The following is a 288358-nucleotide window of genomic DNA, read 5'->3' as shown; positions in this document are numbered from 1 at the left end:
ATTTAAGATGCCAAACAAATGAGCAAAGGGGGGGATAAAGAGAGAGAGAAAGTAAGCCAAGAAACAGACTCTTAATTACAGAGAAGACGTGCTGGTGGCCAGAGGGGAGGCGGGAGGTGGGGGAAATAGGTGATGGGGATGGAGGAGGGAACTCGTGGGGAGCACAGAGTGATGGATGGAAGTGTTGAATCACTACATTGTACGCCTGAAACTGATGTAACGCAGTGTGTTCACTGTACAGGAAGGAGGAAGGAAAGAAGGAAGGAAGGAAGGAAGGAAGGAAGGAAGGAAGGAAGGAAGGAAGGGAGGGAGGGAGGGAGGGAGGAAGGGAGGGAGGGAGAAACGGGACACAGAGAGAGAGAGGAACAAAGAAAACCAAAGCCAGTCTCCCTCCATGTAAGCTGAACTTACATAGCGTCCCCTTGGCTCTCAACCAAGCGGCAGACGGCCTCCATACACACACTGGTCCCCAAAACGCCGCCATGGTCCAGCACCAGTCCTTCAAATGGTTGTTTCAAAACATAATCATTTACTTAAACATTTCCAAGTGACTTGAGATCTTTGAATCAAAGTTTTAGCCCAGAAATTCGACGCCTTTCAATGGACGTGTTTAGCTTTCCGGAGCTCTGACTACCCCCCTCCCGACTGCACAGAGGAAACTTTGAAATGCTGCACATTGAAAAGAGAAGCAAAAGGTAAATGCTGAATAAATGCAAATGTTTCTCCTCCCTTATGCCCTGTGCAGGAGGGCAGGAAGCTTCTCGGGCAGAGTGTGGGTGGGGGGTGAGGGGGACTGCGGCCCTGGGAAAAGCTGCATCGGGCCGGATGTCTGCGGACATGGTTTCAGAATATTCTTAGAACCGAGCTATTCATATCTGTAGACTCTTTTCTTTTTAATTTAAAGAAAAATGGATTTAAGGAAACCAAGTGAACTAGGTCAATGAAGATGCTATTTCCTGGCAGCTCTGGACCCGCTAAACTCTCCTCATGGTTAGGAAAGAGTCTCCCACAGTGGGCATCGCTTCTGTCCCCCACGGGCCTCAGGGGTTGGGGGGAGGAGCCGGCAGCTCTGGGAGGCTTGCTGGGTAGGATCCGTGACTGACAGGACCCCACCCCGAATCCCCCGAATCACGGCCGGTTCTGAGATTTGAAAGCCTTAAGTGGGGACCAGTCCCAGCCCCTTTTGCCTTGTCCGGCTGCCTGACATACACACGTGTTTATGTCTCTGGTGACTCAGGCTCACACCCCAGGCTCTTTCTAGACAGGACGCAAGTGCCGGCCGTGGGCAAATTCCCTCACCCAACACCAGGGATTTCCCTCGCCTGACTGTAACCGAGCTATTAGGGTTATTTGTTCTATACTTTTAACCTGTAACCTCCCTGCATCGTAGGGCACCTTCAAAGGATGTGACACAATTTGACCGAATCCAGGCTGCTGTGTTGTGTTTTCCGAATGTGAATCCACCTGCTTGATGTCCATCTTCTTTACTCCTGAAGTGCATTCACACATCGGGCCGTTCAAAAGCTCTCCTGGCTAAAAGCCCCCCTGAGTTTCTCTGATCCGGCCTTGGAAGGTGCCCCGAAGAGGCCCTGGGATGCAGCTCACTGGTGGCTGAGGACACATATGCTTTCTTAACTTGATTGTCTTCACCCTCTCAATCAGATGTATGCCCAGACTGCACTTGTCCACGGTTCATTAACTCCTAAAGAATTTGACCTGGTCCACGTCACTTTGTCCTCCGAAGAAATGCCTAGGGAATTCCCCGAGTGAGGCCCACAGACAAGGACCCTGCCCAAAGAGAGGGTTCTTGGTTTTTGGTGACTCAGGGCCTTCTCTTTACACAGAGTGATCTTCAAAGGGCAGGTTGGAGATGTGTCAGCTCCAGACACAGCAAATGACTATGAGTTCAGATTCCCAAACTTTCCATTTTCCTGTTATTTCCCTGCCATCTCGTTGGACCACATTCCTGTGTCTGCTCTTCCCATCCAGAACGTGTGGGTGCTAATCTTTGCCTCTGACACCTGTTAGTCATTCTGTGTCTCAGGTCCCATTGGTGATATGGGGTAATCACCGTGTTTACCACACAGGCTTGTTGAGAAACCTCCACTTCATGGTGATAGGTGATCTGATCAAGTGGAGGTGTTGCATTAAGCTCAACAAAGATTAGACAGCAGACTTGGGAAAACCATAGCATCTTCTTTCCAGTTCTCATTTCCCATAGAAGGTAACACTGATAGGAATCTGTTGTGGTGAATGTTCATCATTTCTGGAAACACAGGAGCATTCATGGAAAGACACCTGTAGGCTGAGGTCTTAGCTCCTATTAAGACCTGAGTAATAGCCTCAGATTTGCAAACACACAGGCTCTGGTTCTGCTTTCTTAGCTGGGCATGTGTTCACAGGTGTCTTATCTAGTGCTTATAGGCCAGAAAGGGCCACATTCTAGGCAAATATCAAGAGATATGAGCTGAATGTGGTTTTAATATGCTGGCATCATGTGATATCACTGACTTTGAGAAGTACCCTGCATGATCCAACTTACTGAAGAAGGAAGGGATCATTTGCTCCAGAGAAAAGTCAAAACAGTAAAACTGCTTGAGGAGAAAATGACCTTTCTTGTCCTTACACGTATCAAGTGGATTCTTAGGAAAGTAAGCCCAGCAAGGATTCCCTGTAACTAACGGCTGACTCCGCTAGACTCCAAGAAGCCATTACTTACTTTTATTACTCTAAACTGACCAATTCCATCACGAGAAACCCTTGGGTTTCCACGGGGTCACCTTGGTGAGGTAACGTGTTGTACCCAGGCTGGGGACATCAGCTTTTTGATTTTTTGTCTTAATTCCAAGCTTATATTTCCACTCTTACTATTTAGCAAGATCCTTGTTTTTTTTTTGTTGTTGTTTGTTTGTTTGTTTGTTTGTTTTAAGATCCTTGTTTTGATGTGCTGTCATCAACACCTGATATAATCAGGATTGAAAACACAGTTTAAAATCTTGCCCCCACACCTCAGATAAAGCTGAACATCCACGGTGTTTGATGATACACCATGGTCCGCTGCTGGCTTCTTCCTGCAGGAGAGGTAGTTCTGCAGCCAGCCAGTCCAGGCTTTTCATATTTCTGTGTATTTGTGTATATTCTTAGGCAGGTCCATGCTTGAGTTGCTTCATGGTTAGGAGACAGTCATTAGCTTCTAAAGAATCATCTGGAATACTCTAGCAGCTGATACACATAAAAGTATAAAAAAGAAATATAAAGAAGGAAGTAATAGACTTAGTGTGATAAGTAATTTGTATAATTGGCTGCCTCTAAAACAAGCATACGTAACAAGTAATACATCTGCAACATCCTTTGCTTCTTTACCTTTACACAAAGGAGATGGATCTAGGTCTACACAAGGATGTACATTAAATATTCATTGGTGGATTTATTCTAAAATTTGTGAGTGTCCAGTCTGGCTCTAGATAACAATAAAAAAAAAAAAAAAACCTTCCTCTCTCTCTGTATCACTTTTTTCTATTTCTGTGATGATTTCTTCTTGTCAAGAGCTGTGGAGGGTCAGCAATTTGACTTCACTTGTAAAGTTAAAATGTTAGCCAGCTGCAGTGTCCTGGTTTGAGGCTCATGGGTCAGAGGTGAAGGACAGTTTATTACTCTCAGAAATCACAGCTGTCTAAATAGTGTCATTTTTCTTGTTCTGGTTCTTCAAAGTTCCAGCATCTATGGGGCTGCATGGAGGGCCAGTTGACACTGGCATGTACAATAGGTTGCTGGGTTGTGAGAGACACGCTTATTATAGGAATTGGCTCATGGGGAAATGGAGGCTGAGAAGCCCCCACAATTTGCCCCCTGAAAGTTATAAACCCAGGAAAGAGGGTGGTGAAATTCAGTCCAAGTCTGAAGCCCAAGAACCAGGGGAGCTTATGGTGTCAATCCCAGTGTGTGGGCAGGAGAAGATGGGATGAGATGTCTCAATTCAATAGTGAGGCAGGAAGAACAAGGAACAAATTCCTCCTTCCTTTGCCTTTTGTCCTATTCATTCCCTCAATGGATTGAAGGAGAGTCATCCACTTAGGGGAGGGAAATCTGCTTTACTCAATTCACTGAATCAAGTGTTAATCTCACCCAGAAGCACCCTCACAGACACCCCCAGAAATAATGTTTAACCTGGATACCCCAAGGCCCATCGTGTTGGCCCAAAATTAAACATCACAGTTACATGCCAAGGGCAACACCCAAAGCTTGGAATCCCCAACCTTGTACAATGTCCTTGCCCACCCCGTGCCCCAAAATGAGGTCCTATCCTTCTCCCAAGATGGTCAGCAAACCTGTCTCTTTCTCCGAGGGAGCCACAGTTACTGACTCTCAAGGCTCTTGGGTCCACAAACGTCCATCCAGAGTGTCCACAACAAATAGTGTCCAGACCTCATGCAGCAAGTCAAGGGAACCCCCAAAGAACTGCCTTCCAGCACTTCTTTCTTCCCCCTTAAATCCACTGTATCTCATCAACACTCGAAGCTAAAAGAAATTATTTGCACATAATGAGAATGATTCTCCTATCATTATCTCTCCTTTTCAGGCATGTTCATATTTTAAAATCAGCACCATTGCTAATCGCAGAACAGCAGACTTTGTGTTGCTGTTGGAGAAATCTCAAGCTTTATTGGTGACGCTGGGGATGGATTTGGGCATCAGGAGACCTGCCTGTCTGGCCGGTACAGCGCAGAAGGGGGGTAATCGGCGACCAGCATCCATGCTCCCTATCCACTTTAGGATGCTGTTCTCAGTAGAGACCATGTTTTCTGGCCCATCCAGTAGCTGGAGACTTCCACGCTAATGAATTTTAGATAAGGGATGTGAGCAGAAAGGACAGGAGCCAGTTCCAAACTGGGTTTATAAGACCTTCCTTTCGGCGAGCCAAAGTGCGGATGGTCACAGGGTGGCCCTACAAGCTGAATGAGGACGACAGCAGTGTCTGGGGTAGAAGGTGGACATCCATGAACTCACTCACTGGCTTAATTCTGTTACATCAGGGGACCGTGCCCAAGCTGCTCTATGTTTTGGAGGCTCCCTGTTACAGAAGTTAGCTCATCCTAATTTATACAAGTATGCTGTGTTGCTCAGGAGTCATCTTGGAGGAATACAGAACCTTCGCAATCTGGGTTACATCTTTGGGAGAGCTTTGAGAGTCCTCCTTTCTCTCTGATGGCAGAAAATAAAGTCAATTAAAATGAATTCAGAGAGGCGAAAATTATGGGAAGACTTTTGTGCACCTGATGGTGTAGAATTTGTGCCACGCTGAGCCTGAAGGATGACCTGAACACGCCCATTCATAGTAGAGATCCCACACGTGGACGGACATGTCCCCAGATTTCAGCAATATATTTGTTTGCCAACTTGTTAAAGATAAAACATTAAAAAAAAAAGAAGAAGAAGAACCAAAACCCAAATAATAAAGAAGGTTGGTGGCAGCTGGTTTTGTGGGGGGTGTATGACGTTTGATGACCAACACAAAGATTTGGCTCATTGGAAGACAAAGGTTCACGGCAAAGGAGAATTTCACTGATATGGGGACACCAGCACCCTACCTGGATATGCTTTAATTAGAAAATAAATGGATAATCAGCTAGTTATGGCGGAGAACTCTGTATTGATAGAAAGCAAGGATCAGCAAACCTTTTCTATAAAGGGCCAAATAATGTATTTTAGGCTTCGAGGGCCAGATGGTCTCCGTAGAAACTGCTTAGCTGCGCTGTGGCACCAAAGGGACACAAATGAGTGGGCGTGGCTGGCTTCCACTAATACCTTATTTACGGAAATAGTCTCTTGGGCTGGATTTGGCGCATGTGCTGGACCCTGATCTCAAGGATCTGTGCTTTTGCGTGTGTAGAACAAGTTTTGTGCTTCAGTGGAAAACTGTATCATCTAGAGCATATCCTTCAGGATTAGCAGAGTCTAATCCTGGGCATTGTCTGTGGGGGGACTTTTTGTTTTTGTTTCTGTAATTCTTTGTAAGCTATAGGTAATTGATAAATATGCAAGTTCTACCCTTTCTGGTAGTGATTTAATTGACTTCCTCCTTCTCCCATCCGCCCTTCCCTCCAGTTTTGTCCCCATTTGCAACCGACTCCCTTTATCACACATACAATTGTGCTTTTCTCACATTTCCTTTGAAGGGGTTGTTGCATCTGCCTGGCTCCTTCGCATCATCTGAGTGAAATACATTCTTTAACATGCATTTATTTGAAATCTGCATAGGGCGATGATTTTACCTTTTCCTGAAAACCCTCTTCTAGTTTGAGTATAATGACCAAGCTATCAGTAGCTTTGAAACGAAGTTCGTATTGAAGGTGAAGTCAGCCTGTTGTTATTTCTGTATGTGTGTGAAGCCAGTTGTTCCCTCCCCAATCTCACAAATAGCTGGTGACAGCATGATATTTATATAGCATTTTCAAGCAGTGCTTTCATAACCATTAGCTCATTTGTTTCTTTCAACACCGCTCTAGGCTTTAAGACAAACGATTATCAAAATTGCATCAAGGAGGAAAGTGTGACACATAGAAGCTTCACAAATGCCTTTCTGTCTCTTTGGAAAGACAAGCTTGTTGAAGATCACCACTAACCACCATTCCATTTCCCGGCAGATGGACATTCCTCCTACCTTCCTCATGCTGGCCTTGCTACCTTCTGCTAAGCAGCATGAAGACCATCATGGCAATTGAGCTCTGGAGTTCCCTTGGAATTGTTAGTGTATCTGACTGTGTGGAACGTGATCAAGAGTTCACAAAGAATTTTTTTTCCCCCAAATTCTAGACTTCTGTCATCAACAAGGTGAAGTTATGAATATCACGGTCTTGTAACTATCAAGTTGATGTGCATTTTTGAAAACCATCTCATGACAAACTCCCAGCCACACAGATACAAGCCATCTGGGCCTCAGAAGCTTCCACTAGTCAGAAGTTACTGCTGTAGGCCCCAGGAGTAGAGCTTGCAGCAGTGAGCTGAAAAAGAAGGCAAGAAATCTTCTAAGTTGCTTATAAAAAGTCCACTTCAGTGTTAGACAAACGCCAGGAACACAAATTCAACAGGAGGGACGTGAGTGTATATGAACAGAGGTGCCTGTAAGAGCCGATTACAGCTTACACGGGAATCCTGTACAGGAGATAAGAATGGGGAGAACCTATATGCGTGAATTTAGGGTTATTCCAGTCAATAGTCTTGTCCCAGCTCCTGTTTTCCAGCAGAGGGGGTAGCCAGAAGATGCCTCCCAGCCTTCACAGCTCATGCTGCTCTAACAATAGGTGACATGTCTGAGCACTTCCAGAATCATCATAGGATGATTTTTCAGGGAAGCCTTGTCCTGTTTCTATTTTAGACGGAGGACATTTTCTGAGTACATGTGGGTACATTTCAATTAAAATAAGTACTAGGCTGGCTGGAAATTTGAAGGAAAGAGTAAGCAGATTGTAGACTTGAGATTTCCTTCGAAGATTTCTGTAGAATCCAACTTTATGTCATTGAGAGTTTGTGTTTGCCTTTGTTTCCCTATTCAGAAACAACTAACAATATATATATTTTTTAATCTTTGAAGAGACCTTAAGGATGTTTTCCTAAAAATATGAAAGTATCCATTTGTTTGCTGTTTTTCCCTCTGTGACTATTAAAGGCTTCTATTATATATCCCAACACTCAGAGACGGCTGAAGATGAGATGAAACACAAATTATGATATTTCAGTTTCTACTGACTGGAAGCCGTTTTAAATGTAAGGTATTTCAATGTAAGTTTTTAATTGTTCACAGACTATTAAACGTCCGAAATTATTTTGCTGTGTTTAAGGATAGAATGATATCCTTTATAGGCTTGATGCAGCTTCCCCCTCCTTTATGCCAAGCTGATAAATAATTAAAGGGAAATTGAATGCATATGGTTTCAGATCCATTGAGTCCACTCATAAATAATAGTGCTAAGACAAAAGCATTTGTGTATTTGTTATAAGCTCATTGAATATCTTTCATAGTCCTTAGAGAAATCAGGAATAGAAAGTCCCAGATTCCCAGGAACAGAGAAAACGTGACCCCAAAAGGTGAAGTTACATCTGAGACTTGGAAAACAGGAAATTCTAGATGGCTTTTGGCAAAACACAGGGTGCCCGGCATTCTCTTGGCGTGTGTGCTAAATTTTCCCAAGTCTGTGCATTCCTTCTCACTCAGGAATCCTCTAAGGGCTGACGCTCCCCTGCTCCAGAGAGTAGTAGTAATCACCCCACTAGCAACAAATCCACCTTCAGGAAAAAAAAAAAAAAAAAAAACGAGCAAGGAGTGTTGTTATTGTGGTTCCTCAGCAAAACTGCACATTTCACAAGCTACCCTGGGGAAGGGACATCTCCCAGACAAAGGGGATCACCCCCACCCCCCAAGGGGGGGAGGGACAGACGGAAGGAGGGAGGGAGAGAGGGACAGACGGAAGGAGGGAGGGAAGGAGGGAGGGAGGGAGGCTTTGTTCAGAAAAGGAAGCTCTGTGTGTGAATGAGCCTGAGGGTTGGATAAACCAAACCACTAGATTGGGCAGGGCCTAACATCTTCCAAATCTGTTTCTTTGTTAGGATGTTTCCCTGAGAGGTAAGTGAGAGCGCAGAGCCTCCCTCCTCTCCAGGCCAGAGGAAAACACCCAACAACAATGTCAACATCAACAAGAAGGACACAAAGAGTGGGTGTGCTGGAAATTCCATTGGCGTGAAGTATGCAGGGAAAAGCCTGGCCAGTCATCACGGCTGCTGAAAAACAGATTGGGTGCTTATTGTTTTGCTCCATGAGTAAGTCAGCAAAGAAATGTGGGTGTGTGCAGTCAGGAAGAAAATAGACTTCAAAACATGTGGGAATCCTTCTTTTTTTTTTTTTTTAATCGTTAAGGAAAATATATGTGGAGAGATTATTTAGCTCCTAAAATTAAAAAAAAAGAAAAAAAAAAAAAAAAAAAGAAAAGCACGTGTCCTCTATCCCTGCAATTCATTGAAACCCAAAGTTGGCAAAACCCCGCATCCTGGTACAACCTCTACCGGTATTTCTGCGTGATGATCCTTAGGGCTGTTAAAAATGTTGCCAACCCTCCCTCTGTCTTTCATTAAACCCCCAAAAGGAATGCAGTGACCTGGAGTTTGCGTACGTTACAGCTTAACTGACGGTCCGGACATCTCCTCCTCCACAGCGGGTCACCATGAATCAGAGTTTTTGTGGTTCTTCTATTCAAACAGGCAGGCACTTGGTGGTTTGCCTTTTTGTTTAATTTGCTACAAGATCACACAGGCTATTTTTCAACAGTTTTAGAAAGCATCTTGGGAAATCCACAAAAATGGGTTGAATCATCTAACCCAAAGCGGCTCATGCCACATCTGACTGAATCTTGCTCTTTTTTGGCCCCCCTCTTAGGAGAAGGTTCTCAACCTCAGTTACATGTAAGAGCAAGGGTGCAGACTTGATTTTAGAGTCTGACACGAGAAAGCCCAAGCAGACCTGAGGATGCTCTCACCGGGAGGGGAAAGTACGGGTGACACAGTTGCCAACTGCTCCAGGTGCTCTGGAAAGGTCTGACTCACCCCAAAATGGAGATGCTCTTATGCAAAAGTGATCACACCAGGAATCTGCACCTAAAAACAACAGTTTAGGGGGAGGAGGGTGTGTTAGTTCATCCCTCTTCATGTCTCCGATGATAACAGGCCAAGCTTGTTTTCGGTCTTTTTTTTTTTTTTTTTAAGCTCAGGTTAGCACATTTTTCTCTAAACCCACAAAGCCGTTTGTGTTTCCTTTGGCCCGTGACCTGATCGTTAGGTTGGCCAAGGTGCTAATTTGTTTGTTCCATGTGAGCCCGAAGAGAGTTTGGCCTTATTTGATTCACAACAGGATGGGATGTCAGGCTTCTACAGCTCAGGCTGCTCTTGTCCATAGAAGGGTCGGGAAGAGGGAGAGGAGCGCAGCCGCGGGTGGGTTGTATGGTGTTTGGTTGGACGTTGTCTCCTTTCCTAGGAGAGTCCCATTTCAAGTAGGGAGGGGTTTCCCCTGTTCAAAAAACGCTTGTAAATGCATGACTCATGGGATTGCAAACAGCCCGAAAGCTCTGCAGAGCCTGCGCAGGTGGACTGCAGCTCTTGTGACATTCGCAGGCACCTGCTGGGCCGGCCCAGCCGCCGAATCTGGAGAGGGAGTCCGGCCTCCCCGCCTCCGCGCAGGCCGCCCTGCTGCTACCCTCCTCCCTCCGCAGAAGCGGACCCAGCAGGGGCCTCGCCTCTGATGCCCTGGGAGGGCTGGCTTCTCCTGAGCCGACCCACGTGTCCCGCATTTGCAGGATTTGGCGCTGAGCATGATGTGGGCCGCGCAGGGGAGGTATGCTAACCCCTCAGTGACTGAGAGAAAAACACGAACGGGTTTTCTTTGCAGGAAACCCACGGTCAAGAATTGCTTAGTCTGTGTGGAAAAAAATAAAAAGCAAGAGAGGCCTTTCTTTCACGCAGCTGGGGGTACCACCTCGAAGAATGGGTGTTGGCCAAACATGGTTCAAGCGCTACAGGCTCGCATCGCTGGCCATGTGGGTCAGGGCCCCGGGCTTTCCTGTTTGTTGTTGTGCCACAAGGACATGGGAGCAATCCCTCCTCGGTGTGATGATGAGGGAGGGGCACCCGGGGGCTCAGGGGTTGAGCATCTCCCTTCAGCCCAGGGGGGATTCCGGGGTCCTGGAATCGAGTCCTGCATCCGGTCTCCGCAGGGAGCCTGCTTCTCCCTCTGCCTGGGTCTCTGCCTCTCTCTCTGTGTCTCTCATGAATAAATAAGTAAAATCTTAAAAAAAAAAAAAAAAGAATAATGAGAGTAATTCAGATGCCCACAGCCAAGTCTCACACATGTCTGTCCATGTTGCCTTGATGCGGGGAGGCTGGGGACCAGCCTGAGCACCATGCTGTGTCCTTGCTTGGGAGCCATGCTGCAATGTTGAAAACCCATATGGTGCACAGTTATCCTCATCACCAAGGTCCATACCCAATGGTACACGGTCATCCCCCTCACCGGGGTCCATACCCCAACGGTGCACAATCATCCCCATCATCGGGGTCCATACCCCAATGGGGCATGGTCATCCCCATCACCAGGGTCCATACCCCAATGGTGCACGATCATCTCCATCACCAGGGTTCATACCCCCATGGTGCACAGTCACCCCCATCACCAGGGTCCATACCCCAACAGCGCAGGGTCATCCCCATCACCGGGGTTCATACCCCAACGGTGCACAAGGCTCTGTTCTGGGGAGTGAAGCCGAGAGAGCAGCTCCTCAACCCCTAGTGTCAGAGCTGGGAAGTAGCAACAGATCCTTAACGATATATAGAGATTACTAGAGATTTTTTTCTGGTACAAGGCAGACAATTGTGTTTCAAAGGGAATTTTAACTTTTTTTTTTTTAAGCTAGAAATAACCACATTTATTTTTGAGTTGATTGTGTGTGTGTGTGTGTGTGTGTGTGTGTGTGTGTGAAGACAACGCTGTGGAACAGTTGACACATGCATTCGGCTAATCTCGGATTTGGAATCAAGTTACAAAGCCTCCCAACCCTGGTCCAGGGTGTCTCACCACTAACTGCCACCAACCGACCAAATCAGGGTTCCACCTACTTTCTGGGAAGAGTCCCGATTTATTCCCAGAGCTTCATCTTTTGTTCCAACGCTCTTCACACCACATCAGATGTCCCACTTTGCAGTTTCCCCCATTCAAATGGATTTTCCACCAAGGATCCCTGTTTCTGTTCAAACCTTTTTTGATCATGTTCATAGCCGTCTTTTTTTTTTTTTTTTTTAAATCTCCAAATGTGTTGCTCACGGGCATCCAACTGTCTCTTAAAAACCGTTAACAAGGCACCAGGAACCCGGGAAGCCTGTCCCGCTGCCCGCTTTTACACAGGCCATCCTTCTGTACGTCTCAAAACCACCAGTTCGCTCCCAGGACACAGGCAAACATCCTTAAAAAAAAAAAAAAAAAAAACAAATTGCTTGCTGCACTTCATTTCCATGAGTTCCTGAAAACGGTATTTTTCTTCTCATATCCCTGGACCCTTCCTTCCAGGAGGGCATTTTTCTGTCTAACTAAATGGCTTCTGTTTGATGTGGAAAGAAGTGGGTTCTTGTTTGTATTTGGCATATTTCTTCCCTCCAACCTGAAAGTGTTAACCGTGAGAGCGAGGCAGCCGGGCACCTCCAGAGACGGCATTAAGGTCATTAGCGGACGAAGCGGGCGTGTGGGTTTTCCAGGCATTCGATAAACTCAGCTAAAATATGTTTACTAACCCACAACCAGAATTGAAAATACTCAACAGCATTTTTTTTTTTTTTTTTTTTTTTTTGCTGGGGATGGGGGGCTGCGTGTGTGTGTGTGTGTGTATGTGTTTGGGGGGAGGTGAGAAGTTTTGAATAAGGAGACGGTGTGCACGTTGGCTTTGCTGGTGTTCAGGGAAGGCCAAGAAGGAAGGTTCTGGAAGCGAGGGTGGAAGCATTGTGTTGAAATCGTGTTGGCGGCAAACAGAGACGCTCAGTTTGTGGTGGATTTACACTGTTACTAGGGATGGAAACAATGAGAGTTTTATGAGGCTTGTTTACACACCCAGAAAACACATTTAGCTTTGAGAAGCAGAGTGCTGTGGCAAATGTCTGACATTCAGTTACTATCCTCAAAATAGCTCGCTTCTCAATGGCTCAGCAAGTTCTGGAAGTCCTCCCCTGTTTCAAGGTACCAAGAACCATAAATCCATATTTAATTAGCTCTGAATGAAATGCTGGAGATGATAGGATCTTTGTGCTAAAAATGAAACCCAACAGGGTCTGGTTGATTTATGTCTAAATCAGAGTTATAATTTAATTAAAACGACATGCTGGATTAAAAAAAAAAAGAAGAAGAAGAATACAAAAAAACTCGCTGGCAGAGTCCTTCCCACGTGAAATTCAAATTCAGTGTCTTATGGCTTAGGAATCTCCATATTCGGCTTCATTGTCACATTGCTTAATATGTTTTATTCATTCCTCTTCCAACAGCTTACTTTCTTAACTGGCTTGTTGCTCATTAAGTCACTGAGTGTCTCAGTGACTCAAAGTTACAGACCCAAAGTTTGCATACAAACACATCTTTATATCTTAATGGAGGACTTATTGGACTGTTCTTTGAAGATTAACTCTCCTCTTCACCAGGCCTGTATTTGTGGGGGAAGGTTAGCGTTGAGCCCACGTACCGGCTCTCAAGGCCTAGTTGCAAAGGAAAAGATAAATAAAAGGGTGGATTTTTTTTTTATAGGGTCGGGGGACGGGGAATCACAATATTAATATGAGCCTGACATTTTTAATAGTACAACTCGAAAACGAAGTTTTCCCATCAAAACTTTAATCGTTGTGCTATTCTTACAAGAAAAGAAAAAACAAAAAAGAATTCCTGTAAGTCAAAACTTCTATCTTCCTCTACTCTGAGTACAAAACATTTCAAGTCGGATTAGATTATAAAATAATATGATGTCATAAAGAGTTTAGTGAATTATGTGTAAATAATCCGGAAAAACTTACTTGCATTTTTATAGACGCTCAACTTTCAACAGTCAGGATGTCCAGACACTTCACGCATTTTTATTTATTATTTATTTATTTTTAAAGACTTTATTTATTTGTGAGAGACACAGAGAGAGAGGCAGAGACACAGGCAGAGGGAGAAGCAGGCTCCCTACCTGGAGCCCCACGCGGGACTCAATCCCAGGACCCCGGGATCATGACCTGAACCGAAGGCAGATGCTCAACCGCTGAGCCACCCAGACGTCCCCATGCATTTTTATTTTATTCACACTTTGTTTTCATGGGTGTGTGAGTGACACACACTAGCGGGCTGTCACTCTGGGCGCTGTCATGCCACCAACATGGAGGACATTTCTGTCGCCCTGAAAGGGCCCCCATGCCCTCTTTCCAGCCAATCTCCCCAAACCATCAGTTCCCACACGTGTTGCGTTGGATTTTCTTCTGCTGGACACGTGTGTTGGAGAACCTGGCTGCAGGTCGGGGTAGTGTGTTAGGCCCACGGCCATGTGCATGGCGGGGGTGGGGGCGTGGGCAGGGGTGCAGCTGGGCTGTGCTTCCCGGGGGTCTGGCCCATCCGGCTGGTCCCCTCTGGCCACGACCCCAAGAAGCCCAGCTGCCTGCTCCCCCTTGCCAGCTCCTTCTCCACCAGGGGAGGGAACAGCCTCTGTCTGTCTGCCCTCTGGGGACAGGAACCCACTTGATTTTGGTTCTTCTGTGTCCTTAGCTCATCATCATCATCATTGGTTTTAAAATCCTCTGATTCTGTGGAATGTGTGTCTACGTCTCAATGGTCAGAGTGAATGTGGCTTTCTCTTCCGACTTTTATATCCTAACCAGGAGAGAAAATCCTCCCCCAACTCTTCTAAAATATACATTTTATACATCTGCTTTGTAAAAAGTCAGAATATTTCTTATTTTCTGCCCAAGCTGTTGGGAAGATGTGGCCGTAGCCGTCACTCCTCCGGACAGGTGCAGCTGGGAGCGCGGACCCCACGGCTCAGGGATCTTTTTATTAGCCTAGCACAAAATACATAAAATATAAACAAGGGCAACCTTTCAGTTTTACACAAATTTTGTTTAATAAGCATGCGCTACTTATATTTGTAAATAAAATGACAAGGGCAAATAAAGCAATTATGATTTTAGGTCAAAATTTAAGGAGGAACAAAATTTAAGTTCTTGAAATACTTGGTTTGGAATGATTCAGGTATTTGTCAATTAGGTAAATAGTAAAATATTATTTAGGATGTCTGCATGCATGCGTTAAACGTGCACACAGTCATATATATTATAGTGAGAGAAAATTAAAAAAAAATAAAATTAAAAAAAAATTATATAAAAAAAAATAGGGATCCCTGGGTGGCGCAGCGGTTTGGCGCCTGCCTTTGGCCCAGGGCGCGATCCTGGAGACCCGGGATCGAATCCCACATCAGGCTCCCGGTGCATGGAGCCTGCTTCTCTGCCTATGTCTCTGCCTCTCTCTCTCTCTCTCTCTCTGGGACTATCATAAATAAATAAAAATTAAAAAAAAATTATAAAGTGAGAGAACGCTTCTACAATTTTTAATTGATCAAATTGAAAATTTGCCTAAGAAAACACATGGAGTTTCGGGTGAGGAAGAAAAGCCCCTCATACTCAATCGATTGCTGGATTTTCACCAGATTTCTCATCCACATTCCTTTTCTTCCCAAACTTGCCCTCGCTCCTCTGCCAGCGTGGACATCTCTACACTGTGAGCTGCTTGTCACCCATCGGGGCACAGCCTGGTCTTGAGGGCTGTGGGGAGAAGCAGAGGAACATGGTGCTTCTCCCAGGAGGGTCCTGCTCCACTCACTCCTGCTCCTCAGCATCTTCAAGGAACCAATGAAACCGTGTACTTGGAGATATTCTGGAACGTTCTCCAAGGTGGGCACTCCCCTGAAATTCCAGCACACTCCTTCTTAGGCGACGTGTTAAATGTTCTACTCATCTCTCCTTTCCAATGTCAAAAATCTCTGAGAATCCTCCTATTTTACTCTTGGCACAAAAAATAATTTAATAGGCAGGCTGCAGGTGGGAGAGTACCAAGGGAGAGAACCCAAGAGAATAATTATTGACTATTGAATGAATATTGATGAAGCATCTACTATGTGTCCAGCACTAGAGTGGGGTTTGGAGATACAAAGAAATCGGCAACATGGCTCTTCCTCTCTGAGGTTAGTGGGTAAGATGCACCTGAGACATAGGACAGTGGCTGTAGGCTGGGCTGGGCCAGGCCCTTCTCTGCTTCGATTTCCATACTCCGAGGGGTTGGTCACAGAACCGAACGAAGAGGGTGCCTGGAGTATAGTAAGTCCTCGGGACGTGAGCTCGTATTGTTTTCATCGTCTGTGACACGATAAAGGTCTTACATGAGCAAGGGGCAGAAAGGACGGCTCAGTGGGTTTTGAAGAACAAGTAGGGGGTTTGCTAGATAAACAGGAGCTGGGAAAGGAGAAGACGGTTGGGGTGGAGGGAACACCAATAGCAGAAACACAGATGTGAATCCGATGGAGCATTCAGGAGCTGTGAAGAGAGGCCGGCACAGTTCACACTGGGTTGTCCCGCCAATGTCAACCATGTAGTGACCACAGGCCCCAGTGAGCCCCTCACACATGGCTTTCCAAGGGATCGCCTAGTGCCTATATGGCCTTCTTTTGCTTCCTCTCCTCTCCTGACTTCCCTCCCTCACCTCCTGCTGTCCTCTAGGGGGGTGGGCATCATTCAGCACCAAGCCTTGGTTCTACCCAACAGCGGCAGGCCAGGCTGTGTGTCTCTTACATGGAGTAAGCACTGGACTCCTCCCATTGGTGCAGCAGACATCATTGCCCACATGCTGTGGGTCAGGGCTGTTTTAGCTCTTTGGGACACATCATCCAGCATGGGACTCAAAGATCCCATCGTCCCATAGCTTATATCCTGTCAGGTCGAAGGAGGTCACAGATGTTACAGAGCAGAGGATGACAGTAAAAGTAGGGTAAGGCTAAGCGACATGGTAGATGACATGAGAGGGGTCCTGGTTATGTTTAACAGTAACTGTTTTATAGAATAGTATTTCAAAGTCTTGGTGCAGGAGGGAGGTATAAGTTTTCATCAGAAATGTCATGATGGAGCCTAAAAATTAAAGCCAGCTTATATTTATCATGTGGATTTGCTCGCCTTGAAAGCTGTTCCTTGAAATCAAATGATTCTCAAACTCTAAAGGCATACTTCACCGACAGGTCTCATGGATGTAGGAGGTTTGGGGGCTTAGTAAGCATCCCGATTTAATGTTTGGGAAGCAGGAGGCAGAGGCGGGGGACTGCACCTGCCCAGCCAAGAGACAGCCTTGTGGTATCACAGACTCCACCAGGCTTCTCTAGGCCGAGCCTTTGTGGACTGGCTCAGCCTTCACAGCTCCAGACTCCACGGAAGATGTACAGTCAAACCGCTGCTCCGAGTTTCATCACGAGACTCCACGTTACCTAGTCCTTCAACCAACTGGCTGTTCTTCAGGAAACCTCCACAGAACATCTGACAGATGTTTTTCGAATTAAAAAAATATGACATATGTTTATTTAATTAACCAACTAACAAACTAAACACCACATGGGACAGGTATCGTTGGAGAAGGTGGAGATGCAGAACTCCATGCCCCCTTGAGCTTACGCTCCAAAGGGAGTCACGTAGGGCAGGTTACTGAGGCAATAACTCAAGATTCACTGGTTTCCTCTCTTCCCTGACTCACTCACTGCCATTGACTGTACCGAGAACTGCCTATGTCGGTTTTCCCATTTGTGCCATCCCTGCGGCTTATCCCTTCTCCACGATTGCTGTCCTGCCCTCTGCCTGGGGGGGCTGACCATAGGATAGCATGGGCCAGCTCCCTTGCTGTCTGGCTTCCTGTGGGGGTTGTCGGATGAGTGCCCTGGAGAGACAGAAGGATGTGGTGTCCATTCCTGGTTTGGCAGCCCCTGCCAGATGGCTCCTTCCCTATGGCCCCCACTTCCCCCTGAGTGCCAGTGACCCTGTTCCCTTTCCTGCTCTCTCTGGTCTTCCTGCCACTGCTGGTCTCTAGGGGCCTCTGCATCCTGTTTGGTTCTCCTCCCTCTGCCCACGAGTCTGTGAATGGCCTCTTCTCAGTTGAGTGATTGGAGTGGGATTCCAGACGGCCCTCTGACTGATGCTCCAATTTTACACATACCAAGTGTATACATGTCAGGGAGCTTGTGCAGCAAGCATCAGGATCAAAGACATGTTGATGTATAGATCATATAGACGACTGAGCACAGAGACAACAACACATGTCAATAATCCATCCCATGGCATCATCAATCTGTGGAGGATCAGCTCCAAGGAAGCTGGAGCTGCAGGCCCCCAGCCTGTTGGGTCTTAGCCCTGGAGGGGGATTTTCAAGACTGTGGGTAAGCTGTTAAAAAGGAAACAAGGCAAAGAAGACAGGCAACTTGTCTGTGCATGTGATTTTGTTCTTTGGATTCTTCTAGAACCCACTGTATTTTCAGTGTCTTTCATTGGAAAAGCAGGGCCTTGAGGCAACTCAGACCCAAGGTCAAATGCAGCTCTGACATCACGGGTCATGTGACCCTGCAACACTCGCTAGGCATTGGTTTGCCAGTGTGTAAAGTGGGGAGCTTTATGGAGACCTCATAGGATCAACACCACAGTGGGGAGCCTGCTGACGCAGAGCAGGTGATGCTTGCCCCCAAACCATCAGCCTCTTTCTGCAGACAATTCAACTATTAAGTGCCATTGTGTAAGCTTTATCCCCGTCTTCCCTTCAACCCCTACATACCCTCTGTCCCCCCACAACACAAACTGCAAATGCCTCAAGTTCCCAGTCACACCTTATAAGGGCTCACTCCCCCATGAATCGCCCATTTACACAGGCTCTGAGATGTTGGTTGGGTTGGATTGGATTTCCACCCAGAGTCATCAGCCTGACACTCACCCAAGGGCAGGTATTTGAGGAGATGGGCAAAGCATCCTCTAGCGTCTGCTGGATGTGGATGTGCTCGTTAGTGCTCCAGAGCAGCAGCTTCCAATCGTGGCTGCTCATCAGAGTTCCCCGGGAGGGGGTGGGTGTTAAGCATCCCCATTCTCCGGCCTCTGTCCAGATCGATCAAATCAGAGTCTCTGGGGGTAGGGCCCAGGCATCAGCATTGCTAAAGCTCCCCAGGTGTTTGCAGCCAAGGTTGAGAACCAGTGTTGTATTCCGCAATATAAGCCCGAGGAACAGAGGAATTACAGCTTCATCAAAGCACTAACTCAACAGACCCGTCTGCCCTCCCATAGACCTACACGATGATCACCTTTCATCAAGCCGTTACTGATGGGAAGCACAGCAGTTCCACTTGCGAGTAGACTGTGGCTTAATTTTCAAGATCTTGCTCATGAATATTGGGAATTGTAGAAGACAATGCATGGGAGAGGGTGCCTTGGTGTGTTGGCGCTGCCATATCCAATACCATAGACTGGGGGGCTTATCACAGCAGAGCTCACCTCTCCGCTCTGGAGGTGGGACGTTCAAGACTGAGTGTGGGCAGACTCGATATCTGGTGAGGGCCACTTCCTACTCCCAGACGGCGTCCTCATCCACATGGCGGATGGGAGAGGGAACTCGTCTCTTTTATTCACCAGTGTATCTCCGTCTCCTGGTAGGCCTGGGGGCTGTGTTCATCTGCTCGGCCTGCCATAGCCAACACCACCATAGGCCTTAGCTGTAACATCAGATAGTAGTGCCTCACATCCCAGAGCCTGGAAGTCCAAGATCAAGGTGTTGGCAAGACTGGTTCCTCCCGAGGCCACTCTCCTTGGTGTGGAGACGGGGTCCTCTCCCTGCATCCTCCCGTGGCCACCCCTCTGTGTGCATGGGGATTCCAGTCAGACTGGACTAGGGCCCACCATCATGACCTCATTTTACCTTCATTATCTCTTTAAAGACCTTATTTCCAAATATAATCATGTTCTGAGAGGTTGGGGGTTGGGACTTTGGCCTATGAATTTTGAGGGACACCAATGAGTCAGTGCTGATATATAAGTAAATGAAATAACAAATGGATGAATGAATAGAAATGGAATGGGGTAAGAACGTGAGAATTCATTCGGGACAATTTTCAGATTCCAAAGGGAACGAGTCTGAGGTAGAAACGATTGAAATTCAGTGGGGGTCTGGGGCCATCTGCCTTTACTCTTTACCAGTCTCTTCCATGGGAGAAACTCCACGTCAACCCATTTCTTTGAAAAATTTGGCAGGAGAGAGAATCAAGGACTTTGTCTTCTCCCAAGGATGGCCAAGGGGAAGAGTGATGGATCGTCTACCGGCGTGTCTGGAGCGGGGCCCCCTCGTCCACGCTGCATGACCGGGGACAGAGCGACCAGAATGGGAGACGCATCAGAGGCCGTGTCCCTTCACCCGCCACAGGCTACGTGGTCATCAGGCAGCGCACCTGAGCCGTAGGGCAGGGCCACACTCATGGCTCCTGTGTCACAGCAGTCAGAAAATTGACTCAGGTGCGGTGTGCATCATGTAGCTACCCATCAGAAGCTGCCGGCCACCCTGCAGGGCCTGCAACTGGGAACAACCTCCCGCGATTGCCCCAGTCGGAGAAACCAATGAGTAGAACAGACATCCTTGAATGTCCCCATGCGGAGCCTGAGCTCACTCCGCACCCGCCCTGGCCACGGGGACGAGGCTTTCCGTGGCTCGCGTTGCAATGAGGCCTCGGTCACGGGTGTCTCAGGGACAGGCCCGCCAAGCGAGCAGGGATGTGACCGGGGCCCGTGGCGTGACTGCATGTGGCTCTGCTGTCGTCAGCGGGGTGAACAAGAGAGTCACGCCTCCTCCAGGAGCCGGTCGAGAGCCCCTGTAGCCCCCGACCTTGCCGCACGATAGCAGCAGTGCGCCCAGCAGTCACGGTCACGGCAGCGCCTGCAGTGGGACGGGCACTGCAGCTGCGAAGCATCACAGGCCGCTGAGCCTGGACGCCCCGGGGGTCCCGGCGCAGGAGCCTGGGAGCTCAGAGGCAAGTTGTGTTTCTAGCAGATTACTTGCAGGAGACAAACCGAGGTAAGGAATTCGTGGTATTTTTTCGGAATGGGGGTTTGCTCAGGAAAAGGCTGCATGTGTGAGTGTGCGTGCGTGCACGTGTGCTTACAGGCAGCACGTGGAGCAGGGAAGGGACACCAATAGGCATGTCCTCCCAGGGCCGGGGGCGCAGGTCCGGACCCCAAGAAGCCCGGGGAGCTGTGGACATGTGAGAGCCTGGGGGAGACGCTACCTGGAGGCTCTGGCCCAGCCAGCCCTCCTGCTTGCAGCTCTGTCTGACAAGGGGGCTCCCCACTAAAGCTCTCTCCTCGGGGCCTCCCACTGGGCCGCTGTGGCCAGGCCTGACCCCATCCAGCACGGCCTCCAGCAACTCCCGGGGCAGCTTCTGCCTCATTCTGCTTCCTCTGTTGCACCCAACGGTTCTGTCTGGCTCCTGCTCCTTGCGGTCCCTGCCGCCCCCACGGAGCCCTAATGAGCCTCTAGGGTCCTCACCATCACCTCTCACCCTCGCTACCAAGCCACTGTGTCCTCTGGCCCTCATGACGTGCGGCTCACATTCCACTTCTGGATTCTCGGGCCCCAACCCCAGGCTGTTTGAAGGTCCCCCCACCCCCAGCTCTGGTTTCCTCCACCTCCTAGTTTCTAATAAAGTGAGTTCCAACCCAGCTACCACCACCGTGTCACAGAGACCACCTGGCTTAAAGTCCCCTGGACCATCATGTCCTCCCCTGTGCTCTCCATTATTCCAGGAATCCTACAACGAAGGCAGACACATGATGCCTGTGCTTGTTTTTATAAGGACACCGCCCCTCTGAGGTTGGCGAGCTTACGCCCAAACCCTAACTTAGGAAGAGGTTGGGGAGACTTCTTCGCCACCTGAAAATAATAGGGAGGCAACCCTGGTTTTCAGGAATCGCCCCAGGCCAGGAGTTCATGCAAATAATCCCAGAAGGGGTGCAGGGGTTCCCATCCTAGCATTTTCGATCAAGCTGGGGATGCAGTCTTTGCCCTGGGCCCCCCTCAACCTCCTGAGTGATAAACAGTATTTGTGATCCTTGTGAAGAGCAGCCTCCCCCCCCCCAAGCTCTAGGGCCCTGCGCCCAGGAAGGGGGTCTGTGGGCCACGCCTCCTGGCGTCTAGACCTCCTGCTCCACCTGGGACGCACCTTCCCCAGGAGGCGGACCCTGTCTGCTGTGTTCCTTCTCCTCACGTCCACACTCAGTCCCTGTGATCCCACCAACACGGCTGGCTGGCTGGCCGAAGCGGTCTCAAAGCCGGCATGGAGGACGAGCCCCAACCTTCCCTGCATATTTTGAGTGTCGAGTTACAAATGTGGGGATTTTATGCATTGCAGTATGTTCAGGATCGCTTCCCCAGGTTGTATTTTGGGCACGATGAAATCTGTGGCAATTACGTTCTCACACGTTTCTGTTATGCCCAAGAATCTGTTATTTCCCACTCCCGTGATTTAGGTGGTCCTCCCCATACCTGGAGGGCTCCGTTCCCAGACTGCCCTTCCCACCACCTGCTGGGCTGTTGCCCTATGCCTCTGCCTCTTGGGCTGCGCTCCTCCTCGGGCCTTTGAGATGCAATTTGGTAAAAGATCAAATGCTAATTTAGAGGCTGCTCTAGGTGAGAGATCTGTAACAGGATTTAAATAGAAAGGTGTTTACACCCACGGGAGCGGGAGGATGTGTGGAGGATGCGTGCTCCAAGACGCCGTTGAGATTGTCATTTCGTATTTCTGCATTGTGTGAAGTGCGTGCAGCCTGGCCGAGCCCGGGATAGAAGCACAAATAGGTATCGTAGGATCGTAAGGGAGTCACTGCTGACACAAAGGAAAAAGTGGGGTGATGTCCGAGGGGTGGGGTGCCGAGGTGTGGGGCCTCCCTGTGCGGCCCCCCAGGCCCCTGTCCCCATGCCTCACTTTTATTCCATTCAACCACTTGTAAAACTTTGGTCCAGTTGTTAATTGAGACGTGACTCCCTTCTTGGGTGTGTCTTATAGAATTATGTCTTATATAGAATTGTATTAATTCTTATATAGAATTAAGGAAATAAAAATCCTGTCCCTCTGAAATTAGGAAGAACATAGGAATATGTGAAGGGTTTAAGACAGAGGATCTAATGAGCATAAAAGGGTCCCCCCTCAGCACCCATGCCACCCCCCACCAAACAGCATGCATTAATGCATTAATTAAAATTGTTGTGCTCTATTCCTTTAAAACTTTGTAATTATACTTAGTTAGATGAGAAAGGAAAACAATAAGTTCTGAAAAGACAGTTCACACCTCCACACCCCTCGCAGTTACCTCCCCACAGGGACCTTGGGGTTGTTGACGGGGTTTCCTTTGCCCTTGTTGGCAGGGTGTGTGACCACCAGTGGCCCAGGGAGGGGGCGGTGTTCCCAGCACTTGCCCTAGCCCCCTGCAGAAGCATGGCCAGAGTGCTGTGGACTCCGGGGTACGCTTCCTCCCATCTGTGGGGCAGGGGCCTTGCTTCTCTGAGGAGTCTCCTGGCGGGCGACCCCGGGTCAGCGTCTCCTGCACATTGTCCAGACATTCTGGAAGCACCTGCCGGTGTTGCAACCTGGGAAGCGTTTTCCTCCATCCCCACTGTGTGTTCCTCTTGTTCTGAACATCAGCCCAAATGATTTATTTTATTTATCCTTGTTCACACCTATTTTACTTCAATTTTTGAATAAATGGCATTTTTTTTTTTGCCACCACTCCCCCCCACCAACTCCCGGAAGGTGGGGTCAAAAACCACCTGCTTGCATGACGTCATCACAGCCACCTCTCCTGGGAGTATCTCCATGGGCTGGATCTATGTTCACACAGTACAGGCCACAAGCAGCACGTGGGGTTCCCCCCTGGTCACACGGATCAGAGGAGGCACCTGAGAACTGGGTCTCCTCTCCCGGAAACACCGAAACCTAGGAGTCAGGACACCCTAAAGGCCCAGTGTTTTTGCCTGAACACTTCTACCTGTGGGCAAATTTGAGACACTTAGGAATGCCACGTGCACACACGCACAATGCAGTCAGCACAGAGCTTCACTGTGAGTTGGAACCCAGGAGAGTCTGGTCATGTCATCTCTGAGCTGAAGCAAAATCGGGGCCCCTGTAGGGACAGCTTGGGGTCCATCTACCTGGTTTGGAGGTCTTTGCTCTGCTCAGGCGGGTTAGACACATGGAGCCTCACCATGGCCATCACTCTAGCACAGGTTTAGGAGGGAAGGGTCTGTGGTATTCTGATGCTACATCCAGTCCCGGTGCCTCATTGTACTAATGCTGGATTATTGGCTTTAGTGGATCGTTGTCCAACCAAAGATGGGATGCTTTTCAAACTCTATCCTTAAAATACATATATATTGCTTCCAATAAATTGTTCTAAACCATATTTCCTTTAGGATGGTATTTAATAGAGATGTCTGGTCAACACAAAGGTGCCTTACTCTCTGTGATGCCTGATTTATTGACAACAAGTTTCTGTTTGAGAATGTTATAAACACAGATATTATAAGTAATAAATCGGGTTCTTACCTGATTAAAGTGCAAAGCCGCACCCATGTTCAAGATTTGCCTTATATTTTTATTTCTCGATGAGAAATATATTTTTCCTTTTTAGGTGACTAGGATTTCCTTATGACTGTGCTCCTCATGCTATGACAATGAGCTTCAGATTTGAAGACTTTTGGATGATTTTTTAAGAAAGATTTAATTTATTTATTCATGAGAGACACAGAGAGAGGCAGAGACACAGGCAGATGGAGAAGCAGGCTCCATGCAGGGAGCCCCATGTGGGACTCGATCCCAGGACCCCGGGGTCATGACCTGAACCATTGAGGTAGATGCTCAACCACAGAGCCACCCACGAGTCCCTCTTTGGATGATTCTGATTAAATTAGTTCCCTTCAGGTGCATTTTGCTGGAGGAAAAGGGATGGACAAATGTCAAAAATAAATAAATAACAATGATCTGGGGAGCAACAGGGACTCCTGCTCATGGCCGGTGGGAATGCAAAATGGCGCAACCACTTTAGAACATGGTTTGGCAGTTTCTTTCAATTTCTTACAAAACTAAACATATCTTTACCATAAGATCTAGCAGTGCTGCTCCTTGGTATTCACCCAAAGGAGTTGAGAACTTATGTCTACACAGAAATCTTCACAAGAAAGCTTACAGCAACTTTATTATCGCCAAAATTTGGAAGCAACCAAGATGTCCATCCGCAAGTGGGTGGATAACTAAACAGACAAGGGACTAGTCAGCACTAACATGACATGAACCCTCGGTGGGATCAAGATGGAATAGTAGGAAGATCCTCAACCCACCTCCTCCCGCAGATTCACCAAAATCCACAACTGGGTAGAGGGCGACTCTCTCTGAGAACAAACTGAAGACTACAGAACAAGGCGTACACAACTAAGGATGTGAAGAGGAAGAAAGGAAGAAAGAGAAGAAGCTGCCAAGCCATGAAACAATAGGAAAAACCTTGTTCGCACTGTTACTAAATAGAAGAAGCCAGTCTGAAAGGCTCCATACTGCATGGCTCCGACCCTATGGCAGTCTGGAGAGGGCACAGCAAAGAGATTAACGGTTGCCAGGGGTTGGGAGGAGGGATGGACGGTGGTGCACAGGGGGTTTTTCGGGTCGGTGAAAACACTCTGCGGGATACTATAATGGTGGGTACATGCTGCTGTACATTTGCTTAAACCCGTAAAATGCACAGCACCAAGAGTGAACCTCAATGGCCCCTGTGGACTTGGGGTGACGTTAATCATCAGCGTGGGCCCATGGGTTGTAATAGATGTACCATGTGGTGGGGATGTTGGCCATGGGGGCAGCTGGGAGTGGATATGGAAATCTCTGCACTGGCCCTGTGATTTTGCTGCGAACCTCAAACTGCCCTGAGACACAAAGTCTCTACCGAGAATCCGTTATGCTGGGTAGTGCGTGGGCGCGGGAGGACTCAGAGGCGTTGCTGTCATCTGCACCGTGCACCCCTGACTTAGCCTGGAGCCTGCGAGCACTTTCCTGCTACACCATCAGTGAGTCACAGGGGGGCCGCTTTTTTTGTTTTTTTTTTTCAGCAGAAATAATTGGTCACAGGTGTCTCCGTAATAGGGCCACTCTAGGACACTTCCCAGCATCAGTGGCCTCCAAGTCCTGCCCACCTGCAAGAAAGAAGCCCCAGCAGCCAAGGGGGCGGGTCAGAAACCACCCCCTGAACTGTTAAGGCTGTGAGCGTGTTGCCCACTGTTTTATAGCTGCTCGGGGTTGTACAGTCTGCGCACAGTGTATTCATGCAGGTCGGGGGCTTGCGTTGTGTGCGATTCTCACTAGGTATAGATTTAAACTAAGGCCCCTATAGTTTCCAAAAACAAGAGAGGAGGAAAAAAATGTAAAGAAGGAAAAGAAGGCAAAAAAAAAAAAAAAAAGCAATGCAACCAAACCCCCGCTGTCTGGGACCGAGACAGGTGCCAGCCTGACATTATCAGTTGAAAACTCCCTGGCCCAGAAAGGAGGTGGCGGGAGCAGGAGGCGGCAGCTGAGAGGCGCCCGGGGGTCCCGTCTCCATGGCAACAGTAGGCTTTCCCAGGAGGCTTCTGGTGTTGGATTTGGGGGAAGAGCTGCTTGCAGGTTTGGAGGTGAAAGATCAGTTCTCTTTCTCTTGTCCGGACTCTTTGTATTTAAGCCGAAGGCAGTATCCCCTGTGTTAGCGCTCGGAGCTGGTTCTTTGTGACACCCGAATTCCTGGGCTGACCCAGTTTATCCTAAATTAGTTAGAAAGGGGGGGAAAACATGCAATTTTAAAACAGATCTACTGCCAGTTGTGAAGTGTTGGATGAAGGACGAAGGGCTTTGCCCTCCCCAAATGGCAACTTTGCGATGGCCTGACAGCAAGGACCATAATGGAAAGAAGTGCACGGAAATGCATCCAACAGGCCCTGCAGCCCTGAGAGGAGGAGTCAAGGGAGCATCTGGCATTTCGCTGGCTCCCTGCTGACCGCCACCCCCCTCCGGGTTTGCCTCCCCTGCCATGATGAAACTCTCTGGGCTCTACCCTGACATCTTGATCGGAGCAGCTGTGGCAGGTCGCAGAAAGGGACATTGCCTGGGGAGAGGGACGCCAGCCTCACCCCCACCTGCGGGCTCTCCACCTTCATGCACATTACGGTGAGGCCCCGGGGGGAGCCCACTTCCCTCCTGAAGTATGGATGTGATGGAAAACTGATGGGTTCAAGTGCGGCTAGTTGTGTTCTGGAAGGTGAAAACTTCATTCTGGTGGAACTCGGGGTGACAGGCTTGGATACACTATGGAGAGACGTAAGGGAGCTGTGAGAAGCCCAGGCACCTGCAGGACAGGCAGGAAGTGCATGAATCTGTCAAGGGTGAGGCAGTGAGGACTGGTGTGGCCTGTGGCAAAGGGTGTGTGCCCTCCTTAAATAATGGTGATAGCTGGCATCCCCTGAGTGTGCTCTTTAAGCACTTTGCTTACTTATTTACTTGATCCTCACCATAATAAGTCTATAAGGTAGCTGCTCTTACGAGCCTCAACTTAAAGATGAAACATGAGGCTTGGAGAGGTTACGTGACTTTCAAGGGTCGCCTGGCTGGTTGGTGGCAAAACAGGGAGCCAAGCCAGTAGGCTGGACACCCAAGAGCAAGGTGCCAGGAGATGAGGTATCTGGTGAGACCCAGTTCCCAGGTTCAAAAAAGATGTCTTGTCATGGGGTCTTTGTATGATGCCAGGGGCAGGGAAGGTCTCTGGGGTATCTTTTACAAGGGCACTAATCCCACCCCCAGGGCTCTGGTCTCATGACCTAATGACCTCCCATCACACTGGGTGTTAGGTTCCAACATGGGAATTTCGAGGGGACACAGTTGGTCCATAGTGCCCACTCCCATGTCAGAGCTATGAGCCTCCCGGGTCCACCTCTGGGAGCAAGGGTTGAGTTGAAAGAGAGTTGATGAGGACAGATAGGGACAGTGGGGTGATATGCAAGGATTAATTTGGCTTCCCAAAAAAGTCTGATATGTGGCACTGGCTGTGATGGGAAGATGAGAAGCCACCATAGTCTTGGGCCAAGAGCCATGGTCCAAGCCGCGATGGAGTGCTCTGCGCTCAATGACGGAGTGCAGAAGCCCACAGCAGGGTTAGAGTGGCTTGTGTTAGTAAGAAGGACAGACATGGCTTTATTGGCTATGTGTGGGGTGGGAGAGGATAGAAGTTGTGCCCCAGGCACACGGCGTGATGTTAACAGGTGACAAAAGCTGAAGCTGTTCATTCCTATTTTGCTTTCCTTTTCTTCATAAAAAAAACAAACAAACAAACAAAAAAAAACAAACCATAACCTTCCATCAAGAGAGGGTGAACTCATTCAGTATGAGGAAATTGAACCAAGATAGGGGAGGAGATAGTGAGCACATGGCCAACTTTTTTGAGTTATGATCTCAGGATGCAGGGAGTTTGTGCAGAGACGCCACTGACACTTGTCCTATCAAATCCTGGTAATTTGAACAGAAAGGGCAAGGTGCCAGAAGGCGACAGGGATGTGATTTTCTCCTGCCTTGGACAGCTAGAAATCAGTGGGTATCCCCAGGCTGGTCATAGGAGGGCAGCAGCTGGATGGCCTGACTTAGTCACCACGGGGCTAAAATATTTTGCCCTGAATTTCAGGGAAGGTTGGACAAAAGAAGCAAGAATGAGAATTTGTCTGGGAGAAATGGGAGAGGCTGGGGCAGGGCCAGCCTCAGGGCCATGGTGCCAGGACAGTCACACGGGATAACCCTGTCCCTAGAATGAACCTGTACCCTGGAGGGTCCATCTCCAGATTTGCCCCCACAAGCCAATGCTCCGTATGGGTCAGGGTGACAAGTCCAGGAGAAGGAGAGCTTGATTCCTTGCCCCCTATCAGCTCTTCATTTTCAGTTTGCACCAAGCCTGCAAAGGATGTAGCCAGCCCTGGACAGAGAGGACCGGGGATCAGAACTTTGTAGTGAATCACTGTTGGTGGTTGATTAGGACTCAACGGCGATCAGGACAGCTGACAATACCAGTTGTAAATTTTTGAGGCAGCCCAAAAACTCTGGACTCAATTTTTAGGTAGAAAAACCAAGAAAAATGGACAAAGTAGAACTGTAAGAAGAGATTAAAAGAGTGATAAAAGCACACAAAAATTAATGCCTCAAAAAAAAAATTAATGCCACACATTCGACGTCGTTGCTGAATTTGAGTCACTGCCAAGTGGTCAGAGGAAAAGGGGGGAAATGAAGCATCTAGATAATAATTCACATTATCTACAAATAATCCATAAATAATATTAAGTCTTTGAAGAAACCTTTTTGTTGTTTTTGCCTTTTCCCCTGGGCACTGAGGTATCAATGTCTATTCTCCCCTGAGCATTTATAGGGAAAATACTGAAGTAATGAGGTTAAACCCCTCCTGCTCGGCATCTCAGCGATGAACATGGACATGAGTTCTCTTTGGGCATCCCTCCATGTCCTAGGAGAGAGTTGGTCTGGTTCTGTCCAGTGATTAGGTCTAGGCCAGAAGACTGGGGGAGCTGTATATATCTTTTGGGCAGCCCTCCAGAAATCTCATTTCTCAATATTAGACTTTTGAAGTCATTTGAAAGACTACTTGAAGGTTACGGTGCCAGCATTAAGCATATAAGGTATAAGCATATAAACAGAAAATATCACTGATATTCCCTCATGGAACTATGGACCGATCCAAGACTCCAACTTGAATAGAGAGCCAAGTCTCACTTTTACATAAAGGGGTGCAATGGGGTGCTATGGACAGCACAAACATTTATCTTGAAAGATAATTAGGGGTTGGTGTACCCCGTAACATGCAGGTGAGTGAACGATCCAAGCCCCACAGTTGACACTATAGAACATAAAAATAGAGTTCTGAAGTTGGGGGCCCCCTTATTCAGATTTTTTTTTTCTTTCTTTTATCTGAACGTAGGGAAGGGATGTGTCTAAGCTTTAACTTCTACATCTACTGATTGGGAATATGATCGGTACCTGCATTTTTAGGCATTGTGAGAACTAAAGGAGATACTGTGTGTAAAGAACCCTACACTGTGACAAATCAGGGCACAGAGTTTAGGACCCACACATACTTGGGGAGTGGGGAACGAGTTTGGAACATTTTACAAGTGTCAACAGCAATTGCTCATGGGGGCATTCAATCGTCTCCAATTAATCTCCATCCTGATCAACTTTTTTAAGCAGTGAGCTTCCCAATGAGCCTTTGAGGATAAATAAGCTGCAGGCAGATCCCTATTAACCAAATGCATTTGTCTGCTCCAGGGCTATTCAGTCTAGACAGGTTCAATGTGGGCTTCAGAGCAGCTGATTATGTGCCATCTCTTCCTGGCTGCTGCAGAGAGGAGCCTCGTCTCTCCAATCCAGATTCCAGGAGCCGGGGAGATGTTGGGAACACTGCAGTTCGTCTGAAAATACTTTCAAATCAAGACACAAATGAAAAAAAAAAAATCAAAGGGATGGAAAATGGTTTTGTTCCCAGGATCCCAGACTGGTCTGGACACTGGTTGCATTCCCCCAACTGTCCATCTGATAAAAGAACATGCAGGGGCAGCCCTGGTGGCGCAGCGGTTTAGCGCCGCCTGCAGCCCAGGGCGTGATCCTGGAGACCCCGGGATCGAGTCCCGCATCGGGCTCCCAGTGTGGTGCCTGCTTCTCTCTCTGCCTGTGTCTCTGCCTCTCTCTCTCTAGCTGTGTCTCTATGAATAAATAAATAAAATCTTAAAAAAAAAAAGAACATACAGGTTGTCTGTAGGGTAAGTGGCTCTTATGGGGTCCACGCAGCTCAGACACGCCTGTCAACTCCTACACCTTCCATGGAAGCAGATCCTACGATGACAGACTGAGGGTGGCTCTCGATCTGGTAGGGTTGCTTGTTTGTTGGCTTTATGATTTGTATCTTGCTTTATAAGATGGTCTATGTTTAATAGGAAGAGAACACCTGCTCTGTTGGGGCACGCAAAAATTATTTGCCGTGACTCTTGTGTTCACATCAAATGAAGCCATGCGTAAGAGGTCAGACCTTGAGGTCACACTGACCTCGGTTAAAATTATGATTTGACAGGTGTCCAGGTATCATATTCAAGAGAAGTCACTTCATGCCTCTTATGCTCAGTTTCCTCGTCTATAAGGTAAGTGTCATGGTACCTATCAGTTTTTACTGTGCAGATTAAGGTAACTACATACAAAAGCATTTAGCGACTTTGGCATATATTGAAGCACTTGAAAATAAGGGATGTTAGTATTAATATTTTGATCCCTGGCATATGGCTACCACTCAGTAGCTCACGAAATGTAGGCTGTAGTGCACCAGTGAGAAGTGATTGCCTGGTGTCCTCTCACTGTCATTGAAAATGATTCTGAAGCACCGAATACTCGGTACGTAGGAGCCGCTATTATGGTCCTCATTACTATTATTACTGTTCAGCCTAACCTGGAAATGCACTTTTTTGGAATTTCATCTTATTTTTAAAAACTGGAATGAAAATAACACCGACATTAATTCTACAGCAAGAGGTTGTGTTATTTTAACCGGATATAAAGAGGGGTATTGTCCTGGGAGGAAGATCTGCACCGGAAGCCAGACACTGGTTGTTCCCAATTGTTAGTGTCCGGTGATACAGACACATTGAGTAGCTTTGTGCATTAAACATGGTAACAGGGAGCGACAATATATCTAGAACACGTGAAAAGCACCTTGGGAATGAGGGCACAAGTGGTGACAGGAAAGGAAAGGCCACTCCTCATGAGCAGAGCCCGGATGTGACGGAACGTGCGATTTGCTCAACGATGCTCAGGCTGGAATGTGTGCATCTGCAATGACTGAATCAGCTGGCTGCCAGAAAGTCCTCTGACAAAACCAACTTTGCAATTGTGGGTCCGATGTAATCTAATTTCTACACCTTACCGTTCCCACTGAAACAACAGTTTATAAAAGAATCTCGAGCAGTAAGTATCAGCTTTCCCAGAAACACAATTATCATGCTATAGCCAGAGTATCTCTGTTGCTTCGAAAACCTAAGGATGTTTCTAGGAACATAACGCAAACAAACTCGGTCCCAGTAAATTTCGAGTAATTTCTACTTGGGAAGAGACTACAAATAAACTCTACGTAGGAAACTTCAAGTACTAATTGTTCCTGATTGATTTCTTTCAGAAAAACCACTTTCTGCCTCAAATTCCGTGAATGGAAGTTACAGCAGGGGAGGTAAATAGTATCTTGCAGTCAGTTGTGATTTAGAATTTTCAAAGCGCTTTCAGATAATACATCTCATTTGGTCTTATAACAATGATGGTGTCAGGACAGGTATCATTATGCTCATTTTCATGGGAGCAAATTAGAGCGTGGAGAAGCTCAGTGACTTGCCTGAGGTCATAGCATCTCTCCCGTGCCTCCACCCTGGAGCCCGGCCCCTCCAAGCCTGTTATTACAACTTTCAGCTCCTTGTTTGTTTGCATATGTGAGGAGGCTAATCTTTCTGGTCAATTCCTTTTTTTAAAAAATATTTTATTTATTTATTCATGAGAGACACAGAGAGGAGAGACAGAGAGAGAGGCAGAGACACAGGCAGAGGGAGAAGCAGGCTCCCTGCAGGGAGCCCAATGTGAGACTCAATCCCGGGACCCTGGGGTCACGCCCTGGGCCGAGGGCAGATGCTCAACCGCTGAGCCACCCAGGAGTCCCTCCACCAACACCTTTTTAAGCAACTGTGTCAAGTGTGAACTCATTTCTCGTTACAGGTACCTGCCCATCAGAGAGAACTTGTGCATTCCAGCTGGTGCACACCGCCACACGGGGTTGTTCTCTCTTGGCTTTGAATGGACAATTGCCATCCTGTTCTCTTTTCGTTAAATAAAAATATATCCTAAGTATTTAGCTCTGGGATATATCAGGGTGTTTTCCAGTAAAAGCACATTTTCGAACCATGAGAAAGAAGGCTGTGGATGAAACCACACTCATGATTCTGACTCATGTGGTATTTCCAGGTGGAGGAAGTGGGATGAGGGAGAGCCGGGGTACGGCGGTTCTTAATGCAGCCTTGCAAGGTTCCAAATGGGCAATCAGAGCAAGGAAAGTGGTTTCTCGTCTATTTTGGAGCAGCTATATTTCCTCCATAAAGTGACTTTATCTTGCAATTCCACAAGGGAAAAAGTAAGCTGTCTCAAAATTAGCTTTATGTGCTGTGCAATATTGAAGTCAAATTATGCTTGGCTTACAAATGAGTCACCACACTGGTTTGGCCTTATTTTTATTTCTTTTCTACTTTAGGGGTGAAGTCCAAGGGACACAGATGGGGAGAGCAAGGGAAATGGAGAAAAAAGGGAAGAGAGACCCACAGAGTCGTGAGAGGAGAAAGGGCAGCCAGTGGGTCCCAATACGGATCCCGAGCCCAGGAGGAGTGATTTAATCCCTGGCTCTCAATTTGCTGACCTGTGAAGTGAGAACAAGGACGACGAACTTGTGAAGGTGTGCTCACCATCTTTAACACCGCGTCAGCATCCAATACATGTTAGCTCTTGTGAGTAGGGCTCTTACAAGCCCGGGACACTTTTCATCTGGATGCATCACATAGCTGTCAAAAGAACAGCTCTTTAATACGTTGCCAATTGCTCTAGAATAAAATAACAGTATAGATGTGACTCACTTATGAATCCACATAAATAAATCTGTGTAGACTGGAAACACGTTTAACCACATTGACTCCCCGCTATTTTGGGAAGTCAGTGGGGAGTCTGCCTAAGAAAAAGCTTACACCCGCCGGGCAGAAAGGCAACTATATCCAACCGCATGCCCTTTAAGTCGATTTGAAATCTTGTGGCACAGATGCTAGGAAGAAAAAAAAAAAGTTCCCTTTCTGAAAGTCAAGGAGGAATGAGAAAAAAAGAAAGAATGACTATTAGAAATGAAAACCCTTGATGTAGACCCCAGATTGAAAAGAGGCTAGAAGTGATGGCCCTCTCTCCGTCTTCCTACATGCATGGGGTATAGAAGCAGTAGTCTCCACGTTACAGAACCCAGATAGTAAAATGAACTAAATGCAGTGTTGCGGGTTATTCTGGGTAGTTGGAGCTTTCCAATTAGGCAAGGATGAGACCCTCAGAGCACCATCATTCAAAAATAGGTTTCTCAAACAAAGGGTTGTGGAAGGGGAGGGGGGCCGGGGAATGGGGTGACTGGGTGAAGGGCACTGAGGAGGGCACGTGATGGGATGAGCGCTGGGTATTAAACTATATGTTGACAAATTGAATTTAAATGAAAAAAAAAACAGGCTTCTAATGATGTTATTGTGCATCATGAATGTGACTTTTGCATCTTTTTTATTGTTGGGCTTGTTTTTAGGATTATAAAAGTAACAAGTGATAAATATAGTCAAAGTTGGTATATGTAGTAAAGTACAATGAGGAACACAAAAATCTCTCCATCCATAACCCAGAAATAGTCATCCTTTTTTAATTTTTAAACATTTTTTAGAAGATTTTTTTATAATAAATTTATTTTTTATTGGTGTTCAATTTACCAACATACAGAATAACACCCAGTGCTCATCCCGTCAAGATTTTTTTTTTTAATTGATTTACTTGAGGGAGAGGGAAAAAAGAGGGAGAAGCAGACCTTCGATTAGCAGGAAGCCTGATGCGGGACTCCATCCCAGGACCCTGGGATCATGGCCTGAGCAGAAGTTAGATGCTTAACCAACTGAGCCACCCACATGCCCTCAGAAATAACCATCCTTAACATTGTGGCTCAACTTATTAAAGACCAGTCCGAATATTTTCCTGCCCCACATCAATCAACCCTGTCTTACTGTGGGTGAAGACAAAGGTCTGGTCTCTGTCTCCATGGAGCTCTCAGCTCAGCAGGGGATACAGGCAATGATACACCAGGAACAGAAGATGCAAGTGTTGTTACCACCCATAGTAAGCGCCAGAAATAATGTAGTCTCGGTGCAGGGATGAGGGAGAAAGGGCAGAGGCGAGAGGCATTCCTGGAGAGAGGGGCTAGGGAGGGCCCGAGTGCATGAGAAGTAGGGGAAGAGCTTTTGCAGCAGAGGGAGTGCACACAGCAAAGCAACGGTGGCTCCTTGAGAGGCAGAGGGGGCCCAAGGTGTCCAGAGCTTACTGAATACTTGGAAAGTGCCGGGCAAGGGTTCTGAGAGGTGAATGGATGTGGCCTGGTTTTCACAGGTTCTGCAGACCTTGGTAAGAACTTTTTAATTTTTTTAAATCCCCTTATAGATATAATATGAAGCTTTAAAACACAGGACTAAATAAAATGAGAGAGAAAATGAACTCAGGTTTGGCTTAAGTAACTGAATAGATAAGAATCCACTTTTCTGAGCTAAAGATGGTTGAGAAAGAAAAGGGATGGGGTGGATATAGGGCTGGAAAGTGGGTTTCCCCTCTCTGCATAGGGCATGCAGTGATTTTAGGACAGTTGGTTGAAGATGGAGTATGTGTGTGTGTAGGGGGCTGGGGGGCAGAGTCTGTGGTTGAGGGACCAGAGTATGATTAGATAAACATACATATTTGTGAGACATTAGCGTAGTACTTAAACCCAGGAAGATGGATGCACTTAAGAACACAGTGTAGACAGAGAGGCAGAAAGGGCCTGGAATTCCTCTGAAAAGTCAACGAGTGGAGCTAAGGTTGAGAAGAAGCCACTGAAGAACCAGGGCAGATCGTGGACGCAGAAGCAAATCCTCGGAGCCTGTTATCCACTTGTCGCACAGGGAGAAGGTTTGGGAAGCAAGCTGTCTAGGGTGTGCGGTGACGTGGAGAAGTGGAAGAAATTGAACGGAATGGACAGGAAAGATGCCTCAGCCCCAGAAACAGCCCTGACTGTGGCCATCACTCACCCCATATCCAACCATGAGCCACGGGCTTCATCTCATTAATATTAATATTACCGCTTGCACCTGTCCATCCTTGTCACTCCCTCTGCCAGTACATCGTCTCCTAGGTTATTAAACGACCTTCCACTTGGCTCAGATTCACCCAGCCTGGCCCTCTCCGATGCATCTCCAAACTGTGCCAGAGAAGATCTTTCAAAAACACCTGCTGATAATGTCATTCATGTGCTGGAAGCCAGTGAGTGCCCTGCCTACCCTGCCCCACAGTTTTTCAGGATAAAAGTCAAACTCCTTAGTGTATTCTTTTAATTAAATTAATTAATTAATCATTCATTCATTCATTCATTCATTCATTCATTCATTAATGAGAAACACAGAGAGAGAGAGAGGTAGAGACACAGGCAGAGGGAGAAGCAGGCTCCATGCAGGGAGCTCGACGTGGGACTCGATCCCAGGACCTTGGGATCACACCCTGAGCCCAAGACAGATGCTCAACCACTGAGCCATTCAAGCGTCCCAATTTTTATTTTTTGAGAGAGAGGGTATGTGAACAAGATAACAGGTGGTGGGGAGGGGGAGGGGTAGAGAGAGAGAGAATTTTCAGCAGACTCCATGTGTCCAGCACAGGGCCCAATGCAGTGCTCCATTTCACCATCCCGAGATCATGACCTGAGCCAAAGTCAAGAGTCGGACACCTCACGGACTAGGCCACCCAAGCGCCCCCAAACTCTAGGTTGAACACACACGGCAACTGATGGACATTTAAATTACTTCCTGTTCAGGTGATTGTGCCAAGACTACCATACGGATTCTCACACATTTCTTGCCATACTCGTATGCACGTGTATCTTTGGATGTATAACTGGGCTGTAAGTAACCTATGTTAGGAGACAGGAGAAGAAAACCCGAATAAAGCCAGACAGATTAGAAGTGACTGATTAGTGTTAGAATAATAGACATGAAAGCAGTTATCAAAGAGATATAAACTGGACAGCCCAGGGAATCAATGAATTCAAAACCTGGTTCTCTGAATCAATTGATAAAACAGACACAACTTAGCAAACCTGGTCAGGAAAAAAAAAAATGGAAAAGCACAAATGCAGAATATGGGGAAAGGAAAGAAATGCAGCATCACTGCGGATCCTAACAACGTGGCGGATAATGGCAGATCGTTTCCTGGCGCTGGGGCTAACAACACGGATGTAGGGGCCTCTAGGCCTGGAGGTGAGCAGGCCACATGGGTGCTGTGGGGTGGGGGCAGGGTGAATGCAGGAACATGTTCCTTTGGGGGCACTCAGGAGAAGCAGTGTCACTCTCCGCAGGTAGAGGGACCTGCACTCGGGGGCTGCGTCCTGCTTTCGGGCTCACGGCGCTCTGGCCTGGGCTCCCCTCCAACACAAAGCCCCCAGCTGCCCCCTCTCTCTTAAAGGATGCCTCGGATTGCACTGGGACCACTCAGATAATCCAGGATAATCTCTCCATCTAAGATCCTTATCTTACATCTGGAAAGTTCCTACTGTGAGGGAAGGCGATCTACTCATAGGCTCTGGGCAGTGGGAAACAAGAGAGTGTCTCGAACAGTGTTTTGCAAATCAGTTTGAGATTTAAGATGACGTGAACAAATGAATGAAGATGAGAAGAAATAGAAAATGTTCATGATCTTATTTCTGTGAATGGAATCTGTAATTTAGAGCTCAGATCCTGGAGAATTAACAGCGTTAAGTCGTCAAGACTTAAGGAAGAATTTGTGCGAATCGTACACAAACGGATCTGGACCACGGAATATGGGAAACACCTGCGGACTTCCCGTGAGGCCAGTGTGACTTCACTGCCACGGCATAACGGGCCCTCGGGGGACAAGAAAAGTGCAGGCAAATCGTCATCAACACAGGTACTATCTCGTAGGCGGAGTATTAACAGCCAAACCAATGGTGATACAAAGAATAACGCATCACAACCACGTTGGGCTGATCCTATGGATGCAGGTTTAACACTGAGAATTCAAACGATGTGATTTATCATATTAAACATATTAAAGAAGGGAAATCACATGAGATCATCCATAAAATGCAAAGTAAGCACTTGTTATGTTCAGCACCCATTCAAGGAAAAACTCTCAGCAAACTACAAACAGAGGGGGAGGTTTCCTTTATATAATGAAGAGAATCCACTAAAAGCAAGCTACAGAAAATATACTTGATAACCAAATCTTGAAAGCTTTCTGCTTCAGAGTGGGAATCCAGTATAGCGACTTCCATCCAGTGATCGACCAGGATCCCTGTCCCGTGCAACAGCCAAGCAAAAGAAATTGGGAATAAAGAAATAAAACTATCGTTTTGCAAAGACACCATGGTTGCCTAGATAGAAAATCCTTTAGAATATACAGATAAGCAATCCTTTAGAATAAACAGAGAAACAATTAGAATAAGTGAATCTAACAATGTCAGCCAAGAACAAAGAGTGCAGATATCCACAAAAAGGCATTTATGAAAAAGTTTACTGTGGCTTCATCACAATGGCCCCAAAGTGGAAACAGCTCTAGTGTTTCCAGTCTAATGCTAAATGATGTGGGATATAGTCACGCCGTGGAATGTAGACAGGACAAAGTGTGGATGCATATCCGCCCGACATACTACCACCAGACACGCAAGAATATATACTCTGGTGCCATATGTCCCATTTCCAGAAACTACGACGTTGGTCAAGTAAACTCACAAAGGTAGCTGTCAGAACCTTTGAAAGGCTATGATTCAAAGATTCTGGGTGTCGATGAAGCTCCTCGATTTCAGGCCTCCCCTGGGATTGTTGGAACATATCCGCTCTGGGTAAGGAGCACGACTGTACACTTAATGATTCGTTTATTTTACTGCAGGAATGTTGGAAGGAAAACAAGTTAAAATAGTTTAAGAATGAACAAGTAGGGGCGCCTGGGTGGCTCAGTCTGTCAAGGGTCCGACTCTTGAGTTTTGGCTCAGGTCATGATCTAGGCTAGGGGTCCTGGGATCGAGCCCCGAGTCATTCTCCATGCTCAGTGGGGTGCCTGCTTGAGATCTTGAGATTCTCTGTCTCTCTCTCTCTGTTGCTCCTCCCTTTCTCTCTCTAAAATAAATAAATAAATCTTAAAAATTGAACAGTGTGGTGAATAAATACATCATATCTGTAAACAATTATACAGTCACTTGACAGAACTTATTTGATGTAATACTATAACTTCAATCACTACAAGGTTTTTTAATGGAGATTTTGAATTTTTCTGGCTTTTTCACTAGGGTTGTCTACACATGTAAATCAGGTACTTGAATTTAGCCAAATGGCAATGGTTGGGAGTTGGGAGAGCTGCAGGACTACCGGACTGACTCTTCATCTACTTTAAAATTTGTCATATGGGCACCAAGATAAAAAAAAAAAAAAAAAAAAAAAAAGTGACAAGAGAATCTGAAATCTCCCAGAACAGCTGTGACCTGGAGTTCCAAAGACAAAAGCCAGGATTCAAAATCCTGCTACCTGCTTTTGAAAGGTGAGCTTCCAAACCTTGCAAAACCTCGTTTTTTGTGTGCCAGGGTTGTAATGTCATGTATTGAAAGAAGGATTTACTGGAAACAGGACTTGTAAAGGATGAATGGAATTTTGCTGATAATATTTAATATGCTGGTGACCACAACCACTTACTAACACGGGGACCAGGTTTGCTCTGAAATCCTCACATGGAACCCACCCTTTGTTTCCTCAGGGACACACAAAGCCACCGTTCCCATAGCAACACTGTCTTGTGATGTCAGAAATCAGGGCTAGGCCTTGAATGATAAAACAAAAGCATGTTGGCTAGCTAGCAAGGAAAGCGTGGTGAAAAGGATGGTGCTAGGCTCCAATGAGAGGAAGCACTGTGTCTGTACCTACACACCATGTAATTGTTTTATACTTGAGGTTTGTAAATAATCCATTTAAAAAAAATGTGTATTTTTTAGAAGTCAGTATTTCTTTGGATATGTTGGATCACTCAGAAAATAAGGTTTTCCTTTGGCTGTCATTAGCATCTATTTTTCTCTTGTATGCAGTCAAGAAGAAATCAAAGACGGAAGAATTCATTTGCCCATATCCTCAAAGTGTTTTGACGTTGGTCCTTTGCAGGGAGTAAATAATTTTTATTGTGTATGCGAGGGTGTCAGGGACTGTCTGGTAAAGATCTAAATGGCATGAATGTGCGTGTTTTTGTGAATGCAAAGATTTCTAATAATACGTTTCTGAGAATTCAAGATAAATAGGATATTGTAGAAATATATTATGGAACTTTAAAAAAATTCCCTGGTCTCCTCAAATGTTTTTTCTTTTTTTTTCTTTTTTTTAATAATAAATTTATTTTTTATTGGTGTTCAATTTACAACATACAGAATAACACCAGTCCTCATCCCGTCAAGTGCCCCACTCAGCGCCCGTCACCCATTCACCCCCACCCCCGCCCTCCTCCCCTTCCATCACCCCTAGTTCGTTTCCCAGAGTTAGCAGTCTTTACGTTCTGTCTCCCTTTCTGATATTTCCCACACATTTCTTCTCCCTTCCCTTATATTCCCTTTCACTATTATTTATATTCCCCAAATGAATGAGACCGTACAATGTTTGTCCTTCTCCGATTGACTTACTTCACTCAGCATAATACCCTCCAGTTCCATCCACGTTGAAGCAAATGGTGGGTATTTGTCATTTCTAATGGCTGAGGAATATTCCATTGTATACATAAACCACATCTTCTTTATCCAAATGTTTTTTCTTTTTAAAAAATTTGAGATCGTGGGTGGCTCAAACACCCAACTCTTCATTTCGGTTCAGGTCCTGATCTCAGGGTACTAAGATCGAGCCCCTTGTGTATTCTGTGCTCATCAGGGAGTCGGCTTGAGATTCTCTCTCTCCCTCTGTCTCAGCCCCTCCTCCCCCTCTAAAAAAATTGATTATTGATGTCTAGTTGATATTGTGTATTTTTTTTTTAAGAAAATGTTTTGTGAAAATTCTTACTTCGTTGTCAAATGGAAAAGGACTTCTCTTCCTGCAGCTTCCAGGGCAAGCCCTGGAAGCCCAAGGTTCTGCTTTGATCGTCCTCAAATCCTCTGTAACTGAATATATTGTACACGATACCATTAGCCAGAAGAGCTGATTACATGTGCTGCTTTTTCTGAATAGATTTCAGAGAAAACGAGATATTGATTTAAGGGGAAGCCTCAATATAGAAGCGGTTGGAATAGCTATTGAGTTTGCAGATACTTGAGTGCAACCACTGTGAGTGACACAACTTTAGCCTACAACAGACAGTTTACTATAAGCCCCGTATTTGCTAAGAGGGTATCTTCCCAAGCTGTGGTTTTGTTTCTGTGATATATTTGTTTTTCAGAACAAATGGTGTTGAAGAATCCAGCATCAACATATCTGCCAAGATCTCTGAAGTGACTAAACTTAGGTAAATATACACACATGTAAACATATATGTTACGTACAGAGGTCCCAAAGGCATAATAGTACTGATCATTCCTACGACACTTAAAGACTCGGTAATATATTTCATTCAATTTTAAAACCCATGAAATAATATATATTTCAAGCTCTATGATCCAAGGGAAATTGTTAAAATAATGCATTCACATTTTATATTGTGAAATGCAACTATCTGCTCACGCTTCCTAAAAATGTAGTGTCTACACTACTGAGATCATTAGTATCAGTGTGAACCAATAACAGGAAGGGCCGAGATTACTGAGTCCCCGTGCTATTTCAGGCACTGGAGGGGATGCTTCTGAATTGCTCCTGTCGGGAGTCCTCACGGCTGTTCCAGGAGTGAGTGCAGTTATTCCCCATGTGCTGAGCAGAGGTAGGCCAACTGGCCGATGAAGGCCGACCTGGGGTGTCGAATGGCTTTTGTGGATCACAGAGATGACACATTGAACAGCCTCTCCATATACTGCCCCTGGGGTTAATGGAATTCAAATGCCTCAAAGGCTGAGAGACTCTCATTCCATCCATGCAGGCCTTTGCTCTGGGCAGGTTGATGCTCACGCGATGGCCCCGAATGCAACCCATGGGAACCTCTGAACAGCTTAGGGGCAAGCCATTTGTGACTAGGAAAAAACCCCAAAATATGCTCAAGAAGACATCTGATCATTGCCCACGCTTCTCAGGTGACACAGCCTCTAAACATAAGCAAATACCCCCTAAGGGCCTAAATATTGCCATGGAAAATATTATCTTGGTCTTTCTTTCGCAGTTGCCATGGAATGTTGGTATCCTGACCGTGGGAAGAAGATCAATAATCGTATTTAAATGTGGGCTGGGGACGGGGTGACTGGGTGACAGGCACTGAGGGGGGCACTTGATGGGATGAGCACTGGGTGTTATACTATATGTTGGCAAATCTAACTCCAATAAAAATAGAGCAAAAAAAATTAATAAAAAAAATAAATGTGGCAAGCACGGAACATCCACTATGCAAGCAATCTGTTTTTATTTCTTGCTGAGAGGTTGTATTGTAGGGTTTGGTAATGCAATTTCAATTAGGTGTCTGAAGAGAAATAATGCTTTTAAGTTTAGGAAATTTTAGAGAATTCTTTGAGGGAGATTCTCTTTTTAAAATTCCATGACTACATGACTATCCTGATAGCCTTTGAAGTTTTTTTTTTTTTTTTTTTTTTTTTTTTTTGGTCTGAAATGGAGTCTTATTTTCTCCATTCTTTTAAGGAAACTTTTTTTTTTCACCCTCCACAGCATGATGACTTTCTTTCATGTTTACACAAAGCTGGATGCCGTTATTTTATAAGACGCCCATCTCTGCAAACAACCCTATAATTTTTAGACTTTTCAATGTCATTACCATAAACACAAATCAGTGATTCTCCAGCCCCTGGTTGGCTTTGAAATGGCATTTAGAATTTGTGTGTGACTCTATTGCCTCTCTCAGCTGGATTACCTCGTGGAGCAAATTCTGCCGGCAAGTTACTATGGGCTCCGCGTTATCGTTCTTCAAATTCTTGATGTGGCTGATATGCGCAAGCAGCCCACTTGGGAAAAGGAATGTGTCATTTCATCCTACTCAGATAGGATGGGATGTGGGCGGAGGGAAATACATATTTCGCGAAGGGGACTTGTGCAAGTGGCTACGGGCCGCTGAAGACTTGCACCTTGCATGCGGGCGGTCCGGTGTCACCCTTCCAGCCAGCAGAGCTTTGAAGATGAAAGTTCAGTAGAAAGTATTTCAGTCTTCGGCGCCTGACAGCTCAGTTGGCTCTACCTCCCTTCTCTGTGGCCTTAGAGTGATTTAGTGAGGTGGGCACATGTGTTAGCTCTGTCTGGATGCCAGCGATCCACAGGTGAGTTCAAGCTCCTCCTTCAGGTAGAATCTCATCCGATTTGCTGCTTTCTTCTGCTAATAGCAGGAGCATCTGTTGGTCTTGTTTGACTCCAATGATTTGCAGGTATAGGTTAGATAAGCTTTTCTGGAACCTTCCCATGTCCTCTGTGTGAGATCCAGGGCCAGTCACTGGCTAGGATGTATTCTGTGAAAGTCCCCTCCCCTCCCTATGCCTACTAAAGCACGATGATGACGTGCATGTAGATAGACATGAGGATTGTATGAGGTAATGTTTATGAAATACTCAGCGCAATACACAAAATGCAGCCCAAATGTTATCCTGAGGCATTTCCAGACCTGGTGTGTGTGGGAAATTATAATATTTGCACATCACCTTATAGTGTGCCTGTGATGGGAAGCTTGCAGCCTGATGTCGTCAGAGGCTCGGCTGTCCCAGGGCTGAAGGGGTTCCATGGTGGGTAGACCTGTCAACCCATCTCCAAGCCTGGGTGCCCCCCTACCCACAGATGGAGGGTTCGTCCTGGGTGGGGAGAAGGCCTGCGAGGCATCTGGCCCCACCCAGGGCTAACTGTGAGAATTTCCTCAGTACACAATATTTGGAGGCTGTCAAGATATGTCTATGTGCACTTGTGTGGGTTTCTAGGAGTTTTTAGAAAGCATGACACAGTCAATCCATTAGATTCAAACTACTGTACAAAAGGGAAAACCATATAGACAAGGTCTCTGGGACTTAGAGTTTTTCCTTTATATACACAGGCAGAGAAGCAATGGGCAGAGCTGCACAGAACCTGAATTCTGGTGCTGGTCTTGCCACCAATAGCTGCCTAAGCCTTGTAAGTTCTCTAAGCTTCTGTTTTCTCATCTATGAAATTAGTTGGTTGGACCAATCTTTAAAATCCCCTCAACAACTGATCCTATCATATTCTCAGATTGTAAAAAAAAAAAAATTCTTGATATATATTTGAGTGCTTTGCATGCCTATCAACATCCATGGGAACGTTAGTGGTCCTGTCCCTTAACCTCTAAGAGCTGGCCTAGCAAATGTGGCAAGGGAATCTAGCATGCCTTGTTGTTCCCCCCACACTCTCCCTTGTTTACATGACAACTGAGGACTTGCAGAGGTACATTCCAGAACGGACAGATGTACAGAAGCTCAGAGGTGCAGGGTAGACCATTACAGACAGTCTTCAGGGGAGGGGGGGCGGGTAGCTAGCTCAGCTTCTAGCTTGTATAGTCCGCTTCTTTAAAAGTGAAAATCCTACGAGTTTTCAGGTTCCGTGGGCATGAACAAGAGTGATTTTTTTCAGTGATTAAAATAGTATGTTGGATTATAAGTTGCATTTCCACTTTGGCTCTAATGCATATTCTCCTGTTTCTGCACCTGTTTTTCTGGGTACAAATGGGAGACTAATATTCTTCTGTCATGACTTATGTGAGGCCCAATATTCAAAACCAGGGTAAACCTAGGAAACATGATTCATTTGGCTGAGCTATTAACTCAGAACAGACAGGAGCTTAATTTTCTTTTAGATGAGTGTAATGTATTCTTTGATGTCTGGAAGAAGACTTTTTCACTTTTATGGAAGTATCAAACTCTGAAAGATTAATTTTTACATAGATATTTGTCTGTGTTTTGTAAGAAATGTTGCCCTGTCTGCCACCAGATCTCAAGAGGATAGAACTCAAACACTTCCAGGCTTTCCTGCCTGAGCCCTTCACAGAATTCTCTCCATGCTACACCTGGGGTTTTGCCCCACGATGGATCTTCTGAGTGTCCCCAATTTGGACTCTTCCAACCTGGACTTGACCCTAACAGAGCTGTTTGTACATGCTGTTCTTTGGTGTTGATTAGTTGTTTCTTGGAAGGATGACTCAAAGCCAGCCCAGCAGGAGGATTGTTCTCCGGCTTTGATTCCCAATGGTGTGTGCCCAGTTGGATTTTGGAATCGCTTGGGACTGGTGGGGCTCCTTTTTGCTTTCTTGTCTACTTTTTTTGAATGTGAATCTCTATAACTATTGTTCCATGCCTGTTTCAACATTATATTTCAGAAGCAGATAACCTGTTTCATGAGTTTCACAGGTTCACATGGAGAGGAGCTTTGGCCCAGGGTGGATTGTGCCAAGAGCCTCACTTCAGACCTGATTTAGATGATGAGATTTGGGACTTTTAGACTGAGAGAGAGAAATTAGATCTGATGCTATAAAGGGTGGCTGCCTTTAGGGGCCTGGGGATGGTGATATATTCTGCATGTGGGAGACATGAATCCTTGGAAAACACGATGCCCACAGGTTGGGCTGAGGACCCACACAGGGTCCCATAGAACCAGACAAGAAGGTCCTTGGCTTCAGAAGGATGGAACTCAAATGTGAGCCAGCAAGAGGTGAAAGCAGGGTTGAAGATGGAGACAGAGCAGTACAGATGGACTCAGAAAAGAAAGGAGAGAGTCTCATCTTTGTTCAGGGTCTGAGCATCTTTATTGAGGATGGTGATCTGGTGTATATGTCCCCTCAGACATCTGGGAACCAACTAGAACAAAGTCAAGGGCCTACTTGCCAAGATGTCTAGCTCCGGTGATCTGGAATGCACACATCATGGTTTCATCCACTCATTCTCACTTGCTCCTCTCCTAGATGTCATCTGTTCTAGGAAATATTAACTCTTTGTCCCCTACAAAGAGAATATATGCTATTAGCATTATGAGACATGCGTAAAGTAGGATGGAGTTCCTTGCAGTTCCTAGCAAGAACAGAAGCAGGAAAAGTAGCAAAGATGATCCTGAGTTCCCTGTCTTAAACAGAATTCCCTTGAGTTCCCTGTCTTAAACAGAGGCCACACTCTGGTAAACTGAAAAAAATAAAAAAAAGATCCCACAAAGATGTCTGTATCTTAATCCCCAGAACCTGTGAATATGTTACTCTGCTTGGCCAAAGGAACTTTATAGTCATGATTAAGTTAAAGCTTTTGAGATGGGGAGATTATCCTGGATTATCCCGGTGGGCCTGATATGATCTCAAGGATCGTTACCATTGGAAGAGGGTGTTAGGCGTGGAGGAAACAACAGAGATGCCATCATGAGAGGAAGTCAGTCTGACATTTCTGCTGGCTTTGCTGATGGAAGGGGCCACGAAAGCAGCAGTAAAGGTGACTTCTAGAAGCTGGAAAGGAAAGGAAACAGATTCTCCCCTGGAGCCTCCAGAAAGGAAGACACCTTCTGGATAGCTTGATTTTAGCCTCATGAGACCCAGTTCCTACTCTGATCTCCAGAACTGCAGGATGACACACTTGGGTTGCTTTAGCCCATTATGCTTCTCTGGCATCAGCACTAGGCAAAAAACAAAAAACAAAACCAAACCAAACAAAAAACAGTTATTGAGGCAGGATTGTCAAGAACAGTTAATGCCGGTTGGGCACACTGATGTCCGAATGGCCCCCTGTTTTCCTGTAAAACAGCTCTGCTGAGTGCCAACCTTTATACAAGAAACAGCTCCTCTTTATAAGTGACTTTTTGACCAATTCAAAGATTAGCAGGCTATCGCGTAGGTGATGGCAGCAGCGTTTCCCAGAATACTGACAGAGAAAGGAAAGAACTTGGAGGTCAGTGTTGAGCTGCACTGGCGTTTACACGTCCCTCAGTCCCTGCCTGGGGGCAGCCGGACTCCAGAAACCAAGAGCTTAACAAGGTGAACATGGAAGGGAACCAACACAAGTGTGTAAAACAAAGCAGTCAGTGCAAGAAGCTACCGCGGCACACATGGCCCTGGCATGATCCGCTCAGGTGGCTGATGATGAAAACGGTTCCTGTTGACCTTCTGCTCTGGCACCACACCACACAACAGGTTTAAAGCTATACTTACCTGAAATGCTGCCTAATTATACAAAAATCTGAGGATGCTTCTGGAGGAATATGTGGTTCAGAGAATGATGGTGGCAATGCAGCGGTCAGCACCCAAGGCCCCTGTGAATAGGTGTAGCGGGGAAAGAGGCCACAGGTTCTCATTTAATGATGGAAAACTCTCAAGGATGGCATGTTCCTTTAGCGAAAGCTCCAGGGAAGGTGATGTCAAAAGTCTCTTCTGTGACAATTTCCAGGCCGTTACCTGGAAAATGACCAGCATTGTGCACATCTCAAGATCCTTCTTCTAGCCTGAGCATCCACCATGAGCCAGTGGAGACCACGTGATTTTCTGTCCCAGACCTTCCGAGGAGGCACGCTGCGTACGTTCCGGGCCTCAGGCCACCAACACAAGATAGCCAGGAAAGGCTTCTTGTCCGTGTTCCACGTAGTCAGCATTGGGCGTCTCTTTAGTGTTTGAGTTTTAATTTTCTCCAAAATTAAGCTCCCATAAAATAAGAAGAAATGGCAAAAACAATTCAATCATTATTGTTAATTACTCAGGAAGAAAAGGAAGAAAGAAGAAAGAAAGAGAAAGAAAGAAAGAAAGAAAGAAAGAAAGAAAGAAAGAAAGAAAGAAAGAAAGAGAAAGAAAGAAAGAAAAAGAGTAGACTGTTTGCTCTTACATGGGGATGATGCTCAGTCAATCTCCTCTGTTTTAGGAAGCAAGATTAGGAGACACACCCATGCTCCTATCCCCAGCTTGCAGCTGAGGCGCGACGTCAATGTGGGCTGTTGGGGTGTCCAGGTGGCTCAGCGGTTGAGCCTGGGATCCGAGATGGAGTCCCACGTCAGGCTCCCTGCATTGAGCCTGCTTCTCCCTCTGCCTCTGTCTCTGCCTCTCTCTCTCTCTGTGTCTCATGAGTAAATAAATAAAATATTTAAAAGAAAAACAAAACAAAACAAAACAGAACAAAAACTGGGCTGTTTTCCAGGCCAGTCGCCTTCCCACTGTGTCAAGGACACCAGTGGATGAATATGACAGTCAGAGCAGGTGTCACAGCTGAGATGCTGCTGAGCGCGAATGCCTCGATGGGAGATGCAGTGTGAGGCCTTTGGAGCAGCGATGAGGCAACGCTGGAATCTTCCACGGGTCTGGGTGCTTTCCCTGGCAATACTGGTAGGCTTTGGAGAAGGATGGACACCAGGTGAAGCTCCTCAGGCCCTCTGAGTCTCAGTGTTCACATATGTAGAGTAGGGATTGCAGTAACACCTGCCTCATAGGGTTGGTGCAAAGATTAAATAAAATACGTAACGCGCCTTCCTATCACTAGACCGTGACATCTACGTTATGGGCCTAGAGTCTGACTTGTATGGAGGCTCCCAGACTACTCAGCAGCAAGCCAGTTTCCTCATGTAAGGAGATCCGTAGGATTTCTGAGTTCTGCGCTGACATTGTCAGGCGGGGGGAGGGCATCTTGCTAAAGACTCAACGGAGCTCTTGTCCAGAGTCCATCTCCGGAGGCTTTGTCTTGCGGAATCAGCAGAGATGTCCTCAGAACCAGCTCAGCTTTGTGGGGCCCACAGGAATTAATGTGTCACCTCTTATTTTTTTCCTAAGCCCATTCTGATCAGTGATTCCCAGGCTGTGAGCTGCAGGCTTGAGTTTACACACAGTCGCAGGAGGGCTCCTTCATCTGCAGCCTCTTTGGCCAAATAACTAGCGTGTGTCACGCACAGTTCCTCGTTTCTGCTCACGTGTTTATGGGCACATCGCACGTCCCCTACATTGCTGTGCCCGGTGCGAAGAGCATAAAGAGGAGCAAGCCACGATTTTTGGAGGAGACAGACATGCACATCTTGAGCATGCTGAGAGGTGTTAAGTGCAGTACCTGGAGCTTAAGGTCACTCAGAGGAGAGAAGCTGTGGGAAGAGCAAGTGAGGGGAAACAGGGTGGTGGTGGGGGGAATATCCGTGGAGGAGGCCCCACTGCTGATGGGATTCCTGCCCAAAGGAAAGCAGCACCAAGGCAAATGTGGGGAGCCGGGCAGGGGCTAGGGGGCTGTGACTGCGGGCCAAGGTAGCAGCATGAGCCATTATAATATGTGAATTTAACCTAAGCTGGTTGTGCTTTGCCAGAACTGGAGTCAGAGCCTGTATTTCAAGTGAATGAAATTATATGAGGTCACTGCACTTTAGAAACAAACAAAGAAAAAATTAGTGAAGCAAAAGCACTATTTCCTGTTGCTCCAGATCCTGGGGAACCCCAGGGAAAGGTACATTTAAAAAACTGGGTGGGGATCCCTGGGTGGCTCAGTGGTTTAGCGCCTGCCTTTGGCCCAGGGCGTGATCCTGGAGTCCCGGGATCGAGTCCCATGTCGGGCTCCTGGCATGGAGCCTGCTTCTCCCTCCTCCTGTGTCTCTGCCTCTCTCTCTCTCTCTCTCTCTGTGTCTATAATAAATAAATAAATAAATAAATAAATAAATAAATAAATAAATAAATACTGGGTGACGGGCACTGAGGAGGGCACGTGACGGGATGAGAACTGGGGGTTATACTCTATGTGGGCAACTTGAACTTAAATTAAAAAAAAATGTAAAATAAATAAATAAAAGCTAAGGTAAAAAACATCCTGCACTGGTCTGCAAGAACTGTGCTGCACCTCTGCGCCAAGTGAACAAATACCCACAAATGTGATATTTCGAGGCACTCTCAAGGTGCCCTTGTTCTAACATGCGTTGCCAGTTAAAATGCAAACAAAGAGCTAGAAAGAGATGACTGTTCCTTGCCAGGCCACTGCCTCGCTGGCCCCTGTGAAAGCATGTGCGCCCGTGGAGATCAGACCCTCTTTGAGGCTTTGTCCCCTTGATGCGTCCCCAGGAACCCCGGCAGACCGGGACCTGTAGTGTCCCCTTGGCCTGGAAGCTCCTTGACGGAATGGAAGCGAGAGTCCCTGGCATCGAGCGTGGACACGGCACCCCCGTGGCTACCCTGGGTCTCAATCTTTCCTCTTGATGTACTTCTGTCGCTCTTAGAACCCCTGCCCACCTGGCTGCGCCTTTCTGGCTGCTTCGGGGCTGTCACAGACTCGCTGTGGGTCATTGAGTCTCGTCTTGTCCGAATACAACCATTGAGTTACACCCTTCGTTGTCACCATCACTGTTTAGAAAACTACTCAGCTCCTCACTCCCGGGGAGCTGAATGTTTGCCAACCTGGGGCCACGGTGTGGGTTCCACGAGATGGGATGACTCTTGGGGGGCGGATCCTGCAGAGGTGGCATGTGCATCCGATCAAGCACAGTTAAAAATTCGATCACGGTCACCGTTTTCCCAAGAGCAAATATTAATAAGATGTCAGAGGGGGAGGAACAAACTGCTCTGGGAAGGGCAAGAGTGGAAGACGAAAGCTGCATTTGGACCACGGAGCACATATGACGAGACAGGGTGACAGAGCGGGGCGGGAGGGGGCACCGCTGCTCCACCAGCCGCCAGCAGGCTCTGTGTCCTCTGCCCCGAGAGGCCGCCCATCAGCCAACCTGGCCCCGTGAAAGGAGCGGATGTCGTCCTGCCTGGGCTGGTGCAGTAGCCAACCGACATGAAAGGTCTGGGCAGCGACTTTTATCTTTCCCGTGTTGCCAAGTCATCACGTTAAGGCTGGCTCACCGACGGTCATGAAGGGTTTCTGTCCCTAAACATACATATGGATTGTTTGGGACCCATAAGGAGTGACCGTTTCTGAGAGCTGCCAGTTTTGCCGCTGCGGCGCTTCACAGCGACCTGCCACTACTCCTTTGTTACCCCGGGAGCGTAGGGTCAAAAGCGCCCTGAAGACAGCTGTCTGTGCGTCATTCGCTGGCCGACTGAGCCACAGCCATGGGCCGCAGGGCAGGTGCTGAGGGCCAAGGCTTTGTCGTGCTTGCCTCCCGTAGGGACGCATCTGCTGTGGGGTCCTTAACAGGAAAAGGACTTCAAACACAGACAGCAAGTACAGAGGCATTGCCGTGAAAAGTGTTTTTCTATCCAAGGATAAAAGGATCAGGAGCCCTGGTGGTCACAGGGGCGATCGTGGGCACGTCTCCAAAGGGATGAGACCCGGCAAGGGGCCTGTGTGAGGCCAGGTGGCGGAGGCCAGCGAGCGGGGCACAGGGCGACACGAGGATGCTTACAGCCTCTGGTGGCCTCAGCAGGTGATGGGTGTCGAGACGGGGAGTAGGTCGTGTGCGGGAGAAGCCTGGACATGTAGAGACCAGGGGAAGCTGCAGATGTGTTTCATGGACCTCGACACGTGGCCTATGGTGTCTGCAGCTGGAGAGCAAGGGACACATTTGCCCAACATTGAGGGAGAAGGGTCTGCGGCCTGGATGCCTGTTCTCCTGTTGGCTTCTACTGGCAATATCTTTCCTGTATTTTATCCAAAAACAAAACAGGGATTTCTTTCCAGTGGCTACTTTATCCTTGTTTCCAGCTGGTCCCTACCACGTCACCTTAATCTCGTGCTACCAGGCTTTTGCATGTGGGTGCTGAATGTGGAAAGGCTCTGATTGTCACTCCACACCTTCTTGCCTTTTCCTTATAGCAGCAGGCTCCACCTCTCCCCTTCGTCCCCTGCTCCTTGGGAGTCAAGAAGGTACAGCTAAGGAGGGGCCCGTGACCACTTTCCAGATAAAGGAGCGCGATCCCAGACCTGTGCTGGTTTCCACCAGCCCTCCCTTCTCTCATCTCGCGGACTGGGGCCAGCTTCATCTCCGCAGACCAGAAACAATCATTCTGGAGGATGTGAGCAACAAGAGAGAAGGTACCTGGGCCCTTGGATGACCTCAAGGAACAGAGCTGCCCACAGCTCCCGGAGCCTGCCTGCCTCTGGACTATGACAAGAGACATAGAGACTTTGGTCCTCGGTGAGCCCTTGTCAACCTAGCCGGCGTCCCATTGAACGTGTGGTTGTTTATACAAGGCCCCCTTTGACGTCAGATTCCAAGCACATTGACTGCATTTGACCAAAAGCAAAGGCGCAGCTGAGGAAATTCTAAATCCCTTAGCCTGTGATCCTGAGAATTCTTTCAGATTTAAATGTGTGTGACTCCATCTATCCTTTTTTTTTTTTTTTTTTTTTTATTTCTATCCTTTAATATACCTGGGAGGAAGGGTTGGGTGGTCTTTGGATGTTAAATCTTTCGCCACTGATTTCAAAGGATGAAGACAGAGATATTGAGGTTAAGTAGCTACAACGATTAATTTAACGTGTGAGTTTGACCTGCCGCAGAGCGCTCAGATGAAGCATTCCTTCTAGGCGTGTCTCTGGGGGTGTTTTCAGATGAGATATGAGCATTTGAATCCGTTGAACCCAGCAAAGTGGGTGGCCTTTCCCAAGGGTGGGTGGGTGTGGGTGTCATCCAATCTACCAATGGCCTGAAGAGAACAAAAGGCAGAAGAAGGAGGATCTCGTTCCTTTTTTCCTGCCTCACAAAGGAGCTGGGACATCTCTTCTCCTGCCCTCAGACTGCATATTACAATATTGGCTTCCCCGGTTCTTGGGGTCGCAGAGTCCAGACTGCATTATATCACGGGCTCTCTGGATCTCCAGCTGGCAGACAGCAGATCACGGGACTCAGCCTCCATAATCGCAGGAGCCAATATCTCATAATCAGTCAATCAATCAATCAACCTCCATCTCTCTAATCTATCATCTATCTATCTATCTACCCATGTACCTATTTATCTGGACTATGTTTCTCAGGAGAAGCCCATTACTGGTAACATAACCAAAAGTACAAAAATGTAGATATTTTTATAAGTGAATCATTTGAAAAACTTTGCCAGAAAAAATTTCTTGACCTACTAAAAAATATATATAATATATATATATATAGTAGAAAGAGAAAAATAGTATTGAATAGGCATGGAGGAAATAAAAGTAATGGTGAAAATCTTGAAAAGGAACAACCTGCCTGTTTATAATACTATGGTCATATGGGTCCAGGGACCAGGCTGGGGATTCTGGAGGCATGTCAGGTGGAGTCACAGCTCTGTAGACAGATGCCCAGCACCAGCGGCTCCACGGCGAGCGCCCCCCTGACCCTCACCAGGGAGACTCTCTAGCAAGAGGTCACGGGGCTCATGGTCAGGACGCTAGAATCCAGCAGTCTGCTATGCTCGTGCACTTTCACTGTGCTTCTAACTTGGCAGGCACCTTCTGGAACCTTTGGGTCTGGACTCATCCAGTGAATTACCTCTGATTCTCTTTTAAGATTATTTCTAAAGTTTTTCTTCTTTTCGTTATGTTTAAAATCGTTGTCCCAAACCACCTGTGTTTTCTTATCCCTCCGTCTTTCCCAATGTATCAGGCATTCTCTGGTCCAACCCTCTCGTCCTCCTTGGCTCTCACCACCTGGGAGAGACTGGGTTCCATTGGATTATTCAGTATTCCCTTTTATTTACAACACCATAGCTACCTTCAAAACATAGATGACAGTCATTATTTCCAAACCATTTGGAATTTCTTTTTAAAGGAAGGTGTCATGAAAATATGATATCCAGTATTTTACTAAAATAAACATAGGTGGCATCTACTGTCATCTCCATTTCTAGAATTTTATAATTCCACCAGGAAAAGACATCAAGTTTGTCTGATGTGATTTATTCCATCAATGTCGTAAATGTCAGGGCCGGGCTCCATGTGGTTCCTCTGTTTCCTAGCCGATGTCCAGGTAAAGGATGGGATTGTAGTTTCAGGCTGGGCACAAAATAGAAGGGATTCAGCTTAGACTATCTCCAGCTCCACGGTGTCTGCAGACATAAAATACACATTTCTGAGGACTTGTTTTAGGATTTTCCTTTTTGAGATATTCTCTCTTAGCTCAAGAGTTATTCTCCTTGACAGAAGTTAATAGGTGCCTCTCATTACCAGTTTCTATTTGCATTTTAAGTTGATATAATGACTGCATTATTTCTGTTAATGATCTTTGCATGGCCCACTTTGACTACATCTGGAACTCCGACAGTTTTGCATTCATTAATCCATATATTAACCCACTTACTAACTGTGCCATTTTGAGAGGGTTATCTCATTTCTACAATGGAGAAACCCTACTTCCTTATGGTATTGAGTGAAATAATGCACATGAAAACACCTCAGCTTTATTACATCCTCACAAGTACTATTTCTACCTTCATTTTCTCCTGATGGTTTTGATAAAGGATCTAGTGAGGAGTAACAGAGAAAACCTGAGCCTCAGTGTTGGAGATATACCTTTATCAGATCTCCTATCTTGAGTGCTATCTGTGTAAAACTCCTGCAGAAAGCATTTATGCAAAAACCCTGGTGTATCACGTGGTCGCAATCAGTGTAGCTCTTACCTGCGATTGGTTAACCTGCGATTGGTCTAACCTAATGCATCCCTCTAAGTCATCTGATTGTGTTTCTCTTTCTGAGATGTATTCATGGGCCTCGACAAGTGGCCCTAGAACTCTTTAACATGCTGTGTAAGTCACCATTCTTGATAAATTTGGGGGTCAATATGGCTGAAAACCAGATTGTGAATCATGGAAAATTTACCATGGCAGATCAATGCCAAGTCCCACAGAGGCTCCTTCCACTGAAAGGCTCATCTTCCTTGGCAATCTCTAACATTGCTGGCATATGTTACATTCAGGGTCCCGGGTCTACCACTTTACCATCCATTCCAACACTTGAGTTCCCCTGAGCCTTGAAGCAAATGCTACCTGGTAAATAAAAACACCCCACTCCGTCTAACAGACTACATAGGAAGATGGAGTACAGAACATGCAAACATACACAATACCAGTAGCTGCATAAAACAGAGGTTAAGGTTGCAAAGGACTGATTGTCATATTAAATGCCAAAGGATCTGTGCATCACTGATTTTATAAGATAAATGAACAGAGATGGTGAGAGTGGACAGAGAGGGCTTTCTAAACCATCCAGGAACTGAGTTGACCAGTAAGGTTGCATTGCAGGACCTCTGTGGGTGACCACTTAGGCTGCACATAGTGCGATTACAGCAAGTACTTTCTCATAGATGAAAAATAAAAAAATAAAGGGCCCAAGGTGGTTCAGTCAGTTATGCATCTGCCTTTGGCCCAGGTCATGATCCCAGGTCCCTGGATCGAACCCTGCATTGAGTTCCCTGGTCTGTAGGGTGCCTGCTTCTCCCTCTCCCTCTTCAACTCTTCCTGTGTGTTCTCTCTCTCTCAAATAAATAAATAAAAATATATTTTTAAAATTTAAAAAATAATACGATGTTTGAGCCATTGGAAAATGCATGAAACATTGGTTACATAATGGATTGCCAAATGGAAATACGTTCCACAAATAATTTTGTAATTTTCGTTGGATCAGACACTTTCCATGATGCTAGGGGATTTTTGTCCATTACTAGGATCTTTGTGAGTCTTAGAGATTCTACATATCGGAGACAATCTAACTGACCTCTTTCATCTAACTAATGAGGAAACTGAGGCCCAAGTTCACAAGCTAGTCAATGACAGAGGCTGGAATTAGTAAAGACAGTGAGAAGCCCACAGCAGGCCCTGACTCTGGACAAGAGCCCTACCCAGCATACCCAGCTCTGCACATTTCAGAAGACCAAGCTAACTGTTAGCAGAAGGTAAATGAACCAAGTGGCTGCAAAATTTGCTTTCTCTTGAAAATTCTACTCTAAGTCAGGGACAGAGTCAAAAGTTCTGTCTGTTATGGATGAAACAGTGAAGGAGAAATCATTAAAATCAACTCAAAATGAGCTTCCTTCTAATAATTCAATGGGGTGCACCCAATAAGGTTATTATTTTTAAGATGAATTACTTCTTCATTTTCTCATTAAAAATGTCCTTGGGAGAGAATAGATATTCCTGTATCCTGTTAGGCTTTTGGAGCTATTCTGGACATGGCATTTATCTATGAAACCATAAAATTAAAGAGAATATGGTCTCATCTATGCAGTTAATCTTCTAATTAATTACAACTCATCATGTGTGATTTCTTTGTGTCTGAGCTATGTTTATTTTTCCTCAGTGTTTATATTAGGCACTTTGGGTCTACACAAGATGTCCTACAAATCGTATTTTGTTGAAAAAGACCCATTTCCTCAAGCACAAAACTTGTGGATATGTTACTTACACAATGGCTTGAGTATAGATTGATCAGTGCTAAAGCATCCTTTCTGTGAAATATCATGTCATGGAGGTGACACTGTGCTTCAAAGAATCACACCTCAGTGCCCCGGGGAAATGGATAAAAATAAAGAGGATGCTGGTCTATTATCCACAAATAGAAATTTGTCATGTTTCCCATTGACTTTGAAACACAGTCTCCCAGATACAATTTCCTTCTTCTCTGTGCCATTTGTTTTAATCATCTAAGACTAGAAAGGACCAAATCAAATAGCAGGAGTATTTTGTGTGAATTAGAAAAATATCCCACTCTCGTCCTCCCTTTAAAAAACTCTGCCACATATAAGAAGACTCATCAGGGAAGCAGGCTATCACTCAAGGCCACCTCTGAGTAATGTCCCTTCGACGCTTGTTTCCATACCAAATGTTGAGAGTGGAGGAGGCACATGGACATGTGGACTGCCCATCGTTGGCTCTCTTCTCACCCTGTCAGCTTCCCATTTCAGTAAAGAGGAGGGTACTTGGGTCTACATGGAATTTTCAGAATCTCCTCCCAAGTTCCATGCAGAAACCACATGGGGAAGACTTCTGCTGTTCACAACTGCTCAGTGAGGGCTTGGATTGCCAGGCACCCCAGTCTCTAGGAGCAGTTCTCTTAGAGCCCAGGCCTTGTCTTGGGGCCTTTGACAACTCATTCACTACAACACTTCTAAGGAGCCAAGACTGGCCCAAGAAAAATCCTCAACTCAAGAAAAATGCGTTCTAATTCCCATTTTTATAGGATTTGTAGGTTAGATGGGTTATGGGTTATAGAATATGGAAGGTCAAGTCACCTACAGGTTAATCTGATAGAGAGGAAATGGTTCTGGGAGCTCTGTAGCATTCTCTTTGGAATGTTCCAGAAGATACACTAGAATGTGGGGATACTTACTACCTCCAACCTTAGGTTTTGGACTTGAAGAAAAATTCCTTGTCATTAAGACTTTTTTTTTCCCCAAAATCATTACTATATTTAAGGATGGGGAGATTTCAAGGAAGGAAAATGTGAGGATTGTCTGTACTTCAGCTGGTCACAGTCTAACAGGGGAGATAAGGCTTGGATCGATGAGTCAAGTGGGTTAATCATCACGAGAATGTTGAACCGTGTTTCCCAGTGGGAGATGGAAACACAAGAGTGGGCTCTGTTAGGAGGTATATGTGTATGTGTGTGGAGATAGAATTATTTGCATCCTTCCGGGCCCTCATGATCACCTGGAGATGTGCATTCATTCAACAAATATTAAATGTACGCCTACTGTGTGCAAGGCACTCTTGCTGGCACTTGAGATATAGTAAACGAGAAAAACAAAGGTGTCCTCTTGTGTGGCAACGACACTCTGGTGGTGGCAGGTGTTCATTAAACAGAAGCTCATACTGGGCAGCTCCACTTTGTCACAGGGTGATGAGTGCAGTGTGGGGAGGGATGGAAGTCAGGATGGGGCGGCGCAGGAGCGGGAGTGGGGCCGGGCAGGATGGTATCTTGGGGAGGACGACGCTTGGCCAGGATGCACGGGGGCTGGAGCAGAGTAAACTCCAATAGACCAAGCAGAGTACACGAGGGGAATAGGGCAGCCAGTGCCGGTGGGTGTTTGTCCGCGGGACATGACTCCGGCTCGGAGTGAAGTAGGGAGCTACTGAGTCCAGAGATGCTGCTATTTGGCACTTAAAGCTGACCCTGGTTGCTGTGTCAAGAATAAACCCTAATGGAGCACGGATGGAAGCACCAAGACCAGCTACGAGGCTGTTGCATAATCCAGGTGAGAGGCTCGAATTGCTCACACCTGTGTTGTAATGACAGGGAAGAGTGGTCGGACCCGAGCATCTGACAGGGTTCCTTGGTGCTGCGGATGTGCAGCAGGAGGGCAAGACCAAGTTAACTGCAGATTTCTGTCCCAAGCAATGGGAAGAATGGAACTGCCATCGGTGACACCAGGAAGGCTGAACGACGAACCGTTTGGCAGGAGAGAAGCGCCAGCTTCGTGTTGGACTTGCCCATTTGGACGCACCACCGGACCGTGCAGGTGGCAACGCCCAGCAGGGGGGTTGATACACTATCTGGAACGTGGACGAAGTAGGTCTGGGATTGAAGTACACACACGGTGGTTGATCATTCTCGGAGCAGCCTGAGCCACCGCACAGTACCCTCGCGCCAAGGGAGCAGTGAGAGAAGAGGAGGCGTCTGGATCCCCGAGGCCTCCACATCCCCTCCTGCTTTGTCACAAGTTAAAGTTGCTACCAGGGGAGACCCCGACCCACTCTCTCGCATGCGTCGAGTTAAATGACACCTCTCATCAAGATTGTAGACCTCCCAGGGATTGAATGTGGATCCTTGATGAGACCCCCCGAGAATAGGCTGGGGGGGGCAGGGTATATCTCAGGGAGGTCCTGGCATGATCTAGAAGCTGGTCCCATAGGTTGGATGCATGTTTCAAGCTGCCTGTTTACATACTGAGCCCTCTGTGCTGTATGTAATGCTTCCTTATCCCAGGGGTGGAGACATAAAAAAGAAAACAAGAAAGTCCCCACTAAGGAGGCAGATTAGGAAGCACAGAGCAGTACAATGTGTTTTTTTTTTTTTCGTTGAGAGTGATTTCTTTTGCCCCCCCTGAGTTAATATTTCAGAAACGAAACCAAAATGTGTCTTTGTCTGAATTTCCAAAAATCTGAATTCTGAAGGGAACTTCTAAAGCGTGTGGCCGGTACACCATCGGAGAGCCGAAGATGGGGGCTGCGTCTCCTTTCTGCGCTTGACCAGTGCTCGGCCCTAAGTGCCAGCTCCGAATTCCACGTGGAGGCGGAGGGGTGGGCTGGAGGGGGTGTGTCAGCAAACACCCTGTGTTGTTATTCATGCTAGGAAATCGGGAATTCCCCACTCCGTGTTTTATAGCTGCTTGACCGGGCAACGTCCCATGTATCCTCAGGCATCCTTTAGTCCCTCCTAATGATCAAGATATTTGTCTGAGTCTCTGACAGCCAGATGGGTCCGAAGGACAGAGACATGCTCGTATCTTAGTTGTGTGACAAAAACGCTTTCCATCCAGTGTGGGAAATGATTAAAAAGGAATGGGGGGAAATGAGAAAAAAGGATGCCAAAATATCTGATCCACTCGGCTCAGAGAGGGTTTTATTTTTTACTTATTTATTTTTAAGATTTTATCTATTTATTCTTGAGAGACACAGAGAGAGAGGCAGAGACCCAGGCAGAGGGAGAAGCAGGCTCCCTGTGGGGGGCCTGACGTGGGACTCGATCCTGGGACCCCGGGGTCACGCCCTGAACCGAAGGCAGACGCTCAGCCACGGAGCCACCCAGGGGCCCCTCAGAGAGGGTTTGAAAGTCAATCACGTAACTTTGTGGCCTGTTGGTTTCCCTGGGGCCTGGATTCTACGGCCCTTACGAGAACCAGGCCTGGAAAGGTCAGCGCGCAGAGCGGAACACCGATGAGAAAGGTCAAGTGTTCAAATCCATCACGACTCCTGGGCTTTATAAGGTTCTGTTGAATCAGGATGATGCAGGGTTTTCCTTTTAGAGGGAGAAGGATGGATTTGCCGCACGTGGGCCGTGTCTTGGTCCCTGTCCGTGCTCTGGCCGGCGTGGGGGGTCAGGATGCGGCCGCGGGCCACCTGTCGGGAGGTGCCGGGTGAAGGGCGCACCTGCCCATGGAGTCTGAGTCCCAGCAGGTCTAGAGGCTGCAGAAGCCTCAGGGCAACGGCAGGAGGGCGGGCGCGTTCCTGGAAGGTGGAGGTTTGGCACCTCTGGTTCTCCCCCGGGGGGGGGGGTGCAGCGCTTGCTCCCTTCCCCTGAAGGCCGCAGGCGGCCAGGCAGCACAGCCCGGCTCCGCCCAGAGTGCTCCTTCTCTGGAGGCGGTGAGAGCATCCCCCTCCCTCGGGGCCTCCAGCGTGACATCCTCTGGTGATAAGTGAAGGCAGTGGTGCCCAGGGGAGCCTGGCTGGTGGGGATGTTGGAAGCTTCCAGAACCCTGGGCCTCGCTCCTCAGGGTTACGTTGGGATAGGGTGGGGGGGTGCACCCATGGGCCAGTCAGGTCCTCCCCAGTCCTGAAATTCTGACATGGTGTTCTCCAGGGAGCCGGGTCTCACTGGAGAAACTGAGAGAAGGCTGCTTCAGGCACGGCTGCTCCGGGGGAGTCCCCCGACCCCGACCCCCGAGGCAGCCCAGGCCTCAGTGCTGCTGTGCAGGAATGCGGGGCAGCAGGGGGAGGGCGGTCACTCCTGCACCCCACCCCCCAACCGTCATCTGCTGCAGGCATTCCACACTTTAAAAATTCCCTGAACTTTACTCTTTCTAAAAATACCATCCCAGCTTCGCGGCTAAATAAAACTTCCCTTCCAACGATGAGTCAAATGCATTTTGCATCAATGGTTTCCACATACTTGAGAAACAGAGTTGTGTCTCCCATGGATTTATTTGTGGTTAAAGATAATTTTCCACGTCGCAGCTCCCGTGGAGCTCATTTCTAAGAAATTTCTGATTTCCCTGGGGTGAGACGAATGTTTCAAAGTCAAAGAAGGAGGATGCGAATTTTCTTCTTTTTACTCCATCGTGACTCCTGATCCTTTTCCGAGCTGCCCTTTTTTTTTACCTTTGTGATCAAACTTTGCTCTATCCAGTCTTGAGGATCCTTTCTTTTTCCTAGCTGTCCCCAGGTGTGAGCTGATGTAAACTGGGAGCATCTGGGAAAACCGCAAGCCCCACATTTATATATTTATCCTTTAAAGCAGGGCTATCTCTACGACTCCAGCTCCCACCAACCCTGAGTGTCCTCAGAATGAGTCTGTCCTCCAACACCCCGGACCGAAGTTCATCACCATCCATCTCTTCCTCGCACTTGGCTTCACAGAGACTTGTAGGCCCCTCGCAGACGTGCCGCCTCCCCGCCTGGGGGAAGATGCGCCATGTGCAGCCTCTGTCATCTGCGTCTGGCATAATGTCACATGAGATAACTGTTGGTTTATAATATTTTGGGAATCTGAAGATAGTTATTGCTGTTATTTAGATCAAAATTTGAAATGTCATGAAAAACACGAAAAATGAGCGAGTCATGGGAAAAAAAAAGAGGAGTGAATATGAAAGCGTCTTTTTAATTTTCAAAGGATTGTTTTAATAATTTAGTTCCCAGCTGGTCAACTAACCAGGACCGTTGGGCTTCAAACCCATCTGAGGAGCAGTTGGGGCATAAATTATAAATGGAAGCAAAAAAGCGAATTATTTTATTTCCCCTTCTCAGACCATTTGTGCCCTAAGGTAGGCAGATAAGAGAGCTACAAATAAATGCAAAATAAATTAAGCAGCCGTCAATTTTGGAACACGAGGTGGGTTGGTCTATTCCCCTCGCCTTGGCATAACAGTAACCTCATCAGTCCTAGAGTCTGAGTTAATGGAAGGTAAATAAAATGATTTTTTAAAGTTTTATTTATTTATGTAATCTCTACACCCAATGTGGGACTTGAACTTACAACCAGGAGCTCAAGAGTCACATGTTCTTCCAACTGAGCCAGTCAGGAACCCCCAAAACTTAAAAAAATATATTCTAAGAAAAAAAAAAACTCTTGAGGACAGTGTGACTGATAAGATAATGTGAGCCATTCTGGGTTTTTTCCACACTTTGGCGGTTCCATATGGTTTCCCTTTAGAAGGACTGAGACAAGGATCTCTCACCTCACATCGGGGTTCTTGGGGTTTGGTTTTCCTACCATTCAAAAGAAGTTCTATGCTGTTACTTCTGACATTCTGAGATCATTTACGTCCAAATACAATTATACACTTAGAATTTGTTTTTCTTTGGGTTCTTCACTTGAACATTTTGTTTTCCTGAATTACTTACTTGGCTTATTCTTCTCACCGAGGTGCAGTTTCTTTGCATGTACGAGTGTGTTACCAGAACAGGCCGGCAAAATGTATGTTTTCCCTAATTTATATTTTTACTTTTTCCTTGCGGACAATGTTTTCTTTTTTTCCAAACACAAATGATTTCTTCACCACAGCACGTGAGCCAATTGATATACCGAATTCAGATATTCTGACTACTTGGGGGCAGTTATAGGGAAAGACTCAGAAGATGTGTGGGGGATAGACTAGCAATTTGTTCCAGAGGAAAACCAAGAGCCAATAGCACACCTAAGTACAACATATGCCATGAATGCAAATGTGCAGCAGGTACTAATAATTTATACAAGCAGGACACACAGCATCAATGCAAATGATTGGCATCTTCTAGTTTATACGATTGTTATAGAAATCAATTGACAAAATAAATAAATTTATTTATTTATTTTATTTTTATTTTTTAAGATTTTATTTATTTATTTGTTTGTTTGTTTATTTATTTATGAGAGAGAGAGACAGAGAGAGAGGCAGAGACACAGGCAGAGGGAGAAGCAGGCTCCATGCAAGAAGCCCGACCTGGGACTTGATCCCGGGTCTCCAGGATCAGGCCCGGGGCTGGAGGCGGTGCTAAACTGCTGAGCCACCCAGGCTGCCCAAAATAAATAAATCAAAAAAAAAAAAAAAAAAAAAAAAAAAAAAAGAAATCAATTAACAGAAATCTTAAATGATGACAATTTCTAAGCAGTGCCCCCAAATGAATGGCATGTGGCCATCAGATGTACCTATCTGTTCCCGTAAAAAAAAAAAAAATAAATCGGGTAAGAGCAGAGCAGCAGAAATACCCCTAAATCACTCAGAGAAGAAAGCTGTTCCTCAGCCAATAACAGATCCACGTTTGAAACTCCTCACTTTACTCTCTAATCCTTTCCACGTATTTCCTTCTGAAACTTTACCACCTCTTAGATGCTTTCTAACTCGCTTGTTCTGAGGATTCTAAGGGGCGGGTAGGGTAAAAGCAGCCAGCTGTTACAGTTCCCTGATTGCACGTCGTCCCCAGGAGATCTACTTACCTAGTGCCAGGTCTCACGGGGAAGCGAATGCAGACCCATATTCCCTGGCCCGGGAGAGGGCAGGCAGCCAATGCTAGAGCCGGGGTGCTCCTCGGCCTCTCCCCCGCTCCTCCTCTCCTCCAGGCCTGGCCTTCAAAGCCTTGTGCCTCCCCAACACGGAGACACTCCCTCGTCTCCCTCTCTGGCTCCCTCCCGTGTCAGCAGCCCTTGGTTCAGAGAAAACTCAGCAGAGTCCTGAGACAGACTAAAAGCAGGGACTAAAAGCAGGGACTAAAAGCAGGGAACACGACACAAGCATCACCACCTACTTTGTGTTTGTATCAAGCATCGATGGACCTGGGCGATGCGAGGTTGGTGTACCCATGAGTATTGGTTAGAGACGGTTCTGGTCGCTTAGCCACCCAGCGTTCATGACCAGGGCTCGGCCTTGGAGCCTCCCCGTCATGAAAACTGACACAGCAGATATTTAGAAAAGTCAGCATTGGTCTAAGATGTCATTGGCTTTCAGTTTCGATGATGTTTTAAGAACCTATTTTTCCTAACAAGATTTCTTTGAAAATTAGGAATATCTGGCTCAGTACCGTGCACTAATTCCATCAGGCTCCTCTCAGAACAGAAACCCGACTGGCGGCACATTTGCTTACTTGCTGTCTGATTGCCGAGAATCCTTGTCGAGTCCGGGGTGTGAGGCCGCTCGCCTCGTGCCCCCACTGAGCAGAGCCTGGTAAGTCGGAGCCTCATCCCAACAGGCCACGCTGGCCCCTGTAGCCCACCAGGAACAACCAGATGGTCAGTCAACCGGAATGTGTCATGTTGCTGTGTGGACGGCTGAGCCTTGTAGCAGAAATCAGAAGTGCCAGGTTCATTAATTCCACAGTAAGCTCCATCAGGTTTAAAAGTTGTAACTCAAGGGATCTAGCCATCTTTCCTTAATCATCTGGTATTATGTAACAGTGATAAGGCCAATTGGATTCACTTAATGTTCTGGTTTTCTGACAACAAATTATTTAATTTTTTTTAACCAGACTTTCATGCATTTCCAAAGTGCTTACCTGTCATGCAAACACAACTCTTCTTTGATAGACTTTTGAGCAAATCCTGCTGCTTGGGGATGGGATCTGCAAAGGAGTTACTCATTTTCAGTTTGGGGATATACGGAGACGTACAGCTCAGCGCTCACAAAACGTTGGTGGAACTTTTAGGGTCTAAAGTTCTCTTTTATGTTGAGTGGTAGTCTGCTTCCAAGTAACTTCTGTCCCCTTGTTTCTAGATCTTTCCTTTGGTGACTTAAAGTATCAGCCAGCCTCATCTTCCCTCTGACGTCTCTTAAAGTATCTGAAGAGAGACCCCAGTTTCTACTCCACACCAGCTCACTTCACACGAGACATCTTACAGACCTCAAAGCTGTTAGTCGCACAAACTTCCTCTTTTGCAGACGCTTAAGGTAGATAAGCTGTCCATGGGTAGGCCATTCCCATTTTCCCCGTCACTTTAAGAGGTATCAACAATTTCAGTACTTGCTCCTGCTGGAGAGTGGTACGGATCCAAGCGCATCTTGGATTTACTACTAGAGTAACTCAATGCGTATCTTTTTAAGGATACTTACAATACGGCTGATGCGCCAGGAACAGTGGCAACTCCTCTGCAGTGTCCAAGGTGCATAGTTTATTTGCATCATGAGGTTTATCAGTCCAGTTTGGGAAGTGCTGCTCCTAGCCATTTCCAGCAGAATGTCAGTTACGTGGAAGAAAATCCTGTGGCCTAATTCTGTACAGAGCTGTGATCTGCTTATTAGTGGGATCTGAAGAGAATGTTGACATAGTACAGCAGCAGGTCAGGGGCTCAGCGCCCTGGGAGTTCCCTCGGCCATTCCTCCTATTGGGCTGGACTGAATATGGACTGGAGATGGGCTATAGCTCTGTCTAGGTCAGGCAGATGAGGACGTCCCTTCCTTCTCCATGGACATATTATTCTACTGTTTGGTCGAGGTTTGGCCAGGTTCCAGAATAAGCACTGAACCAGTCGCCCTGGGAACCTCTAGTGGCGGGTCTGCGGGAATTCTCAATGCTTCTTACCACCTGCCCCTCCTCAACTTCATCCAATGTGGCATCTGATGCACCATTTCTAGTCTTGCTCAGGTAACATAGTGTAATCGTAGTCCCCTCACCAGTCTTTGAAGCTGGGACAGTACTCCCTGCACTGGGCTTGGCTGAGTCTCTTCAATTGGCTGATACCCTCTTCACCACCTATATTTTCAGGAATCGACTCATGCGTTCCTCCCGCCCCTGGGAACAAGCTGCAGGCCTGCAACTTCATTTGCTTTCTTGTTTTGTTGGGTTGCTCATCTTGGAGACAGTTCTGAGAGGCATTTATTCCCCTTACTTACAAAAGAGTTGGGGCTCCTTAAACCACCTTAGCAAGGCTCTGCTCCTTCTTTCTCTTTCCTCGCTCTCCAAGATTTCCCTCTCATTCCTGAAGGAATGTTCAGAGAGGAAGCCTTCACTCACTATAAAGAGACCTTATAATGGAGGCAGAAGGGAGAGCACATCACCAGACAGTGAAAGTGGGCCTTGGTCAGAAAGGCCCAGCTGTAGTGGGATTGGAAAATCCTGGGTAATGGTGTTGGCCAGCTTCTGCTGATGGGTGTTTCATGCCCCAGACAGGAGGGTATAACTTAAAAACATGTATGTTACTGATCCAGGATGGAAAATACCACTGGCCATGCCCAAGGAGTTCTCAAAATACATACCCAGATTTTGCACCAATTAATGTGCAGTGCACCACATTCAGCTTCTCCACCTGCACACGGCCTAGTTTGAAGTAGTCTACACTTCGAGATCCTGGGTTCCTTTATAAAGACTCCGACCAATGTAAAAATCCACATACTACTTGTCTAGACCCAACAGTCACCTTTATCATGATGGGGTGTTTTGAAATCTTAATTTGCAGGTTTACACATTTTTTAAAGTTGCAAAATGCATACCCTTCTTTTGAATTTGAAGACTCATTAACGACACAACTGAAAGTGAGAACTCTGGGTCCTTCATTGTTTCTGGAGGGAGCCAATGGTTGTCCAGCCCCCTTACACATAGTTGTGTCTACACAAGTGTATGTGCCCACCATTCTCTCTGACTCTCCTGATGAACTCCCTCCTCTTCCTCATGTCTGCTTTGCTGTAACTTCACACCTCTGCAGACATTCCAAAAATAGAGAGAAACGCTCAGTCTGTGCAATACTAACGATTTTGCCTAATGTATCATCCATAGTAGGACACTGACCAGGCAATTGACTGAGAAATTCAAACTATGTGGGCTGTGTAGTCCTCACTAACTCATGGACTCACTCGGGGCAGCCTTGTATGTCATTTTGCCTTGTGTCCCCTTACCTCTCGTCAGGATGGCCCTGCTGGGTGTCGGATGCCTTCAGGAGTGAAGTGACATGAGGAGTAATGAGGACCCACAGATCTCTCAGTCGCTTGGATTCATCTTTGATTTTTTTTTTTTTTTTACCTATTTACATTTGCATTACACAAAGGGGAAAAAAACCACAAAGAAAGACAAACTTCTTTGTACTCTATGCTAAGGAGAAAAAACAAACCCCCAAAATTATACAAAGCTTAATAAATAACAACCTCCACTTCACACTGAAGTGAAATAGGATTCCTAAAATAATGGACTCGCCAACAAAACAAAACAAAAAGTGTTGTTGGCGAGATTTTAGAACGTCAACCTAACCTCTGCAGAAGCCTGTGGTGGGAATCCTAAGTGTCTGTAGTTCAGAGGGACATTGTCTGAACTGCGTAGTGTTTAGCTCCCTGAACAGTCCAAATGCGACAGCCCCTAGGTGGGCCTCTGGTGCCCGCTGTGACATGCAGGTGTCCTGACAAAACAAAGGAAAGAAGGTATCCTGTTCTCCTGCCTGCCTAGTTGAACAACCCCTTCTCATCAGAAGCCACGCTCAGGCTTTGTCAAAAATCAAGCAAGCGAAGCTGTCTCCTTAGAGTGCCCGTGGTCTCCGTGGGCCTTTGCTGCTGCCTGTTGCTGCCCCGTGTCTCACCCACAGCAGGACAGACATCGTGCCAGTATGTCCCCAGCTCCTTGGCTGCCTGTAGCTCATTAGCACATGGTGATGCTTCAGTGGCTCAACTTATCATATTCTGAACAGACGGTGGTTTGTGCTTCGGATACATTTCTTCACTAATAAAATGGGGGTGGGGGAGAGGCAGAAAGCTACCAAACAAAATGGCCTCAACAGAGCAGCCGATGTTTTCTTTCTCCTATCACCGAGGACCCAGAACACTGGAGGGGAACAGTTCATTCTCTGCCTTATTTCCCCCAGACCCATTTTGGGATAGATATCAAAATATCTTTTTGATATTTGTAAGTGAATTCTAGGTTGGAGCTATTTGTTTAATTTTTGTTCTTTTTGTATATTGCTTTTTCTTTCAGAAACGGTCCAAGAAGTCTTGTGAAAATGCTTAAAATGCAAAAACACACTAGGATAAATCAAAAGAGGATAAAGAGGATCAGAACTCTTTGTGGGTCTGCTGTAGAGATCAAAACCACACAACCAGTTGAGCTGGTAGTGGTGGGTGGGCCACAGGTGCGTGGAGGTTTTGGTACCCCAACTCTTGAGCCTGTGGCTGGGAGCAGCAGCACCCTATTATTCCATGGGCTAGCTAACTGTTAACATTTCCTATGTCTGTTTCCATGTGAAAAATATCAGAACTCTCTTGCTTAGAGCATGAGACCATTACAACTTGGATCCTAAAGGCTGGACCCACTGACACAGTATGAGAACCTCAGGTGACTGCTCTAATGTTGGCTATCGTTCCAAGCAGGAGAGCCCCGAGGGAGTGCACATACCTTGGAATAGCTCATGGCCGCTGTAAGAATGTTTGGTGTGTGAAACTTTTTAAAGCCCTTGAGGCAGCCCTATAGCTCTCGGACAAGTGTGGGCCCTCGGTATAATCTCTGTTCATAGAAGTCCTGAAGCCTGCAGTGGGCACATAGGCTGCATCTTATTTGGTCTCACACTTTTCCTTTTACATCATTGCATTTAGGAATTGAAAGAGGCTGGTTTCTGAGATAAGAGGTACCTTCTCACGGAATGGTGCAGTCTGGGCTTCTGCAGGGGATGCTCTCACATCTCCCAGGTTCTGATTTGGGTACAGTCCTCAAGAACAGCACCACCCTGTAGTGCTATTCACCTTGACTTCAGAGGTTAAACCCAATGCAGAGATGGAGCTCAAATCCTGTAAAAAGGAGTCTAGAATACCATTTTTAAATAAAGAAGGGCAGAGGCATTTCATAGTCTGTGGATCTATAGGACCCAGAACTTTGGGGTTCATTGGACTCTCACCCCATTACACATGACTTGTGCCATCTTTGCTTGGCCTCAGACAAACGTATCCATGTGGTGCCATGGAAGCATTGCCTGATTGGCAGGCCACCTTCTCTTCCCATGGGGCAGTCAGATCCAGTTCCAGGCATCTGTACATCTTATTTCTGCTTCAAAAACCCACAGCAGCCACATAGGTCACCTTGACTCTTGCTTCATATGCCTTTCTGCTATGGACTGAACATTTGTGTCCTCTCAAAATTCATGTGTTGAAAGCTATCTCACAAAAGGATGGTCTTACAAGATGTAGACTTTGGGCAGTGATAAGGTCACGATCTTGAAGCCCCCACGAAGGGATTAATGTTCTTAAAAAGAGACCCCAGAGAGCCTACTCATCCTCCCATCATGTGAGGACACAGCGAGAAGATGCCATGTATGAACCAGGAAAGCCTCACCAGACATGGAATTTGCTGGCACTTGATCTTGGACTTCTAGTCTGCAGACAGTAAGTAATAAATGTATGTTGTTTATAAGCCACCAAGTCTGTGGAATTTTGCTCTAGCAGCCCAAAGAACAATGACAATTTCTATCTGGATGTTTCTGATACTGGATTCCATCTACAGAACATGATTAACTGTTCATTCTTCTTCAGGGACACAAATTTACTGTCACATGGGTTAAAAATGGATTCTTTCTCTGTATATCGAGAGCACTTGAAAGATACTTTATTAATTGCCTTGCACCATATACTGAAATGAACTGTTTATATGTAATTTTACCCCAATAAACAGTGAAGTTTTAGGAATTCATGTGTTTATGTTTTAATTCCAGGCCTTCAATGTAGTTCCTGCCAGTAATTACTCAAGAAATATTTGTCAAATGAAACTATGAATCAGTAAGCATTGCTCTCCTCTCTTAACTCCCCCCTTTATAATAATCACTAGCATTTGTAACTTTCTGCAGAGGCTACTTCCAAATACCACTCATGTGTTGACTTTCAATCCCAGTTGTAGTCCTGGGAATAAGAAGCTATCATTGTTCCCCATTTTACAGATGAGAAAATGAATCCAATCAAATCACTGGGTTTAATTGTCCTGTTAACAATTTTAAAATCCATCAATCAAACCACTACATACCTTATGCTTATTTGTATATTCCCTTTCTCTCTATATATGTATCAAAAGCTCCTGCAACAACGGGTAAATAGTATAGTGAACATGACTTGACTCAAACATGAAATACATAAGGTTAAAATAGATCGTATGTGCTCTATATGATATCACAATGGTGGACACATGTCACAATATATTTATACAAATCCCTAGAATAGGCAACACCAGGACTGGACTTTAAAATCAAATATGGACTATGGATGATGATAATGATGTGACAGTGTAGGTTCATCAGTTGTAACAAGTGTACCACTCTGGTGAGGTATTGATAATGGGGAAGCTATGTTCATGTGGGTTGGGGGGGGGTGTTTGGGAAATCTCTGTACCTTCCTCTCAATTTTGTTGTGAATCTAAAAGTGCTCTAAGATATACAATCTATTGGGGCACCTGGGTGGTTCAGTTCATGAAATGTCTGCCTTCGGCTCAGGTCATGATCTCAGGGTCCTGGGATGAAGCCCCGTGTCAGGCTCCCTGCTCAGAAGGGAGTCTGATCCTCCCTCTGCCTTTGACCCTCCCCCCTGCTTGTGCTTTCTGTCTCTCTTTTTCTGTCTCAAATAAATGAATACAATCTTTTTTTTTTTTTTAAAAAAGAATACAATCTATTAAAAAAGAGACGTTTATAACCACTGGTTATAATAATGTAGATTTTCTCGTTCTTTTAAGACCCTCCAGAGACAGTTATAAGAATAATGAAATGACTTGCTGAAACTACAAAAACCCTCAGAAATAAAGGCATTCCCACAAAGGAAATACATATAAGACATGTGTAATGCCACAACAATGGAGTAATAATAAAAGCAATAGCAATATTTTGAGCCTAGAATTCTTTGCCTTAATCTACGTGTAATTGCATCTGTGTAACTTAATATGCGTTTTTGAGCTACAACCAAGATCATTTCAAATTGGCAATTTGAAGCCTCAAGACTGAATGCTCTTGGTTAAAAATATTCCACTCTTCCTAGTCAAAAATAGAAGCATCAAATTTGTGTCAGGAATATAGAGGCATTTAAGGACAAAATAGAACTTGGGGAAAAAATTTAAATCCTTTTAAAAAATTATGCTTCCATGTCAATTCAGTACAATGTTTTGAATATTTAACTTGATCCTCAATTTTGGGATTGCCACTTCTTAGGCTTTTCTGTAATTTAATTCCCAGGACTGCCTTGATCTGGTATTCTAATTTCTGATCTTATGCCTATTCAAATTACTTTCTTTCACAATATTTACCTATATTTCAAGATCTCATTAAAATTTTACCTCTTCCAAGAAGACTTCCCTAGCAATTACAACCGTTTTCCGGCATCTCTACTGTGTTTGTGTTGTGCCATCTAAAACAGATCTAGTCCTCCCACCAGAAAGGTGGGCTGCTGTAAGGTAAATCTGTTCTGTTAGAGAATAGCCCTATTCTCTGGGGGCTATTTCCAAGGTAAGGATTCTAAAAAAGTCTGTGTCCTCACAATCCTTAGTACTTCGCTAGACATAGAACTTACCAGATGCTTGTTTGGTTTCTGGAATCAGCTCCTAAACACTGTGCCATTCTGGTACAGTTTTCTCAATTGCCTATTTCCACGCACTTCCCTCCGGGTAGCCTACCCATCGGTATTCTTTATTCTTAATTATTTGCCTCCCAGGCTGCAGCAAACTATTTCTGTACATTCCTCAAATTGGAGGCTTCCTCGATGCCGAGCACAGTATAGCCTTTCACTTACACTGACTCATAAAACCCTTTCAACACCCCTGAGATATATTACTATTTGTCTCATTAGAAGTGAGGAAATGGCGGATGGTCCCAGGGAGACCAGCCCCCCAAGACCACTCGGCTGGTAAGTGGTAGAGCAGGGACAGAACTCGGTGACCACCAGCCACCAAATTGCAGCAGCAGCAACTTCTGTATAGGCAGTGTTTGTGTTGATGTATTTATTGGCTGCTTGTTGCTGCTGTGTGTGTGTCCATGAGATGGTATAGACTCATTGAATGGGCATCTGGCCCTGATTCTGAGGTCTATGACCTGTCTAGTCTTGGCATGCCTCTTAGCTGCTCGGACGCTTAGTTCAGGATTGTCTGGGTATGCAGTTCCATTGTCTCATTGAAGCATAAACTATACAGAGGGACACAAGCACAATTTTGTTATGATTATGATTATTATACAATAATACCAGAATAAGAACATTGCTTTTCACATTTATTATTGTTTTACATCAAAGATACGGTGTTTTGCATGTGTATTCAGATACTTGCTCAATGAATGTTGATTAGATCACTGGATCTTCATGGAAATTAATTCTTACTAAACAGCACTGTATTATAAGAGAAATGAACTCATTTTGAACATTATTTTTTTCTTTAGGAAAAAAGAAACATTTGGACAACTAACATAACAAAGTAGCATGTTTTCTTTTAACAACCAAATTATACTTGAATTATAAAACCCTAGAGGTACTGGCAGTTAATGCAAGGCTCAGGACTGAGTTGCACAAAATGCCTGTCTTCCTGCTCCTGTGATCCCAGCCCCGGGCTCAGAACATCGAGCGGCTTCTGGATTCCCACATCTGTGTTCTCCATTAGGAGGAGGTCAGATCAGAACTCCATTTCTCTCAAAGGCTGATGTGAGTTCTTAGCAAAAAGCTACACAGAATTTATAACTGTGCAGGCCACAGTGGCTCCAGGGAACCAATTTGCAAACCAGTTCCTCTGTAGCCTGCAGCCCACCTACTGCTTCCCTTCGTTTGCCTGTTTTCTGCTTCAGCCAAAGCTATGTTGTACTGTGATGACCTAACAGCATTACAATTTTTCCAAACTTGCCAGAACTTTCTGGAATATACTTAAAGAAAGTAGTCACCCTGCTTCTCGTTAGCTGGCATTCATTAGAGATGTTCATGTCAGAGCAGGAATCAATGAGTCACACTTGCTGATCACAGGAGAGATTTCAGCAGAGGAAAGGGCTGTGGAGGCTCCCCACACTTCCTTCCTAAAAAAGGCTTTAAGGCAAATGAAGATGCACATGTTAGGGGACCAGAGGCTTAAACCACATTGACCATTTCTTATGACACTTTCATTTGCTTGGCAATCCTGAGCAAGGCACGTGTGCAATGCAATTCATTTCCTCCAGCTCTGCCTTCCAAGGCTGCATCAGGAGGTGAATTTGAAGCAGGCAAAGAACAGAACGTGGTGGACAGGAGGGCTGAACTATTATACACTCCACCAATACACAGGAAGCTCCCTGGTAGCTTTCAAGTGTTTTGAGGCCACAGGTCCTTTATTGGTCTGAAGAAAGTTCACATTTGCTGCTATTTTTCTCAACACAGCATTTCAAAACTCATGTCAGAGGATGCCTGGGTCCCCTGGCACATGGTGGGTCTGGTTTCAAGGAAACATACGCAGAAAGCTAATTGGGAGAGGGAGTCAGGACGGCCCTGGTCCAGGGCCCATCAGCCATGGAGAGACCATGTGGCTCTAACTTGGCTCTTTTCCTTAAAGGCCTTGGTGTGGAATCTGAAATGGACCATGGAGAGAGGTGGGAAAAAGTATGATGATGCCCCTGTCTTTCTGTATTTGACACAAAAAAATACATGTTCAGCCCTTGTAATACCCGTTTCTTTATATGTAAGTTAAACAGGAAAACACCATCCACTTCCAGGTCAGCAGTTAAATCAGAGGTCAGAGCTGTCTTATTGGCAGTGATGGCTGAGAAGGAAGGAGACAGAGCAATTGGAAAGTCGAACTTCCATTGGAAAAGTAGTGCTGAATGACAAGTAACTCTGCAATGAGGAACACCATCGAGGGTTCCACGTGCCCTAGCCAATAGAAATCTATTTCCCAACATTTCTGGAGACTGGAAGCCCAGATGAAGGTGTTGGCAGGGCTGGTTTCTCCTGGAGCCTCTCTCCTTACCTATGCATGGCCACCTCTCCCCCTGTGCTCACCTGCTCTTCCCTATGTGTGTATTTATGTCTGATCTCCAAAGGACAATCCTGTTGGATTAGAGCCCACCCCTATGACCACATTTTACTTTAATCACCTCAGTAAAGACCCCATTTCCAAATACAGTCACATGCGAAATTCTGGGGGTTAGAGCTTCAACATATGAATTTTGGAAAAAGGTGGGACTCAGCCCTTTATGCTTGTGTGTATCCATATTTGTGTTTCCTTTCAAAATCTTTAGGCAGTAGTATTCAGTTGAAGAGTTTGGGGTTGACTCCTCTAAGTCTTACACAGTGTTGTACTGCCATTTAAACATTTTGTGTTTGTCTTGCTAGAACTGTTACATGAATTCAGAAGGATACAAAATCAATGTAGAGAATTCTGCTGCATATCTATACACCAATAATGAAGCAGCAGAAAGAAAAATCAAGGATTCGATCCCACTTACCATTGCACTAAAACCCATAAGATATCTAGGAATAAACCTCACCAAAGACTCAAAGGATCTGAAAACTAGACAATGCTTATTATGAAAGAAATTGAAGAGGACATAAAGAAACAGAAAAACATCCTATGCTCATGGATTGGAAGAATAAATATTGTGAAAATACCTTGACTTCCCAATGTAATCTACACACTTGATGCAATCCCTATCAAAATATCACCAGCAGTTTTCACAGATTTGGAACAAACAATCCTAAAATTCATACGGAACCACAAAAGACCTTAAATAGCTAGGGGAACATTGAAAAACAAAAGCAAAATTAGAGGTATCATGATTCCAGACTTCAAGCTATATTCCAAAGCTGTAATACCAAGACGGCATGGTATTGGCACAAAAACAGACATAGAGATCAATAGAACAGAAAAGAATACTCAGAAATGGACCCACAACCACATGGTCAACTAATCTTTGACAAATCAGGAAAGAATATCTAATGGAAAAAAGATAATCTCTTCAACAAATGGTGTTGGGAAAACTGGAAAGCCACATGCAGAAGAATGAAACCGAACCACTTTCTTACACAATACACAAAAGTAAATTCAAAATGGGTGAAAGGCCTAAATGTGAGACAGGAAATCATCAACATCCTGAGGAGAACATAAGCAGTAACCTGTCTGACCTCAGCCATAGCAACTTCTTAGTACACATATCTCCTGAGGTAAGGGAAACAAAAGCACAAATGACCTACTAGGACTCCATCAAGATAGAAAGTTTCTGAACAGCAGAAGAAACAGTCAACAAAACTAAAAGATAGAAGATACTTGTAAATGACATATTAGATAAAGGTTAGTATCCAAAATCTATAAGGAAAGTATCTAAGTCAACACCCAAAAAACAAATAATCTGGTTAAGAAATGGGCAGCAGACATGAATAGACATTTTTCTAAAGACATCCAGATGGCCAACAGACACGTGGAAAGATGCTCAACATCACTCATTGTCAGGGAAATGCAAATAAAAATCATAAGATACCATCTCACACCAGTTAGAATGGCTAAAATTAACCTCACAAGAAACAACAGATGTTGGTGAGGATGTGGAGAAAGAGGAACCCGCTTACACTGTTGATGGGAATGCAAACTGGTGCAGCCACTCTGGAAACAGTGTGGGGGCTCCTCAAGAAGTTAAAAATAGAGCTGCCCTATGACCCAGCAATTGCCCTACTAGGTATTTACCCAAAGGATACAAAAATACTGATTTGAAGGGGCACCTGCTCCCCAGTGTTTATAGCAACATCATCAAGAGCCAAATTATGGAAAGAGCCTAAATGCCCATCAGCTGATGAATGGATAAGAAGAGGTGGTCTATATGCATGATGGAATATTACTCAATCATCATGAAGAATGAAATCTTGCTACTTGCAGTGACATGGATGGAGCTAGAATCTATCACACTAAGTGAAATAAGCCAGTCAGAGAAAGACAAATACCATGTGATTTTGCACCATATGGGATTTAAGGAACAAAACATAGGGAGAAAAATCAGAGAGGATGTCAAACCCATTAGAAACTCTTAACTATAGAGAACAAAGTGGGGATGGAGGGAGGTGGGCAGGGGTGAGACTAGATGGGTGATGGGTATTAAGGAGGACACTTGTCGTGATGAGCCCTGGGTGTTGGATGTAAGTGAGGAATCACTAAGTTCTACTCCTGAAACCTGCATCACACTCTAGGTTAACTAATTAGAATTTAAATAAAAATGTGAAACCAAAAAACATTTTGTGTTTGTCTCTGAATATCAATGTACCCAATGATGAGCAGTTTGAGGGCTGGTTTTCATGGCTTCTGGGGGTTTCCAGCACAGGGATGGGCACCTGTTAGGTGCTCACTCTGTTAATCTAAGTAATTCAACTCTGATCGTTCTAACTTCGGCCCGTCACCGTTCTCTTCTTGAATATTCAGGAGCTGCACCTGCCTTGTGTTCTCTGGGTCCTGGACTAACTTTCTGGCTGAGAAAACTAGGATTTCTGAAACCTCCTTCTGTGTTCTGGCTTCTCTTGGACGGATAAGTAGAGAATAGCTGAACAAACCTGACATGTGCTGCACACTTAATATGTAGAAAAAGCCTATAATAAAGCTTTTAAGCTTTATAGAGTTCATGCCTATCTTTTTCCAACCAACATCTGCCTGGCATCACAATCTCTACAGACACCTCCTCCCTGAGAGTCTCCACCACAGAGACCCCCACACGAGGTCCCCTCCTCCCTGAGGGTCTTCTCTCCTGCCAGTGGTGGGAGCTATGTTTCCTTCCCAGTTCAGCAGAGACTCTTGGCCTCTGGCCCCCACCCGGTACCCTCTCACACTTGGTGAAATGAAACATCCTTGGGCTCCTTGGAGGAGGACAGAAATGAGACTAAGGGGGACTTCCATAGGCCCGAGCCACTCGTCACTGAAACCTCTTTCTAAAAATCTGTGTCTTGGATCCCTGAGTGGCTCAGCAGTTAAGCACCTGCTTTTAGCCCAGGGCGTGATCCTGGAGACCCAGGATCAAGTCCTACGTCAGGCTCCCTGCATGGAGCCGGCTTCTCCCTCTGCCTGTGTCTCTGCCTCTCTCGCTGTGTCTCTCATTAATAAATAAATAAATAAAATATTTAAAAATAATAAATAAATAAATAAATAAATAAATAAATAAATATCTGTGTCTTGACATTTTTGGTGGAAATGATGACTGAATGCTCTTCTGAAAAAAGTTGGAAAATATGGACAAAACCCATAGGAGAAAACAGAACCCATCTGCGGTAGCTAAACACAGCAGTTGCTACTGTTATTTGGGGGATGGGGTGTGTACCCCCAGTCTCTGTGGCTGGGACATTGAGAGTAGGGACCCTGCCCTGGACCTGTGAAGTCAAAGAACTGCTGATGCATTTGCTGGGGTGAGCAGGTGCCCTCCTGGATACGGCCCCCTGATTCGGGAGCTTTCCATTCCCAGGTGACTGTGCACGTGCTCAGCCTCCATTGGTGACTGCACCGTATTTTATCTCAACAACATACCCCATGATGTAGTCCATCCCCGAGTCTTGACCACTTCTACTGTTCACAGTTGTGCATGACTATCGTCAATGCCCGGACACATGGGTCATTGCAGGGGAGCCACATTCCATGTTCACGTGCATTCCTCGGGGCGCAGTTGCCAGCTCGGGGGGCGTGAAGGCTTTTCAGTTGGGGGCTGTACATCAAGAAACTGCTTCTGGGAATTAGGGACCTAAGATTTAGGCTTTGGCCAAAAGCGAATGAGACTATCTACTAGGAATTCTAATGGGAATGGGGGTTTTTATTAAAAGAAAGAGAAGACACTGCTGCCAATATGTTAGGCAAAATAGTGCCATCTCACCATTTTTAAGAATTTGAATTTCTTTTCATTTGTAGGTTGAGGGGATTTTCCTCTGATTTTCAGTCCCTGCACTTCTCATTTTTGGGATAACCCTGTGAGCTGCTTTGCTGTCGGAAGCAACTTGCCTGTAATCTTAGTCGCACATGGTTCCTTTACTACTTCTTCTTCTTCTTCTTCTTCTTCTTCTTCTTTCTTCTTCTTCTTCTTCTTCTTCTTCTTCTTCTTCTTTTCTCTTTCTTCTTCTCTCTCTCGTCTTTCTCTTCTTCTTGCTTCTTCTTCTCTTCTTCTTCTTTTCCTTCTCCTTCTCCCTTCTCCTCCTCCTCCCTCCTCCTCCGCCTCCCCTCCTCCTTCTTCTTCCTTCTTCTTCTTCTTCTTCTTCTTCTTCTCTTCCTTCTTCTTCTTTCTTTTTCAAGATTTTATGTATTACTTTGAGAGAGAGAGACAGACACACAGAGAGAGAGACGGAGACAGAGAGAGAGCAAATGTGCACAGAGGGGTAAAGGGAGACACAGGCTCCCCACTGAGGAGGGAGCCTGACATGGGGCTTGACCCCAGGACCCCAAGATTATGAACTGATCCAAAGGCAGATGTTTCACCGACTGAGCCCCCCAGGCGCCCTCCCTTGCTTCTCATACACTTTGCAATGAATGTTTTTGACTTATTGATGGTTTTCATTTCATCCAAGTGTCTGCAAGCCCAGGTGTGGACAAGGAGATGAAGGAGATGACCGGCTGGCCAACAGTGGCCGTGCGAAGCCAGACATGGCGGCTCCAAGGACAAAGCAGGAGCAGCCCCCAGGGCACAGGGGAGATGTGCTGCCATGAGGTGTGCTGACCCCTGAGTTCATCAGATCCGCCTGTGTCTCACCGGCAACCTCTTCCATTTATTTTCTTCTTGGAAAGTCGTGTTCTCTTCTTGACAGAGTTAAAGCTTCCTCGATTCTTTTAAATTGTTGTTATTTTTAGCTTTTTATATATTCCACTTAATTCTTCCTTAATTTATTTTTATAGATAGTGTGAATGATGGGTCTCAATTGATTTTCTTTTCCCTCCAACTGAGTCTCCAAATTTTTCAACATCGTTTATTGAACTAATTGTCTGTCTTCGTTACTCGCTAAGTTTCTGTCTGTTAGCATCTGCTTCTGGGAGAGCGGAGCTCTTCCCGCAATGCCGGGAATGTCACCTCCTACAGCTCCCGTCTCGGTGGCCCCCCCTTCACTTGCTCACATTCTTCTATTTTTTTTCTAGAATCTTCCTTGGAAATTTGTGTTTCACTTGTGAGCCCTTCGACCATGTGAGACTATGGCCCTGTGGTCTGACCAGAGATGAGAAGAGTGTTGGTGGGGCATCCGTAGAAGACGAGGTGTCTGGGTGGTGGAGGTGGCCCTGGGCAGTAGGGGGGAACCCGGCCAGGCTGCAGGGAGATGCAGTCCCAATGGCGGGTTCGCTCCTCTGAGGCTCAGTCTCTGTGGCCCCCTGAGATCCTCGCCTTGATGCCCTGTTCGGGTGGCAGAGGTGTGGGCCACTGACTCAGGATGCCCGTCCGTGGGTCTGGGCGGCCCCCAGGCCCATCCTATCAGCCTCAGACTGCATTCGGCCTGTGTGCAGTCTGTGGCCCGAGCCGTCAGGGGGTGCCCCGCACCTGCCAGCCCTCCCCCCCGCCCAGTCCCGAACCACCATGGCCTTAGGGTGCCACTGGCTTTCGTGTCAGCTGTTGAGTTTAAATTCCGACAACCGCAGGGGACTAGTGGGCATCGTGGGGGTGGACACAGTGCAAGGACGGTAATCCCAACCTGTTCTCCATGCACAGCCCCACGTGGACCCAGAACTCCAGCCGCGTGTCTTCGTGTTTGTCTGCCCCGAAGGCCGCGCCAGGTCCCATGGTCAGGGCTGGGGGCGCGGGGCTGCTGTCCTGGGGACTCACAGGGTCCCATGCTTGGCTTTTGCTGAAGCACAGGACCTGCGGGCACGCGTGCAGCACTAGCTGGAGAACAGAGGGCACAAGGGGCTGGTGTGGCCCCGATGTGGGCCACACCGCACTTCCATGCTGGCACCTCCCCCATCTCTCGCTGCTCCGGCCTCCCCAGGACCTTTGCCAGTTTCTATGGCTCAATCTGAGATGCCCGTGCTTGCTCCAGTGGCCGTGTCTGCAGGCCCGACCCGCTGACCGCTCCCTCCGTGAAATGCCACCTGACCGGGCAGGGCCGCGGGGAGGCTGTGCTCTCCCTCTCTTTGACCTGCCCCTGGAGGACCACCTGTCCATGACTGGCAGAGACCTCTCCTGGTGCTGTACTTCTCCACGATTCCCTCATACTCGCTCCACACCTGCCTCGCCTACCCAGACGCCTCCTCGAACTCCAGTCCCAAGTGCCAGCTACCTCCTCAACACTCTAGCCAACGAGCTCGGAAGACATATCCAAGGACAGATTCTGAACCCAGTGCTCCAATATCCAGCGGCCACAGAGGCTCACTGACATCTCTACCTCACACCTGGACCCACCCTGGGTCCCTGTCCTCTCTGCCTCATATCTAGACCCATCCTGAGTCCCCATCCTCTCTGCCCTCATATCTGGACCCACCCTGGGTCCCCATCCTCCCAGCCCTCACATCTGGACCCATCCTGGGTCCCCATCCTCCCCCCTCACATTGGGACCCCATCACATGTGTTCTGTCACAGGTGGTCACCGTCCTGCTGGGGCTCACAGCCTCATGTGAGCAAGCACACACATGCTGTGTTAATCCCCTGTACATCCTTCCTGCCTCCAGGGGTTCGCCCACCATGGCCAGCGTCGGTTTTAACCTCCCACCTCCAGTTCAAGTCCTTCAGAAGTTTCCTGCTGCATTAAGGCGAAGCAGACTTCTTAGCATGGCTCAGGGCCCCACAGGGTCTGTCCCTCCTCCACTCCGCCTTCTCACCTCCTGCTGTCAGGGCCCCGGGAGCACACCTCCGAAACGCTGTTCCCCCCCTCAACCCTCTCATCTTACAGGTAACATTGCCTGGTCTTCGCAGGTCCTCACACCTAGGCTGCATCAAGGCTCAAACCCCTACACTCTCACCCTCAAGCTAGTAGTCCTCCTAGATGGGTGGGGCCCTGGGGACCCAGCCTAAATGAACCACGAGATTTGATCTGATTCAGAGACAAACACCTGACATAATCATGTCATAGTTTTTTGTTTGTTTGCTTGTTTAATATTCACAGAATCTTCACACAATTCTAAAATACTTGGGATGTTTCTAATCCTGGGTATATTTTGTCAGGAATGGCCTGCAGGTGGCATGGACAAGAGAGGGTTTTCCAGTGTGCTAGGACTCTGTGATGCAGTTCCAGCTAAGACACCCCGAGTCATTACGGACGCTCGGACAGCTGTTCGCCCACCTGCTCTTTTCAGCACACCTGTGCAGGTACGGAGCGGCCCGCCTGCAGGGGATCTCGGCCTCCTCCCTACTGGGCAGTGGCAGGACCACCCATCTCCCCAGGGAGGCAATCTTATCTGACTGGAGGTGTCCATGATTCCTCTGAGGAAAATCAGGTACAAAGTGAAGATATGTGACACCTGGATCCAAGTATTTTGGATTCTAAGCCCAGGGGCTTCCACTGCACAAGCGACTCCAATTTCATGTTCTGAAGGCTCATTTCAGATTCCACATGGGAAGACGTCATTCCTGCGAGGCAAACTATATACATACGTAAGGATGCGTATGTGCAAGCATTTGGTATATTTTTGTCAATATGTGTGGACGTCGAGATAAATGCGGCCGACAGCACAATCCCAGATAGTGGTCATCAGCTGCACTTAGACAGGTTGGTCCATGTGAAAAGAAGTGCTTATTTCTGGTAAAAAAAAAAAAAAAAAAAAAAAAGAGGAGGCTGGAGTGGGGAGGGACCAACTGGACTGGTATTCACGCACAACTCCTTACGTCATCGAAATACTCTGAATGTAAAGCAATTTAAAAATGGTCTCATGCCTTAAAAATTTAAATCTGTTCATTGTGTGAGTTCTGAATTCTTACGTTACCCCCCACTTGTTTGGGGACATGAAGGTGGTTTTACTTACCTTCCATGTTTCTTGGGTTCGAAGTTGGTAAAAGTGTGCCAATCAAAATTTCAAAGTGCATGTTCCAATCCAAATTTTTATGACGTCTGCAGGTCCATCTGAAATTGGGTCCTTTCTTTCCAAGTGTCCTTGGATGGATAACCCACAGGAACTCCTATCAGAGCAAGGGCTACAGGGGTGGACACTGGAGCGCCTGCCCAGAAGTAGCTCACGAAGTAGCACATTTGTGGGGTGTGTTGAAGGGGACCCGAGTGAGCTCCGTTGACTAATTTCAGTTCCAACACCAGGTCCCCCCTGGGGCAGCTCTGCAGAGCCCCGAGGGACAGAGGACTCGCTCCCCCTCTGCATTTAGCCTCCTCGGAGACACGACCCTGCCGTGGGCACATCACTTTCTCTTGGGCTCGCTGCCCTGTTCCAGAAGCTTCCACGTTGCCGAAACCCCCCCCACACACAGCCTTCTCATGGACGGTGCAAGTACATCAGTTTGGGGCTAAACATATTTTCAAATGTCAGCCTGCTTATTTGGTCCATGGGATGAGAAATGCAAGACTCTAAGCAAATGCCATGTTTGGTTTGGACTTTGTCCTGGAACGTGGAATGGAACACATGCTAGATGCTCCCCGAGCGTTGCGAGGATTAAAAGAGAAAGCGTGAGCCAAAGGCATCGGTGAATTCCCATATGCTGTGCTTGACCGAGTTTCAGTAGTCCTTGTTTACCATCCCCGCGATGATTAGAACCATCAGACTGTATCGTCACAGACCCACAATGGTGAGAGGACGTAGAATCATAAGGTCTAAGAACTTATACGGAATGTGTAAGCTGAGGAGCCTGTGTGGATACCTCCCAGAAAAAAAAAAAATTAAAAAATTAAAAAATAAATAAAACGAAAGGAAGGAAGGAAAAGGGAAGGAAGGAAGGAAGGAAGAGGAAGGAAGGAAGGAAGGAAGGAAGGAAAGAAGGGATGAATGAAGGAAGGAAGGGAGGAAGGGGGAAGGAAGGGAGGGAGGAGGAAGGAAGGAGGGAGGAGGGAGGAAGGGAGGAAGGAGCACCCAGAGATCTAACGTGAGCATTCCCCATTCTGTCTGGTTGGAGACTTTCCTGGGAGGAAGGCCTCACCTGTGTGCTTCGCCCCTATAGTCAGCATTGGCCCACGTTGGGGGTGGGGCGTGGACAGAGCAGACACACCTGGCTGGGCACCCAGCCACATCCTGGAGCCTGTGCCTCGGTGTGCGACCAGCCCCTGCTGCCTCCAGATCCCAGCAGATCCTCGATTCCTACTGTGTTTCTTGATTCGGGACACCTCCTGGCAGTGCCCTGCCCGATAGCTGCCCATGGGACTGAGATTGCATCTCCTCACCACGTCGCAGAGACCCATAGGGACGGGGCCTGGTGTGACTTACAGGGCGGCACCTCAGGGGTCCCTGCAGCCTCCACTGGGGCGGCCGCGTGGATGATTTCCACTCCCTCCACTCACAGTAGGAGGGACTGTACAGTAGGTTCATTTTGTGCAGTGCCCAGACCGACCCACCCGACCGACCCACCCGTAGCAATTCTTCCTTCACCGTGGATGTCAATCGGCTCTGTTGTTAAGTACACGCCTCGTTGCTAAGGTGGACTTTCCAAATGGAGATTCTGCTCTTCGTTGACCTGTGTCTGCTTGCTCAGTCTTCTTTCCCTGGGTTGTGACGCCAGGGGACTGGGATCATCAGCAACAGGGAGAGGGAGCCCCGCCACCTTGGAAAGGGGGCCTCCCAGTGTAAAGGGAGCTGGTCCTCGACGAGCATAAAAGCTCATGGAAACCCAGAAACAGAGGCAGCCCCTGTGCACAGGACAGCAATGCCCCTACATCTCAGCTTCGTTAGAATAAGCACGATTGAAATCTGCCCTGACGGAGGCACATTGTCTATTTTATTTTATTTTTATTTATTTTTATTTTTTTAGGATTTTGTTTTTTCATGAGACAGAGAGAGAGAGAGAGAGAGGCAGAGACACAGGCAGAGGGGGAATCAGGCTCCATGCAGGGAGCCCGACCTGGGACTCGATCCCAGGACCCTAGGGTCATGACCTGAGCCAAGGGCAGGTGCTCAACCATGGAGACACTCAGGTGTCCCACACACTGTCAATTTTAGGTGAAGAAGCCATGAAATTGGAACTCTCTGCCCACTGGTGACATCTGAATGGCCGTCTGTGCTGTTGGAGTCCAGGGTTCACAGGTGAGAGGCTCCTGCGAGCCAAGGTTTCTGGGCTCAGAGGCTCCCCCGTGTCCAGACCCACGTATTTTGCCCCTGCTGGGGCACAAGCTGCTGGGTGTCACCTTCCGATACATCGATAGTCCTCTGTCTCTGTGTATTTACTCTCCTCGTGTCTCTGCCACATGGACGAATGCAACTCGGTCTGAAAATGGGCTCCTTGGGAGAAACAGCACTTTAGAAATGAATATTATTATTTTATAATTCTTTTTATGTGCATTTAATTGTAACAGTCTCGATGATTTTGGAAGTTAAATCTGTTTGCCATGGAATTTCAGGAGTAATTAGAAGAGACAGGAAGATTCTCCAATGATTGCACATTTATACTAGTGTCTTTTTTTTTTTTTTTTTTTGATTATCATGAGCAGCCACGGGCACAGTGTGGTTTCTGTTCTGTTCCTCTTGAGACATTTTTAAGTGGAGACAAAAAGGATTCTTGTGCAAGCATGGGTTTGAATTCGCCTTCCATGCCTTTCGTGACTTACAGTAGGTTTGTTTATAGGCTGCAACCGATATCAGCCTCTAAAACTTGACAGCAAACCAAATCGGTGCTGTTTCCCATTTGGTGACGTGGGATTTTCCCCGTTCAGCTGCGGGAGAACCGCTTCATCAGGGAAGAACGGAGATGCAGCCCTAAATGACTTGGGAGGCGGCAAGCGCGGCTGGAAATCCTCCTCCGTGCAGGTGTGCAACACTCTGTGCACCCTCCCGTGCGGGGCCAGCGGCCGGAGCACGGCTCTGTCTGTGGGGGCTGAGCCGCAAGGAGGGGGCTGACAGCCACAGCACACGGGGCCCAGCGCAGGCTACTCGTGACCGAAACGCAAGAGGGAGCGCACTGGCAGGTGCAATTTGGTGGGACGCTGCGCAGCCACATCTGGGCAAGAGGAGCTGGAGTTTGCAAAGGGAGGCAGGAGGAAGCTGTGCTGGGGGGACAGAGAGGGGTTCGAGTGACCTGCTAAGGTAGATCCGCACCTGAGACCTGCTTCCTCTGCAGCACGAGTGAGCATGCTCACCACCAACGTTAGCGGTGACAACTACATCTACCTCTTGCAACCTGCACAAGCCCAAGTGCCGGCTCCCCAAGATCTCTCCCCGTCCGTCCACCCTCCGGATCCCCCTGTGCGTCCACTCAGAGTCGGAACTGCCCCTCAGGAGAAAGCACATGGGGTGGGATTTTAATCTTCAAATCCTGATCTCAGGCTCTGGCGTCCGGTTTCTGAGCCTGGACAGAAGCTGGAGAGCTGTGGAAGGACCCCAGTGTCACTCGTGTACAAAATCACAACAATGATCCATGTCCTCTCACCTCGGAATCTTCTGAGGATCAAACACAATCAGGAGTGTGATTGTCTCAGAAAGTCTGCAAAACCACGCAACCCTTGCTCCTGGTTGTGTGGCTGCGGGGCGAGGTCAGTAGTTCTCAAGCTGGAGAGCGTGACTAGCCAACCGGGTCGCAGAGGAAGGTGCGGGCGAGAAAGGCGGGTTCACACCCTCTGGATGCACCTGCAGTGGAGTGCGAGCTGTCATTGACTTTTATGATTTCTTTTTTTTATAAATTTATTTTTTATTGGTGTTCAATTTGCCAACATATAGAATAACACCCAGTGCTCATTCCATCAAGTGCCCCCGACTTTTATGATTTCTTCGTTGTCCAAATTCACTTCTTCGGAACCTCGAGCCTATGGGGCCATGCCCCTCTGCATTTGAGGCTGCATATGGAGGCTGCTCTGGTTTCTCAGTGACTGCAATTGTCTAGGGGAACCTGGGCCATTAGGGTGACACATCAGGAACATCTCACTGTCCCCGAATGCCCAGCCTCAAGAAGACGGCAGTTCCAGGAAGAAGCCACACAAAGAACGTCCATGGTGTCTTGAAGTGCATTCCCAGAGAGATGAACTCCCTAATTCTGGATGTGGTAGCAAGGTGTGTCACATGAGCAAGGTGTGCTTGTATTTTGCTTGCAATCTAGGTAGAACCTTGCCCTTGTCTCTGTGAGGGCAGAGACAGTGATGTTAATGCAGCTACAAAGGCCCTTCTAGCCGCCTTCTCCCAGAACCTTCCGTCTTCCACGACTTTCCTCTCCCACACGCCCCGGACCCACCATCGTGTGTGACTGCGGTTTCACCAACAGAGAAGGCTTCATCCCCTTCCCTTTCTATTTCAGACTTGAATGTGTCGGGGCTTTTATACTTTATTCAGCGGCGCCTGCAGCCTGGGGAAGCGTACATGAGGATCGTGTTGCAAATCTCTGCTGAGCGTCAACAGGGAGCTGGTGCGAGGTAGGCATCAACACCACACAGAAGGCCCCGAGCAAAGAGGTGCCCTGGCGTCCTGGGGGCATTCCACCAAGTGTGCTGGTGAATCTAATCTTTACGTTTCACAATGCACCAGTGAGCTCTTTCACCCTATTAAGGACACTGGGGGTTATAAACCCCCATTTATTTGGTGTGTGTGATGTTCAGATGATACCAGAACGAGCACAGGTGGACACCACGTCTTCCATTGTCCTCTTTGGGAAGGGGTCCAGGTTCTGAACAACTAAGGCAAACTTAGGATACAACATTGACTTGTGGGTGACACATGTGGGCTTGTGGGTGTGACAATACTGAGTGTCTGTGGATGCCACAAAAACGTGATGAGGTGACAAAGGGCCATCAGCCCAGAACCACCAATCCACAAGCGCCCCAGTTGTTCTGCTCACTTTATGTTGCACCGAGCATTAGTCTGACCAGCCGGGTGGCGCCATATCAAGGAAGACCTTTGGGCTGCAAGTAGGGGAAGCCCAACCCAAGCTGGACACTGAAACGAAGTCACGGGCTCACACGATGGAATAGTGCAGGGTGGTTCCCAGGTGCCAGATGCTGACCGGCCGGCAGGTCACACTCCGGTCTCTGCTCTCCAGTCCTGCGTCCTTTCCCATATGACTCTCCCCCACCACACTGTCCACCTGCCTGTCTCCTTGGCCCTGCGTGGACAGAGGCCCACTGCTACACCATGACAGCGGAATGGGCCGGGAGCACAAAGCAGCCCCCGACAGGTTTGAACATGCTATGCTCATCCTTGGGGTCAACTTCCCCACTACAAAGCCATGAAAGCAGGGAGGGAAACCATCTTTTAAAAATAAACTCCAAATAAAAATAAAAATAAAAATAAGCTCCTTCTACCAGGGTCTTCCATCCATCGTCTGCATGCCGGGTCTGCTTTTAAGTACGCTGTGGATTGCATCGGGTACATCTGAGGGGACTTTTGGAAAGACTCCCTTGCCCACCAGTTTGTCCCTCACTGGCCTTCCAGGGTGTCCAAAGTGTCCACTATTGGTATACGTGCTGCCGAAGCGAGCACTAAGTACCCACTATTAGAGGAGCAGAGTAATACTGATAGGAGAGACTTGTTAAAAATTACAGAAGCCTATTGTCAACCATTAGTGTTCCATTCTGAATGGGTTTCGAGGGTTAGCCCTCTAACGTGTGAAGACTGAGATCGAAGGGCACCTGGGGGGGCTCAGCGGGTGGAGCACCTATCTGCCTTTGGCTCAGGGCTTAATCTCAGGGTCCTGGGATTGAGTCTTGTGTCAGGTTCCCTACTCAGTGGGGAGTCCGCTTCTCCCTCTCCAGCTCCTCCTGCTTGCTCACGTGCTCTCTCTCTGTCAAACAAATAAATAAAATATGAAAGGGGATCCCTGGGTGGCTCAGCGGTTTATCGCCTGCCTTTGGCCCAGGGCGTGATCCTGGAGTCCTGGGATTGAGTCCCACATCGGGCTCCCAGCATGGAGCCTGCTTCTCCCTCTGCCTGTGTCTCTGCCTCTCTCTCTCTCTCTCTCTCTCTGTGTGTGTGTGTTTCGATGCATAAATAAATTAAATATAATAAATAAATAAATAATAAATAAATAAAATAGAAGAAAGAAGAAAGAAAGAAAAGAAAGAAAGAAAGAAAGAAAGAAAAGAAGAAAGAAAGAAAGAAGAAAGAAAGAAAGAAAGAAAGAAAGAAAGAAAGAAAGAAAGAAAGAAAGAAAGAAAGAAAGAAAGAGAAAGGAAAGAAGAAGAAAAAAGAAAAGAAAGAGAAACATCAGAACAAGTCTTGAAAGGTAGAAACGGGACAAGGTGGGTGGATACGTCGGTCAACAGGCTGCTTCCAGAGCCGGTTGCATTTGATCAGGGCGCCAATCCAGCGAGGAGGCCAGGGAGAGCCAGGGACTAAGTGACATGCTGCTGCATCTGAGGGGTCAAAGCATGGCAGAGACTTGAAGTCCTGGCTTTGGCTCCATCCCTTTCAACTTCCTGCCTGACACACAGCTAAAAGGAGGCTCTCAGGGCACAAAGGGTGAGATGGAGAAATACAAGAACAAACCATCCTGCTTCCTCACTTGGCCCAGGACCACACCGCCGAGCATCTCCCTCTGCCCACAGCACCTCCCCACTCCCCACCCCACGGCCAGCTCACCTGCATGGACAGCCCGAAACCTAACTGGAATAACCAGGACCAACATCCTTGTCAGGGAGGAGAAAAGTCTTCCTGCAGGGGACTTAGGGACCTCAGACCTGGGGACACTATGAACTGGTAGTTGTGGGTTTTAATTTGTCTGTTTGAACACTCCTTGGCCCTAGAGTAGAAAGCCTTCACACAGGGCACCCATAATGACTTCTGGTAGCTGAAATTCTCTACTCCTGCCACATGCGGGGAGCTGCTCATGTTTTTGTAAGAAATATGCCAGTGAACTCCCATTCTGGCAACTGAGAAAGTTAAATTATGGATACCTGCTTGTTGGAAAAACATCTGTGCTCAGCGGAAAAGGTGCATCTTTTTATTCTCATCAATGTCAGCCTCGGGCCCATAAAAAGTAACAGTATATAAAAAGTGTCACAGATTTGGCTCCAGAAGCTTAATTAATTTGGTCCATTTTGGAGGAGGTGACAAGGCTTTTTTTCTTCATAAACCTTCATTGATCCTCTTAAAATAGCGCTGACACAGTGGAAGTAATTCAAACTGATGGCAGGGAAAGTCATCGCCCAGGTCAAGATTTCTGGAATGACGAAGGCCAATAATCAGCATTACTCCACTTGGGTTTAATGATCCCATATGCAATAGTAGTAAACAAACCCAGGCGTTGCCTTTTATTGGGGAACGAGGTTAAGGACCCCAGACTGTTGAAGCTACTTTTCTTGGTCTGCCCTCAGGAGCCTCAGCAAAGGACTCACACACCCAAGTCTGAGAAAGACAGTCCAGATTTTCAGGGAACAAAGCAAACCCAGAACACAAGGCCCTGGGCTAGGACCTCTAGTGAGAGACGCCAGGGACCTGATGGCGCTTGTCTCTGGTCTCTGAATGCTCTGGCCACCAGCCGGGCTCTGTCCTCAACTCTCTGCTCCTGATGGGGAGCACTGTCCCGAGCCTTGTGTCTTCCAGGGGGGCCCTCAGGGGAGGCCGGGGGATGTGAGTCATGCCCTGGGGTGCATGGAGGATGGCTCCCGCACCAGGCTCAGGGAGGTCCCTGAATCTCCATCTTTCCTGGACAAATTTGAAGCCAAGTCTGAGACCTCCTAGGATTTCATGTTGACTGTGAGTAAGAACCACCCCCTGATGCCATTGCACGATGCCATTGTGCTTGACCAAATGGTCAGCAGCAAAGTTACCGGATATGCTGCCAATTTTGCAGTAACCCCTACATCTCCATCACCCAGTTGCAACCACAAGAACACAGGGCCAACTCGTTTCATCAACGAATCCCACATAATCCTTTTTTTCTCTCCTCAGTATCGTTTCTTTTTTTTTTTTAATTTTTTTTAAAGTTTATTTTATTTATTCATGAGAGATACAGAGAGAGAGAGAGGCAGAGACACAGGCAGAGGGAGGAGCAGGCTCCATGCAGGAGCCTGATGTGGGACTCGATCCCCGGTCTCCAGGATCACTTCCTGGGCTGAAGGCAGGCACCAAACCGCTGAGCCACCCAGGGATCCCCTCCTCAGTATCGTTTCATTCATCAACTCTTTGGTCTGTGTCTCTCCCAGTAAGCCTTCTCCCTCATAAAGGATCACTACAATACCAACATCCATAATAACTATAATTAGCAATAACTCGATGCCATTATATAGGTATTATATTTATCTATTTTTATAGGTATTATATTTAAACACGTAATTCCAATCACCTAGTTGCAAGTATACGTTTATATACACATGCGTGTGTGTGTCTGTGTATATGAATATGTATATAGCTGCTGACTTGTCAAAATCAGGATCCAGCACATTCCAAACATTGCATTTGGCTGACAAATCCCTTAAATCTCTTTAATCTTCCCGTTCTCTCTCCTTTTATTTATTTATTTTTCAACTTGCAATAAATTGGATTCCTTATCCTGTTGAGTTTCCCACACTCTGGATGTGGGGGCCTGCATGCCTGTGATGTGCTCTCTCTTTCTTGGAACCTTGAATGCTCCTGTGATGTGATGTGATAGAAAGATCTACGTCTCTCTATGCAAGAGAGCTGCGCCTCACTTGTACAGCCAACACTCGAGGTGTAGCTTCTGTGACTGAGGAAAGGATTTTTCATTTTCGTGTCATTTAATTTAATTTAAATTAATGGAAATTTAAAAACTGATACTCTATTCAGTTATCTGAAAAGCTTTGTATGATTGGAATGGCTTTGGCATGTGAATCTGCTTTTTTATTGTGAATCTTATCAAATCTAAACACAGATTGTGTTTTTCCAATGGAAATTAAGCAACCAAAGTAAGATATCTTTTTTTTTTTTTTTTTTTTTTTAAGATTTTATTTTTTTAATTTTTATTTATTTATGATAGTCACAGAGAGAGAGAGAGGCAGAGACACAGGCAGAGGGAGAAGCAGGCTCCATGCACCAGGAGCCCGATGTGGGATTCGATCCAGGGTCTCCAGGATCGCGCCCTGGGCCAAAGGCAGGCACCAAACCGCTGCGCCACCCAGGGATCCCGATATCTTTTAACTATAAGATATACACCAGATTTCAAAGACTTTGTATGGAGAGAAAAAGAATGCAGGATATCTCATCAGTATTTTTTCCATTGATAGGATTATGAATTTATAATATTTTGGATACATTGGGTTAAATAATAAATACTCAAAAGTAATCCTTGCCTATGTCTTTTAACCATTTTAAGGTACTTATTTGAAAATGAAGGGTTCTCTCTGGCTCTCATATTTCTACTGAACAGCACTGGTGTAGAGATATAATCAGAAGGAGATTGATTCTGGGGTGAGAATGTGCAGGTTGTCACCACCCATAGCATGACACTGACACCAGTGTTCTGCTGGCTTCCCTTCGGTATTGCGATGGGTGAACCATCTGCACATCTGTATCAGCTCCTCACCTAATGGTTTTGGCAGGATTGGTGACTCTTACCTTGATTTTTGTGCCATTACAGATTGTCCAATTGTGATATTCTAGCTCAATGACTTTTTGGTTTCCCAACTCTCTCCTATAAAGAACTTTCCTTAACTACATACATTTTTTAATCCCAAAACACAATTCAGATAGATAATGTGGGATAAATGTCCATTTTGTACCTTACATCAACTAGTTTTCAGAATAGTAGTTTAGTCTGAAACAAGTGGTGAAAATGTTTCTCCTTTCACGTGTGGGGTCAGTTCTGTGGTTAGCATTGCGATCTAACGGATCTGGCCATTGGATCCCCACCATCAGTCGCACCTATCGCTCCTGCGGCCAGTGGGAATCCTTGCACGCTGGCTTCTGATTCTTTTTGTCCTGACTCTAGTAATTCAGAAAGAGTTCTCCCTTTCTGGGACAAGAAGCTGGTCTCACTAGGATCCGGGTACGATTCCTGCCAACACCTGGAGGAAGGAGCATTTTCTCCAAGGAGAATTAGTTCCTTTCAGTGGGAAATGGTACTTAGAGATCACAAGGAGGGTGCTAGCCGGCTGATTGTTTCTGGGTGAGATGCTATTTCTGGACTTTTTCAGGGGACAGAACTAACGAATGCCTCTGCTTTAAAAGAGAAAAATACTGGGGCACCTGGGGGACTCAGCGGTGGAGCACCTGCCTTCAGCTCAGGGCGTGATCCCGGGGACCTGGGATCTAGTTCCGCATCGGGTTCCCGACGTGGAGCCTGCTTCTCCCTCTGCCTGTGTCTCTGCCTCTCTCTCTGTGTCTCTCATGAATAAATAAATAAAATATTTAAATAAAAGAGAGAGAAAATACATCATAAGTGCATACTAGTATGTTCGGTTTACATTTATAATGATAGTTATTAACTTTAAAATAATTTTATCTCTGTCATCTCATTTTCTTTGTTCTAAAATCCTTGTTTTCTAAAAACATGAACACAGTTATTGATTCTATGTACCAATACATAAAAGTTTATAAAAGGATTATAGAAGAAAGGAGAGAAAATGAATGGGAAAAATCAGAGAGGTTGACAAACCATGAGCAACTCCTAACTCTGGGAAATGAACAAGGGGCAGTGGAAAGGGGAGGTGGGTGGGAGGTTGGGGTGACTGGGTGACGGGCACTGAGGGGGGCACTTGACCGAATGAGCACTGGGTGTTATGCTATATGTTGGCAAACCGAACTCCAATAAAAAAACATATATATTAATAATTTTTTAAAAAAGGAGAATACCAGTGTTATCACTGAGGCTGTCATTGCTGAAGAGCTGCCGACATCGTTATGCTCTTTTTCCTGAGTGCACACGCCCACTGTTGTCCAGTTAGATCATTGTGTCGGCATTTATTTGAAATGCTATTTTATTTGCCGGCTAATGACCACCTTAATATGTAGTTAGGATCATGTACTTCCTTTTTTTCTCTTCGATATTTAGAGATTGCTTTTTAAATTTTGGTTAATTTCGTCTTAAGTAAAACTATACATAGCCCTGAAATCAAATCTATAAAATAAGATGTATTCGGGGAAGTCTAACTTCCTTCCCTGATCTGTCCCGCTCTTTCTTCCCTCCATGACAGCATCCTTTATCTGCAATGTTTAGTTTTTCTTCCAATTTCAGTGCAAGGTTTCCTTGTCTCATTTCCTATATCAGCAGGGAAAGCTTCAGTGTTCTCCACTGTTGAAGATGTTGGTGCGTAGACTGTGCATGCCTGACATTTTAAGCCTTATCCTACCCAACTGCAGTTCCAGCTCTACACTCTTCGAACGATTTGGCAGTCTAGAGAAGACTCACAAATTTGTTCTCCCACATGAGTGTGGGCCATTCCAAGTGTTTTATTCCTCTCTTTCTGCGGTGTTGTCAGCACAGAAGTAGGGAGAGCTCAAGGGCACATGAAGAGCAAGGCCTTACACCTATCCACAGTCTCTCTGCTAGAAACTCTTTCAAGTTCTGCATATACATTAACAACAGGAAGGACATGCAGGCATCCTAGAGAAATGAGCTGCCTTTCTCAGCGACTCACTCTTCGGCACAGAGGCCACGTGGTGCTCCTGGCTCCCAGAGTCCTCTGTTCCCTTGAATGCAAGCACCTTTTAGAAAGGATCCTGGTGTTGTCACAAGTTTGCAGAATAAAGGCAGTGGCATGGGACAAGTTAACACAGCAGGAGTCTGCAGGAACCTACCTAGTGGTGGTGGTAGTGTCCACGCTCTTGCTGGAAGAAGGAGAAAAGCTGGCTTGCAGGACTCCTGGTTGCCTTGGGCCCTCACCAAGCACTTTGCACATATGATCTCGTTTAACTTTTATGTGACTCACAGTCACCTTGAAACGCTGATAGAATTGTCCCTTTGTTATAGATGAAAAACAAGGGGCCCCTGGGTGGCTCAGTCGACTAAGTGTCCGACTCTTGGTTTCAGCGTAGGCTGTGATCTCAGGGTCATGGGATCGAGCACCACATCGGGCTCTGAGTTCAGCAGGGCAGTCGGCTGGAGACTCTGTCTCTTCTTCTCCCTCAGCCTTCCCTTCATGTGCTCTCTTTCTCTTAAATAAGAAATAAATAAAAATATTAAAAAAACTGACATTTAAAAAACTTTTGTTTAAAGTATTGTGTAATGGAAAATGCTGTAAAAATATTATTTATCAAGAGACACAATGAGCATGACATATTTATTGAAACACCCAGAGAAACACCTCAGGCAATGGCTATGGTCAAGGAGTAATGTGCTCTGATTAACGGAGTTGTTCATCTTTCTTTAAGTTAATAATTTTACACTCTAACACTTGCACTGGGCAAAATTGTGCCTGGGAAGAATGCAAAGACCCCTGGCTTCAGAAATGATTTTCAAACCAGTGTATGTGCTTCGTGAGTTGTTTTAATGACCACAGTTCTGAAGGCTGTGATTTCATCTCATTGATAACGTATTATGTGAATTAAGGGTGTTAAGGTATACTTATGGCATAAATGTTTCCATAAAGGGAAATCAGAACACTTTGGCAATGCTGTGATGACCAAGGGTCTCAGGGGTCACAAGTTTGAATATAGGGAAGCAGGGGAGCCTTGGCCATCACACAGCAACCACCAGTCACGCTGAGATCAGACTTCCCTAAGTACGATATTATACTTATATCTCAATGGCACTTTCTTAATAGCAAACCTAATTTGCCAAATTAAGTAATGTTCATTGGAATTTTTCTGGTTTTACTTATACTCAGGTATAAATTTATGTGTTTTTATTTTATTGGATTTATAAGCATGAAGTATTTATAGCTGGCTTAGAGTTCACTTATATTTACATAATACCATAGGGGTATTATGGGTTGTTTAAATAAATACTGTGAGTCCATGAGATCTCTTTCTTTAGATGCACACTTGTATGATCCAAGTTGGAGAAATAATGAGCTAGGGAACTCATTTCTAGCTACACTCAGTTGAACTTAGAAGTTTTCATTTTCAGAAACAACAAGCTTTATCAAAGAAAAATATAGTTCTAGGAAGCAGAACTTTCAACACGATCATCCAATTATTTGTCCAACAAGCATTAACAGATGCTACTGTGTGCTTCACGCCCGCCCATCTGAGGCTGGAGGTGTCACGGATCTGATGAATGAGACACTGGAGGACGGGAGTGTGTATGGAGTGCGGTGGACACACAGCTTAGGGGCGAAGAGCTTGGTTTGGAAAGATAAGCAGTGTTCAGTGGGTGACTGAACCCACTGGGGTGCGTGTTCCGCACCCACCCGACATAGACAAAATATGAAGACATCAACCGACGACTTAGGCAAGCAGATAACACAAATAAGCTCCATAATTAATCTCTGTTCTCTTCACCAAAAAACCCACAGAAGGAGGAGCAGAAGCCGCTTCTGTCCTTGAGAAATGATAATATTTCATAATATTAGAAGACTGGGCTGAAATAGAAGATGCCAAAATTAGATTTGCATAGTAACTGCTCAGTCGGAGGAGACTTCTGAGGTTACTAATAAATATGCAAATGTGAAGTTGGAGTGGGCTCTAGACGTCACAAACGTCAGCACAAGGCGAGGCTTGAAATCAGCAGAGAATGTCAGTTGTCTGGATTCCAATTAAGTGGAATTAGCGGATCCATTTGCATATCCGGTCATTCCAGCACTGTGAGTGTTTTCGTTAAGTAGGAAACAAGGCAGCTCTAGTGAACACCCCTGACGTAGGGGATCCGTGCCCAGGCAAACAGCCCAGCTACGGTCCTTAACAGGGCATGGACTGACTGGACAAACGCTCTTGTATTCAAAATACTCGAGCACTAGGAATTTTTCATACACAATCCCAGAACAGATGGAGTCCAATGACAAAAGAGATTTATTTTATTTTATCAATGGGGAAAACCTTCCCATTATTTTCTGTTTGGAAATGAAACTCGTGGTAGTATAGAAGGCACATGGAGCCCCTGCAGCAAGGAAATCTCTTTAATATTGCTAAACCCTGGTCTCTCACACTTTTAGGTCATGCACCTTCATCCTTATTATTTTTGAACCTAATTTTTAACACCTACGTGTCAGGAAACGTAGATCAGATGTGTAATGTCCTGTCCTCAGTGAGGTACTGATAAAACACTACAGATTATCTTTCAGTGTAGACGCCTTGCTTGGCATCACATCTTCTGAGCTCATTTCACTTCAATGAAGTATATTAGCCATATAACGTATTAATACGTTTTATAGTAGCTGGAAAGTAATTTAAGATTTAAAAACAATTTTAAATTAGTTCTCTCCCTTATGACTGCATACACACACACACACACACACACACACATTTCAGTGTCACGTGCTCACACATGTTACATGTGCATACATGGGTAATGATATATTCTGATGTCTATGGATGTGTATGTGATACTATGGAACACATTTAGAATCTTCTGAAAGATTTAAAGTAAATTTGTTAACATCTTAGCTTTACTTCTCTCTGAAAATGTTTATTGTTTTAAGGGAAACCACATTTGTGGCATATATAAAATTACAGACAGCAAGATTAGACTGTGCCAATTAGGAATGTCTTGAGGAACTTTGGTACTTCTCCTGAGAACATTTTGCTTGAATAACAGAAAATATCCAGGGTTTGAAGGGAGTGGGGAAATCAGAACTTTCATGCCCTGTTAGTAGGATTGTAAACTAGCATAAACTTTTTGTAGGAGAGATTTGGAAACATCACCAAATTTTGAAACACATATAAGTCTTTGATGCAGATAGCACATGGCTAGGCCTCTGTCCTGAAAATGAACTGGCACAAATGCAGAAGGGATCAACTGACAAAGATGGAAGAAACAGTTGCCTTTCCCTGCTGCTGTAGCTGTGCAGCACCTAACGTCCTTCCTCTATCTGGGGAAATACCCATCGTCTAGATCCTCATGGGGCAGAGTCCACAATCAGTATAGAGACTGAGGACTCCAGGGGGTCCTCTTTCTGGTGATCACCATCCCCCTACGTCATCCCCTGGGCTCACTGCATGAGACAATGAGCAAGGCTGAGATGGTTACCTTTATGTGTCAACTTGACTGGACTAGGGATGCCCAGTAACTGGTAAGACAGTAACTCCAGGTAGGTGTGTCTGTGCAGGCATTTCTGGAAAAGATCAGCATTTGAATCTGTAGACTGGTAAAGGTGATCCCCTTCCCTAGGGCTAGAGGGCACCACCGAATCCAGAGGACATGAATGGGACCAAGAGCAGAGGAAGCGCAAATAGTTTCCATTCTTGAACTGCAACACCCATCCTCTGCCCTCAGATATCAATGCCTTTGGCCTTGGACTGAATTATCTACTGGCTTTCCTGGTTCTCCAGCTTGCACGTGACACATCAGCCTCCACAGCTACATGAGCCAATTCCTATAATAAATCTCTCTCTGTTTCTCTCTGTCTCTCTCTCTGTCTCTGTTTCTCTCTCTCTATATACACACACACACACACACACACACACACACACACACACACTATTGAGTCTGTTTCCCTCGAGAGCCCTAGCTAATACATTCACCTAGATTTATCTCCCCAAATGTGAGCAGACTCATGATGAGACTGGTCTAAACTCTTGCCCACTGGGGATGGAAACATCAGTAACAGGACAGTGCAGAAGAGTAGAGTTGCCTTTTTCATTGCATCCTGCCAAATCTGGTTTATCGAGTATGCCATCTAATAGGTTTGGTCTCCTCAGGGAATCCCCGTGTGGAAGTGCCTTCCACACCCTGGGGAGGTAACTGACAAGTCTTTGGTGGAAGGTAAGTGTAGGGTGAAGTGTGAAGACAAGGTACGGAAAGAAAGTTCTCACAACCCCCCTCCCCAAAACTGCTGATTACAAGCATGGGGCTTCCTTCATTTGTTTGAAGCCAAACCAGAGCACATTTCCTTGTGACCTTAGTATGTAAGCCCTTTATTTCTCTCCCCCTCACCACGACACACAGACATCTATGCCTCAGGATTATAAATTAAGCCCTGTTAGCCATTTACTTCTGTGCATGTTTTTTTTTTTTTTAAGACCGTTTTCTAAAACTAGGGTGGAAAAGGAAGATAATAGGATCTTCCTTGTATTGGGCTTATGTAGGATCAACCTGTCTACCAAGGGTGAGGAATAAATAGATACGAAGTGTTTGTATGATCCTGGGTTCCCCCAAACTATGACCAATGGACCAGATCCAGCCCTCTTTCTGTTTTATTTATTTTTAAGATTTTATTTATTTATTCATGAGACGTACAGAGACAGGCAGAGACACAAGCAGTGGGGGAGGCAGGTTCCCTGCGGGGAGCCTTATAGGGGACTTGATCCCAGGACCCCAGGGTCATGCCCTGAACCAAAGGCAGACACTCAACCACTGAGCCACCCAGGTGTCCCTGTTTTATTTTTCTTTATTAGAACACAGCTATTAGGTCTCAATTGTTCACATATTGCTCATGGCTGCTTTTGTGCTCCAGCTAAGGAGCCGAGTACTTGTAACAGAGATTTACAGCCCACAAAGCCTAAGCTATCAACTAGCTGGCACTTTGCAGAAAACGTGTGCCAACTTCTGCGATAGGATGCCACAAAAAAGACCCTAGAAGTACTCAAGAAATATGGAGAAGGAGGTCAAGTCCCCAATCCCTTTAGGTAATTTCATGTGGCTTAGCTTCCTAAGGTAGATAGCTGTTAGGAACATTTACTCATCTGGCCTCTTCCTTCTTGTAATTATATATGCAGGCATTCAATTATTTACATGTATTCCAAAACCTATGGTGTCTCTTATAATTAGAAGCCGAATAAAGTAAGCAATCATGCCTGAAACAAAGACTGCTCTGTCAACGGTTCGATACAATTAAGACTTCAAAATCTTTAAAGAAAGAACCTCGCTGAAGTGAATTTGCCAAATTTAATAACGTCCAGGAGAGTGAGCCTTTGGCTGACTGGTGTTAGAGGTCAGAGATGTGATATTTTAACATTAGCAAGGAACCCCCAACTCCACCATGGCGCATCTCAAGAACAGGGGCCACCCATTGTATCATGTGTTAACTGCATACACCGAAGGGTAATTCAGGCACCAGGTATAAAATTACATGGAACAGATGGAATAAATACACCCAGAAATAGACATGAAATGGACTCAAGAGCTTTTCTTTTATTTTATTTCTAATTCAAAATACATGTAGGAGGGGTTTTCTTGGATTCACACGTACCTCTTTAAAAACAGAGCTACACATACACGTGTGTGTGCCCATATACACACATACACATGTTCCAATCTTCAGTAGAGAACAAAGCCACTCCACATCATCATGGATAGGAATTATGGGAATTCAGTGGCAGGTATCAGAGTTGGTGGGAAATCACTGATCAGTGTGGCCAGGGCAAAATGGAGATGTGGGATCTCCTTGTTAAGAAGCTAAGAAGGTCAGGGCACCCGGGTGGCTCAGGGGTTGAGCATCTGCCTTCAGCTAAGATTGTGTCCTGGGATCGAGTCCTGCATAGGGGTCCCCACAGGGGGCCTGCTTCTCCCTCGGCCTGTGTCTCTGCCTCTCTCTGTGCGTCTCTTGTGAATAAATAAATTAAAAATCCTTAAAAAAAGAAAAAAAAGAAAGAAACTAAGAAGGTCAAGACAGTGACAGCATAGCATTAAACTAAGTGGCTGTCACAAGCCCATGAGGCCATGGAGTCTTTTTCCTCTGGGACCCTTGGCCCAAACTCACGTCACAGATGGAGCGATGGGCAGGGACCACTGCGGGAGACTCCAGGGTGCTCGGGGTGCAGGCGGCTACCCAGGCCGAGGGCTTCAGGGGCAAGCTCCCCCTCCTCCTTGCAGGCAAAATGCTTTCCTGGTCTCTGCCCGGCCCCTTTGCTGTGAAGACTGCCAGTGGCACCAGGACCCCGTCTCTCCATCTGTCCTCCTACACCTGCCTTCAGCAAAAAGTCTTTTTTTTTTTTTTTTTTTTTTTAGAAAAGAGAGGATCATCTTTTGTCATTGGTGTGGACAGAGGCTGTAGGCAAGTAAACGATGCGTTCCGGATGGACACTTTGAAGAGCCGCGCCGCGCAGCGCTGGAGCCGTCACCAGGGCAGGGGTGGCCCGGCCAGCGACACCGCAAGAGCCCGAGAGGGACAGCAGGCCGCTGGGGGCGGGAGCACGTCAGCAAGAAACAAAGGCAGGGAGGCCTCGGACCTTTTATTTTGCTTTGAAAAAAAGAGCTTCCAGCTTGAGAGGAAAATAGCATCATTGTTGTGCTATGGTGACAGGGCCGCGGCCGGGCTGCCCGCGCGGTGACATCACGGCTGTGTCACGGCCCAGCTCGCCAGGCCCAGGGCACAGGCGAGGGCGCGGGTGGGCAGGACGCCTCGTTCCACACCAGATGCTCATGCACGGGGGCCAGAGTGGCCCTGTACAGAGTCGTGGCTTTGGAAGCGTGTGCCAGCGTTGTTGGCCATCAGGCCCTGTCCCAGCCCTCGGCCATTGGGCCCTGCACGGCAGGCACGGCCAGTCCAAGGTCACCGGGAGGAAATGAGGCTTCAATTGAGAAGCACCAGGTGGCTGTGCTGTCCCTGCAGCCCCTGGAGAACCAGCCCTCCCGGCTGAGACACTTGTCACAGGGCAGTAGCACAGGGACCGAGGGCTGCACCACCAGGGGGATATGGGCACGGTGTGACCACCTCGGTAGCAGGGGGTTGCGAGCAGAAGCCTCAGAGGTAACAGTCCTGACAGCCCATCTCAGCCACTCCCTGGCTCTGCCCTCTCAAGAGATGCTCTGGGGCTCTCCAGGTCTCAACGGGCCTCGCTTTCTCCATCTGTAAAACCGGGATCAAAGCACATTTCTTCAGCACCAATGTCATGATATTCAGGGCCCAGTGTGACAGGAAAACGCAAGGCCCTCAATGGACGGAAATGATCAGGAATGTCCAGGCAGTGACGTGAGTGTGTTAAACAACCCAGCACAGGGCCCGTCCAGGCACAGGGATGAGGCAGGTGTGCAGGTGGCCGTCCTGGAAGCCTACCGCGTGCACCTTCCCAGGTAGTTAGGAGGAGGGGTGAGCCCCAAGCGAAGGCAGAGCTGTGCCTGGCTCAGGATGGAGCCTCAGAGAAGGCTTTTTCAAGTCAGACAGATGGCAAGGGCAGAAGGAAAGGTATTTCTGCACAAATCATCTAAATCCGGATGCAGAGTCCATGTGCGAAATGTGTTGTTAAGAAGTCGTTGTTCACACACAATGGGATTATAACACGAAAGAAAAATAAAGTGACATATGAGCTGCTTGCCCCCTCCCCAACCCAAGGGGAAGGAGGAGGCTTGATTATGTCCGTGTCCAGGGACTGAAGCTGAAAGTTGGAAGATAAACAGGAGGCCATGTCTCTACGAAGAGAGAAATCCCATTGACCCCAATTAGACAACACCAATCTCTTCCAGAAAGAAGAATTTTAGAAATCATTGTCTAATTGGGCACTGACTGATGGCATCTTAGTATTTTTACACTGAGTCCGTACATGAAAATTCATTTACCGAGTCTGAGCATCTTATAATAAGTAAATGTTTCTCCATATACATTATGATTTAGAAAGTAAAACTGAAAGAATGCTACAAAGAACATGGCTACTTTCTGTTACCTTAAAAGGTTTTGCATGTACCCTAAGCTTCCATAAATAAATCTTGTCTATCACTCCCCTTGAAAATGTTGATTCAGTATTTTCAACCTGGAACTTTATAAAAGTTCCATAAATGTCCTTATCACTATAAGAGAGTACTTCCTTTCATCTGTCTTAAAACCACTCTGTGCAAACTTCAAAGACAACCCTATAGTTCAAATATTCTGAAATTTGGTTAACAAGTCCGTGATAACATTAGCAATGGCTTTCATGAAATTTATAAACTTTGATGATATTTTCATCCGGCCTTCATCTTCTTTCAGACAAGAGCCCTCATTTTCTAGTCTGTTCTCACACGGAAGATGTTCTGTACAGCACGATGACATTTGCACGCCGCCCCTTCAATATGGCATTGGCATATCTGTCTATCCATCTATCCATTATGTGTACGCCAAGAATCAAAATCACACAGATACATAGTACTCCACATACAGACAAAAATACATGTTTTTGAAGAGTAGGAAAATATGTTGTTTAGACTTTTAAACATCATATTTTATCATTCAAAGTACTGTTAACCTTTTCTCCTAAAATAGTGACACATTCAACCGATTTCCTGACGGTGTGTAGTACAAGCCCATGACTCATTACATTTGAAGACCACAATCGAGATTACTTTTTCCAAGAACCCTGGTTCCACTGCCCACACCAAAGGTATAGGCTATTTCTTCTTATCCATTCTTGCAAGAAAAAAATAGCTTCTGATAACTCGTGCTAGTTTTATCCTTAGATTAAAAATAAAAACATGTTTATCATCAAACAGCTGGAAGAAATATTATTTTATTTTAAACACTACCGAGTATTCGCTGTATGTGAATGACACAATTCTAGGTCCTGAGAGCTAATGTGAGGGATGGACACAAATATGAACAGGAGACGTGTTTTATCTGGCCTCAAGATTCTTGCACAGGTTTTTGTAACAATAAACCAACTCCATACTCTATTCCCACTTGTTCACACCAGAATTTTGGCAAACTGGGTATTTTCTGGGAGGACCTCAAGAAGTATCTTATTTGCGACCAAAAATAAATCTCCCTCCCTTTAGCTGATGTTCTTCTTCACAACATTAGCCATCTGGTGGAGCCAAATTAAATGTCAATTGTTGACCAAATTGTAGAAAAAAAGCCCTTCCCCTTTGGTGTTCTCGTCCAAGTCAAAATCACCTGTGCCCCGATGTGTCTCAGAGTTTTTAGTTTGTTTTACAAACTCACTTATTTTTTTTAGCGTATAGCCTATTCTTTTCATAAAATTCGGGGAATAGGAGCTCAGAATGATCACTTGTAGAAAAGGGCTGTTGTTATCAGAGGGTGCATCTGTCCATGCTCAGGACGCCCTTTCCCCAGAGGACATCAGCCTCTTGGGTCCCACTAGTGGTGAGAGATGTTCAGATACACTTGCATGTCAGCAGTCGATGCACCCTTAGGTGACGCTCCAATCCCTGGTCCTAAACAAGAGCTTATAGCCCAGGCTGGACAGTGTGCAGAGGGGAGAGCTACATCTAAAAATAGTTGGGAAAAAGAGCACGAAATAGTGAGGGGGGAGGTCCACTTCACAACCTGCTAATTCTAGTTTTCCAAATGATGGCATTCAGGCACAGAAAGGTTATGTTTCTTCACTGAGTTTACACAAAATGGCGACAAAATCTGAATTAGAAAGAAATCCTCTTTGGGGTGTTGGGGTGGCTCAACTGGTCAAGCCACTGACTCTTGATTTCAGCTCAGATCATGATCTCAGGGTCATGAGACTGAGCCCTGCATCCAGCTCTATGCTCAGTGAGGAATCTGCTTAAGATTCTCTCTCCTTCTCCTTCTCCTTCTACCCCTCCCCTCACACTCTTGTTCTATCTCTCTCTAAAAAAAAAAAAAAGAAAAAAAGAAGTTCTATTATACCAGATAATTCATAAAATACCCTTTAAATATTGGTTCACACACGGACTCTCAGAAAATTATCTCTTCATCTTTCAACCAGAGAGGATCTCATCTTTTTTTTTCCATCTCCATTCTTTGCTTCTGCAAGAAGTCTGTGACAAAACATCCCCTCTAACCTGCAACAAATCACTTTAAAATATGAGTTTTAACATAAAAAACTTTAATTAAAATAAAATATTTATTAAGTGCCTGGTGTGCATAAAGTAGGATGCATGTGCTATGGAGAACACAAAAGTGAGTGATTTTACTTGAAGGTCAATGCAAATTTGACTGCCTTTAATGTATTTTTGTTGTCTGATTGCTGAGGCTAGGACTTCCAGTATTATGTTGAATAGCAGTGGTGAGAGTGGACATCCCTGTTTTGTTCCTGATCTTAGGGGAAAGGCTCCCAGTGCTTCCCCATTGAGAATTCTATTTGCTGTGGGCTTTTCGTAGATGGCTTTTAAGATGTTGAGGAATGTTCCCTCTATCCCTACACTCTGAAGAGTCTTGATCAGGAATGGATGCTGTATTTTGTCAAATGCTTTCTCTGCATTTATTGAGAGGATCATATAGTTCTTGGTTTTTCTCTTGCTGATGTGATGAATCACATTGATTGTTTTACTAGTGTTGAACCAGCCTTGTGTCCCGGGAATAAATCCTACTTGGTCATGGTGAATAATTTTCTTAATGTACTGTTGGATCCTATTGGCTAGTATCTTGTTGAGAATTTTTGCATCCATGTTCATCAGGGATATTGGTCTATAATTCTCCTTTTTGGTGGGGTCTTTGTCTGATTTTAGAATTAAGGTGATGCTGGCCTCATAGAATGAATTTGGAAGTACTCCATCTCTTTCTATCTTTCCAAACAGCTTTAGTAGAATAGGTATGGTTTCTTCCTTAAACGCTTGATAGAATTCCCCAGGGAAGCCATCTGGCCCTGGACTTTTGTGTCTTGGGAGGTTTTTGATGACTGTTTCAATTTCCTCCCTGGTTATTGGCCTGTTCAGGTTTTCTATTTCTTCCTGTTCCAGTTTTGGTAATTTGTGGCTTTCCAGAAATGCGTCCATTTCTTCTAGATTGCCTAATTTATTGGCGTATAGCTGTTCATAATAAGTTTTTAAAATCGTTTGTATTTCCTTGGTGTTGGTAGTGATCTCTCCTTTCTAACTCTCCCTCTTCGCCAATGACATGATACTCTACATAGAAAACCCAAAAGACTCCACCCCAAGATTGCTAGAACTCATACAGCAATTTGGCAGTGTGGCAGGATACAAAATTAATGCCCAGAAGTCAGTGGCATTTCTATACACTAACAATGAGACTGAAGAAAGAGAAATTAAAGAGTCAATCCCATTTACAATTGCACCCAAAAGCATAAGATATCTAGGAATAAACCTAACCAAAGAGGTAAAGGATCTATACCCTAAAAACTATAGAACACTTCTGAAAGAAATTGAGGAAGACACAAAAAGATGGAAAAATATCCCATGCTCATGGATTGGCAGAATTAATATTGTGAAAATGTCAATGTTACCCAGGGCAATTTACACGTTTAATGCAATCCCTATCAAAATACCATGGACTTTCTTCAGAGAGTTAAAACAAATTACTTTAAGAAATAAAGTAGTGTGGAATAAAGTGTGGAATCAGAAAAGACCCCGAATAGCCAGGGGAATTTTAAAAAAGAAAACCATGGCTGGGGGCATCACAATGCCTGATTTCAGGTTGTAGTACAAAGCTGTGGTCATCAAAACAGTGTGGCACTGGCACAAAAACAGACACATAGATCAATGGGACAGAATAGAGAATCCAGAAGTGGACCCTCAACTTTATGGTCAACTAATATTTGACAAAGGAGGAAAGACTATCCATTGGAAGAAAGACAGTCTCTTCAATAAATGGTGCTGGGAAAATTGGACATCCACATGCAGAAGAATGAAACTAGACCACTCCCTTTCACCATACACAAAGATAAACTCAAAATGGATGAAAGATCTAAATGTGAGACAAGAGTCCATCAAAATCCTAGAGGAGAACACAGACAACACCTTTTTTGAACTCGGCCATAGTAACTTCTTGCAAGATACATCCACGAAGGCAAAAGAAACAAAAGCAAAAATGAACTATTGGGACTTCATCAAGATAAGAAGCTTTTGCACAGCAAAGGATACAGTCTACAAAACTAAAAGACAACCTACAGAATGGGAGAAGATATTTGCAAATGACCTATCAGATAAAGGGCTAGTTTCCAAGATCTATAAAAAACTTATTAAACTCAACAGCAAAGAAACAAACAATCCAATCATGAAATGGGCAAAAGACATGAAGAGAAATCGCACAGAGGAAGACATAGACATGGCCAACATGCACATGAGAAAATGCTCTGCATCACTTGCCATCAGGGAAATACAAATCAAAACCACAATGAGATACCACCTCACACCAGTGAGAATGGGGAAAATTAACAAGGCAGGAAACCACAAATGTTGGAGAGGATGCAGAGAAAAGGGAACCCTCCTGCACTGTTGGTGGGAATGTGAAATGGTAGAGCCGCTCTAGAAAACTGTGTGGAGGTTCCTCAAAGAGTTAGAAATAGATCTGCCCTACGACCCAGCAATTGCACTGTTGGGGATTTACCCCAAAGACACAGAAGCAATGAAACGCCGGGACACCTGCACCCCAATGTTTCTAGCAGCAATGTCCACAATAGCCAAACTGTGGAAGGACCTTGGTGTCCATCGAAAGATGAAAGGATAAAGGAGATGTGGTCTCTGTATACAACGGAATATTACTCAGCCATTAGAAACGACAAATACCCACCATTTGCTTCAACGTGGATGGAACTGGAGGGTACTATGCTGAGTGAAGTAAGTCAATCGGAGAAGGACAAACATTATATGGTCTCATTCATTTGGGGAATATAAATAATAGTGAAAGGGAATAGAAGGGAAGGGAGAAGAAATGGGTGGAAAATATCAGAAAGGGAGACAGAACATGAAGACTTCTAACTCTGGGAAACGAACTGGGGTGGTGGAAGGGGAGGGGGGCGAGGGGTGGGGGTGAATGGGTGACGGGCACTGAGGGGGGCACTTGACGGGATGAGCACTGGGTGTTGTTCTGTATGTTGGCAAATTGAACATCAATAAAAAATAAATTTATTATTAAAAAAAGAAGGTCAATGCAAATTCTGTGGAGACGGGTGGAAATTGCGTCCTTTGTTTTGATTGCATCTTTATGGTACATCTTTCCAAAACTATTGATTAGTTTTGTGAGATAGTCCATTATAAAACCACTTTTCCTTTTACCATTAAGAGAGTTTGTATTTCTCTTCAACAAATTGAATTTTTTTTTTCATTTTTTAAAATCAATTTCTCATGGCTGGAGCTGAAATTCATCAACTTGTAGTCACCAGAATTTTCTACTACTTCCTTGGTGATGCGGTCTACTAGGAACCTGTTATTCCTCTGGACACCAGACATTTAGGCTCATGAGGGACACATTTTGACTAGACGTTGCAATGTCATCTTTGCGTTCCTCTTGCAGGTCTTGAGTGGGCCTGTCGGCAGCTAGAGGCATGTCTGTTCCACAGGCTTTCCTGGGCATTTTGAGTCGTACTCTCTAACACACCTGCTGGAGGGAATTTCAACCATTCTGAGAAGGGAGTTATTCCTACTTCATCAGTCAGTTTCCAGGCCTAGGAATGAAGACCAGGAAGAAATTCCAGATTCTGACCGAGGTCCTTGGTAACCTGGTCAACTGGCTTTTTTCTCTTAAAATACAAATCAGCTGGTGACGGGTGACTTAGACAAAGTTACTCTCAGGACAAGGGGTCTGAGCCTTATGCTCAGATGACGGGTTGATTCTGAATGATCAACTTTCTTAAGGTCACATTTCCAATGTCACATATTCAAGACAGGGCACTAATTCCTGTTTTTCCTGCCTCATCACCAAGTTTTTGAGAAAACAAGCTTCAAGTCCTTTATGAAATGTGAAACTTATGATTATTTGATCTAAAATATAAGTGGGCAGCCAGTTTGAATAATTGCTCACAACAGCTGCATGTGTTGGTATTAATAAAAGATTTAAAGAAGAAAAGACTCCAAAAGTAACTTTTCATATATTCTTATAGAGTCAACTGCTTCTCACACGTGGAGAACCCAACAAGTGAAACATAGCTATTAAAAACATTTAATATTTGAGGTATGAAAATATATTGAGACAAGTACACAAATAGCTCTTTTAAACTAGAGTTCCTTACTAATAACTAGAGTTCCTTACTAATTTGTCTATTTCTTATTCATCCAAAGATGTTCCCCAAATTCTAAAATCCGAATAGGAATCAGATTTCAGCAACCTTATGTTTATAGCAATATTATTTTCAATAGCCAAGATTGGAAGCAGCCCAAGTACCCAATGATTAATGGTACATAAAGAAGACATGGTATATATACTGCAATGGAAGATTGCTCAGCCATAAAAAATAATGAAATCTTGCCATTCACAAGGACATGGATGAAGCTGGAGGGTATTATGCTAAGCAAAATAAGTCGGAGAAAGATGAACACCATATGATTTCACTCATATGTGGAATTTAAGAAACACAACAAATGAGCAAATGGGAAAAAAAATAAGAGAGAGATACAAAGCAAGAAACAGACAACTGTAGAGGATAAACTATAGAGGATAAACCTCACAGAGGGGAGGTGGGTGAGAGGATGGGTGCACTAGGTCATGGGGATTAAGGTACTCACCAGTTGTGATGAGCACTGGACGATGTATGGAAGTGTTGAATCACTATATTGTACACCTGAAACTATTATAGCAGTGTATATTAATTAACTGGAATTAAAATTAAGAATTAAAAAATATAAAATTTCAAATCCTCAACCAGGCTGTAGCCATTTCTATCTTGTACTGTCATGCTCATTATTGGCTTAGCATTTAAGAAAACAAAACAAAATAAAACAAAAAAAAAGTAGAGGATCAAATGAATAAGGACTACAACGGAGCTAAAAGTGAAGAATAGAGGCACCTGGGTGGCTCCGTGGTGGAGCATCTGCCTTCAGCTCAGGTCGTGATCCTGGGGTCCTGGGATCCAGTCCTGCATAAGGCTCCCTGTAGGGAGCCTGCTCCTCCCTCTGCCTATGTCTCTGCCTCTCTCTCTATGTCTCTCATCAATAAATAAGTAAAATCTTTTTTTAAAGGAAGTGAAAAATAAGTTGAAAGCAGAATTATGAAATATATATTAGAAACATAATGACAATTTTTCAGAATATTTGGATGTGTAGTAAGAAAAGAAACTAGGGTAAAAGATCTATTCATTCTATTCATCCATCAAATATTTGTTAATATCTATTGAATGACAGAAACTGTGTTGGGTATAAAGTGGGTTTTGACCTCACAAAGCTCATGTCTGCTAGAAGAGAAAGAAATGTTATCAAAGTATAATGACCAAAGGGCTATAAAAAATGTATTTTCTGTAAAACCCACACCTGTTAGAATGCAAAATTTTCATGGGCATAAATGGAAGATATGCATTTCACAGTTCCAACTGCAAGAAGGTCCAACCTATGATGAGTGCTCAACAAATATTTGTTCAAATTCAAAGTGCTTATCTCACATTTCTTAAGAAATCTTGCCATCTAGATGGATCTAGAGGGTACAATGCTAGGTGAAATAAGTCTGTCAGAAGAAGACAAATACCATGTAATTTTGCTCATATGTGGAATTTAAGAAACAAAACAAGCAAAGAAAAAAAGACAAAAATAACAGACCCATAAATACCGAGATCAAGCTGCTGGTTGCCAGAGGGGAAGTGGGTGGGAGCATGGATGAGCTAGATAAAGGGGATTAAGAGCACACTTATCTTGATGAGTGCTGAAAAATAGATCATATTGTATGTGTGAAACTAATATAGCACTCTGCATTAATTATACCTCAATAAAAGTTAACTTTTTAGAAAAGAAATTTAAGAAAACTTTATAAAGGATGTGCCATGTGTATTAAGATGTCATTTTAACCCAATTATTAATGACGGGAAATTTGTAAGACATATGGTATTCTTCAGCTAGAAAACAGAATATTTATTTTGACTCAGAAGGGAAAAATAAAATGTGAAAGAGGAAGTCAGACTATCCTAGAGTCTAACACTGTGGCTATGTGTCTCAAGTAATTATTTGTAATTGGTTCAATAGTTCTGTAGAAGACAGCAGTCATCCCAGAGTAAGGTGGTAGTATTGAAAGATTAAAAGAGTGGGTATTTGAAGGAAAACATATTTTTTCCAGTATGGTAGCACAGACTTGGGTAGGAATGTAAATGCAACAAGTGTGCAATTTAAGACAAGAGGCTGGAGTCAGACCTGGGGAAACTATGTTTAAATAGAACTAACTTCAATGCGCTACCAGTATTTTCTGAGATTTCTGTCCTCACAATACTGAGAAAAAAAAAAAGATCAAAGAAGTAACTTATGAGTCAGATAACCAGTTCATTTTGGGAGTGTGCTAAATCTGTTTTATGGCATCTACAAACTGAGAAGACAAAAATGTGTAGTCTTGGCTATATTTGAATTTTTTATTCAACTATTGTAACATTGTAGAGATGTATATCAAAAGGTGTCAAATTCATCAGGAAAAAGCCTGGTGAAAAAGAATCCTAGGAAATTATTTTGGAAGTCTTTACTGAGCAGATGAAAGAGAAAACTTTGGGAATATACTGGAAATTGGAAATACAAGTAGATCCCAAAATTCATAAGAACCAGGTATAGTATTATGGATTTTGTTTTATTCTGGAATTTTGAGCATTTTTTTTTAAACTGATGGACAACATTCATTGTTTTAGCATCTCCATGACACTTTACTCTTCTCTGGTGGTACCATATTGAGATGAAAACATCATAAAATTGTAATATTAAAATTATTTCTCATTTTGTTAATAGTCTATACTATGGGCATAATAGAGCAATAAATTAAGAAAAGACCAAAAAAATCCAAATAAGGTTTAGTATTTAATGCAGTGGTTATTATTTCTGGTGGTACATGAAATGTGCACCATAAAATTACATATTGTAGTTGTGGGATACATTAATCCAACTTATTGAGAATTCTTTCACATTTTCAATAAAAAGAGAATAATTTATTAACTTACACAGTTCAGTCAATATAGCTAATTCCATCAGTGAATGTTTGTCTTAAATAGGTGTGACTATGAAGTATTTTGGTATTTATCTACTATTTCAACCATTTAAGTTCTTATGTGTCTCTCCTAAGGAGAGAATTTTACTGTATTTTTGTATCTTTAGTGTCTAAAGACAAAAGGTTTTTTTTTAATGATTTGTTTATTTTTTATGCAGTATTATCTCTCTATGCCATCCAATTGCTTCATCTTGTGCCAGGTCAATTAAGAACATGGACCCATTCAAAAGCGGAAGGAGAAACTGGCTGTGTCAGTCATTAGTGAGTTCCAAAATGGTACCTTCCTAAGGAATCTGTGTACATGATTCCTTCTTACATACTAGTCTTAGACTATGACCTATGTATAAAAAATGAGAAAGTGAAGACCATTCCAGATCAACTCATAGGTGGCATCTAAAAAAGCCAGTGAAGGGACACCGGGATGGCTCAGTGGTTGAGCATCTGCCTTCGGCTCAGGTTGTGATCTTGGGGTCCTGGGATGGAGTTCTGCATTGGGCTCCCCACAGGGAGCCTTCTTCTCCCTCTGCCTCTCTCTCCGTCTCTCTATAAATCAATCAATAATTCAATAATAAATAAATTTTAAAAAAATAAATAAATAATAAAATATTTTTTTAAAAATTAAAAAATCCAGTGAATAAACAAACCGAAAGCATCATCAGACCTATAAATACAGAGAACAAACTGACAGTTGCAAAGCGGAGGGGATAGGGAAGACAGACAAAGTGGGTAAAAGGGAGTGGAGGGTTCAGGCTTCCAGTTACGGAATGAGTAAGTCATGGGAATAAAAGCACAGCATAAGGATTATAATCAATGGTATTGTAATATCGTTGTGTAGTGACATGGCAGCTGCACTTGTGGTGAGCATTACAACACAGAGACTTGTCAAATCCCTATGTTATACACCTGATACTAATGTAACGTTGTATGTCACGTACACTCAAATTTAAAAAAAAGTTAAAAAGGAAGAAGTTTTCACTTCAATGGATCTGGTTCATAAACAACAGGAATGTCATTTATGCATTGTTATTAATGTTTCAGAACTGAGTACACTCATCAAAGTCTACAGCTGGTTTGGTTCATCTGTAGCAAACATTTGTCCAAAAGTAATGACAGGTTTTGGGTCTTTTCTGCTTCCCTCTTGACAAATTTTCCAAACCAATTATATTTGCTTTTTTTTTTTAAAGATTTTATTTATTTATTCATGAAAGACACAGAGAGAGAGAGAGGCAGAGACACAGGCAGAGGGAGAAGCTGGCTCCCTGCAGGAAGCCCGATGTGGGACTTGATCCCAGGACCCCAGGGTCATGCCCTGAGCCAAAGGGAAACATTCAACCACTGAGTCACCCGCGTGCCCCACCAATTGTATTTCTAAATCTATTTGTTCTACTGTGTTTCCTAGGTTGTCTTTCAAAATAGCGTGTTAGTTGTCACTTAAGTTGCAAGACCCAGAGCCCCTTTCCACCTGTTACTATCTTTATTCGAAAGCCCTTTACTGGAAAAAGTAGCGGTGTCTCACAGAGTTCAAACCAAAATGAAACAGCCAATTTCACCCAAATGAGGTTGTGCTAAACATCGGGAATTAACATACCTGAGCTTCGACATCCTGTGGCCTCTTTCCCCATTCATTGCCCTCTCACCACCCCAGTGTCTTAGATTCATTCTTTCTCCAGAATGGGGTCTTTGCCTGGTGCGATGCATGGACACTGACAAATCTTGAGTGTCACTATACTGCCCTTGTATTGCTATTCAATGTGACTGTTATAATTATAGTTGACCCTTGAACAACCCCGGGTTAGCAGCATCAACCCCCACCCAGCTGAAAATCTACATACAACTTTTGACTCCCCCCAAACTGAACTTCTAATAGCCTACTGTTGACCAGAAGCCTTACCGATGACATAAACAGTTGATTGCCACCTATTTTGTATGCTATATATATTACATGCTGTATTCTTACAAAAAGTACGCTAGAGAAAAGAAAATGCCACTAAGAAAATCATAAGGAAGAGAAGATCCGTTCATAGAACTGTATTGTATTTGTAAAAAAGAAATCCACAGAGTGTGACTCAAAATACTTGTTGTTCAAGAGTCCTCGCGTTGGTATTGTAATGTTACTATTACTGTACTAACCTTACTACTATAGCATTGCAACTACTATTCATGCCCTTATGTTGCTACTCCAATGTTATTATTACTTCTACCTTTCTATTGTTGCTAGTATGACTTGAGTGTTGGTATTACAAATTTAGTCATTGGGGAGCCACTGCTCTGAGCCCCAAATCCAAAAAATGGTGGGAAAGACTCAGTGGCCCAGCCCTGAACCAAGTGGCCAACTCTAGACCAACCAGATGTGTCTCAGCATCAGATAAGCAAAGAATATGAGACCTGCCTGAAAACAAATAAATGGAGTGAGGTAGAAGCACCGTGTTTGAGAAATGTGGTAGGTGGATTGAGTTGATAAATAGATGGATAGGTGGATAGATGGATAGATGGATAGATAGATAAATAGATAGATCGAATATCCACATTAAAGTAGAACAACAAATAAAATAAACATTAAATAATTATCTAAAGAAATTTCTACAGAAAACAGCCATGAGCGAATTTAGCAGAAAATAACTATATTATTGGCCTATCTATTCATTGACAGAAGTGGGATAAGAATCTGGCCATCAGTTTTCTGGCAGGCCTTGCAAGATGTACATAGAAGAGGAAATGATTCTCAGTCTCCTAATTAGTTGTTCGAGAGAAGCTCGGCTATTTCTGTACCAAGACAAGAGAAAATCTGTCCCTCAGCTCCAGAAGGAGTCAGGGTGCAGTGTATTAAATGCCACTAACGACGTCGTAAGGGTGAGCACGGTAATCCGGGCTGATGGTTTGAAGGCACAAAGCAATTCCATCAGAGTCAGTCAACCAGGGAACCCAAGTGTCGGGGCCCTGGTTTTCGGCTCCCAGTTCGTCTGGCTTCCACAGGCATGAATGTTGAATAGCGAGAGCAGAAGTGCTGTCAGAGGCCAGCGGGTAACAGGGACACATGGAGATGCTGGATGTAGGTGATGGTGTGTGGAGTGTGGGGAGTACGTGCTTTGCCTGAAGATGCTCAAAAGTTGCTATGGCTGTGTTTGAATTATTTAGACACCTGGCAGTCCAGGCAGAAGTCAGCTGCAAGCTATAGGCTACACACCGCTTCGGGGTCCAAGGACTTCCATGGACGATCTCTCACTAGGCAAAAGGATTAGTCCTTTAGGAAATTCTCCTTGTATGCCTCTTTTCTCAAAAAAAAAAAAAAGGATTTCGACAAGTGAACATTCGCCTTGAGTTTGGTGAATGATAGCAACACACTCTTCCAAAGAATGTTCTAGAAATGGTTTCTTGGCTCTCCTCTCAAGGCCTCTCATGAATCGAGAGTCCAGGTGCGGCAGTGTTTGTGCACGTGCACCGTCTATATATTTGAACCTTGAAATACCTACGTCACCCCATCTGGGAAGGGGTGTTAACCCTTTATGACACCATCAGCTCGAAGTCTAGGACTGCAGGTCCAAGACGGTGGTCACTTGTTGAACACAGAATGAGGTCTGCTGTCAGTGTAAGATGCGTGCTGAATTTCAAACACTCAGCATAAAGAGAAAAACTATCTCACTAATAAATTGTATGTGTCGATCCCATGTTAAAATGTTAACATTTTGGATATATCAGGTTAAATAAAATAGTATTAACATAAAAACCTTTCCGCTTCAATTTTTTTTTTTTTTTTTCTGATGCGGCTACTAGAAAAGTCAAAGTTCCATATGTGGCTCACTTTGTATTCCTATTGGACGCCACTGGACCCCTGGAAGAGGAGATGCCTGGGCTGGCTGACTGGGTCTCTCGGGGCCTCCCTCCTCGCACAGTAGAATTATTCCCCCGAGAGCAAACCTCAGAGCCCCTTTGCTTCTTTCTCTCTCTTCTCTCTCCTGCAGTTGTTAGTCCCCGAGCCTCACGTCTCACCTTCTGCGTCTATGCTGATGATGACTACAGGCGATGGGAACGCAGCCGTGTGCTTCTGCTCTACTCATCGATCCCCATATATTTTGGTTTTTCCCCCCTCACCCACCCTTTCTTCATATGGGACCAGATTCTTTTTTTTTTTTTTTTTCATCTTAAACAGCCATTCTCCATATTTCTGCAGACTACAAATTTCCGACAAGGAGCTGTTTGTGATTGTGAGATTGACAAATAAGTAATAGAGAAGAGCACCCCTAAAATTTTGAAGAATGATTTCTTAGAGCCTTCCCCTGCTGGTGGAAAACTTCCAAATTCCTTGGCTTAGTCATCAACACGCTTCACAATCGGGTCTCTGTCCAGGCCTCCTTCTTTCCAGCTGACACCCGGGAGCCTCCGGCCTTGCTCATTCATCCTCCGAGCCGCTCACCCTGCTTTTCTTGTTTACCCAGATCCTGACCCACCCCGACCATCCAGACCCACTCTCTGCCTTTCATCTGCTTTTCAGCGGGGCTCTGGCAGGGATCCGCACCTCCTTAGTTCTCTTGTTATCTTCTCCATTATGCGTATCAGCACTTGCTCACGAAATACTTTGCATTGTTATTTATTTTATGTATATTTTTTTTCCAGTTAGCTTGAAATCTGCTTAGAGCCAAATCCCCATCTCCCCTTCCTTTCCACCTTCATCATCAGTGGACTAGGACACTGCCAAGCTCAGCAGGGGTCTTAAGTCCCCTTCAGCAAATTTTGTCTCCACAGTGCAGAGATGGTGCTGGCCACATGGCACCGAGTGTGGTTCCTGGTTCACTGAGTGTGGCGGGCTCTGACTGCCCCTGAAAGGACTTGTTTGTAAGCAGGCATTCAGCATCTCCTCTCCCTGAGAACACAACGTTCTAGCCCAGAAATCTGTTATCAGAGCACCCCGATGAGAAGATAAAGTCCCCCTGGGTAAGCTGCACCCCCTCAAAGTTTCCCTAAGTCTACAATGTCTGCAAAAAGTTCTTCCAATGCAGAGGTCTACCCCCAGAGTTAATCAGTCTTAGGTCTTAATCTGGTTAATTCACCAATGAGTGATGCTGCAAAAGTTCAACAAATAATTTTCCTGAGGATAGAAAAAAAATAATTTCTTGGGCAGCCCCGGTGGCTCAGCAGTTTGGTGCTGCCTTCGGCCCAGGGTGTGATCCTGGAGACCCTGAATCGAGTCCCACATGGGGCTCCCTGCATGGAGCCTGCTTCTCCCTCTGCCTGTGTCTCTGCCTCTCTCTCCTCTCTGTGTATTCTCATGAATAAATAAAATCTTAAAAAAAAAAATAAAAAAAATAATTTCCATTTTCTAGAACAAAAATGTTACATTATCGGATTTAAAGTCATTTCCAAGCAAACTAAAAATGTAAAATAAAAAATGTATGAAATTTTTCTTGCGTAAAGCATCATTACAGTTCAACGTTCTAAATTTGACATTTGTTTCTCTCTCCCCCTCCTCCCTTCCACTCTTTTATTCCTCTCCTCCTTCATAGTAACATTCAAACAAAATAAATTATTCTTTGAAACTCACAATAATTTGTACATGTAGATCAGTATTAGTTTCTTCAAAAATCCACTCAGTAGGCTGTGAACTTATCTTAAAGACCATCGTTAGTAAAAAATAATTTTGGAACTTCCCTTCCTAAATTCAGCAATTCAGTAATGTGATCTTACATTCTTCCATCACAATAAAAAAAAAAATCCTTCGTTAGAACTGGATTTAATCAAGAAGATATAGGCCAACTACAAATCCAATCTACATGAAATACTCAAAATGCAAAACACTTACCAGTAGTTAGAGAAAGTTAACAGTCTTTCAAGGGAACTTTTAGAACATATTTACCATATAACATTTATCAAGCTGTATTTATTCACATTATCGCAGGCGATCTTATGTTTCTTGAGACTAGAATCTGTTTTTAAAAATGCTTTTGTATACTTGCTAGCTCCAGTAGAGTCCTTTATATATGCCAAGCATCCCATTATCATTTGAAGACAGAAAAGACTGGGAAGAAGATGGGGACACAGTCAGTGCAACCATCTCTCCCAACAAGTCATTTCAGAATGAGACTAGCCGCAGTACAGCGGAAAAGTGCGGAAAGCTCCCCAGAAAAAATGGCCTCTTCAGAAGGGCCTTCAAGATAAGCCCATTGGCTTGGGCCAAATGACAAAAAAAGTCAGGAGCAAAGGAGAACAGCGGAGAGGCATGGCCAGCTTCGAGGGACATCAGGAAGGAGGCAAAGAGGGGTGGCCATGACCTGATGCAAAGGTCAACACACCCGTGTTTAGGGGCTTCCCAGACATGTGCCCGCAGGACGGCCTGTGTGGCTCTGCAAAGGGACAGCGCGTGGTGAGGAAGGACACCCATCAACATGGGCAGGTGACAGGCCACCCCAGCTGCTCAGGTCCAGCCTGCTGGCGTCTGCTGCTCTTGGGTCCTAGAATTCCCTTCGCCACATGTCAGGCCGATGTCTGTTTGCCTAAACTGCATGACATTTCGAAGGAGTAGCAGGAAATGTTTAAAATAGGAAAGGCAAAGATGCTTTACCTAGAGCTCTCCCGAGCTCCCCCGCAACAGCAGTTCAAAGGCGGGAGTGCTCTGCCCTGGTGCAGGGAGGAGCCACCCGTCAGTGAGGGAAAGCAAGGGAAGGCAGGTCTCGGCGGCGCAGGGTCTGCCCGCCTCCTCTGCTCTGAGGCTTCCATTAATAGTTGCATCCTTTGTACATCACTTTCCAAAGTTCCATGCTTTGTTGTTGTTGGTTTTTTAAATAGATCTTTATTTATTTGAGAGAGAGAATGAGCATGAGTGGGGAAGAGTCAGAGGGAGAAGCAGGCTCCCTGCTGAGCAGGACTGATGCTCCACCGACGGAGCCCCCCCAGGCATCCCGAAGTCTCCGTGGTTTATAAGGAGGTTGGTACTCCAGACTGAGGTCAGTGTGAGGGTGGTGAAGGGCTGATGGGGCTTCAGGGGTCTCGTTTCTGTCCTCATGTCTACACAGCGAGTGTGTGACTGTCATCTGCTAACTGTAGACTCTTCCAGAACTGGTCCATGAACACCCGAGCTCTCCCTCTGCCTCCCCCCAGTACGATAGTAAATGTGACAGGACCCTCGGCCTCCTCTCCACTTTATACCACCTCATAGCATCTACTGGGATGCTCTGCATTGAGTAAACTTAAGAATGAGGTGCAAACAACATAGCTGGGGGGGCGCCTGGGCGGCTCAGTCGGTTGAGTGTCCAACTCTTGGTTTTGGCTCAGGTCATGATCTCAGGGTCGTGAGATCGAGCCCCACCTCAGGCTCCATGCTCAGCAGGGAATCTGCTTGAGATTCTCTCCTTCTCCCTCCGCTCCTCCTCCTGCTCTCTCTCTCTGTCAAATAAATAATTAAAATCTGAAAGAAAGAAAGAAAGAAAGAGAAAGAAAGAAAGAAAGAAAGAAAGAAAGAAAGAAAGAAAGAAGAAAGAAAGAAAGAAAGAAAGAAAGAAAGAAAGAAAGAAAGAAAGAAAGAAAGAAGAAAACAGCTGGAAAGAAAAATACCCTTCATTTAATCCTATCCTTGCTGTTTTGTCAATAATAGAATTCAGACTTGGAAATTCTGTGAGTGGCCCAGGGCCAGTCAGAAAGTTAATAACAACAAGGTTATGACAAGAATCTAAAATCTCTGATTCCCAGAACCGTGGCTATTTTTACTCCCCATCTCCCATGGGTAAGCACAGGTGGGGAACACTGACAGCTACTCACCACGTGTGTCTTCCACATGGTTTCAACTGGAAGGGGCAGGAGGGGTTGCAGCATGACTTGGGTGATGAGGTGTTCATGGTCCTGGAGGAAAGAACAAAGTAAGGGACATTGCACCCATTTTTATGTATTTATTTTATTTAGCTACGTGTGTGAGTTTAGAACTCTTTCCTCTAAGGGTCTCAAGTCTAAGGATGATGCAGACGTTCAACTCTGCAAAAATGCTCGCGCAGAGCAGTGACTGGGGGCAAGCTACCGGCAGCCAGCGGACAGCTGGGCTGGAGCAGAGTAGAGACCCACTGGCACGAGGGTGGGGGAGCTGGGTTGCTGGGGAGCAGCGGCCTGGTTGACTGAGAAGCGCTGTGCCACTAGGACTTAGGAGTGGCACACCTGCGGTGCCCTCGGCTCCCTAACTTACTCTACTGTCGGGGTTCAGAACTCTGGGGTTCTTAACCTTTGTGACCAGCGTCTTCCTTGTGACCAGCTACGGCGTGTAAGGAATCAGGCTGGATCCATGTGTCACCATGCACAACAGCAAACCTATCCCCATTAACACGGAAAGGATGCTTTATATATAAAGGACTGAGCCCCTCAGAAATCCAAATCACTGCAAACATTGTCCACTCCGGCTGATTGATCACCTAATAGGAGACCATCAAGGGAGAAAGAGCCCACGATCCCTGGAAACATTGATAATGCAAACATCCTTGCATTCTAACTCTGAGTAGGACACACAACAAACTCCATTTGTTTGTTTAAAGATTTTATTTATTTGAGAGAGAGCGAGGGAGAACAAGCAGGGGAGTGGCAGACAGAGGCAGAGGGAGAGGGAGAAGCAGGCTCCCCACTGATGGAAGAGCCCAGTGCGGGGCTCAACCCCAGGACCCTGGGATCAGGACCTGGGCCGAAGGCAGATGCTTCACCGACTGAGCCACCCAGGCGCCCCTGTTTGGATTTTTTTTTTTTTAAATGAAGTCCATACTTTAGAATATGAAATGGCTTCTGTGGAGTCCAAAATAGACTCACAATTTATCATTGCAAATGATGATCTAGCAAAGTTCCAGATGCCCCAAAATTATAGATACAAAAAGAGTGAATCAAATGTCTGCATACAACTCACCGCATTTCCTGCTCAAGTCCTTTTTATACGGAGTGTTGAAATTCCATTTAATTGCCTCTGAATTCATTTGTGCACTATGTCAGATCCAGCTAGGCCATATTTTATTTTGATATTTGAAAATATGCATTACTGCATTGTCACATGTACTCCTGGGTTTTTTTCTTAGAGGAAAAAAAATCAAAGGAAAAATTAATGATATAGAAACTGACGTTTATTTAAAATCAGGCATGGAGCATGTTAATTGAGACCCTTGCTGTTATAGTATCTAGCATATTATGTTTCTGAGTTTATGACAACTATAATAACCATTTATAGCAGCATAAAAATCAACTTCTGAGTCGTCTTAGATGAACCTGACAGATTGGAAAGCTCCTTTGGAAAACACTAATAGGAACTTTTCAAAGACAATGAATTGAAATATTTTATTCGTGTATCTCGCTGGCAGCCCACATTGTAGGTGTAATCACAGCTCATCACACGCTTAGAGTTACTAATATTATGATTTATTAATTTGTGACGTTTCTAAACTTATTACTCTATTACTCCTTTTCCCCTTGACAGGTAATTGTCATCAGGAATTACTGATTCTTAGCTGGAATGTTGCTTCCTCTTATTGGCACATCCCTCCATGCAACCCACAAATTCCTGTCATAAAATTCATACATTTGCCTCGGTTTGATGTAAATCAAGATCGTGGCGGTGAAATCCTACATGTTTTGATTAAGGAAAGCACCATTCTATATAACATTCTCAGAAAAAAAGAGCAAATTCTGCTTTTCTTTGTCAAGTCTTGGGATATGGACATTTGCTTTCTCTGATGAATAGGTTGCAAGGCACGCACGTGGTTATTTGGGGCTTACTTTTTATTTCTGATTGCAATGAGCACCATTGCCTACTCTGGAAGAACCAGAGGTTTAACCTTGGATGTAACTTTTTTTTTCTTTTTTCTTTTTTTTTTTTTTTTTGTGCAAAAGTCTTGTTGGTGGCCAGCAGGCCAGCAGCAAGGGAATATGCACGGAAGAGGAGGGATTGCTGGCGATGTTGCAAAACTCAGAGTGAGACCATATACGTGTACTTGGTGATTTATCCTTCTATGGATGCAGGCTGTGTAGTTTCGTGCATATAAAATATGCCTCATAAATAACACAGTGTCTGTATCATAATTGTAGTGGCCACCGTGAATCTGGGGTAAGACTTCTTTAATGATTAATTGCTAACTCATGGTCGAGCCTGTAGAATTTTTCCCATCTTTTCCTAACCAGAGCTCTCTGGATGTAAGAACAAGATACATCAGCTCTGGAAGTTCCAGAAGGATCACAGACGAACCATTGCTTTGTACTTTTGCTTCAGGGGCAAACTCTCCTTCCTCTGACCAGCCTGGCTCCAGAAATCCTATCAAACGCCCCAGATGGGCTGCATGGCTTGGTCTCATGGACACTCCTCCGTGGCACCTGGAGCCCATCGCTCTGGCTGCTCTTTGTCCTTGCTCCGGGGATAGGGTACACCCCACTGCTTGGCCCCGGGAGAGCACTGCAGCAGTGACAGTGGTCCCTCACCAGCACTGGTTTGTCATCTGTATCACCTCCCCCCCTTCCCAGGGCTCCTTGTGGACATGAGATTATGGTCTTTTACATGGATTTTAATGAGTGTACGTTGCACAAGAAAGAAATGTTGCATCTTTAGAGTGGCCTTTTTCTACATTTCAAATAGCATCATTGCCATAGAAACTGAACACTCTCGAACTAAAATACACAGAAAGAAGGTTAGTTAACCGCACATGGGAGAAGGTGTGCCAAACCAAGCCTGTGAGCCAGAAGGGGCTCAATGTGATTTTGAGCCTATAGTTAGAACCAGCTGGAAACTTGCAGTGAAAGAGATTAAATGGGTACCTCCTCACCCCACCCCAGGTGTAGACACCTTCCCTGGTGTCCCTGAGCCATGCCCACCCGCCTTCTCAGCTGGCCAGCCCGTACTGCAGGTCATATGGCTCTTGGCTGACTTTACCTCTGGCTACTCTTACCTGGCAATGGAATGTTCATTTGAGACGGGGCACTGTTTGTATTTAAAAGGCAGAGTAAAAAAAAGTAGCTTTCATTACTATTTTTTCTAATTACACAATTGTTACAGGTTCAGGGTAGACAGTTTTAAAAATTCAACCTAAATTAAGAAAAAAAAAAAACTTTTATTCCCAACCACCCAGGTTGAGTCTGTTTTCACATGTAGATCTCCACTCCCCACGCACCCCTGAGTGTGGGTGACTCTTGAACAAGGATTGAAACTGTGTGGGTTCACGTAAGCACAGAATATTTCTTTTCAATAAATACAGTACATACTATAAATGGAATTTCTCTCCCTCATGATTTTCTTAGTGACATTCTTTTCTCTGGCTTACTTTATTGTAAGAGCACAATATGTCATACATATAACATACAAAACAGGCCTTAATCCACTGATTATGTTATTAGTAAGGCCTCCGGGCAACAGTAGGCTGTTGATAGTTAAGTTTGGTGGGGAAGTTAAAAGTTATAGGCGGATGTTCAACTGGACTGAGTTCAGGGTTTCTGACCCCTGCATTGCTCAAGGGTCAACTGTAGGGGAGTTGGTGTATCATCGTGTAAGAGGACAAGCTCGGCCACTTTTGTGCTGTGCATCCCTGACAGGTTACTCTAACTCTGTGTGCCTGTCTTCTTCTTTGTAAAATGGTAATGATTTTAGTAAACAAAGCACAGGATCATTGTGAGAAGTGAATTAATTAATTACTTCATATTAAAAGCTTAATAGATGTCAGCTTTTATCATCATTATATTGCTTTTACTTTTTTGGGTTTTGTTTAATATTTGTTTAATATGCCTTATCATCTTTTTGTGTCTTTTTTGTAATTGCATAATATATGCCATATGTAGAACATTTACATAACAATGATAGATAATTCTTAGAGAGGCAAGCTGTAGTCAAAAGTAAGAGCGTAATTTCTGTGGACAAAAATAGAGAGGCATGTTGCATGGCTCATGGTAAACTGAAACCATATTTGGGCACTTAGGATAGGGTTTTAATTCCCTTATGGAACGCTAAGGAGCTGGAATTGAACTTCTGGAGGTAGCTATTGGTTGAGACCTCAATCTTTGCCTGCAACCGAAGCTGAAATATTTCTGCCCAGTCATTGAGGCTATGGACAAAAACATGTGCTTTCAGAAGAAGAAGAAAGCAGAGGCACTCAGATATGGACAAGGGATTGGGGAACATGGTCTTTGCAAGCTGAAAGCCCTTGAGCTACTAGCCAAACTGATTCAGGACCATATTCCCAGGAGGTTGACAAAACAACAGGCCTGCCAGGGAAGGAAGCTCACTAATGTGGGAAGAATATATTCACATGAAATGATGCTCCATCGTGATGACAGCGTGGATGAAGAATTCCACAGCCATGAATAAGAACCACTAGGTTAATAGAAGGATCAAAGAGACAATTGAGAAACCCGAAAAAGATAATCAGACAAGTATGTAGAAATTATACAGATGGATAATGGACATTCATAAAACAACAGCAAGAAGAGGCAACAATGAAAAAGAATCAAGCACAAAGTCTGGAAATTAATGACCTAATAATTTGGTTCAAAAGTTCAATAGATGGGAATAGTCAGGTAGACACAACTGGAGATGTAATCCCAAATGCTAGGCAGAGAGATGGAAATGAAAAACAATGAGTCAAAGGATGTCAAAGATAGATTAAGAAAGTTTTAAATGAAGAAAAATGAGCGCATAGGGAGGGGCAATACAAATTAAATCAAATACTTAATTTGATAATGACTCAAATATTTTCAGGACTAAAGAAACTCATAAAGCATTCAAACATTGTAACAAGTACTCGGCCTTGTAAAACCATAAAAATCTACGTTTGCATTCATCATGCTAAACCTACAATGTACAGGAGATAGATTATGTTTTAGAATATGTTGTAGAAAAAGTTTAAATTATAAAAAAATAAAAACAATGCAGCATTTGATACTTGACTTCTCATCAATAATAAAAGATGCAGAAGCCAGAGAAACATGGATTTTTTCAAGTCTAAGGGAAAATAAATGGTAACCAGAACTCCATAGTGAAATAAAAGTATTTTCAGACATTCAATGAAAAGGTAGTTCACTACTGGGGCACGCGGGTGGCCCAGTTGGTTAAGTGTCCAACTCTTGGTTTTGTCTCAGGTCATGATCTCAGGGTCATGAGATGGATCCTCGCAGCAGGTTCCATACTCAGCACGGAGTGCCCCACCCCACTCATACTTTCTCTCTCTCTCAAATAAATAAATAAATTCAAAAAAAGACAGTTTACTACTTACAATTCCTCAGGGAAAAAAATAACAAAGCATATCCTTCCATGAGGAAAAAACAACTCAGAAGAAAAAAAAAATAGAAGAGCCGAGAGTGAGTAGTACAATCCTGAGTAAGCATAGTTGAATCTGTGTTATTGTTGAGAAGCAAATGACAGTGGTGGTTATGGTGAGGATGGTGACCACTTGTGTTAGACAAACAAGCTCTAATTAAACCTTAGACAATAGTAACCCGAATATAGGAAAACCGCTATTTGGAGGGGAGTTAAAACAGATAACGGTCTAGTTGAAGAAACTGTCTTTGAACATTTTTTTTTATGAAAAAAAAAATGAAAGGAAACAGTTTTAAAAATTAAGTGTAGGCAGTAAGTTAATAGTATTGGTAGAAGGAGAAAAGAATTAATTCTATCAACTCAACATCAATTAAGGAAGGAGAACAAATTTTGTCAAAAGTGAAAGAAAAGCATGGGAACTACAAAACCACTTGGCAGAACTAATTCCAACTATAATAACAGCAAGATAAGGGTAACGTCTCATGGCGAAAGACAATGTCCGTGTGGTAGGGCAACACGGTGGTCCCCCCAAAACATCCACTTCCTAACCCTGGAACCGACAGATGCCATAAGATTAAGGACCTTGGGAAGAGAGGTTATCCTGATTACCCCTTTCAGCCCAAGATCATCAGAGATGATCCTAAAAATCAGAGAGCTTTTCCCACTTGTGTCCATGGAAAACTGTGGAGGCACATGTAGTATCAGAAAGAGGTGATGTTGCCTGAAGACAAGAGGAGGGGCCTCGAGCCCAGGGACATGGCGGCCTTTAGGAACTGGACAAGGCAGCAAGACAGACTCTCTCCCAGAGCTTCCAAAAAGGAATTAGCCTTGCCCATACCCCGATTTTTTTCAGGGAGATCCTTGAGAAACTTCTAACCTACAGGAATGTAAGATAATACATTTGTATTGTTATAAGGCATTTTTCATATTTTGTGTTCTTACAAGCAACATTGCAATGAATGTCTGTGAGTATATTTCTTCATCTATTTTGGTTTTTTGTTTTCTTAAAATGAAGTGGAGATCCTGGTTAAAAGGGTATGAATCTACTATTCATGTGGTTAACACTCAGTGCCTTATTGCCATACGGAAACATGCTACCAGTTTTAACCATCTTCAGTGTCAATTATCTTTGGTATGGAGGGAGAAGGAAGAAAATGAGAGGGTAAGGAGGCCAGAGAGGAGAGAAGACCTTCCTGGCATTTCCGTTTCCCCATCTCCCTCCTTCTGACTTCTTGGTCCTTTGTCTTCTGGAAGCCTGAAGGTGGCTGTGACTCTAGGAGGCTGCCCCCAAATACAAGGAGACACAGCTCCACTCCCGACCTGCGGTTCTAAGGTTGGAAGGAAGAGAGGTCTACGGTTGTCACTGCCATAGTCAGGAGTGTTAAGGAAGGAATTCAGATCTCCATGGAAACAAAAAGCAGAAAGAAACAAACAGGTAATCAATGAAAATACTGTCTTTTTATTCAAATAATAATTTTCCATTTGTCATAAAATGAAATCACCTTAAGCATCACAGATTAATCTGCATTTATGAGCAGAATCCTTTGGCAAATCACCTTATTTCCCTGAACTTCAGCCTCAGTTTACTCATCTGGGACATGCAGGTTAAAAAATATGTATAGAGCTTTTGTAACAGAAAATAATCATGTCTGGAAGAATTTACCACAGATAGGGCTTGACACATAGAAGTCAATCAATACATTCTGGCTCTCATTACTACACAAAATCATGAGAATTGCCTCTTTTTTTTCTGTTTTAATTGTTGCAAAGCAGAAGCTACAGCACAGCATTCAAACCTTCTGGGGAGCAGGCTTCTGTTCCAAGTCTCCAGAGTCCTGATGTGACATGATCTGAAGGCTAGTCAGGAAACTCACCCTGACCAGGCTGAGTGTCCGCATTGCTTTTTGAATTGCCTTTGGGAGGAACCCCCTGACCCGTTGGAAACCTTAGCAAACCACAGAGATTTGGACGTAGTGGTGGCCCCAAAATAGGAACCTTCTAAATCGTTCCTCCAAGATCTGATGATGAGTGCAGTGTCCTGTCTGAGGAACCTGTATTGGAAAAGCAGTTACTGAGCGGCCAGCAGACTTGGTCTCAGCTCTGTGAGCATTTAGCTCTGCTTACTTCTCATCAAATGATAGCAATCACCTATTCAGGTCAGTGCTATTAGTCATCTCTGCAAGTACTAGAGCCTTCTTTGAGGTTAGTCAGGCATCTTACACATGGTAATCCCACTAGGGAGGGGGGTTGGTGCAGGGCAAATTACAATCCAACCGTGACGTTTGCATAACACCTGATCTATTTGTAAATGATACTCACTCAGCACAGACAGCAGTCCCTTCGTCTGTTTTTACAAGAAGAGTATTTTATAGTAAAACGTGACAGGATGTGCATGGCCAGGCCAAAGCACACAGGGGTACAGGCAAGCGACAGTTGAGAGGGCTGTCCCTTCCCCTTGCAGGCACTTCGTCTGCCAGAGCCCCTTTCAGACTCTGCGCTTTACCGTTCCAATCCTATTGGGCTTGTTTTCATGTTGTTCCTGTTCCATCTGAGAAAATGAGAGCCAGAGGGGCCGAGCTACCTGGCTGAGGCCTCCATGGGAAAACCAAGCTGCCCTCTGAATGGAGTAGATCATGGCAATGCCACCTAGAAAGGGGCATGAGCCAACAGCCCATGGACTTCTCATCCATCTCTTAAGAGAGGCTTGAGCATTCTCACATATTCTGAAGTAGGAACAGAAGTCTCTGAGAAAGGAACAGAAATCTCATATCCCCAAGTATTAAGACCTGTTCTTATGAAGATCAACAGATGTTGTGACCATGTTTGAAGACCTTAACCCCATCACCACGTGTTTTGATGTGGGGAGTAGTCTGGTGACAATTAAAACAATGACTTGTTCACTAAGGGATTCTAAAATGCCTCAAGGCAGCCTTTGCTCAAATAGCCTTACAAAACTGATCTTTCATTACATTATTTCTGAATTGATATTAACTCTGAATTTCAGGTCAGGGAGTCCATAAAATAGTCCCCCTAGATGTGGAAAAAGTGCCCTGAGCAGTGTTAGCTATATGTGCCTGTGTCTGTCTGTGCGGGTGTGTATGCCTGTCTGTGCGTGTGTGCATGTGTGTCGGTCTGTGTGTGTGTCTCTGTATGTGTTTGTATGGATGTGTGTATATGTGTGTGTGTCTCTATGTGTGTCTGTCTGGATGTGCACTTCTGTATATGTGTTTGTATGTGCACACATGTGTGTATGCCTATCTGTACGTGTGTGTGCAAGTGTGTCTGTGTGTTTATGGATGTTTGTGGCTGTGTGTATACCTGTGTGTACGTGTGTGTGCACATATCTATAAGATGGGAGATCCCTGAACTTACAGAGCAAAATAAAGATTTTCTCAGATGAAAACTTAGGGTTGCTGCAGTGCACAAGGAGTGAGGGAAAGTGAATTAGGCTATGAAGTCCCCAGTAACACAAGATGGGACTGAGACAGCATGAGGTGGGAGCATAAGCTCCAGAGAAAGGTCAAGACACTGCTGGTTAACAGGCCCCTCAGAGGCCAGGGTCATGGGTCAAGAGCAGGTACTTGCAACAGGAATCTATCAGATTTGCTCGAGTAAAACTAACTCAAGCCCAGGTTTAAGTATATGAAAATGGATAATTTTTTCATCATTTCCTTCTCCCCCAAAATGTTTCAGTTCTTTTAAAAAGTGAAAATTGTCCTTTCAAAGAAGTTTTGGAGACATTGTGTGGAATAATTGTCTATGGCTATTATAGTTTCAACCAAGATATGTCAACCCTGGTGTGGATTTCATTAAATGTGCCTTGCACTGACATTTTTGCTAAACAGTATTTTGCTCCCCTAGTAAAATGAAAAGAGCAAATACAGTTGGAATTTATATTCTATTTCCTTTCTTTACTCAATCTTACCCTTTACTTCACCGAAATTAGATACTGAAAAGGCTTGAATACGATAAAACTATTTCTACGATTTTTCTTTACCAAATTCTTTTAAGAAAAGTGTTTATTATCTTTGCCAAATTAGAAAATGAGATGAGGAACAAACACATCAATATTGGAACATAACTGCCATTTATCTTGCTGGTGTTGGGGTTGCTGCTTAATGAGAAGTAAGCTGTAGAAAAATAATTTGAGATTCCTTAGAAACAGAAATGCCTATGGTCAAGAAAGAAGCAAGTGAGATATTTCTGGGAAGTGATGGAGTAGGAGGATCCTAAGCTCACCTGGCCCCATGGACACACCTGGATAACAGCTGCACCAGTGCCACTACCCCTGACAATGACCCAACGAGTCCCCATAGTTCAATGTAGACAGGAGACCACGAAAAGAGCAGGAGGGGCAGAGACTTGGTCAAGGACCAAACTCTCGATGAGACTAACCAGAAACAGGACACACTACAAGCCCAGAGAATGGGGAGGGACAGACCCCACCCCGGACACCCCACGCATGAGGGACCCTCACTGGGAAGACAAGTCCCCATAACATCTGGCTTCAAGAACAAGTGGGACTTAACTTCACAGGATTTTACAACCAGTGAGCCTTAACTGGGTACTTTAAAAATCAGTGGGCTTAGCTCTGGGAGAGCCTGAGTGTGATAGGAAACTGAGTCTCTACCCTTAAAGGCAACATAACAAAAACCACCCCTCGGTACAGGCAGCATAGAAACAACAGTTTGAAAACTGCCTGGGGCATACTTGAAGGAGGTTTATTTGCTGATCTCAAAACATGTACAGGAGGCACATGGATCTTCAGGAGTCTTCTCCAAGAACAAAAGAGCTAGCAGGCACCAACCCTCTGCCCCGCCAGCATAGATACCCAGGCACTTGTGGGAACGAGAATGAACAGTGTCCACCAACTTTGTTAACACCACAAGCTCCACCCTACAGACCCTCCCATGGATCCACCCATCCAACCTGCCCCACTCAGCAGGAGTCCCCCCAAAGCTGCTCCTGCTGCATCTCATTCTGCAAGCAGGCCTGGGCAGGGACCAGCCCCACTCCAATTGACTCCTGCTTTGGGGAGAGGAGAAGGTAACCACAAATTTGACTGAAGCCACAGCGGCCGAACCTGGCAGTGCAGAGAGAGTCCTCTGCTGATCTGTGTGTCTATAGCCCTGGCTGGACAGACATCTACAGTCAGGCATCTGATCTAACTGCAGCCTTGCCCCCCAACAGAAACCTCTCAGGGGGCAGCACAGGGAGAGAGTCTTGCAGTTCAGGGTCACTGGAGCCTGGGCAGATCAATTGGAGGCAGGCATGTGGTTTGTAAGCAGGCTTAATCCACCAACAAAAGTCTCCCAGGGGACAAGGCAGGGAAATCACCTGCAGTTCCAAGCAACTGCAGCCCCAGAAAACAGGCTGAAGGCAGGCACCTACTCTAACTGCCGACCCCACTCAACTACAAAACCACAACAGCTCCAGACTAGCCCATTAGCAGCACAGGGATCAAAACCTGCTGACAACAGGCAAAGCAGGTCATTGCAGCCAATTGGACTGAAGACAAATACAGCTCCACACAATAGGAGGATGCACACCACATACATAGGAGACATTCTCGAAGTGTCAGGTTCTGGTAAACAGGGGGGACGTTGCACTGCAGAGCACCACAGGATGTCTTCTTCATGAGGCTACTATTTTCAAGATCAGGAGATGAAACTGACTCTCAATACATAGAAACAAACACAGACAGTTGGACAAAATAAGGAGACAGAGGAATGTTTCCCAAATGAAAGAACAGAACAAAACCACAGCAAAATAGTTAAATTAAATGAAGATGAGCAATATGCCTGATAGAGAATTAAAAATAATGGTCATAAAGATAGATACTGGATGTAAGAAAGAATAGAGGATCTCAGTAAAACCTTCAATGAGGAGATAGAGCATATACAAAGGAACCAATCAGATGTTAAGAACTTAGTAACTGAAATTTAAAATACACTGGAGAGAAATAAATAGTACACTAAAGGAAGCAAAAGAATAGATAAGTGAGGTAGGAGATAGAGTAATGGAAAGCAACCACACTGAACAGCAAGATGAAAAAATAATAATACAAAAATGAGAATAATTTAATGGAACTCAGTGATTCCTATCAAGCATAATAACATTTGTATTACAGGGATCCCAAAAAAAGAGAAGGGAGAGAAAGAGGGGCAGAAAACAGTAGCTGAAAATAGTAGCTGAAAACTTACTGAATCTGAGGAAGGAAACAGACAGCCACATCCAGGAGACACTGAGAATTCCAATCAAAATTTGCCCAAGGAGGTCCTCACCAAGACACATAATAACTAATATGGTAAAAAGTAGTGCTAAAGAGAGAATTTTAAAAGCAGCAAGAGAAAATAGTTACATGCAAGGGAAACTCCAAGAGGCTATGAAGTGATTTTTCATCAGAAACTTGGCAGCCCCAAGGGAGTGGCATGATACATTCAAGGTGCTGAGAGGAGAAAATGTGCAGCAGAGAACACTGTATCCAGCAAGCCTGTCATTCAGAATAGAAGGAGATATAAACAGTTTCCCAGGCAAACAAGAGTTAAAGGAGTTAATGGCCATAAAACCAGCCTTACAAGAAATGTTAAATGGGAGTCTTTGAGTAGAAAGAAAAGACCATAAGCAGGAGTAAGAAAGTTATGACATGAAAAAAAAAAAATCTCACAGGTAAATGCATACATAATAAAACTGGTAGATTAATACCCTATAAGACCAGTACAAGGTTAAAGCACAGAAGTAGTAAAATATATTATACTATAAAAATCAGTCAAGGGATTCACAAAACAAAAGGATATAAAATATGACCTCATAGCCACAAAACATGAGGGTAAACTAAAAATATAGTGCTTTTAGAGTGGGTTCAAACTGAAGCAAACATCAACTTAATACAGACTGCTATATGCATAAGATGTTAATATGAACCTAATGGTGACCTTAAGTCAAAAGCTTGTAATAGATAAAAAATAAAGGAAAGGAATTCAAGTAGATCACTGAGGAAAACCATTAAACCACAATGGAAGACAGCAAGGACAGAGAACTATAAAAACAACTGGAAAACAAGTAACAAAATGGCAATAAATACATACCTAGTAATAATTACTTTGAATGTAAATGGACTAAATGCTCCAATTGAAAGACACAGGCTGGCTGAATGGATGCAAGACCCATCTATGTGCTGCCTATAAGAGACTCACTTCAGATATAAAGACAAATGCAAACTGAAAGTGAAGAGATAGAGCAAAATTTACTAGGCAAATGGAAGTGAGAAGAAAGCTGGGGTAGCAATACCTATATTGGACAAAATAGACTTTCAAACAAAGATGTAAATGTGCCTAGCTGGCTCAGTCAGTATGACGTACAACTCTTAATCTCAGGGCTGTGAGATTAAGCCCCAAGCCCATATTGGCTATAGAGCTTACTTAAAAAAAAAAAAAAAATCAAACAAACATAAACCAAAGATGTAACAAGAGACAAAGGACACAACATAATGATAAAAGGAACAATTCAACAAAATGATATCAGAAATGTATATCCTACTTAAGTGAGACCTGAAACCATAAAATCCCTAGAAGAATATATTGATAGTAGTTTCTTGGAAACTACTGACATCAGTCATGGAAACATTTTTCTAGATATGTCTCCAAGGGCAAGGGAAACAAAAGCAAAATTAAACTATTCGGCCTTTGCCAATTAAAAGGCTTTTACAGAGTGAAGGAAACCATCAAGAAAACAAGGCAACCTACTGAATGGAAGAAGAATATTTGCAAACGACATAACTAATAAAGGGTTAATATTCAAAATACATAAAGAATTTATACCATTCAATGCCAAGAAACTAAATAATCCAATGAAACACAGAGGACTTGAATAGACATTTTTTCAAAGAAGATATACAGATGGCCAACAGACACATGAAAAGATACTCAATATGACTCATCATCAGGGAAATGCAAATTAAAACTACAATGAGATGTTATCTAACACCTGGCAGAGTAGCTAAAATCAAAAGTACAAGAAATAACAAGTGTTAGCAAGGATGTGGGAAAAAAGGAACCTTCGTGCACTGTTGGTGGGAATACAGACTGATGCTGTAACTACAGAAAACAGTGTGGAGGTTCCTCAAAAAGTTAAAAACATAAATACCACATGATCTAGTAATTCTACTACTGAGTATTTACCTAAAGAAAATGACATTAACACAAAAATATATATGCACCCTTGTTTACTGAAGCAGTATTTGCAATAACCAAGACATGGACAAGTGTCCATCTATAATAAATGAATAAATTAAATGAGGTGTATATATACAATGGATTTTTACTCAGCAATAAAAACATAAAATCTTGCAATTTGCAACAGCACGAATGGAGCTAGAGGGTATAACTCTAAGTGACATAAATTAGAGAAAGGCAAATACCATATGATTTCACTCATATATGGAATTTAAGAAACAAAACAAATGAACAAACAGAGAAAAAAGGAAATAAACAAAAAATAGAATCTTAAATAGAGAGAACACACAGGTGGTCACCAGAGGGGAGCTTGGTGGAAGGATGGGGGATATAGGTCAAGGAGATTAAGAGTCAGTTATTGTGATGAGCACTGAAAAATATATAGAATGTTAAATCACTAGGTTTATTTATTAGGTTCAGGTACACCTGAACCTAATATAGCACTGAATGTTAACTGTACTTGAATAAAACCAGAAATAAAAAAAATAAGTAAGCACTACTTAAGAAAAATATTCACATTTTCATGAGAATTAAATTAAATCATTTAAAAATAATTCTCAGTAGAGTCAATACTCTTTTGTTCTCTAAGGAAAATCATAAATATGGCTCCATTTTCCACTGGCTAGAAAGAGCACAGGAATTACAAATTCTCTACTCTCAACAAACACTATTAGTTCAAAGGTTGATTAGTTTGGCCACCAATCAATTATTTGACATTAATGTGATAACAATCACATGGTCTGATAGCTGTGTGTGGTGTGTGTGTGACAGAGAGACACGCACAGAGCAATTTATTTTTAAATGACATTTTTATTCTAAACTCAATAATGTTTTGATCCTCATAATCAATCTTTAGGTGCATATCTGACATTTATTTAGAATAAATTTCTAAACCAACACTAAGTAAGGAGTATGAACATTTGTAGATTTTAATATAATTTTCCAAACTTGCAATCAGAATCCTAGAAAGTGTAACTGCTTGGCATGCTTCAAGTGCTTAATAAATGTTTAATCATCAAGAAAGGAATGTAAATGAGTAATGTTGAACCCCTTAAGCTTTTCTGAAATGTGATTGATTTGCAGAATTTGAATTTATACACAATGGGCGGGACTTGCTGGCCATGAGTAATGCTGGTCCCCCCCTTTCACCTCCTACCTGACCAGAGAACACCAGACTGAGACGTCCTGGGTTCTCAGGCCCCCATCCCATTCAGCAAGTTCTCCCAGCAAATGCTTTCTCCTGTGTCTGTCTGGAAAACAGAACCATTACGTCCACCTCTCTGAGACTGATATTGCAAGATGGAATAGATCCTTAAGTCCCTTAATTTAAGGAAGTGTTAAGTACAAAGACGGAGACAGTTCCCAAATAGATATTAACTTACATGCATAAACAGAATCCAAATGATCGTCTCTTCAGCACAGTGCTTGAGCCAAGGATGTTCAGCATCATCCTCTGCCTTCCACTTCTGTGGAAGGAAATGCACAGGAATAGTAAAACAGTCCTTCAACTGTGCTGGTTTGGGGTCTTAATTTCTGCTTTCCAGTGTGTTCTAGGGTTCCTCTCATCAGAACCTAGGTGTGGGAGCGCTGATGCTTACACAGCTCCCAGGGGTTTGCAGTATGCGGGGCATGTGGTTAGAGATTTCATCTCAAAGTCCCCCAAACTCAGACACCTTTTACATATGATGAAATCTTCCCTGTGCATCTTATGTAATTTTTAATCCCTGGTACAAAATAAAAATCATTTTAGAAACTCTCCCAGAACTATTCAGGACATGACATTGGATACGTCAGTTTCTGACTTTTCCAGCTCTAGCTGGAGGACTTGCATTTTCATGGCAGAGGGCTGAGAGTGTGGAAGATCTCTACCAAACCATTTAGATGAAGTTTGACGATCAGGATCCTGGAGATGGCTATAATAGCTTTTGCAGGATTCCCTGGGATCTCACTCCCACACATTTTGTGGTGCTTGTGGCTGAGCTTTTTATGATGAACATAATGACCGGAAGGCAGGCCTTGGAGCACACAAAACCGAGAATTGAATCCCGGCTCCAGAGGATGCCAATTGCACAACTACAGACGAGCTATGTGATCTTGCCCATCCTCGGCTTTCTCATGGGAACACTGGGAAAAATAATACCCATGTTCCAGAAGTCCTCAACAGCTAGTGTATGTGGAGTGTGTAACTCCATTCCCATAGTGAACAGTCAAAAACTAGTAATTGTTAGTAGTGTTACCATAAGACTAATGCTTCTGCATTACATTTTACTTGACATTCTAACTTAATGCTGATAACTCAACATTTGTGTCTTTTTCTCTTTTAATCCAAGACTGATACGATTTTTGTCATGTTGAAGTACGGGTAACTGGAATTTAAAAGGATAACATTAATATTATTTGTTTAAAATGAGCTTTTTAAAAGAAAGCAAGAAAGTGCAATAACCCATTAGAAAAACTGGGGATAGAAAAGCAGGAATTAACAAAAGAAGGATAACCAACTAATACATAGATGATTAAAAAAGCCTGACCTGATCAACCATCCAAAAGTAATAAGTAATAAGGCAATACTGTATATAAATTATTTTAAAAGGAAATTTTTAAAAGAAAATTATAATAATGTACTCAAGATTTTTCGGGTAATTTGGCAATATACATAAATAATATGAAACATAGTTATATTTCCACTGTTACAATTCTTGTTGTGTCTTCAGAAGAAATGATCAGAGATGTACACATTATTTATTTACACGGATGTTTTCTACAGCATTACATAGAATACTATGAAATAGAAATTTCTTATATACCCCAAATAAGGAAATGACTCAGTAAGATGCAATGTTAACAGTGCTTCTATTCTACTGTTAAATGTTAATACTATGTTTTCAAGAACTAATTAATACCATGGAAATATAATTTCCACATTTTTATGTTAAGTAAAACATGTGAGACAAGATAATATTACCTAAGTACGAATTTTGTTTAAATACACACATATATATGGATACACACACACCCACAAGCATATATGAGTAAAGAGAAACACTGACATGTTAAGAATATTTTATTCTGTTTATTTTCCTTATAATCCTCAGTAAGTTTCAAATTTATCACAATAAACATGTGTTCTTTTTTATGGTCAGAAAACAAATTAGAGGAAATAGAGTTGGAAGGGTTCACTGGTTTGCAGAGGGTCAGACCACTAGTTGGTTGTAGATCAACCTGTGTATCTGCCCAAGGCAGAAGGAGTTACAGGTGACCTCCCTGAGAATACGTGATGCTTTTCTGCCTTTGGTTTCAAGTCTAACTCTCAAACTAGATATGTCTAAGTGTATATATTACCTAACTGATATATATATATATATTTTTTTTTAATTTATTTGAGAAAGAGAGATAGAGAATGAGCTGAGGAGGTGGGGCAGAGGGATAGGGAGAAACAGACTCCCCACTGAGCAGGGAGCCTGATGTAGGACTTGATCCCAGGACCCCAGGATTATGACCAGAGCCGAAGGCGGATACCAACTCAGATACCGACTGAGCCACCCAGGTGCCCCACCAACTTGGTTCTTAAAAGGTGTTTAAATCCCCAGTTCTTATTAAGAAATTGTATTTGCTAGTTTAATGTTTAACATTACCAAACTAAAGGCTCTAATTGCTGGCTGGGCTTGTCCTGCCATATGTAAAACAAGCAGTTACTCTGAACTATGTGGTGGGCGCCAGGTAAACACGCACAGATCATCCCGATGGAGCATCCACCGTTAACGCTGCCGTTTACCTCTAGGATGGGTCAGCAGAGGGATAGCAGGACACGTGCTGTGTCATGGAGAAAGCAATGGGGCTGGAGCCCAGAGGCCCAGCCTGGGTCTCCCGGGAACCTTATGTTCACATGACCTCAATCCAGGCTTTTCTCCTTAACACAAACACATTGCTTAGCTTCCTTGCAGTTATGAGAGGCTCTGTCATCGGGTCTGGCCAATGAGAAGTGAGCAGAGGTGCATGGTTGGTCACTTCCTGGCTGAGGGAATAAAGAAGCCCCATGACGCTTGGCAACTGCTCCTTCCCCCAGTGCTAACCAAGGAGCCTGCCAGTGCCACAGCCGGTACGGCGACACACTTTGGAGGCCTGCATCCTGGACGGCCACCCACACCTAGAGCAGACGCCCTACAAGCAAGATACCATGGCAGCTGTGCAAAGCAGTGGGGTTTTAAAACTAACCTGTTATTGCAGCACGCCTGGGTCTATCCGGATAGATTCACCCCACAAAGTCCTGTCCTTGCAGAAACCTCACTACACTGTCTCTGACACAGGAGTGGCTCGCGTAAGCACTTTAAAAATGTGCTCCATAAAGTCCTTGGAGAGATTAAAAAAAAGGGACATGTGAGGGGACAAGGGGAGGTGTGGGATATGAAGAAAGGGTTTTCTGGGGGAGGGGGAGAAAAGAAAAATTAAAATAATCAGATAAAATAATATAAAAGACCCCTTCTAGCCCTGGGGTTGGAGTCTATGACTGGTAAGTGCAAGCGTGAATTTTTGAGAACCCGGAGCCACTGCCGGCGTTCCCCACCCTGCTGTCCAAGGTGACACCCACCAGCCTGCTGGGCTCAGTAAAACGTGGATGAAGAAGAAACCCTTTTGCTGTGTTTTTAAGCTACAACTCATTGGAGTTTATCGAGTAATTACAAACCAGGGAATCAGAGGATGGGCGGGAGGAGAGCACACTCAGTGCTGACTAGCCTTTTGGTTTTTTTGGTTTCTGTGGTTTTTTTCATCCTATTATTTAGTCCTACGGCCTCGGCTGAGGGGATATTTATGGAACAGAGATGCACTTGGAGAGCAGGAGAAGTGCCAATCCCATGACTAGTTTGCCTTTGTGATGCGAGGAGGGGAATTAGCGTGTGCTCTTTGGTCTTCTTACAACATTTCTGTTGAATCAACCTGCTACTCTGTGAAATCCCTCTGAGATGTTTACAAAAGACACATGCTCTTTACTGAGTCATCGATGAAAAGGCCGATTGACACCATTACAGTCGTAGGATTTATTACCAAGTGTGGTCATGTTTTTTTCTCACAAAGCTTTGGCTGTTTGAAAGCTCGATATTCACAGGCATTTTTGCTGATAATAGTAAAATAGCTTATAATTCTTTCCTATCAGGAAATTCAAGCATTATGCTCTCACTTCAGCCAGCATTTGAGAAGACTGTAAAGGATGGTGGCTATCAGCTTTAATCAGCCATTAGCGCTTAGCCTAATAAAAACTGGCTTCCAGGCCATGCATAATTAAAGGAGCATATTTGAAAGCCAAAAAAATTGCTGTGTTTTTCCTGGAAAAATAGTGTTACTGCAGTGACGGAAACATAAAATCCTTAATTCTACACTTCAAGACGCTCACAACAATCATGTGCATGCCATTTAAGCAAGTAAGTGGGGGAAAGAGTTGTGTTTTTTTTTTTAATACCTTCAAAATGCATGTCTAACAAATTCAAAATGAATTCGAAGCTTTCACAGAAAAAAATATTGAAAATGTTATTGTTCATCAATAGGCCTGGGTAGCCCCGCTGTTTCTGTGTTCCAGGCTAACACAGTATATAAACGAATAGCAGGAAGCCCCTGTGACCACAAGGTAACCCGACTAAAAACACATTATACTTCTGTATGTCCCAGGGGGTCAAATCTGCTGAGGAAAAGGGAGACACGATAGGTAATTTCATTTGGGGTGAATAGATCACTTGTTTTTCACACACAGATACATGCAGGCCATAAGTCGCTAAGTGCTAGAAGGGCCGGCGGCTGTGCCAGGGGGACATTTGGTGGCACAGCAACAGCTCGGCCCCGAGTAAAGACACTCAGAAGCGCTCAACCCGAAGGATGCTTGCCGCCTGCCCAGAGCGCGCCCGGTCCGTAAGCCCCTCTCGGAAAACCTGCAAGCACCCTCAGTTAGCGGTGGCAAGAGCTGCAGGTGTTTTGTGTCTCATGGAATGGACAAGACGACCCTTTCTGGGTCCGGGAATCTTACAGGACAGGCAGACACAGAGCAGGTGTGGACAGGAGGAGCGGCCGTGTGTCTGTACATCCCTCCTGATGTGCTGGCAATGAGGGCCAGATGGTGGACTGGACACTGCGCAGGGGCTGGGATGCACCGACTGAGATGCCAAAAGGGATCGAGAGGAAAAAGAAAAAGAAAATTGCAGTCGGTGATCGCTGGTGGAGAGGGGCAAGCCTGGGACCCCATGGCTTCTACGAAGAGTAGAGCGGCACCCCGCACCTGTCCATGACTGCTCTATGGAGGCAAACACTGGCCCAGATCTCCTGGTTTTTTCAAAAGCAACTGGAAACTTCATCTTGGGTCAAATATCCTGCTCCTGAACTCAACAAATCACCCCTATTCGCATTTTGTAGATAAAGTGTGGCGTGGGACCAAAAGGAAGGAATAGGTTCAGGTGTAGTTAGCCTAAGACATGCCCGCCCCCCGCTTCTGATCCCTGGCTTCACGTTGGAGACCTAAAGACCCACGGTCAGATACACAATGAGAAGTCCCTTCAATAATCATAAAGACCATGGAACGAAGAGTAAATTCTGTGAACATGACATAAAACAGGAAAAGAGGATCACACAGAGCTGGTGTGAAGAAAGAAGACTCGACCAATGAAGATGCTCACACGTCCCGCAGCCACATCCCAGCTTGGTGGCCTGTGTCCTGGGGAAAAACACATGTGGCCACTATGTGTACAGTGTCTTAATTGTGAAGTGTGTCTAAAAACACAACCTGTAGGGGACGCCTGGGTGGCTCAGTGGTTTAGTGCCTGCCCGGGGTGTGATCCTGGAGACCCGGGATCAAGTCCCACAACAGGCTCCCTGCATGGAGCTTGCTTCTTCCTCTGCCTCTGTCTCTGCTTCTCTCTCCCTCTCTCTCATGAATAAATAAATAAAATAAAATATTAAAAAAAAACACAACCCGTACATATGTCACAGTCCATCACATAATCCTTTCTGCTGTCGTCATAAAGCCACAAACTCAGAGCAAAGAGGCTTTCCATAATTTTTCAAAGAGGAATACGATCCAGTTAAAAACCCAATAAACAGCTCTAATCAAGATCAGGTGTGTGGAGGCGACTGACCCAGTAAGCCTGCCCTTCATGAGAGCTTGGGTGGGCAAGGCCAGATCTGTGAGGTTGTCCCAAACAAGTCACACTCAACAGAAAGGGAAGCCTGGGGGGCTTAGTCGGTGACACAGCAGCCCTCAGCTCAGGTCATGATCTCAGGGTCCTGGGATCCAACTCCACATCGGGCTCCCTGCTCAGTGGGGAGTCCACTTCTCCCCTTCCTCTGCCCCTCCCCACCTTGTGCTCTCCATCTCTCCCTCTCTCAAGTGAATAAATGAAAACTTGAAAAAAAGAGATAGACATTGTTGAATGTAGGGACAATGGAGAAAGACGCATGGCTTGATATCTGAGGTCATTTTTCCTAAATTGCTATTATATTGATATTCAAATGATCCCATATGTTTAGGGGAGATCCCATATGCTTTCAGGAGAACATTCATGTTTCTTTCCATTTTATTTATTTATTTTATTTTTTTAAACATTTTTAAAAGATTTTTTATTTATTTATGAGAGACACAGAGAGAGGCAGACACTCAGGCAGAGGGAGAAGCAGGCTCCATGCAGGGAGCCCGATGTGGGACTCGATCCCAGATCCCGGGATCACACCCTGGGCCAAAGGCAGACTCTCAACCACTGAGCCACCCAAGTATCCCGTCTCTTTCCATTTTAATGAAGACCTACTGGGTTTTTACCACAAAGAGATGGAAAAATATTCCATGCTCATGGATTGGCAGAATTAATATTGTGAAAATGTCAATGTTACCCAGAGCAATTTACACGTTTAATGCAATCTCTATCAAAATACCATGGACTTTCTTCAGAGTGTTAGAACAAATTATTTTAAGATTTGTGTGGAATCAGAAAAGACCCCGGATAGCCAGGGAAATTTTAAAAAAGAAAACCATATCTGGGGGCATCACAATGCCAGATTTCAGGTTGTACTACAAAGCTGTGCTCATCAAGACAGTGTGGTCCTGGCACAAAAACGGACACATAGATCAATGGAACAGAATAGAGAACCCAGAAGTGGACCCTGAACTTTATGGTCAACTGATATTCGATAAAGGAGGAAAGACTATCCATTGGAAGAAAGACAGTCTCTTCAATAAATGGTGCTGGGAAAATTGGACATCCACATGCAGAAGAATGAAACTAGACCACTCTCTTTCACCATACACAAAGATAAACTCAAAATGGATGAAAGATCTCAATGTGAGACAAGATTCCATCAAAATCCTAGAGGAGAACACAGGCAACACCCTTTTTGAACTCGGCCACAGTAACTTCTTGCAAGATACATCCACGAAGGCAAAAGAAACAAAAGCAAAAATGAACTATTGGGACTTCATCAAGATAAGAAGCTTTTGCACAGCAAAGGATACAGTCAACAAAACTAAAAGACAACCTACAGAATGGGAGAAGATATTTGCAAATGACATATCAGATAAAGGGCTAGTTTCCAAGATCTATAAAGAACTTATTAAACTCAACACCAAAGAAACAAACAATCCAATCATGAAATGGGCAAAAGACATGAAGAGAAATCTCACAGAGGAAGACATAGACATGGCCAACATGCATATGAGAAAATGCTCTGCATCACTTGCCATCAGGGAAATACAAATCAAAACCACAATGAGATACCACCTCACACCGGTGAGAATGGGGCAAATTAACAAGGCAGGAAACCACAAATGTTGGAGAGGATGCGGAGAAAAGGGAACCCTCTTGCCCTGTTGGTGGGAATGTGAACTGGTGCAGCCACTCTGGAAAACTGTGTGGAGGTTCCTCAAAGAGTTAAAAATAGACCTGCCCTACGACCCAGCAATTGCACTGCTGGGGATTTACCCCAAAGATACAGATGCAGTGAAACACCGGGACACCTGCACCCCGATGTTTATAGCAGCAATGGCCACGAGAGCCAAACTGTGGAAGGAGCCTCGGTGTCCAATGAAAGAGGAGTGGATAAAGAAGACGTGGTTTATGTATATAATTGAATATTCCTCAGCTATTAGAAATGACAAATACCCACCATTTGCTTCAACGTGGATGGAACTGGAGGGTATTATGCTGAGTGAAGTAAGTCAGTTGGAGAAGGACAAACATTATATGTTCTCATTCATTTGGGGAATATAAATAATAGTGAAAGGGAATATAAGGGAAGGGAGAAGAAATGTGTGGGAAATATCAGAAAGGGAGACAGAACGTAAAGACTCCTAACTCTGGGAAACGAACTAGGGGTGGTAGAAGGGGAGTAGGGCAGGGGGTGGGAGTGAATGGGTGACGGGCACTGGGGGTTATTCTGTATGTTAGTAAATTGAACACCAATAAAAAATAAATTAAAATTTGCAAGTTTCACTATAAAAAAAATTAAAAAAAGTAAACACAAAATAAAGGCAGATAATGTGGAGTTTGATCAGAGTGAAGCTGGGGGAATACAAGAAAAATATAAAAGGATACAAGAAGTTTGCAATGGCAGGTGAGAATCAGGGCGACTTCTCTGGGAGAGAGAAGACTGTGGGTGTCATGGGCTTGCAGGTGGGTCTGCAGCTAGGGGCATCAATGTGGTGAGAGAAAGTGTAAGGCAAGGTGAAGGCACTTGGCTGCTGCAGCAGGAGGAGGTGAAGGTGGGCAGCAGAGGTACAGCATGTCACTCTCCCAAAGGCTCTGCCCGGAAGAGCCTCACAGGAGTGGGGTCTGCATCAAGGGGGCAGCATACCTTAGGATGGGGCGGTGGAGAGCAGACTGTGCAGGAATGACCCTCGGATGGAAGGGTAGACCAAGGGCAGGGAGACGATGGACTTCGGTTGTAGACACCAAGTGTGTGCACTGGGAAGAAGCTGAGATCTAGTCCAGCCTGGCTGCCGCAGGAGCCCCCATCTCGTCCTTCTCAGCAGGAGGGCAGCACGCAGGCTGGGAGGGTCGTGGGAAGATGAGGATGTTCCTTTGTGGCCGCTTCATGCTGTGAGTCAAGGGGGATGTGCACTTGGGGATGAGACACAAAGCAGTGCTCTGTCTGCAGCTTTTTGGAAAATCTCTTTATTAAGTTTTTGGTATGTGTGGTATTTCCCTGGGTGTTCAATCAAGGTCTGACTTTCTTTTTCACTGAGGGACATCTATCCCTGTCCGTGGCTATGCAACATCCTGATGGCTGATGGCTCACAGTGGCTATATGCTCCCAGCTGGAAAATTCTTTCCCTGAGGCCTTGAAAGCCAGACTCGGGTCTTTTCCCCAGAATGTAAAGAATGGTCTTCCTGTTTCTCAGTAAAGATACCTGGAGTTGCTTCTGGAGAAACTCTGAGCAGAGCACTGGTGAGCAACAGTCAGCTCAGATCCATGGGCCTCAGGGAGTGTGGGAGCTCTGTGGAGTTCGGGCCAGCCTCTGCGGGGGCTGGGGGCCGTGTGTGCCTGTAGCAACAGCATTCTGTTTCTCAAGTCCAGTGTACCTGCACAAGGTAAGTCTTTTCTTTCTTTCTTTCTTCTTCTTCTTCTTCTTCTTCTTCTTCTTCTTCTTCTTCTTCTTCTTCTTCTTCTTCTTCTTCTTTAATAAAGAGGTAATATGGTTAAAAAAAAAAAAAAAGAGGTGACTTTGAAATATCCGAGTTCTGTCCCACTTGTATCACCTTCTGACCAAAACCTCTGGAACATGTTACCCACCCCTCCAAGTCTGTAATGTCTTCTTGTATAGAGAATGTACCTCTAAGCATTGATCCACATGAGGCAATGAGAAATAAGAGTTGTCTTCCTTTTTCCATCAGCTCTGCCTGTCAATAGAACATTGGTAAATTTGTTTAGAGACAAGTGCTTTTTAAATCTTAAATATAGTTCAGAAGACATGAACAGACATTTCTCCAAAGAAGACATCCAAATGGCCAACAGACAAGTGAAAAGACACTCAACATCACACATCACCAGGGAAATGCAAATCAAAACTATGAGGAGGTACCACCTCAAACTTGTCAGAACAGCTCAAATCAACAACACAAGAAACAACAGATGTTGGGGAGGATGCGGAACAAAGAGAACCCTCGTGCACTGCTGGTGGGAATACAAACTGATGTAGCCACTTTGGAAAACAGTATGGAGGGGCCTCAAGAGGTTAAAAATTGAACTACTCTATGATCCAGGAGTTCGACTGTTAGATATTTACTCAGAGAAAATGAAAACACTAAATTGAAGGGATACATGTACCCCTATGTTTATTGCAGCATTATTTACAATAGTGAAATTATGGAAGCAGCCCAAGTGTCCACTGACTGATAAAGAAGATGGGGTATGTACACACAATGCAATATTACTTAGCCATAAAAAAGGAATGAAATCTTGCCATTAGTTCCATGGAGGGAGCCAGAGAGTGTTACGTTACGTGAAATGAGTCAGTCACTGAAAGACAAATACCATGTGATCTCATGCACATGTGGAATTTAAGAAACAAAACAAGCAAACAAAGGAAAAAGAGACAAACCAAGAAACAGACTCTTCAGCTCTAGATAGCAGAGGGGAGGGGGATGAAGGGTGGGTGAAACAGGTAATGGGGATTAATAGGACACCTATTCATGAATGGCGCTGAGTAATATATGGAAGTATTGAATCACTACGTTGTACACCTGAAACTAATATAACACTGCTGTTAACTATACTGGAATTAAAATAAAAATAAGAATAAAAATAAAAATAATCAAATACAGTGTAAATTAAGGAAAGAAGATTCATATTTCACCATGAACACACTTCAAACATGAAGTAATTAATGAGTTAAGTTAAAAGAATTGAACATACCTTCAACAAAGCATACAATCACAAGTGCAAGATTCTGTCCCCATTCCAATATTCCAATAACAATTTTCATTCCTGGAGGATAAACCATGGCTTATAGTTTCTTGCTTTGTCCACAGAGGAGGGAGATAATGTGTACATTTATTTATGCATCGGTTCATATATTATCTCCCTGTGCCAAAATAAGTACTGGTCTTTTAAATTTAAGAATATATGTTTTTGAAAAAACAAATTTGCAAGACTCAGACTGCCTGATTTCTAGATGTATGAAGCTACCAAATCAACACAGCATGGTATTGGCAAAAGGTTAAAAAGTAGATTATAGAAACATAGTAGAAATTCCAGAAACAGACCCTCACAAAGGCAGCTTGACAGTGCAATGTGGAAAGAAAAATCTTTCAAGAAACAGTGCTGAGTAACTGGATCAGCACAATCATGGGAGAATGAACCTCAGATGTTAGCTCATCCCATGGAGAAAAACATACAAGCAAAAACCTAAAGCTTCTGGAAGAAAACATGAGAGAATAACTTCACAACTTTGGGATAGGCAAAGATTTCTTAGACGGGACACAGACGTACCAACTTTGAAAGAAAAAAATAATAAATTTCATCATAATTTTAATCTAGGTATCAAAGGTTAAGAAAATGAAAAAGTAAGAGGAGACTATATGGTGATACATATATCTGCAAAAGGACTTGGCTCCATATATATAGAGAGCTCTTCCATACTAGTAATAAGACCAAATAAATAATACCGAAAAAAACAAAACAAAAAAAAAAGGGGGGCAAATTTTTGAAAAAAAATAAAAGCAAATATCTAACAAATGTTTTAAAAGGCTTTCTACATCATTAGCCAGCGGAGAAATGTAAAATAAAATTTATCGAGTTACGACCTTAGTAAAATAGAATGCTGCTCTCAAGAGCCAAGGCAGAGGATGAGGAACAGGGGATTCTTACAGTGACGATGAGTATGTCAAACGGTACAACCACTTTGGAAAAACGGCATTTTCTTACAAAATTAAACACGTTTCTACCTTATGACTCTGCAATTTCATTTGTAGGTATTAACTCAAGAGAAATGAAAACAATGTCCACAAAAACACTTGCACAAGACTGTTTTTAGAATTTTTCATTCCTAATAGCCCCAAACTGAGAACAATCCAAATTTCATCAACAGGGGAACAGATTAACTTTTCGTAATCATCTCATGGAACTTGGATCAGCAATAAAATGAGTAAATTGCTGATACATGCAACAACATGGATGAATCACAGAGACACATTGCCCTAGGAAGCTGGACACAAATGGAAATGTTCCGTGTGATCTCATTTATAGGAACTTCGAGAACAGACAAAACTAATTGTGATGATAGAAATCAAAATAGTTGTTGCCAAAAGGGAATGGGAATTTACTGGAAGGGGCCAGAGGAGGAGTTTCTGGGATGATGACAATGTCTCATATCTTGACTGAGTTACTGGCCCTGGGCATATGTATTCATCAAAATACGTGAAATAAGGGGCACCTGGCTGGCTCAGTCGACAGAGCAGGAGACTCTTGATCCTAGGTTGAGTCCATGACCCATATTGGGCATAGAGTTCACTTTAAAAATAGTACATAGAATTATACATTTAGGATCTGTGCATTTCTTTTTACATATTTTAAAAGTCAATTTAAAAAATACATCAGATAAATCTTTCCATATCCTGACAAATACATTGCACTTTTTTTAAGGGGTAGGGGGAGAGGAGCACGGGGAGAGACAGAGAATCTTAAGCAGGCTCCACGCCCAACACCGAGCCTGACTCAGGGCTCGATCTCATGACCCTGAGATCATGACCTGAACTGAAACCAAGAGTCAGGCACATACCTGACTGTGCCACCCGGGTGCCCCCGTTAAAACACGTTTTAAAGCACCGTCTAATATTAATAACAAGAGGTTGGCTTAGAATCAGGTTGATACAAGTCCTCTCCAAATCTAATCCCATTACTTTCCATGTTATACTCCACTGATGCTTTCAGAGCATGTGATGGCCTCTGATTTCTGTGACCATACAGTAATACATCCTGCAAAGATACGCCTCAATTCTTAAATCGGTTGCCTCCATAGAATCTGGCAAATACACAGAAGGGAAATATGTAAATTCAATTTGTTTGCACATCCTTCATCTTATTTGATACTTCTGATTTGGCTTCAGGAAGGTACTGGAAGATTCATGCAAGTGTACATTAAGTATTCTTTCTAGAAAAAAATGTGATGTGATATGTAGGATGAAATGGACAGAAAACAACAAAATTAATTACTTGAGTAAGTTAGCCACCCAAATAAAAGGTTTTGGAGGAGGATGGCTGCTGGCCTGCCTTTCATGCTAAATTTTTAGGGGTAGAGATTTACTTAATTTCAGGTGGTTGAGGTGAAAAATGCATGAAAGACCCAGAGAAGACTTATAAAATTGAAAACAAAATAGAAAATGCAGAGTCAGGGCCAGATGCTTGCCAGTATGAATGGAATCACAGTAATCATTTGGATGAGTTGGGAGTCCAAAGATAAAAGCACAATAAATTCCCAGAAAACTAGATTACAGAAAGAACCATTCAAAATTAAAAAGCTACAGAAATCACAAATTGGGAATAAAGGGCATTTTATTTTATTAAACTTATACATTGCATCTATTGCATTTATTTTAAGGTCCTCACTTAAAGAAAAACAAGAAACTTTTATATATACACACATATGTGTGTGTGCATACATACATATATACACACATATAATTTTAAATTCTCGTAAAATTATGCTCAATTTTTTTTTATTTTTCCAAGTGTTTTCTCTCCCAGTGTGTTTAGTGGTTTTGTTGCCATGACAACATGTTGTAGGATAACTCCTGTTTATGTGTGCGAGGGAGAGAGACAGTGTTGTACTAAGGGTTTGTTGAGAAGCTATGGTGAAACCCGTCTTCCATTTGGTTACACACATCCATTTCCCTTAGGTCTCAGGGATTTTTCAAAGCCCATCACAGGTTAACGGGATTGCAGTGACAGGAACCTCACAGCTGTGTGACGTTTTTATTGATGCGGGAGCTTTCCTCGGAAACATTTCCTGAGTGAATGGATGACAAGGCCTTCGCTGCTAGCGAGTTAAAAATGCTGCAACTATCTCCTTTATGACAGAACGGTACCCGAAGGGAAAGAACACTTTTCAGTTGAGCCAGCAGATCAGCGTTTGGTACAAGTCGAGGACGTTTCTGGACAATTCCATTATCTGGGTGAGTGACAAAGGCAGCGGTTGAATAAAATGAGAGAATGATCATATTCTCACATCTCAATATCTTCTCTCTGAATCTGAGATATGATTCCATAAAGAAGAGGTGAAAAAAAAAACAGATTATTTAATGGGAGATGGCTATTTGCCAATTCATCCTGGAAAACAAAAAAAACACTTCTCTCTCCAATGCTGTCATTTTTCATAAGCCCCAGTGATGGATCAGAAGGCTGCAACTGGATTTAACTGACCAGTAATTATAAAATCAAAATGGCTGGCGATGCCTGGGTGGCCCAGCGGTTTAATGCCTCCCTTCAGCCCAGGGCGTGATCCTGGAGACCTGGGATCAAGGCCCACGTCAGGCTCCCTGCATGGAGCCTGCTTCGCCCTCTTCCTGTGTCTCTGCCTCTCTCTCTCTCTCTGTGTGTCTCTCAGGAATAAATAAATAAAATATTTTTAAAAAGTCAAAATGGCTGAACTGGAGCATTTTAAGTCTTCCTACAGAAAGACCTCTAGACAACAGTAAATGGAACATTAAGATATACCACAAACAAAGAGTATCACCATGAAATCTCCGGTAGAAATGCAAATCCATTGAATCTGGCCTTGCCTCATGCTCTGTGTTATGAAGGTTTTACAGAATATCTTGGGAAACATTCCAAATTTGCCTTCAGTAAGTGCGATGTTAGGGAATTCATAATAACCATGTGCATTTCAACATTTTCCAAACTTGCAAAATGTGGTTTGTTTTATTACAAAAAGGAACATATCGCAGTTTATAATGCATCTCTTTTGCTAAAGTTCTGCTCCATGCTAATGAATCAAAATATACTCCAATATGTTTTGAAATTTAAAGTGCCAAGTTGCTGTGTTATATTCCCAAGTTCCAAAGATAGGAGAAAGTGAGTAAACACCAAACTCTAGTTAATGTACAGAACTAGTTTTTTACCTCTTATTGCTGCAGTTGGGTAAATCAGATCTTCTGATGGATCATGCTTTCTGCTACATGAAAAATACTTTAATATTTCCATAGGTTTGGTTTCATTAGGAAATGAAATCATTACATGATAACAATAAGAGGGAAAAATGCCACAGAGCCAGACTGAGATGCATCATGATAGAAACATTCCAGAAGTCCAAATGTCTTCCATTGTGTCACCTACCTCTGTTTGATCATAGGACACAAGGACATACGGCTTGGGAGGGTGAAGAAGACAATGCAGTCCTAGTGGATTTTGTGGGTATCTGAGAGAGGAAAACAGACCACAAAAGCCAGGGCCTTCAATGACAAATTGCCTCCTTTTCTTCACATCTAGGACCAGCACTGCCTTTGGATGACACATCAGTGGCAATCACCCCTTCCTTGCTGACCTCTGGGTATCATAAATCACCATCTAGTCATGCTATTAAAATCTACCCAAATATTTCAGGGACCCTACTTAAATATTTCCTCCTCTCCCTGCTCCCATTTCTTCTAGTCCAGAGCACTCAAACAACTGTGTATCTTGAAGGAAATGATTCTTAACCAGGCTATGAGGACAACGATGCCATCAGAGACGTGCTTAAACCATGGTCATATATGCCAATAAATCTCTGGGATCCGAGGGCTCTCCAATAGTTACTCCTTAGCTGGACTTCTTTATGTATGAATTTGCAAACGCAAACACAGGATACTGAATTTAATTCCTTATATTAAGCCTCATTTTCAACAAATAACAGAAACTCAATCTTGGCCAGTTCAGGATGATCTCAGCCAATTTTGGCTGGGTTTGTGCCCACATTTCAGGGACACAGGACTGCCAAAGTCTGGGGTGGGGAGGGAGGAATCTGGTCATGGGACAAGTCTTCCCATCCACACTAATACCTTATGAGATGCCTAAGATCCACTGTGTCTCCAGCCATTGGGTCCCACACATGGTTGTCCTTGTCCCTGCAAATGCAAAGTATCTGCTTTATAAATATTTGCCTGTCCCTCCTGGATACCAAAGAAATACTGGCTGCTCTCTGCAGTTTACTGGGTACAGTGTATAATCTAGGATCTCCTTGGATGACCCTCACCTGAGACTCAGGCCAAGATCGGGGTGTGGGGTGAAGGCCCTATCTCTGGAACACCTACAAATATCTAACTCTCCTCCCTTCCCTCTCCCAATTCCTCCCTCTTGCCTCTCCTTCTCTTTCCTTCCCTGTGGAACAAGGAGGATTTAGAATCATTATTGAAACTGGTTCTAAATAACCAGGTACTCATATATCTTTTAAATGTCATAAATCTTGACTTCCTAACAATGTTTTCTTACTTTATTAAGATTTTTTTTAAAGATTTTATTTATTTGAGAGAGAGAGAGAGAGAAAGAGCACAGGCAGGGTGAGTGGGAGGCAGAGGAACAGGGAGAAGCAGGCTTCCTGTGGAGCAGGGAGCCTGATAGGGGGCTGGATCCCAGTGCCCTGAGATCATGACCTGAGCAGAAGGCAGACATTTAACCAACTGAGCCACCCAAGTGCCCTTATTTTATTAAATTTTACTAATATTTTAAGAGATAAATACACAGATGAGTAGGATACTGTGAAGAAAGTATTAAGGAGCCACGAAGATACTACCCAGGACTATCTCTAGTGATGCTCCTTATCTTTATTCCAGGGCCCCAGGTAATACTCAGCGCCTGCCACTGTCACCAAAGCAGTGAATCCCCACTGAATCTTGTCTAATAATGCACCAATAAAGGAGACTGTTTGCAAAACCACTCGTGTATCCAAGCGTGGCCCCCTTCTGAGAATCCTCTGGTCTCCATCTTCAGAGATGCCCAGGCAAAATTTTAGCACGTGAGGTCTCTCCACGGGAGAGAATACTAGGTCTGGTTCACCCTTCCACACGGAGCAGGCCAGTGTCCTCACCTATGTCCAGGCCCTTTGCAAGCACCCCAGGCCTCCCCTGCTGGGACAGATTCGAGTGCCTGGGTTTGATGGCAGACAGTAGAGTCCCTCAGTAGGCTTGGTAGTCATGTTTTCCTCTTGTGGAAATTCCTTTGTAGCAAAAGCTCAGTGGTACCGGTTACCCTCATGCACCGACCCTAAGAGGGCGTCCAGGCCAGCTTCTTGATCCTCCACAGAACACTCTTTAAATCTCAAAATGTAAAGCATCCAGCAGTATTTTTTGAGCTCACCTTCAGGTAGTCCCCTCATTTTTCTTCTGTGTCCCTGGTTATGCAAGCGGTCATGAACACTGTCTAAATACTGACTCTAATTCTAGTCCAAGTTTTCATTAGCTACGGACCAACATGGTTCCAAAAAGAACCAGAGAGATCCCAGGTGACATGAGTAATAGGCCATTAAATTCAGGCATGGGGGAAATTTCTTATTTTTCCCTGAAATTAAGTTTAGTTTCTGTTTAGAGTCCCTGCTCCTTCAGAGATGGAAACCACCTCCAGCCTCGACTCATAGCATGCCCTAGGACTCCTATGACCTAGACGCAATGTGAGGGAAGGCATTCAGCAATCTCTACTATAGTTGGCGGAGAAACATACATAAGTCAGATAAAACTCTCCTGGAGAGGGGATCCCTGGGTGGCGCAGTGGTTTAGCGCCTGCCTTTGGCCCAGGGCGTGATCCTGGAGACCCGGGATCGGATCCCACGTCGGGCTCCCGGGGCATGGAGCCTGCCTATGTCTCTGCCTCTCTCTCTCTCTCTCTCTCCCTCCCTCTCTCTGTGACTATCATAAATAATAATTTAAAAAAAAAAACTCTCCTGGAGAAAAAATAAGGAAGAGAAATTTGTTTCCATTCTATTGACATGTAGTGAGCTACTTGAGATATTTTTTAAACAAAATGGGGATTAGACATGGGGGCGGTTCTGTCAACATGAGCTAATTCCCATGCCCGCTGAACAATCTGAAAGCTATATGTGGGGAAATCACGGAATATATTAAATACATAAGCTATGTGGAACATTTTAACCTCCTGGGTGAATGGTTATTAATAGGAAAATAGTAAATCATGACCAAAATAATTAGAATAGATTACTGCTATAACACGGATCATTATTGCATCGACAAATTCATAATGCAGGTCAAATCACAGAGCCTGAAGGATAACAGCTATGAATAGAAATAACCAAACATAATTCTGTGAAGCTATAAGTTGAGCGTTCAACTACCATAGTGCTGTAGAGGTCTTGTGAACCTGTATTTGCCGATGATGTTAGGCTATAGGGTACTAGAGGAACTAAGCCAGACATGGTCAGCACCTGCTGGGAACCGATAAAATCTATAGGCTTGCTTCACCTGGAGGAGGCAGGGGATGAAGATGGAGACATTGTGAGGCTGCCTGGCTGACAGGTTGTTGAAAGCCAAGGGAGATACAAACATGGGATTACCTTCAACAGTCTCCACTAACCACATTATATATTTTTCCCCAAAGTATTTTCCTGTGTACAACTAAGCCCCGTAAGATTCCCCTTAGAAAGAGACTACATGGTCAAACCCACCCAGGAAGCACTGACGACAATGTCCCCATAACCCCAAGCAGAGCTGCTGGGCTGCATTGTTCAACCCAGTATCTGCCAGAGTGATGGGCACACACAGCCTTGCATGACCTTTTGCTCTTTTTGCTAGCATCCTGTACATGTGATATCCTGAGCACCACATCAGAAATGCTGGTCTTAATTCCTATCCCAGATGGATAGGCACATCTTTTCCTTTTTTTTTTTTCCAGCAAATTTACAGATTTGACCTCTACACAGCATGCAGTTTTATTTCTAAAATTTTGAGTGCAAAGAGGCCCAATGATGTGATATCACCAGGAGGTAGACTTCATCTCAACATCAGAAAATCCGCATAGCAATTTGAACACCCGATTCTGCTGTTATTCTGCTAGAAAGCTGCCAACTCTGGTACTCGATTCTGTATTCCAGGTCCTTTATTCTGGTGTAGCTCTCAGGGACCAATCTGTCCTCACCTCCAGTCAATGTCCTTTGTGCTAGGGGCTTCTTGTGCAGAAAATAAAATTATTATTTAAAACCGTAGCTGCTTCTGCTTCCTAAGAAAACTGCAATATGTCAAGGGAGAGCGGAAACATCCATCCTGTTCCTTCCCCTGTTCTGACACTGGGTGGGACAGCAGGTTGAAGTGTGGGGCAGATACTCCCTTGCAGAGGTGAGTGCATCAGGCGCAGAAGAGCAGCAACCTGGAGCTGTTTGAGGTATGGAGTGCATGGGCACCATTTTCCAAATCTAGAAATACAGGAAGAAAATTATGGAGGGGAGATGAGAGATTTGAAAAGAGGGTGCTGACCAAGGAAAGTAATGAAGGGCTGAAAGGCCTTTTAGAACGGGGTGGCATGATATTCTCCTTAATTTGTTTATACTTTCACAGTGTAATGTCCTCCCCAGCTCTTCCTATGATGCTCTCCAAGCTACATCAACAGCCTGTGTGTACGCCTCAGAGAGCACACACATAGCTAGAGGTGGGATCCTCATTCCTCATTTGAGTTTGTGTGCATAGAACCCAAGAAATCCAAAGAGGCTGGAACTCGAGCCAGAAGTGAACAAGTTAAACACATGGACCTTCATGTCTAGGTGGCCTGGGTGAAGCTCTCTCCATCCTGACTGAGGCCTCAAAGGACCAGCTGATGGTTCTCTGGTGTGAACAGGCCGATAAAAGTTGAACATGGTCCTGACAATCAATGGAAGGTGCTAATAAAGTGAGATTTTATTTTTCACTTAACAAACTGGAGAACATTTTTTTAAAGTTTATTTATTTAGAGTAGTTCTAGGTTAACAGGAAAATAGAGGAAAGATACAGAGAGTTTCCATACAGAGACACCCTCTGACCCACATCCTTCACCAAATGGTACATTTGTTATAACCGATGAACCTACACGGATGCACAGTGATCATTAAAAGCCCATAGTTTACATTAGAGTTCATTCTTAGTGATGTACATGCCATGGGTTTAGACAAATGTATAATGAATGACATGTGTCCATAATTTTGGTATCACACAGACTACTCTTCTCTCTATATCACACACAGGCTGTCATAAAAATCCTCTGTGCTCATCCTATCCATCCTTCCCTCCCTCCTATCCCCTTGGAATTACTGGTCCTTTCACTGTCTCCATAGTTGTGCCTTTTCTAGAGTGTCACAAAATTGGAGTCACACATGTATGTATGCAGCCTTTTCAGATCGGCTCCTTTCACTTAGTACTGCTTCCTGCATATTTTTTCATGGACTGATAGGTCCTTTCTTTTTAGTGCTGAATAATAGTCCATTGTCTGGATGTATCACAGTTTGTTTACCCATTCACCTACTGGAGGGCATCTTCATCTCTTCTTGTATGGCGAAAACATCCACATGCAGGTTTTTGGTGGATATAAATTCTCAGCTGCTTTGGGTAAATACCAAGAGCATGATTACTGGATCATATGATAGGAGTATATCTAGTTTTGTAAGAAAATTGCCAAACTTTCTTCCGAAGTGGGTACACCATTTTGCATTCCCAGCAGCAGAGAATGAGAGTTCCTGTTGCTCTACATTCTCACCAGCATCCGGTATTGTCAGTGGTCAGATATTGGCCACCCTAATAGGTGTGTAAGAGAACATTTTTGATGATAATATCCAGGATGGGAGTGAGTAGTGAGTAGGAGGGGGAAAGAGCCTTTTCCTATTTGCCTGGTACAAGGGGACACTGGTACAGCCTTTGTACAAGGAATGTGGCAAGGTGCACCCAAACATGACTTACTCATATGTGTTGACTCAAGAACTCCATCCCTAGGAAATCAACTACAGGAACAGAGGTTCCTTGAAAATCTGGAGACATATATTTTACACAATTATTAATAAAAGCAAAAGATGAATATACTCTAAACTTTTAATAAAGGAGATTGACTTAAATATCTATTATACAATGACACAACAAAATTTGGACTGCCATTACGAGACACACTGTGGAAGGATGTTTAATCATATAGTTAACAGGATAGGTTCTCTTCTAGAATGGCTGTGAATATATTATAGGACATGATTATCTCCAGATGATGAGATAAGGAAGATTTTTGTTTTTCCCATCTTTTTTTCCTATATTTTCCAAATTTTCAACAACATGTATGAAATTAAACAAGCACATCGCTGAAGCCCACACATCAGAAAGGATATACAACACTTTTGCTGATCTTACCGCCTACTTAACTGCTTAAACACACACACACACACACACACACAATTCTTTTGATGGTTTTTGTCATGTTTAGAGGTCCATTTTTTATTCCCTGATGGAAGAATGGGTTACAAAGCTTGAAAGAAAAGTGACGTTTTGGTTTGGTCGGCCCAGTACAAGACCAGCTCAAACTCAGGTTTTGAGCTGATGTATCGTGTTTTAGGACAGTATATACAGTGTCAACAAGCAAAACAAAAACAAGAAGAATGCAAGTAAACTTTACTGTAGATACATTTCCTATTCCACATATAATGTGTTTGGGTCATACTAGCATCAGGCTGCATAATAAAAAAAGAAATACAAGAATATAAAGTAATCTCTATTTTTCTGTAATCAAAATAATCTCCATTTCATTTCAGCCTGCCATAACCCAGCTAAAATGCACAGCTTCCCATGGAAAACCCCGGAAACGGGAGAAGAGAAGAAGCAAGGCCTTCCTTAGGATTAAAGAATAAGGGAAACAAAAACAGAAACAAAAGTCTGTGCCTCTTCTTCCCCAGCAAGCGCCTCCTTCAGCTCTCAGCTAACATCTAACTACAAGTATGTAAAGGCAGGTGATCTCCATTTGATCCCTCCTCTCTCTAGAATGTTTCTCTTCTAGAATCTCATTAAATCACATGACCAGCAGCACCAAGTTGTTATGGCAACAGGAATTTTAAGAGTAAATTAATTTTGCTACAAGGTGTTATTAAGACCAGGTGAGGATGGCCTTGAATCACAATGGCTCCTCTCTGCCAGCAAGAGCACCATGGCTCCCAGGGGCTTGCCAGAGCTTCTCCCAGAAGGAAACACCCCAGATTTACGATCATCCCTAACAATTCTCACAGGAAAGGTGATCATAAATTGTGTTAGTTTTATTACAAATTTGTATATTCCATTTTAATCCTCCATAAAATGATAAAGGAAAGATAGATGAAACTCTGTTGAACTCAAACAGGAAAAGAAGGGATAGTTCAGACAGTTTCCCTTGGGGGAGGTTACAATATATTCTTAAAGGGAAAATGTTGACCTTCCAATTTCAGAGACAAGAGTTAGAAAATGTCTGGGACATAAATTAACATAGGGGCTGAGCTATCACACAGATGGGCACACAACACAGCACAGGCTTCCCGTTGCAGTCGGGGGAGACGGTTCTAGTGCTCCCCGCTACAAATCCCGTATAACCCTGGTAATTCTGGATTCTCCAGACTTCTGTTTCCCACAGTGGCATTTAAAAAAACCAAAAAACAAAACAAACAAACACTATTCCTAAAAAAGTATTCTGTGGTCAAATAATTATGAGTTATAGGTCCATAATAGAGCCCCCCACTCCCCCGCCCCAACCCTTAGAGAGTCATGAAGCAATCCAGCAGATTAGCAGTACTGCCAAGCCCTGCAGAAAAGAACCCATTTCATAAGGATTTTTTTTTTTTGTCATTGAAACTATTTTTAAATATTTCCTCAGTTTTTAGTTACATTAACATCAGGTAGACACACTTTGAGAAATGGTCCTTAGGGGCACATGGGTGGCTCAGTTGGTTAAGCGTTCCACTCTCGATTTCAGCTCAGGTCAGGATTTCAAGGCCTGCATTGGGCCTGTGCACTGGCATGGAGCCTGCTTTAAATTTTCCCTCTCCCTCTGCTCCTCCCTCCACCTTTCTCTGAAGAAAGAAGGAAAGAAAGAAAAGAAAGAAAGAAAGAAAGAAAGAAAGAAAGAAAGAAAGAAAGAAAGGAAGAAAGAAAGAAAGAAAGAAAGAAAGAAAGAAAGAAAGAAAGAAAGAAAGAAAGAAAAAGAAAGAAAGATCCTCCTTAGATTAAAAATTTGAGGTGGAAATGAGTGATAACTATATAGGACTACTGCATTCAAAAGGCTACTCCAAATTTAGAAATGTTTCCTTTTATTAATTTCTAGTGCCAGTAGAACCATTACCTGTCCCTTTCTCCTTTTAAAAATATTTGTGATGTGCCAGACAGTGACCTTGTAGCTTCACGCTCTTCTGCGTTGGTACAGAATGCACATTCTATGTCCTCGAATGCACAGGGACACACACACGTGCACAGGCACCCATGTAATCACACTCGTGCACACACATACTTCATGAGAAGGCAAAGCAATCAAGGAAGGAGCCACCTGAAATTCCATTCTCAAGCATTATGTGTCAGGATAAAGACTGGAAGGTGGGTTTAGACAACAACAACCTGGATTTCTGAGTGACATTGCAAAAGAAAGAGTAGCAGAGGAATGGGGTGGCCGAGATGCGGAGCCCAGGAGGTGGACGGATGAAAGCCTACCGATCTCCTTTCTCTGCCAAGGACCCGCAAGGCACATGGAACTGGCTGGGAGAGACGATACACTTTACAGGTTTGTAAGCTGCCATAAAAGTATCAGCAGCAAGAATCTACCAAAAAAAAAAAAAATAGAAAAGAAAAAGAAAAATGTATATGTGTGTGTAGACGCGCACGTGCGCAAGTGCCACTTTACTTCCCTAATGAATGTGCGGCTTCAAGTTTTCTCATCCGTTTTCCTACGAGTCTACCCTGGTCACCTGTCCTTGTTGAAATTTATACTCAGAACTGTATAAATCTGAAATCAAAGCTAATTTGAAATGACTTGAAAAAACACCAGACCGAGAGCAGAAAGAGAGATTTCCCACCCGCATCTGTGCGCATTTCATCAGTCCATACAATTATACTACTCTCCCCACACCCACTCCTTCTGAGGCCCCCGGGAAGCATTTAAAAACCGTCTAACAAGAGGCATAGAGAAGAGTGGCTTTGGGCTGGGATAGCCGGGCCGGGCTGCACCCTCTGGACGTGCCACGAGTGGCATCAGCATCGGGGATGCGGGCAGCATCGCGGCGTCCAGCAGGGAGGAGCAGCCCCGCAGGGCCAGGCCCATGGGCGTGGGGACAGAGTGTGAGCCAGGCAGGGGCCAGTCTCTGCAGCGCAGGGTCGCAGAAGGCCAGTGTCGGGGGGCTGGCTGTCCACAAGTCTGGCCGGAGTGGAAGGATGCACAGAGCTGGAAGGACAACTGCCTGGCCTACGGAAAGGACACCCGGCGACAGCCCCGCCGCAGCAGAGCCCCAGACACCCCGCTCATCTGCAGCAGCAGCTCAGAAGCCGAGAGGACGCTCTGCTGGGCAGGCAGGGGTGTTTTCTCCATCCTCTGCCAAACATCATCCAAGGAAGGGACCTTTACAATCTGAGTTAATGGATGGCATCGAGGATCTTGCTCACAGAGAGTTGGCCCAAGGCACCTACATGGATTGGGGGGCTGTCGTCAGAGGGGCAGCAAGGAGAGGGCAGGGTGGCGGGGTCTCGGGGCCCGGCCCAGCACGGCGCTGGTGCTGCTGGAAATGGCTCTTCTGGCCTTGTGGAGTTTATGCACAAAAGAAACTTATTGCTATCCCCCCTTCCTACAGTCCAATTTTTCTACTACATCACTGCTTGGGTTAGACATTATATGGCTTGTAATGAGAACGGTAAAATGCCTTGTTCTTATTATGGCAATTTGAATAACAAATATGGAATGACACAACAAAACAGCCCAGACGATAAAAATAATTGTTAACCCATTTTACCATAGCGCGGTGGCCAAATTATATTTTTATAAATTACAGTGCCGACGGAGGTAAATGTGCTCACAGGTTCCTTGCTAACAAGGTCACCGGTTTAATTTGAATATTTTCCACAGCTGTTGCTCTCACACCTAAAGAGGGAAGCAGCGCCAGCTATGTAGGGCAAGCGACCGGGAATGCTAATGAGTCTAACAGATGGGTTAAAATAGAAGCAAAACCCTTCAGTTCATGAGGACACGACGGTTACGAAACCAAAGCCGGGGAGAAGCGATCTGTGTTGAGGAATTCAACGCTGCGGCATTGCTGGAATTTTTGACATAGTTCCTGGGCCAGGCTTGGCAAACATGTGTGCACCATAAATAGAGGGACAGGGAGAAAGGTTACAAGACACCACACAATCCCATGAACATGAACGTCAGTCTCTGAAAACTCAACAAAGACCCCATTGAGCACATGCATCGGGTCCTCTCTCCCGGAGAGAAATCCTACGTAGAGAGTCCCCCGAGCAGCGCTACCACGTGTTCAAGGACACAGTTGACATTGGGAGTGGCAAGGACACGAGGGGCGTTGAGTAACGAGAACAACCCAAAGTCTAACTGGAGGGTAAGGATAAGCCATCCTAGTCTCTGTGTGTGTGTTTTCTGTGTGTCTAAGTAACTTCAATAACACTCCCAGGTGATAAACTCCACGCAGTTACGCTCTTGCCCTTCCCCGTGGGTTGAGGTGCTGCTCATGAGAACTCGCACAGGGCACCCAATGGGATGGGCTGCAGCCCTGGGCACAGGAGGGCATCTCCACCACCACGGCTTCCGGGGGTGGTCCTGACATGGCGTGGAAGGCCAGGGGCTCTCAGGGCCAGACTTGAAAGCACGCGTCCCAGCGTGAGGAACACGCCACTGAACCCCCACAATCATGCAGTGTGCGCGTGTGCACGTGGTAGGGATGCGGGCATGGACTCTGTGCGCCTCCCTCAATGTCTAACCCTTGGGAATTGTTGCAAGATGCTGACTCTCCAACGATTCCCTGCTCTTCAGGGGAGGGAGGAAAGGGTTTTTCCAATCACTCCAGGGAACAGACTTGAGATGGTAAACGTCCTAGAGCCAGCTGTGACCCTTCACATGGGTTTCTCAGGACTCCTGGCTGGTGTGTGAGTCTACTTGAGGAAAGGCAGGTACTTAGATCCTGTCACTCTTTCAGACCACTAAATTTGCATTTTAAAAAATCAGCCTAGAGGCTTGTGAACGAGAATGAGAGGGACAAATGGAGATTATCCCTTAATGACCTAAGGGAAGCATAAAGAGATAAATTATTCTGAAATACAAGTGATGATTTACCTAATTAGTCTTTGACAGCTTGAAATGTGTCCTAAAGAAAAAGGTAATGCAGCAATCTGGGAGTAGTTTGTGCTTAAGAAAAGCGAGATTAATTAATTGTAAATACAAAAACAGCATCCATTGGATTATATGATTTCCTCTGAGTGATTTTAATTACTTGGTATTTCAGAACCTTCGGGAAATTCCTTAAGCTAAAATTCTTTTTATTTTTAAGAAAATTCACCTTGACTTTTGTATCATAAAAAATAATTGACTTATCAAGCCGCACCCCCCCCTTTTTTTATTATGAGGCTTTTTTTTTTCTTTTCCTGATTTGGTAGCAGGGGTAAAGTCAGCTAAAAGAACATCGAGAAATCCTTTCACCATTTGTTTCAATTTAACACTCAACAAGGGAGAGATTTGTTTCCTCTGCAGATTTTAAGAGATTTAAATAGGGCCGTTTATGTTCAGCTCAATTAAGCTACTGATCATTCCACTCTTTAAGGAGCAAGGTGTCCTCAACCCATTATGACTTTAGAACAATAAAATAGCCTGGGCTGTCCAAGCCCTCCTCCTCCACCACGCAGGAGACCCCATGTCTACAGTTGGTGACTATTAATGGGATGATGAATGTGTACCTACAGTTCTGGCTCTGCTAGGTAATGGTGAGTGAGGCTGATGATCTGCAGACTTGCTCCTTGAGCAACACAAAGCCAGCCAGGTCACGAGGAGCAGAGAGGGAAAATCCACATAAGGAAAGAGACATCAAGAACTGAACAATTTCAGTCTTGGGACATAGAGAACGCTAGACAGAGCTGCTGGTGGCATCCTAGGAGAATCCTTCTACCCAGCTGAAGACGGTAGCTGACGTCCATCACTCGCCAGAACAATGAGTCTTGTCTTGCCATTTACCTGAGGTAGCAGCCCAGGTAAATGGCAGTGTGAGGTGGGTGTGCTTGGAATCTGCAGTGGGTTATGCTTGGAGTCTGCAGTGGGTTAATTCATCTCCATCTGGCCAGTATTTATTCTGCTTCTTAGGACAAAGAAGGCAAGTGTGAAATGAGGCATGTCCAGTCCTCCAGAACTCTCAAGTTAGGACTTTCTGCCATGGGCGCCTGGGTGGCTCAGTCAGTTAAGCACCTGACTCTTGATTTTGGCTCAGGTCGTAATGGGGGGGGAGGTTGTGGTACGGAGCTCCGCGTTGGTGGCCACACTCAGCAGGGGCGGGGTCTGCTTGAGATTGTCTGCCCCTCCCCTTGCTCTCTTTCAATATACAAATGAATAAAATCTTTAAAAATATTTTTTTTTTCTGCCAAAACAGTGAGAGTTCTTCTTCAGGCAATTACCCAACTATCTGGTTTCTGACCTGCCTTCCAACTCAAAACAATGAGGCACACTATGAAAAAAAAAAAAAAATATATATATATATATATATATATATTAAATAAAAAGCTAAAAAAATAATAAAAAAATAAAAAGCTGATGGAAGATATTGTAAATCTACCAAGGTAGGATCTCCCAATTTCACAAATAAAAATACAGGACATAGTTAAATTTGAGTTTCAGATAAGCAATGAGTACTTTAAAAAAAATTATGTATTTGAGAGAGAGACAGTGATAGTGAAAGAAAGCACGAGCAGGGAGGACAGGGAGAAGCAGGCTCCTCATCGAGCAGGAAGCCAGGACCCCAGGATCACATCTCGAGCCAAAGGCAGCCGCCTAACTGACTGAGCCACGAGGTGCCCCAGCAACCAGCAATTTTTGATCAAAGTATGTCTCTGCAATCCTTAGGGCATACTTACACTAAAAGTATTTATTGTTTCCCTGACATTCAGATGTCATGAGGCATCCTATGATATTATATATCTACATTTTTACCAGGATGCCTTTAAATAAGACACTGACAATAACAGGTGTAGGCCAGGATGAGAAGCAGCTGGAACTCTGCCTTTCGGATTGTAAATTGGTTCGAGTACTATGGGAAACATATTGGCGCTATCTGCAAGGTTCCAACACGCACATCCTGTGACCCAGCAATTCCACACTTGGGCATATACTCAGTAGAATGTGCACATATGTCACCAAAAGACAGATACAAGGATGCCTGCAGCAACATTTCTCATAACAGCCCCCAGATGGAGACAGCTCAAATGTCCATCAGGAACAGACACGTAGAACCCTACGCAGCCCTGAAGTGAACACGCTGCAAAAGCGCACGGCAATGTGAGAAACACGAGCATGATGCTGGGCGTGAGAAGCCAGATGGAAAGGTCTATGTGCTCTATGGTTCTGTTCACGCAACTTCAAAATGGTAGCAACTAAAAACAGTGCTAGAGGTGGGAACAGAGGTCGCTTTGGGGACCCAGGGGAAGTGAATGGTGAGAAGGGGGCATTCGTCTCCTGTGGTTATGCTCTGTCTCAAGCCAGAAAGCAGCTATACTGGTTCACTCACATTGGGATCATTCATCAGCCTGTATGCTTAGGATTTGGGCATGTTTTTCTGTACATTTTGATGTTATTCACTTTAAAGAGTATTCTTAAGTGCTTAAAAATGAGTTTTAGGGGATCCCTGGGTGGCTCAATGGTTTAGCCCCTGTCTTCGGCCCAGGGTGTGATCCTGGAGTCCCCGGATGGAGTCCCACGTCGGGCTCCCTGCATGGAGCCTGCTTCTCCCTCTGCCTGTGTCTCTGCCTCTCTCTCTTTCTCTCTCTATGTCTCTCATGAATTAATAAATAAAATCTTTAAAAAAAAAAGAGTTTTACTTATCTGTTAAAAAAAAAACCCACTTCTGAGAGATGCAGGAATTGTGAGGTATTACCACAGTATTAGGGGTCTCCAGAGAAACCAAACCAATAGGATCAATAAGATACAAATTTCATATGAATTATAAACTATTAAATATATGATTTGATACCTCATTGGTTATAAGGAATTGACTCACAGAATTATGGAGGCTGGCAAGTTCAAATCTGTAGTGTGAGTCAACGGGCAGAGAGACCTAGGAGAATAAGCGGTGCAGATTGAGGCCAAAGGCTGCCTGCTGACAGAGTTCCCTCTGGCCTGAGGATGCCCATCTTTTTAGTTTACTCAGATCTTCAACAGATTGGGTAAAGCCCACTCCCACTGGGGAGGGCAATCTGCTTACTCAGAGTCCACAGATTTAAAGGTCAATCCATCCATAAACACTCTCCAAGACGCCACGCACAGTTACCCATCACAATACACCATTAATAAAGAAAGAAAATAACCCGATGGTATGGTGGGCATCGGGAAGGACTGATGCTTACAGACTTCAAGATAATCTTCAGCAATAATCCGTCCAAACCAAGTCCTTCATAGAGATGCACAGCTTTCATATGCCAACCAGTAGTTCCCGAGTTCTGTTTACTGAAGTGAATGTGGTGGTCACCCGTCATTTGTCCATGCACAATATAGAAAGGTTAACTCACACCTACTGCACTGTGCAACACTGCAGCCCTGCCCGAATTCTGGTTTGACCCTACTAGACTGGGTCTCTTTGTTACGAGTCCACTGCACACACCGTAATCAGAACACTCTTTCCAAATCTAAGTCCACATTTTTCACGTTGGTTGTGAGTGGAAAGTCTCTCCTCAGCAACCCACTGCCCAGAGGCAAAAGCTCCCAAACTCCAGAGAGGATCCTTTAAATCCCTCCTTTTCCTTCATACCAGCTGCTCGCACACCACCTGCACTACATTCTGGGCTCACTTCCCTTCCCATTTTCATGTATTCTACATATTATGCTACCTGCTTCTTCCACTCAGTGGGTGCTGGGCATGCTCTCTGCTTTCCAATCTCCATGCTTGCAGTCATGGTGTTTCGGCTGTTTCCAAATCCTGAAACTAAGAATTCCTAGTCTGTCCCCCTCTCTGCCGGATGGTTGGTGTGGGGAAGAGGCCTAGACCAAGCATAAAGACCCCTCTCCAGCTCAGCAACTGAGCTACCTGACCCTGAGCAAACTACATCTCTTCCCAAGCCCTAAACATGTGCCTCAAAGGAGGGAACACACCGAGATGCGGTCATCGAACACTTCTCCTCATGGTCTGTCTGCTTCATAAAACTCTTGTCTTTAAAAATGCAAATGTGCATAAATATACACAATAAAAACTTCCCTTCTCCACCCTGTCCTCCTTTCCAGAAGCAACCAACATCAACAGATTCTCATTTAATGTTTCCAAGCCATATTATCCACATACAAGAAGACATGAGGTTTTTTTTTTTTTCCTCCTCTTGCACAAGTGCAGACAGACCATGTGGACTACTTTGCATACTGCTTTTTTTTTTTTCACTTAACAGTATAAAGAGATAATTCCATCTTTTTACAAAAAGAGTCCTATCCGTTCTTGACAGCCACCTAACATCCCACTGTGTGGATTTTCATAACTTGTTTAACTACCAACCTAGTGATGGGCATTTATATTATTTCAGTGTTTTGCTATCAGTTATAATGCTGTAATAAGTGGCCCATTAGAAAATCTATTTTACACATATGTGGATTACATCTATGGGGTATATTCTTAAAAGAGAAAATGCCCGGAAAACGGCGTCCACACTCTGCAACTTCTATGCTCGTGGTAACTCTCACTTCCTAGAGGTGTATCCGTCTGATGTAAGGGACTTTCTATGATGTTACACGTTTGCCAACGGAATGTGCATTCCACCCTTTGTGCTCTAACAATAGGATTGGCAGAAAATAGCTCCGGGAGGTTTAAATCTGCACTTCTCACTTATTTAAAATCTATTTCTATTTCCTATCCTTCAAATGATCACAAAATGTGCCCTTTCATCTATTGAGTTCTAGGCATTTTCTTATTGATGTTAGGAGCTTTTCATATATTGATAGAAAGAGCCCTTTGTAATAGAAGTCGCAAATGTAGTTGACTATGGCAATTTTCCACATATAGTTTTGATTTATGGAGCACAATTTAACAGTCTTTCTTACCCCCTTTTTTTTCACAGCTTTTGGGTTATAGGCCATATTAAAAAGTCTTCCTTGTTCTAAGATTATTTACTTATTTATATAGAGACAGGGGACAGAGGGAGAGGGAAGGAGAGAGAATCTTAAGCCCCCTCCATACCCAGCACTGAGCCTGACACAGGGCTCAATCTTACAACCCTGAGATCATGACCCAAGCTGAAATCAAAAGTCAGTTGCCTATTGACTGAACCACTCAGGCGCCCCCAAGATTATTTTTAAAAATATTTTCCTCTGGCTTTTTATCATAGACTTACTTATATTTTACATTTAGGTCTTAGATTCATCTGAAATTTGTTCTGGTCCAAGGCATGAGATATGAATTCAAATTTACATGTCGAGGTTCAAAAATCTCATGGGCCGACTCATGAGAGCAGTTACATTTTTTTTGCAATTGTAATTGTCATTTGGAAAAAAAAATGTAATTTCCAAATTCAGCTATAAACTTTATACAGCACTTTTAAGTGTAAAGAGGAGAGGAATCCACACCTGTGAGATAATTATCACATATGGATTTGTGGTTTCCTGTTTATAACACAATGCACTCCCTTCTCCCCCCCGGCCATTATTCCCTTATAACCACCAGGCATTTGGAACCCACAGGCTGGCGAACCCTGTCACAGCCTCTTGTACACCAAATTGTGATTCTAAATCTCTCCCTTCACCTGCCATCATCCTATCATCTTAAACATGATTTATGGTAATATAAAAGGCAACCCTCATTGTTATTTTATCCTGCATTTAGAATTAGAAGGTGAAAAGGTATTTGAAGCCAGATTATTCAAGAAAAGCATTGACCCAGTGGCATCATCAAACCTCCAGGAAGAAACTTAATTATATCCCATTAAAAAGCTCAATGCTCTCTTGTGATTTGAGCATATTAATGCAATTCAAGGTTCTTTATGCAAAACTCACCTCTAAAAACCTAAATGGAGCTCGTGGCCATTTCTTCACTTGGAATGCCCAATTGGCATAAATAACGTCTTCTGTTATTTTTGGAGAGGGGCTCTCACTGCAAAATTTTTACTCTCTTGATACAAATTGTCAGTGTTATACCCTTTCCACTTCAATCACCATGTATTATGGCTTTGTGAGTTTTCATTTCATTCCACCTTAGTTTGACATACATTTTTTTTTCTAAAAATTTCTAACACTTTCAGTGCATATAATCTTAATTTCTCCTTAAAGATATGTATATGGTGGTTGAAAGAAGATATGAAATCAAGGACACTTTGGCTTTTACTATAGATAAGGGAAATGAAGAAAAATACAGAAGTGATTTGGAGGCAGAGTAAGAGTTGGAATATCATTCCTGAGATGTTTATTAGTCATGGGAGAGGACGTGTCCAAAAGGAAGCCAGGAGTGCCCAGACTAGAGATAGAGACTGGGAGATCATCCGCACAGAGAAAACAGTATGAAATCCCTTAGAAAAAAAGTGAAGGCAGAAAAGAGGAAAGACCATGCTCTGGGGCTGGTAGAGGAGAACATCTCCAGGAGGGAGAGAAGAGCCAGGTGCTGTGGGACTCCAGATAGGGAGGTGGTGACCACAGTGGTCGATGTGGTGATGGCCCTAGTAAGTGAACATGGCATGGGGAGGTTTCAGGGATAACGACGACACAGGGCTGATTGGACTGGAAGGTGATTTGGAGACATCAACAAGAAATTGGAGACAGCAAGATCAGACAACCAATTCCCAAATAACCGAGTGATTGGGTGGGAAGAGGGATGGGCCAGAAGGAAGAAACAAGCAAGGAAAGGTCATGTGACTTGTAAGACCTTCTCGACTAGAAGGCAAATATTAGGAAAACAAACCAGGACTGCTAGTTGATAGGAAGTGCCCACTTGGGATTTGTGGGTGTAAATTTACACAGAAGCCTGGTGTGATTTTGTGCATCAGGGATCAGCTGCTGCTGGGCAGAGAAGGAGAAAGGTGATGATTGGCCTTACCCAGAAACACGGCTGCCCAGGTGAAGAGCCAATCTTCAGCGTGAGAGAGAAATGTTGTGGCAGATGGTGTCATGTACCTCAAAGAAACAGAGGGTTTTGAGGGAGAAAGAGGGATGGAGTCTCATGCCTTCCTCTTTCTTGCAAACAGGAACACATCTGAGGAAGGCGATGCTACGCCACCCTGAGTGGTGGGACCTCTTGTGCGCTTCCGCTCCCCATCCACCACACCTGATTCCCCTCTTGCCTATTCTGACAGCCTCTCAAATGTGAGTAAGGGAGACGCAGTTTCTACGTGAAGGTGGAATGGCAAATTCTGCGACCCAGCTGACGGTAAAAATTTCATCCTGAGTTTTCCAGACAGTCCTCTAGGTAAACTATCATTTGGAAGAAAGTAGATCATTAAATTCCCCAGTTTGGAAACTGCGATTGTACTATTCAAATGAGTCAGGTATGTGGTGGGCGTTGGTGGGAGGACCTTCCAAGATTTTGATACATGAAGTAACTGATTTACCTGATAACTCACACGCCTTAGAAATGAGCAGTTGAGCTCTCTGCCAAATTTCAGTCCTAAATCAAGATCCAGTGATTCAATTGTGCATTTATAAAAGTGGAGGGAGACAGCATGATGCATTGGAGCCTGTTTATTGTCATGGGCGTTAAGACGCGAGAGGGAACAGGAAGAAAAAGAAAAAGCCATCAGATCCTGGGAAGCATTCAAGCCAGAGGCTCCACTGAATATGCTTTCTATAAAAAAAAAAAAAAAAAAAAAAAAAAAAAAAAAAAAAAAAATAGTAAAAAACAAACAGAAAACAAAAGAAACCAATCTAAATCTTCTAAATCACCTCCTATTTGTTCAAGTGTCCTTTCTTCCACTTATGCAAAAGAGTGTTGCCTCCTAAATTCTGACCCCACCCTCCAGACTTTGAGGAGGATATTCTTGAAAGTTTTAGCCAATGTTTCCAAGGAATAATGTCAGGTTGGCTGCCTCAAAGTCTCCTCAGGAACTTTGGAAAAATAGAGATTCTAGAGTCCTGTCCCAAAAATCCCTATTCCGTGTGCTGTAGGTAGGGCCTGGGAGTCTGTAATTAAAAACAGACTTGCCCCACTGACTATGATAACCAGCCAGGCTGAAGAATCACTACTCTAGACTTCTTAATGAATAGTACCAACAGGTAATTTTAGGTTATGTGTGTAATAAAACAGATCAAATTAATAAAGTTAGAAATGCTAAACTTCTGTTCCTCCGGGCTGTGCTATTTCAAGGGTGGTTTCAAGGATGATGCATCCCATCAAGAGCGATGGCTGTGATGAACTGTACCATCCCTCGGACTCCACCAGGGAAGGCGGAATATTGAGTTTCAGGCAGCATGAGTCTGGGGGCCTTTCTCCATATTCCCGGAAAGAACAGGTTGTTCCACCTCCTGGCTGCCGAGAAATATATTTTGTACCTGTATTTTATAAAATGGTTCTTAAGGGTTAGGCCGTTCATGAGGATGCTCGACATCTATTTATCTTGAGCTAGAGTTTCTAACAGTATCTATGAAGGAAACTTCAAATTATCAGTGGAATTTCCACTGTCAATTACTGTTTGAATCATCACCACAATCAACAAAGGGACAATTATCTATTTAGGCCCTAAGCAGTTGAGATAAACATGAATTCTTGATCTTCTGGGTAAATCAAGAATCCCTGAAGATCAGGAAATCAATTTGTGCTACTAGACACGCACCATCTTCATTCTGGAAAGAGAAAGGTGCTGGTGGGTCTGTTCTTTAAAAAATATTTCTTAAATTAATAAATCACCTTAAGTGATTTTATTTATTATTTTTTACATAATTTTTATATTTTTAAAAATTTTATTGATTTATTCATGAGAGAGACAGAGAGAGACAGTCTGGCAGACAGAGAGAGGCATAGACACAGGCAGAGGGAGAAGCAGGCATCATGCAGGGAACCTGATGTGGGATTCCATCCCGGGTCTCCAGGATCACGTCCTGGGCTGAAGGCGGCGCTAAACTGTTGAGCCACCCGGGCTGCCCTATGTCTTTTTTTAAGATTTTATTTATTTATTCATGAGAGACACACACAGTGAGAGGCAGAGACACAGGCAGAGGGAGAAGCAGGCTCCCTGCAGGGAGCCAGATGTGGGATTCGATCCCAGGACCCTGGGGTCACGACCTGAGCCAAAGCCAGATGTTCAACTGCTGGGCCACCCAGGCATCCTTATTTAAGTGATTTTTAAATATTGGCGATCAAATTCATTAATCAAGGATTATGAGTATCTATTTGAGTGTATCATCTATCTTACAGAGCAAATGAATGGGTCACTTCACATTAGGCGTAGCATCACATTCACTGCCCTACACTCAATGGGCAATCTCGGTGTGTCGATACCTAAGCTAATCAGGCATATAGATCCAATTGACTGAAGGATTTTGGAGGCTCTGCTGAAGCTCTATTTAGTTGTTCCTCAATATTTGTGCCTTCTTTTTTTAGTAATGGACCTTCTGGTTTTCAAGGAACTCCAGAGCCACTTGTAATAAAGACCACATTCCAGCCAGGGGTAGGAGGCCAGGTGACCAAGGGCCACCCCCTTGGATGAGTTCCAGTGATTGCCTCAAGGGTGGGGGCTGAGCATCCCCCTTCCTTCCCCGTCTGCTTTTCAGCTGGAGGAGTTCCAGGGGTGGCAACCCAGGTGTCCAGCTAGCAGGGTGCAGGAGGGCATCTCCTGGTGTCCTGGTGTCCATATGTAGATAATTAATAGTTGTCTGGAGCAGGTAACCGAAGCCGGGTTGATAAAGCCAGAGGCAAGTTACCTCCACGGGGAACGTGTGTCTGCTGAGGAGCAAGGTGGAGTGGAAACCCTGATGTAGTTGATGAAAGGCACTCCGCAGGTCTAAAATATTATTACACACCATTACTAATGGGAATGGTTTGTAGCAAAGACAGTTTCTTGGAGGCGACTGCCTATAGACTCCCTTGTTTTTTAATAACATATGTGTCAGCCAAACAGACATATGCCTTAGCAGCTTTTAATTATTTCTACTGTTTGCTTCCTTCTCTGCATTAAACACGGCTTTGGTCGTTTGCATATTCATCCGAAATCGCCATGCCCTGATCCTCAGTAATCACTTCTTTAATAATCGCTGCCAGGTCTGTGGGGATTTTTGTGAAAACAATCAGCCTTTCTTTAAGCTGAAACCGTTCCATTTACCTTGAAGTTCTTCTTCTTCTCCTTCTCCTTCTTCTTCTTCTTCTTTTTTCTTTTTCTACTCATAGTTTCTGCTGATCTTTCCTGGCAGAAGGGAAGTTTCGATTGCTCCCGCACTGACTTGTTTTCTTACCTGCGGTTCAAGTATAACCCTGTTTTACAGCCATCCCCCGGCAGCTTCACGTTGCAAGGTGTGTCTCTGGGCAAGAGGAAGTTGTCCCTGGGACAGGAGCTGTAACTCTGGTTATTTCATAGGGGATTTTGAAAAGGGCCTGTAGCGTTTACTATGACTCTGCTGGTTTGAATTTAATGGGAGGTATGTGTCACGGGGGGAAGGACGAGAGCTGGCTGATGTGGTTTCCCACTGAGTTACATCAGGATAACCCAGATGACCAATTCCAAAGCCACCCCCCAGCAACTACAGGCTCAGCCTAGTGTCGCCCACAAAACAAGCACTGATTTGAGCAGCAGAGGAAAAGTTGGCCTTGCTGCCTCGGCCAAAAATTGCCCTATATGGAAGCTCAGCCCTCTCCGTGAGTAATCCAGACGCGTGATGAGATGCGTAATGCATAAACCTGATACAGGGGCCCCTGAGTGAAGGGGACACGGCAACGACAGAGGAAGCATCTTGAGATTCTTTTTTCAGGACACCTGAGAGAATGGCAGGCGGGCTGCCAAGCAGCCAGGAGTGAGCAATCCCTTGCATATTTTTCAGAGTGCGTCAAATGCTTGTCCTACCCAGGCACATCTCTTCCCATCAGGCAGGGCCGTGTCTCATGTCCCTTGGGCTTCAGTGGACAATCTGGCAGTGCTGTGAGTGTGGCCACAGGACACTTGATCACATCCCTACACGTGCACACATGGCTGGGTCTTCCAGCCAGCCAGCTCCCCCTGCTCTGACTTCTCCCCGCTTTCCTTCTCTAGATGGGCACAGAACTAGCACTGGGTTCTGAGGGGTTTTATACAAATTAGAGCTATCAGATAAAATTCAAGATTCCCAGTTAAAGCTGAATTTCAGGTACACCCCTATTTCTTTAGTGTTCTGTTTCACGTAGTCACTATTGCCTACTTACCTAAAGTTGAAGTTGAAGTGGACATCGTGTGTTATTTATTTGCCAAGTCTGGCAACCTTCATCCAAATTCAATTTCAGCCACTGACTCAAATGCAGCATTGAATGTCAGAGGCTCTCAGTTTCTTTGTGGCCAGAAGGCAGGGGGTGAGGCTTCCGTGAGGTGGGAAGAGATGGCACGCCCCTTACCTGGCTCCGTGCTCGTCGGTTCAACGTATGTTCGTTTGGCAGATTCTTATTTCATATCTCCCATGTGCCGAGCAATGTCTTCTGCAGAAGTCATCAAAGATGAATAAGACATGGGTCTCAGCAATTAACTGCAGCACCCCCTCTTACCTCTGTAGTAATCCTGCGACAAAACAGTTATTTCTATTCTACGCACGAGGAAAAGGAAACACAGGGAATTTGTCACAGAACAAGTCGCTAAGGGAGTTGGATATTGATGTGATTCCAAAGCTGAACACTTTCCCTTATTCCATTCTGCTTCCACACGGCTCTCGAATTACAAGGCAGAATGAAGTCTCAGCACTGAAAGCACTTCGACTCTGCAACGGGTTTGCTCCGTGTTGCTTCATCTTCCCTGTGGATGCTTCACAGCTTGCTGCTATTCCATTTTAAGAGAGCTCTTTTTAATCATGCTGTGTCCAAATGCCACACTATGAAATGTCAGCAGAGAACGTGTTATCAGTAAGACAACTGGATTCTTTTTTCTCTCGCTGACCTTCCCGCGGCAATCATCCTTAGATGGGATTCGGGGAGTTTTAGGAAGGGTTGAGCCCATGGGGAGAGGAGAGGATGTTTGTTGAGCACATTACGTGGAATAAAAATAGCTGAACGTTTAATGATATCTTTTTTAGGTCGTGTCAAAATGTCCCTGGGCTCAACGGTGGTAGCAAAAGGGTTGTATGAAAACATAATGTTCGCCCAGCTGAGGAGATGACAAGGGTATGCCTAATTGTTCATGCACCACCTTCTAAGAGAGGCCATAGCCTTCTGGGTGTGTTATGACCAGGAGCTGCAAAAGGGGCCAGAGCTCCCCCATGATCAACTGACCTATAGCTCCCCAAAGGGACTTCTATGATTGTGTGCAGTCTTACAAGTTGTCCACGTGATGCAAATGTTTTGCTGGTTTGGTTCCTATTTATATATTTTTAAAAATAGTTGCTTATGGTTTAAAAATGTTTTAAAAATGATTCTTACAAAGTTTATCAGGAAAAGAACAGTATCCCAACATCCTCCCCTATTTCTCAGAGTAACCAAACTCAATCTATTTTGTGTGTTTGTTTCCACTTTTAAAAAAAATAAAATGGTTATATTGCTACTAGCCACTCTGGAAACCAGGATTTAGCTTTCTTTCATCATACTGTTCGAGCATCAAAAGCACCCTAACTGTCCTCCCTCCTCCTAATATAGTGGATTTTGGTTTTATCAATCTTCTGTTTCTGTTGTTTTAACTATATGAACACTAGCCACAGGTGAGGCAAGTAGTATAACATGATGGCCTTTCTTTTCCTGTACATTTTATTATCTTTGTTTTAATAATTTTTTTAAATTTTTTTTTCATTTATTTATGATAGTCACAGAGAGAGAGAGAGGCAGAGACACAGGCAGAGGGAGAAGCAGGCTCCATGCACCGGGAGCCTGACGTGGGATTCGATCCCGGGTCTCCAGGATCGCGCCCTGGGCCAAAGGCAGGCGCTAAACCGCTGCGCCACCCAGGGATCCCTTTGTTTTAATAATTAATCATTATCTCCACTTTCATTGCTTAGCTATCTATATTTTCCATAGATTTAACCCCAAACAGTCTGCTCATTGTCTAAATCTCCTCCCAACAGTGTCAGATGTATCAGGTATCTTGTCAGTTTGGGCTTTTTGAAGGACAGCTCCTGGAGCCCTCTGACCCAGCCCTGGCCATACTCTGGGTCTGGTCACTCTCTGGTTCCCTCACCAGCATCCTGGGAACCACTGATGCATTGGAAACCTTATTTTTGATTTATGCCTCCTTCTTTTTTGTGGGTAGTGTGCTCTTCAGTACCTCTTCAGAAAGGATTCTTGAAGATAAATACCAAGAACTTGCATATTTAAACATGAATATGTTTATTCTAACCTCATTCTTAATCAACAGTTGGGCTGGGTATAAAACTTTAGTTCAAGGTCACTTTCCTTTAGGATTTTGAAGGTATTTTCTATCATCATTCAGCTTCCACTGTTTTGGTTGAGAACTTTGAATATTTTCCACCTTGTTGCTTTATGTTGACCTGCTTGTTTTCTCTCTGGAAACTAGTCGGATTTTCTCTTTGTTCCTAGTGTGATGGCCATGTTAATATTATAATCATAGTTAAGATTTATTTGCTTAATAAATATGCAATTATATCAACTATTTACTGGACATTGTGCTGGATGTCAGGAAGTCCCTTAAAACAGGACAGTCTCCAGGCAGCTCTTGGACTCAAAGAGGCAGAGTGTAGTGAGAACCAGAGATGCAGCTTTCTAACTCAGACATTTTTGTGGATTTAGACAAATACTAGGAATTTGCAGAGAATTTTGGCTCCTATAGCAGCATACTTTGCATTTGCAAAAGCCATTTCCTGCTAACACATACACTTGGATTAAAACCAACGTGGAATAGAGAAATATAGATCAGCTATGCCAGCCATAAAGCAAGGCTTGGCAACCAGATTACAAGACAGTTTCCTAATATCAAGAAGGGAAATGATTAAAAAAAAAAAAACTTCTTGCCTTTATCTTATGACAACAAACTAAGACATAAATTTGCTACTGGTGAAAGCAAATAAAGGTAGGATCTAATTCTGTAAGGTCATTGCTCTTTTTAAATTGTTTACCGATGCTTTCTTCCAGAGTTGAATACAATTCTCAATAATAAGCAGGAATGCTGCTTCTTCATTACTTCATTAGTAGACTAAGCAACTGCTGATGCCAATAGGAAGCATAGTCATAAACACGTAGTTACATAGACAAAACCCCGTAGGCACCTCTGTCTCCACAGCCAAAGCTTCCAGACACATTAATAAACCCAGTAAGGGAGGTGATGCCAGAGCATTTAGCCCACCTTCTGACTCATCAGTTTGTCCACCAGAAGTAAATTTTTTTACAGTTAAAAATAGGAGACACGTTTGAGGAATTATGAAGTTTGGAAATCAATGTGATAGAGGAAGAGTTAACCATGAAAATAAAAGTGTAAAAAGAGAAAACCTGAGGTTAACCTCAAACATTTAATCTTTGCATGGGATGAGCAGGTGTGAAATGCAGCATCAGAAGATGGCAAGGAATCCAGGCAATCCCCATAGCCTGGGTTTTTAAACTATTCAAATGTTCATACACATCTGAATCTCCAAAGGGGCTTGTTAAGGAAGATAAATGGTGGCTCCTATCCCAGACATACTCTATTAGAAATTGACATTTAGGGGGTTTTGGCTGGCTCAGTCAGTAAAGCATGTGATTCTTAATCTTGTGATCATGAGTTCAAGCCCCACGCTGGGCATAGAGCTTCAGAAAGCAAGAAAGAAAGAAAGAAATCTGCATTTTAATGTACTTCCCAGATGATCCAGATAAGTATGGAAGTTTCGGAATGACTGTTTGATCTTGATTTATGATGGGGGGGAACAGAGACAAATACACCACTTACCTGGAGGGGAAGAGAGTTTCCATATCACATCTGTGGCTCTTGTTCAAACAAGATTAAGGGCCAGCATCTAGTCTTTTCCTTGTTTCCTATCCCCCCCATCCCCACAGATAGACTTTAGGATGCCATGCTCTTATTCTTCCCAATCTAAAGCTGCTTTCAACATTCATTTATAAAGACTTATTTATATGAGAGGGGGGAGGGAGAGAAACTTCAAGGAGATTCCCCCCTTAGTGGGAAGCCTGACATGGAGCTCAATCTCATGACTCACGAGATCATGACCTGAGCTGAAACCAAGAGTCAGATGTTCAACTGACTGAGCCACCCAGGTGCCCTTCAAAGTTCATTTTAACCTGCTTCTATTGTTGTAGAGTTAAGAGAATGTGCACATGTGTCTCATGCATGCTTGCCTGCCTACATGTGTGCATGCATGTGTATGCTTGGTGAGGTACCAAAGTAACTGGGAGCAAATTATCTTAGTCTTGGTGAATAAGAAAATAAATAAGAAATGAAACTTTTAAAAATATTTTATTTACTTATTTGAGAGACAGAGAGCAAGAGAGAGAGAGAGTATGGGTGGGGTGGAGGGCAAAAGAAGAAGCAGACTCCCTGCTGAGCAGGGAGCCTGATGCAGGTCTCAATCCCAGGACCCTGAGATTGTGACCTGAGCTGAAGGCCGATGTTCAACCACTGAGCCACGCAGGTGCCCCCCAAAAGACTTTTATTTCATGACAGGAGGTACATTTATTTTATTTATTTATTTATTTATTTATTTATTTATTTATTTATTTCATTTATAATTTTCTTTTAGAGAACTTGGAAGATTGACCTGGGGCTGGGATGGTAGGACAGGTTTGACCGACAACCATATAACAAGTTGAAAGATGTCCCTTTGTGGCTACCAGTGCTCTGGGCCAGATTGCAGGTGAGCCACTATGCTCCCTCCCCCAACGTCCAGGAAACTCTAGCCCACTAGGTGTGCTGGGTGCTGAAACTGGGTTCACAGTAACAGCTCTCACTTGTGCTTCCTCCACTAACTGTAGAGCTGTGCCTGAGAACCAAGACAAGAAGGTCACGTTCCAACACCGCCCAGGGTCCAGCCAGGATGCTGACTGGAAGGGATAAAAATCCAACTCAAACTACATAACTAGTAATGGGATTTGATTTCTCTGTGGCTGAGATAACTAGACATGGAGCTGGCCTGGCTATTTAGGGAAAGAGGCACCTCTGGTCTTGTCTTCCCTCTTTTTGCAGCCCTGTGGCAGAAGAAGCCAGGCTCCTGCAGGCTTTGGGGTAGGACCCACTCTGTTTACCTTGCCTCAGCCTGACGACTCCACCAGAAAGAGAACACAGGCCTTTCTCAGTGGCTATTTCTACGATCCCAGGGAAGGCCTGTTTCACAGAGTGTTTCACTGGGCTCACTTATCCATCTTCGGACCAACTGCTATGTCTGGAAAGAACACAGAATTGGCCAGTCCTTGAGGCTATGCCCACCCATGGATTTGGGGTGGTCCCTTTATTCAGAAGCCCCACAGGGCTGACAGAGGCCATTCCCCACATTAAGAGATGACATTAGCAGAAGGTGAGGGAGAGAACAGGTACAAATATCCATCACTGTCATTCGCTGACTTTGTGACTTCTGCAAATTAATGAATTCCTCTATGCTGCCTAGGGTTGTTATACGACTTAAAGGAGATAAATTATGTCAAACCCTTGGCAAAACCCTGTAGATAATCAATACACAGTTATTATTGCTGCCAACCATTCTCCTTCTTAAGAATTTACAAGCCATGTAAGTATATAAGCTTAATTAAACCCAACTTTATTTATATGATTGAAAATCCCCGAGAATTCTAATTTGATCGTTTTACAAGAAGGTGTTGGAGGTGAGACTGGCACCTCCCTTGCAAGCTAAACGGCAAGTAAATCAGTCCAATTGGCCTGTTGTCCAATAGAATTGCTATGTATCCGAGTCACAATGCAGATCGTTAAACAAATTAAATCTGGAGAAGATTCTTCGCACTCATCTAGTCTAATAGTTGTATATCACAGATTAGGACACCTGCTGGAGAGAGAGAGAGAGAGAGAGAGGTCTAAGAGCCCAGACTTTGTTAGAGGGAAATGGATCTGATTCTGTAGGCCAGGAACCAGAAGTTTGCATATCTATTAAGTTCCCAGAAGATGGGAGGCTGCTGTATGGGAGCTACGGTTTGGGACCTGCCACTCTAGCTGGCCCTGCTTTCTCAGTTTGGCCACAGAATAGCCTAGGAGGGAAGGTTCTAGTGCCGGAAAAGAGGTAAAACTGACCCCAACTTCCCTTGGCTCCCGTAAGCATACACTACCATTATAGCTACCATGATAGCTGTAGCATTGGCTAAATTAGATGAGGTGTGTGTGTTGGAGAACGCCATCGATCATTCTCACAGACTCGAGAATCAGAACTACCAAGTCTGAATCCTGATTCTGGAACTACTAGTTACCTAGCCATAGGGACATGAGGCATGCCCCTCCCCACCACCCCCAAATCTGATTTCAGAATTATAAAGTAGGCATTAAAATGCATCCCAGGGACATTACCACATAAAGTTAAATGAGATAAATTGAGTGTCACGCACAGCACGTAAGAAGTGCCTTGTAAATGTGTGGCAGTAACTCCAATCAAGGAAAGAAAGGACGTGCGAGCTGCCAGGGGACACTTCGGAGGGCCCGCTCACGCTGCACCGGGCATTGCTGAATCAGGACCCAGAAGGATCTTAAAAAGTGAGTGTATCCTGCAAGACGTCAGAAGAGGCTTCCGGGCAGAGGCATCGAAGCCTGGAAGTTCATGTTCTAATACTATCGTAAAAATAGTGAACATACAGAAAATAAAGATAACGCAGTCGGGATGCTACCGGAGTGTGCGGGGAGGGACGGTGAGGTATGAGGCTGGGCCGGCAGGATTAGCGGCCTGGAGATGGGCCTTCTGCGTGATGGTGGGATCGTGGGCTTCATTATGTGAGCAGGTGGGACAGCCAAGGGCCCGCTTGGCCAACAATGACATGCCACAGTGCTCTTGAGTCCAGGTCTGTCCATAAACAGTAGAAGGAAGGAAGGCTTCTCTGTCTTCACGGTTTCCTTACATGGTGACACTTTGTTAAGTGTTCTTATTACAACCCCTGTGACGTAGCATGGATCCTTTGGTCTTTTTCTTCGATGAGCCTAGTTTTTCCTTTCCATCTGGGAAGTGTGTAACCGTAACACCTTGTGAGGGACCCTGCTCTGCCTTGGGGGTTCAACAAGAGCAGGAGATGACCACAGATACCTCCCCCAGGTATGACCTGGGGTCTCCGCAGGTTCAACCACTCACTGCTTTTCAGTATCTCCTGATGGCTGGGGACTTTGAATGTAGATTTGTTTGGATCTGAATCTTTTCACTGTCACATCTACCCTGTAGGAACTTGGACAGGTCACTTAACCACTCTGAGCCTAAGTCTCCTTTTATGAAAAGCTGTCCTACTAATGCCCATGTTTTAGGACTACTGTTAAATAAAGTTTTACATGCTCTGGATATATAACAAAAGGCCAAGAAAGGGTGCTTTATATTATGCAAGCATCTTCCTTTTTTATTGTTGAGCACTGCATCCACCATGGTTCTCTTGGTAGAGAGTAAATGTCCTCACAATGAACCCCCTGCTGACATGTACCATCACTGATAACTGGATAACGACCTGCTATGTTATGAAACAGGAGACTAGTTTTCAGGGACTAGAACCCAGGTAACATTTTAGAGGGGGATCTGTAGATGCTTTTCTGGAGGTCAGAGGACATCAGAACCCAGAGAAAGCAGAGTCCTGGAGGAATTTTCAAAGGGATGAAGGAGACCAAGGAGGAAGAGGTGGGCTTGTAGGGAGCTAACATAGGGGGGGTCATGAAATGTTAAGTCTCCATTATTTAAGGGATGAAGTGACCCTCAATGCCCTGGGTCATAGCCCACTCCTGGGACAGTCAGATAAACACAGTATGAGGGCCACAAAGGTGAAAAAGTAGAAACTTTAACTGTCTGTGCCAAATCCGTTCATCCTGGCCACTGGCCAGCCACTCTCCAAACCACTGCCACCTCCTGTTCTTTCCATCTTGTTAGAGGAGGAATCAGCGTTCCATTGTTACTAGAAGCTTCTTTTTATGCTGACAAGTATTATAGGCTCATGCACTTAAAATATTGATGGGCAGACAGGATATATGATAGTTGAGTGATGTTGCGATACTTGTCCTTCCAAGTATGGAAGACGCTAAGTTATGATATTATAAAGGAAGGGCTGAATTATTGGCTAGTCTTTAGGAAAGAAGGAAGTCATAAAATAATTTCTATGTGAAAGAAAATTTATTTTCAAGAAGGAATAGTGTTTTCAGACTTCCAAAGAGGCTAATAATAAAGCCCTGAATCTGCTGATAAATGCACTTTTTTTTGGTAAGTTGTGCTATATCTCAATAGAAGGTTCACATCCAAAATCACTTATTAGGGGATCCCTGGTGGGTCAGCGGTTTGGCGCCTGCCTTTGGCCCAGGGCGTGATCCTGGAGACCTGGGATCGAGTCCTACGTTGGACTCCCTGCATGGAGCCTGCTTCTCCCTCTGCCTGTGTCTCTGCCTCTCTCTCTCTCTGTGTCTCTCATGAATAAATAAATAAAATCTTAAAAAAAAAATCACCTAGTTAGATATCACATCATCTTCGTAAGAACACCCAGCCCTTTCTGTTACGAAAAAATTCTCTCTGAGGCGCGAGCAGCTCACCGCTGGAACTATTCTGGGGAACCCCCTGATTCCGACCCAGAGCTGAGGCATATGTAAAAATAACCTCGGCAAATTTAATTTTACTAAGTGGTTTCTGTACCAGAAGATTCACCTGCTCCTTCCAAGTTGCCTGTCCACACGAAGGCCTGTAAGTAGATCTTAGGATGCTCTTGAAATAGCACATCCTGCCGAGAGCAGGTGAGGAGTGGGGGAACACTCTCCCAGCGTGAGGCCTGTGTCCTACTTAATCAGATGTGATTAAAAAGAAATCCAAGTTTAGTTGCTGCTCTGCTTAGCCAGGAGAAAAAGGCTCATGGAAGTGCCCAGGTCCTCTTAAGACCGTGCTGTTGCAACCCTAAGCCAGGAGACTCAAAGCCGGGCAGTGCCAATTCCCACTGCACCTCAGAGGAGTCGATCTTTGGGATTAAAGCCTGCCCGTGGAGCCAGCCTCAGTGTGCACACACTGTGCACATACACATGGACGCGTGCACGCACACGCGGGAGCATCAAGCGTCCACTGAGGCTACTGCATGGTGCCACGGCTAGAAGAACAAGTGCCACTCGCCGCCAGCAGCAGCATTGTGATCCCAGGACACATGAGCCCACGGGAAACTAGGTCAGCCACGGTTCTTAAGGGATTAACACTGGATCTTCCTACCAACTCTCCAAGATGAACATGACGCAACATTAAGGACCTGCAAGCTTCCATCTCTCCTGATTATTTTACTTGCTTCAACTTAACCACTTTATGGGGGAATACATTGCGATCATCTTTAATTTTATTCTATATCATACATTTGACTGCTGGGGGATCTAAATTCAGTGGACATAAGGCTCACGTTGTGGTTTAAATAAAAATAAAGAAATAGGATACTTTTCAGACTTTTTGCTCGCTTATTTTTTCCTTAAATTTGGAAACTAGCCTTTCTCCATGTTGCTGAATTCAAATCTACCTATCCCTAAATGACACCATTACACACACACGTAGACACACACACACACAGTCTTTCTTTCCCAAATTAATGACTGGTAAATACATTTATGGTCTTTATCTCCAGTTCTTAGAATGCTGATCCTAAAACCCTTGGTATCTCATGGAGTGATGTGCATCTTTTGCATACTAATGAGATGACCGATAGCTGGGAAGCCCTTGATCATTTCAGAGGAGGGCTGGTCACCAGAAAGGCCTAATCACACCCACACGATCGGAACTTCCCAACCCCCTACAGAGAGGAGGGGGGCTGGAGAGTTCAACCACCACTGGGCTGTGATTGAATCAATTGTGCCCATGTAAGGAAATCTCCATAAATACTCCTACAGGATGACAGTCAGACAGCTTCTGGTTGGTGAACACGGCCAGGTACCAGGAGGGTGGTGCAGAGGGCCTGGAAGCTCTGGGCCTCGTCCCCCCATTCCTTGGTGTAGATGTCACCTCCACTTGGCTCTTCCTGAGCTCTGCCCATTTGTAATAAACCAGCAATAGTAAGTAAAGTGCTTTTGTGGAGTTTTGAGGGCCTTTCTAGCCAATTCAGGGACCTGAAAGAGGGGATGTTGTGGGAATGCCCGACTGGCAGCCATGTCGGATGGAAACGCATGGGCACCCAACACTTGACGACTGGCATCTGAGGTGGGGGACAGTCTTGCAGGGCTGAGTCCTTACCCTGTGGGGTCAGAGCTGAGTCCTGGTGATTAATGTCAGGATTGAATTGAATTACAGGACACATCGTTGGTGTCCAGACAGCTGGAGAATTGCTTGGTGTGGGAAACCCACACATTTGGGGTCAGAAGTGTTGTGAAGCATAAAAACACTTTCAATTCCTTCTCCCCTCCCCAGGGAGCCTTCCCCAGGCTGACTCCTCCAGGTCCCCAGCATCAGCAGTCATATCCTCCGCTCCCTTTTATACAGCATCTTTTTTTTAGCCCACTGTTAATTTTAGTAGTAACTAATGATAATGAAAATAGGAAAAAAAAAAAACAAACAGAAAACAGGGCACTGGGGTAGCTCTGTGGTTGAACATCTGCCTTTGGCTCAGAGTGTGATCTCGAGGTCCTGGGATCAAGTCCTGCATTGGGCTTCCCACGGGGAGCCTGCTTCTCCTCCTCTGCCTGTGTTTCTGCCTCTCCCCGTGTCTCTCATGAATAAAGAAATAAAATATTTAAAAAACCCAGAAAACTAATAAAAATAGAAACAGAAATTTATGACTTACTACCTACTGGGCACTTTATTATGTGTTTTATAAACACTACCTGGAGTTAAGCTTCACAAATGTCCCTGAAGCTGGATATAATCACCCCCCATTTATAAAAGAAAAACTCAGCTTTATTGTCAGTCTACCGCCCAGAGTCTCCCTTCTCTCAGCCTGTTTTAGATCAGAGCTGGGTCTCCTTGTCCGCTTTCCTCATCAGCCACTCACCCTTCAACCCCTCCCATTCTGTCTTCTTTCACAAAAGGTCGCCATCGATGTCGGAATTGTCAGTTCAACACCTTCTCTTTTTTTTTTTTTATTTATTTATGATAGTCATCAGAGAGAGAAAGAGAGAGGCAGAGACACAGGCAGAGGAAGAAGCAGGCTCCACGCACCGGGAGCCCGACGTGGGATTCAATCCCGGGTCTCCAGGATCACGCCCTGGGCCAAAGGCAGGCACCAAACCGCTGCGCCACCCAGGGATCCCCAACACCTTCTCTTTGATTGTCATCCTCTATAATTGTTTTTTCTTATTTCTAATTGTAACCCACTTCCACCCCTTGAAACCCTTGTGCTCTTAGCCTTTGAGTCTCCACTTTCTCATTTCCCCCTGGCCTCTCAGATCTTCCTTCTGACTCTCACATTGTCTTCTATCCTCCCTTAGAGGGATGCCTTCCCCCACTTTCTGCCTTCTCTTTCTCTTTTTCAACCTTTCCTGAACATTCTCAACAACTTCTAAGGTGCTGAGAATCATCTGTGTTGCTAGGACTGAGGTCTCTCCTCAAACCCACACCATATTTTCATCTGCACACAAGATATGGCCCAATGGATATTCCACATGTGCCAGTTTTCCTTTCTGGTCTGTTTTAGCAAGGCACCAACCACCAAGTTACCAGGCATCTCCGTGGGATCATTTATTTATTCTTTTTGACAAATGTCCTAGTACAGCTCACCATCAAATCCCATCAATACCAGCTCATTCTGCTGTTCCCATTGCCATTTTTCCAACTCAAGCCTCCAACACCTCTGGCCAAAATAACTCCTTGAATGCCCCAAAACTTTCTGCCACTTTGGTAAACCCTTATATCACCACCACCAAAGACTTCTCTATCTCATTTCTCCTATTTTAAAACTCCTGTATATTACCCTTACTCATCGAAGAAAATTGATGTGTCCCAATATGGCATTCAAGATTCACCTCATTTACCTCAAAGGTAAGATTTTTACCAATTTTTTGTGCCCCCTGCCCTCTTGACCCTATCATGTAGCTAAAATAGACTTAGGTGTTCTTGATCTCTCTTATTAGACTTCCTTGCTATTCACTCAACGGACTATAGGTATGGCTCTGAGATGAGAGTTCAAAACAATGATTTAACTTTAAAGCTGCTTAAGTGACTTATGAATATTAGCATCATTTTATTTCTTACTACAGCCTAGAAGAAACTAAAAGGAAGTCTTTTTAACACATACAGGTACACTCTACTTATATGATCCACTTAGCCTTGTTATCCGGTGCTGTTGTTGAATACCGTAGCCTTTGTTGTACTTGAGATAACTTACCTGAAGAGTACTGACTCCTTGCTTCTAAGGGAAGAGGAGCCCAGCTGGTTCTTAGAAGGCACCCCCCAAATGGTGAATGGTGGCATTAGAATGGGTTAATGAGGTCAATTTATGACCTTAAAAGGTGTCTTTATATATATTTTTAAATTGCAATAGAAAAAAAAAGTGTTTCATGTCAATAATTCCATGTGTTTAAAGTGGTATCATCGTCACCGAAATACTGAGTTTCCTTGTGAGGAAACAGAAATAAAAATGGGGAGGGGGGGATATTATATTGTATATGTTATATATTAAACAAATATAAATATGTGTTGTATAATTACATAATATGTTGTTATAATTATATAGACACACACATACACAGATTTATTATAGGAATTTGCTGGCATAATTATGGAGGCCAGGAGGGCTCATGATCTTCTTCTGCATCTTGGATAGCCACCAAAGCCAGGGGTGTAATCTAATCTGAGTCCAAAGACCTAAGCCCTAGGAACACTGATGTCTAAGTCAGGAGAAGACACATGCCCGAGTTCAGCTTGAGCAAGAAAAAATAAATAATAAATAATAATAAATTTGCCTATCCTTTCCCTTTCTGTTCTATTCAGGCCCTCAACTACTCAGATGAGGCCCACCCACACTGGGGAGGGCCATCTTCCTCATTAGTCTATTGATTCAAATGCTCATCTCTTTCAGAAACTCCCTCGCAGACACATCTAAACAGAATGTTTTACCAACTATAAGAGCATCCTTTAGCCCAGTCAAGCTGACACACAAAATTAACCATCACGGAAGTAACAAAGTACTCATGTCAAAAGGAATAAGGATCTATAAAACTTACCAAAAGTGCAACCAAACAGAAAGATTAAATTGACTTATTGAATTACTTTCATTCACCTAGAAAATTTACCAGTGTTACTCCTTTCACGTTAATAAGAAAATAATTATAAATTTGTTCTGACCAAATGACTGTGATTAGGTGATTCTTTGAAAAGATGTATTTCCACACAGTGGGAAGGAAGGCCTGATTGCTCAGTATTTCGTGATCAATAATTCTTTCAATATCTCCATCTGTGAAAGGGAAGTTCAACAAAATAAGCAGAGCTATAGAGTATGATGATGAGCTTGTAGCAGGAGCTGGGGAGGCAGAACACACAAAATTCCTCCAAAATAGACATTCACATTTTAATTTAATATGAGCATGCTGGTTGTTCACAGAAGCTATTTAAGAATTACTAAAGTAGACAGAAGACGGGAGGAGCTTTCTGAAGGCTGGTTCCCTCTGGCCCTCCATGTTGGCCTTAGACGGCGACATCATCTATAAATTAGGCAAACCAACTGACTTAACCAAGATCTGATGGGCATAACGTTGAGCAGATGGGGATGCGCAAGACCTGGAGGCCATCTAGCAAACAGGCATTTGGGGAAGGGGTTCAGGCAAACACAGTGACTCTTTGCTGAGAGGAGACTGGAGGAGGAAACGCAAGGTGTGGCACTGCAGTGAAGCTCAACTAAAACAGAGTTGCCAAGGCCCAAGATAGAGGCCAGGTGAGGGGGAAACAGAGCCTCAGTTGTTGGTATCCTTGGGACAGAGTCAAAGTGGGCACAACACAGGTAGATACATATGCACACCCATTCACCTGAGATGCTTTCCCTTGTAAAGCAGGTATGTCCTGAGTCCACAGATATGCTCTGAGTTTACAAGTTCAGTCCATCCTGGGATAGCCAAGGGCAGAAAGTCAAGCAGGTAGATGTAACACCACGGCTCTTAACAGAGACTTTCCTTTGCCTGTGGCTTCCCTGAAAATATAGGAAATATCATTAAGGGCTTTGGTTTAAAACCTCTTTCCTTTTATGTTTCACAAGTCTGAAAACTACATAGGAATAAAACAAAATGGTGACAATATCCACAATAAATAAATAAATAAATAAATAAATAAATAAATAAATAAATAAATAAATTCACAAAAAGGAGTAGATACCATCATCTGGAAGGCTAAAATGACATTTATGACAATCTCCAGGTCGCTCTTGGAGCTAATATAGGACTGTCCTCAGGTACCTACCACCCAAATATGGAGGATAGAGGGAAAGTTGCAGAATGCTTTAAGTTTTCCTCTGAAATATCATCTCACTACTACGATGATGTTTGCAGGGAAGATGTGAAGAGAGAGCTCTTTTGCTTTCTAACTGGAATTTATTTCCAATTCTAACTTCAAAGTTTCCGAGTGAAGCATTTGTTAGGAATAGTATTTTGCCATAAGGACTAACCCTTGAATCATAAGGGAAATTCAAGGAAGTGGAATACAGTGTTTTCCAACTGTTATTAATTTTTACTTACTCATCCAGTCCTTCTCTTTGCTATGGAAGAAGTGACATTTCCCTGCTGGAATAAGGATCCTGCTGTGTAAGAGCCCTGAATCTAATTGTAATAGTTGGATTTGTTTTTGTTGTTGTTTTGTGTGTGTGTGTGTGTGTGTGTGTGTGTGTGTGTGTGTTTAGACTGTTGATCATTATTTTTGTATTTTTTTCTGCTGCCCTTATCACGGTGAAATACTCCTTTCTAGAATTCTCTCCCCCATATCTTTGCAACATGTATTACGTTTGGATTATTTCCCTTTGCTACTTATATTGCCAAATTCTTAGAGACCATCTACATGTCTTGGCAATGTAAGGAGTGGTTCAAACTGCCATTTGTTTTGCCCTAACTGGCCCGAGTCAGCTGATGGGAATTCTGATTATATGCACTTAGGCCAAGATGTGAAGTTGGTTTGGAAAACTTTTGGAAATATCAATCCAAGAACATTTCTTTCCTATTTATGTCTATCAGTCACTTTATTTCCTACTGAGACTTATTTATATCACTCAGAATTTCCAACTACAGAACATGACTTTGAAATCCCATAGTTTCCAGAAATCTCTTAGAAGTAAAAGGAGATGAAATGAACCCGTAATCACACAGATGAATTTCTTTCTCTGCTCTTTGAAAAGCAAACATTTTCTTTTCTTTTCTTTCTTACAACCCTTCCTTCTCACTTCTATCCTATTCATATTTTATATTTTATGATTCTTCTAAGTTTACATATGATCAGGATATTGATTGAAAGATGGTCTTAACATACCACACACACAAAATAGCCCAGGAAGTTGTCATGCAGTTATCTGCGTATGTGTGTGTGCATACACGTAAAGAGTGGGACAGATATGATAAATATGATCAAGCTAGGGATCATCTCTTTGACAAAAGCTGAACATCAGTGAAGTTTGTTCTTCTCTCTTACATTTAATCCAATCCAAGATTCCACTGAAACCGAAGAAATAGTCATTAATATATCTACTCCTCTATACCTGGATTGAGCCCCTAATAAGAATCGGACACTGTTCTAGACTCTAGGGATGCCACAATGAGTAAGCAGACAAGTCTATCTCAAGGAGCTTCCACCAGAAGGGAGAGAGTTGGACCACACACACAAATGAAACCTTTAACATCAGATGGAGAGGAGTGGCCTGATTACAACAAACCAGGGCAATGTGAGGATGATTCAGCAGGCTATGTAAGATTGTGTCCTCAGAAGGCACCTCTCTGAGAAGTGATGTTCATGCTAAGACGTGAAAGACAAGAGTGTGTGTGAAAATACGTAAAAAAAAAAGAAATTAAAAATTTTAAAAATCACTTAAAGAGGAGGAAGTGACTCATTTAAGGGCTCTAAGGCAGGAACAAGCTTGAGTTGTTTGGGAAACATCAGAAGTCCCAGGGTGATGGGGTAGGATGAACAATAAGGTAGCAAGGAGCAGTGGAAACACAGATGGGTGACAGTGGCCACCATACAGACCTCTCAGGTTAGGCAAGGAGAAGCAATTGCATGGTATGAAAGGAATCGATACTACCTCATTATAATTTTTCATGGCTCACCCCCTCTGCTTTGTGGAGAGTAATACAGGAGGCATAGGAATGGAGAAGGAAGACCACACAGGGAGCTGACCTGATGGTTCAGGCAGACGATGATGTGCTAGCAGAGCACAGATTTGAGACATGCTTTGGAAGCAGGCTTTGTAGCAGGAACTACAGATATGGATGCATTTTCTGAGATGGGACAACTGAGAGGCAATAATACTGTAGGGTTCAGATTGGCCACGTAGGCAACTGGATATAAGCATGTGGAGAAAAGTTTGGAGTAGAGATATCTGAGAATCGTAAACTCCTGGAGTACTTAAAACTATAGAATTAGATGCATTTATAAGTGGTGCATGGAGATAAATGGGGATCCCAGATCCATGACCTGTGATGCTCCAACATTTCCAGTCAGGGCGAGGAGGAAACAGGCACAGAGAAGGGGAGGCTTGCGTGGGAGCATGGCAGGAAGGGATACCAAAGAACACTGTTCTTTTTCTCAAACCTTTCAGAAGTCATTGAAATCAATACGTAATGAATGCTCCTCCCCCTTTTTTGGGCAGGGGCCTAGGTGGAGATCATATGTGTATTTTGTTTAATTAATCCGGAAGGTAATACAGGCAGAAAAATTCAGCGAATTTAGGTAGCTGGGTAATATGCTTACGAAGTATTGGTGGAGTTATCTTCTCCTCTTTATAGTGAACTAAAAATTTTTTTCTGTTTTTTTTTTTTTTTCTTAGATCTTATTTATTTTGAGAGTGAGTGAGAGAGCAAGAGAGAGTGCAGACAGGGGGAGTGGGAGGGAGAGAAGCAGACTTCTCACTGAGCAGGGAGTCTGATGATGCAGAGCTCCATCCCAGGACCCTGAGATCATGACCTGAGGCAAAGGCAGATGCTCCATCCACTGAGCCACTTGGGCGGGGTGGGGGCGCAGGGGGGTGCCCTACCTAACACTTTTTCATGTACTAAAGTCTATAAAGGTCTTGCCAGGAGAGGGACAATGGTGAACCCAGCCACAAGGAGGTGGAGGTGACGAGCAGAGTGGTGATAAGCAGGTCATCACCCACACTCTACAGGCACTCTGGACCTGTGGAAGTTTAAAATCCAGAGAACAATAAATAAATAAATAAATAAATAAATAAATAAAATCCAAGGAACAAATGAAAAAATATAGTCAAAATTTAGAGGACAGGGAGTGGAAAACTGATTTTTATGGTAGTCCATGAGAATGCGTCTCCTTCTCTAAGAAAGAAATCGGCCCCGGGGCCAATGAACTACGATTAAAACACAGTCCAAACTACACAGGTGCTTGCATATAGAGTCACCCGTTAATTTAATTGCAGAATGCCAATTTGGTTTTCAAAAAATATATATAAAAAAATCATTTGTTGGCCGATGTGGTCTCACATCGGCTTTAGTCCAGAAGGTCATGCTGGTTGAGGACCAAAGTCAGCTCTGGGAAGATGCTAAGACACCACACCTCAAAGCTGGGCTTCCACAAAGGTCTGGGTTTCTGTCCTGAAGACATTTTTCGAGACCGATGTGTTATGTTCTTAGATTTAAAACTTTCCATTGACTGATTCCTTACGGAGAATCTTGAGTCTCCGTAGCTAGCTTGCAAAATGTGAAGATGTCATGCCTTCTTAGTGGTGACATGTCATGATCTTACCAAAATGGAATAAAATGGATACGTGATAATCTGGAACAGTTTCAAACTGCTTCACTTTTCCTGTCAGCAAAGTTTATCTGCAGTCATACACATTTGTGATTCTTTACTCGGTGTAAATATTGAGCGAGCAGGACTGTGCACATGGGCTTGGGCCATGGTCTGGGCGATAGTGTTTAACAACCAGCTCTGGGGGCGCCCGGGTGGCTCAGTCGGTGAAGCACCTGCCTTCGGCTCAGGTCATGATCTCAGGGTCCTGGGATCGAGCCCCATGTTGGGCTCCCTGCTCAATGAGGAGTCTGCTTCTCCCTCTTCCTCTGCCCCTCCCCCTGCTTGTGCTGTTTCTCAAATAAATAAATAAAATATCTTCAAACAACCACCGGCTCTGGGAGTGATGATAGAGCCCTCGCTGTAGTGTTTGCTGATGTCTATGATGTGAAGCTCCCAACAGGGCCAGTTTCAGGCTCCCAATTCCACACTATTCCCCTGAACACAGATTTGCTCATCACACCCACACTGGGTCCTCCAGAGCCCATGGGGGCCAGTTCAGCCAGAGGCCAGAAGCTGGGCAGACAGGACAGGTCACCGAAGAAACCAGACCTGGTCTCCATGCTTAGCAAAGTCGAGAATAGCTTACTGAGCAAGATCGTTCGAACAATGCCTTGTTTTCTTTTAAAAACAAGGTTTTTATGATGATGGGTGTGCACACAGAAGTTCATCAAAAGAACGGAGAAAAAAAATGTGACCTACATGGACTGGAAAGCGTTTTTAGATGTGAATGAAAGCCGTGTGCATGTGTGTGTGTGCGATTAAGTAAATTTAGCATGAAAACAATTGATAATTCCTGGAATACTTATTTTTAGGTGTCGCACTTCTGCGGAACCCTTTCTTTGGCAGTAGGTCATTTCAATAGGAACTCCCTCTTCCTCACTTCAGAAAACGATGGTAATAAAATCACAAACCTGGAGCATCGGAGCCTGGACAGGCTCTGTAAGAGATTTTTCCGTAGCCTGAGCCTCCATGGCACAAAAATCGACGAGGGCCATCACACGTAGGCAGGGCTCATAAGCAGAGACCTGTTGGGATCAGAACCGGCCCTTGGGTGCAGTCCTGAATGTGAATCCACATTTGTAGAGACTTAACCATTTCTCAGACCCAACCTCTGTGTCTCATTTTCTTGTGTTTAACTAATTCCCTTTGTCTTGCCTTAAATGAGGCAATTATCCTGCCACCTTTACAGATAATTAAAGATCCTGAAAAACCTGATGATTTCAGGCCCCACTAATTCACAAACTGTGATCAATCCCACAAGGCCTAGATGGCAAAAATAATTAGATGAGCCAACGTAGGGTAAACATGTAGGATAATGGGTGCATTGCTGAGCCTGCGTGGGGGAAAGTGCATCCGAGGCCTTGTAAACCTGCCGGAAGGACAGGCCTCCTACAAAACAGGCCGGCGGCAGACCTCTGAACGGGCTCCACGAGCAGACCTCACAGGCAGAGGCCCTGTGAAGAGCCCCGGAGAACCTCGCTCAGGGATCATGAGGAGGGCTGAGGGCTCCAGGGGGCCGGGACACAGTGAAGGTAATCAGAGTGCATTGACCGAAATATTTCTCTAGAAGTCAAGCCTTTTGTGACTCATGCAATGACCTCCATTCCTTATCATGGTAACCCGCATTTTGTGGGCCTCCTTCATCCCCTTAGACGTCATCCACTGGCAGCCCACTGGGCTGCTCCCCAAAGAGAGGGTGAAAACTCAAACTATATGCAGTTCTTTTCATTCAACTTTTCAACAATTAAGTCACGTTTAGCACTAGCAGGCATGGTTTTGAGCCCGTTACAAATAGTGACTCATCCGGTAACGTTCCTCGGCGAGCTCACGGTTTGGTGCAGAAGACAGTTTATCACAAAGGAGATGCGAGGCAACGCCTCCTACCAGCAGCTTGGAGGGTCCGGGGTCCCAGCTGAAAGTGCCCTAAAGGATAAAGGGGAGAGTTTTTAACTGAAGCAGAGGGTAGGTGGGGGTTGGTGAGGCCAGAGATGCAGGCCGGGGTAGCCTGGCATCCTCAAGCTCCTCTGGAGGCACGAAGGATGAGAGGAAGATCTTGGTGGGTTTCCAGCCCCCATTTCAGGTGGCTGTGAGGAAGCTGGATCAAAGACCAGCATCAGCAAGCATTCGGTCAGCCGTCACTTATGGAAACCCAGGAGGGAGGAGATGGGTGTGCGCAACGTTTACACACTTAGGCCAATGATGCATGAGCAGGAGGGTGTTCGGGTTCAAGGGCTAACTCTTGCAGTATGAGAACATTGGGCAGTCCCAAAGGTTACCTAAGAAATGATTGCAATATACTCCAGCATTTTGTTTTTTATGCAAGAGCAAGGTATCATTCATAATTGCTACGATTTACTCAGTAACTAGGTAGCACCTACTTTGTGCCAGGCCCTGCATGAGATTCGAGTGGAAATGAGAAGAAGTAAACGGGCATAAGAGCCCGGACTCAGGGGACAGGCCCAGGCTGTCGACAGGTGGCCTTCGTCAGTCCGGGACGGTACTGAAAGCTTGTGTTGTCCCGGGTCCTCACGCGGGCTTCCCTCCGGGCATGCCTGTCTCCTAACCTGTTATAAACACAACGGTCACACCCCATGAGGACCCACCAGAGGACCTCGTTTAACTTAACTTCCTCCTTGAAGACCCTCTCTCCAAAGACAGGTCCTGCCCGAGAGCCTGGGCTTGGGGCTTCAGCAGGTGGATTTGGAGGGAACCCGCTTCAGCCCTAAGGGCCACCCACAGCCCAGCTGAAGTCCCGGCCAGTGGCCAGCATCCGCTAGGATCCGTGGGAAAGGCGTCGGGCCACGTCTCCCAGACCCTCACACTGAGGCCCAGAGGAGAGCTGGCCGCTCTGGCTACGTCATCCCCTGATCCACAGACTCCGTGGACCCCAGACACGTGTTTTACTCACTGAGTTCTGGGGTCCCTCACGGCTCGTTCCTTAATAGTAGTGAATGAAGATGTCACGTACCATCTTGCTCTTTGCATCTACCAGATGCACATCCTATGGTTTGCAAGCTGAGGCCTACAGGATCTCCAGCTGCAGGGTTCAAGTGCCCCAGCTGCAATGGGGCTCTTGAACCCAGGCGGGCTGACCCCCTGCTCCCCGCCGGCCTCCCTGGGGGCTGGTCTGGGAGGATGCACAGACCCTCAGTGCCAGTGGCTGGACTGGTTTTGTCAGGCCAGTCCTGGTCTTCCCTGGATTCAGTGCCCTGCACGCTTGGCCAGCTCACCAGATGCCTGACCAGCTCAGAGGATGCCCAGCAAGGTCGTGGCCCACGGCTGATGCGCACACGTGTGGCACACGCTGCGGCAGCAGCCAGAGCCCCCAGAACAGCGACACCTGAGCAGCTACGAGGCTTCCTGGGAGCCTGGCTGGCTCTCCACAGCTGTGTGCATGTTTGGAGAGGCCTGGGGAGCCCTGAGTGCAGGGGCCTGAGGATGCACTTAGGGACACGTGTGCAGCAGGGTGCAGGCGGGCACCCCCCCATGCAGCCCACACAGAGCCCCGACGTGGTCTCCTGACCTTATTTCCCAACCAGATGGGCCACGTACAGGGCTCACTGGTAAAAAGGAACAACGCCACTCCCTGGTCTTTTTATTCTAAAGGGTTGGTTTCTACTGACATGAGCAGCAGCAAGACACAGGGAGACCCCAGCTGAAGTTTATTTTTAACCACGCTAGCCTGCTGGCCCGGTTTGTTTTGTATTAAGAGAAATGGATCCAGCATCCTTCCCCTTTGCTCTCCCCCTCTCAAAAACATCCAAAGGCTACAAGACTTCTATTCCGGTGCTCCCTCTGGAGGAAAAAAAAATCTTCATTTTCACCTCTTGCAGTGGTAAACCCGGGTTAGACGCACGGTGCCCCATCTCCACGCCGCTCACTGGCGGGCCCCTTCCCGGCAGGAACAGCCCTGGGGGTTGGTGGGAGGCGGATGCTGTGGATTCTCTGTACATCGCTACCGAATGCTCCAGCAACCGCAGAGGTGATGTCCACTTAGGTGGGGGGCTTTCAGCTCCCTGCTCAGAGCCCCCCACCACTGCTGCTGCTTCCCTGGGCTCTGTATTTGGAACCCATCCCTTGCAGGGGCAGGAGAGGACCACCTTCAATCACATAATCCTATATTGGACCCCATGTTCCTGGTCTAGAGCATTGGATACGAGTTTGACCTACATTACGGAGCGAAACAGCCACCAGTGCACCCGGGATGGAGACGAATTGATTTTTCTGGCTCTCTTGATGTCAAGGGGGATCTACTGCAATGATTAATAATTTATCTGATAAAAGCTTTCGCTGTGGTCTTTGTTACACTGGAGATGCCAAGATTTTACTGTCCCAGGTTTGAGCACTAACCGGGGAGGAGTTCACACTTAGAGCTTGGATAAAAACCCGCAACAGAGGATCGTAGTTGTGTTTCTACGTGTCCCCAAAGAAGAGCAACAAAGGCTGGGGCTGGGGCATACAGCAAATCAGATATTTTTAAACTACCTTTTCACTTTATTTTTCGTATCTGGCTTCCCCACTATTTCACCACCCCTGCCACCTGCCTTTTTCCATTAAATGAGTAAGCGCTTTAGATCTTGAGCTGTTTCTCTGGGTGCAGGGAGTCGGAGAACCAGATAAAAGAAAGCACCAGCTTCCAGATGAGAGGGCTAGAATTTAGCTGGGATGTGTGCAACTCTACTCCCAGTCCTCCAATGGGCTTTGGTTCTAGAAGACAAATATGGTGGCATGAGATGACAATGCCCCATGCGTTGCGTCCACTCCAGGAGAAACTTGACTAGATCAAGAATATTACAGAAGGAAAGATATTTTCACATGGTAAAGAGAAAAGAAATCTCACTTGTATCCTTTGAGCTTGTTGAAGATTTGTCAGTAAGCTGCACAACACTGTTTGGCATTTAGACGATGTATGACTGGGGGCCTGCCTTGAGGCTTTGCAAATCTGCACCCTTGACTGTGTTCTGCATCCTAGAGATGCAGCACCAGGACAGGCCTTCTGAAAGCAAAGCGCCGAGTTCAAGGAATGGAGGTGCCATACACAGCCGTACGAGCGTGCTCACAGGCTCGGCGTGAGCCGGTGGTGATGCCAGGACTGGTTTCAGGTGATCTCATTTTCAGGTCACAGATCATGGCCAAACTATAACCTAGACATTAGTATGTTGATTTTGAGTCAAAAAAAGTTATGTCAATAAAGAACTAAATGGTCACCTACTGGAAACATCTCCAAAGATGGAAATAATACCTACTTGGGTGTAGCTGTATCAGATGTATGTGCGGTCTCCTCCACAGGCGCTCCTTCCTCTTCTTGCCTCTATCAGAGAAACACATCTTGTATTGCTAAATTACAGCTTGAGAAACTACCATGTTGTGTAAATAACCCATTGTGTATCAGCACATTCTGTCAAACCCTAACATCGCCTGTGTTCCTTATTAGCTGTTCACAGCAACTGCACAAGGGAGAGTCCAAGTATCGGCTTGATTGTGTCCTAATTATGTGACCTTGGGCAACTCACTTCGTCTCTGTGCTCCGGTACCTTCACGGCTAAACCGGAAAAACAATTTGATGTGCCTCAGAACATGAAGGTGAGGGACATGTGCCTGATTCTGGGGACCATATTGGGCACTCAGGGGGGTGCTGCATGCACACTGCTTGTCACTGGCATCATTATGTAACAGGGGAAGACACTGAGGGTAGCTCCAAAGTCCTTTTCAATTCTTAGAACTTGACCTCAATCACGGAGAGGCTCTGTGAGCTCAGGGTTCACACAGCTAGTTAGTGAGAGAGGCTATTCTAGAGCACGATGCTCGTATCCCCTTAGTCCTGCTTTCTTTATGTGGTTTCCAGGCTGGAAGACTTGCCTTGACTGATTTTAAGACTTACGATAAAGCTGCAGTAATCAAGACAGCACAATGCTGATGCGAAGATGGAAATGTGGACAATGAAACAGAACAGAGAAGTTGGAAATAGAAATTATATATATATATATATATATATATATTTGATTTTTTACAAAAGTGCTAAACTAATTCGACGGAAAAAGATGGTATTTTCAACAAATCGTTCTGGAATAGCTCTATAACCCAATGGAAAAGAAAACCTAACTCACTTCTCATTACACACAAATGAGCCATGGGACCAAACATAAAATCTGAAGTTATTGAACTCCTGAAAGCAAACATAGGAGAAAACCTTTGTTCTCATGCCATCCTATGCAAAGATCTCATGGGTAGGATACAAGAGAATAATCTATAAAATTTAAATATGGGTAAGTCGGACTTCACCAAAATTTTAAAATTCTGCATTAGTAACATCATGAAAGCACAAGCACAGATTGGGGGATGAATACTTAAAATCCAGATATCTGACATTTAGGGAAGAGATTTGATCAAACACTTTAGCCCAAGAAAGTTGGTCCAGAAACACATGACGATGCTCATTAATACCAGTAGTCATCAGACAAACCCAGATTAAAACCATAGGGGGTTGGGAGGCATCTAGGGGGCTCAGTCGGTGAAATGTCTGTCTTTGGCTCAGGTCATGATCTTGGGGTCCTGGGATCGAGCCTCACATCAGGCTCCCTGCTCAGCAGAGAATCTGCTTCTCCCTCTCCATCTACTCCCTGCTCGTGTGATATCTCTCACTCTCTTAAAAAAATAAATAAAATTTTTAAAAATAAAGAAAATCACACCAGGATTCCACTTACCTACTAAACCATCTGTCAAATGAACACATAAGCAAGAACCTAAAATGTGCGGCGGAAGCATGGAACAAATGGACCCCTCCCACATCTGAAGGCACAGCCACTTTGGAAAACAGTGGGGACATTTCTTATAAAGTGAAACCTACACTTATCACTTAAGTTACACATACACTTTCTCAAGCATAATAGCCCCAAACTGGAAACAATTGAAATATCTATCACATTGTGAATGCGTGAACAAATTGGGATTTCTCTCTATCGTGGGATACCACCAACGTACTACTGATGATGTGCAGTGTCACGGATGGATCCCAGAACATTTAATTCAGTGAAAGAAGCCACACACAGGACACCACGCCCAAGGTAGGGTTTATTTTTGTGAAATCCCAGCTGAGGCCAGATTCATCTGCAATGACAGACAGCAGAGGGGTGGTTGCCAGGATCCACGCAGGGAAGAGGACAGACAATCTGCAAAGAAGCACAGGTCGCTTTGACAGGTGATGGAAATGTTCTAGATCTTGACCAGACTGGTGACCTGTAATGGATACATTTTATTGCATATAAACTACACATCAATAAAATCAATTTTTAAATTTGGAGGCTACGTCTGAGAGCTCTTAGGAGCAGGGAATTCTCATTCTTAGGGCTGATACTGCCTTGGATGTTTTGCATATGTTAAACCACCAATTGGTGGCAAGACAAATCAGTAGGTCTTGTTGTATTTATAACTATAGAGAAGTAGACTGAAGCCCAGCGAGTACAGAGCTTGTCCAGGGCCACCGGGCTAGGGTGTTTAGTAGCACAGAGATGTTTATATCTCTTGGTTCTGACTCCAAAGCTTCTCGGAGCTAAGCAGGGGCCATTTTCCGCTGGTGTTTGCAAAAGCACAGAGGTAGAAGCTCAGGTAGGAAGTTACCTGAGCATCAGCTATCACTCAGAGTTCTCTGAAGGACGTTATATGTGTGTGCGTATATACAGGCACTGATACTTATATATTATATAAATATATATGCTATTATTTCATTATTGGCAAACCTCCAACAATCGAGTCAAGTAGAGAATTCTGTGAAGCAATTAAAACCTCCAACCACTCAATTTCCCAGGTAGATTTTTAGAATCCCTTAAGACATTCCTCTAGCCACATCGCCAGTACTGTCCTAGGTCAGCAGGGCAGACAGTACTTCAATCATACAGAACCTCAGAGCTGAAATGCTCTGTAGGGATATAATATTTTAAAAAATCAAAATATGAAAAGAATAAGAAAATGTTGAACACCGGGCATAAGGAACCCACAGGGGCCTATGAGCCAGACTGGCCACTTCCCAGAATGGCGCCACACTGGTTCAAACTCCTTACTTCCTTTCATTTTCTTTTCCGATGCGTTTTAGAGCAAATCGCAGACATCAGCATGTAGTTCCCTCCGTACATAAGTACACGTCTCTTAAAAGGAAAGCTTTTTGATGTAAACACGAAAAGCTAATACCTAACAAAATTATACCTAACAAAATTAACAATGCGAGCTAACGCAGAATCCTTATTCCAGGTTCAAGGGAGGCCTGGACAAGGTTGTATTAGGGGTTTCCCCCCCACACAAGCCACATTCCAAAGAAGCCCACACGCTCACTGGTTGCTGTGGTTCTCTAGTTCCTTCCATCTTACCCCAGTCTCCCTTTCTTCTTCCCGTGGTGCTGACGTGCTGAAGAAACCAGGCTGCTGGCCTGGAGAAGCCCACGCTCTAGATTGCTCTGTTTGTTCCCTCCAGGGAGATTTCAATCGTCCCTTGGCCCCCACATTCCCATAAACTCAAGTCACTCTAAGGCCTTCATCAGACTCAGGTCCATTGTCTGGGTCACAGTATGCCACACCTGGAGCTGCATGCTGTGTTTTGACTTTACGAGGAGTTACAGGGTCTGTGCTTTAAATACTAAGTTAGAAAATAAAAAAAAAATAAAAATAAAAAAAAATAAATACTAAGTTAGTTGGAAACCCTCTTTGCCAGTTGCTCCCACTCAGAGTGAGGTGCCAAGCTACTGAGACTTCAGGGCTTCGGTGTCCACTCAGCTCCCCAACAAGTGGAGCTGCCAGTGCTGGGAGCCCAGAATGAATTCCCCACCATGATGAAACACAAGGGCCTGTCCTCCACCAAGACGCCCTATACATGCTGCCTTTCATGCTTTTTGCACTGAGCTGTCCACCATGAAGGGCAGCCACTTCTCCTAATGAACAAGTGAAAAGACAAGCTGCGTAGTAATCATTTCTAATTGGATACGGATCCAACAGATTGATTCATTATTCCCAAGTACGGCTGTCAATGTTCTGCGTGGTGCTCCTATTAACCTAATATCCTAAATGTCTCTACTGCTGTAGCTGTCAGATTAGGTTAGCCCCAAATTAGCAGCCTCAGTCTCCTTCCCACAAAATCAGCTGGTGAGGTGGGGCGGGGTGATAAGTTAATGGCTAGATAACACTACCCATCTTCTCCCCCATTTGGGTGTCCCTGACCCAGGCCTCCTTCTACCCACACCTTAAGTTTGCAACAGAAGAAATACCCCCGTCTCTCCTGTCCCTATAATGGCCGTGTTTTCAGGATAGCCTCATCCGTGCTACTGGTAGGAGACCATGCTCTGCCCGAATCATTAAGACTAAAGTGTTAGGGACTGACCATGTAGTTTCCTTAACAGGGAAAGAGAGAAGACAGGAAGGAATGATATTAAGCAGCTGATTTTTCAGTCACCTGTAGGAAACATTGCTGGAGATGGGCTTTGTGGTAGACCTGCCTGTCACCCAACCGATGGCCATATTCCCTCCCCCTTTACTCACACAGGACATGGTTTATTTGGGGCAGCAAAGCACTCAACTCAAAGACTATATATTCAGGTTTGCCTGTAAGAGTATCTTTTCCAGCCTGATGAGCTGACACAATTATCAATAATGATCCACATGGTGCTTTCAAAAGTGTCTGAGTTTGCACAATTAAAATATTTGGCCACCCAACGTAGTAGTGACTAATGATGTAAGAGGAAGTCTTGGTGAGATGCTTCTGGAAAACTCATTACAGGTGTCCGATTCAAATTGGACGTGCGCTTTTGTGCACTCCCCACCCTCCTCCTCCCGCATCCTGCAGGAATGCAGAGAGAGAGGTGTGTGCTCCGGCCGGTCAGATCGTGCAGAGGGCTTGAGGATAGAGCGGAAGCCCAGAGCTGGGGCCTAATGAACTGACCTGCTGGTCAACTTTAGGATAATTATTCCTGAATGGCTGTCCCTTCTCTTCAGCCTGCTGCCAACTCATGCTCACCGTCTACAGTGGTGAGTAGACACAGGTCAACTCTAGGTGGCTTTCTTCTTCCTCTCTTTGTAGTTTTATGGTTTTATAAGCACAAATACGACATGCACACAAACCGTCTATTCATTTTCTTCCCTCTGCAGCCTGGCACTGGGACAGGTGACTTCAAATACTGTCTCTATGTTGACCCAACCTGGGACTGTCACAGGCAATGCAGGTGTAAGCCGTGGGCAAGCACACACCACTTGAGCCCCTCTTCACACACAGCACATCACTGTCTGTGCTCAGAACTAGGTTCTGAAAGATGAATTTCTTTGAATAAGGCTCAGTGTAGACCAACCTCCTCCTACATTCTATTCTTTTGCGAACGTGTTACTGTGATGGACAACACTTTTGTGTCCCTGCCAAGATCCGTGTGGAAACCTAGGCTGATGGTCTTCAGAGATGGGACTTTCCAGGGGTGATGAGGTCTGGAGGGTGCAGCCTGCATGATGGGGTCAGTGTCCTTATAAAACAGACCCTAGGGAGCCCCCTCATGCCTACCCACCCTGACTCCCTGAGATCACAGCAAGAAGACAGTGGTGTTTGAACCAGAGCATGAGCTTTCACCAGACACGAAATCTGCAGATGCTGGGACTGTGGAGCTGCAGCCCCCAGAGCTGCGACAGAGCAGTGCCTGCTGTCCACGAGCTACCCAGTCTACGGCACTTTGGCATGGAGTCTGCACAGAGCCGAACAATACGTAACTCCAGATGAACAGAGATTTATGATTATCCATGCGATGCCACACATTACACACTCAGCTCTATGTGAGCAGTCACAAATATGAGAACATCATAAATCACTTCAATTATCCACATACCTACATGCCTAGGAATAAATTAAACTAATATTGAATACCCAACTGTTCACACCCAGGGCAAAATCTAAATTTTGTTGTGAAGTAACATCCCTGCCTATCACCACAATCCATCCTTCCAGAATTATTTTTCCAGGTTAACTGGACACCTGAGTACTTTAAAGACTAAATCCTGGAGGCCACTGAAGATTTATCAAGAGTTGAGAAACCGCTCAGTGGTTTCCCTGAGTGCATTGCACATCTCAGGCCATGAACAGGGTTCTCCGTTGGTCTCCCAAGGATCCCAGGGTAGCTCTGAAGTCTACGCGGCTGTCACTGCTATGGCATCTTGGCTGTAGCGTGATCCAGCCCACCTTAACATCTTGAAGCCATGAAAATGCCAGTTACTAGACTGTCTGGTAACCTGGCTATTTTTTGACCTGGAATCCTCATCTCTGTGAGTACACCTTCCCACTAATGCACCAGGATCCCTGCTCTGAAAGAGCAGCTCACAGCTAATGCTCTCTGCCCCATGCCATGAAAATCACATCGAGGATAAGGAAAAAAATGTTCCTAAAAGCAGTATCAGGGGCACCCTGGTAGCTCAATGGTGAGTGTTTGCCTTTGGTTCAGGGCGTGATCCTGGGGTCCTGGAATCGAGTCCCACATTCTGTTCCCCACAGGGAGCCTGCTTCTCCCTCTGCCTGTGTCTCTGCCTCTCTCTGTGTCTCACATGAATAAATAACTTTTTTTTAAAAGAGCCATATCTACATTTCCTGTCTCAGCTTACTTGGAAAAAAAGAAGCTTTCCAAGCTTTCCTGCAATAAACACAATGGATTTGGGCAGGTTTTAGCAGAAGCAGGCAAAGAAGTGTTTTTGCCTGAACCACTGATGAGCCTGCAGGCCACTAACCCTCCCCATGGAAATCACTCTGAAGGATGAGAGAGAAGGGAGGGCTGGACGCCACAGGTCTCTGCTAATTGCTGTCCTCTTGGTTTTGTTCGCTCTAAACTTTAAATCTGGGTGGTAACTCACAGGAGAAAAATCACAAGGTGGTTTGCATTTGTTACCTTTACATAAGAAGGATCTTAACACGTGAAAAAAATTTTAGGAAAACTGTAATTAGGGATGCGTGGCCTCACGAAGAGAAAGAAAGAGCGCCCTGTCATTGGTAAAATGTCAAGCGGATTGGTTCTGCAGTAAAACAAGCTTTTGTCTCCAAAAGGCTCGGGGTATAATTAAGAGATTGGTGTGCCAGCTGGGGCCGCTGATTCAGCAAGCTGGGTCCCCCTCGCTATTACCCCGAATGGCACGTCGCTGCATCTATAAACAGAGTGCAAAGGGGCTGGCCATATTAGGAGTAATAATAGTGATAAAGTTAACAAGAGGGCCGTGAAGAAACGGATCAAGATAAATACTGCCTTCCTCTCCACCTCACACGGTCTCTCTCTCTATCTCTCTCTCTCTCTGCTTCTTCTTGGCTCTGAGCTGCATTTCAGGACCCGGTCCTGCATTTGCACAGCAGCATCCACGTTTAGAGCAGTGACCCTGAGCAGCTGTGCTCTGCATTCGGCTGTACCAGCCACTGCGCAGTTACTGGGGTCAAAGCAATAAGGCATTTCTATATTTCCCACTTCTATTCTCTGCAAAAAAAAAAAAAAAAAAAAAAAAAGAAGAAGAAGAAAGAAAGAAAAAGATAGAAAAAGATAGGGAAGCACAAAAGGAAAGGCATATCTTGAAGCTTGAGGTTTTGTCACACAAAAAAAGAAACAAAAAAGCCCACAGTAAATATATATACAAAAAAGAAAAAGCCCACATGGTCACACAGCAGGTGGGGGCTGCAGATTTCCTCCGGAGTGTGCAGGCCCGACAGGCACAAAGCAGATCAATCCTCAGTGGCCTGTCTCATCGGCCAAGTGGTAACGATCTGCATGTTAACACACAGCCCCAGACGTGGATTCCGGCAGCACGGACGGTGGCATTTGGGCCCCAGCACTGAGAGCAAGGGTGAGTTTCCAGGGTAGACGAAGAAAGCCACACAAAATGCAAAATGGTACGACCGCCCTGGAAGACAGTTTGATGCTTGATCATTAAACTACACATTTTTGCCATATGATCCAGCAGTTGCACCCCTTGCCGTGTACCCAAAGAAGCTGAAAACTCAGGTCCACACAGAAAGCACGTGGATAATTATAGCAGGTTTATTCATAATTTCCAAATGGCAGAAGCAGCACGATGCCCTTCAGTAGGTGGATCAGCCAAGAACTATGACACATCTATAATGGAGTATTACTCAGCACTGGAAAGAAATGAGCTATCAAGCCAAAAAGACATGGAGGGAACTTAAATGCGTATTCCTGAGGGGCCAAAGCCAGTATGAAAAGGCTCCATGCTGTGTGATCCCAATTCCATGACATTTCTGGAAAAAGCAGAACTATAGACAATAAAGAGCTCGGTGGGGACAATAAAGAGCTCGGTGGTCACCAGCAGTGGGAGGAAGGAGGGATGGACGGTGGAGCAGAAGGATTTTCAGGGCAGTGAAACTACTTGGATACTATGATACCCTAAGTACGGACACGTCACTACATTTTCTCCAAACCTGAAGAATGTCTAGCACCAAGAGTGAACCCGAATGTCAGGTATAGACTTTGGGTGATGATGATGGTGATGAGTCAATGTACGTTCATTGACTGTAACAAACGCACCACTCTGGTGGGCACGTGGAGAGTGAGGAAGGCTGTGCCTGTGTGCGGGTCAGGGGCGGAAGGGAAATCTCTGAACTTTTCCCCTTAATTTTCCTGTGAACCTAAAATTACTCTGAAAGACTCAAGTCTTAAAAAAAAAAAAAAAAACAAAACAAAACAACAAAAAAAAAAACAAAGCCATGTTGGAGCCAAATGCACCCAGCAAAGATTACGGAGGTGAAGTTCCTGAGACTCAAGTCCACCTGTGCTAAAGGGACTGAGTACATTACAAGTGAAACCAAAATCTGTGAACAGACTGGTTCTTACTGGTTAGCGAGAATGTTCCAATATATTAGCAGAATTAAAGGAAACCCTTTCTTGCGTTTCTTAGTGAGAAAACACCTGGCTGTATTAAAAATCATGGTTTTTGCCTTCACATATTTTAAGTACCCAAAAAGAAGATAAAATTTTAATTAAGTAGATCCTTCTAATGTATAGATTTTTAGCCGTAGCTCACATAGTTATGTCTTCCTGGGAAATATGATTTGTATTTGGTCATTGTTTTTTTTTTTTTCCCCCAAGATTTTATTTATTTATTTGACAGGGAGTGAGAGAGAGAGATCACAGAAGGAGGGGCAGAGGGAGAAGGAGACACCCCCCCACCATGGAGCAGGGAGCCCGATGCTGCGGGGACTCAAGCCCAAGACCCCAAGGTCATGACCTGAGCCCAAGTCAGATGCTTCATACCCTGAGCCACCCAGGTGCCCCATGCAGTCATTTCCAGCTTCCGATGTACCTGGTAAGTTCACACTCCAATTATATGTTTCAACAGAACTTCAGCGACTCAAAATAATTCACTAGGCATGTACCGCGTGTTTACCTTAACCAGTGAATCACTCCCCCTGGAACAATAATTGTCACGCCTTCCGTGTGTGGGGTGCAGGGGTGCAGCTCCGTAGACACCAGAAACAATGACTTTCCCTTCAGAAACTTGAGGTATTCTTAGCATGGGGTGATTTGACAACAGCAGACTGGCAGGATTTTAACCAGTTTTTCTTTGGACCGCTGTTGGATTGGCATTTCATATTTGAGACTGAAAATAAAAGCAAACTCCTTAAGGCGCGTTCGTCTAAACTCAATGTAGCCTAGTCGTTTATGGGAAAGAATACTGTTCCCTCCCTCCAAGTCGTGGTTAAGTAGGGCCACCACTGAGCTGGCTTAGGATGGGGACACGTTAGAGTTCCCGGGTATCTGCAGTTCGCAGCAGGCTGAGCCTGTGGCCCGTGCCAGACCAGCACTCACAGGAGACGACCCCCTGGCTCTGTCTGTGTCTCTGCGCATCTGTAGGTCAGGGTGGGTGGTGCGTCGGGGACAAACACCACCCAAACACCTGAAAAGAAGAAAGAAAAAAATCTAAGGAACCAAAGATGCTCTTCTTCATGAAAGAAGTCATTCAGAGGACCATTGAGAAGAAACTTTGGACCAGTGTCTCTCTTAAAAGGCAGTTTTGGTAGCAGGTGCCTAGTAGCGGCTCAAGCAGCTTATAGTACAGTTTCCAAAGCTGTAAGATGCAGCAAACCACACCCTTAGGAATTGGGCCTCAGAGGTGCAATGCTCACTAGAAGTCACAGTGAGCGTTCCATGCATTTTTCAAACTTTTTTTTTTTTTTGAGATTTGATTTATTTTTTCATGAGAGGCATACAGAGAGAGAGAGAGAGGCAGGGACACAGGCAGAGGCACAAGCAGGCCCCATGCAAAAAGCCTGAAGTGGAACTTGATCCCGGGACTCCAGGATCTTGCCCTGGGTCAAAGGCAGGAGCTAAACCAATGAGCCGCCCAGGGATTCCCTCCATGCATTTTTCAAGTGAAGAACCTCTGCTCTGATCTATCCTTGAACGATGTCAAGACAAAGTTGGGCTCAGGTGACATATTCCTGCTTCATCATGCATCACCTCCAACCGCCTAGCTCTCTACCCACTGTTCTGCGGGGCTCTTTGGCTTCCCAAGATGATGCCTGGGGATGGTATGGGGACTTGCATGGAGGGAGGGGGCCGCTGGAGGGGAGAGGATGAGCTAGCCAGGTCCTGCTCACACCCCGCTCCCTCACCGACTCTGCTTTAATCAACGTGACCCCTCTCCTGTGTACTCCATGCACTATGCAGCTGGTAACTATGATGCGGTATAAGATGTCATACCTCGGAAAACTGTTCTCACCTTTAGCAGTTGTTGTGTCTCACACCTGGTCTCCCCCAGTCACTGGGATAGGATTCTGGTCCGTGTCAGATTACTTTGGGGAAGATTTTAATAATCCGATCAAGTTTATCCCGCCTCTTTCATTAAACTGATCACACTACGGGAGATGAATATAAAAGAAGGCCAGCCTGAGTTTATTTGAGGCCTGAATGGTAAGTTATTTAAAGAAACCCCATGCTACTATTTTCAGACACATACAGTAAATGTAACCAGTCTAAGCTATGAATGTCGGTGATTTTAAGGAACTGGCTCAGCCTGAAAATCACCAACCCACAGGAGAAAAAATAACTAAGATGCAAACACACGCAGTTTTTCTGAACTGTACTTAAATATTAAATTAAGCTGAAGTTTAAAATCAAAGCAGACAATGTAAAATGTATCCGACCCACATAATGGATTTTATGTTCACTTTTGTTCCCTGCCTATTGTGCTTAAAAGCCGTTTAAGAGGAAATGGTAGAAGAAATAAATTGAGGACAGGAATGGGTAAGGAGAGGATTGATAGAAAAAGAGTGAAGGAAATTCAAGGCTCTGGAGGTCTGGAGATGGATGTGGTTTTCAATACCCTTTTGTTTCCCTGGGCATCGGCGCCGGAGCAACTGGTCACCTGTGACCTGGACCTTTACCAGGTCCATTCATCATCATCTTAACAAGCCTCCCTGACTTCTCGTAGAAGCTGTGGGAGGTTCTGCTCAAGGGGTGTGCCTGGAAAAACCCCGTCAGTGGGAGAAGTATATTCTCAGCAGCTACTTGGAAGAACTATGTCACATCATACGCCAGGTAAGAAGGAACAGAGGATGAAGTCTGATATCTGGGGACACAGAGATCCTTTATTCACATTTTAAGAAAAGACGGAGTTTCATCCTATGTAGCCTTTCAATTATTTCTAAACGGGTCACCTACAGCATTGTGTACTGGAGAACAGTTGGCTCTCTGAATAGTTGAAATATTAACTGGCTTTGATAGGTTTTTAACTCATTTAGGAAATCCTTTGGTTGCAGGTAATACACAGCTAAACTCAATTTAGCCCCAATTTCTGTTGCTGTAAATTCTCAGTTAATGCACTGAGAATCTTCCGACTTTTAAAGGCGTGGTCAATGGTCTTCTCTGGCTCACCATCTACGAGGTTGCCACCAGGATCTGTATGCACAGAACACATCCTCTTCCCTTGGACTTTTCTCTTTGTCAAGAAAGGCTGGTTTTAGGGTACCTTTCATTTTCCTTTTTGTGCTCATAGCCACTCTACCTGAACATAAAATTTTAAAAAATATGTCCGTAGGCTAGAAATTAACTTTTCCATAATACCTTGCATGGAGCAGAACCATCAGAAAAAACCATACTCTCCAAGGTAAAGGGGAAAAAAGCTTGAGGAATCCTGAACAGGGTCCAGGAAAGAAGGGAAACATTAAAGAGTTAAACGAGCAGATAAGATATAATTAAATGAGATTATCAGTTTTAGTTAAATCTGGAAGTCAAAGATGGAGTTCTGATTTCAAGTATTAGAATTTTTAACATAAAATGTGGGTAAAGATGAGAAGAGACTCTTGAATGTCAGGGCCAGTCGAATAATAAAGCTCATCCTTTCAAAAATTTTAAATTAGGATTAAAAACATCACACAGGGAAGTACATGACAGCCGCTTCTTTACTTCCCTTCCATTTCTGCCATGTTTATTATTCATCAGTTGTGTACAATTCTTTCCAAAGGGATGAGAGAAGTTTGTTCTTTGCCAAGGTAGTGATTTTGATGACTACAGGGTAAGTGGGATTAGTGGAATTCAAATTCTGGAAGAGTGCCACTATCCTGAGTGTCATTAATGCTTCTCTGTGGCACATCTGCTGGCGTGAGTTCCCAGGGATGAGGTCAAGACCTGCAGTGGTGTATGTGGCAGACATGCGTTGCTTCTGCCCTTATGAGCATTCATCCTCCCTTCTTCCAGAAATCAAAGCTACTCCTTCTGAACTTTCAATCCATGTGCTTAGAATTCATTTAAATTCATTTCCAAGAGTAGGCATGTGATTCAAGCCTCATTTTCTTGGGCAAATGACCCAGTCCACTGCAATTCAACTCAATCCCAGCTCCTTTACTGGAACTCATACGAAACAGGTGGTTTTTTCCTCTGGGGTTTGCCAAATGCCAGTCTCAGCCTCCTAGAAGCCCTTCTTTTTTACTCATTGGAGACAGCCTACATGAGAATCAATCTACACACGAAATACAAAGTCTGATCGATTCCTGACGACATCATTAGAGCACCTGGATTTACTCATGGCTGAAGACTGCTCCATTCTTGGATTCTGTAGCTTCATGAATCTATGTTATCTCCCACCTTGGTTTTTGTTTGGCTTTTATTTACTTTTATCAATTTGAATTGGGTTCCCATCATTTACATCTGATATTCTTAATTAACAGATTTCATTTTAAGAGGAATATTAGTAAGTTTAGAAGAACATATTGGGGTGCCTGGCTGACTTGGTCAGAAGAGCATGTGACTCTTGATCTCGGGGTCATGAGTTCGAGCTCCATAACTGTACAGATTACTTAAGTAAATAAATAAACCTTAAAAATGACAAAAAAAGAACATATTAAAAATACTATGATGGCTAAAGAGAGTTATAAATGAAGTCACTAAACAAATAAGTTGAAGGAACTGGAGATATTTGGTTAGAGTAGACCTATCATCCTCAATACTTCGAAGGATGTTATTTAGAAGAGAGAGTGGGCACTCTGTGGGCCACATGATGCACATAATGCCCTCACTTGCTACTCAAATAGAACTTGTGGTAAGATTCCTTCCAGGGCAACAGTAAGGTCTAAGGAGGTATTCTGGACTCATAGAGTCTATGAGTCAATCATTTGAAATGGGCATTTCCTTGTTATTTTTCAATACACCCTGCAATCAAATAGGATGGCATGCCAAGAAAGCTCGAAACTCACTCCATAGAGGTCTAGTTGAAGTGGGAGGAGAGGGAGCAGCCAATGAGAACAGACGGTATTTTTTTGTCTTTTTTTTTTTTTTAAGTTTTCACTTTAATTCTAGTTAGTTAACATATTAGTCTTGTAGTCTCAGGTGTATGATATCGTGATTCAACACTTCCATACATCAGCCGGGGCTCATCACGTCGATAACTTTCTGAAATGCTGCCATGGAGCTTTAAGATATATCTGGCAGTCACTCACACTCAACCCCATTTCTCTTTGGTCTTAAAATCATTCTAGCAGGTCCACGTATCTGCTCACAAGCAGTTCCTGCTAAAATCAGAGAGGATGCTTCCTGAGAATTCCCCGATTATGTTATGTTAGCAGCTATGTAACACGAGGTAGCATCATTGTCCACATCCACTGGAGAGTTTACTGTTTAGGACAAATTTTTATCAAGACTCCAGAGCACAAACGATGCTGTCCTCACTGCTCCCACACTCCCTTCTCCATACCTGGATCCTGATATCTGCTGCAAGGTATCATTCTTGTTTCTTTAGATGTTATTCATCCACTCCTCCCCAGGAGACAGAGTTTTCCCGGAGGGCAAAGGCTGTGTGGATGTTATTTCTGAATTCCTAGGCCCTAAATCCATTCTGGAATATACCTGACAGCCAATATTTGTTGAATAAATGGTTGCTCAAGTATTATGGTTTGTGTGCAATGCTTTTTTTGTAGCTAACCTGAGGAAAGCTCACTGGAATTCAATTTTGTCGACACCTTCCTATTAGCCAGAAGTGGGAATAGATGTCATCAATACTGAGGACCTTGAGTGGAATACAAATCACTGCTTCTTGGCATGTCATTAGGGTATCACTGGATAGACTTAAACAGAACTCTAGTAAAGAATTCTCACATTTTTAAAAAAGAAATGAGGATAGTTGCTCAGTTGTTCTAAAAATACTTCATTAATGGTGACTTTGGAATATATTTGTTACGTTTAATTATCTCGTAACAAATTATATTTCTGGAATAAATATACTACAGGTTTATAACACAGTTTCATAACAAGAATAACAAAACTCAATTACAGAGTCACATTCACAAATAGAAACAGAAGTCTATACCTACGGCATGCAACTGATGAATCTCCCCTCTGCAGTGAATTTTATTTGCAAATGAGTATGTATAACTAGGCAGTTCCTCATAGTTTTCAAAGCTTCACACATTTTTTTATTTGATTCTCAAAAAATTATGTGAGTTATTTTGGGTAGGAGGAGAAGTTTTCTTTCACTCTACCCCTAGAAAAGCCAGAAATGATAAGATAAACAATAGGGCCGGAGCTGAAATTCAGATTTCTAGCCCCAGTGCATTTTCATTTCTTATTCCCAAAGAACTGTGAGGCACAGGGGAAAAGTGCCCTTGTTTTAGAAGCAGGTTAAGCTCTTAAAGATAAAATTTATATACAGAAATTGAATGTTTTGGAAGATCAAAACACAAGTGGCTTCATTGTTAAAGACATGAAATGAAATAACTCCCTTGTTCAGAAAATAGACACCTAAAAGTTAGTTTTAATTAAATAAAGTCATGGGTGAAAATAAGAATCCTGAACTCTTGATTTACCATCATTTAAAGAAGAACTAAAGGGCAGCCAGGGTGGCTCAGCGGTTTAGCACCTGCCTTCAGCCTAGGGTGTGATCCTGGAGACCCGGGATCGAGTCCCACGTCGGGCTCCCTGCATGGAGCCTGTTCTCCATCTGCCTGTGTCTCTGCCTCTCTCTCTCTCATGAATAAATAAATAAAAATAAAATAAAATAAAATAAAATAAAATAAAATAAAATAAATAAAAAATAAAATAAAGAAGAACTAAAATGTTGACCAACAATGCCTTCATTTATTCGGTCATCAAACTGACATGCAATGAAGGGTACTGCACACCTGTGAAGATGCTCCTGGGAAATATGTCAGTATCCACCTATGTGCCAAAGTACAATGTTACAATGTGAGTAGGACCTGAGGCAAAATAAAGAGGAATAGTCCATATAATTTGCAAATAAGTCCAGACAGGCGTCCCATGCCTGATTTAAATAATTTCTAAGGAAAGAAAACACCTCTTAGGCAGAAGATAAAGCAAGTGAGTAATTAGGTGGAATGCTGTGAGTCAACTCCCTTCTTTGCCTATTTGCACTTCCTGTTCCCTGAGGATCTCTCCACCCCTAGACCAGTAGCAGCAGAAGCACAGCAAACATAGTCGTCCCAGTAAATAGCGTGGTCCCTGTACACATAAGGGCCCATGATAATGCAGGTTAGCTAAATCCCATACCTGACCACAGAAATGCACAGGACCACAGAAATCCACAATGCTTGTGCTTCTTAGAAAGACGAAGACAATAACTGTCTGCATGCCAGAAGGGCTACCAAAGTGCTTTGTACGAGCTGCTTCATTTCATCTCAAAAACTCCGTGAGGACAGGATAAAGGGAGGTGTGGATGGAAGTCAGAACTCACGTAGCTCATCATCCTATTCTAAACAAACAAACAAACAAACCCTGGTGAGAAGTGTAAGGTGACTTGTTCTGAGCACAGAGCAGATTGTGCCAGAGTCAATGTTCCAACACAAGACTCCTCATCCCAAGGTCATGCTGCTCCCCTGATGGAACACACATGCTTCCATGCGGGGTAGTGTGATGACCACAGAGACAAGTGGCTCATGCCCTTAGAGGTATAGACGATCTGCACTGCTGGCTCTGTAGGCAGGTGGGGTACATGGTTTTGTCCTAAAAAGAATTAGTGGTAAAGCACAGAGGCCAACTTGGTATTTTACCATCTGGTCACCAAAGATGAAAATGTAGTAACATTCAGGGTTTTTATCGGCAACACTACTTTCCCTCCAAACTCAAGTATTTTGTCTACAATGACAAAATAAAGAATCAAATAATTTACTAGAATGATTTGTCCAACCATCAAGAGCAGCAGCCCGAAAGCTCTCCATTCCTCAAAGAAAGGCACAAACACTTCTCAGCCCTGGGTAAACGCAGCCTACTGGATGCTTGAAGACCACTTGCTCTAGCCAATGTCCGCTCCTCACTCTTCTCAGACTTTGGGTCCAGGTCGCCTGTGTATTTATATTGGAGGGTGAAGTTCTACGTAACTAATAAAGGTCACTTTCAGCCAAGAAGACAGAAAACAAACGAGAGGAATGGAAATGAAAGGTGGCCAGCGCTTAGTCGTGACTGAAGCCTGCTTCGAAAGGCGTGGTGAGGTCAGAATATTCTGCAGAGAGGTTTCAATGCTTTCTTAAAAACTGGAGATAAATATTCACAAGGGACAAGGGTGATAAGAAATGTCACAGCAACTTTTGTGTTCAAGGGAGTTGCAAAACAAGCCAAGGAGCCCAATGATTCTCTCAAATGATGAATAAAAAGGCTTTGTCTCGCTTAGAAAGCAGCCTCCTGAACAGAAATTTTAGCTCCAAGGAGGTGCTGAAAGATCAGAACACTTTCAGTTTCTCTACAAATGACGGAAATTGAAGAAGGTGACTGAGGCTTAGGAGAGAAATCTCTCTCAAGAGAGAGAGTTCATTATTATCTCAAACCACTGACTTTATTTTTTTTGTGTGATTTTCATTCTCAAAACAGTTGAGTAAAGGCAGCTTGCCCAGTTGAGTGACTAAGGATCTGACCATCTTTGTGACCTCTAGCACGTAGTTAATAAACTAAGCACATGTCTCGGGTACTTAATGTATTTTTTAAGCTGTAACGTCTAAAGCAATGCTTTGTGATTTTAGTCGGAGGAATCAGGAGTCAAATCCTTCCCTTTAGGAATATGTTCCGATATAACAGCCTTATTGAAATAGGAAGCACCGTGGCTTTACACAATCATTCAAATTGTTCCAATCACACAAAACGTCCTACGTGTGCCCATTGCACCATTGTAGCAATTCTGACCATTTCCAACGGACAGGGACTTGTGGGGCTAAAGACATTCAGAGCCTAACCCCCCCCCCCAGATCTGGTGTTTACAAGGTCTGTCTCTGGCCCTTTGCTCTGGAAATCACCCCCATTTTCCTCCCATGCTGGCTCTGTGTGGGGGGCTGTGGCCCAGCGCACCTGTGTGCTTATCTCCGCATTCACAGGTGCTGCCCAGAGCTGCTCCATCCAAGCTGCCTGACAAAAGGGAGTCCCTCAGAGGGCAGCTGGGACCAGTCACTCATTCCCTTCCCCGACGATCACAATTATTCTGGAGTTCTCACTGGCAAATAGACTTAGGAATCCTTACAATAAGCACACTCTACCTAGACGCAGAATTGTGTTGGCAGATCGGTTCCTAATCACAGAGGCACTTGCTTTGGATCAGATATCCTCACCCCGAACTCATTTAACATTTTGCCTTGTGGTCCCTAAAGCTTTATACATCAGAAAACTCCATCCTGAAACATCTGGTTGATAGGTCACTTAGACCAATGACATCCTGTCCTGACTTATGCACAGAGCCCAGGAAATGAATGACAAGATGCGGCCGCCAGCATAAAAGCCCAACCAGACCCATCTGGGTCATTGGGTTTGTTTTTTAAACAGGACAGGATGGGGATTATAGACTTTCCAATTCATTCTTAACTTACTCTTCTTTGTCCTTCTGTCTTCATGTTCACTAATGGACATATGGAAAAGACCGGCCTGGTTTCACAGTCATTTCTGAGAAACCAGAGCTACCCTAAAGCATGGCAGGCAGAGCCGTGTGCTCCAGCCAACCTCCAGAACCTACTGCACAATCCACCTTCAGACTTCCCTTGAGATGATGCTCGTTCTTCCAGAGTGCCATCAGTGATGCCCGACATAACTGCTGGTCACAGTTCCCGTGGAACTTTTAAAAAGTATATATTACTGGCTGTCACTATCAGACACTCCAACCCAAAAGAGAATCTGTATTTTTATTATTAGACAGAGGGTGTATCATTGCAATAGTGTTCACTTGGTAACTCCTTAGAAAGACAGTGACTTACTTCATTTGAGGAAAATCGCTTCCTTGCTCCCTCCTTGGAGCCCTCATCCCTTTCTTCCCTCACTCCCTCCATCTTTCCTTCCTTTCTTTTCCTCTATTTTTTCTTTATAAATAACATTAAGTGATATAATAAGAAGAAAATAGAGAACAACTAGCTGCGGATGTTCTACATGCATTTTTTCTTGTTTATCTACTCAATAGATACTTGAGATGAGCAAGATAAAGATAAGGAAGCAAATAAGAACACAGAAGCTCCGAGAAGTTCAATAACCTGTGACATCAGAGAGCTAAGGATTTGCTAAGTGGGGATTCAAGCTCTGGACTGTGTGATTTCAAAACCTTTGCTCTTTCTGCTCTATTAAGTTGCCTCGAATATGAAGAAATTGTGAAATACTTATTCTTCAAAAATGCAATGGCTATTAGCATTTTTTCTTTCCAAACTTTCTTTTATGTGTGGCTTTTTATGTATTATGTACACAATTTACAACCCATTCCTCTTAATGGTATACCTTGCAGAGGGTCTCAGGTTATTACATAATCATTACAACCATCTTTGCATTGTATAAAGCCTGTGACTGTTATACATAGGTTAATAGGTTACTTACATACTCCCGGGTTGGTGGAAATTAGGTAACTTTCAGCTACCCAGCATATCTGATGGGCTTTGCTACAATGGGCTAAATGTGCCCTCAGGCTGTAGGGTGGTTTCAGGTCTGCTTTCTTTTTTTTTTTAATATTTTATTTATTTATTCATGAAATACAGAGAGAGAGAGAGAGAGAGAGGCAGAAGGAGAAGCAGGCTCCATGCAGGGAGCCCGACGTGGGACTTGATCCTGGATCTCCAGTATCACACCCTGGGCTGAAGGCAGCACTAAACCGCTGAGGCACCCGGGCTGCCCATCAGGTTTGCTTCTTATATGGAGCTCTCATTCTATAGCCCACTAGGGCTGGTTCCTCTCATCGGATGGCACAAGTGAATTTGGAGAGATCAAATCATAGGAGCACATTTAGCGTCTCCTCAAACATTACAGACTACAGCTCTCCACCCATCAAAGCAAAAGCCAATGAAGCAGGATGTGTTATTCTGTACATTCTATTGATAGCACTGCAAGGATGTGTAATGGTAACCCTGGAGAAGTGATGCTTTGGGAGCACTAACCATCTCCATACATGCTTGGGTTGGGAAGGTGATAAGAATAGAATGTGTCTTCAGCAGCAGTACTAAGACTGGAGTTGAGGCTAATGTAGGAGTAAGTTGGTAACAATATAATTATGGACTGAACATCTGTGTCCTCCAAAACTTGTGTGTTGAAGCCTCATTGCGTTGGTATTTGGAGGTGAAGACTTTGGGAGATGATTGGTTCTGATGAGGCCATGAGGGTGGAGCCCCATGATGGAAATAATGTCCTTATAGGAAAAGAAGGGTAGACCAGAACTCTCTCTCTCTCTCTCTCTCCATCATGCAAAGACAGTGAGAAGGTGGCCATCTGCAAGCCAGGAAGTGAGCTCTCACCAAGAACCGAATCTGCCAGCACTTTGATCTCAGGTGTCCAGCCTCTAAAACAGTGAGATATAAGTCATCATGGTGTAAGCCACATGGGCTGTGGTGTCTTGTTGTAGCAGCCCAAGCTCACTGATGCAGGTAGAGATTGAGAAAAGTAGACAGGTTTAAGAGCTATTTATGCAGTATATCTGCCAGTGTCCTGGCTGGAAACAGATGGCACATTAACAAGAATTAATTGAGGACATTAATAAAAAGGGTATTTGCATCAGTATAGGGAATGTTAAGAAAACCAACAGTGAAGCAGTGAAAATAAGCAATGGTAGTTATGAGCTCTAGCCCTGAAGTGGGTTTTGCCGGCCCCATTGATGGCCACTTCCATGCACGAGTGTCTCCGTGGACAGCTGGAAGTAAAAGTTCACAAACACTGCTGAAGCCACGGGCCAGTGACAAGGGAATAGGATAATAGGATAACACCCCCACGCTCTTTCCTTCTATGCTTCTCCATGGCTATATTCACTAAGGAGGCCAAAAAGACCAGACGATACAGTCCATGGAGGTAACTGTCACAGAGCACAGGCAGGGCAGAAAGTGGCAGGCAATGGACTTAGAGGGGACATGAAGACAATCATCAGCATAAGCCACCCTTTTCACCACTTAACATACAATTTGTCCTTCTTTACGTTGGAAAATTTCACACACCCAACAAAAGGAAATTCATTTCTCATCAACCACTGACTCCCCATAGAATGATGTCCGTTTAATCAAACTTTCCCTAAGAACCAAATGATAATATTATCCATATCCAGAGTCCTTTGTGAAAAGTAGTGTGTGGGTAGGGGAAGGCATGGAGGGGGGAAGAAAGGGTAAACATACAACACAGGCGCTACCGACCCTCCATCCAAGGCCTAAATTCGCCATCCCAGCTTCCTTCTCTCACCAATCATGCACATCCCCCTTATCTTCAGCTGGCATGGCGTGTTGGCTCACAAAATGTTGTGCTTGTTTATTGGTTTCTGCCTAAATCCTATCAATAAAGGATATAAATCACTAGTGGACACGCATTTGTTTAGCTCCTATTGTTTCCCATTGACCATGATGATGGGACACAGCAGCAATAGGTGGCACCTCAGTGAATCTGGGGGTTTTACAACCTCCCGGCCCTCATTGTGTGAAATCAACCCAGTGTTCCCTTAGTGATTGAGATTAGCCATACTGAGTAGTACAGTGACCTCCTCTGCTTCTCCTTCTATGCCCCAAATGCTAAGGGGCAGCCTTAGCTTGTAACTTAACAAAACCATGGCAGTGTTCCCAGAAGTTTTCCTCCCTTGGATGCTATGTCTGCAGCTACAGGAAGCCCAAGACTGCAGACATGTGAGGCAAACTTCTGAAACTGGCTAATTAGATGTGACAGTGATACAGGATTCCTGCTTCCGCCCCGTGGCTCCTGGACCCACAGAATTTGGCGACTGCGGAAAAGAATATCATACCTTGGCCCTGGTGTAAAGGCTTGTATTATGCCTTGAAGGACAGTGTCTTAACCTTGCAGGATATTCCATCCTAATTGGTGCCATAATTTAGTATTCATCAAATTTACCACAGTATCATGCCACCTGCTTCTGAGTGGCAGGGAGACCACTGCCAAAATAGGAGTTCCTTAGTCTCAGGGAATGGTCTCTGCGGTGATACGCTTATTAGTTAAGGCATTCTGGAAGTCCACAAATGATGTTGGCACAAATTTTATGGGTAGGGTTAGCAGATGAGTATTTGAGTATCAAGGACAAATCACAGCCCCCTCCACAATGAAGCAGTTCTAGGACAATATCCAATATATGGCCAAGTCTCCCCCTGAGAAATGCCATATCAAGCATTCAAAGTTGGCCTCTTGTGTTGGGAGGTTGGCCCTTCAGGAGTGGCTGAAGCCGCACATGGTACCAGGAAGCCCATGTTCTTAGTCTCGCACAAGATCTTCATCCCTGCTGCCAGGTCACTTGCACAAGGTCCCGAGGGCAACATGGAGCATCTGCAGGGAAAGGTGGTCTCCGTCACATGAGACGTCACATTGTCCACCAGTTGCTGAGGGCTTCCTGGGAAGGAGTGTCCTCTAGTTGGCATATCTGCAAGACATGGTATCTTTACCCTGTCACCATTCTGAATGGTTCTTCTGCACTCCTCTTTCCTGGCCTCCTGGTCACTAATCTTCCAAGCAGCCACTATCCAAGAATCAGATCTGGGCATCGGGCCATCTCCCCTCCATGAGCTGGACAACCAGCAGAGTGCTGGAGGTGTGTATACTAACTTTTTGGCCATCCTGAGAGGACTGTGGTAGAGCATCCATCTACTCTTAGCTGATGCAGATGAGCTGTGTTGGCCAACCTGTCAGCCAGGTAAACGCTTTTCTTCCTCCATTAGCTCATTACAGGGAACTCCCTATGAAGCCTCTTACTACATGATAAGGGGGTGGTGACAAAGCCACAGGAGCAGGGCTTGTGGGAATCAATCCCAAGCGATTTGCTTGCATCTGGTACACCTGCTTGTGCCCAGTCTTGCATATACAATTTCCATGTTATAATAATGCCACTGTGGATATTCAAAATAAACTTTTATGACCCAATGCTTCCTATAAACCACAATTTTGACAGGTTGTGTCATAGCATACCACATAGTTGCAGATATTCCTGGGTCAAGATGTTCAGTCTCTACCTGGGTCCAGGAGCAAACCAGAAGGGGCTTTCCAAACAGAATATTGTGATCAGGAGTGAACGTGGTCTTAAGCAAAGCCCCTAGGCCTGTGTGTCTATCCGCCACTGGAGCTTGCCAGACCTCCAACAGGCATCATCTCCCTCTACCACAGACACTTCCAGGTACTGCTGGGTCTACTGTGGATTAAGGTCCAAGTAATAAGACAGTTTTCACCACACCTCAGCTCTATGCACAGCCTTCTCTTACTCCAGACTCTTTCCAAATCTTAGAAATTGAAACCTACCCAGAGTCAGAGCAGCAAATCCAACATTATCTATGTTGGGCCCGAATCCAGAGGATATGGCCCTGCAACTGGCCTCTTACTTGGGAGGAGACATCTTTACATGTGAGACAAGTGGGCCCCGAGGAACTCCCCAACCTGGCAGACAGCTGGAAATCCAGAGTGATTATCCCCTCACGCTGGCAATTAGGTAGCTTGTAAAAATTGTCTCCCACGTCCACTCAGTATGAAGTTACTGGTATAATAGACCAGTGTGATAACAGTATGCAGTATAGTCAAGGCTCCTCCAGAATTGTGTCAAAAAGCAGGAGGCTGGGCACAGTGCTGTGGTATGGCAATAAAGGTTTATGGCTTCCCTGGCAGATGAAGGCAAACTTCCCCTGGTTATCTTTACTGATGGGCATTGCAATGAAAGTTTACTCCATCAATGGGTGCATGGATGTATCAGTGGCCAGAGGCTATGTTGATTTATTCCAATGAACATCCTACATCTGGTACAGCAGCTGTGATTGTTATCACTAATGATTAAGTTTGTGATAATCCAAGTCATTCTGCAAGATCCATCTGGCTTTCCTGTCAGCCAAAGGAGTGAGTTAGAGGAGGGTGTGATAGGAATCCCCACTTCTACATCTTGACATCTTGATGGAGACACAAATCTCCATTCCTCTCCCCTGTCAGTCTGTTCACTGTTTTGAAGATGAGGGCACTTTCAGGAATTTCCATTTGGGTCCTTGCTACCATAATAGTGCCTACTCTGATGGTAAGAAGACCTCTGTGGGGATTCTGGTGGTGGTTAAATATATTTATAGTCTCCAAGACTTTGTAAATAGCCACAGATAAGCTCATGGCCTAACTGGATCCTCTGTGAAATAGATTCATGCTGCATGTCTATCACCTGCTGCTTTTCTTTGGCCAACAGACCATCATGGTATTTTGTGTCTCGAGGGATTAACATCCTATCAGAGATTATTTTATAATCCCTAGAAAATCTGGATGGTTTCCATTCCCCAATGTACAGTTGTCCGGTTGACAGGTCACAGGTCTTTCTGGCGATGTATGGAGAAACAGGCATGGTCTGCCTTTTTGATAAGTGGTAAGGTTTTCCCAAACATCTGGTGAAGACAGGTAGATGAAGGAGCCCTTCACTGAGCTATGGGACTCTAAAGGGGGCACAGTAGGTGGGTGCAGGGGGAGGGAGCAAAAGAAACCCAGAGTGTTTAAAAGCATTAAAGATGCTTTGAAACATCCAAGAGGCAATGTCTAATAAACACTTGGATGCAGGAGCTTGGGCCAGAAATCCCAGATGGAAAGACAATAGCAGTCAGACAGTAATTGGGGCCATCAACCTGGATCAGAACTTAGTGGAGAGGCGACATTTAAGATTTAAGTAGAAAAGGGGCACCTGGGTGGCTCAGGTGGTGAAGCGTCCGCCTTCAGCTCAGGTCATGATCTCAGGGTCCTGGGATGGAGCCCCACGTTGGGCTCCCTGCTCAGCAGGGAGTCTGCTTCTCCTCTACCCCTCCCCTCTGCTCAGGATCTCTCTCTCTCTCTCTTTCAAATAAATAATAAAACATTAAAAAAAAAGATTTATGTAGAAAAGAGGACCCAACAAAGAGATGTAAGATCATCCAGCACGGTACAAGAAAAATCAGAAAAATAGGATATTGTAGAGACCATGGAAATAAAGCGTTTCAAGAAGTAGGAAGTTGTCCGTTTATTGCATCAAATGTTGCTAGAAATTCAAAAAAGGAGGAAGATAAAATGCCTTTTTCGTTTGGTGACACGAAGATAACCAGTGACCTTTGCAAGAGCTGTTTCTGTCAAACTCTGAGGGCAGAAGCCAGGAGGGGGTTTCACCAATGCAACAAAACACTGCTTATATCAAATAATCCTGTCCTTCAAAAACCAAATGGCTTAACATTTTTTTGAGCTTTTCTGTTATGTGTGTTGATTTTGATTCCTCCTTTATTGCATTTTTATGATCCATATTCCAGAGGCAATTAGCCACTGACAATCCGTTCACTTAGCTTGTTCTGACATAAATTTGGCTCAAGCCTCATCCATAAACCTGTGAGGTCTGTTCAAAAGGGTTAAGCTTCCTGAGTTATGTATTTGTCTCGTATGCTTTTGTGAGGATTAAACAGAAGTGGCTGGGAGACAGTTGGGAGGCTCTCAGCATGCTAAAAGGGATGCTTTGTCATTAACACAGCATCATCTATCACAAAGAAAAATCAGCCTGGGATATTTCAAGCCTTTAATTCCTCTCACTAACTGTGGCCAGAAATTCAGAACTTTGCACGTTCCGTTACATTGAGCTTTCCCGTGCGCTTATTTGGCTTCTGAAACATTCACCCATGCAGGGTAATCTCTCTTCCCGTCTACGGGTTTGTGTGGTCTGGGATCTCTACACCTGCTGGTGCTCTGCATTGTGACTCAGGGGAATTCTACCGGGCATGAAATCGATGTATTAAGTTCCTTTGCGAATCTCATTATTCCAAAAAGATAGACAAAGCAGGGGCGACATGGGTGACACAAGGATGACAGAGTGGATGGGGCCTCAGTATTGACTCATAAAGAACGTTAATGCTAAGCAGGAAGAGTTTGGCTAACCAAGCATTAACTGGGGACGTAACCACCCGCGATGCTGTGATCTAGGTGAGCCCAGAACAGCCCCAGCCCGAGAAAACTAGACGTTGACCGACAGCACCAGGAGTCTATTAAAATTATTCTCTACGTGATGACGGAGGACCCTTAATAAAGAGACTCCTTCCCAGGGCTTCGGTCATTTAGACATAAACAGCCCCCCGCCTCCCCCCCCTCCCCGTTTCTGCATCTCGCATTCGGTGCAGAGGTGGTTAGAGCCCTGCTGGGACCCCGGGTGGTTTCCACGCGACAAGAATTTACACACGATATAAATTCCCCTTGACTCGTCCCATGTTTTGACCCTGGGAATGTCGATGACTCAGTAGCAAGGTGGGTGAATCCATCAAATTGTTGGCTGCCCCGGGGACCCAGCTCTTCATCCTAAGCAGGAACAGAAGCGCTCTTTGTCCTGCGGAAGACAGTCTGAGAGACTCGGGTGACAGATTCGGAAGCGATGATGTAGGCTGGAACGCCACGGCGGGTGGCCAGCGAACTTGACACTGGCTCAGCGTCTGCTCCCCGCCCCCGGGTCCGCCAGGGTGCAAATGCTGGGGAGCTACTTATGCAGGACCGAGGAATGGTGACACCAGCGATGATACCTGCCACGTGGTGGGCCCACTGCTGGCAGGCAGGTCCTCATCTGATCCTTAGGCGGGCGCCGGGGTGGAGATCAGAGCCCTTGTTGGATGAGGAAGCACCAGCACCCAAAGGGGTGACCTAGGGAGGCCACTGAGCAGAGCGGTCACCTGAGCCCGGGGCGGGGACTCCAGAGGCCATACTTTCCATCACTGCCCCCCCATAATATATCATTTCTGCAGCGCCCTGCATTTCCCTCAACTGTCCAAATCCCTGACCTGCTTTCACAGATTCTTTTGGTATGGGGAAGATGACACGGAGGAACCAAAAATGGTCTCTGTTAAAAAATTACCTATATTGGGGGTCCCTGGGGGGGCTCAGCGGTTTAGTGCCCGCCTTCAGCCCAAGGCGTGATCCTGGAGACCCAGTATCGAGTCCCACGTCGGGCTCCCTGCATGGAGCCTGCTTCTCCCTCTGCCTGTGTCTCTGCCTCTCTCTCTCTCTCTCTGTCTCTCATGAATAAATAAATAAAATCTTTAAAAAAAAACAATCACCTACATTACGATTGTAACTCTGTCAAATGACACGCGAAGGTGAACAAGTTCTAGATACATAGATACATACATACATACAAACACACACACATAAAATGAAAAACAACAAAGAAACCCCTCAAATAATGTTCACTTGCAGGGAGACAGAAATTGAGTATAAAATAGTTTTCTTTTCTAAGAAAAGAAAAAAATATATATATATACATATTTTACGTTTTCAGAAGTTTATGTGATTTTTTTTTCTAGATTAGAAAAGCCTGGAGTTTTAGACAAAAAAACAACCTCATCAGACAAAACGTCCCTTTGAGAACTTAATAATTAGCTCCGAGGGAGACAAGCCTGAGCTGGAGTCCAAGAAGAGGCAGCGTAAATCCTGAGCCAGACGCGCGGCGGGTGCTGCGGCCAGCTGCCTGCAGCTGTTTCTCAAGGTGAGCGAGATGCACCTGCCACAGACCCCAGCCCACCAAGAAGATGGCGCTGTGGGCAAAAAGTGAAAGGATGTGTTCTAGGAAAGCGACTGTCACTAGGGAAGGGAGGAGAACACCTTTTAAACCATGGTGTCCAGGAATGTCCCACGCGGTAGAAAAGACCCAGACCAGCAGGATGGTGCAAGAGGGGATGGCCCAGGGTGGGGGGGGGGGGGTCTCTTATTCTCTGTTTCTGAAATGTGCAATTCTACACACGCGTGAATGTTTAAGAATACATTTTTAAGTCAAATTCTAAGTTGAAATGATTGCATGAAAAAGGCGAGGACAGTCGTGGGCCTCCTGACTGGCAAGCGCGCGGAAACCTGCCGTCTTCCCGAACGGGCTGGCGGTGCTCACTCACTTGGCGAGGCCCTCGGGTGTGCCAGCCTTCAGGTGTCCACCTGCTGCTCTCTGGAGCTGGCCTGTGAAGCGGCCCCCGTCACCTTCCCGGAGGAGGATGAGAGTGTCACTCGTGGGCAGACAAGTGACGTGTGCTTGGGCAGGTGCCCCGTCCCAGCTTGCACCCCAGAGCTTGGCCTGCACCATCATGCCCCATGGCCTCCTTTGGACTGTGCGGTGATTTCTGGTTGCCCATCAATGTCTTTACCAGTATTGGATGCAAAACACTGCGAACAAAAATTAACTTATTTTTGAGAAACTAAAAATATTCAAAACACATAGCAGAGCAGTTCTGTGTCCTTGCTCTAGTGAACTATATGTTTCCCTTCACTGTTTTCACGTGAAGGTTTAATAATTGTTGACATCGATTTGCAGAGGAATACTGTTAAACAGGCCCAGAGATTTTTTTTCTTTACTTACTTTTCAATACGTTTTCTTTACTTTCTTTTCTTAAGCTAGCCCTTTAAATATCTCAGTAATTGGAACTATAATGGAGATGATAAAAAAAAAACAAGCTGTCTCAAATTGGCAATGAGAAAACACTGCTCTATTCTTTCTCCTTTTTTCTTTTTCTTTTCTATTATGAATGATTTTTCCAAATGTCTGATGATGTGTTTTATTACGAACATTAGACATAATTATTAAACAAATTAGACATTGGCTAATGTTCACTGTTAATAATCTAGGACTTGGTTGGGGAGATGTTTTGTACAAAACACAGACAAATAATGAAAAGATAGTGAGGTCTAGACACAGGACGGTTATATATTTTTTTTCTTCTTTGGGATATATTTTTATATATTTTTTTCTTCTTTGGGATATATTTTACAAGACAGGAAAAGATCCACATGGAGTGGTCATGAAGAATCCTTGGCCCAGAGACAGCATTAGCTCGGCCAAGATTAGCTGTCTGACCCTTAAGATCATGATGATAATAACAGTAATGCCCTTCGCAGAGCCCTGTGAGGCACAGGTAGGAGACGGCGCTACACGAGCACATAGTAAGTGCTCAGTAAGTACCGCTACGCGAGCACCAAAGCACTTTGTCAAGGAGCACATGGTGAGACCCATTGAAGTCCAAAGGGTGCCATTGATCTGAATGATAAAATGCCAACAATATTTAAAACGGAATACTGTATGCTAAATATCCATTCCTGGAAACATGCTACAACATTCATCGGAAAAGCTATTTTAAGGATAATCAGATGATTTCTGGGTAGTGCTTCAAAGTGGATTAAATAGGATGCAGTTTTCCATGTTCTCAGAGACCTAATGGGCTTCTTCACAAACCTCTAACTTCCACCCGGAAGTCTCCTGGCCTATACTATCAATCCAAATCCAAAACAAGTAAGACCACAGGAAGGAGAAAACTGTGTTTGGCTCCCTGAGGACACACAGCGATCAGTCTTTATCCCCTGAACCGGCTTCTGGAACTGAACCCCTTCGGTGGCGTTTCAATAAACACAACAAAACACCACTAGTTTCCCCTCTTAACTGAAGCTGCTCCCCGAGTGGATTTCACCCGAGGGACCCACGTGGTCACTCACACTCTATGAAGCAGGATCAAAGTCTTTACTTGGTTCTTGGCTCTGACTTTCTCAGAGTGCACAGACCCAGGGAGGTCATGTAGTTTATCTTATGCCACAGGAAAACCCGCCTCCAGGGTCACCTCACTGATGAATGACATCATATGTTTTTTTTTTCTCATGGCCTCTTGGTCTGCTGGGGTTCCCCAGTATTTCCATGTTGGAACCCCCCAAGAGCTCAAGCGACCGGATCAGGCCTCTTGCATTAACTCCACAAACACAGCCTCCGACGTGTATTATGTCGGTTGTGCACATCATCCGAACACATTCACAGCTGGAAAGGAGAGTGCATAATGACAAAAGGGACCACAAAACCTGAATAATTCCGAAGACGACCTGGCCAGTCTGTAGAACTTCTATGTATTTCTCTGGAGGGAGGATTCGAGAATGGCAGCTCAGCATTGTCCAGACTGTAATCTGTAACACGTGTGCTGAGGTATGCTTGCCGAAATGAGGCCGCGGTCCCGTAATCGTGTAAAAACGCGGTAATGATTTAAGATACAAAGCATGTTTCTGCTCAAGGAGTTCTCAGACTCTTGAACATGTTACTATACATCGTGAACAGGTAGGCAACTATTCAAAGCAACAGAAGAGCTTTGAGGATGGGAGGATGGAGGGAGGATGTGTTGAGCTTTTATAAAACTAGAGTTCTGAGGACGTTTTGGAAAATGCTGCTCCACAATATGAAATTGTTGTCTAAAACAGAGCTAGATGAAATGACGGATTCAGGTGCAGCCTGGTAGCTCCTTGGGGAGCCAATACAAAAGGCGCGAGGAAAGACTGGGGCCCTGAATCAGCCCTGGGAATGCAGTCAGAGAAAAACACGACACTCGCTGGAGCTCTCCAGAAAGAGGACGTTCCATGGGGCCAGAAGGAATATCCCAAGACGCTTGAAGTGGGGGGTGAGAGCCCCAGAGAGATGCTTGATTAACACCAAAAGGTCTTTAACCTGGGGACAGACTGATGAAGACCACCACCATCCTGCTGCAGAAGTTTCTCTAAATAGATATTGACCCGATGTTACACCAGAGACCCAGTGACCACCCTGCTCTAAACCCACAGCCTTGACCTACTCCCTCTCAAAGCTAAGGACTAGGTGGAGTCTGGTTCTTCCTCTCTCTTTGTGTTTTCCTCTTTCCTACTTCAACCAGTCTCTTGACAGATGTATTTTATGTGAACAAAGTGATGGAATTATGAATGTTTCTAAATAATAACTAAGAGTTCATGTTTTTCTTAAAGATCCATTGACAACATTTTAACCCACAGCTGGATTATAATCCACTAAGTCTCCTACTAGTACAAAGATCTCTTCTTCCACTGCTGTAATTCTATGGAAGAAAGTCTATTCTTTCCAGGTATTCTTACTTTCACCATCACGTCGAATTTTAGTATTGTTAAATATCTCATTTGTAATTACATTTATAAGAAAAGAACCGAATATATGTCTCCAAACTTAAATTAAGGAAAATGGGAATGGGAAAATGGTGGTCTATAAGGTAAGTGTTCATCTCCTCCCTTGACAAATAACATCTCATACTGTCATATTCTCTATGCCACATCTACTGCAAACATGCTTTTTTTATTAGGTTGGACTGCTTTGAGCACAGTTCCCTTTGTCTTCTTTTTTCCTTCTTTTACTCAGTGCCAAGCCCATAATCTGCATTCAATGCAGATTTCATGATCAGGAAGATAGAAAGTGATGATTTAAAATTTGCAAAACCTACTTGAAATTCTGAGAATTATTTTCATTTTCCAAAGTGTTTTTCATTTGAGTGAGTCAGAGAAAACATAAAAAAAAAAAAAAGAGCATCTTTAGTCAGAGAAGAATTTTTCTCCCATTTATCGAGTTCAGCTGACTCATCATGAATACAGCGAAGCCCCTCTGAGGGTTAAAGAGATTTTTATTTGGCTGCGTCAAAATTGAAAAACTATTTCTTGTCCTTCTTTAGGTTTTTACTAAAGATATTTTATGGTTAGGGATTTATCTCATTCTTGGGAAGCTCATTTTTTTTGTTGTTTTTTGTTTTTTTCCAGTTGTATTCTAGAATTTTTAGACTTACTCACTGTGTCCTACGTAAAAGTGACTGGGTTTTGTCATAGTTTCTATTACTTCTTCTAAATGGTTTGCATGGAACTCTTTCACGGAGACTGTTTTTAACAGACGATTATAATTCTCGATTTCCTCATCTCTAAATTGGCTGCTGCTTTGCTGGTGAATCTACGAAGACAGCAACAAGTCCCATGAAGAACACTGCTAACGAATCTCTCAAAATTGGAGCCCGAGATGCTGCATTATCAAATTGCCTCCTGAAGAGTTCTTCAAAGCTCTTGCAGTCATCGCTGTAATCACCTTCTGATGTTATAAAAATGGACAAAAAAACAATTCAGTCACCCTCAGACTGTTAAGGGAATTAATAAGGCATGGCATGTGAAGTAAACACTCAATACAAGGGATCTATTCTGACTCTGGTGAAAGGCATGGATACATGTGACAAATCCATGTGTGAAATTTCAATGTGGTGAAACACCTGCCTCTCTTTTTCCAACTTACCTAAAGTCTATAAAACATGGCACAGCAAAACAAAACCGAAAGTATGGTTAAAAAATTATATTTCGGGGGATCCCTGGGTGGCGCAGCGGTTTGGCGCCTGCCTTTGGCCCAGGGTGCGATCCTGGAGACAAGGGATCGAATCCCACGTCGGGCTCCGGGTGCATGGAGCCTGCTTCTCCCTTTGCCTGTGTCTCTGCCTCTCTCTTTCTCTCTGTGTGACTATCATAAATAAATAAAAATTAAAAAAAATTATATTTCGGGGCGCCTGGGTGGCTCAGTGGTAGACCATCTGCCTTCAGCTCAGAACATGATCCTGGAGTCTGGGTATCCAGTCCCATATCGGGCTCCCTACAGGGAGCCTGCTTCTCCCTCTGCCTGTGTCTCTGCCTCTCTCTCTGTGTCTCTCAGGAATAAACAAAATCTTTTTAAAAATTATATTTTAAGCATTTGAAGATATATTAATTCTGACAGACTGTGGGCAGGGTTTGGGGATGTAATTCACTGGCGGTCCAGCGCTCTCCTCTGTGTCCTGCATCACATCCTTCCTGGCTCTTCACAAGCATTTTCTCTATCACTGGCCACATGCTTTGAGCTTCATTCATTCTATTGTTTCTACCTGTTTTCTGTTTCATTATGTAATTTCTTTTGGATGCTTCTTTCTATTTCCATACTGAAATCTGGTAAGAAACCAAGTACTTCCTGATGTCCATGCTCTAACCATTCCTCACATTTGTTCTGGCCTTGTTGAATTTAAATACTGAGACTTTTCTAAGGCCCTATTTCCTCTTCTTGGTGTGTTGTTGTCTTGATGTATTTAATTGTTTTCTTCCATGACATAGCATGGGCCACAAAATTAGAGGTGTCCCTCTGGATAACTGCACAGTGCTGGGAATGCACAGGTGGGGCGATATATAAATCAGATTTCTCAAGTACAAAACAGCTAGTGGGGTGGGATGCCATGTTGGAAATCATCTTTAAGTAAAAATAAAATAAAATAAAATAAAATAAAATAAAATAAATCATCTTTAAGGAAATGGAGAGCTTCTGTGCATTCTCGCATCGTGTGGTTCAGAGCCTTGTGGTACCGAAGTTTCTCCTTTTGGAAATCTCTCTTCCTCTTCCAGAAGTCTCTAAGTTCCACTATCTTCCCCCCCACACACACTTTATTTATTTTTTTTCATATTGGGAAAGCTGAACGTAACTCGGTTGTTACTAATATACCTTGACTGGCTAGGTTTTTTTTTTTTAACATAAAATAAAATGCAACCTTTGGAAGGCTATTTATCTGTCTTCAGAAAAGGTCATGGGAAGAATGCCATAGAATTTTCGAATGGTTCATCCATCAAAAATGCAGCTCCCCATTGATTCTTCCTGAATTGTCCATTTCCAAAGCGCCTCAGGGACAAGCCTCAGTCTGTGAGAAGAAATCCTTGATAAGGAAGAGGATGAAGTGATAAATGATTTTTCTGGTGTTTTCCTTTGGGAAAGACAGCCAACTTGGTCTGAGCCTCGGGCAATAGTGTTTCTTGAACAGCCTGGACAAAAAAGAGCTTGTGGTGATAATGACAATGTGAATTCGACAACGTGGCTTAAGAGAAAAAAGTCACTGCCCAAATAAGAGACCCCTAATAAATGACCTGTTGGGGAAAACTAGCAAAGCCCAGAAATAAATGGTTTTAACCCAAACTGGATTGCCAAATACATTGTCTAATATTTCATTAGCTGAATCAAATATTTTTCAAAACAAACTGGAAATAAAATGGCAAAGTAAACCACTCATCTGGGTCATGAGACACAGGACCAAAATAGCCCTCAGTAAATCTCCTAGATTTAATCATTTCTAGCATTAAAAGAAGCATATTCAGTGAGAAAAGGTGATTAAGAAAAAAATGCAAAGGTCATTTTGCACAGAGTATCACTGACATTTTTGCAGACATTTATTGTACTGGGAAGTGTTTTGCCAGATAAAACTGCCCCTCCCTGTCCGCACTCTCTTTTTGACATCACCACCCAAGGGAACGTTAACATCGCTCAGCACTTGTGATTTGTTAAGTTTTGGCGGGTTCTAGATTCCAAATGGAATTATGTCTTGCCGAGCCTCATGGTGAGTAATGACAGCGTGAGGGTGCCACGTTCCACCTAAGACATCAAGCCTCGGGAGCAGTGATAAACATGATCCTACTGTCAAAGGGCGTGTGGTCTTGGGTGATACACGCACATGAACAGCATTTAAAGGGAGGTGTAAAAAAATAATAATAATTAATAAATAATAAATAATAAATAAAAATGAAATGAGATGTGATGGGGGATGCCTGGTGGCTCAGTGGTTGAGCATCTGACTTCAGCTTAGGGTGTGATCCTGGGATCCTGGGATAGAGTCTTATATCAGGCTCCCTGCAGGGAGCCTGTTCTTCCCTCTGCCTCCTCTCTGCTTCTCTCTCTCTCTGTCTCTCATGAATAAATAAATAAAATCTTTAAAAAAAAAAAGAAAATAAAGAAAATTAAATAAGGTGTGATGAGCTCTGATCAATTAGAGAATGCTAAGACAGAACTGAAATTCTTGTGGAAAATGTGAGGCCCAAGATGAGCCCCAAGGAACCAACAGGAGCTAGCAGGGATATAACAGACACACATACACATCACACCACACCACACCACACCACACCTAGACCACCACACACACAACACATACACATAACACATGAACACGACACATACACCCATGTAGACACACAACACACAAAATAGCACATGTGCATACCCGCAACACACAATACATGTGTATGCCCCAGATGACTCATGGTACATGAGCACATGACACAGACGTGCATGTGTATACATGCAACACAATACATATGCACACATGCATGTGCATGCACACATGTACCCATCCAGCACAACACATGTGACACAGCATGTAACATGCATGTGTTCGTTGGCGCTCACACTATACATGCGTGCACACGTGTATACATCCAGCATATACATGCAGTGCAGCACACATGCATGCACACAGGACATACAGCACACATGAATGGCACACACATGCACCACTCACAGCACACAAGTGAGAGGAGGAATACTTTAATGTTCTAGACACGAAAACCTGCATGTCTAAAGAGAAGTGGAGAGAAAACATTGCCTGGAAAGAAGCTGAATACACTAGATTTCAAAGATGAGAAGAAATGAGAAGATTTCTTTTGCATCTATGGTTTATAGGATGTCGCTCCTAAATGAATGACTGGCACTGCGGTACTGGGCAGGCCTCGTTCACCCTCAAGAATAGAGCAGAGAACAATTGGTGGGGTTGCTGGGCCAGATTCTTTGAGAAGAAAGGATCTGCTGAAAGGCCAAAGGTTAATCTAGGAGAAATAGGATTTTTAGAGTCCAATTTGAGCCAATTTAGGTGTTCTGTGGATATCAGGACTTTTAGCCCGAGCTGAAAGATACAGAACTATCATGTCCCCACCTCTGCAGACTGGCTTCTAAATGCTGCTGTTTTTCATCCTTGGACCTTCCAATTAGATCTTTTTAAATCTTCTGACTCTTTCTTCATTATATCCATCTTTTTCTTTACATTATCTGACGTATTTTCAAGATTAATAATAACCGTTTTAAGGTTTTTCTGCTACTTCCATCATCTCTGCCATTTCCAGGTTTACTTTTCCTGATGACTTTTTATCATATAATGACTCATATTTTTTTTCTTCTTTTCATGCCTAGTAAGTTTTATGTGGTTGCTGGACATTGAGAACTGGATTCTGTTGTATTCCTTTAAAGAACATGGGCCTTAGATCTGGCGTGCAGGTGAGGGACTGCAGTTCTTTTCATCTTTATGAAATTGCTTTTGAGCCTGGATAGGCCAGGTCCAGAACAGCCTTTAGGCTAGAACAGTGAGCCCCACAGTTAAGGCGTGGCCCTTGTTAGGACTCTGACCCTGACTGATGGAACACACCCTCTTACCAGCATGGAGCAAGGTCCAGGGATGTTGGGTCTGTTGCTTCCTGGACGTGGTTTCTCCCAACTCAGGACTGTGTGAGTCCGTTCCCCACCAGAGGTTAGAGAAGACCCACTGAAGATCTCAGCAACTCACTCTGTGCAGCTCCTCTACGAAAACTCCGTCCCACAGATTTTAGCCACCTGGCTTCCTAAATTCCATTCTCAAGTCTCCTCAATTCAGCCCAACCTCCAGAGCTTGTTTCCATTTCCTCTCCCTGCATGGTAGGCTCTGGACACTGCCTCCAAAGTGTCATCTGAGGCAATTTGGGGGCTCACATTTTTGTTTCTCTTTTCTCAGGCTGCCTGTGGTCTAGTGTCTAGAAAGTAATGTTTTATATATTTTTTATATGTTTACACGAGGACATCCTATAGCCTAGAGGCTTCATCATTTTAATGCATGTAAATTTGAAATCAATTTCTGCCATAGATGATAGATGATAGATGATAGATGATAGATAGATAATAGATAGATAGATAGATGATTAGTTGATGGATAGAGATTGATAGAGACAGATAAAGATATGTAAATGAAATACCCACATCCGTATATTAGCAAGCAGACACATGTAGCCATACAAAGTGTCTATAGTTCTGAGGGGCTCACTCTCTCTGACGTTAGGTACACCTATCAGCATCAGGTATAGAAGCCTTTTCCTCAAGCATATAGTGCAGGTTCTCACAACCAGCCCTATAGGAGACAGGATCTTCTCTTCCAAGAAATGCAGAAAAAAAAAAAAAAATGCAGAGGTAGGATGAAAGGTCTCCTGACCTCAAGGTACAACTTCAATGGTAGGGACAGTGGCTGAATTTAATGCCTTATTTATTACGGTGTCCCTATATGTCATTCTAAACAATAGCATAACTAAGGCTCCACGCATTTCAATAATCAAAAACTCCTGCCATATTCGTTATGTTAATAAAGCAGTGCTAAATTGTTAATACCCACTGGGATTCTTGTGTTCGTACTATAGCCGGATTAGCTAACCCTGCCATGCTTATGAACACAGTATCTGTAAGGAATATTTAATCTATGAGAGAAATTCAGTATAATAGGAATGAATTAAACTGAATGTATAGGTGTTTTTATTTAAGATCCAGGAAAATAAATATGTAGGAGGGAGCAAATAATCACTTTGCTGCTTTCCTTCTAACAACACGTAGCACTCTCCATCTTCCTTCTGATCCTGAGGCAGTTCAACATCAGCGTAACCGGTAAATGGGTATTTTGACCTCAAACTATCCAAAGTGAAAGATGGATGGATATTGCAAACCAGATCCTCAGAAGTGGTGGGACTCCTTCCCGGGGTGACTAATTTTAGTAGAAATGCAGAGGCTCCTGCAACCAGGAGGACCGAGCAGCACAGAGGCCGCGCAGGGGCTGCCCGGACCCCTGGTCATTGAGGGTGCTGCCGGGCTTTGCAGAGGGCTACCCTGGGGAGCACATGCCCCAGAACTGGATTAAAAGATCAGCATCTTCTTCCCTTAAAGATTCACCAAGTGCCACAATCCAACGAGGGAAATTCTAAAGCACATGAGAATGTGCATGCAGGTGTGGCGTGCGCTGCTCTTTGGCTTTCCTGCACCCACCCCCAGCCCCCGCATGGATAAAAGAGGGACCCATCTGAGAACGAGGAAAGCACCAAGGCTTTCTGTGAAGCCAGTTAGAGAATGCTGCGCGACACACCAGGAACTCCGGCACCTGGTGTAACCTGAATTCCTTCTGAGAAAACAAGATTCACCCAAGCGACGGCTTTGCAGCTCTGATAAAAGTTGTTTTCAGAAATGACAACTGGCACTAACCTAAAAAAGAATCCACAAGAACTCCCTCAACAATTATGTCTGAAAAACAACAACAACAACAACAACAACAGCTCTGTGATGGCCCGATCTGCTGCTGAATGGAAGAAACACAGGGAGGAGAAGGTAGGAAAGATGCCACCTCTGCTAAGGACAGACAGACGCTGTCTTCCTGGAGGGTCTGGGTGACGATGCTGGTTTGGACTCTGGGTTTTTCCCTGCAGCAAGCTTCTTCAAGAAGAGGAACTCCGCCTCTGACTTTGAGCCAAACCATATATAGAAGAGTCTCACCGGGAGACTTTTGAAGATTCTGAAGCAGAGCCTGGAAATGCCTATTAGTGGAGGTGTGTGGCGAGAAAGTGCACATACACCATTTCCCTTTTAAGGAAAAGAATCTCCTAAGAGTCTCATTCTTTTCCTAAATGTGCAATATATATATATATATATATATATATATATATATATATATATACACACATTTTTTATTCAACAGCTCAGAGCACACTTGGAAGATACATTCATGCCAACTGACAGGTAAAAGGAGAGTGAAATATAAATATCATAGGCTTCCAGAAGAGAAGAAAAGAAGATTTAGACCAAGATTTCCTTTGTTTTATTTGAGGGACACAGGGAACGCCGTCTATGCCTAAGCATTGCTCAAATGTTTCTTCTTCAATTAAAATACTACCGGTTTCAGAATGTGTACCTTTCTGGGCCTTTGGGGTGTGGCGCAGTTGGTGAAGGGTCTGCCTTGGACTCAGGTCATGATCTCGGGGTCCTGGGATCGAGTCCTGCATTGGGCTCCTTGCTCAGCATAGTCTGCTCTCTCTCTCTCTCTCTCTCTCTCTCTCTCTCTCCTGACAATTAAAAAAAAAAAAAAAAAACCTTTAAAAAAAATGTATGTATACCTTTCTTTCACCTTCCATAGACAGTGGTACCCTCTGTGACTGTGGTATCACTACCTTCCCCCTCTACTTCCTCCGAGGGAGAGATGCAAAGGAGAGCTCCCTGAAACAGCCTGCCAACGAACCCACCAATTATGTGAAAGCGTTCAGACCACACTGGTACTTCATACCAAATTTTTCAAGATTAACTTATTTATAGCTTTTCTCCGTAGCTTCAGGAGGGAAGCTACACGTCTTTTTGGGAAGCCAAACAATTGCTTTTCGGCAGATAATGAAAATCATTAATAGTGTAAGCATGCCTGTCCCCTGAGCAAAGGCACAAGGACCCCAAAGACAGGACCCTGGTTAGCAGACAGAGAGGTCCCGAGTCGTCACTGTGTAAGAGCACGACTGTGGGACTTGGATGATTTTTTTAAAAACCTCTCTTATTATTTTTCCCTAGATTTTCTACAACGATTATATATTACGGTTTCATATTTTTATAAAGGAGAGAATCATGCTGAGTTCGTAGGGGGCAACGTAAAACAAACAACCCATTTCACAGATTCAAAGAGGACAGAGGACAGCCACGGCAGAGAGCAGCTTCGATCCGAGAATTGCAGCCACCGTGATGGGTGAGCGTCAGAAACCCAGTGAGGAGACCCCAGGCAAGCCGGCCAGCAAAGCCGGGTCCGGCGAGGGTACCTGGTAAATACTCCTCTTAAAATCTGAAAACAGGTAAAAACAAAACAATATATCTCATGCCTTTACACACATCGAGATATGCACACTTGCAACTTCTGCGTGCTGGCTGTCAGAGGGTCCTGGGGGACACCCCAAACCCTGAAAACTGTGTCTGTGTCACGCAGAGGCCACGACCAGGGTGGAGAGAGTTCCGTGAGCATCTCTCCAGTGGGGCCCAGCACCCAGTCCCCAGGCCTCGGAGGAGAACCCCATCCTCCAAGACAAGTGAAACAGGATCACCCCCCACCGTCTTCATCAGGAACCCTGCACAATCACTTTCCTTATTAGATTTCCTTTTATGATGCTCAGAACCCAAGTGGCGGCATTTCCAGGTGGAATAGAACAGGCCTGGGGGTTGGGGGTGGGGAAAGATGTAAAAGATTCAATGCCACCTGCATTTGACTGCAAAGATTTTTAAAAATGAAAGAGATGTTTATAGCAGCTCTGTTCCTAATTGACAAAACTGGGAAGCAACCATAATATTCTTCAGTAAGTGGATGGGTAAATCCAGACAATGGAACCTTATTCAGCGAAATAATTAGCTGCTCAGACCTACGAAGCAGCAAGAGGAGGTACCCGCAGGAGCAAGAGAGAAGGAAAGTCAACTGATGCCTACCGACCCCCGACCGATGTCCCATTGTGCCACACCTGCTCTCAAGACCTTCTTCGACCTCTGTGACAACCTCATTAATAGTTGATTGGGTTCAGTCTGCAGGTGATGGCTAGGCGCTCAGGGAAAGTGGGGCCCAGTCATGGGAAGTGGGCTTGGGGTCGGGACTCTGGTCTTCCGAAGGATGAGAGCAGGGAAGAGGAGCCAAACCCGAGGTTTGGAGACCAGACTGACCATAGGATAGGACCGAGCAGGGAAAGAAGAGCGGGCCCCACCAAGGAGTAGGGGCCATCTAGCAGGCATGGGCCACAGAGGGAGCCAGACACCCCTAGGCTCCTCTACTCAGAAGCTTCCGTACGGGGTCTGGATGTGAAAGCACCACTGGCAACAGACATCAAGAGACTGCAGGGAAGAGATCCAGGCCAGACATTAGGTTGTTGGCCACAAAAGGCCACGAGCATCTCAAATATCTCCTTCCTCCTGAGCAGCGACCTCACCCAGAGGAAGAAACAGCCAGCTCAGACTCCCAGATTTGCCCATGTACCATCTCCATCCTTGAAGATGTTATGGGGTGCCATTGGAAAGTCATATATCAGTTATCCTGCTGGCATGTGACCTTGCCCAGGAATCACTAAAGGGATAAAGAGAGGGACATCTGCAACCAGGGCAAGTCTTTTATGGGAAATGAGAACTACTGAGGCCTCAATAAGAAGCAATCTTAGTGAAAACACCACAGAACCACGTGGAGTTGGGGACAGGGAGGGGAATATGATAAAAGTGAATGATAAAAAGGACAGGGTAATAAATCCCGTAAGGGGGATCCCTGGGTGGCGCAGTGGTTTGGCGCCTGCCTTTGGCCCAGGGCGCGATCCTGGAGACCCGGGATCGAATCCCACGTCGGGCTTCCAGTGCATGGAGCCTGCTTCTCTCTCTGCCTGTGTCTCTGCCTCTCTCTCTCTCTCTGTGTGACTATCATAAATAAATTAAAAAAAAAAATCCCGTAAGGGGTGGGCAAATGTAAAGCAGAGAGAGCTTCTATTGGGTGTAGACCTACACCAGAGTGGACAGTCTCAGAAGTCAGGATTCGTTATATAAACCAGTATTTGTAGTCAGGAACAGAAGAAAGTGAGGTATGTTGTCTGGGATTCAGGTTTCCAAGGAGCATTTATGTAGTGAGTTTTAGGGAAAAAAAAAAAAATCAGTAATGATTAAAATTACTACTCATCCCTGGGGCACATGGGTGACTCATTTGGTTGAGTGTATGCCTTGGGCTCAGGTCATGATCTCAAGGTTCTGGGATGGAGCCCCATGTCAGGATCCCTGCAGAGTGGGAAGTCTGTTCCTCCCTCCCCGTCTGCCCCTCCCCCAGCTTGTTCTCTCTCTCATAAGTAAATAAATAAATAAATACTTAAAATCTTTTAAAAAATTACTACTTATCCCCCAAACCAATTTATTATTCTTGTCATTTAAAAATTTTTTTTAAAAAAAGACTAAAGTAGTCGTCATGGTATTATTAGCACAGGAAAGTGAGTACACCTAGAAGGAGGATTCCCTCTGTGGGTTCTGTAGGTTAAAGGTAAACTTCCAATTACATCCAAACATGCCAAATGTTCATTCCAGTTCGTAAAAGCCTCCTCTGAAGCATATTTATTTTACATTAATCTGCTATTGTGTTCAACAGTGTAAGGGTGTGAGGAGCAGTTTACTTGATTCCGTCCTGAGATCTGGACTGCTGATTGGACTTATTAACACCACTTATTACCCCAGGTTTTTAGCTTGCAAAATAGATGAATCATGTTACCACATGGTTACCAAAATGGAATTAGGAAATATTCCAGTGTGACTCTCCAAATGCAAGTCACATATTCGCCATTAGGTCCTGGAAGAGGGGTTGAGCTCTATTTCAGGAAGCAGAGAAAATGTCCCATGACAGACATGCACCAGTTTGAAAGACCCAAACTGGTGGATGTCTTCCTGTTTCACGTGCCCAGGGGTTTCTAAATAACACAAATGTCAGCAGCCCTTATGGGGATGAGTGGCCCCACCTCCCATCACGAGCACGCATCCATGTATCCCATGAAACTACGTGCAAAGATGAGAGTAGCTGACTAGGGAAGGGGGCCAAGTGCACTCGCTGGCTTTCAGGTTGGGATTGAGCTGGAAAGCAGATTTTGGAACTTCCAACGTCTGAGAGACTGGGACATATTGATGGAAATATGGAAATCATTTGGAAAATTGACAGGGGACTTGGTGGAGTGAGTCAGCATTCTAGTTAGATGGAGCCAGATGCAATCTGGCCCCTGTAGGACAGCCAAATTCGATGGTTCCTCTGCTCAGGCGGAGCTCTGGTCTCCTGATACAGAAGGAATACTCAGTCTATGAGCCTCAGGTAAGTCAAAAAGTCATCAGCTAAACCGAAAAGGAGATTAACTCATGGCAGCATATCCCCGAGGTCTAAAAGGGAGCCTCCACTTTCTCTGGAGGATAAAGTCAGCACTGCACTGTGCCTTCATTTCCTCTACTTTCATCACAACACTTTAAAAAAAAAAGATTTTATGTATTTATTCATGAGAGACACACACAGAGAGGCAGAGACATAGGCAGAGGGAGAAGCAGGCTCCTTGTGGGGAACCCAGTGCAGGACTCGATCCCAGGACCCTGGAATCATGACCTGAGTCAAAGGTAGATGCTTGACCACTGAGCCACCCAGGCATCCCTCAACGCAACACTTGTATTATGTAGGACACAGTCAGATCCCGAAATCTGCAACTTGGGCACCCCGGAAATATCATTCCATGGTATTCAATGCGCCATCATCACATGACTAAAGAGATTTTAAATTCACACCTATTCTAGCTCACAGTTCCTATCCAACTAGTGAGTTTGGTAGGTCTGTTCAATTTCAACAAATTGAAAGACTAAAATTGTTGATCCGCACTGATTGTGAATAAATCATGTAAAGGGACAATGGCTTGATGGTTTAACAGAACATACGACCATCATGGTCTCAAAGGTGTTTGCTGCAGACTGAATATTTGTGTCCCTCAAAAGTCCTAAGTCGAAAAAAGCAATGTGATAGTATTTGGAGGTGGAGCCTTTGGGAGGTAATTAGGATTAGAAGCAGTCATAAGGATGGGCCTCAGGAATGGGATTAGTGCCCCTAAAACAGTCAGGAGAGACCTTGCTTCCTTCCTCTCACTGTTCTTCACTCATGTGAAGAAAGTGCTGTGAAATGAGAAGACGGCCCTCAGCAACCTACAGGAGGGTTCCCCTGGAATCCGGCTGTGCTGGCTCCCTGGTCTAGGACTTCCAGCCTCTAGAACCATGAGAAATGCATCTCTGCCCTTATAAGCTGCCCAGCCCATGGTACTTCTGTTATAGCAGCCTGAGCAAAGAGTGTTCCGCCTCCAAACCTGAGACCCTAGGAGAAAACAGGCCCGCTACATTGAATGCATCAGTTATGTGGTAACTGTGTGTGTGTGTGTGTGTGTGTGTGTGTGTGTGTGGAGAGTGAGCATCAGGCTCAGCCCCAGTATGAAAAAAAAGATTATAATCTTTAAGTCAGAAGTAGCTGGAGAGACTTAGGCCCGATACAGGATCTATATGATGGTAGGAATAGATGACTCGACATATGACCGGCAGAAGAATCTTCTCTTACTCATTTGATAATTGATGTGATGGAAATCGTGCTGTAGAACGTGACTCAGAGATGAGGAAGATAGAAAATAAAACGAGCGAGTTGAAGAGCAGTTCTTCTGCATTCTTTTCCGCACCATTGACTCTTGGAGGGCTCAAAATTCTCTATTTTGGAATACTTGGAAAGTGGCCACAGTGACAGTAAATACAACTGTACATTATAAAACACATCTAATATGTTAGTGCTGTATTTAACAACATATTTTGGGGCACCTGGGTGGCTCAGTCAGTGAAGTATTGGCCTTCGGTTCAGGTCGTGATCCCGGGGTCCTGGGATCGAGCCCTGTGTCAGGCTTCCTGCTCAGTGGGGAGTCTGCTTCTCCCTCTGGTCCTTTCCCTCACTCGTGCTCACTATCTCCTTCTCAAATAAATAAATAAAAACTCTAAAATTTTTAAAAATTACTTCAATAAAATATTTGATTAAATGTAGATTTGTTTTAAAATCCCCCATTTTGAATCAAAAAGGACCAGTAATTAACCTTTTCATACTCTAAGTAAGAGTATATTTATAATTTCATCAAATAAGGGATATGTGCCAGGGTGCCAGGAGGAGACTGAGCCCGTGACCTATGTTTGTGTGAATAACTAAACTTTTGCTTTGCCAGAGGATTCATTGGTAATTTAATTTCAGAGCAATTAAGAGAGATTTTGACAGTCTCAATTAACCTGATAATCAAGAATCCCCATGCAACAGAGATCTCACTTAAGAACTTTCTGAATGTGGGCAGTCGCTTTAATCAACACCTTGAGAAGATGTTCAGAAATCTAAAGTAATGGAATCAGTGACAATATTTCCCCCACCCCCAGAAATGTATGCTATCTTCAAATTTTCCATGTACAGAGTAAATGTTCCCATAAATGGTCAATTATTAAAGTATTTGATCGCCAACCTACAGATATGGGGAATTTACTGAGCTCCTAAAGCATTTGTTGGGAAATATTCTTTATATATGTAACTTATCTAGTGTGATTCTCACCAAGTTTCCCTAAAATGAGATCTTATTATCCTCCTAACTGAATGGAACCCAAGACCTAACACGCTCAAGGAATTGTCCAGAATGACTTGTGGGAAGAGGACTCCCATAGCCCGAACCCACAACCTGGTTCTCCCCACCAGCCTGTTTGAAGAGGCTAAGCAAAAACTCACTTATTTACTTAGTTAGTCCCTATTTTGTACCCCAAAATTATTTTAAAGTAGTTCCAGATAGATTTAACGGAGTGGACTTTTTAAAAACAATACCAATTCCAACCAATGTTCACAGGTGCCGAATAAATTTATGTTCCAAATTGGAACATATTACGAGCGCTTGGTGTTCTCCCAAAGCTCTTTAGATGGAAAATGATCTAGAATATTAAAATAGGCTAATCGGACGAAACTAGCTGTCAGGTTGTGACATATCCTTCCCTGGGTGTGCATAGTAATCACACAGGTAAGTGTCGGTGAAATATGCTATATATATTTGTAGTTTGAGAAGAGGAAGGAGGTAGAGGTGATTTTATTCTTAAAAACTTTCATAGCTCTGTCTACACTAGACCAGGATGATTGGTCCTCTCACCTCCTTTCAAGCAGGTGTCGGCCACTTAAGTGGAAACTAGAAACTGACAACTCGGGATCCCTGGGTGGTGCAGCGGTTTGGCGCCTGCCTTTGGCCCAGGGCGCGATCCTGGAGACCCGGGATCGAATCCCACGTCGGGCTCACGGTGCATGGAGCCTGCTTCTCCCTCTGCCTCTCTCTCTCTCTCTCTCTCTCTCTCTGTGACTATCATGAATAAATAAAAAAATTTAAAAAAAAAAACAAAAAACTGACAACTCAATCATTCAAAACTCTAGACCTGCCTGCTCAACGGAAATCCCTGCAAACAATGGGGGTTGGTTAAATTCATATTAAAAAAGCAAAGGGAAAGAATTATAATTATTGTAAGTGATTAAGACTTTTAGAAATTTTAGTTAAGGCTAACATGCAAATTTGTTAACACGCGGCAAGAGCCTTTCATTTTTGTCGAACGCCCAGTGAATTACTCTGGGGGGTTCAGGTTACAGATCGTTCCCTATTAATACTTCTAGTATTATGACAATATTTTCGATGCCTTGAAGAAGACTTCCCACGTTTTATAGGTGTGTACCAAACAAAAACAACTCATCAGAATTCCTTCAGGAGTCTCCAAGAATGCATGCTTAGAGCGGGTGCCAATACCAACTTTTCACATAAATCTACTCATGCTTAAGTTAGGATGTTGACCATATGGTTTGTGGAAATATTTGATGCATTTGCATACAATACACAAGTTTTAGAATAATCAGGCTGACTGAGATGAGAAGAGGGAGGTGTGACCATGTGTTTACCTTCATCTTGATTTTATTTAGCACCTGCAAAAAAATTAAATTTGAGCCACGAAGAACCTGTCTAGGAATGCCTCCTGGGTCCTCCTCAAGGAAAAGAAAGGTCAGTTACAAACTACACTCATATGCACAAGCTGTCTACACCCTGAAATCTAGAGTCTGTGGTTCTGCAGTTCATCCGATAACCGTGGGTCTTTGTAGGATTCCATCCATGGCTGAAACTGCTGAGATCCATAAAGGCAAATACGGAAAATGTGAAACCATTATGTGGAGGAATGGGAGGTGGTCGTAGAACTTGCCAGTTCATAGGATGTTTACATAATGGTTTTCAGTGGATACACTGCCTTGCTGATGCAGGAGTATGTGTCTCTACATGAATATTAATGTGACATGAAAATAAGAGGATTAAACCCAAGTTGTATTTCAGAGCAGAAATAATGCCTAGAACTTAGTAGGTACCTCAATACATACCAACTGAATGAATGAAGAACATTCTCTAGTTTTGGGGAGGAGATATTTATTTATTTACTTACTTATTTATTTATTTATTTATTTTTTATTTTTTATTTTTTGCAGGGGCCTCCACCTAGGGAGGATTTCTTTTTAAGATTTTATTTATATATTCATGAGAGACACAGAGAGAGAGACAGAGACACAGGCAGAGGGAGAAGCAGGCTCCCTGCAGGGAACCCAATGCAGGACTCGATTCCAGGACCCCAGGATCACGCCCTGAGCCAAAGGCAGATGTTCAACACAAAGCCACCCAAGCGTCTCTGGGGAGGATTTTTAAATGATAAATAGATTTGAATATATTTTCTTCGTCTGTGGAAATGATACTGGGGCTCTCGTCCTGTAGTTCTTGAGATAAATTATTTGCTAGACTTTCTGAGGGTGAAATCTTTACAATTTCCTTGCATTCTTAGCTAAATATCCTTTTGTGACTGCAATTCTCTCTTTCTTGCTCTGAGCTTTTGTTTGCATTTTCTCTCTCTTCTCATCAGCTGGAGATTTAATTATTCATCTTTACAGAGACTCAGCTTTTGTAGTGGTCCTATTTTATAGATTTCTGTCCTCATAGTTCCTTTCTTTCTTGTTTGATTTTGCTGATTTTTATTTTTTATTCCGGCTTTTTGAGTCGAAAATTCAGCTGGCTTTCAGGCTTCTCTGTGTACACAGGTACATGTATAACCTTCCACCTGAGCATCGTTTCCCACTGCCCCTCGCATTTTGCTACATAATGGTCTCTCGGTCATTCAATTTTCGGTACTATTCTTAGGATTTCCTCTTTAATCCTAGGGGTGTTTTGGTAATATGATTTTAAGTTTTTGAAACAAGGGGTTTTCTTTAGCTTCATTTATTAGTTAGGTCTAATTTGATTATATTTGCAGCAAGCTTAGACTGCTACTTTTTTCCTATAAATGTATTGAGATAAGCAGAGTAGCCTGCTACATAATCTTTTGGGTAAATGTTCCAGATGGGCTGCAGAGTATGGATTTCTATTTTTATATGTAAAGTTATATACAGTGCATACGTGTATGTGCATTTGCACACACACACACATAACATATACACAAACATGAAATTGCTGTATAGTGCATTATTAGTGTGCTTTGCACTTTTTTGTACACATGAATGGAAAATTTCCCAACAAATGTATTAAAATCTCTAAATAAAATCTCTTTTCCCTGAAATTTTATCAATAGTTGCTTTCTGAATTTTTAAGCTATATCATTCATAAATATTCTATCTTTAATTAATTTTTCCAATATATTACATTTTTCTTTGTCTGTTATGATTGTCTTGAATTAAATTGTATTTCCTTTTAAAATTGCCCTTTCATTCATTTGCTTTATTATATTTAAAGATTTTATTTATTTATTTGAGAGAGAGAGAGAACACGAGCAGAGGGAGAGAGAGGTAGATTACCAGCTGAGCAGAGAGCCCAATATGGGGCTTGATCCCAGGACTCTGAGATCATGACCAGAGCTGAAGGGAAAAGCTTAAACAACTGAGCCCCCCCAGGTGCCCCCATTTGCTTTATTTTTGCTCAATGTACCTCCATGTTTCCATACTGTAATTTTCAATCTGTCTGAATATTTTTATATCAATTATAGGTCACATAATGCTAGATCTTTTTCCCTCATCAAATCTGTAAGCCAATAATTTTATTGAATGTGACACAAATACATGTATTATAATTGAAATTATATTAAAATTTATCTTTATCATTTTATTCATGTTTCCTATATTCAATATTAAATTTTTTTTCTCATTTCTTTTTGTTGGGCATAGTACATTTTCTTATTCCCCTTTCAAATAGATAAATTTGTTTTGCACACACACACACACACACACACACAGAGTTTATAATCAAGCTCTCTTCATTTTCCTTTCTGCCCTTTCCGCTCATGGATCCTGTCCCAACACTTTAAAAAAAAATTTGCACTGGACAAAAAAAATGTATATCAATTTGATAAATTTGATTTCTCACATCTGTTTTTTTTTCATAAACTAAAAAAAGAAATCTCTCCTAACTTCGTATGTTTGGTTTAAATAATAATGGTAAAAGAATACCCAAGTATACTCTACCCAGAGGCACCAAGGAAACACTATTGAAGAATTTTGAAAAACCCTTCTTACCCTCCATCACATATACTCCCTATTCCCACAAGTAACCACCACCTCAAATTTTATTTATTATCGTAGTATTTGTACTTCAGGTTTTTCCAGATGTGGTATATACCTCTAAACAATATGTTGCTTCATTTGGATGTTATCAGAATTTATATAAATGGAATTTATTCTACGTAATTTATTTTGCCTAACATCAGGTGTTGGAGAACATCTGTGTGGATACATAAACAAGTAGTCCATTAACTTTCATTCATGTGTATATTTACAGTTTAAATAAACTACACATTATTTTACATTTGCCTAAAAGTAGAAGTTTGGACTCAGTTGTTTTTATCTTTTTTTCTACTACAAGCCATGCAGCTATCAACATTTGTATACATACACCCCTTTTCTAGGGCATGTATTGTCAAACTGGTTATTCTTGCCAATTTGGTCAGAAGAAAAAGCCATCCTCTTTTAATTTGCGTGTGTATCTCAGTAGTTACTAATGAGAGTGAACCTATTTTCACATGTGATGGTGTGGCCTTCATTTAATGACTCTCACTAGTCTTTTACAGCCATGAAGCCACCACCACATTAAGATACAGAGCATCTCCCCTTTCCCAAAAGACCTCTCCCTCTGGATCGGTCGACGGTCCCTTCAACAATCACTACAGACTGGTTTGTGTTTTACCAAAGTGGAATCAAACACCACACACCTTTGGGTGCCTGGCTTCTTTCCGCCACAATGATCATTCTGAGATTGACTGAAGTTGTTGTGGGTTATCCATTCCTTTTTATTGCTGAGTAGTACTCCGTTTTGTGAATACATCACCACTTTTTGTTTATCCATTCATACGTTAATGGACATGGATTGTTTACAATTTTTGGTTATTGGGAATAAAGACATTATGAGTTTTGATATATATGCTTTCCTGTGGCCACGCGTTGTCTTTCTTTGGCGAATACCTAAATGTGAAAGCCTGGGTTATATGGTAGATGGACACTTTTTTAATATAACTGAGAGGAAAATCTGTTTCTCCATACTCAGAATACTTCTCTACTCCATGTCTGTGGATACGCTTCACACCCCACGCATGTCTGCAGGTGTCTGCAAGCACTGACGGTGTGTCCTACGCTTCAACTCCATTCTGACACTGCCTACCTAGAAAGAGCACCAGATCCCACAGGTGGAGGGCTCAGGCCCACAAGACTGCCCCACTTCAGACACCAATGTGAGTCTAGGTTGCCACCCATGCCTCTGACCTGTTATAGACTGTGGAGATCCCCCACCAAAAGTTTTTTTTTTTTTTTTTTATTCATGAGAGATACACAGAGAGAGGTAGAGACATAGGCAGAGGGAGAAGCAGGCTTCCTGTGGGACCTCAATATGGGACTCGATCCTAGAACTCCAGGATCACCCCCTGAACTGAAGGCAGACACCCAACTACTGAGCCACCCAGATGTCCCATGATGATGATTTGCTAGCAATTCTCACAGAACTCAGAAAAAGTTTGCTTACTAAATTACCAGCTTATTATGAAAGATACAACAGAAGACCAGCCAGGTGGAAAAGATGCTCAGAACAAGGTATGGGGATAGAGCGCAGTTTCCACATCCCTTCAGGGCACACCTTTCCACCCCAGCACTCCATGTTCACCAACCTGGAAGCTCTCCAAACCACATCCTTTGGGTATTTTGTGGAGGCTTCATTACACAAGCATGATTGATTAAATTATTGATCACTGATGGTTAACTCAACCTCCAGCCCCTCTCCCCACCCTGGAGTTTGGAGACTGGGGCTGGGAGTTCCAACCATCTAATCACATGGCTTGTTCCCCTGGAATTCAAGAAATGGGATGGGGTACTGAGACACAGTAGATATTTTTTATTTATAAATCACAATAACAGAGTAGCTTTATGGAGCTATAATTCACACAGCATATGATTCACCCTTTTAAAGTACACAATTCCACTATTTCTCATTCACAAAAATGGGCAAATCTATTTTATAATATTTTCATCACTCCAAAAAGGTGCTGTATCTATAAGAAGGCTATGCATTTTGCCAAACCCCCAACTCCAGGCAACCACCAGTCTACTTCCTGTCTCTATAGATAATGTGCCTATTTGGGATATCTCATATAAGTGGAATTATATGTGACCAATTTGTGATATTTTGTGACTGGCTTCCTTCATTTAACATAACATTTGCAAGGCTCATCCATGTTGTAGAATGGATCATTCCTCATTCCTTTTTATTGCCTAATAATGTTCCACTGTAGTGGCCGTACCATGTTTTATCTATCTATTCCTTAGTTGATAGATATTTCAGTGGTTTCTACTCTTGGCTATTCTGTATAATGCTGTATGAATATTTTGTGTGGAATTGTTTTCATTTTTCATGAGTATTTATGTAGGAGGGGAGCTGATGGATTTATTGCAGCTTTGTGTTTAACATTTTGAGGAAGTGACAAGATAGTTTTCAAATGCAGCTGTATCACTTTATACATTTCCCCTGGCTGTGCATGACAGTTCTGATTTCTCCACATACAGATGGATATTTGACTTTTAAGAAACTGCCAAATAATTTTCCGAAGTGACTGCCCCATTTTGCATTTGCATCAAGAGAGAATGAGTTCCACTTCTTCTACTACTTGACCAACATTTGATACACTCAGTGTTCTAAATTTTACCCATTCTAATGGGTGTATGGTGGTGGCCCACTGTACTTTGGGTTTTTTGTTTGTTTTTATAATTTTATTTGTTTATTCATGAGAGACACAGAGAGGCAGAGACACAGGCAAAGGGAGAAGCAGGATCCCTGCGGGGAGCCCAATGCAGGACTCCAACCCAGGATCCCAGGATCGTTGTGACCTAAGCCAAGACACTCAACCGCTGAGACACCCAGGTGCCCCTGGCCCACTGTACTTTAAATCCAATATCTCTCCGGTGAGTAATAATGTTCTCACATGTTTGTTTATTTGTTTTCCTATCTTCTTAAAGTGGAACCATGGGCCACTAAATCTAGAACTTTCTTATTTTCTTAAATAAACATTTAGAGCTATAAATTTCCCTATAAACAGTGTGCATCCCACAAATACTAATGTCTTTTACTTATCATTCAGTTCAATATTTTCTCATTTCCTTTGTGATTTTTCCTTTGACTATGGATTATTTAGAAGTGTGGTGTTTTGAGGGGAACCTGACTGGTGGCATGTGACTCTTAATCTTGGGATTCTAAGTTTGAGCCCCATGTTTCATGGAGATTACTTAAAAATAAAAACTTTTAAAAAAAGTTTAAAAAGAGGAAGTGTAGTGTTATATTTTCCAAATATTCGGGAGTTTTCAAAATAACTTATCATCGACTTCTACTTTAATTCTGTTGTAGTCAGAGACCAAACTGTGTCTAGTTTCAAAACTTCTAAATTCCTCCAGACTGGTTTGGTGGCCCAATGTGTACAATTTACTTTGATAAACATACCACATGCACTTGAAGTATATTCTGTAGTTTTGGGATATAGTGTTCTGTATCAATTAGATCATGGAGAATAATAGATTTACTCAGAGTGTCCATGTCTTTATTAAATTTTGTCTAGTTGTTCTGTGAGTCGCTAAAAAAAGTTGTTTTTTTTTTTTAATCTCCTACTATGTTTGTGGAATTCCCTGTTACTCTCTGTAATGCTGTGGGTACTTTCCCTTCATGTATTTTGAGGTTCTCTGAGTAGATACATACAGAGATAAATGTTTTCTGTGACGTACTGATGAATTGATCCTTTGATCAATTTGGAGTTACATCTGATAAAGATTTCAGTCTTGAAAATGCATGTATTAGCTATTAGCATAGCAATTCCAGCCCTGATATGCTTATTATTTAGATAGCATTCTTCTTTCTATCCATTTCCTTTCAACTACTGCGTGTATTTAAAGCAAATCATTTTTTACAGACAGCAAACAGTGGTTCTTCCTTCATTATCCATCCTGATCTCTGTCTTTTAAATGGAGTGTTTTAATCCACTACCATTTAATGTAATTATTGATATGGCCTAAGTCTACCATTTTATTAAGTTGTTTGTTATTCCCTCTGTTTTCTGTTTCTCTCTTCCCACTTTGTTCGTCTCTTTTAGATCCCGTAAATGTTTCAAACTCCTATTTTGAAAAAAAAAAAAAGTTGGCTTTTTAGCTGTACAGATTTGCACTTTTAAATGGTTGCTCTAGGGATTACAGTATACATCTTTAACTTTTCAGGCTACTTGAGAGTGGTTTTGTACCCTTAACATAAAATACAGAAATATGCAACCATATTAACCACTTACCCTCTCCAACTACTTTTTTATACTCTACTTATTGTATGTATTACACGCATAATTAGAAGTTCCACAAGATTTTGTTATTTACTTTAAAAAAGCATATAAAAAGTAAAAAATATAAAATCATATGCTTTTAAAGAAACCGAGAAATAATGCCTTTCGTGGTTGCCCCCAAACTCCCCACTTGCAATGGTTTTCATTTATTCCTAAAGACCCAGGTTTCCTCTGGCAAGACTTTCCTTCAGTGGGAGCAACTCTTTAGTGATTCATGGAGTGCAAGTCTCATGGTAATGAATTCCTTGGTTTATCTTTTTCTGAAAATTATCTTCATTTGTTCCTCTTTTTAAAAGGGTATTTTTACTGGACATTGAACACTGAGTTAATATGTCTATTGTTTCTTCTTTTACCAATGTAAAATGTTTTCCACCTTTTCATGGCCTCCCTGGATTCTGATAAGAAATTCATGCTGATGGAGATCAACCCTCATGTAGGGCTTGTCATTTTTTTCTTGTGATATCAAGATATTTTCTCCTGATGTTTGAATTTCAGCAGTTTTCCCATGATGTGCCTCATGATGATTCTCTTTTGATTTTATCCTATTTGGGGTTCACTGAGATTCCTGAATCTGTCAATTACATCTTTCACCAAATTTGGGAAGGCTCTGACCATCATCTCCTCCAATATTTTTGTCTCATTCTCATTCTCCTTTTGTTCTAAGATTCCTCTGGCCTTCCGTCACCTTTCCTTCTAACACTCCTATTACACAGTCTCCTAAGGTCTCATCAATTTTTTTCCCTCCCATCTTCAACCTTGATATTTTCTATGGGATCTATCTTCAAGCTTACAGATCTTTTTTCAGTTCTCTCTAGTTTGCAATTATGTTCTTCTGATGAATTTATTATCACAGGTATTTTATTTATCAGTTCTATATTTTCCATTTGGTCATCTTCATATTCTCTATTTCCTTATTGTCATTTTCTGACCTTTCATTTGCTGTGAGTGTATTTTCCTTAACACACCAAGCATAGTTTTAATATGACTTTAAAGTTCTTATATGATAGACTATTTTTTTAATAATAAATTTATTTTTTATTGGAGTTCAAATTTGCCAACATACAGAATAACACCCAGTGTTCATCCCGTCAAGTGCCCCCCTCAGTGCCCATCACCCATTCACCCCCACCCCCTGCCCTCCTCCCCTTCCACCACCCTTAGTTCATTTCCCAGAGTTAGGAGTCTTTATGTTCTGTCTCCCTTTCTGATATTTCCCACACATTTCTTCTCCCTTCCCTTATATTCCCTTTCACTATTATTTATATTCCCCATATGAATGAGAACATATAATGCTTGTCCTTCTCCAATTGACTTACTTCACTCAGCATAATACCCTCCAGTTCCATCCACATTGAAGCAAATGGTGGGTATTTGTCATTTCTAATGGGAGAGATAATTGGGGATTTAGACTCTTAATTATAGAGAACAAACTGAGGCTTGCTGGAGGAGAGGTAGTGGGGGAGGGGAGGATGGATGAAATAGGTGATGCAGATGAAGGAAGAGCACTTCTGATGAGCACCTGCTATTTGTAAGTGATGAGTCACTAAATTCTACACCTGAAACTAGTATTACACTGTGTGTTAACTAACTGAAATTTAAATAAAAACTTGAAAAAATAAATAAAGTTCTTATCTGATAATTCCAACCTGAGGTCATCTCAGAGCTGGCATCAATTAATTGTTTTTTCCTTTGAGATGAGGTCACATTTTCTTGGATCTTCGTAGATCAAGTAATTTGGAATTGTACCCACTAGGCTGCATATATTCTGAATACTTTTTCATTTTTCAGAACAGTGTAGACATTCCTGTCTTAGCAAGCCAGTAACTTCACCAGACTCTGGTGTGTAGAGTGTCACACTGGTGTCACCCCAGAGACACAAGATTGTACTTCAGTGTGTATTGTGGCTGCAATCAGGCTTCCCTGTGCAAATGGGGCTCAGAGTTGAGCTGGAGCCTTGGCTTAGAGTTACAATCAGATATCTCTTCTTTGTCACCCTCCTTCTGTTCTGTCCTTCTCCAGCTTGTATTAGCTACTCTAGGCTTCTTTCCCTGGGTCCCCAACCAGAGTCCTACTCGCCCAGGGTATCTGCTCCTCAATGGAATATTCCTTCATTGTAGAAGCTGGTAAAAAAAAAGTGGAAATGTGCTCTGTACCCATCACTTGCCTCACATTCAACTCCAAAGCCTGCTTATTCTTGTCTCATCCCCAGAGCCTTCAGATGATAGGTTTTTAAATCTTGTCTTGTATTAAGTATTATTAGTGAATTTAAGGTTCACAGAAGACCCTAATGCAATCCTCTATGCAAGGCCTCTTTGTGTCTTTTATCCCCTTACTCCTTTGTCAGTTTTACACACACACACACACACACACACACGGAAAAATACACTATATATATATATATATATATATATATATATATATATATATCCACTATATTATATATGTATATATATATGACTCTAAACACTTGTTGATTTCTTGTGTTTTGAATATTTTCTTGTAAATTATGACTTGTCTTAATTTTTTATGATAAGCAGCATTTTTTAAATTGAATATAGTCAAATGTCTCAATATTTTGCCTAATGGCATGCATTTTTTGTCTTTTTAAAAAATACTTCCCAAATCTCATCATTATGCCAATACTCCTTTCTGCATTGTTCTAAAATTTCAAGTTTTATTTTTTATATCTAAGACTTTAATCAATTCGGAATTGATTTTTGTATGTGATGTGAGGTGGGATCAAATTAGATGGGATTTTGGTTTTCTGGATGGATAACCAAAAGTCAAATATTATCATTTACTAAGAAGCCAGTCTTTCCCCTACTGGCCTACTGTGTCAACTCTCCATCGAGTGGTCTATAAATGAACAAGTCAATTTCTAATGGTCTATTTGTCTATCTTTTGTCAATACCGGAGTCTGCAGATGAGCCCAGTCCTAACAGAATACAGAAGTCTGTGGACACCCAAATGTTTCCAAAATCAACTCTGCCACCTTTAGGACTTTGCTTAGAGTTGGTTGGGTCTGCATAGGGTTGTTTGATCAAGAAACTCCAAGTGCCTCATAGCCTGATTAGGAGGCGCAAGGTAAAAATTTTCTTCTCTTGTTACAAGTAAGCAGAAGCAGAATGTAGGTAGCTTACATAGCCAGCACAGACCCTAAAATGAAATGGTCTGAGTTCAAAACTTGATTTTACAACTTACTAACTTATGTGGTTTTCCCTTAGGAAATGACTGGACCTCTTTCAGTGTTTTCTTATTTTTAAAATGCTAACAACAATGAATTCAAACTTCGAGAGTTTGGTATAGAATTTAACTGAGAAAATGGACATGAAACACACCTGACAGGACAACCAGCACAGCACCCACCCTACAGAGCAAGGACCAGGCTCACGAAGTAAAATAGCATCCCATAGGGCAGAACTACAACAATTTGCCCACTCGTTCCCATTCTGATCCCCTACCATCCTGACTTCAGTGATTCCAAAACCACATTTGCAGGTTTTCCTGCCACTAAAACTACTAGGGCCACCTGGCTTCTGCCAATTAGGTAAAATCCACCAAGAAGTGAGTGACTGACAGGACCTAAGAGCCACCACTTCATGGTTGATGGTGAAGATGTCTTCTCAGTGGGGACAGTGAAGAAGCAATTCCTGGTCCAAATCGTAGTTAGTAACTATGGCAGTGCTGCTGTGACAACAGTGGTTTGGGGACTTCCCCTACGAGTCCCAGCTGAATAGCTCTAAAACTACGTGTTCCATCTCTTCAGAAGACTGCCTGACCTATGTAAGGTTTTCATTCATTCAACTAATATTTGCAGTGCACCTACGATGTGCTGAGTATCACTTACGTGTTTGAAATACATTGGTAGGTAGAAACCAACAGAGATCTTGCTCCCAGGTGCTTCCATTTTAGCAGGTGAAGACAAATATAAATATGCAACAGAAAGAGTCCAAAATTTTAACAGTACAGGAGAAAGTAGAAAGTGCTCCAGAAAAAGAAAAGGTAGAGTCAGAAAGAGGGACTGAGTGTGGCGAATGGCAGGAGGGCTGTAACTGTAAGCCAGGGGTTGGCTTGTGCATGTGGGATCTGAAAGGATGCATTTAGGAGGGAGAGAGTTCCCCGTGTGGATGTCTTGGGGAGGCTCCATACAAGAGGAAAGACCCCCTGCCAGCCTAGAAGGTGGGATGTGCAGTGGCGCAGGGGGAGCCTGGGGCGGGGAAGACAAGAGCTGGTCATGGTGCAGCTTCTCAGACCCGGCACCTGAGGCCCAGCCACACGCAGTGGCCGGGTTCCTTGCCGCGCTCTTCCCTGGACCCCCTGATTTTCCCAACACCTGTTCATGGCAGTTCTGTGCTCACTCCTCTGGAAGCCTCCCCAGTCACTGCCCTCCACACCCTCAGCTACTCTCCAGGCTGCCTGCTCCCCACTCTTCCCTAGAACAGTCCTGACTCACTGCTGCCAGTGACCTGGGAAAGGGAGTGGGTCTTGTTGACCTCTGTGTCTTCAGCTCTTGGCTGGAAGACATTCAACCTGTAGAAATGGTTGCTGCAAAGGTGAGTAAGTGGATGGAAAAAAAAAAACAATGATAATCTCCATTTTCCACCCTAAGATCAGTTCATTGCTACAGTCCCCAAAATCCAGTGGTATATATATGGCATGTGGAACTGTCCCATCAACTGTGTTCTTTACGCGGCCTTGCTAAAGTCTAAGCTCCCTTCCATGGTAGGGTGAGTAAGACATAAACGGCCTCAGCGAATTACCACCCAGAATGAGCCAGTATTTCTTGCACTTAACCCCAGCCGGGGTTAAACACTTGTGGGTGTGCTTCCAGACTGCCAGGGTGGCCAATTAGTGAATCAGTGCCCCAGTGCCTATGCCCTCTTGGTGTCTTCTTGGGTTCAAGAGAGCCTTATGTAATATTAAAATATAGTTCAAAAATTGAATACACTCTCTGCTTTCTTTGGGTTTTCACTTTAGAGACCGTGGTCAAGAAATCTGTATCGGGGCACCTGGGGGGTGCAGTTGGATAAGCACGTGTCTTTGGCTCCAGTCATGATCCCGGGGTCCTGGGATGGAGCCTCACGTCAGGCTCCCTGCTCAGCGGAGAGTCTGCTTCTCCTTCTCCTTCTGCTGTCCCTCTTTGCTCATGTTCTTTCTCTCAAATAAATAAATAAAATCTTTAAAAAAACTCTATCAAACACCTTTATATATTAAAATGTGTACATCTATGGATGAAAAAAATTATAGCACTTACATGTTATTATTGTATTGTGTACGTATATGCAAACAGTTTGAAGGAAACCAGAGAAGCTTCAAGGCCAGACTGATCACACAGGGCCCTCCTGAGTACAACACATTCTCGAGAAGCTGCTGTACGTCACGAAGTTAGTACCTCGTTACCAAACTTGGTAGGACTGAACAGTTTACTCACTGACTCATTTTATTTGGGAAAGACTTAGTGGTAATTTTAAATACTTTATTGTTATGCTCCCATCCTCAAGAATGTGTTTACACAATGCTAATTACTCACAACTGAAAACTGTGCTTTCTTTTATACCAAATACCCCCACGATGAATGTGTCAGCATTGGGGTAGATTAAATCAAAGATTAGACCTTTCCATGGAAAAAGTACATTACATTTGGACTTGTTGCTAGAAAGATTTTTAAAAGGAAGGAGATTTTTTTTCTTTTTTTTACATGTACGAAGACTGATTTGGGAGTCATGCATTACATTAAGCCATACTATGGTAATTCTATGTAATATGTTACATTTTTGTCTAAACAGTCTTACAAAAGAACATTTTGTTGGGTGGTGGGCTGTATGTGTGTGTACATATGTATGCGCACGTGCTTGTGTGTGCATTCTGGTGGGTTAAATTCACTTTACTACTCTTCTTTTCAAAATTCGCAGATTTGCTTAGCTCTTTTGCCCACTTATATCTCTAAGCTATATGTTAAAATAAATTTGTGAAATTTCTCAAAACAATTCATTCACATTTTGTTTGGAATTACATCAGAATTACAAATTAATATGGAAGGAAATAATGTTTTTGTAATTTTCAGTCTCCATCCTGGAATTTGTTTTATTTGTCATTTACTGAATCAGAGAACTCCTCTGTAAAATTTGAATTTCGTTCATCTAGTTTATTTACACTTCTTGTTGAATTATGCATAACATTAGGAAAGCTACCAAGTCCTAGAAAGACGGAACAAGAATCTGTCTTCTGAATCATTCCTACATCACTATGTCAGGGGATGGGATATCGGTCTTTATAATTTGTCCAAATGTTGGAATGGTCATTTATAAAGAAGCCATCTATGTATTTAGAGCAACCTCATTATCCGGCAGATGGTATAGCAGAAGTTCTCATAAATTTCACAGACTAGATACCATCACAACACAAACAATAAAAACAGCGTGATCATTGCTATATAACTGCACAGGAAACATTTTATTTGAGGCAAAAATTCAATAATAAAATCAACAAGGATTTTCTATGAATACTTTGTATCTTGTATTTCCTAAGAGTGAGTAAACAGCATTGCACCTTTTTAAAAAAGATTTTACTTATTTATTTGTCGGCAGTGGGGGAACGAGGAGGAGCAAAAGGAGAGAGAGAGAATCTCCAGCAGACTCTCCGCTGAGCATGGAACCTGACACAGGGCTCGATCTCACGACCCTGAGACATGACCTGAGCAGAAATCAAGAGTCAGGCGCTCAACCAACTGAGTCGCCCAGGCACCCCCAGCCTTACACTTTTTAGGAAAAAAAAAAAAAAAAACACAAAGAATTGCTGTCCTAGCACAACATGGCATGATTCTACTTTTCATAAACTAAACAATCACGACCATCTTTCTCTCATCATGGGTCCAGGTTGCAAGGAGAGATTAACTTTTTGAAAAAAAAATCACCATCTGGAAATTAACTTGATGGTTTCCAGTGAAAATATGGAGTTTCATTTAAGTAATCTTTTTAAATTACAGGAAATTTTGTCAGCATTTTGAATCCTCTAGCATCACAGCCTTCGCTAGCTATCCTGGGACCAAGTCGTGCTGTGCCGCCACCTGGTTATCCACTAAATCTGACCCACGTTAACCTTCCAGGGAAACGTACACTTAGAATCCTGACAGGTTTGAGGGCGCCTGGGTAGCTCAGCCAATTGAGCATTCAACTCTTGGTTTCAGCTCAGGTCACCATCTGAGGGTTATGAGATGGAGCCCTGCGTTGGGCTCCTTGCTCAGAGCGCAGTCTGCTTGAGATTTTTGCTTTCTCTTTGCCCATCCCCCTACTCGTTCTCTGTCTAAATAAATACATACACACATAGCTACCTACATAAAATCTTTAAAAAAAAAAAGAAAGAAAGAAAAAAATGGCAGGCTTGCGATTTTTCTTTACGACCATTTTAGCTAGAAATACAGGGTTATTTTTTTCCCTAGATTGTGCTACCAAAAGTTTCAGATAAGAGAATCTGTAAAACATACAGCAATTTTATGTTGTGTGAAGTGAAATATTATCTATCATTTTTCAGCTCTGTGCACAAAGAATTATTCCAGTCAACGTCCTGAGAATTTTACAACACAGCTAAAAATGTTGGAGTTGGATGATATGGAATCTCAAGGTAATTCATTTCACTCGAATACATATTTGTCAAAGAGGCTTATGCATCACTACTTGTTTTGTCTGTTTGTTTGTTTACATGTAGTTTAGGGAAGAGAAATTGCAGGTGTCAGCGTGCCTCACCTAAATCCTGCTCGCGGAGCCTAGTCCCGGAGCTGTGGGAATGAGCAGCGGGCCCTGCAGTGGTCGGTCACCTCTGAGAAGCAGCCACCAATCGCCAGTCTTCGCTGAGTAGTGCCCCAGCTGAGATTTACTGCATGCTCGCCACGGGCCGGATGACACCAGGCACATTTGCAGGAGGACCTTATTCAATTCTCACCGCGGCCGTGTGAGCTAACTGTGTCTCTATTTTTCAGAGGAGAAACCAGTGTTTCCAGCCCACAGTAGTGTATCGAGAAGGGAGCTCCAAAATTTGATCACCTGGCCCATCACCAGGCACCTTGATTCCCCTCACCTTGACTCCGGGCTCTGAGCCTGACAAATACAACGCAGAGGAACGGACGTCAGGCCCACCACAGAGAGGCTGGGGATTTACAACTTGGGGCACGAGCCTGATGCCATCAGGAGCTTTGTCTTCATGGCTCCATGCTGCTCCAGCCGCAGATGCTGGCAGGTGGGGGCAGAGGGACCCACAGCGACCCTGGAGACACAGCCCAGGACTTGGGTGGTCTGTCCCAGCTTGGGGACACCGGTGAAGGCCACAGGGTGCCATCCGTGCCCCGGCCCACCTCCCCTTCTCCTGCCTCTTCTGACCCTGTTCCCACCTTGTCCTTTCAAAGATGTTTCTTTCTGCAATCTCCACTCACTGGCTACGAGGCTGCCACAGACCACCTGTCTGCTCTAGCAACGGGGTTCCTACCCACTTTTCTGCCTCTCCCACCTCATCTAATGACCTGTCCCGACCTATCCACTCATCTTTTTCATTTCAACACCTCTTTCAATATCCTCCCTATAGACCAGGAAACCAAATTTAATTGTAGTAAGGGACCAACTAGGTAACATTCATAGAAGTATCTGGGTGCCAATCACAAGCAGTCGGGCCTTTGGCAAATGTATTCACCATCTCAAAGATTCAGATTCAAAGGTATTAAAACACCATGAACAAAGCGAGTCTAGAGAAATGGAATTGGGTTGCCTCATTTAGACCCATTCATAGACCTTGTCACTATGGCTAAATTACATTCTTGGTACTAATCAGTGAAACACCCTGGTTCTGAAATCATTATGATGACAAGACATGGGGAAAGAAAGCTGGCCTGGACCAGCCAGGTACGCTACTGACTAGCGTACGGGCACAACGCAGAAGAACCTTTTCTGCCTTGCTGTACCTCGTGGCACAATAATCTTTAAAATAATTTTGGGGGCCCCTGGGGAGCTCCGTTGGTTTAGCCTCTGCCTTCGGCTCAGGTCATGATCCTGGGATCCTAGGACGAAGCCTAATGTTGGGCTCCCTGCTCAGCGGGAAGACTGCTTCTCCCTCTTCCTCTGTTCCTCCCTTGGCTTGTGTTTGCTCTCTCTCTCTCTCTCTCTCTCTCTGTCAAATAAATAAATCAATAAAAACTCAAAAAAAAATTGGGGGGTGCCTGGCTGGCTCAGTCAGTGAAGCATGTGACTCTTAACCTCTAGGTTGTAAGTTCATGTCCCAGGTTGTGTATAGAGATTACTTAAAAAAAAAAAAAAAAATCTAGGGATCCCTGGGTGGCGCAGCGGTTTGGCGCCTGCCTTTGGCCCAGGGCGTGATCCTGGAGACCCAGGATTGAATCCCACGTCGGGCTCCCGGTGCATGGAGCCTGCTTCTCCCTCTGCCTATGTCTCTGCCTCTCTCTCTCTCTCTGTGTGACTATGATAAATAAAAAAAATAATAAAATAAAAAAAAATAAAAAATAAAATAAAATAAAAAATCTAAAATAATTGTATTCATAATCCTGATACAGTGATCATGGAAATTATGATTAAAATAATTTTTAAAAAAGCTAGTTAGATACCAGGCACAGACATTTAGACATGCCATTAACCTGGGATTGTGTCCTGGCCTTTTGCAAACATTGTACTGACTTACACACACACACACACACACACACACACTCACAGTGTTAACGTCCACACCTACTGGGAGTCATCTAAATGGAAAAAGGAGACTCATTCTCTGAAAAGTGTGAGAGACACCCTATTGGAGATTTAACTGATTTAGGGGTGAGCCATGGAGAAAGGAGGTCATTCTATTAGCTAAAGCCAGGGGTGAGGCTCCCATTCAGTCAGAAACCACCCCTGCCATTCCCACATCAGAAAGGTTTATCTGATTTTTCTCACTTACAAATGTTGGCAGAGCATTAAAAGTCAAGACAGCAACAGAACCTCCAGCTGGGCACGCTGTTACTTGTCAATGACCTTTTCCACCTTTTTTTTTTTTTTTTTTTTTGAAAGATTAAAACAAAATCTTACCTTCCCCAGCTGCTTTTTTTCAAGCTCACTTATCAGAAGTAATAAGGGACATTAAAAAAATCAGCATTTCCTGGACCCTCAAGATCCCATAAATAAATAATTTAAAGGGCAAGTGAAAAGTTGAAGGAAATGTTCCCCACACATGCATAGGGCTACAAAGACCTAAATATGTCTATTATACAGCGGCTTGAAGAATTTGAAAAGAGAGAGACAAGTAAACTACCGTAATAGAGTAATGGGGAAAGGATATGAAGAGATCATTTTGGAGCAGAAAAATACATATGGTGTTCAAAGAAGCATGAAATAGCATGCACTGTTTCACCTATCAATTGCTCAAATATTAAAAATACGTTAGAGCACGCAGTGTTGTCCCAGACACGCAGATGTGGACCCTCTCGAATGTCATCGGTGAGAAAAACAAATCGATACCAACTTTGCACAAATCAGTTTGCTCATTCCTATGGAAAAGCTTAGAAACGACAAATCCTTCGGTCCAGTAATTCCACTTCGAAGGCTGTATTGTAATACAATCGTTCTGCATATACTAAAAAAATTAACCTCAAATATTCCTTGTTAATCTCTGACCAAATATTTGAATAATCTGGTAACAGAATAGCATATAGTATAGACTCAGCTTTGTAAGAAATAATATTTGTCGGTATATAACACATAGTTAAAAAAATGAAAATATGTGCAGCAAAGAGATCATTCCAGAATGGTGGAATTTTAGACAAGTCTATTTTTTTCTCTCTGATAACCTAAGAGGATTATGTTTTCTTTAATAATGATGTGTTATGACAATAGATTTTTGTTTTGTGAAATGAAAAGAAAGGTGGTTTTCCTTGCTTTGTGATGAAAATATAAATGCTTCTAGGAGAAGTCAGTGAAAGTGATATAATTATTTGGTATGGGAAGTGATTCTGTGATGTGTTGACTTGTAATACAATGACACCACTACAGAATAAAAATACTCATTTTCATGGAAAGAATGAGAATGTATAGAAAGTCATGAAAACAGTACTTTCCTGCCCACGTGATACAACAACGAGACTTGTAGGTTTTCTTCTTCATCCTTCACTGCCCAATTTCTGTATGAGAATGTTGATTACTTTCCAGGAAAACCTATTCTAAATCCAGCCCCTATGCCTTTCACAGGTACACTGAATAGCTTCTGGGAAGTGTTAAAATAAAACCGGACTATCCCGTGATCTAATATGTTGAGGGGAAAAAAATCATCACCTAATTTGCATCCAAGTATTATAGATGTACAGACATAGACAGAAGCACAAAACATCTAGAAAAGCCACCTGTGGATGGTAAGTTTTCGAGTAGTTTTATTTTTTTTTCTGTTTTTTTTTTTCCCTAATTTACAACCTCCCCCCTCCAAAAAAAATGTATTATATGATCTGGAGAAAATGTTCAATGTACCCTCAAGGGATAAAAAAGAAAGTTTACAAACAGGTAGTTCTGCCCATGGTTGGCAACTTTCATATGAACACGAAACAGCATTAGCATAACGTATCAACAGACTAGTTTATAGAGTCTGTAATAATCCCACAGAAAGTGGTATCAATACATCACTTGAGAGCAGGGATGTCAATATACTTTTTTTTCCCAATTGGGTATTTGACAAATGGTTTTGTTTAAGAGCTCCTCCCTAGATAAATAGGAACACACCAAAATCTATGATAAGATAAAGATGGGAGTGGATTTGCCCTCCACCAAGGGCAGGGTGCTGAGAGATAAAGTTTTTGCTCCACCCTCAGCAACTCCCTCACCAACCAGTGTATTTGGAAAGAAAGAGCTCCCAGTGGAGGAAGAAGTGGAGCTAAGCTGTCTTTTGGCTGCTTCATTCCCACCTTGCCATCTTCAAATCCTCCAGGTTCTTACCTTTTCAAAGATTTCACACTGTCCAGCAAGGATGCACATCCCTAACAGAGAAGAGTCCATTGCGCAACACTTCAAAATAGACCAAGTGGAACAGGATCCGTAGGAACAGGATCCAAGGCTTCTGTTCCAGCAGGAGAGGGTGGCTTGCAAGCTGAGCTGGGGAACCTTCTCCCGGTGGCCCCTCCAGGCAGCATTTAGGGGAAAATGCACATGCTGGCTTTATGTCTTGCTGCCTGGGTGATCCCAGGCAAATGACCCGAGTTCTGTTCCCTCCTAATTTCTAATGCATTTACTTCCTAAGGCAGCGGTGAAGAGGTACGGGGGATGGGTGTTCAGCGCGGAAGCTGGCCCATGGCAGGCACCCAATCAGCTAGTCACCCATTCGGTTACCGACATGCTCCTGCTGCGGACGCAGCTTTGGAAAACCACAGGTAAAATTCCAGTCGTCCTCATCACACCGGTATCACCCGGTCACCAGTAAGTAGGAACAGCAGTTTCCGATACAAGAAATTTGGATCAAAAATATCCTTTGGATAATCTAAGAGCCTTCAGGAAAAGATTCATAATAGGATCATCTCCTATGGCAACTTGTGCTTTTCACTCAATGCAACTATGATATCACCATATCATTAATCAACTCTTCAGAGAGACTCTTCTCTAGGGATTATTTCTTCAATACCATGTCCACATGCACTGCAATGCAGCCCCGGTCTTCTAGAGGCTCAAGGCTGCCCTGAGTTTGTCCTGGGCCATCTGTGGGCCTCCCTTGTCATTAACTCCTCTACACAGAATGGGGACACACAGTCTTAGCCACCGAGAGAAAAGCCTGAGCACCAAAAACATGAAAAGAGCCAAACCCCCCAGAACCAGGCCTGGAGAGGTCCTTGCCACCTGTCCCCTCCCGCTGCTGGTCAAGGTGCAGGGTGGCCACAGGGCTGGGACCAGGGACTGCGACCCGCTGTGTGCATTGGCTCCAGATGACCTGGGTGGATACCACCACAGGGGGTGCGACACATCTGGAACCTCACACCTGGTCGGGTGCCAGGAAGCAGGTAGCAGGTAGCAGGAGTCTATGTTAGAAGCAATTTGGATATTAAGAGCTCTGGATCCAGGGACTGGGGGACTCAGTCTGCTGAGTCTCTGCCTTTGGCTCAGGTCATGATCCCAGAGTCCTGGGATGGAGTCTGCATCGGGCTCCCTGCTCAGCGGGAGTCTGCTTCTCCCTCTGTCTCTTCCTCCTGCTTCCCTTCCCGCCCTCTTGTGCTCTGTTAAATAAATAAATAAATAAATAAATAAATAAATAAATAAATAAAACCTTAAAAAAAAAAAAAAAAGCTCTGGATCCTTCCCAAAGATTTTTCCATCTCACCACAATGAGTAAAAATTAGTACGTGGTGACACAATCTAACACCTAATTAAATAATGTGTTGTGTTGTTCCAAGAACTCATTGTTAATGAATGGAAGCAGAGTAGGTAGGTAGAGAGATGGATAGATAGATGATAGATAGATAGATGAGGGGAGCCTGGGGGCCACAGTCTGTTAAGCGTTGACTCCTGGTTTCGGCTCAGGTCATGATCTCAGGTTGGTGAGATCCATCCCTCACTCAGCAGAATCTGCTTGAGATTCTTTCCCTCTCCCTCTGCCCTTCCTGCTCATGAGCTCTGTCTCTAAGAATAAATAAATGAATCTTTAAAAAAAGATAGAGATATATATCTAATACATATAAATATATAAATAGTATAGACATGTATATTAATATATAAAATATATATAAAATTATGTTATGCTAAATTGAATAATGTTTGCTAATTATCTCACAAGTCTTTGTAGTGTTGTTCGTTCCATTAAATACGAGAATTCTGTATCACTCTTTAGTATCATCCCTCCTCGGAGTCTAAGCGCACGCAAAGCACACAGTAGGCCTTCAGCGAACACACGACTGACTAAACGCGCCGTGGAGAACAAGCTGCTTTGGCACCTGGTATCTGGAGGCTTTCTCTGCTGGTAAAATAAAGAGATGGATACTAAGAAGACAGAACGACTTAGGAGATCCCAGAAAAAAAATGTAGAGTCATCTAAACTTCACTAGCTCAATAATGGAAGTGTACAGAATGAGACTCAAAAGGAAAGGAAGATAAGAGAAAGGAAGGAGGGAGAAGGAAGGGGGCCCAGATGAGCAGCGAAATAAAAATTCAAATATGATTTTATTGTTTCTTCCAGTAAGTGGCTGGGAATAATAGAACAGAGCAAAACTGGAAGAGGGGAGTAAAAGTAACTCAGCAAAATAAGAGTTGTTGGTTTTGTTCTGCTTTGTTTTTTTGTTTTTAATGGCAGTGTCTTAGATGAGGTCAGGGAAGGAGCTGATGGACGTATAGACATGAGGTGTCTTGCACACGGAGACGCGGGGCCAGATGCATTGCGACGCCAGCCTCCGCTTCAGCAACTTTGAGAGATTTCGTATAATTTTGAGAGGTTTTGTATAATTTTGTCCAGAGGTCTGGACAAACAACCAAACAAGAACAAACAACCAAATAAGAATCAGGGAACAGCATCGCCCCCTCCCCACCAGGGGAGGAAAAATCTGGATGTGCAGCGTCCTCACTCACGCGTCTGGACAAAATGACTTCAACGTCAGACTCCATCGTCACACTTCCAAAAGCGAAAAAGTGAGGAAGGCTGCATCCTAAAACCTCTTACAACCTGTCTTCAAGCCCAGAATTGTTTACAGCAAGTGTCTCTCCGTCTGGCTAAGGTCTCAATGATTTCTTCGTTGCAAAATACAACCGCAAAAAAATCCTGTCGTTATCTTCACTCGTTTTTCTCTGCAAAATTAAACGCTGCTAGTCCGTCTCTTTGTTCTGAAACCCGCCTTCCTGTCTCCACATCCTTGAACTTGCCTCTCTCTCTGCTATTGCACGGTTTCCCTCCTTCTTGGAATCCTTTCCCCCTGCTCATCCTTAGGAGCGAGAGCTCCCTAGGTGATCTCCTCACACATTTTCCCAGGTGATCTTTCCCATCACCATAGTTTTGTCACCAGCGGTTTCCATGGAAACACTGAAGAACCAGGCTGGTCTATAAGGAATCCCACAGAAGAAGGCACACACGTTGATGCTGTATCGAGGTCACTTGCTCGGGCTGCATCGCTCTGTAGACACCGCTGTCTCAATAACCGGATGTGCTTTATGGGGAAAAGGATTTTTCTGTTTCCATGTTTCTCCTTCTGTTGGTTCAGTAATAAATAGGGGATTTTTTGTTTGAAAAGGTAAATAAATGTGTCTCTCTACCCCAAAATTTACCCCTTAACCAGTGTCTATTTTTTTTTCAAAATCGTCCACCATCTACCCAACTGCTCATTCCAGAAAATCCAGAGTTATTATTGCCCTCCATATAACAATTGACCATAAAATCCTCTCAAAATGACCACTATAATATCTCTTGAATCCTCTATTTCTCTTTCCTGGTTTCATATCATAATTTATTCTTACATGATTCTTTTCCATTCCATGGAAATAGTCCAAGTGACCTACCTGCCTTCCACTTTACCCCAATGTTAAATATTCCACCCACCAGAGTATCTTTCTAATCAACCATACTTTTGATGATGCCTCTCTCCCCCATTAAAATATTTCAATCCTCCTGCGGTCTTCAAGATAAAGTCCAAATTACTTAGCATGTCAGTCAAGGTATTACTGGTCTAGCACCTGCCGATTTTCCCTCTTACCCATCTCTAACCAAGAGGAGGTCCTTAAACACCACAAGCCTCTCGCATCTGGACTTTGGATATGATGCTTCCTCTGTGTGGGAAGTTCCCCCAATTTCTTAGCTTTGTTTCAACCAGATATCTCCTTTTAAAAAAAAAAAAAAAATCCAGACTGCTCTACAATGTCAACACCTCTAGGAAGATTTCTCTGCAGTCCCTATTTCCAGTTTGAAATAGATCGCCATCCCATGAGCTTGTCGGCACTCTTTCCACATACCACTCTTATCTGTAAGTTGGATTTTCATTACCAATTTTCTTACTTGGCTCCGAGCAACTACTCCCACTCAGGTTATAGGTTATAAGCTCCATGAAGGCAAGAAATGCACTTAATTTGGCTTATGCACCAGCCGCCTATCACAATGGATGGTATATGGCGTGCCCTCCATAAATGCTTGTTCAGTAAATACACACATGAATGAGTAAAAATATTTTAACCTGAGGAAAGAAACCAGAAAATCGGCAAAGCTTTAAAGGAAGGCTGTCACTGGTTACTTAGTTAACAGATGGGTGGAAATTTGGCAGAGGAAAAAAATTTCCAGAGTTTGTGTCCACTTTACCCAAACCAACTTCAACTGATAATGAAGTTTTAAGAGAAAAGCAACATACGCATTCGCTCGGGATTTCTCTTCTAGTAGCTCAAAATACCTGAAATGGGTTGAGTAGCAAGAGTGTCTAAATGTGTTGCTTAATAAATTACCACTCTACAGAATAAGCGTCTTTAGCATAAGCACCTAAGACAGAGTAGCTATATCCAACAAATATTTCAATAATTTCCTGCCAATAATCTGACAGCTTTGCTCTATTGCATTTTGCATCCAATACTGCTGATGCTATTTATTTATTTATTTATTTTAATGATTTTTTTTTTTTCAGTCTTGAACATTTTGGTAACTCCTTTTTAATCTTGAGTATGTAAAACTCACAAGCAGATGCTTAGGTGAGGGTCTTTTATTTGAATTGTTTGGTATTTCTGTAGATCTTTTGTTGGATTAAAAGCTCATTTCCTTAGATTTGAAAAATACTGTTTTATGTTTGTAATTTCTATTTACTTTTCTTTGGACAAAACTCTTACTCATTTTTTTTTTGTTTATCTTTCCCGGATTAGATGTCCATCTATTGTACCTTTCCCTGTCATTTTTCTCCACGTTCATATTTTTCTCAATGAGCTTCCAGACTCCTGTAAATATCTATCTTGACATTCTGAAATTCCCCCATCACTATCATATAAGAAGTAGGATTTATGAGAGGAGAGGAAGGTTGAAACAATGACAGTGCCTTGCATAATATCTTTATCAATAATGCTGATTGGATTAAATGTGCAGGAAGGAGAGCCATAAAACAGCTTCAAGGAAGAGGGAGGAAGAACAATTAATTATTCACACCAGGAACCTCCATGAACATTGATTGGGCCACTCACCGCCCAAGTCAGGTGTTGCAGATTTGGGATGAAAAAGGCTTTACCCTTGACCTCCAGCACTGATGCTTAACATTTCTGCCATCCTTTGTCATATTAAAACAATTCCAGGCTTTGAATAAAGCTCATTAAATTATGATGTAAAAATGTCATTTGACTCCTCAAAAATCTTCCCGTCACTACCCATCTTTATAATCCATCGGAACGCTTATCACCCACCAGTCGGGGACTTGTGTCCTTTCATTTACTAGTATTTCCACGAAATCTCATTCACAGATTTCTTCAAGCATGGGTCATTCACACACGCCCCATCGTTCTTCAGACATTCCAAGCTGCATGCTGCAAAATTCCTAACCTTCAGAGAAAAGTTAAATTATTTTCCAAAGTTCTTCATTCCTCGTCACAATCTTGTCCCTATTGCTTGAGAACAATTTACTCCAAAGGAGTAAATTAGAGGATGTGATTGGCTTTATTAAGTGAGTCACGACCAGGGCAGCAGCCCTTCTAGCGAGTGGAAGCGACGTCTAAAATACAAGGTTTTTACAGGAAGGAAGGACGGGCAAGAAGTTATGAGCAAAAAAAAAAAAAAAGTTTCAGGTGAGATCACCCTCCCTGAGGGGGAACATTAGGAGGTCTTACATGCAGCTGACCTCATACTCCTTCAGGGGGACAGTAAGGGGCCGGGACAGGTGACCTCACCCTGCAGACCAGAAAGGTCCCGGCTGACCAGTTATGAGACATTCCTGGGGAGGCCGAAACTGCAGGGAGCTCAGCAGGAAGCCCCAGTTCAGTGACCTGACCTCCCATGAGTGCTCCGTTTGGGGCCTGTGGTTTTCTGCTTGATACTATACACATCTTTTCACTTTAGTTGCATTCTCAAGCAAATGATGGGGGTGAGAGAGAAAAGAAGAGGGTCCTTCCTCGAGCCCTCGGAAGCGTGGTTCCTTATGTCAGTCACGAGGAAATAGAGCAAGAGCACTGGGTTCAAACACGAGCACCTAACGGCCAAGAGTACATCAATCAGCATCAAAAGGGCCTTAATATCAAACTCAGAAGGGTGCATGCACCCTTCCCCAAAGCATCCTTCTGCTTAAAAGTCTATTAGACTTGGAGGGTTGGGAGGGCAGGGTGGCTCAGTCGGTGAAGCATCTACCTTCCGCTCAGGTCATTATTATCTCAGGGTCCTGGGATCGAGTCCTGCATCGGGCTCCCTGCTCGATGAGGAGGCTGCTTCTCTCTCTCCCCTCCGTCATGCTCTCTCTCTCTCTCAAATAAATAAATAAAATCTTTTTTTTTAAGTGTATTAGACTCGGAAACTAGCCCATGAAATAAATATGACATCACTACCACTCTCAGGACACCCGCATCCCAGAGATTCATTCACAAGTAGAAGGAGCATGGATATAAAATCACAAAGAAAATATTTACCTTAAAGGAATAATGAAGTTGCAAACAGTCTAATACCCCTCAACATGGAGATGATAAAATGCATTAGATTTCATGTGTTTGTCTGGTTGTGTGTGGGGGGCACAGGGTTCCCTCACTCCACCAAGCAAGGCTCCACGCCGGCTGGATGTGCAACAACTCAACTCAACTGTGACACCGTCTCCCTGGAGATGGGTCAGACGCACAGGCTGAGGGCTCGGCCCATAACTCTGCCCCCAGCGCACACACTTCAGATGCCAGTCGGAGGTCCAGGTTGTCGCCTGTGCTTCCGACCCTCAGACTGAAGACTGGAGGCTCCCACAGCCCCCTCCTTGGGTTCATTTGACTTCCCAGTGGCTCATGGAGCCCAAAGAAACCCTTCGCTTGCTGGATGAGCGGTTTATCCTGAAAGGATGCAGCTCAGGGGAAAGCACGAGGAGCTTTCATATCCTCTTGCGGGCGGCTTTCTCCCAGGATCTCCACGTGTTCGCCAACCCAGAACCTCTCCTAGCCCCTTCCTGTGGGGTTGTACAGAGGCCTCACTACAGAAGCATGACCGATTGATTAAATCTTTGACCATTGGTGATTGATTCAATCTGCAGCCCCTCTCCCGTCCAAGGAGGTCAGAGGGCTGTGATGGAGAGTTGCAGCCCTCTAATCACTGGGTTGGTTCCCCTGGCAACCGGCCCCGTCCTCAGGTGGGGTCCGAAAGTCACCTCATTAGCCTAACAAAAGACACCTTGATTGCCCTGATCGCTCGGGAAATTCTGAGGGTTTTCGGAGCCCTGTGCCAGAAACCGGGAACCAAAGACACAATTCTTACTGTAAATCGCGTTATCACAATATCCATTCTGCAGTGTCACATGTCACAGTCCCAAACGTGCTCCTGCGGAGTCTTATCCACGGATTTGAGAGGACGCTCCTGATATTTTACAAGACGCTCCAAAAAGGAAGTAAAATAAGACTTTTTGATAAAACTGGGAAAAGGAGAAAAAAAAATGGAAAACCCGGCAGGATCCCCAAGTAGGGTTAATGCTGCGTGCTGAGTTGTTTTCTGTTCTTCCCCTTTATGTTTTTCACTGATATTTGGAATGAATATATACTTTGTCCAAAATATCTAAACATCTATAATTTACCCAATGAAGTGCAGAGACATTGGGGTTTGAGGGCACAGCCCTAGGCGGGACCCGGACACTCGGGTCCTACTTCTAGATCAGTGGCCAAGACATTTAGGAAAATCACTTAACCACGTGAGTCTGAGTTTCTCCACCTTAAAAATAAACAGGTTGTTGAATTCGCTAATGGTTATAAAATTTGGATTGATGGAGGTTTGAAACTTGTACCTCCCCGTGGTATCTGCCCACCCAGGATGCAATGTCCAAAGAAACCATCAAATGCTCAAATGCACCCACATAGCAGAGAGAGTGGGGCGGGGGGGAGGGCGGCAGCCATGTGATGCTGCTGCTTAGGAGCCTCTCAATCTTCACCAAGCTTGATTTGAAATAAAAGGACTTATTTTTATTTCGGAATGGATGCCCTTTTTTTTTTTTTTTTTTTTTGTATCTGGGAAGGGACACCCGATGACGCCAGCAGCTCCTGACGGCATCCACGGCCACCATGCGTGGCTGACTCTCTCAGTGCTGGTTTACGAACCCTGATGAGAACCACTGGGGTGATAGGGCACGTGTCTATGCGGGTGGAGAAGAGCAGTCGTGCTCACAAGACTGAGGACAAGGGAATCCCCTTGTGCTGATGCAAAGGCAAGGACGCCAGAGTGCCCATGACAGGAGATGGAGGAGCAGGCAGGGGTGCAAGGGCATCCAGCAGGCGCTGGGAGGCCCACACCAACCAGAGTGCGCCGCTCATCCCCGAAAAAATCCAAAGACAGAGAAACAACTGGCGGTGAAACCAGAAAGGAATTTGTTTCAGTGAGGCCAACACTGGGAAGCCAGCAGACCGAGATCCCAAAGATGGTTTCCAAAGGGCTGAAAACACTCCCAGGTTTATAAAGGAAAATGTGGGGCATGGATGGGTGGGCACACGTCCACGGATTGACAAGGTCAAGTCCATCACCGTCTTGGGGTCGATCCCGGGCTGGTCTTCCTGGCTCCGGGCAGTCCTGGCTGCTGTTTCGCTTCCCCCAGAGAATGCTTTGGGTCCAGGGTCTTCCACTGGAGCCCAGACCCAAGCTGGAAAGAACCCAGCTGACAAGTTTTGGGTCAGAATGGATCCCACTCTCAGAGTGCGGGTCCTGGAGACCAGCTGCCCTGGCGAGGGGGGTGCAGCCCCGGGAACCAGCTGGGACCCTGGGCCGAGGGGGAATCAGAACACAGAGAGGACTGGCCTGGGGCTCAGCCAGGAGCCCACGCCGTAGCCTGGGCATGAAGGCCCAAGACCAGGCTGTGCCCACGGTGCCAGGCAGGATGCAGTCAGCGCTCGCTCGCTCCCAGCTGCAATGCTGGGTGCTTGGCGGCAGCAAGCCCATGGGAAGCCTGAAGACGTGCTTCTGAACCCTACAGGCACAACAGGTAACTTGTCTCCCCACCCCCACCCCAAATCCCCCATCCTGCTGCACACATCATGTTCCACTGTCTTCCTGCCTGGGAAGGAAGGGTCCCCGGATACACCCAGGCTGCAGGGGTGGGGGCCTGAATGAGTCAAAAATGGGGACCTGAGAATGTTCTCCAAGTGGGGCTCTGACTTTCACCCAGTTTGATTTTCAGGAATGACACTTGCTTTATTATGTAAACGAAAAGGGATTTTTTTTGCATTCCCTCGGGGCATGATCCATCTTCTGCTTGCCCAGGAACCATGGGAGTTCATAACCAGGAGGAGCCAGTGGGCAAAGTCTTGAATCTACGCACTCGTGTCCCAGGGCCGATGAAAACAAGGCCTTTTCCTGGGTATTGTTCCATGGGGTTGGCCGCAGTTTCCAAATTTATGTGTCTCATTATTAGCACAATGTTCTACGTTCAACCCCTAGTAAATATTTTTGCAAGATAATATTTAACGATAAAGGCATTTTGCTCACTAGACCTTTCCCAGCCAACAACTGGAAGCTGACCTCTCACTTGCTGAAAGCTGAGCAAACAGTCGTGGTGGATATTCTCATCTGTCGCTTCTGAAGCGCCTTCCTTTTCCAATCTGCTAGGAGCGAGCTTCCTCCACCCAGCCCCCCCCCCCCCCCCCCCCCCCCCCGAAAACAAATGTGTCCCGAAGTGAAAGCTTCTTACCCAGCTCGGTTTTTGCTTCCTCTTCTGAAACGCTCCTCCGACCAGCAGAAAGCTGGTTTCCTCTGCACCAGGGGACGGTTGGCGTCGGAGGTGGACAGGGTGCCGTTTGGGATCCCTTCCTCTCCCACCGGCGTGAGGGGAGAGGAGATTCCCGAGCGCCCAGGGCTGTGACATGCCATCACAGAGGGCCCCCTCGCCAGGGGGTCAGGAGTCCTCGGGCGCCCTCATGATGTGCCATGACTAGGCTCCCAGTCACCTCCCTTCTCTGGGCCTCAGTAGCCCGGGTGTCGAACCAGGAGCCTGCAGTGACACGATTTAGGCAGGCACGGGTTGTAGGGTTGTACGCACACAGCCGGCAACCACTGCAGGCAGAGGTTTTACAAAAAGACCCAGCTTGCGTAAATTTGCATCACGGAGGCCAGTCCTGGGAGCTCACGTTCCGTCCTCCAGGGACGTGGACCTTTGGGAGACAAAAGTGCAGCCAAGATCCCAACACACAACCGTGTGCTGATTGGGTGCAGCGCGGTTGTGTGTTCCCACAGCATAAAGACCCTGTGAGGGGCACGTGGCCGCCCCCATGCAGCCTGTTTGTTTACTAAACACCCCGAGAGGCCCCGGTGTGACCCAGTGAGTCCTTTACAGCTCCCACCCGGTAGAGGGGTAGAGACGTCAGCTGTGAGGACCATCTGCGGTTGGTTTCCTTCTATTTAGGGACCTGACTGACTGTTTAGAAGGGGGCAGGCAAATTCCAGTGCCTATGCTATGGAGAAGGCACCGTTCCCAAAGTGGCTCCATGACTATTTTTAAAGTCACAGCTAATAATTTACCGTCTGACACCCTGGGGCTTGCCTGGGTCTAAAAATAGCTGTTCTTGAGCCTGCGGCCCGGGTCAGGGAGCGGGGTTGACAACAGGGGAGCTGCGCGGAGTCGAACCTGAACCATCAAGAGCACACGACAAAATCGAATCCAACCAGCCGAGATCTGATTTTTCAAAGATGGATGTGACAGTCGATTTTCCATTAATTAGATTTGGAAAGATAGTTTAAGGGTAGAAATAAATGACAGGCAACCGGACACGTCCTTTGGGCTTAAGACTGGGCCTGAAATCATGTTAGCTCACCTCTTTAGCAGGGGTCGAGCAACACCAGAGAACACGGTTAAGGCAAATGGCCCACTTAGGGCTGACAGCTGCCCCTCGCCCCAGCTGGCAGCCCAGGGATGGGGTCAGGGCCCCCCAGGGGACCAGCTCCGCCACAGGCAGACTTGAAATCCTGGCTTCTCCACGAGCAGGGCACTCTACTGGGGGAGTAATGCGGAAGGAAACAGAATGGCTGGCCTTCCTTTCTCCCTGGCGCAGAGCGTAGATTACCTGGCCCCGGGCCCGCGGAAAACAGCTCTGTCCAAGTACTTTTCTGAGAGCTGATATTTATTTAACAAAGGAGCTAAAATTTCTTTGTATGTTTGGGCTTGAATTTATAAGGAATATTTGAATAACATACGTATGCTGAGAACGTCCCGTGACCAGTACAGGAAAGACAGCTAGCTCAGAAGGGGGAGTTCAAGCCCTATGTTTTTTTGTTTTGGGTTTTGTTTGCTTTTGCTTTTGCTTTTGCTATTCTTCCTTTGGCAATTTTGTAGTCACATTTATTATGCTTTCTTGTGGGTACATCGAACCCCCTATCTACCCTTCTATCTAGCTACCTATCTATTTTGGGATGGAGAAATTAACTGGGGGTGCAGAGGTGGGCTCAGGTTGCAAGTAGATTGCTTCGCACACCTTCCTGTTAATATATTTTAAATTCTCAGCTATGTGCAGTGGAGTATTGAACCTACACATACAATGAATGTTCAGTCCTTCGGTGGCAAGATATTAAAAGGAGGGTGGGGATGGAAGAAAGACAGAGAGAGAGTGAGCACGAGCGAGCATGGGTGGTTTGATTGATGCAGCTAGACTGAATCTTCATCCCGAAACGAGAGAAAGAATGCCTCCTGTGCACCTGTTAATCCTCTGCCCTCACCTTAGCTCAGGCTGCAGGAACACACAGAAATCACCTTTGTACAGAGGAAACGGTCTCTGATAAAGAAGGCACACTTCATACACACACACACACACACACACACACACACACACACGGACCACCTCCCTGCCACCCACCAGTGAATCACAGGCCTCGCCTTGGAATCCAGCCTCTCAGAACGGCGACGCGGTGACCTGGAAGGAGAGGGTGAGTGGGGCGCAGGCTGGCATGGTTTGTTTTGCTGGTCGGCTGAGGTGTACTTCCTGGAGTTGGGCTGCTTTCAACATCTGAGAACCATCCTAATAGGCAGGCTGCGGAGCTTTCAGATGGAGGCTCGTGGAATCCAGCAGGGTTTCCAGCATTTCTGTTTTTGCTCAAATGGAGAAAAATGGAGAGACATATTAGTGTGACCAGGCTGTATTGGTGCAAAAATGATGATGCCATATTGTTTGATTTTGTAAGGAAACCCTGCAAGAGTGTAATGTGGAAACTAAGCTTAAGTGCCAAGTGCTTTATTAGATCTTTTAGGACAAATACCGTATTTAGGACTAAGGAAAACAGGTACCATGCATTGTAAAATATTTTAAATGGTTTTGAGCAGGGGGGCTTGAATAGACTACAAAAAAGCAGTTATCACTGTGGAGGAAGATGTCTGGTAGCCCTGGTTTTCTCGTACAAGTTTTCCATTGTTGTATATTCCAAGCACATTATTCCTTGATTTTTATTAATTGGTAATAGTTTGGTGCAAGTTAAGAGAATTTTAGGAGGTATTTTAGAACTTTTTTTTCCATTAAATTTACTCATATAGTCTTTTTTCATTAAAAAAAACATATTTCCAAAAAAAATAAAAAATAAAAAAAACATATTTCCCATTGTAAGATGCTATATATCTAATACCAGTACCTTTCTCTCACCCCAGTTAAAAATCACACGGACTATCTTACTTAAGATGAGTCCTTGTCGTGAAAGATTTCAGAAACGTTAGAACATGCAAATGTTTTAGAAATACATCTTGTAAGATACAAGATCTGATTTGATCTCGTCCCTTCACCCCTCGTGTGAAGAGAGCCTCCTTCTAACCAAAAACAAACAGCAACAACAAAACCAAGGCACTTTGTCTGGCTAAGTTTAGGTTTCAGAAATTGGAATCTGCCAGTTTTCTCAAGAATATACCCCTGTGGTCTCAGACATACTCTCAACTGGAAAGAGACAAAAGCGGCCCAGAAAATTGCAGACTGTGAGGCAGGATGAAGAAGAGGAATCCCAACACTGTTCATCCATGTTATGCGGAAACAGGGGCTGGCGGTGAAGGGGAGATTGTAGCACAAGGGGAGCAGGTGCTTGGAGAGATTTCTGCTGAATCCCCTGAGCCTTAGAAAGGACGGGGGGTTGCTCTGCTTCTCCGGGGGCCCAGTATTCTCTGGTCAGTGGGTATTCTGGGCCACCTGCTCCCCAGTGGCCTGATGCAGGACCATCCACCAGCAGCCACCCATGCAAGGGCCATGTTGAAATGTGCCAGCGCCTACGTGTAGACGGTACTTATGGCATTTATATCATCATTTTCATCACTGGGCGGTCTGGATAATAAAAACTACTCTGAGGCCTCAAGAACACCATACTATTTTAAAGTCAATTTCTTGTGAGGATTTTTTTTTCTTCCCTGAAGAAAGAAGAAGACTGCTGATAGAATAGTTCAGAGATGATTGGCAAGCCAACAAGAATGCTCCGGATTTTTTTTTTTTTTTTTTGACAGAGAAGAAGAAGAAAAATCTAATCAGAAAGTAGTTTGAAGACTTAGAACAAAAGGTCACGCAACACGATCAGATCCTGGGAAAGACTAGACCTTTGATGGACAGAGTCCTGCGAGATATGGAGCAGGTGTCCAGGCTGGAGCCTGATGGAAAATCAGAAAAAAAAAAAAAAATCTCTTGCATGATCTCAGAGAAGAGGGAAGAAAACTTTTTGGGATGAGAAACTTGCTCGGGCCAAAGAGTGGTGACCTGTGAAGATAGAAAACCGTCCAATTTCCTCCCGACCAGCAGGCAACTGTTGGGATGTTGGCCACCAACGCGTTTTATGGTTCAGACTAAGACATGGGACCTCGAGAATAAGAGTGTCCTACAACACCCCAAGCTGTGGTTCTCAGCTGGGGACCATCTGGGGCTCCTCACTGCCCCCGCCGGGGGACGCTGCACAACGTCTGCAGACATCCTGGTTGGTGCAGCTCCAGCGCGGGTGCTGCTATCATCTCGGGGGGCAGGCCCGGGGGTGAGACCGACCCTGCCACAGCGCACAGGACAGCCCGCACGACGGAGAACTACGTGGGCTGAAATGTCAATAGGTCGAGGCTGAGAAAACATGGTCTAAGTTATTTGGGATGACGTGGGCCTGGTATCTTAAATCTATATATGTTGCATACTAATTATTTCTTGCATATAACATACGCGTGTGTACATTTATCTATGTGGCTCAGGGTTTTTAACGCATCTTGCCATTGTATGAACTCGCTCCCTGCTCTGGAGTCCACTCAGATCTTGCAAAGCAGGATTTTCTCGGCTAAGTTGAAACGCTTCATTTTCAAGAAGACGAAGGCGAAGCTGGATTATAAAGATAACCTTTCGATGTGCGGAGAAAGACCGTTGGAGTGCAGCCAGCGGGCTAGTTCTGTGAGGCCCGTGCTGCTGTTTCCTCATCTGCAACCGTATGAGAAAAACAGCATCTACCTCAGAGTCTCCCGGAGGATTAAATGATATAAAACACTCTCCTTGGTGTTTTGTGCACCGTAAACCCTGATGACGTATTTGCCATTGTTTCTGCGGCCTTTAGCATCGTACCTGAGTTGTCACATGGAGACAAATTTAAATTCAGAGTGATCGACCGACAAAAATTGATATATCAACCCAGGATATTTTGGGTTGATTCAATTAAATAAATAAATAAAATAAAATAAATTCGCAATAGGAGGTCCTTTTTCTTGGCCCTCTTCCCAAAGAGTGCCATGAGCAAAGGTGGCATCTGTGGATAGAATGCCACGTGGAGGGGCAGGGGAGGTTGTGACAGTCGCTTTTCCCCTTGCGGAAGAACCCGCTTCACATCGTAACAGGCGGGGATCTTCAGGAAAGACGGGCTGTGGGCAGCCAAGCGCCGCTTAACCCATGTTCACCGAGAAGTCAGTCCCTTCTCGAAGGATTCCCAGGACAGGGCCCACGCCTAGAGGAGGAGTCTGATTTTCTCCCTGGATCCCCGCCTGGAGTCTGAAATTTAAAAATGGTCTTGCCAGGTTTCCTTGGCTGTGATTTATGCAAGGATGTTGCTAGGACCTGAAGAATCCTCCTGGCTGCTTGAGTCATCGGCTCTGACGTCATGCATAACCTCCCCTCCTGTAGATAGATGCAAGGGACCACGAAGATGGGATGAGCCCTGGGTGTGAGATTGTATGTTGGCAAATTTAATTTAAATTAAAAAAAAAATTGGGGATCTCTGGGTGGCTCAGCAGTTTGGCACCTGCCTTCAGCCCAGGGCGTGATCCTGGAGTCCCGGGATCGAGTCCCATGTCGGGTCCCTGCATGGAGCCTGCTTCTCCCTCCGCCTGTGTGTCTGCCTCTCTCTCTCTCTCTCTCACTATGTCTATCATAAATAAATAAATAAATAAATAAATCTTTAAAAACAAAAACAAATTTTTAAAAAAATTTAAAAAGGGAGGGACCGCAATGCCATTGGCAGTGCCTGGCCCCCACCGTCCATCTGGAGCGGGACCCCCAGAGGCTGACCCAGGGGAGCTTCGCCCCACAGTATGAGCTCCGACCACGGTGCCACGGATTCAGTGGCTCAGGTGGCAGCCACAACCATCCGGATCTTCCCCTGGGGGTGGGTAGGGTCCGTGTCTGATGCATGAAAAGGGAGGGCATCCACTCTGCACACACAATGGGCTCGCTTATCCGTATTCCCCCCTGTGGACATATTCGGGGGATGGTTTTCTTGTCCCCAGGTCCCTGGACCGTGTCCCACCGGGGATGCTCTCAAACCGACAGCCGCGTGACAATGTCCCTAATGTAACAGATGTGACACATGTGTCTCTCACGAAGGGTCACAAGTCACACACAGTACAGCTGAGCTGCAGTGAGCCCGTGAAGAGCTCTGGAGCACCCGGCGATGGACGGGCCTCGGGCTGTTGGCCTGGATCACCTCCAGGTCCTGCTCTCTTGGAGACAGGGCGACGGACACACGGACGGATGCACCGATCCGGTCACAGCTCCCCAGGCGCTGGCCGAGGCCCCGGGCTACTGTTCTGACCCAGAGGGCCTGCGGTTCCCAGGCAAGCATGTTTCTCCTGCAGCGACAGTCCCTCAGCCCCCTGGCCCGTTGGCATTTCAACAGCCGATGGTGTATTTGGGGAGGTAGGGATGTGGGACAGGAAAGCCTCAATGGCTACCAGGTGGCCACCACGGGACAGTTCTGACCTCCGGGCGCTGTTAGTGAGCACCTCGTGTAAGGTCCCCACTCGTGCCGCGGGGCAGCAGAGCAGAAATCGCCGGCGAAGAGGGAAGATCAAGTTACAGACGAACATCACACACAGGCTGCAAGAGGGGAGCATCTTCTGGTGGACGCGGTGGCCTCAGGCCCAGGCCTGTTACCAGCAGACGTCATTTCCCCTCAAGGGACCTAAAAGTGACGGCTGTCCTGAGGCAGGGGCCCCGGAGCCGGGTGTCTCCCGCCAGCCCAGAGAAAGGCCCATTCCACGCGGAGCGGGGCCTCCTCCCCGCATCTGCCTGCTAGGCGCTCGAGGACTCAGACTGAGCGCAAGGAGGCCTTTTTATTTTTCCGAAGAGAGAAACGTCCCCTAAAAAGGAGAGCATCCCGCATGAACAAAAAGACAGCCCTTCCCTAATGGGCAAACGTCACAGCTGGCAGGTGCCACCAGCCACTCACCTTACGTGCAAGTACGGGCGCCGTCGAGCGGGGCCGCCCCGTCAAGGGCAAGGCTGGCTGGGCACCCCACCTGGGGCCAGGCTGTGACAGGCCCCACTGACCCACCCGCCCTGTCCCCGGCACCGCAGGGCCACTCCCGACTCGGACGCAGATTCGGGGGGCGGTGGCCAGCGTCCGGGGCGCGGCGACGGGAAGCAGTGGCTCATGGCCGCTCACGCTGTCTCTACGGGAACCATGTGTCCCGTTAGTTCCACCCACGGTGCTGTTCCGTGTCTTCTCGGAAACTCTGAGCAAACGGACTCGTGCAGAAAATGCGATAAATAAGTCAAATGCGATGAAGAGCCGAGACAGCGTGTTTGCAGGTGTCAGAACAACAGTGACGTCCTCGGGCACCTGTCCTGGCGGCGCCGGCCCTGCTGGCTGGTGCGGCTGAAGCACCCGGCCAGCCAGTCGGTCGCCCGTGCCTGCCACCTGAGGCCAGGCGTCACATCCGCCCTGGGCCCCGCGCCGTCCTTTGGCTCCTGCCGGTGGCTCAGTGTCCCCCTGCAGCCGCTCTGTGCAAGCTGCCTCCACCTGCCAGGTGGCCGCTGGGAAGCCTCGCAGACAACAGCTGTGCCCACGCACGTGGGGACCGGCGCCTCGGCTGAGCGGTGGCCCTCCTGCGGCGTGCAGTGAAGAAGGACGCCCAGGGGCAGGCCGGCCCGGCCCGTTGGGGACGAGCGTCTGAGGACCCTGCTGGATTGTCCTCTGGGTCCCCCGTGAGCTGGAGTCTGACGGCCGAGGTGACAGTGTGACAGCAGGGCCTTCGGCAGGTGACGAGGTCCCGAGGGTGGGACCCCAAGAGGGATTTGCGTCCCCACGAAAGAGTCCCCGGGGAGCCCCCTGGCCCCTTCCCCTCGGGAGGACACGGCTAGAAGACCCGGCCGGGAACCAGGACGGAGGTTGTCACCAGACGCCAGGTGTACAGATTCCTGGATCTCAGACTCCGGAGCTGGGGGCTCCCCCAGGGCTGTTGTCCGGAACCCCCTTCCCGCCCCCCGCCTCCCGGTCTGGGGTTTGTTGCGGCTGCCGCGATGGGCGAAGAGGAAATTCCACGTGTGTTCGAAGGCAGGGTCCGTCCCATCTCATTTAAGGTCTGAGACCCTGGGAGTTTCTGGGGCACAATGCTGAGTGTGCCTGCACCCCTCCATCGTGCCGGCCCTGCTTGCAGGAGCTTAGATTTGGGGATGAGGGGGAAACGTGGCTTAGCCCCGAAGTTTCTGGTTTATCATCATCAGAAGCAAACGGCGATTCCAGGAAGCATTATAGTAAGTCCCCTGAGAGAATCTTCTCAGAAGTTCGGCGGCGAGATGACCCACTGCAGGGGACTCCCCTGCCCTTGCCCGGACGTCACGTGGCGCCAGGACAGGCCTCCTGCCTTGCCCTTCTCGGCGCGCCCGCACCGTGGGCTTCAAACAGCAAACCAGGCTCATTGGAGCCTCCGGGGCACATTCGTATTATCTCAACTAATGGTCATTTATGAGAGATACGCGATTATTTCCAGATGAAAAGAGAGGCCGCAGAGGCCTGCCCAGGGTCGCGGGGACCCCAGCCCTGCCCCCCTTCCCCCCCAGCCAGTTTCCAAGCTCTGGAAACCACAGACATGGACATTCTCTCAAAAACATCAAGAACCTCTTGGAAGATGTGGCCGGAAGGAGGAGGGGGAACTCCGTGCAAGCCCGTTCCTGCCTCCCCCGACCCGCCCTGTGCCCCCACCCTCTCTGGGGCTCAGGAGTCATGTGCATCGCATCCCCACGGGCCCGCGGGAGACAAGGGCTGGGTGTTGGGGTGCTCCGTGGCTCCCTGGGTGCAGTGACCCCATGCCCCCCCCCCATGCATCAGACCCAGGGTACGCCCTGCAGCCTTGAGACGGTTTCGAGATGCAGCTCTCAGGCAGAGCGAGGCTCTGCGGTGGTTGACAGAGTTAACTTTTCATCAAGTTTTCTCCTGGCCTTTCTCCAAAATGAGATAATTGAGACACTGCGTTCATTGCTTGAAACAAAAATAGAAGTGGGGAGAAGGGGGGGCACCTGGCTGGAGCAGTCGGTTGAGTGTCCGACTTCTGATTTCAGCTCGGGTCCGACCTCAGGGTTCTGGGATCGAGGCCCACATCGGCCTCCGCGCTCAGCACAGGCTGCTGGAGATTCCCTCTCGCTCTCCCTCTGCCCCTGCCCATGCTTGCTCCCGCGCTCGCTCGCTTTCTTAAAATAAATACGTCTTTAAGAAATAAATATAAACAAAAAATAAACCAAAACGAAATAAATAAAACCAAAGAAATAAAGAAAAGGGGCTTTCTATTTCCTTTATTCAGTCACGTTCTGGATAATTCTCAGAACGCCCTGAGTGATCACAGATGACCTCTCGCACTCGGGACGTGTGGAAGGCCAGGGGACCCGGCGAATCACGACAAAACTATAGGGCAGGTGGCATTTCCCTCTCCCCACCTCTGCGCTCAGACCACTTTTCTTCTGAAACCGTTCGTTTCGTGCTTAACTAAGGACTTTGGGCTGAATTCTTAGCATCGAGGAGGAACCCGAAGGTGGGTAATGATGGGTCCGTCCTGTTCTCGACGGGCACCCAACATGCCTGTTGGTTTCTTTCTTCTTCGGTGCGTGGGGTCAGGATCTGTATGATATTTCGAGAGCAGCTACATTTTTCAGCTCTGAGCCAAAGGCTTTGGGGGACTTTCAAGTTCCCCCTGAATCTTCTGATTCTTACTCTGGTTGGAAACCACAGCTCCATGTGCAGTAGAAATGGCATTCGACTCCTGCCAGGGACTTCTGCATTTCGGGCCGAGCCTGGGCCCGTGCGCGGCTGTGGGAGGGAGCCCGCCTGGAGCCCCGGGGTCGCCTCTCCGCGGGGCCGGCTCCCCGCAGCCAAGCCGAGGCCTCCGTCCCCGCGGCCCCGCTCCTCTCGCGGCCAGATGCCGTTCCTCGTGGGGCCCTCGGTACAGGAAATGAAAGACGGAACCAACGGTTTCCATCAAGTTAGAGCAGAAGCGAAAGTCTGCAAATAAAAATTACGGATCCTGCATCACACCCCCGCCCCACCCCACGCGGCCTGAAAACACGCGATTCTGTAAGAGACTTGCCTTTTTTTTGGAGAGCTCTTGAGTCATCTCAGGTTCCATGTCCTCATTTAGATTTCACTTGGAAAACCATAAAATAAAATAGGAAAAGCTCGGCATTTACCCTGCTCTGATATAAGGCTCTGCGAAGGTCTTTCTCCGTGAAAACACCCCGCTCTGGGACCCGACCTAACTCTGCTCGGCTTGGCCTTCCTTCCTGGCATTTTTGCAAAAGCAGAGAAGCACCTGAAACCCTAACCTTTGATTTTATTTCTGGGCCAGACACTTGGGGCTTTCTAAAAAAGTGTATTGAGATAAAGTCTGCACAGACTCGGTGGAAAAGAAGGTTAGGAAGAAAATAAGCTGTGCATGTTTATTAAAGACACGAGGGGCTGCACAAGAGATGGTAAACCCAGGGAATCCGAGCAGGGTCTGTGCTCCAGGCCCGTAAGCCCCTCGTCCCTTCCATTCTTGGTTCTGATTTGCCGAATTCCCCAAAGTGAGCCAACAGGACATAGACAAAAAAACGATTTTTGCCTCCCCTGGGAGACTGGCTTTGGTCCGTGAAGCATTAGAAGGTCGGGCGTGCGTGTTTTTCTGCACTTTGGGGAAAAAAGGGAACCGACCATTATTACAGCCTTCAGAACTGGCCTAGATGCTAATAACGAAGCTCGCATCCCTTCCGCGTTCCGCTACGGCTCCAGCATCGGTTCTTGGGAGGCGCTGGCAGAGCTCCTCCCTCCACCTTGCACCCAACCTTCCCAGCGACCTGCACGTTGGAGCTGACGGTTCAGTCAAAATATGTTTGTGCATTTGCTTTTCTGTCCACAGAGGATGCGGCACAGGGGATTTCAGAGGAGGAGAGATTTGCAAACCCAGGCTTTCATGTTATGAAGGCACCGTGGAGAATATTACCAAGTCAACATATTTTAATAAGCCTTCATTACTTGTTGGGCCTTGGAGCGCTCATACAACACTCCTTTAAGTGTGTTTGTAGATTTTATTGTCTTCAATGAAGCGTCCTTGAAGGCAAGGGTCCCAAGTGTCACTCAGGCCTTAGCAAAGGCACGTGTGTGGCAGTCAGATAGATGGAAGCCTCAGATTTCTTAGGCGCATCGCAAACTGTCTTGAAAATGAGGAGAATGATAGTTTCTTCATCAGATTAACTATGGGGATAGAATAAAGCTCGTGAGTCCTACGTAAGCTAATATAAAACCACTCCCCAAAATAAGTGTCCTAAGTATAAATTCTTCCGGCCAGCCGTCATCAGTAAGGTGAAGACACCATCCTTGTCACTTCCTTCTCTTTTTTTTAATTAAAGATTTTATTTATTTATTTGAGAAACAGAGAGAGAGAGAGAAGGGGGCAGAGGGAGACGGAGAAGCAGACTCCCCACTGAGCAGGGGCTCGATCCCAGGACCTGATCATGACCTGAGCCGAAGGCAGACGCTTCCCCGACTGAGCCCCCCAGGCGCCTCCGTCCTTATCACCTCTGCACCTGCAGCGTGCAGCCCACACGATTCTAAAGCACAGGTTGGGTATCCCGGGTGGCGCAGCGGTTTAGCGCCGCCTTCAGCCCAAGGCCTGACCCTAGAGACCCGGGATCAAGTCCCGCGTCGGGCTCCCTGCATGGAGCCTGCTTCTCCCTCTGCCTGTGTCTCTGCCTCTCTCTCTCTCTGTCTCTCATGAATAAATAAATAAAATCTTTAAAAAAATAAAATAAAATAAAGCACCACTTTAAGTCTATGACAGCAGGACACCTGTCCTGTGACACTGTCCTTAACAGTCGTTCTCTGGCCATCCCTTTCTTTGTCCCTGGAAAACTAAAATCCCTACATTTGAAAGCAAAGGAAATTCGTATTTACCAAATACCAATTATATAAAATCCTCGTTTTATATAAGTTTTAAGAGGAAGATACTGTCTTTTTTTTTTTTTTTTTTTTGAGCTGTTTGTTGCACTAAAGGCTCAGAGAGGTCGAGTGACTCGCCCACAGGCACACAGCTCAGACGTGGCAGGCAGGACTCGGGCTTGGCTCCCATACCCACCCCCTCCCATGACTCGCTGCTGCTGCTGCCGCCCACCCGATCAGTCATGCCCCAACAATCCGGTTTCACAAGGGCACACCTCACACCTCACATTTTTTCAGGGAGTCTCACCCGAGCCCTTCCTTTCTCTATAAGGTGAAGGGTGCAGCTCCTCTGTGTGCACATGCTTAGGAGATGAGGTCCCCAAGGGTGGGTGTCAGGCCGCTGTTCCGGGGTGGACAGACTTTCCCAGAACAGTACAGATGGGCAGGCCGAGTGCAGATTCCTGCTAGACTGCCCCACCTTGGGCGCCGGGGTTCTGAGTCACAGCCGTGTGTATGGGTGCAAGCCAGGGCAGCCAAACCCCCTCAGCTTCATCCACTGCCCCTCCACCACACTGCTCCCCGTGGGCCCAATGACCTAGTCTTGCTGGGTCCCTATCTCTAGACAAGGCACTGAGGATAGGAGCCGGACATGAAGCCGAATACACTCATCAGCGCCTGGGGTTGAGCACTTGTCAAGAGGTGGATCCCTCCCTTCCCACCTCCCCAGCAGAGGCATCCTGGGCTCTGGGGTCTGGGAGGCACACCAGGGGATCTGGGAGGCACACCTGGGATCTGGGAGCCATACCTGGGGATCTGAGAAGCACACCTGGGGATCTGGGAGGCACACCTGGGATCTGGGAGGCACACCAGGATCTGGGAAGCACACACGGTGATCTGAGAGGCACACCTGGGATCTGGGAGGCACACATGGGGATATGGGAGGCACACCTGGGATCTGGGAGCCACACCTGGGATCTGGGAGCCACACCTGGGGATCTGGGAGCACACCTGGGATCTGGGAGGCACACCGGGGATCTGGGAAGCACGCCAGGATCTGGGAGGCACACATGGGGATCTGGGAGGCACACATGAGGATATGGGAGGCACACCTGGGATCTGGGAGGCACACATGAGGATATGGGAGGCACACCTGGGATCTGGGAGGCACACCTGGCATCTGGGAGGCACACATGGGGATCTGAGAGGCACACCTGGGATCTGGAGGGCACACCAGGATCTGAGAGGCACACATGGGGATCTGAGAGGCACACTCAGAATCTGGGAGGCACACCTGGGATCTGGGAGGCACACCGGGATCTGGGAGGCACACGGCTCAGTCCCTATCTTACACATCCGAAGGTGGACGCTCCCAGAGTTTAAGTGACTTCGCCAGGTCTCATGGCCACAGCTTCCAGAGCTGGTGTTGCACTCCAGGTCTGCTGGATTCCACCTCCTAGTCTAGCTCCTGTCTGGAGATGTGTCCCCAGGGGCCCTGCGCCTGTCCTGCCCCTGATTTTGCTGCCCTTGTAGGAACGGGGTGGAGAGATGGACGGCTGGCGCCGGGGCCACTGAGCTGGACGGGGGCATATAAGGAGGGTCTAGAATGTGCAAGGGGACCTTGGCCGAGGTACCGAGCGCCCGGTGGTGTTGGAGTGGCGAGCAGGGCCTGTGGCCTGTGACTGTGCCGTGGGTCTGCGGCCGCTGCCTGCGGGCTGGGTGAAGGAGGCGAAGGAGCCAGGTGCTCCTGTGAGGCCCTCCTGCATCCCATGTTTTCCCCGTCCTGGGACCGCGTGAACACGAGCCTCCGGGTGATGACGCCGCGTGTGGACACTGCACTCTGTCCTCCCGACTTACATGGATGGAGAGGATGGTCTGCAGGGCTCCCCCGGGGAGCCCCACTCGTGCTTTGTCATGACGTCATCTTAGGTGGGTCTAACACCTGGCCTTCCCCCTGCCAGTGGCCGGGGCAGCGCGGGTGAGTGGTAGGCTCCCGGCACGGGTGTGCAGCAGAGGTGCCCGTGTGGCGGGGGCAGGGCTGCCCCCCATCTCGGGCTGAGGTCCTCACCCCATGTGGTCACCGGAGGTCACCTGTAGGGCAGGGATGGCCGCGCGGGCACGTGCCGCCCAACGAGGACAGCAGTGTCTGCACCAGCCGATGCCCACCCCCTGGAGGTGTCTCTGTGCCCGAGGCCTCTGGACCCATCCCTCTCCTGGCGTCCAGAGGCTGCTTCCAAATGACTGTGCCTGGTTTGCAAAGAAGAGGCTGCAGCAATCACCCGACCCCGAGCGGTTTGGGTTCGGGCCCGGTGCCCGCTCGCTCGTCCCCAATGTCCTGTGCTGCGCCAGCAGCCCCCCATGCTGGCAGTCATGCCCCAAGACGTCCTGAAAGGCTGATTCCCGGTGGCCGATCCAACAACCGATGGAAGAGAGAAGGGTCACCAAAGGGAATCACGCAAGTGAGAGGAGGTTGTGCCCAAGGCCCTGAGACACAGACAACGCGCCCTTAGGTGAGCCGCCGGGAGGACGGCAGCCTCCTGGCACCGGGGAGCCTGGGGAGCCAGGGGAACCTGTGTCCCCCGCTGGCAGCTGCGCCCGGACCAAGGCAGATGGAGCTGCAGCGCCCGGTCCACGGGCGACACACGATCCCAGAGGCAGGAACTCGAGCTTGGTGCTCTCGTCTCCGACAGTCTGAATCCTGGAGCCTGGGCGGCGGCGGGGGGCGGCCAGCACGGGCCAGGTCCTGCCTGAACCGAGCAGGTGATGAGCAGCGGCCGCTCAGCGCCCCATGGCCTCGGAGAGGAGGGCCATGCGGTCGGGGACCAGTCGGCCACCTCAGGCGGCTGGCGAGGAGCAAACGGGCGGCAAAGGCGCCTCGCTCCTGAGACAGGAGGTTGGGGTTTGCAGATGGGAGACGAACCGCCCGGGAACACGCAGCCGATCCCACAGTTTAAAAGGCTTTGTATTGAGTTCAGGAGTAATATGTCCAAACACTTGATTATTTCAATGTGAACAAGCACAGAACCAGCTCGAAGAAAGTTTCATTTTCGTTTTCCCCGGGGAGCTCCACTCCGAGGCATGGGGCCCTTTCCGGAGCGTTCAGTGCATTTGCAGGAGGGATAAGTCCTTTTAATTCATGTCAAGTTGAGGGAAGGGGAACCTGGGTAGGTAACGTCCCCACGAAGGGTGTGTTATTCGGGACCGAGATTTGGAGGCCTACGCATTTCCCTGACCATCTTCCTCTGGTCTTCTGCAGCTTCAAATTCTCCAGGAGGGGACACCTGGGTGCTCCGGGGTTGAGCGCCTGCCTTCAGCTCAGGGCGTGACCCCGGGGTCCTGGGATCCAGTCCCACTACAGGCTCCCCGCAGGGAGCCTGCTTCTCCCTCTGCCTGTGTCTCTGCCTCTCTCATCTCTCTTATGAATAAATAAATAAAATCTTAAAAAAAAATTCTCCAAGAGCTTCTGTATCTAGGGTGATGGGGAGAAGGAAGAGAATGAGCACAAGCTGGGTGAGTGACCTCCTTGGGCCCCTCTGGGCAAGGAATTTATCAGAGATGCCTAATATTTTGGACCAGGTGAGTAGCCGGGCTCCATTGAGGAGTCTGCAGGCTGCTGGCTACAGGAGTGGGGCATTGGTTTGCTCATGCATGGGACCAGCAGGTGCAGCACGCCCACGTCGGGGCCGAGCCGGCGGAGGTATAGAGCGCGCCACTCACCGCCCAAAGGGACTCCTACTCTGGGGAGCGAGAGAGAAAGTGAAGAAACCCAGAGAAGAAGCAGGTGGTGGCCGTTCAGAAGAGCAGGGGGACGCGCAGGAGAGACTCGGGACGCCCTCCTCCATTTCTGAAATGCCATCGCGCCTTGGGAAGGATGGGCAGGGCCTTCTCATTATTAAAACGATCCAACCCCCTCCCAGTAGACGTGAAGACACATTCCAGAGCCATCCTCGGTGTTTGGTTGGTGGAAATTCCAACGCTGGTCCAGAAATGAGGGCATGCGCCTTCCAGCTATGCGTGGGGGCATAATTCCTGACAGCAGGGGATGCTCTGTGGCCAGGAGGAAAGGCCCTGGTGACTTGCCATCAGATCTAATCAAACGTGAGTCACGGGGGCTTGCAGGGCACTGGTGGAGGAGCCGGGGGCATCCACAGGCATATACGCATCCATCGTTGCTGCCAAATCAGCAAGCGGTTATTGGGCACTGACTTGAGAGGCAGCAATGTGATTTTTTATTATTTATTTATTTATTTATTTATTTATTTATTTATTTATTTATTTTTGGCAGCGATGTGATTTGTGTGCAGGGGCCACCGCTACACAAGCGTGGCTCTGAAAGGCCTAACTCTCCAACCGTGCATCTCAAATGAAAAATAAAAGCACAGAGGTGTCTTGCATTGGGTGTCAAATAAGGCCAATAAAAAAGCGAGGCCCAGAAGCTCAGAGAAGGAGACACCTGCTGGCCGGCGTGGCCTGGGAGGCAGGTGGAAGGGGTCTGCTTACACCCTAGAGAGCTTGGATAAGAGGGTCCAGACTCCGTCACATTCTGCTCTGCAGGGGCTGGGCTCCTGGGACGGTGAACAGACTCACTGTCTGTTGAGTGAATGAATGAAATATGGGCTTTACCCTCAGATTGTCACTGGCTCATGCGGACTTCAGCCAGGGGTAGGTGGAGAAGGTGGACTGGGTCTGGCCAGGCGTCCACACATGGGTAGCACAGGTGCACCTGTTGCTTCTGTGGAGTCTAATTCCTGACACGAATAAGAAAGCCACGAGGAACCTATGGCGATGGTCGGACGGGGTGAGTTGGCCTGGATTTCTGGCTCTGCCTCCCACAGGCTGTCGGCCTGCTGACCGTGCCTCCGGTCCAGTCTGCAGCTGAGAACACTAGCCGCTGCCTGTTTGCCACCAGTGGTTTGCTTGCAGGAGCAAGTGAGAGCCGTTCTCACATTCTTTTTTATTTTTTACTTTTTTTTTTTTAATTTAAATTCCATTTGCCAACATCTAGTATAACCCCCCAGTGCTCATCCTATCATGTGCTCTCCTCAGTGCCGGTCGCCCAGTCACCCCATCCCCCTTTCACCCCGTCCCCCCACCCACCTCCCCTTCTGCAGTCCTTTGTGTGTTTCCCAGAGTTAGGAGTCTCTTATGGTTTGTCTCTCTTTCTGATTTTCTCCACTCAGTTTCCTTCCCTTCCCTTATGATCCTCTGCACTATTTCTGTTCCTGGTATGAGTGAGACCATATGATGATTGTCCTTCTCCAACTGACTTACTTCACTCAGCATCATACCCTCCAGGTCCTTCCATGTGGAAGCAAATGGTGGGTGTTCATCCTCTCTGAGGGCTGGGGAATATCCCATTGTATACATAGACCACATCTTTTTTTTTTTTTTTTTAAACCACATCTTCTTTATCCATCATCTGTCGGTGGACACCAGGGCTCCTTCCCCAGTCTGCCTATTGTGGACATTGCTTCTGTGAACATTGGGGTGCAGGTGTCCCAGCATTTCATTGCATCTGCATCTTTGGAGTAAATCCCCACAGTGCACTTGCTGGGTCGTAGGGCAGGTCTATTTTTAACTCTTTGAGGAACCTCCACACCGTTCTCCAGAGTGGCTGTACCCGCTTGCCTCCCCACCAGCAGAGCATGAGGGCTCCCCTTTCTCCTCACCCTCCCCAACATCTCCCATTTCCTCCCTTGTTAATTTTTGCCATTCTCACATTCTTGCTCATCAAACTTGTTACCTGGAGTGGTCGCCTGCCCCAGGACCTGCTGGAGTGGCTTCTTTGTCAAAGGACGGTGTGGGGATCCCTGGGTGGCTCAGCAGTTTGGTGCCTGCCTTTGGCCCAGGACGCAATCCCGGGGTCCAGGGATCGAGTCCCACATTGGGCTCCCTGCATGGAGCCTGCTTCTCCCTCTGCCTGTGTCTCTGCCTCTCTCTCTCTCTCTCTCTCTCTCTATGTCTATCATAAATGAATAAAAAAAAATTACTAATTCCATTAAAAAAAAAGGATGGTGGCCAACCATCAGACAGTTTTGCCAACCAATAACTGCAGCTGCACCCAAACAGAGTGGACCAAACAAACAAACAAATAAAGCAAAAAACCAAAAGACCTCTCTGCAAACATACAGTATTTTATGTTTCCTAGAAGTACTGGAGGCCTGGAAAAAGGGGGTGAACATTAAAAAAAAAAAAACAAGCAAACATCACTTAACCAAAAGAAAACAAACCAACACGTGTGTCTGACTGTAAGCCCAGGAATTCTAACTGGACAGGACACAGGCCGAATTGGAGTGGCCCCAGGCATTGGGGGGCTGCTGGGGACCAGGGACTCTGTACCCCCAGAGTGGGCACGCGGGCCCGTGGCACGGGATGTCCTGCAGCAAGGCCAGGGCCTTCAGGGGGCCATCCACAAAGGGGGCCCCACTGGCCGGTGTCGGGCGGGTGTCAGGTGGGGAGCCACCCGCGGGCACCGCCACCACCTCGGGACTTGCAGGATCTTGGCCACGGGCCACCAACACGGCCACCGCTCTCAGAGCCCGGGGTCCATTGCCCCCGAGACAGGGGTCAGCGTGTTCACGGCTTCTGGCAGGAACGGGTTTTACTCAGAGCCTTGCAGCACTTCCTTCCCGTCAGATTTCAGCAGCAAGAGTTGCGAGAAGAAGCTACGTTATGGATCAGAAAAACACCCCGGAAAGCCTCAGCTTGTCCTCCACGGGATTTACCGGAAAATGCTGTAGAAAGCGAACACGAGTGAAATTTGCCTAATGCTGAGTTGGTAGTTTTTTTTTTTAATCTATTGCTAAGGTTTTTTTTTTTTTTTGGTGTTGTTGTTTTTTTTTTGTTTGTTTTTGTTTTTAATCTATTTTTAAACAAATTCAGTGGGAAAAGTAAGGGTTATTCTCCTGACTGAGAAATAAACATCCACCCCGCAACGAGAATGATCAGCAGCTCTCGAGTACGTGCTCCCGGACCACGGCCTAGGTCCCCGGCACCATTTCTCTCCTCTTTCAACCATCCCAAGAGCATTTCCCTTATTCGCATTCTGGAGATGAGGACAACAGAGTTTATTTATTTATTTATTTATTTTTATTGGTGTTCAATTTACTAACATACAGAATAACACCCAGTGCCCGTCACCCATTCACTCCCACCCCCCGCCCTCCTCCCCTTCTACCACCCCTAGTTCGTTTCCCAGAGTTAGCAGTCTTTACGTTCTGTCTCCCTTTCTGATATTTCCCACACATTTCTTCTCCCTTCCCTTATTTTCCCTTTCACTATTATTTATATTCCCCAAATGAATGAGAACATATAATGTTTGTCCTTCTCCGACTGACTTACTTCACTCAGCATAATACCCTCCAGTTCCATCCACGTTGAAGCAAATGGTGGGTATTTGTCATTTCTAATAGCTGAGGAATATTCCATTGTATACATAAACCACATCTTCTTTATCCATTCATCTTTCGTTGGACACCGAGGCTCCTTCCACAGTTTGGCTATAGTGGCCATTGCTGCTAGAAACATCGGGGTGCAGGTGTCCCAGCGTTTCATTGCATTTGTATCAAGGAGAGATAAAGAGCTTCCAAGACAGACAACAGAGTTTAAAGAGTTTAAGACGCGATCCCTGGGGGGCTCAGCGGTTTAGCGCCTGCCTTCTGCCCGGGGCATGATCCTGGGGTCCCGGGATTGAGTCCTACGTCGGGCTCCCTGCATGGAGCCTGCTTCTCCCTCTGCCTGTGTCTCTGCCTCTCTCTCTCTCTCTCTCTCTCTCTCTGTCTCTCGTGAATAAATAAATAAAATCTTAAAAAAAAAAAGGGTTTAAGGAACCATCACAAAGCGGAGAATGAAGGACTCCTTTTATTTGTAAGGCCTATGTGGGAAAGTACACCATGGGTCCCCCAGATCCGGGGAGGGTAAAATGCCCAGTCTTGGCAAATATAACAGCTAGGGTTCCCTTAAAAACAATTAATTTGAGCCGCCTGGGTGGCTCAGTGGTTGGCGTCTGCCTCGGGCTCAGGGCATGACCCCAGGGTCCTGGGATCAAGTCCTGCATCGGGCTCCCCTGCTTCTCTCTCTGCCTGTGTCTCTGCCTCTCCCTCTCTCTCTCTCTCTCTCTCTCTCTGTCTCTCATGAATAGATAAATAAAATCTTCAAAAAGAAAGATAAAATAATAAAATAAAATAATAAAATAAAATAATAAAATAAATAAAATAAAATAAAATAAATAAATAAAATAAAATAAAATAAAATAAAATAAAATAAAATAAAATAAAATAAAATAAAATACAGGCCCGCAGAGGTCTCATAGTGCGTGGGCTTGCTCTCGGGCTTTAGAGCCGTGAATAAATGCCCCACTGGGGGAGGAGGGTGAATTGTAGGGGCCAGGAGGGGGGTGATAGGGAAGAGCTTCTCAGCCTCCCGGCTCAGGGGGGAGGGAGGGCAGGTCCCCTCACGGCCCGCAGTCACATGGTCCCACTGCCTCACCTGCGCGGCTGGGCCGAGGGTGACACCTGGCCATGCTGCCCGCCGTCACGGCCACCTCCTTGCACATCTGTGAGGAAGTCTTGCACAACCCGAGTGAAGTGTGGTAATGTGAGAGTGAAGGGATGCATGAGAGCAGACCGTGCTCCGTCGGTACCCGCCACCCCTGAACGTGCCGGGGCGCCCAGCACCGTCCAAAGCTGTGGAAAATGCTGATCTGCGCGTGAGGAGCAGTTATCCATTATCTAAGCAGCCAGGCTGTTTAAAAAGTTAATGATTGTTTATGGGGGCTTTGAATCGGAGGCTCTTGATTTAAGGAACAGTCCCAGGTCGTATGATATGTACTGTGTGCGTGTGAAGGGAGTCAAGGCCTAGCACCCCACGGGGCGGGGGGGTGGGGGGGTGGGCACTGACAGGGACATCGGGCATCCTGGTTAAGCCTGCTTTCATCCAAAATTCTGCAGGGACTGCTCAGCCCGGCCTGGCTCCTATCAGGACATGTGGTACCCAGACTCCTTCTCCTCTTTGTCTCTTTTCACTCACAGACGTT

The 288358-nt window shown here is 44.8% G+C and overlaps 1 protein-coding gene and 2 long non-coding RNA genes across 9 annotated transcripts; 2 read left to right on the top strand and 1 right to left on the bottom strand.

Annotated features, from left to right (window-relative positions):
- Positions 1–39350: 39350 nt before the first annotated feature.
- On the top strand, positions 39351–42022 carry LOC112659008 (uncharacterized). The gene is made up of 5 exons (XR_003136103.2): positions 39351–39487; positions 40944–41009; positions 41325–41417; positions 41574–41724; positions 41811–42022. It is a non-coding gene; the product is annotated as an uncharacterized LOC112659008 (long non-coding RNA).
- A 50543-nt stretch (positions 42023–92565) lies between these two features.
- On the bottom strand, positions 92566–268117 carry LOC125753653 (uncharacterized). Of its 7 annotated transcripts, XR_007405965.1 has the most exons (5): positions 267425–268117; positions 132847–132930; positions 118854–119014; positions 117737–117817; positions 92566–93307 (listed from the first exon to the last, which is right to left on the bottom strand). XR_007405965.1 is itself a non-coding variant. In XM_049101334.1 (3 exons), the coding sequence occupies exons 1-3, from the start codon at positions 267601–267603 to the stop codon at positions 93151–93153; spliced, it is 420 nt and encodes a 139-aa protein (XP_048957291.1). In that variant the 5' UTR covers positions 267604–268117; the 3' UTR covers positions 92566–93150. The 7 variants fall into 7 exon arrangements, 4 of the variants coding, with proteins under 4 accessions (XP_048957291.1, XP_048957290.1, XP_048957293.1 ...); XM_049101334.1 differs by lacking the exons at positions 117737–117817; positions 118854–119014; XM_049101333.1 differs by lacking the exons at positions 118854–119014; positions 132847–132930.
- Positions 268118–268928: 811 nt separating this feature from the next.
- Positions 268929–272400, top strand: LOC118354008 (uncharacterized). Its single transcript, XR_004813843.1, has 2 exons — positions 268929–269649; positions 270362–272400. It is a non-coding gene; the product is annotated as an uncharacterized LOC118354008 (long non-coding RNA).
- The last annotated feature ends 15958 nt before the right edge of the window (positions 272401–288358 follow it).

This window comes from Canis lupus, chromosome 2, assembly GCF_003254725.2.
Source record: "Canis lupus dingo isolate Sandy chromosome 2, ASM325472v2, whole genome shotgun sequence".
Classification (NCBI taxonomy): Eukaryota; Metazoa; Chordata; class Mammalia; order Carnivora; family Canidae; genus Canis; species Canis lupus.
Note: the sequence above shows the minus strand (reverse complement) of the source record. Positions and strands in the feature narration are given on the sequence as shown.

Excerpts from the sequence above, each read along its gene's own strand:
- LOC125753653 (XM_049101333.1), bottom strand. The coding sequence starts at position 267,598 with ATGTCACAGCCCTGGGCGCTCGGGAATCTCCTCTCCCCTCACGCCGGT. Across the intron at positions 117,818-267,424 it reads GGAAGCAAAAACCGAGCTGG|GACCATGAACACCTCATCAC; the intron begins GTAAGAAGCTTT and ends TCTTTCCTCCAG. Across the intron at positions 93,308-117,736 it reads CCATGTGGAAGACACACGTG|AGAAAGAGAGCACATGAAGG; the intron begins GTGAGTAGCTGT and ends TTCTTATTTAAG.